This window comes from Schistocerca serialis, chromosome 1 (assembly GCF_023864345.2).
Source record: "Schistocerca serialis cubense isolate TAMUIC-IGC-003099 chromosome 1, iqSchSeri2.2, whole genome shotgun sequence".
In the NCBI taxonomy this organism is placed as follows: domain Eukaryota; kingdom Metazoa; phylum Arthropoda; class Insecta; order Orthoptera; family Acrididae; genus Schistocerca; species Schistocerca serialis.
Window position 1 is genome coordinate 555,523,211 of NC_064638.1, and position 273,807 is coordinate 555,797,017.

The 273,807-nt window shown below is 42.7% G+C and overlaps 1 protein-coding gene across 1 annotated transcript; it reads left to right on the forward strand.

The window, feature by feature from the left end:
- Window positions 1–23,759: 23,759 nt before the first annotated feature.
- On the forward strand, window positions 23,760–182,041 carry LOC126415010 (transient receptor potential cation channel subfamily A member 1-like). Its single transcript, XM_050083401.1, has 5 exons — window positions 23,760–24,034; window positions 42,972–43,253; window positions 75,319–75,684; window positions 86,292–87,427; window positions 181,668–182,041. Exons 1-5 carry the CDS (start codon window positions 23,760–23,762, stop codon window positions 182,039–182,041), a joined length of 2,433 nt encoding a protein of 810 aa, XP_049939358.1.
- The last annotated feature ends 91,766 nt before the right edge of the window (window positions 182,042–273,807 follow it).

The following is a 273,807-nucleotide window of genomic DNA, read 5'->3' on the forward strand; positions in this document are numbered from 1 at the left end:
GTAGCACTATCCTGCAGTAGCCTCTGTGGTTGAAGCCCTCTGTGGCTGCTTCAACCACTCTCATGATCTGTTGTGGGGCAGAGTGGTTCTGCCGGAATCCGAATTGGAAATCCGGCAGAATTTGCTCTCTGGTAATATGTTCTTGTATGGGTCTTAGCAGGAGGCGCTCATAGATCTTGCTGAGAGTTGGAAAGAGGCTAATCGGCCTGTAGTGCTGCGGGAATAGAGGGTCTTTCCCTGGTTTGTGTATTGCGACCACTTCCGCGTGTTTCCAGCAAGCTGGGAACTCGCGGGTACGAGTAATCTCGTTGAAGACGTTCGCGAGGTGTTCGATCGCCGTGGGTGGGAGGTTTTTGACCAACTGGTTCGTGTCATTGTCATGTCCTGGCGCCTTTTTGGAGGGGAGGGACCTAATTACTTTTGCCACGTCTTCAGGGGCAAAAACTGTGGGTTCGTCTTCTGGGTCCTCCTCAGCATTGAGGAAGACAGCCAGTTGACGACGGACCACTCTTTCATGCTCATCATCCTGGGGTTCAGCCGCTTGGAACTGCTTCTCGAAAGTGTTGGCGAGGGCGTTGGCCTTTTCAGCATGGCTGTAGGCCATACCCCGCTCGCCGTGCAGTGGCGGCATCCTAGCGCGTCTTTTTGTGAATTGTTTGGTTGCTTGCCAAAGTGTGTGATCGTCTACTTTGAGGGTTGTGAGGCGGTTTTGCCATTGCTGGTTTCTGTGCTCATTGAGCGCTCCCTTCAATTCTCTCTGTAGACGATTGAGCAGCCTCCTTGTGGCCTGGTTTCTGGTTATCTTCCACTCTTTTGCCACTCTGTTCTTATGTCGAATTTGAGCTAGCAAGTGTTCCGGGAGCTGTATTTGCGGCGGCGGGCCATCCCTTTGTGGAGGGGTGGCCTCTTCTGCTGCCTGCAGGATGGTACCTGTTAGGTCTTGTAGCGCTTGTTCTACTGTTTCGGCAGTAGGTGGCGGAGCGCGAGCGATATCAGAGGCGACAGTTTCTCGGTATCGCTCCCAGTTTGTACGTTTGTAAGACGTCTGGTACCGTGGGAGTGCTACCCATTCTCCCACGTCGACCTCTAGGATCACTGGGTTGTGGTCGGAGGACATTCTGTTGATTGTCCTCGCGGTCACAAACCCCGTAATCCTCCTAGTGAGAGCTATGTCAAACACGTCGGGCCTGCCTCCATTTTTTGGAAAATGTGTGGGCTCGACTGGACCCCATGTTTCGAAATGGTGGTTGCGCGCTAGTTGCTGCAATCTGGCGCCTGCTCTCGAGGTTACTCTAGAATTCCAATCAGGATGTTTGGCATTGAAGTCGCCCCCTATTATGAGTTTGCCTTCAATTTGCCCTAGAGTAGCTATGTCTCCCTCACATATCTGGTCTTGTGGGGGTCGGTAGGTTGCAACGATTCTTAGGGGTCCAGTGGCAGTGGCTACTTCCACCGCCACTGCTTCGATTTTATTGGTAGCTGGTAAGAATACCTGGTGGTGGGGGATCCCTCTCTTTATGTATATGGCCACTCCTCCGCCTTGGGTTGGCCTGTCTTTGCGATAGCTAACATAGTTGGGGACTGTCGCTTTTATTCCCGGTTTTAAGTGGGTTTCCCCCATCATGCATATGTCGATGGAGAACTCCTTCATGAGTTCTCTGAACTCGACCTCTTGGTTAACAATGCCGTCTGCGTTAAAGACGCACATTGTCAGGCCATGGATGTTTGGTCGTCTATCCATGATGGGTTTTTGAAACTACTGAGGAAGTCACAGAGGGCAGCGACTGCTGGACTGTTGCCTGAAGGGCAACGAGGATCTGTGTGTTCTGCTTCTGGGCTTCCCTGAATTCCTTCATCATTTCCATGGTGAGGTTCATGGTCTGGGGGGGGGGGGGGGGAATGTGCGTGGGGTTCCCTAGAGCTTCCTCTGTCATGGTCGACCTGGTCGTTGATGCTGTGTATTTCCCGGTGTTGTTCTCGTGATACTGTCTGGTGTTGTGATGATTGGGCCACGCTATCATGGTTCCTCGGTGTGTCCGCCCTTGGTTTTACCCAGGCCTTGTCTGTGTGTGTTGTTGTATTTTGTTTTCTTGTGTGACTGGTTGGGTTTGTCGTGTTTTGTTTATGTGTGTGGGGGGCGGCCTTTGCGCCCTTTGCCTGCTGTGAGTGTCTTTTGTGGACCTCACAACCTTGGTAACCCGCTGTGTGGTTTTTGCCACACAGCGCGCACCTTATTTGTGGGTCCGTGTGCGCAAGTGTGCATGTCCTGGTGTCGTGGGCCTCGGCGCACTTCCTGCATCTCACTGGCATGGTGCAGTGCGCAGCGATGTGGTTCAGGCTCTGACACCTGAAGCACTGCACCGTCTTGTTTTTACGGCGCAGCGGCTCCGTGGTGACAGGCACAGCCAGGACTATCTTAATCTCCCTCTTGTTTTGCGGTATGTCAGGGAGTGTTACCTGGTACAGCGGCCACTTGCTGTCTATGCTGCCCATTTGCTGTACCACCTTGACGACGTACCCCCGGGCAGTCATGTCTGTTTTGATTGCCTGGGGGGACACTCGTCTTGGAAGGTCTCTAATAACTATGTTTCTGTTTCGTGTCTTTGTTGTTGGGAACGTGTAGTGAGGTATGTTTCTTGTGTTGAATAGTGTTTTGACTGTGTTGTAGTGTTCGAGTGTGTGTACTGTGACTTTTATTTTGTCTCCACCGGCGGGTTTTGCCTGGAAACTGCCTCCCCCGATTTCTGTCTTGAGCAACTCGAAGAGCTCCTCGTAGTTTTGAGGAAACTCTGCGACAATCGGGGGGAGGTGGTGGGCGACTTGGTTCTGTGTTTGTGTTGTGTTTTCTGTTGTCTCTGGCTCTTCAGCAACCGCCTGAAATCTGTTTGGGGTGGGTTCCACTCCCTGGGCTGGCGGAAGCCTCGGCTGGCGAAACGTTTTCTTCGCCAGCACGAAACCATCCGAATCCTGCCCGGTTACACGGTTCCCTTCCAGTGCCGGTGTTTCCTGGTCCCCTCCCAGAGCGACGACAGGTGCTGTCGGGGGCGCAGGCTCCTCAGAGGGTGTGGAAGTGGTTGGGGTGGGGGTGGTGGATTGCTTCTTCCCCTTGGAGTGCTTCTCCTTCCTGTACTTCTTTACACGCCGCTGTTTGGATGTGGTGGACTTGTGTTGGGGGGATTTAAGGTATTTGGAACGGGTGGAGAACTGAGTCGAGGGGGTGGGTTTGGGGAGGATTTTGGTCGGCAGACGGATCGTCTGCTTGCCATTTTTTATGGATTCAATGTATTCCGGTAGTGTGCCGGTGGCGCTGGCAAGCAGGAGCGGAGTTAGGACGAGGTTAGGAGGGGCGGGATTGCAAGTATTGACAATGTATGAGGTTGTTGGTGTTCTGTGTAGGGTGGCATTATTTGCTGTGTTATTTGCCATGTCTGGAGCGGAGAAGGGGGGCGCTGCCAGGGGGGTGCCAGTTACAGCCTTCGTTGGCACCGTTAGGTTTCCCGGCGGCATTGCTGGCCCTACTGTATTCGTGGACGCGGAGGTCTGGACGGCGGCGGCGGAAACCTTTTCTGTGGTTCCGCGGCCGGCTTCCAGGTCCTGGCCCACAATTTCCCTACTCTTGGGGGGAGCAGAGCCTGGCTCTGCGGCAGCTGGGGCGCTCGAGACGGCCGACGACGCGGCCCGCGGCAAATACAAGACGCGCTTTTTGTCAACAGCGGTTGACCGCTTTGACCCCAAAGCACCACTGGAGCTCGACATCCCGTAGAACGAAAAGGAACACGACAATTCTGCTGCCGGGCGTCGCAAAGTAATGAATCCTGCCCGCCGTTGCTTGCTGTAGACCTGTGAGCGAGTTACCGCCAATGCTTTAATAAAAGCAGAGCCGAATAATCTCCTGTTTTGTCACCCGTGCAAGCGGGGGCCTATGGCTGACAGTACGCGAGTGAGAGGAGCGGCGCTCAACCTTCGACTGCTACTCAGCGAGTGGCCAATCATGTTGCTGGAAGGCGTTCGTTTCCGAGCGCCGACCAATCTCATTTTTGCAACCGACCGAAGCTTCTAGAAGTTTCCAGACTGTTCCAGAAGCTTCCGCTCCGGCCGTTGGGAAAACCACCTACACGCCGCCACGCGTTTTGTGAGCGAGCCCCTGTGTCTTCTCCTTGTCCTCGGCCACGTGGCTCCCGCTAAGCCGCGGTCCACCCGCCTGGGGTTTCCAGAGTAGCTTACGGGCGCTGTTGTCTTCAGCTCTCAGGCCTGCCTGCCTCGCTTGTGTCTTTCCCGTTCTCCTGCCAGCCTCCCGTCTCCGTCCGCTTCACCATCGCCCAACGTGCAGATATTCTGCTACAAATTAAGATCTCTAGCCGATGTCAGTATCGTTAATGGTTTCCTGTCTCGATGTTTATACTTCCGGAGTGGTAGTTGTAATTTCGCTCAAAATGATGCCACCTTACACTGTATTCGAACATTATGAATTACCTCGTAGAAAACGAAACGATTTATTGACAAACAGCCAACACGGATTCAGAAAATGTCGTTCTTTGGAAGCACAACAAGCTCTTTATTCTCACGAAGTAAAGAGTGCTGTTGACAGGAGATGTCAAATGGAATCCATATTTTTAGATTCCCAGAAGGCGTTTGACACCGTTTCTCACAAGTGGCTTCTAATCAAATTGTGTGTCTATAGTATCGTCTCAGTTGCGCGACTGGATCTGTGTTCCTGTCAGACAGGTCACAGTTCGTAGTACTTGACCGAAAGTCAGCGTGTAAAACAGAAGTAGCCTAATATGTGGGATTCACCAAGGAGATGTAACAGGCGCTCTACTGTTCCTGATCTACATAAACGATTTAGGAGACAATGTGAACAGCCCTCTTGGATTGCTTGCAGGCGACGCAGTAACTTGTGCTCTTGTAAAGTGAATAAATGTTCAGAAGGAGCAGTAAAATGATTTATACAAGATATCTGTATAAGTGCAAAAGATGGTAATTGATTCCAAACAATGAAACGTGTGAAGTCATCCACAAGAGTACTAAAAGAACTCCGCTAAATTTCGTTTATACGATAAATCACAAAAATCTAAAAACGCTGTAAACTGAACGAAATACTTAGGGATTACAATAACGAATAACTTAAATTGAAGCGCTCACAAAGGTATGTTGCGGCAAAAGTAAACTATAAATTGTATTGGCAGAACACTTAGAAAATGTAACAGGTCTCCTAAGGAGCTACTTACATTACGCTTCTCCTCTCCATTCTGAAGTACTGATGTGCGCCTTGGGATCTACATAAGATAGGGCTGTAGGAGGACATCGAAAAAGTTGAAAGAAGGGCAGTTCATTTTGTATTATGCCGAAATAAGGGGGAAGTGCCACTGATATAATACACAAGGCAGTCTTTAAAACAAAGATGTTTTTCGCTGCGGCGAGACCGTCTTATGGAATTTCAGTCACCAAATTTCTCCTCAGGATGTGAAAATATTTTGTTGGATTCCACCTACATATAGGGAAATAATCATCATAATAAATTAAGAGAAATCAGATATCGCACGGAAAGATTTAAGTATTCGTTTTTACCAAGCGCTGTTCGAGACTGGAAGGGTTATAGAAGTAGCTTGAAGGTGGTTCGATGAACTCGCTGTCAGACACGTAATTGTGAATTGCCGAGTAATGATGTAGATACAGATGGACGTGGTGAAACCTGTCTTGGATGTTGTGGAGGCGCTGCGCTCTCTCGCTGTGGAGAGGTGCGCCGTCAATTCGTATTTAGCTTCATAAGTAGCGGCGCTTACACTCGAGTGTGAACAAGAGCTTATTAATGAAGGTTCACAGTAAGGCAGACACGCTAAGTGAACCCCGGAGGCGACGACACCGCCAGCGCCGTTACGGGACACGCGTCGTCCGTGGACCAAGGCGTGCGGCCGACTGCACGCTGCTCGCCGCCAGCACACAGTTGCTTCTCTCACGGGTGTTTTTTTTTTTGTGTGTGTCTGCTTCATATCTTCCGCTTGTGGACACAACTACTTTGCTACACTGGCTGGAAAACACGTAAGTAGAGGCGTGTGGCTACTGTAGCAGTACCATCTCGTGTCAGATATGACTGAGGCTTTCGTAAAAGATACTAGGGCTATTACTTTTTGTTTATGACTAACATAATTAACATTACAGGTGGTGACAAAATTGCTTATCACCGTATGTACTCCGCAACTACGCTTTGTTCAGGTTACATTTGTAAGAACGTCGGGTAGTACTGGACATGTCAGCTTTATGGAAATTGTAATTTTTCCTGATGGTTGTGTTGTAACATTCTCCATGCTAAACACTACTATGTCACGTTGCTTCACAGAATTGTAAAACTCAATGTCATAACAATATACATTCGCTGGGTTTAAAATATTTTTCCCAGCCTTCGCATTTTTGTCGTTCAAATTTTTGGACGTGAAACCGTAACGAATGAAGTAATTTTTGTTACTAAAAAGTTTTACATTGGCCGTAAATGGTTATAGACATTAAAGAAAAGTTAAATACACGCTATACGTCTCACAAGGGAAATCACAGTAGCTATCGTGGAGAACAGAACAAAACTATTTTTGTTTTGTTACTGACTAGAAAGAGAAAATCTTTGTAAAGTGTTAGCTGCTCTGCTGCAATAGTATTGACAGGAGAGAGAGGACTAGGTCGGGCGATAATAGGTTCCCCCTCTCTACTAAAGCCCTTCATTTACGTATCGCACTGCACACAATACGTCAGATGGGTTTCTGTTTACTGTTAGAGTAGCTCGTATTATCTTTGTGGTGTGGAAGTGTTTTTACAGAGTTAGTGAGTGTATCACCATGGACAGTGAGACAGTCAGAAATTGTGAAACTATTTGGGGAGTACTTTGGTATTGCGGAAGATCTACCTACAGGAGAAGAGAGAACTATTTATGAACAAATAAAGCAACAGTTGACAGAAGAGGATGCGGTAATAGCAGAGATTACTACACTTTTAATAAATGGACAGGCATCAGATGAAGAGAATGATAGGGTCGTGGCAGTGAGGAATGAAGCAGTCACCAGTAACGGAATTCCAGGGAAGCAGCAGTTCATCTTATCAACCATCAGCTCGAAAAGAACGAACGATATGGACAAAACAACCAAGGGCAAAGTATGGAAATATTGACCCTTTCCGTCTGTGTCGTCCAGAATTAGCAGCTGGGTGATACCGTGCCTGAAATCTACAGTGTTGGCACAGAAAAGGAAAATAAAGTGCAACGTTTGGTTAAAAACCTTTGGGAACAGGCTAAAACTACGTCATTTGTCAAACGAAAAATTCTGCAGGATTGATAAATAGTGAATTACGTGATCATTTTATAGCAAAGATACAGAAAACCCAACAATACATGACGGCATATTGAAACTTTGGGCACTGAAAATAAAGAAGAGAACTGACCCCCACAATTCACTGCAGTTCAAAGCTTCCAGCTCGTGGGTAAAGAAGTTAAAACGTAAGAATAAGATCATCTGTCGCAAAATAGCCCACAATGTAAACATGGCGGTTGGTTGAAGGGGATACCGATATCCAACAAAAAGCTTATCAATTCGTGACAGAAATCAGATCTATCATTGAGAGAAAATGTCTGTCGCCAGATCAAGTAATTAATGCCGACCAATCAAGACCTGTTAAGGAGTTACGACCTGGACGGAACCTCGCAGTGAGGGCAATATGGTATGTCTTTGGTGCGGTTGGATTCATAGCTGCAGCTATACACTCTTATATGATAATGCCTGGAATTGTGATGGATAATAGACTGCTAACCCATTTGCATGTCCTTGTATCGGAGCCCTCCAGCAATTTTCCTGCAAATATGAATACAAATTTACCGAACATTAAGATGTTCGCTAGAAAATCTGCTAATATGGTGAAGACGGATTTAAATGTATTCCTAAAATAAGTAATGTGGTCAGACACACAAGAAAAAACTAAAACCTTTCGTTTGGTAGACTCTGGAACAGCCGATAGAGATGACGAACTATGCAACTCTACATTTTCTGGAGGCGTTGGATTCATCAAAAAGCTGACCCCAACAAAGCGCACAGTCATGGTGCGAACTGTTGACATTTTCTTCTACCGTTCATACAAATATTTTGCGAAATTTCTCACAGTAATAATTATGGTATCTTCAAACAATGGTATTAACATACGGCATAGAAACCATTTCTTATTCCTTCAGTCGTTTGTGTACTTCCAGTTCCCGTAGGCACGATTCTCCAACTTAATTTGCATTTTTATCAGAGCGGCTACACCAAAGTCTTTCCTGGTATATTTCAAATAGACTTGGATTGCGGCCTCGAAGAAGCATTAACGGAATACTCTTTCGACGAGATGTGTGGCCAGGCTGCTTTCATCATATATGCGCACTGTGAGAACTGTCTACGCATTGACCATGTTGTTATTGCTGACTTGCTTATTTTTTGCCTCCGATGCTGTAATCGAGTAGGTAACCTCTGTACCAGAGTGTTTCATCTAATGCTATTGACTATTTGTCTCAAAAAAATCCATATGTGTAATAAATCATTCATACTTACAGTATTCTCATCATAATTTGACAACTGATATCTCCTATTCTAATAGTCCATAGCAGCTACAATTTTTATGGTGTAAGCATATTTTCTTGCTCTGTTAACTGCGCAATGTAGGAATGTAATTTGCGTGACAATATTTTGTGACCTTCTCTTGTGAGAGGCGTTAATTTACAGACTACATGGTTCAGTTATAAGCCGGCCTCTGTGGGTGAGCGGCTCTAGGCGCTTCAGTCTGGAACCGCGCTGTTGCTGCGGTCGCAGGTTCGAATCCTGACTCGGGCTTGGATGTGTGTGATGTCCTTAGGTTAGTTAGGTTTAAGTAGTTCTAAGTCTAGTAGACTGATGACCTCAGATGTTCAGTCCCATAGTGATTGGAGCCATTTGGTTCAGTTATAAAGATTTCGCTCAGATGAGTCATTTTCGTGAACATCTATACGTAATTGTCGTTGTCTTCTCCACGGTACGGCATTAACAAACACTGCCATCCGAGGCATGCGCTAGCTTTACGCGTACAACACGAACTAAATAAACAGATATCTCGGCATAGACTGACTACACTGGCCGTCTGGCACAGACTAAATTCGCTGCTCCAGAACGATTCGAAAATCGCTCAGTGACGCGGGCGTCTCAGAGTGCGCTCTACTTTCTCGCATCAAGCCTTGACACTAAGAAAAGCCCCCTGCGTCATACGAGATTTTAGACAGCTCTCCCAGTTGGCAATGTAAGTTAATAGGAAATTTTTCATAGCAGAGGAAAATTTTCTTGTTACGGTGGAGTTAATCAGAATACTCTACTTCCAAAAATTTGGAAGTTATAATGGTTCAAAAGCAACTGCTGTAGATTTTCACAACCGAAAGTGCCGATTCAGAACGCTCTGTACCTTGAATTACGGTAATTACAGATATGAAAATTCGTACAGCATTATTGGCTCAAATGGTTCAAATGTCTCTGAGCACTATGCGACTTAACTTCTGAGGTCATCAGTCGCCTATAACTTAGAACTTATTAAACCTAACTAACCTAAGGACATTACACACATCCATGCCCGAGGCAGGATTCGAACCTGCGACCGTAGCGTACGCTCGGTTCCAGATTGTAGCGCCTAGAACCGCACGGCCACTGGGCCGGCTCGTACAGCATTATTACTGTTCGACAAATACTAAGGAACAGAGACATAGTTGGGCAGTAATAATCATAGGCAATGATGGACGACATGAAAAAAGTACATACATAGTGGTGGTGTGGTATATCTATAACGAAAAGTGGTACAGTTTACACCACGTGGGGAATCTGGATAACAGATATAAATAACATTAATGTTTGACACAGATCAGACTCCGAAAATACAGGTCGATAGCGGACTCTCGATAACGAATATTCCATTCTCGGGTCCTAATGCACATTTTGCAACTGTTATTCATGCTGTCTACCGAACTGCTGAGGAAACGTTCAGGGATATTGTCCTACTCCTCTCACAAAGCGGTTTTCAGTTCTTGCGCGGTTCGGGGATGGGATTTTCGTTGAGAAACACGCCTGTCAAGAGCATCCCATACATGCTATATAGGGATAGATCCGGGGAGTACGTAGGCCATTCCCTACATTCAATAGCTTCACTTTCCAGTGTGTGCCACATCTCACAGAGCTGTCCTGTGTAGGCGAGAATCTGCCACACCCCTGAGCTGACGGACATGATTCAGAACAAAGTTGGTTTCATTCCATGTTTGGAGCCTGGTACAGAAACCTGTTAACAATCTCTTGAAATAAGACAGTCTTGATTGTAATTTGTTTTACCCCTTTATTGGCAGTGACGTGTTTCGTCCTGTGGGGTATCTCCAGGTTAATGTAAGAAGTAATGTGGTGAGCCAACAACCGTCCTTTGTTGCCATCATATAACATTGAGATAAAAATTAAAAGGAAATATCCTTCTATCGTCATTAGGCTAATAAAATCATAAGGAACGTGATATAGAGCCAACTATTGGCTTCGTATTATGCTTTTATTGGCCTAATGACTATAGGACGATGTATCCCTATAACTTTAATCTTAATGGCATATGATGGCATTAAAGGACGGATGTTGGCTCACACATTACTTTTTACGTCAGTCTGAAGATGCCCCATAAGGGCGAAAAGCGTCAGTGCTAGTAAATAGATATAACAGTTTGAAACCAAGACTGCCCTATTTCAAGAAATTGATCCAGAATAATCTCCCCGAAATACCGCCGTGCCGTAGTGGTTCATCGTGCAAAGGTATGTAACGATGTTCGGCCATTGTGCATATTACCTGCCAACACCATAACACCTAGGCCATACCGATGACGTTCATGAACGTTCTGTGGTGTGTAACGTGTTCCCCTCTCTCTCTCTCCTCACTAACTGATGGCCACTCACTTGCCTTAGCCAAGCAGTATCCGTCGGAGAACATCACTCTGGACTACTGTTACTGATCTCAAACAACATGCTCCTTACACCAACGAACTCTTTCTCGACGATGGCGTGATTGAATGGAATACATTTAACAAGCTTTCAAGCATACAAACCAGCCTGATTTAATCGCCGCAAAATGGTTCTGACAGGGTCAATTGTTCCAGTAGCGGTTGCAAGGTCTGCAGCAATCTGACTAGGACTGATAGGCCTGTGACTCTTCTCCACTAGGGCTAAGTATCGATCCTCTAGACGTGTGGTAGTCCGTCTAAAGCCATCGGCTTGTTTCGGGTGGCATTTCCATCTTCAGTTGCCCTATTTTAATTTCGAGATGACGCTTTTGGAAACGCACGTTATTGTGGCCTCTGTAATGACACTGACCGACTTCGAGCCGTCCAACTGCTCGTCCACAATCGCAAGCACTTAGATGATGTCTTGCAGACATACTGCCGTACCACACAGAATGTCGCGCTAATCGGTTCCACAACATTCGCCAAACGCTATATCTATGAACTGTCGAATACATACAGGGCGATTCTTCTTAACGTTTAAAAACCCCAGAAGCCACGTAGATGACGCTGAGACAAGTAATTTAGTATGAGACACGTGGGACCGCAAATGTAGGGAAGTACCACGAAAGTGGGTAACAAATGTGACGCCAGCGGATGACACACACCGCCAGGCACGCTGCAGTGGGTCTTGTCGATCTAACTAACCTCAGCGGTATGGGGCAGTGCTGCAACTCGCTCCTCTAGGCTACCCTCTTTCCCAACACCTTTTGTTAATGTGATCTGTTGTAAATGTAGAAGTTTCAAAATAATTGTCCTTGCTGCGCTGTAATCAGGCAAAAGCTGTTTATTTTGTGTATTTCCACTTCTCCCTTCTCTTTTTGTTTATGTCGGCCGCGGTGGCCGAGCGGTTCTAGGCGCTTCAGTCCGGAACCGCGAGACTGCTACGGTCACAGGTTCGAACCCTGCCTCGGGTATGGATGTGTGTGATGTCCTTAGGTTAGTTAGGTTTAAGTAGTTCTGAGTTCTACGGGACTGATGACCTCCGATGTTAAGTCCCATAGTGCTCAGAACCATTTGAACCATTTGCTTTTGCTTACGGACTTTATTTCGTAAAGGAAATGCAGCTCATTTAGTGCTAGCGACGCAATCCGAAAGCTTATGCGATCACTCAAATGGCTCTGAGCACTATGGGACTTAACATCTGAGGTCATCATTCCCCTAGAACTTAGAACTACTTAAACCTAACTAACCTAAGGACATCACACGCATCCATGCCCGAGGCAGGATTCGAACCTACGACCGCAGCGCCTAGAACCACTCGGCCACAGCGGCCGGCTTATGCGATCAGTCATTTAATACTACAGAAAGAACAGATTTCAGTTGTTTAATGCAGACATACTATGAAAGATAGAAACACACTGCGCGTGCCGCTGGATAGAAGAAGGTTCAAAGTTTTATATTCGCACGAACACTTAACCACACTCTCAACATGAGCACCAGGCGTTGCTCGAGAAACTTCGAAACGGTAGTCCATTTCAATGGACATACGAATCAATAAGTCCCTGTTCATTGAATTGACAGCTTCAATAATTCAATTTTTCAGTTGTTGAATAGTAGCTGAGATAGTTGGGGAAAAGACTCTGTCTTTCGTGTACTCCACAGAAAAAAAATCGGAAAATAGGAGGTCTGGTGACCTGGGAGGCCGAAAGCTATGAACAAGCGCTCTTGTCGTCCACCTCTTCCTGTCCAACGCTGTTGGACGGTGTTAAGATAACGCCGCACCTTAAGGCGAAAGTGAGGCAAGGCGCCGCGACATTCCTGCCATAGTTTCCCCCGCCAAAAAGAGAGGTCCATAAACTTTGTGAACAGAAACGGCACGAAACATATTCAATTTAGATGAGCCTCTTTCATGATCGACGACGACGCAAGGATTTCATAACCCCCAAAATTCTTACATATGGTGGTTTTCTTTGCCCGACAGATGAAACCTCGATTTGCCGAAATGATGGCATTCGGAAAAAATGTCCTCTGCCATATCCTGGACAACTGAAACGCAAAATTCGCACCTGTTGTAACGATAGGCGGGACGCAGTTGCTCCAGTAACTGCAACTTGTAAGGCTTCATGTGCAGGCTTCGTTTCAGAATAGACCACACCTTTGTTAAAGGGAAGCTTAAGTTCTTGGCCTGCCCGTCTTGTGGAGTTCGAGGCACTCGGATAGGCTCGACATTTTCATCAGATGCGCGTGCTCTTTCCTTTGCATAAGCAACCAACTTCTAGGAATTTTGTATGCCAGTCATACCACTGCTTGTGCGGAGCCGGCATCTTGCTGGACCGACGGCGGAGAGCACGCTTCGCTTGAACAATGGATTGACTTCGCGCAAATTCCGACATACAAAACGGTTTCTCTTGTCGTGAAGACGCCATGTTTATACAAAAAACAACAGAGCAGATGTGTCAAAACTTTGAACCTTCGTCTATCAAGTGACAAGCGCAATATGTTTCTATCTTCTTCAGTTTCTAATAAATGACTGACATCTATTCTTTCTTTTTGAATCACCCGGTATGCAGACCCAAAATGATTGACAATTATGCAATGTTTTACGCGTTTTCTATTTCATATTCCACACTAAATTTAACAACATTAAAAATAATACATTTTTTAAAGCAGGTTATCAGTATGTTATTTCTTTGCTAAAATAAATATACTATTACAAATTTTAGGTTTGTAGCTTTTGTAGTTTGGTGGAACTCAAAATTATGGGAAAACTCCATTTTTGTGAACTAAAAATGGTACAGAATTCAAACTTAGGATTATTTTTATATGTATCTGATCATGTTTTACTACTTTTAGGTATATGTTAAGGAACAATAACTTGAATGACGAGCCATTGCGCAATAGCTACGAAGACTAAACCTGCTATATTCACGCATAGCCCACTGACTTCAGGGAGTGCCAGCGGTGAGTTGGCGTGGGGAGGAAGGAGGGGAAAATCCTTCTCTCTCTCTCTCTCTCTCTCTCTCTCTCTCTCTCTGCGCGTTAGATGACTCACAGTACTGCTATCGCGTTACAAGCACACTTGCTTCACCTCACCGTGACTGGAATGAAACGACATTACTGTAAACATGTTGTAGATATCAACTGCAACATACTACATCTGCAGGTTCGCAAAGACAGAGGCACTGACATTGCCTGTTTTTAATCTAATGTCAGTAACACGACCACATTTCACGAACCACATTTCACGGACAAAATGGAATCGCGGCTGATACACATACCAGACCTCAAAAGTTAAGTATGATGAAGATATAATTTTTTTTTTCATCACCATGTCAGAATTATTGCAGAATTAGACTTCCGCCATACATCTGTGTTCAACTTCGGTAATTAGCAAGGTTCTGAAACTGAAAATTTCTGTACTTGATGATTCAGTGAATGCATGATAAAATTAAACAGGTTATGAGGCAAGTTCCGCTGAACATATTGAATCACGGAATTAGGGTTTGGAATGATAAATTGAGAAGATTCTTACTGAAACATGCGTCTCCGCATTACTGTTTCGGAGTAACACGAGGAACCTCACGTCAACCGAATTTTTGTTTACGCCAAGCATTTTATACATCTTATTATCTTTCTCTGTTACACATATAGTCCACATGTCAGGGCCCCCCATCAGTAGGCATCGCCAGAATTAGACCGTGTCCTACGTAAGCGACAGAAACGAGCGACAGCGAACGACTTCTGGATATGCGACACTCCAGCGACAAGCAGCAGCACCGGGCGACAACCTTGGGTGTCCTGTGTGTGAACGACCATGTTGCGCTACAAGATGGCTGCTTACAAGTGATCCTCCCCATCGCACCCCCTTCAGATTTAGTTATAAGTTGACACAGTGGATAGGCCTTGAAAAACTGAACACAGATCAATCGAGAAAACAGGGAGAAGTTGTGTGGAACTATGAAAAAATAAGCAAAATGTACAAACTGAGTAGTCCATGCGCAAGATAGGCAACATCAAGGATATTGTAACCATAGGAGCGCCGTGGTCCCGTGGTTAGAGTGAGCAGCTGCGGAACGAGAGGTCCTTGGTTCAAGTCTTTCCTCGCGTGATAAGTTTACTTTCTTTATTTTCGTAAAGTTCTGTCCGTTCGTTCATTGACGTCTCTGTTCACTGTAGTAAGTTTAGTGTCTGTGTTTTGCGACCGCACCGCAAAACAGTGCGATTAGTAGACGAGAGGACGTGCCTCTTCAATGGGAACCGAAAACATTTGCTCGCAAGGACATAGGTCAACCGATTCCTCCACAGGAAAACACGTCTGATATATTCTATACGACACTGGTGACGGCCTATGCGTCACATGGCAGGAATGTGTTGACGACCCACCTAACTTGTACACTTGGCGAATGGGTAAAAAGATTCTTCTACCTTGCCCGATTTAGGTTTTCTTGTGGATGTGATAATCACTCCCAAAAAAGTGATGAAAACATAAGAGTTTGTGTCAAACTAAAAATAAAAATTTAAACGTTTCAGTCGAGGGAAGACTTGAACCAAGGACCCCTCGTTCCACAACTGCCCACGCTATCCACGGGACCACAGCGCACCTGAACTCACCCTATCCTTGATGTTGCCTACGTTGTACATGGACTACTCAGTTTGTATATTTTGCTTATTTTTTCATAGTTCCACACAACTTCTTCCTGTTTTCTCGATTGATCTGTGTTCTGTTTTTCAAGGCCTATCCACTGTGCCAGCTTATAATTAAATCTGAGGGGGGTGCGATGGGGAGGTTCCCTTGTTAGAACCAAGCAGCTGTTTCTATAAAACGGCGTCTTTAGCTGGAGAGTAAGGCTACAGAATTAGGTTTACTTAAGAAAATAAAGTGAAAAGGAATGCTGTGCATGAAATTTACAAAGGAAGGAATCTCCATGGAGAATTTCATAAGTATTGTTAACTGCGAAGATTACCAGGCAAATTCTTCGAATACACATGAATGAGCAGAGGAGCATTCGACTATCTCATCAGTAAATTAAATACGAATGTTTTTTTACATAATCAAGAACTTTTAACAGCCAATAAATGCGGAAGAATGTTTATTACACTACTAACTATGCTAAATACAAACATATGTACACAGATTGATACCACCGAGCAATAGTTAGTTGTAGTGGAAAAAAGGGGGGGGGGGGGGTAGCGTATTTCGGTCATAATTTTGTGTGAAGAAAAAGTTCTGGGTTCGATTCCCGGCCGTTCATCTATTTTTACTGACTCAGTTACGATTCTGTATACTTTGTTTTATGTATACTGCTTACACTGCATCGCTAAGTATATTTTTAAGGTCTTGCCAAAGAACTTGATCTTCGCACCTATCCCAGTATATCACACACATTTAATTCCTAATAAATTACAATGAGCCATGAAATTTTACAGATATTTGATGCTGGGAACGTAACTCATCAGCAGTCAGTGTTAAGGCCAAGTGTTTCAATTAATATAAATAGTCTGTAAAAGTAAAGCATACAACATTTTTGAAAAGAATGTCAAACGTTTTGTGAAATGATTCATCTAAAAGTATGAAATAAAAAATATTAGGGAAACGTTTGGTGCACCTCATTTTCTGCTCATGATTTCGAGCATCATTCAAAGGCACGTAGAATGTTTCTCTGGTCTACTTATTTCTTTTACACAAATAATTTCATAAAACATTTGACTGATATCTTCCAGTTTTGAATTTCAGGATTTATTCAGAAAGCAGGATCTGACTCCTCGTTTGCCTTCCTAACGTACTTGATTCGAAGGAAGCCTTTTTGACATTTAAATACCGCACGAATGTATCTTTTTATGTGCAAAATAGCTAGGTCTTGAACAGATGACATTTTTGACACTTCATTTACAGCAGCTTTTCGTTAAATATTTCATTTTTCCTCAGGGGCAGCAAAAGAAACAAACAAACCTGAAAAATAAGAGGTTCTCTGAGTGTCATGTTTTGTTTTTGGAAGAAATGCGAAAATCGCAAGTTTTATGTTTTTGTCTTAAAAACTAATCGTCAAGTCAAGCAGATAAAACCCAAAAAATCGGAAAAACGTGCCTTGTTATAAATATGTGTGCAACAGCTGATCAAAACGACGAAGAGATAAGCAGATTTTTTTGTTTGCTATGTGAAAAAATATGTATAATACATACATGTTCATTTTTTATAGGTTATGTAATTATAAAAAAAGTTGAAATGGAGCGTGGAACGAGTGACTAGCAGGAAGGGAACGAGACGGAGGCGGGAACGAGACAGGGCGCAACAGTTGCGGGAATCGATAATCGTGGGAATGAGGACCGGCTGCGATCGTTCTGGAAACGAGGACCGGGCCCTTGCGACCGTTCCTGGAACGGCCGAAATGAACGGTGAACGACCGTTCCTGAGAAATCTTTACTCGGTCCTTCCATTCACTCTAGTAAAATTTTCCTTTGCACCTGTTTGTTCGAGTAAGACCTATCTCTACTACCACAATAGTTAATACAGGGAAATTCTTCCCACTGTTCAAGCCACCCCCATTGGGCCGCTACGTGGGTAGCCTGCTTTGTTTGTGTGTGCACCCTAACATTGCAACACGTTTCTGTACAGCTAATACTTTATTCTCATGTGTGAAATTGCGCCAGAAAATTACATGCACAACATCAATGAATGGAAGCATGCAAAGTAAGCTAATTTTCTAAAGCTTTCCTCATTAAATTCACCAGTCACACTACAGCAAAAGTTGCTGAACACAAGCCTTTGAGAAGATCTATAACATGTGATTTCAATTCAAATTCTGATCAATACACACACTCAGGAATTTTGTGCAATATTTTTATGCATTTCTCTCCCCCTCTGCTACACTGTTCATTATGATGTTTACATCACCTTTGAGAGACTTGCGTGAACTGTGTTTTCTTTCTGTATCTAGTGATAGATCAGTTAATGAGAACCAGCCAATACCATTTTTGAATATTTCATTTATTGCTCCTTCCATTGGTACTGCCTTGTTAGGCTTGATTATGACTCTAGCATCATCTGGAGTGAGCACTATTTTTGATTTGCCGGTTTATGATGAAAGGTCATTAGTAAACTGCAAGAATAAGAGTGGTCCCAAAGTTGAACCATGTGAAATGCCACTACTAAGTTGAGACCACTCATGAGAAAATTTATCATTACAGCTACATGAAATATTTAACGTGTCGGTTTGGTTCCTATTAGTTAAATATGAAGTGACTAAATACTAACTGTTCCTTAAAGCCAAAAACTTAAAATTTCTGTAGAGGAATGTCGTACTTCACACAGTCAGCTTGAAATGTCCCATTCGTCCGTCCTCTGAAGCTACCGAGACTTGGCATGAAATCACACAGGCGGACGCGCCCATAATCCGTGTATTCTTGGCGTTATGCTGCGCACTCGATAAATTGTGCGACGTGCTGCTCCACAGATTTAGTTGGAAACGTTTATTGGTGGGTCTAGATTACTTATCTACAAAGCTGTACATGTAAAGAGAAATAGTCGCCAGCCTCGCTGTCACCCGCGAGACAGGGACAAACAGCCCTGAAACTATGTAAATACACTGCGTCACAAAACAGTGAAGAACTGTAGTTAGTTTTTAATGTAACTTATAACGCGTACACACTATCATCGGGTATGTAAATGATTAAGCCGTTGGCACACGGAGAGTCCTTTTGAATGACAACGTTGAGCGTTCCAAGATCAACGTGCTGCTGAATGCTCAGCAATGATGCGACTTGTGCGTCAGTATGTGTGCCCAACGTGATGTACGCGATCACATCGCTCTCCAGCGGCAGCTGTCGGCTGGTGATTTTAATACAGATGTCCTGAAACACACTGTCAGTGAATAGTTACTGAAATCAGTTACATTGTCATTCAATTTAATTTCTACTGTAAATTTTCCAACTAGGGTATACAAATGTTCTAAGACTGCCATTGATAATATATTTATAGACAATTCTAGGCAACTAAGCCACATTAGAAAACCAGTAGTAAATGGGCTATCTGACCATGACATGCAACACCTAACATTAAAGTTTGAAAATTATCAGGGTAAAACATCTATCAGAACTGAGTACAGAAGGCCAATAAAACAGTCAAAAACTGAGAAATTCAGGAGATTGCTCAAAGAAATTAATTGGATGGATGTTTACAGCATCCAAGACACAAATGGAAAATGCAAAACATTCATTAATAAAATTAGTACGTTATTTTAAAATTGTTTTCCCCTGAAGGTAACACAAATTAAGCTGAAGTCTAATAAGAAACCATGGATCACACAAGGGACAAAGATATCATGTGAGACAAAAAGGAAACTCTATTTGATACGTAGGGACACCTTTGACACTAGCATTATAGCTCATTACAAAAATTACTGCAAAATATTGAAGAAGGTTATCTAGAAATCTAAACACCTGCATTATGAGAAGAAGATAAATACATCCAGCAATAAAATAAAAACAATACGGGATATAGTTAAGTCAGAGACAGGTAGGACCAGAAATGAGGAGGAACAAATAGCTCTAAAAATAAATGAAAACCTGGTAACAAACGCATGTTGTGTTGCAAACCATTTAAACAAGTATTTTGTCTCTGTTACTGATAGCATGGGGATGTCAGGTTCAGTAAACAATGCAATGAAATATCTGAGACCTTTGCACACAAGCAGTCTCAGTAAAATGGAATTGACACTTACTTCACCCAAAGAAATAGAATCCATCATAAAGTCCTCGAAATCAAAGCATTCTAGTGGTTATGATAACATATCAACGAAGTTAATAAAAGAGTGTTCATGTGAGCTTAGTCATATTTCAAGTTATTTGTGTAATCAATCACTTGTCACAGGAACATTCCCAGACTGGCTTAAATATGCTGAAGTTATACCTCTCCACAAGATAGGGGACAAAGAAATGCCGTCTCATTACCGACTGATCTCACTTTTGCCAGCTTTTTCAAAAATCTTTGAAAAGGTTATGTTCAAGCGTCTACTTAGGCACCTTTGTGAAAATAACATACTGCCAAAGTCACAGTTTGGGTTTCTTAATGGTTCTGATATCGAGAAAGCTATTTACACTTACAGTGAAAATGTTCTTAATTCATTGGTCAATAAATTAGAGGCAACTGGCATATTCTGAGACCTGTCAAAGGCGTTTGACTGTGTGAATCACAGCGTTCTTTTAAGTAAATAAAAGTATTATGGCGTCACTGGTAGTGCTGCAAAGTGGTTTCAATCATATCTTGCTAATAGAAAAAAAGGGTGTAATTATGAAACATTTCAGCAGTAGGTAATCAGACATCATCTGACTGGGAAGAAATTACATGTGGTGTTCCCCAAGGTTCCATACTAGGTACACTACTGTTTCTTGCTTATATTAATGACCTGTCATCTGTTACATTACCAGATGCCATGTTTGTCTTATTTGCAGTTGATACAAACATTGCAATAAATAGTAAATCAAATATAAATTTAGAAAGGGCAGCTAATCAAATTTTTACTGACATTAATAAGTGGTTCATAGCCAATTCACTGTCATTAAACTTTGAAAAGACTCACTATATGCAGTTCAGAACTTCAAAGAGATTTCCTTCTGCTGCGTGTATAAAATATGATGACATGGAAATAGGAGAAACTGAGAGTGTTAAATTCTTGGGATTACAACTTGATAATAAATACAGTTGGGGGCAACATACTAACGAACTGCTAAAGCGCCTAAACAAGTCTGTGTTTGGAATGTGAATGATGTCATACATAGGAGACATAAATATAAAAAACTGGCATATTTTGCTTATTTACACTCCATTATGTCACATGGTATCATATTTTGGGGTAACTCCATAAACAGAGAAAAATTTTTAGACTACAGAAACGTTTAATAAGAGTAATGAGTAGTGTAAATCCAAGAACATCATGTCGAAACCTATTCAAAGAATTGGGCATATTAACCACAGCTTCTCAGTATATTTATTCCTTAATGAAGTCTGTTGTAAATAATACATCTCTTTTTCCAAATAACTGCTTAGTACACAGTATCAATACTAGGAATAAGAACAATATACATAAAGATTTAAAATGACTTACTCTTGCCCAGAAAGGAGTCCACTATTCAGCAATGCATATTTTCAGTAAGTTACCAGCAGCCATTAAGAGTTTAGTTTCAGACAAGGCACAATTTTAACATAATTTAAAAGAATGTTTGGTGGCCAACTCTTTCTATTCCATCCATGAGTTTCTCAACAAGTGCAGTAGACCATTTTAATTGATAATATTTGGTTATAACAGCCAAGTAACTACCTACTGTGTGAATGATGAATGTATGGAAAGCAGATGTAAGTCTGAAGTCTGTAAATAGTCGAAGTTTAATTTTAAATCTTGTACATAATCTGACTGTTCTTAACTGAGGATCACTGAAATGAATAATTTACTTTAATTTTTGACAATACTTGGTTGTAATAGCCAAGAAACTAGCAAATGTCTGAATGATGGATTTAATGAAAGCAGATGTAAGTATTAAACCTGTAAATATTAGAATTTTAAATTTAATTCATGTACATAATTTTACTGTTTATTGACTGAGGATCATTAAAATTAATGATACTCAAGTTTTTCTATTTACATTTTGTAATGTGTTTATCTGACATGTTCCGCACCCAGGAGGATTCCCTCTTTTATGAGTCTATGGAATGAATAATAAATCTAATCTAATCCATGCAAATCATAACCCCTTCACATCTGTGACTGGCATACGAGAACAAGTAATGGGCTCCCTGCAATTCTGTCTGTCCCGGTACCATAGGCCAGAGACTAGCAGCAGCCAAACTATGGAATTACCGTCCCCTGTGTAGGCAGCCCTTAACACCACTACACAAACAGCAACGTTCTGATTGGTGCCATAGCCGGGAAGCATGGGCAGCCGATGAATGGCGTCGCATTTGGTTCAGCAATGAGTAGTGGTTCCGCAATACCCTGGATGACTATCGTCGAGTGGGGCAGGGACCTGGGGAGAAATCTCATTTTTTCAATTTTTTTCAGAGGCATAACGATGTTATTCCTGGCACCATGGTGTGGGGAACAATTGGATATGACATCAGGTCACGGCTGGCGCACAACGGTACGTCACAGACATTCTATGTCTTCGTATGTTATCTTTCATGTGACAGTATCATGGAGACATTTTTTCAACAAAACAATGCTCGTCCACACACGATACGTGTCTCTATGAATTGTCTGCATGATGTTGACGTTCTTCCACGGCCAGCAAGATCCCTAGATCTGTCCTCGATAGAACATGTGTGAGACCAGATTGGATGTCAACTCCATCCCCAGTGCTCATATCGAGGATATGAAGGACCAGCTACAACACTTGCAGCCAACTTGCCGCAGGAGACGATACGGCGGCTTCCTGGCACCCTTACCAGTCGAGGCAGTGCATGTATCCAGGCCAGAGGGGGTGCAACGTCTTTCTGAGAACTGGCCTCATACTACCAATTTCTTTGTAAATTTGGTTTTTTGTAGACACTGAAATATCTTCACTTTCCCTTTCAACCCGTGAAGTTTCTTTTGGTGTCGTCCTCCAATTCTGGGTATTTCACTTTTTTGTCATGTAACGTATTTCAAGGAAGATTTCGAGGCCCGACCACTGGGCTGGAGTATGTTCACCATTAACAGTTTAACGCACCGCCTCCAGTTGGTTAAACTGGTTTATAGCAAGCCTCGCCATCAATCACAATGACAACAACACGTGAATATCGTTCCAAGACTACAGGTAAAAATTTACTCAAAAGGTGCACGGAAACAAAGGAAATTTATTGGTTTAAATTAATTGTAGGAGTGACATCACGTAACACCTTGAGCTGCTGCTCAATTTATTCTTTTACAGCAAACCCGGCACCATTTTGCTATTCCTAAATACGTACTGGAATTGGATGTACGTCCTCAACTCTCCGTCCCCCACTCCTCTCTCTGCCCATCTCCTCTTAGTGCCCCATCAGCGAAGCATCTCCTCCTCCCCCTCCTTCTGGCCATCTCTTCCTCCACTCTCTATTATCTTACCCCTCTCTCTGATCTTGAGCCTTGTTCATTGTTACTGCAAACGAAATCTTGATTGGAAATTGAAGTCGCTTAAAATGATTCGTTCAATCGGTTGAGATCATTGGTATCAGGGGCATGAGAGAGATCTCTCCATCTGCTTCCATCTTCGAGAACAGTAGCTTCAGTGACAGCATTCTTCATAGTTTTAATCTGCTAATCGGTAGTATTTCAAAGTTTCGAATGATTCACAGTCCTAATAGTATTCTAATCATACGTCGATAGACCATAAATACAACTTTCCTGTTTTCTGTAAAACTGACGGCGAGGGAGGAAACATAACAGCACATTGTTTTGTATACAATTTTGGTTTGGAATTAAAGACGTATAAGAAGAATGTATATGAGAGAAACAATTTGTCTAATGGTTTACATTCCCTCCTGTCGTAGTTGAAACTCAGCACAGCATTTGCCGTGGCCAAATAGCAGCTGTACTCAGTTGCGTGTGTGTGTGTGTGTGTGTGTGTGTGTGTGTGTGTGTGTGTGTGTGTGGGTGCGTCCCGAACATAGTGGGCATCGCAACTGCATGGACTGTCCTAGCACGCCTCTGATTACGTATTTCACGATTTTAGAACATTTCACCGAAAAAATCAAATCAAAGATTCCTTTTCGCAATGAGCATTGTCCATTCACACTGCCGTATTTGATCTGGCTCGCAGAGCGGATGGCAGAACAGAACATCCAGCACGCTGAGGATGACGCCCAGGCGGCTCTGCTGCAAGCCCTGCTGGACAGCGACTACGAGAGGTTCAGCCGCCTGCTGGACGGCGGCCGGGTCGACCCCTCCCACCGCTACGGGAAGCCGCACCTCGCCAGCTGCCTCGAGATAGCGTGCCGCCGACCGACCCTCCCGACTGCTTTCGTTAATAAACTGCTCGAATGTGGTGTCAAGCCAAATGTCAACATCATCGTCCCGGAGCCGATTCATTACGCTGCCCGGTGAGTAGCTCTGAAATAAAGTCACATAAGACTGTTCAAAATGAACTACCTTCATTTTTAACACTGAGAGTTTATAACACTAACTACTACTAATAAATTAACTGTACGCTGACAATGTTACTCCTGTGAAAAGATACTTCTTTGACCGCGATTGTGATTAATGGTAAGTTATCGAACTGTTTATGTTTCTCTAATCATTTCTATTGAAAGAAAGTAGTAGCAGAACAAATGGGAATCGAACCAAGGTTGTATTACTAATCAAGTAAACTGCAATTACGTTAAAGGAAACGGTCACCAGCCTAATTAGGCAAGGTTGTACCAAATATTAGCATGGTTTATAAAGAAAGTTGACCATTGGTGCTGGCTTTACTTGATGCTGACATAATGTTTTGCTGATGAGATACAAGGCAGTAGCGAAATTTTGCAAGTAATGTCCCAGTGGTTTGACATGAACTACATAGGAGGAGTATTAACAATTGGCTGTCAGTAACACTTACTATCTGTACATTACACTAGAAAGCTGGTGATCATTACAGGTAAATGATTACAAACGGTGGAGCACTAATACCTTGGACAAGATGTTCTTTTGTCAGTTTAATTATTGAAAATTACCACCATTGAAATAGTTTCAAGTAACTGAATCATTAATACTGATTATTATTTGTATTCTCAAGGGGCATTCACTTCTTTATACTGTTTAAGTCGGATGGGACATGTGATATCTGAATCTAGTATAGTCTGCAAAGTTGTTGCTATTTGTTTACTATAGTACTTGCAAGTTATAAGAATGAAAGTTATACTTCTTGAGTACAGTTGTTGTAATGTGAAATGTAAATCTGGGTCAAGTATTAACATGGGGACTCGGAAACTAGTCTATCAGTAGACTCGGATTTAGGCTGAACATTTAAGTCACAACACAATGATACAAACACTGTTAACTACTAACATATTAAATTAAAAACACTGTTATTTCAAAGTCTGTGCAATAATTAATCCTTATATTGGCCCTTAAATTCTGCCATCCAGTAAATATCATGAACCAACACAGTTTTTGCAGGTAACTGCAATACTATACTGAGATTTCAATAAGAAGACTCTTTAAACATAATACTTCAAACCTTCTCTCAGCAACTGTACTTTTATGGAACTTTAACCATCCTTTTATGAAAGTTGCGTGGAGTATTTCAAAATGTATGTACAATAAATAATTATGTACTTTACTACTCCACAAAGTCTATTAACTTTTGTTGTGGAAGGTAATTGCTTTTCAAATCAGTAAAATAGGCAACTCGTAATTGTCGCAGCACTTGGAATAGGACCCTGGCTAGGTAAGCGACTAAGGATAAAATAAGGGACTCAACACAAAATTTACAGAACACAAACTTATTATTGAAAAAGAAACCACATAACTGGTCCGTGCAGTTATACTGTACTCAACTGATAATTTGAGGTGAAGGTGGTGGTAGCGTCGATCTCCTGCACTATTAAAAAAAAGGCCAAAAAAGGCGACAAAAGAGTTCATGGCCCTTCCTGTGTAATAAACTGCGAAAATTCTCTTCTTAGTATCGGAGTTTCGTAGTATAGAACCAATCAAAGCATGCCATGAATAATAAGCCGAATGACTTCACATCCTAGGCCATATTATATAATCTTGCAGTAGTTCTCCTCTCGTTCAGTTCTCGAGGTGCGAACACCTTGCCTGCTGGCCACCGACTGACTTGCCATAAAGGAGCCTTGCAATTCGACCGCCCATTCCAACTCTTCTGTTCCCACCAAGGTAGTTTCGTTGCGGAGGAGGGACTTCCCTCCGTGTTTTACATGATTACAAACCTATTTTCCCTGTGCATGAACCGGTATTACAAGTAAAGTTTTAACATTTTCATGCTTTTACGGTACATTATTTTTTGAAATTACAACCAAAGATCCAGTAAATTGACATAAATATTGAATAAAAGATTTACATAGATTTCAAATCAAAGAGCTTGGCGGTACAGAAATCACATGGAGTAAAAGCATATAAAGAAAATAGATAAGACAGTCGATATTATCGGTAATAATGTTACAAGTTCGACAGTTGTTTCCCTTTTTTAAGGTGAGAATATGTCTCTATAACGATGAAAGACACATTAATGCGTTTTAAAGTCAAAAGTTTGTTATAAGAGGACATGAGAAAAGAAATTAAAAATAGAAAAGAACATATAAAGGCACAGTCAAGTTGTTCAAAACTCATAGCTTGCAAATCCTTCGTTTGTAAAAAAAATAATGGAATTCAATATGGAACAGTACAACACTCCGGCAGATAACGGTTGCTGGAACTTGCTCAACAGATTCCACAGGAATTTCTGTGTGCAGATGATTAATTACGTTGTCTTGTGACAGCCAGAGCGAGAGCACCAGCAGCAGCGAGTACTGTCTGTATAAAGCGTTTATTTTGCATTTTGTTTACGACCTTCCACTAAGGAAGGGATTCTATTTGTGTTTATCTGCTCTGCATAGTAACTAACAGTTCTTGATAAAACTTTACGTAGTTTTCGTGTTAGATTTCTTAGTGTTTTCTTGATCGTTTAGAACAGAAAGCGCCCTAAAACCGTCTTTTGTTTGTTTCGCGGCCGTTAGCCACTAGTCACTTGAATCAGCAGTTGTCTTGTGACAGCCAGAGCGAGAGCACCAGCAGCAGCGAGTACTGTTTGTATAAAGCGTTTTTGTACTTATTTGCTGCGCTTAGCTTTTAAATAGTTTTTCTGGGAAAACCTAGCGTAGTTTTCGCGTCTCGTATTTCAGTGAGTGTTTCTTGATTATCAGAGTAGCTCATCAGAAGATTATCTTGGGAATTTGTCACCGTATAGAGTAGGGTAAACATAGTCATGTGTAGGGACTGTGGTTGTTGTGAGCGGACGCAAGGAGAATTGGCCACTCTTCGGGGGCAGGTGGAGGCTTTGTCTGTTAGGCTCATCGAGCTCGAGGCGCAGGCGTCGGCTCGTAGTGGCGTTGGGGCAACTGTGGTGAGACCTATGCCTACTTCGGTGGCCTTGGAATCACATGGAACCCCTGATGTCGCTGCGTCTTCCGGCAGTGAGCATCTTACCGGTCAGCCATCACTCCAGGGTGAATGGCGGACAGTGGTGGGCTCGCGCGTGCCTGGCCGAAAGGCGAAGGTGGGATCTGGCCGCGTGGCAGCTGCCTTACCCCTTTCCAACAGGTACGGGGTGCTTCCTAGTGGTGATGACATCGTTTCCGAGCCACCACAGGATGCCTCGCCTGTTGGGCCAGTGGCCGATTCTCCGGCAAGGTCCCGACAGTCACAGAGGGCGGGCCTATTAGTTATAGGGAGCTCCAACGTTAGGCGGGTTATGGAGCCCCTTAGGAAAATAGCGGGTAGGTCGGGGAAGAATGCCAGTGTGCACTCGGTGTGCTTGCCGGGGGGTCTCGTCCGTAATGTGGAGGAGGCCCTTCCGGCAGCTATTGAACGCACTGGGTGTGACCGGCTGCAGATAGTAGCACATGTCGGAACGAATGACGCCTGCCGCTTGGGTTCTGAGGCCATCCTTGGTTCCTTCCGGCGGCTGGCTGATTTGGTGAAGACAACCAGCATCGCACGCGGAGTGCAAGCTGAGCTTAATATCTGCAGCATAGTGCCCAGAGTCGATCGCGGTCCTCTGGTTTGGAGCCGTGTGGAGGGTCTAAACCAGAGGCTCAGACGACTCTGCGACTATAATGGTTGCAAATTCATCGACCTCCGTTATTGGGTGGAGAACTGTAGGGCCCCCCTAGACAGGTCAGGCGTGCACTACACACCGGAAGCAGCTACTAGGGTAGCAGAGTACGTGTGGCGTGCACACGGGGGTTTTTTAGGTTAGAGGGACCCCCCCCCCCTTGTGCGAAACGATAAAATACCTGACGGCTTACCAGAGAGGACATTATCATCGTTGATAAAGAACGTCCGTCCTCAGAGACCAAAAACAGGAAAAGTTAACGTAATATTGGTAAACTGCAGGAGTATCCAGGGCAAGGTTCCTGAATTAGTATCTCTTATTGAAGGAAATAGTGCGCATATAGTATTAGGAACGGAAAGTTGGTTAAAACCGGAAGTGAACAGTAACGAAATCCTAGACACAGAATGGAATATATACCGCAAGGATAGGATAAACGCCAATAGTGGAGGAGTATTTATAGCAGTAAAGAATTCAATAATATCCAGTGAAGTTATTAGCGAATGCGAATGTGAAATAATCTGGGTTAAGTTAAGTATCAAAGGTGGGTCAGATATGATAGTCGGATGCTTCTATAGACCACCTGCATCAGCAACCGTAGTAGTTGAGCGCCTCAGAGAGAACCTGCAGAACGTAGTGAAGAAGTTTCGTGATCATACTATTGTAATAGGGGGAGACTTCCATCTACCAGGTATAGAATGGGATAGTCACACAATCAGAACTGGAGCCAGGGACAGAGACTCTTGTGACATTATCCTGACTGCCTTGTCCGAGAATTACTTCGAGCAGATAGTTAGAGAACCAACTCGTGAAGCTAACGTTTTAGACCTCATAGCAACAAATAGACCGGAACTTTTCGACTCCGTGAATGTAGAAGAGGGTATCAGTGATCATAAGTCAGTGGTTGCATCAATGACTACAAGTGTAATAAGAAATGCCAAGAAAGGAAGGAAAATATATTTGCTTAACAAGAGTGATAGGGCACAAATCGCAGAATATCTGAGTGACCACCATCAAACGTTCATTTCTGAGGAAGAGGATGTGGAACAAAAATGGAAAAAATTCAGAAACATCGTCCAGTACGCCTTAGATAAGTTCGTACCGACTAAGGTCCAAAGCGAGGGGAAAGATCCACCGTGGTATAACAATCATGTACGAAAGGTACTACGGAAACAAAGAAAGCTTCATCATAGGTTTAAGAGTAGTCGAATCATAGCTGATAAGGAAAAGCTGAACGAAGCGAAAAAGAGCGTAAAGAGAGCAATGAGAGAAGCATTCAACGAATTCGAACATAAAACATTGGCAAACAATCTAAACAAGAACCCTAAAAAGTTTTGGTCATATGTAAAATCGGTAAGCGGATCTAAATCCCCTATTCAGTCACTCGTTGACCACGATGGCACCGAAACAGAGGACGACCGAAGAAAGGCAGAAATACTGAATTCAGTGTTCCGAAACTGTTTCACTGCGGAAAATCGTAACACGGTCCCTGACTTCAGCCGTCGCACGGACGCCAAAATGGAAAATATTGAAATAAACGATATCGGAATTGAAAAACAACTGCTATCACTTAGTAGCGGAAAAGCATCCGGACCAGACGAGATACCCTTAAGATTCTACAGTGATTATGCTAAAGAACTTGCCCCCTTTCTATCAGCAATTTATCGTAGATCGCTGGAAGAACGTAAAGTACCTAGCGACTGGAAGAAAGCGCAGGTCGTTCCCATTTTCAAGAAGGGTCATAAATCAGATGCGAATAATTATAGGCCTATTTCGCTTACGTCAATCTGTTGTAGAATAATGGAACATGTTTTGTGTTCTCGTATTATGACGTTCTTAGATAATACAAATCTCCTTCATCATAACCAACATGGATTCCGCAAACAGAGATCATGTGAAACTCAGCTCGCCCTATTTGCCCAAGAAATTCACAGTGCCGTAGACACTGGCGAGCAGATTGATGCCGTATTCCTGGACTTCAGGAAGGCATTTGATACGGTTCCGCACTTACGTTTAGTGAAAAAAATACGAGCTTACGGAATATCGGACCAGGTTTGTGATTGGATTCAGGATTTCCTAGAAGAAAGAACACAACATGTCATTCTTAACGGTTCAAAATCTGCAGATGTAGAGGTAATTTCGGGAGTACCGCAGGGAAGCGTGATAGGACCTTTATTGTTTACAATATACATAAATGACTTAGTTGACAACATCGGTAGCTCCGTGAGGCTATTTGCAGATGACACGGTTGTCTACAAGAAAGTAGCAACATCAGAAGACTCGTACGTACTCCAGGAGGACCTGCAGAGGATTAATGCATGGTGCGACAGCTGGCAGCTTTCCCTAAACGTAGATAAATGTAATATAATGCGCATACATAGGGGCAGAAATCCATTCCAGTACGATTATGCCATAGGTGGTAAATCATTGGAAGCGGTAACGACCGTAAAATACTTAGGAGTTACTATCCGGAGCGATCTGAAGTGGAATGATCACATAAAACAAATAGTGGGAAAAGCAGGCGCCAGGTTGAGATTCATAGGAAGAATTCTAAGAAAATGTGACTCATCGACGAAAGAAGTAGCTTACAAAACGCTTGTTCGTCCGATTCTTGAGTATTGCTCATCGGTATGGGACCCTTACCAGGTTGGATTAATAGAAGAGATAGACATGATCCAGCGAAAAGCAGCGCGATTCGTCATGGGGACATTTAGTCAGCGCGAGAGCGTTACGGAGATGCTGAACAAGCTCCAGTGGCGGACACTTCAAGAAAGGCGTCACGCAATACGGAGAGGTTTATTATCGAAATTACGAGAGAGCACATTCCGGGAAGAGATGGGCAACATATTACTACCGCCCACATATATCTCGCGTAATGATCACAACGAAAAGATCCGAGAAATTAGAGCAAATACGGAGACTTACAAGCAGTCGTTCTTCCCACGCACAATTCGTGAATGGAACAGGGAAGGGGGGATCAGATAGTGGTACAATAAGTACCCTCCGCCACACACCGTAAGGTGGCTCGCGGAGTATAGATGTAGATGTAGATGTTGACAAGGACAAAAAGTGGGCGGTATTCGCAAGACTAGGGACTGCAGTACTAATGGCCAAGAGATTTGTGTAAGAGGAAGCAAGGTTCTAAAACTGACTACTTTGACGCAACTAAAGGGTGAGTTTGACAACATGTCATATCTCAAACACACAAAACTTGTTGAATCTCAGACATTTGACATCTGGACACTCATTTTCTTAAAAGAAGTCTGCTTTCATACCTAAAAGTACGTCATTTGATTTTATTAATAGGAATATGGACGGCATCTATTTTATTAAACGAGCTGTAATAACATCCTCATACAATTAACCCTGGAACACTTAAGAGGGAGAAATGTCGCGTTGCTACTAAACCATCATAAATTGTACTACTCCAAATTAATTCGAAGGAAGTCATAATTTATAGGCTATGCGTTAGTTAATTACAATTATTAGATCTCCAGTGGTATGTCAAATGCCATACTAAGTAGAAAATATCCTGCTTTATACGCTACAGTAATCGAAAATTTTACAAGGGTTTAGTAATCTCGTGTTAAATACAGGGTATCCAGCAAGTTGAGATATAAAGGTAGTAAATTTTCACGAACATTACTATTATTGGTACAGCAGGCACTGAAAATTACAAAACTGAGATTAAAAAAACTCTTATCCATTGAAAAAATTATTTTGGCTCTCAGATAAAATAACCAAAGTATATTCCACTGATTAACACGCCGCCGGCCAGAGTGGCCGCGCGATTCTAGGCGCTACAGTCTGAAACTGCGCTACCGCTACGGTCGCAGGTTCGAATCCCGCCTCGGGCATGGATGTGTGTGATGTCTTTAGGTTAGTTAGGTTTAAGTAGTTCTAAGTTCTAGGGGACTGATGACCTCAGAAGTTAAGTCCCATAGTGCTCAGAGCCAGTTTTGATTAACACGCCCCAGAGTTGAGAAACAGGATATAAATGTAAAAAAAACGTTTACTCAATTTTTTGTCATCTATAACACTTTAATATGCTCACAAAACTTGTCATTTTAATACATTTAGTTCATTCTTTTCACGCCTTTAATTTTTAATTTGGTCTGCCGTAATAAAAGCTGAGGAAAACATGCTTCGAAAGATACATTTTTGGGTTGTTTTGGTAAAGTGCAACTCAAACGAGATGAATTAAGATGTAAGAACCCCTCCGAAACAACCTTCAGATTGGCGGGTACAGCCGACTCTTTAACATCGTCAGACTGAACCAAAAGGTCCTCACCCCGCGTCATTGCGCAGCCATGATGACTGGACTGCGGAACATCAGCCTCCTAATTTCACAGTTTCGGCCTCTCTTCTAGTGCAGAAGTCTTCATTTGTTATTTGCGACTGATCCATTTCGGTCCATAAACAAAGCATGGTGCAAGACACCTAAAATTCGCATGGTCGTGTATCTTTCAGGGTGTTCCGCGTTCACTCTGCCGTGTAAGCCTGTATGAGGTGCTGGCTATACTTTTATGTGTTGTAACATCGAGCGACCTGACGGTAGACTAGTGATTGTAACATGTGAGTCTGCCTAAGAATAGGCAAAGATGGGACCTGAATATATTAACTGCTAACCCCTATTGCTTCTTTTATGACATCCACTGCTGCTTGTATCGTGCCCCGTCAGTGCAATTGCCACAGTGTGATTAGTTACAGTAAGAGGAATTTCTGCCCTGAAACCATGTAAAACAATTTCTTCATCCTGTCGCAAAGGAAGAAAGAAGCACAGTATGTCTTATGGGGACGAAGCCAAGTTGAAGAGTACCTCACATAATTCTTAATCTATTGCCTGATACAACTGAAAATGACTGGGAGGCTTGAAGTTAGATCTTGGGATTTGTTACAGTTATTTGTAGATGGGTGAATTTTAATTGCGTAACAAACAATTTTCTTACATACTACCGCCCCTTATGAAATGCACACGTGACCAAGTGATGAGCATGGGCGGTGTCTCTATGGGAACAAGGGAAAGGGTTTTATAAGCTTGTGTGTGATCCAACGTGTTGCAACAAAGATAAGCATTGCTGAGGACAAAGAACAAGAGAGGAATTGTTATTATTCATTCACAAAAATTCACGATGCCTCTTTAACCGATTTGCGCGGAACAAGGTCAGGGCGAAAGGAAAAATGACGCTAATTACAGTCATTGAAACAAGAGAAAGAGCACAGTGCTCAATCTAAAAGAGAGCAGCGACTAATAACAAGCTCTGATCGCGACATAACTAACGAAAGCAAGCAGTTGCACTGAATCCCACCAATACTGCCTCATTGTACAGATGCACAGCTGCTCCATCGATCAACAGCACCTCCAACACACCCAGCCTGTAGCATGTCCCGTCTTCAACTGACCGTTCGCTCCTCTACACCAGTGAGAGGACCTATCTTTTGAAGCACCTTCCGGTCAATCACAGTATTAGCTTCCGGGTGCAACACGACGGCCCTGTCGGCTTGCGTCCAAAGCGCGCCCTATGGATTCATTGTCCGCCAGTTTTAAAGGACGGACTCTATCGAAAAATCTCGAAACTTCTACCGCAAACTTCCATTACTAGTGCAAACACGAGCCCACGAATTTGGCGGGAGACAGGAAGTGTTTATGAAATACAGGCTGCTGATTACAAAGGGAAAGTCACCATTAAAGAAAACACATACCCCACAGATCACTTCCTACAGGCGTGCGTTCTAGCGCAAAATGATAAAGATGGCACTCGAAAATGGTAAAATACCTTATCTAGTCGATAGGGTAAACTCTAATGGAAGATATACTCAAATAAACGGACGTCTTCCACCTGAATATAGTCTCGGAAAGAGTTCATGGGTCTTCTGTGTCTACGAACAAATAGTAAACTACTGTTTTGAATAGGCAGTGTAGCAAGGGGAGTATATGTGTCATTTTGTAAACTGTAGGCGGATGTCGTGCAGTAAACGCATTTTTGCTTTGTCGTCGGTAGTGGAGCTCGATTAGAGCTGTCCTATGAGGCGACAGAGGAAAGATTGCCAATATTCTGCAAAAGATCGCATTAGCGACGCTGGGGAAAATAGGTGAAAGGTTATCATGCCAAGAAAACGGTATGATTTCAAGTGAGTAACCTGACAATCAAACAAATCGAAGTAGTGACTAGTGCTTGCTAAAGTCTCGGTTCTTCCGTTGCACTTGGCAGTGCTAAATTTACTATTAGGCAAATCATGACAATCATTTTTGGAAGACGCGAGACTTCTGTAATGAATAAGAAGTCTGTATCCCAAATTCCAGAGGGGGCTAGTGATTTCTGTTTTCGTCTTCCTATCCGCCCCCACTTTCGGATGACTGTGGACGACAGTAAATAGATGGATGACAAGGGGGCAGATAAAGAAATTAATGCTTTATTTGGCAATGTTGCCCTCAAGCAACATAACATAAAATCGCATACTCTTTACTGCAACATGTTTAAAGTTTCGACTTTGTGTGGTCAAAGGCGCTTACAAGCGAAGTGAGAGCTCTCAATACCTCGATATTCTGTTCTCCCTGGTGAACAGTTTCCGAAGAGTGTGCAACTTTAGTAGACAGTATAAGATTATTGGATGGACAGTAACAGCAGCAACTGAGCCAGTGAATAATGTTCGATACGACAGTTTTGGTCACTGGCCAGGGTACAGAATAAAAGGAAAGGTGTAAGCTTTGTCTTCAGGGGGGAATATTTCTGTGCCTTCTACCAAAAAGGAATTGCTTTAAGAGATTTCACATGAAATGCTGCAAAATACAACCATTTTTTTAGCCACAGGAAAAAAAACGTAGATAAATTTAGACAACATTATCTGCGGAGCGCAGCGATCTGATGCTGTACTTAGGTTAAAATCAACAGTCAAGATCGCAGTAACATTTGTTTATTGACGGGTTTCGGCTTATGTTAAAGCCATCCTTAGAATTTTTGCGTGTACGATGGTGGTACCATGCGAAAAACAGAGGAGCCGTAAGCACCAGCCATAGAGGACCCAAAACTTCTGAGGGTGGCTTTAACGTAAGTCCAAACCGATCAATAAATAAATGTTACTGCGATCTCGTCTGTTGATTTTAAACTAAAAACATTGTAGTAGTAGCGCGTATATAATAACACCCATGCGCCTGTTGTGGTCGATGATGCTTCTACGTAAGAGACAAAACACTGTATTTTGAAAATTAACCACGTGACCGTATACATCTAATTTAAGTAACTTAATACTTTTTCTGCAGAATATTTCTGTGTGTACCAAATAAAGAGTTAAATGAAAGAAAGAGTAAAGACCTGTGTGAGACTCAAGTATAAACTTATGACTTCTGCTGCTGGTGTTTGTGACTACCATTTCTCCAACAACAGTATGTAAGCCTCTTTTGCATTCGAGAGTTACGTATGACCTTCGCTGACGCGATGATTCATTAGGGGCTGCTAGAGTTTCATGACAACAGTTTTAAGCTTCAGAAGTCAATCCAATGTAAAAGTTTTGTTGTTTATTTACCTTCAATTTTTCTCTGTAACAGTTATGTCTTAAGACTGACCAATGAAATAATTCCTAGAACTTCACGTCATTGGAAGCACCTAGACAAGGAGCTAATTACAGATAAGTAGTGCTGCTGAGGACAGAGGTTGCACAAACTTGTGTGCCTATAATTGAAGGTTATGGCATTGAACAGTTTCTGAGAGAATAGGGGAGCGTGCATAAAATATAATACGTAATGGAAACTGATTAAAAATTACTGCTTAAGTAATTAAAAAATAAATTTTGAAAGAATAATTGAAAGAAATTTGGAAGTATTCATATCCTGAGTGAACTTCAGCTGGCATTAATACCAACAGACCTTCAATATTCAATACATTATTAGATTAACATTCGTAAATTTACATACATCCTTTTCCTGTTACCGCTATTGTGCATAGAGATTGGTATGATAATACTGGTCCCGGATCACCCTTCCTCTGCTCCCGCAAATTCTTCTTGTTTGTTTCGACCTCTTGATGCAGAATTCTCAGCGCGGGCGAAATGATGAACAGAATGTGAATGTACGAATAAACTTCGCTTTCCTAATAACGTTTTATACCACTTGTTCAATGTACGGTTGGAATACACATATTTTAACAATATTAACTGGGCGGAACTCGTCATACGTCCGTCCGCTACCACTTGTAGAGACAAACAGGTGAAGATTAATCAACTGAAGAGGTTATCTCTACTTGTTTTGTTTGTATGCCAATATTATCTATGGTACAAAATTATTATTGACTTGACTTAATTCCTTTTATTCGGATGTGGAGCATAGGGCACATATTAGAGCTCACCATCTCACCCTGTTCTTTACCATCTTCTTGATGTTACTCCAGGGGTGGCCAACGGCTACCACCTCAGCTTCAATAGTCCTGCGCCAGGTAGACCTCGGTCTGCCTCTCCTCCTTTCTCCTCGTGGGTTCCATTCTAAAGCCTGCTGTGGAATATGTTGCGGGCCTCTTCTCAGGATGTGTCCAGTCCATCTCCATTTCCTTTCTTTTACGATTATCTCGGCTTTCCGTTGTTGGGTGCATTGCTGTAGTTCTTGGTTTGAGATAACATTTGGCTAGTGGACTTCCAGTATAGTCCTCAGTCTGAGCTTCTTTCACTTTTTACGGGTTGATAACTCTGGCTGGTATGGGCATAGCTTTTATTTTTCGGCCATTGTAGTTATCCTATATGGTTATCAATTTATAAAGGCATGTCAACCCCCTTATCACATAGATACGTAAGTTTTCCTTCATAACAAAGTGCTTGCTATAACCGCATTATTGTCAGTTAGTATCTGCCCAGTGTTTAGCTTGAGAAGCGTGCACGCGCAGCTCGACGCCCGTTACCGTCCCAGCTCTCTTTTACATGTTTAACACAAATTCAGAGTGAACGTGTCGAGCGTTCGTAATAGCCTTCACTGCACAAATTCCTGAAGCTCGTGTTTAGCTGTGCGATCCTTTGTGAAGTCGTCGATGCGGTGACAACTGGTTCCCATATCAACGGCCCGGGAAATGTGTTTCGCCTCGTCGCTCTCACTTACTCAGGGAGAACACCAGCCGTACATCCGACATTCGTCGACAAGGTTTCTTACCGATTTTGCGACGTTGCCGAGCACAGAAAATTCATGTTTTTACGCCGTCATCGAACATAGAAAATTCGTTACACGAAGTATTGTCATTTTTAGTTCATCACACGCACACCCACATATGTCACACGCACAATTGCCACTTTGCAGGCAGGTTTCGTATGCTTTTGCGCTTTGTTTTTAGCGTCTTACATACCGTTGTATTACACAAAATTTCTGTAGTGTCCTTTCCACATACTATACAGACAAAAAAAAAATACAAATGCAACTACAAAAATAAACTTATCCTATTCATTTGCTGACATGCCATTATCGTTGCTTATATACACTGTAGTCTGATTGTCATTCTGTTTAGTACATTTTGTTAAATTATGATTTGTTACATTGTTCAGTTCCAATTGTATGAGTACAGGTTTTACTCTCGTTTGGTTTTACATTCTTTACATAACATTCATACAATAATAGATTCTGTTTTTCTTTATGGCACAAATTGACATACATTTCATTTCAATTTACAGTGACTTGTTGTTGGAGCATAATTATCAATTTCGAAGAATTGAAGGAGTAAAGAATAGTCGCTACAATAGATTCTACACGCTGCTCAAATAACTTCGCGTGGCCTCACCTCCCTAGCAGTCTCCTGGACGGATCTACACACTACAGGATTGAGGAAATTTTACGGAAAGGCATTTATGTACTCAGTTACGTCTCGGTGCTAGACTTAGCTATGATCCCGAGAACAAAACAGTTTGTTGTTCATAAACACAACGCAAATCTGACGATACCAATCGTATCGAATACTCATTCAGTGTTTAAAGTGCAGCTCAGTATTTACTTGTTATGTTCGTTGTATAAAGGATAACCATTCTATATGCTGGGGAATACAGAGTTGTATCATCGATACTACATGTTACGCACAATGAGTGTACAATAGTGTTTATCTAAATAGAAACGTGTATAAAAATTTCAATGTAAATCAGGTGTTTAATGCTTTCATGGGTAGTCGACGCTCACAGTAATTAGGTTTCGACCCCTTGATTATTTGATAGTGCTCCACCTTAGTTCAGCATCGTGATATGCGACATACTGCAACTGCATTCTTCTACACATATTTTCACACTATCACATTCATACATATCATAAACTTACAACTATATTTACTTGCGGTGCAGTCCTTTGTTATGGTTGTATGGTACCCAACACTCGACAAGCATTTATCTTTCTTCACTTTAGGACGTGTCGATGCGTTGTTACCTGGAAGAAAAAAAACTTAATACTAACTTAAAACAAAATCTTCATAGATAAGTGTACAGTGGCTCGATGACCACTAATACCTCTTTCATATATTCAGCCATGTATTCATTTACTTTAGTGTGCAGTCGTGCTATCACTAACTCATTTAGTGTCATGTGTACGTCTCTACTTACCTTATAGATAAAGTGTATTATAAGCGTGGTGCGACCTCTTATTCAGTTTGCCGCTTATATTGTACTCGCTTGTTTACCTGCAGCAACAGTTTTCTGGTCCCTCAATTATAATTAGTGCGTGTACTTTCAATACTTAAATTTATATATAAAATGTACATAGTAGCGTAACTTCAATAAATATTTCGTAGTTTAGGATACCTTTCCGTGTATATAATCCCTTAGCTTATCTTTGTTTGTGTGTATTGTGTAGATAGTCGTAGTTGTAGTATACACTCTCCCATAATTTCTATGTCCCTGTTTATGCAACAGGCTCTATAAATGATAGTGCAGGCTATAGCTCATAGGGTTGGCTTGTTTTGGGTGCTCCAACACTTTCAGCCGTGTCTGTCTAGCGCGCACGCGCTTGCAGTTTGTTGACTAGCTTTCTCCCCAATGCACATGTGCTGCATCACGCATTGCTCGCTACCGTGCGATTCACAAGTTAGTTTACAACTGGGCTACGCGTAAGGCGAAGCGTCGTGTTTAAAGTATCGTCGTCTCTAGAAACATAAAAGTAAAATTCTTCCTTGTTACATCCCCTCACCTTATCATTTACACATTTGGCATATAAAAAAAAAACACGAACAAAAATTTTCCTTATCAACTAACAACACAAATTCTGGAATGTGATCTTTCAGCATCCTAAATCTAATATTATTATACATATATACAACTTAGGGGGTATATCTACCTTCATCGTATCTGATAAAACTAGTGTTGATCAAGCTTGTGCCCCCACTCCCCTCCAAGGTCACAGAACAGGGGCCTACCGTGACCGGATCAAGTTTTCCGGCATCGCGGTGGCACCGGCCTCTGGGTTAGGCTTAACTTCCACTATGTGGATCGTTGGTGTTTGATTAACCCAACTAGTATCCTGAGAGGCTCCCGACTGAAATTATCTTTGCTTCTTCGCGTTGTTCGGCATATGTGTGTTACTTTGCTGACCAATTTCCGCCGTCTGTGGGTTATTCGGTTGTCTCTTATTGTTTTGCGTTTGCCAAGCGATCGGCTGATTACTTCCGGTAGCTTGTGTCTGTACATATTATACAGGCTGGCCATACGCTACTCGCCCGTTGTAGTTGTTTTTGCTCAATCTTTGCCCATTTCTTTTATATCCGCCTGTGAATTTACGACTTTCTCCATTGCCGTTGTGATCACCGTTACCATTGCCATAGGTCTGTGTGGATTAAGGTTGCCATCCGTGTTTTACTACAAATCCGTTTTTTACTTGTTGGCCCGTAAATCTCTGTGTCGCTATCGGCGTATTAACAGGCTTGGGTTGTACTGGTCTCTCTTCGCATATCAAATCTATTGAGGCCAGTACAGATAGAAAGTATTCAGTGTCGTGTTCCGGAATGATAAAGAGTTTTCCCCTAATATGGGCAGGAAGATAGTTCTTTAAAATTTTCAGCACGGCTACTTGAGTTACCGGGTTCGTCCAGTGTCTGGTTTTATTCAAATATTTTTCAAAATAGCCCCTTAAGCTTCCATACTTGCTACTGAACGGAGCTGTATTGAATACTTAACGTCTGAGCCTCTATTGCACGGCCTCAGACCAATATTTATCCAGAAATGCCCTCTCAAACTGTTCAAAATAGTGGCAACGTTCCGCCATGTCCGTAGCCCATAGCAGAACGTCACCCTGTGTATATCCAACAACAGATCTAATTTTCTGGGCTTCGGTCCAGGTGCGAGGTAAAACATTTCGAAATGCTCTGATAATGACCACAGGGTGTGTTCTTTTCCCTTCAGAAGTAAATATCGGAAATTGTCGATGGCTAAGTTATCCTTCATCTGCAAGTAATGTTGACAAACACGCCGCGCTGTCTGTGACAGGCGTTTCTAAGCTCGCTCGTGGCGTAGCGCATGGCAACTGCGCTTGCTCGATAGGTGCAACTGCCGACAAGTGTTGTTGCTTTGTGCAGCCTTCTCTATTTTCCTTCGACTGGCTAACCCCGTATTGTGGGTAACCAGTGAAAGTATCTAACTTCTCTAAAAGCATAGGTTTGTTTTCTGTCATATGTTGTTTTGGAATGTCAGTAGCTTTAGCATCACTGCCTCGTAACCTTTCCTCTGCTTCCACACACCGACGCATCCACTTCGGATTGTGTCTCCTGAATTTGAGAATACGTTTCACTAAGGTTTTGTAATTCCCCTGCAAGTTGTTCCTGTTTATAGTCTACGGATGTTACTTTTTCCGTTAATGTATTTATATAGCCTGCCGCTGTGGCCGAGCGGTTCTAGGTGCTTCAGTGTGATGTCCTTAGGTTAGTTAGGTTTAAGTAGTTCTAAGTCTAGAGTAGTGCTTAGAGGCATTTGAACCATTTTGTATTTATACTGCGGGACATGTCGCTAATTATTCCTTGGTTTAGTTGTTTACCGAGCTCTGTAAACTTACTTGTAATTCGTCAGATGATTCATTGCTTGTAGTTTTGCTCACCTCACTGAACTGTTGACTAATACTATTCTTGAAATCATTTAATGCCCGATTTTGCGGTGCAAACTGTTGTGTTATTAGTTGCATGAGCTGTGTCAAAGTGTGTGTCTCACTAGTATTTGTATTGCTTTTGTGAACTGTTTCCTATTCTTGCGTTCGCGACGTCGTGAGCAACTAATCAAAGGAATTTTCGCCGTCGCGCGCTTCAGTTTCACTATCTGAAAAATGTTCCCCGGTGAGACCTGAGAAATTGTCTCATCGAGCGTCATCAAAATGACAAATGACATCATGATTAGTTATATCACAAGTGTCATCATTTTTTAATAGTGGAACGCCAAACTGGTTGTTTTGGTAGCCATCGGCCAGTTTACGAGTTGGCGCGTTAACTGTAGCCAAGCTCGGATTTCCGACATCTTGGCATATTGCATCTTGTAATGAGTTTTCAACAACGGCCATTTCCTTTGACCCCAATGTGAACAGTGTTTAACAAAATTATGAAAAAAAATACTTTCAAAAACGAAATTTTGTTTTTATCGGTACTTTTGAATTAAAGCAGTTTTATGCACATATTCATTAATGAACCTGATTCTTCTCTGGAACAGTCTTACAGAATTTGAATGAATTGTTTTGCACTTTAATGTTGGCTTTACACAAATTTTCGTCTTTCCTATAGAAATGCATTTTCAGTAAAGGGTATTAATTGGAAGGAAAAGAGATTATTTACAGCGAGGGAGACGGCGCCAAGCACGGCCATACAGTATAAGCATACAGCGTAGCAGCTTCCTACCATAACCGCTGAAATCCGCATTCTCGGCACGTCGCGTTTGTGGGTAGAATTTAATTTTAATTTGCTCCTTCAAGTTTTTATTAGTACAAATCTCACGGACATGTAACAATGAAACAAAGGCCTCACTAGTTTCTTGTAACGATAAAATGGACTATTTATCTAAAAAAAAATTGTCTTAACTATTGAAAGATCTGTTCATATTCCGCTCGGCGCCGTCCTTTGAACGGTCGCTATTGAAGAGTGGCAAGAGGGAATAGGGGGGCGTGCATAAAATATAATATGTAATGGAAACTGATTACAAAGAGCTGCTTAAATAATTAAAAAAGAAATTTTGAAACAATAATTGAAAGAAATTTGAAAGTACTCGTATCTTCAGTAAACTTTAGCTCGCATTAATATCAACAGACCTTCAATATTCAATTCATTATTAGATTAACGTTCGTAAATTTACGTACATCCTTTTCCTGCTACAGCCATTGTGCATAGAGATTGGTATGACAATACTGGTTCCGGATCGCCTCTCCTCTGCTCACGCAAATTCTTCTTGTTTGCTTCGATCCTCTTGATGCAAGATTCACGGCGCGGGTGAAATGATAAACAGAATGTGAATGTACGAATAAACTTTGCTTTCCTAATAACTTTTTATAACACTTCTTTATTGTATGGTTGGAATACACATATTTCAACAATATTAACTCGGCGGAACTCGTCATACGTACGCCCGCTGCCACATAGAGGCAAACAGATAGAGACTAATCAATTGAAGAGCGTATCTCTACTTGTTTTGTTTGTATACCAATATTATCTATGGTACAAAATTATTATTATTTTATATAAATATCTTATATGTATAAAATAAAAAGAACGAGAGACAAAAAATAATATGATTCTTTACAATTGAGTTTGGGAAAGGTATTCATTAAGCAGTGAAGAAAAAATGTATGATAACGTTTCTGATGAGACGGCCGGAGTGGCCGAGCGGTTCTAGGCGCTGCAGTCTGGAACCGCGCGACCGCTACGGTAGCAGGTTGGAATCCTGCCTCGGGCATGGATGTGTGTGATGTCCTTAGGTTAGTTAGGTTTAAGTAGTTCTAAGTTCTAGGGGAATGATGACCTCAGATGTTAAGTGCCATAGTTCTCAGAGCCATTTGAACCATTTGAACCGTTTGAACCGTTTCTGATGAATACGAATAGTGGTTTTCTGTTATTAGTGAATATCAAAATTTGGACACATCATTACTCATTTCTCACACTCTAGTATAACTAGTGCTAAGTATTTTAGATTCAATACGACAATTCTGCTGTAACCCTTAAGGCTCACAGAGAGTAATTACGTTGACAAACTGTGCTCACAAGAATGGTCGATGGGAAAGAAAACAGTTCTGAACGTGCTAATCAATTTTGTTTTCACAGGAGCGGTCACTCTGCAGCGCTCTCCATATTGCTGTCAAATCCGAAGACAAAGGTGAACTCAACAGACAGCTCAGGGCATAACGCCTTGCACTTTCTTGTGATGGCGTTCAGAGACAACGCTCCTAGAAGGCAGACCAAAGGTTTTGAATCTTGCATCGAACTGCTTGTTAATTGTGCAAGATTTGACATAAACAACACTGACAGTAAAGGTTTATGCGCGCTGCACCTTGCAGCTAACCTGAAGAGACGGAAGGCTGCAGCACTTATTATTGATAAGAGCAAGTAAGTAAGGTTTTATTAATAGATTAATAGATTAGTTGGGTAGATCACATAATTAATGAGGAGGTATTGAATAGAATTGGAGAGAAGAGAAATTTGTGGCACAACTTGACTAGAAGAAGGGAGCGGTTGGTATGGCATATTCTGAGGCATCAAGGGATCACCAGTTTAGTATTGGAGGGCAGCGTGGAGGGTAAAAATCGTAGAGCGAGACCAAGAGATGAATACACTAAACAGATTCAGAAGAATGTAGGTTGCAGTTGGTTCTGGGAGATGAAGAAGCTTGCACAGGATAGAGTAGCATGGAGAGCTGCATCAAACTAGTCTCTGGACTGAAGACCACAACAACAACGACACAAATTTACATCGCTATTGGAGCCTGGTTTTCTTTAGTTTTGTTCAAACCTATCGTTGTGTGCTATTTCGGTGTATTTGTACAGCCGTTCGTGACTTCCTAAATCCTAAATGAAGAAGCTGTTTGCATAGACTGTCTACTTACTCGAGTTTTCAAATAATAGTCCATCAACAAAGGAGGTGGCTTACAAAACACTCGTTCGACCTATACTTGAGTATTGCTCATCAGTGTGGGATCCGTACCATGTCGGCTTAACAGAGGAGATAGAGAAGGTCCAAAGAAGAGCGGCGCGTTTCGTCACGGGGTTATTTGGTAAGCGTGATAGCGTTACGGAGACGTTTAGCAAACTCAAGTGGCAGACTCTGCAAGAGAGGCGTTCTGCATCGCGGTGTAGCTTGCTGTCCAGGTTTCGAGAGGGTGCGTTTCTGGATGAGGTATCGAATATATTGCCTCCACCTTCTTTTACCTCCCGGGGAGATCATGAATGTAAAATTTGAGAGATTCGAGCGCGCACGGAGGCTTTCCGGCAGTCGTTCTTCCCGCGAACCATACACGACTGGAACAGGAAAGGGAGGTAATGGCTGTTGATATACTTTCCGGGATGTGAGGTCGTGGTCCAAGAACTTTTCTGCTCCTTACGTTTCGTCCAGAACTGCGCTGGACTTCCTCAGAGGCGCTGCTCCGCTGAGTCTTGCCGACTCAGCGGAGCAGCGCCTCTGAGGAAGTCCAGCGCAGTTCTGGACGAAACGTAAGGAGCAGAAAAGTTCTTGGACCACGACCTCACATCCCGGAAAGTATATCAACAGCCATGTCACCCGGTATTGAAAGCCTTCATTCTACAAAGGAGGTAATGACAGTGGCACGTAAAGTGCTCTCCGCCACACACCGTTGGGTGGCTTGCGGAGTATAAATGTAGATGTAGATATATAACTATTGCTACAGCATTCCAAGGAGGAACATGAAAATTATGTAGAAGAAAACACAGCAAGAGAGATTGTTAGAGGATGCTGGATTGAGGTGTAGAGAATGATGCATTATGGATAACAACACATCACACGAGCACAGACTGACTTCGGTACAGGAGTGAAACCAGTCTTGGAAAGGGTGCAGAATGTCCAAGGGGCGTTCAATAAGTAATGCAACACATTTTTTTTCTCGGTCAATTTCCGATGAAAAAATGAGGAATTTTCTGTGGGATATTATAGTATATTTCCGCTTCAGCCTATACAGTCTAATGCAGTTCCGATAGGCGGCGACGGTATGCATGGCCTTGAAAACGGCGTCTGTAACGGAGGTGCTTTCCAAGCAAAGAGGTGTCATTGGGTTTGTTTTGCTGAAAACCTAGACCTGCATAACGTCTGCGGAGACTTGGTAGTGAACAAAAGCACGGAGAGTCGTGGGGCGAAGCGTCTGTCTTCATCGCCACAATACCGGTCCGATATCCCGCGTGCCGGCAGGCCGCACACAGCTGTGCTCTTGCAGTGCTGGAATGTGCACACTTTCTCATCCGAGGTGATCGTCGGACCACAATCAATACATCGTTGCTCAATTAGACGTCTCTGTTGGTAGTGTAGAGACACTCGTCCATCAATGGGGCACTCAAAATTGTGTGCCTGATAGGTACCTCGCCGCCTACGCACCTTCCACCTTCCCTGTGTTTGGCCCAATGAAGCATTCACTACATGCGAAGCAGTGCCTGGATGAAGGTGTGTGTGTGTGTGTCTGTGGGGCTGGGGGGGGGGGGGTGGCTATTACTAATGCGACAAGACGTTAGCTCCGACGTCGACTAGTATACTGGTGCCAGGGAGGTATACAGACCCTCCCAGTAAGGTGGTATACGATTGTTGCATTGAATGGAGATTATATTGAAAAATATGGTTTTGTAACCAAAAGAGTGGGGAATAATATAGTCTATGGAATTCTGAATAAAACCAACATGCTTTCAGAAAAAATGTATTGCTTTATTTATTGAACTCTTCACCTATTATATGAGTATATTAGAAAAAGCGTTTGGTGAATCATAGAAGTCAAGGAAACAGCCTTGTTAAAGACATAAAAGTGTATCCATAGAAGATGCAAACTTCTAGAAAGGACAACTTACCTAAAAAAGAAAAAGAAACAAATATAACTTGTGTTAAAGCACTATTTCATTCGGATATTCTAGAAGGGGAACTGCTCATGAACGGGTTATCAGAAGGAGAAGGCGTTAGGCTACCGGTTTACAAATTAGAGCATATAATGGAACACATGGTGTGTCAGTTCATGAAAATTGCTGGCTGGGGGCTAGCACGAAAGAATACGCCTTACTGCCGCGTCCCAGACATTCACTATTGGTGACAAATCAGGGCACCTGGCAGGACATTCTAGAATTGGTATGTTCCTCTAGTATGGTCTCGCTCATGAAGGGTATACCAAGAGGGTTCACCATTCTTTCAACATATTGGCGAGAATCCAGTCTTTCCTCAACAGTTACCACATCAGTACTATTATCACATACAATACCTCCACAAGGCACACATCCAGGAGTTCGAAAGGTATAAGCTAATTGCTCCTTCCTGTGACCATCCGCCATGTCATCTACGGATACGTTGGCGTCGATCCAACCATCACAAACAGAAGCGAGGTTTATCGCTGAGCGTCACAGAATTCTGTTCAGTGTTCCTGTTGGTTTTACGCCATGCTAGTGTCTGTTGTGTGTTGCATGGTGACAGCGACAGAAAACGCGCGGTAACTCGACACCTCGACCCGACTTCCAGTAACCTGTCCCTGACGGTTCGTGGCGACACTTCCTGTGATGTCTGCTCGGATTCCAGCTGTTGTCATTTTCTATTGTTGTGAGCCAGTCGAACAATGCTACATTCTCCTCGTGGTTCTTATGGAAGTGTCCGTGCCTACTCTTCTTTCCACGTTGTTGTTCTGTGTACACATCATCAGCAGTCGTTCTGCCATCACTGCACTACAGCCAACTATTTGTGTGATCTGTTTGAATGATGCTCCCGTGCCCCTCGTAACAATGATTCGTTCTTTCTCGAGGTCTGAAAGATGGCAATAAGCTGAACATGTATGTTCTATGGCTGTGTTACGATTTCCACCCGAAAAGTCATAGCAAAAACAAATGCATACAATAGCAAGTTGAATAGGTTAACTCCCATCTTTTGTAACTATAATGAAAGGCGTGCCAGAGATAAGTCCCTGCAGTCGCATTATCCTCCGTGTCCTCGGTGGCTCAGATGGATAGAGTGTCTGCCGTGTAAGCAGCTCTATCCCGGGTTCGAGTCCCGGTCGGGGCACACATTTCAACTGTTCCCGTTGACTTATATCAACGCCTGTAGACAGTTAGGGGTATTCATTTCATTGTAATATAATGAAAATGTTATTAAGACCACATACATTACGCTTTTCTCTTATACACACTTCCTCGCCAGACATGCTAAACAACACTACAGCTGCGCGGGGTAGCTGCGCGGTCTCAGGCTTTTTGCCACGGTTCGCGCGGCTCCCCCGTCCGAGGTTCGAGTCCTCCATCAGGCATGGGTTTGTGTGTTGTCCTTGGTGTAAGTTAGTTTACGTTAAATTAAGTAGTCTTAAGCCTAGGGACCGATGACCTCAGCAGTTTGGTCCCTTAGGAACTAACCACAAAATTTCCAATTTCCATACACTACAGTATAAAACACAAAATGACAAAAAAGTGAAAATCACAGAAGAACTAATAAATCGCATAAAATGTATTGCAGATACAGCTATGCTGGTCTCATTTGACATAGAAAACATGTACTCCGTGATCCAAGTAGAAGAAAGAATCAAGTTAATAGAACAAGACCTAGACACTTACAGTTACCACAGGAACACATAACAGAGATAAGCACACTCCTACACCTCATTACTCATTACTGACAAAAATTACTTTGAATTCAACAAGGAGTTCTACCTAAAAGCAGAAGGATTGTCAATGGGATCCCAAATGTTAGGAAAGTTAGCAAATATCTTCATGAACAAATTAGAAGAGAGCAGAACATAGCACCAGGAAAATGCAACATACTGTATTGGTGGAGATACATGGATGACATCTTCAGCTTATGAAACGTCCCCTTAGAACAATTATACATGACTGTGCTTAAACTGACACACAATATTTTTAGCGCAACACAATCTGACTTTCAAAAATCCCTACAATAGAATGGCCCTGACTAACATTAACCTATACCTTTCACAAATCACTTACCTCACCAAAAATCTTCGTTACTCGAACTACTGCAATACAGCGAGCGCCACTACTGCCAGCTAAATAAAAGATTCAAACTACTGAAGGCACTAACTACTGATAGGCATAGTTAGCAAATGAAAGATTTTGATAGAGAGCAAACAATGTATTTACCTTAATAGTGTTCAAAAGTTATAAATATATAGCAGTTCATGACATCCAGTCTTACAAATTTCAAAACTCCGCCATTTCTCTCCCCACATCCACCACTGCTGGCGGCTCACCTCCAACTGCGCAACGCTATGCGCTGTTAACATCCAGCTGCCCAACACTACAATGGCAAATTCCAACAATGCCACCCAGCCACAGACTGCACACAGCACAGCCAGTGATTTTCATACAGAGCGCTACGTGGCGTTACCATTAAAAAAACCTAAACAGCCTACTTACATAGCCCCCATGCTCCCCACAAAAAAATTTACAAATTGTTTTGGGCACTGGCCAATACATATTTGTTAAAAATTTTTTCACAATTACAATAACAAAGAAATCAAATGCACACACTTATTGATACAATGTTGGTCAAAAGATAAAATTTTCTCACAGTCCATAAAGACAGTCCTGATCGTTCATCACAGTAAAATAGCAGGTTTTTCTCAATGTCTGAGCAGTAAAAGAAAATGCACATAGAAGTAGCGGATTTCCATGCAGTCTTGAAGAAGTAGTGTTGTCCTTCCAACGGAAAGACAGTGCTGACTCTCAACATGCAGACAGGTAATGGGCCACAACAGAGCAAACCCACCGCAGAGTCAGTCGAAGTTTTGAAGAATATTGGTAGGTAGGTCATCAAAGAGCAGACCCACTGTAGTTCTGGTAGAGAGTATGGTATTGGTGAGTCATCAAAGGTGCAGACCCAGTGCAGTCCTTGTAGAAATAATGGTATTGGTGAGTCATCAAAGATGCAGACCCACTGTAGTCCTTGTAAAGGCGGCCAGCAGCCAACTGTTGCGACTGTGCAGGTGCACAGTCACCATCGAAGAGTCTTGCAGAGAATATAGTAAGTCCATAAACCACCACTTGTGCACTCACAAAGTTTTTGGAATTATCTTCTGGTAAACCTACCGGGATGTAAGGTCGTGGTCCATGAAACTCTTCAGCTCCTAACATGCAAACACTATCAGTCCCTACTTCTCACATACTGTCCATATACAAAATACATCATTAAAGAACGTAACAATACAGATAACATTTGTAGTAATATGGGCTTTACAAAAGAATCGAAATAACATACACATCAGTGTTACAGGTCGACGCGCAGTTTGCCGAAGTGGCGTCAAATCGAAAGACCTGCACCAGGTGAATGGTCTACCCAATGGGAGGCCTTAGCCACATGACATTTCATTTCATTTCAGTGTTACAGGAATTATGAGATAAGTACATACATAAAAGATCAGAATAACTTTCAAAACATCAACTTCACATATGAGCAACAAAACAGAACAGATAAATAATGTCTAAACATCTTTACAAAGTAAATAATTTTTGGAATTGTCCTTAGAACCAGCAATGCTGTTAGTCAGTCCCTTGCTGAATTATCAACACACATGCAAACACTACCGGTCCCTACTTCTCACATATTGTCCATATACTATGACCAACAGAAAGGTGTGCAGTGAAATGTAACTTACAAGTTACTTAATTTGATGAACTCGTGTCAATTACAATTTTATAACCTCAGAATACAATAACAAAGGTACAAAATACATAATTAAAGAACATAACAATACAGATAACATTTGTAGTAATACGGGCTTTACAAAAGAATCGAAATAACATATACATCAGTGTTACAGGAATTATGACATAAGTACATACATAAAAGATCAGAGTAACTTTCGAAACGTCAACTTCACATATGAGCAACAAAACAGAACAGATAAATAATGTCTAAACATCTTCACAAAGTAAATAACATAGTATTAGAAAAATTCTACAACATAACTATCATCAGCTAAACACATAAAGACAGGAAAAACACAAATACACAAGCGTACACAAACACATAGCAGAATAACACAAGAGGAAAGTGCAGGGTTTGTTGTCAGTGTAACATTTGGTACTGCAGTCCAACCCAAAATTTCATTCCATAGATCTTTCATCTTATTTCAACGTTTCTTTCCATCAAAAAAATCCTATCCAAGCATGCTTTCTGTATTTATGTGTTCACATATTTCTTACCTCATTATTTATTTTCCATTATCTTACGTCATCATTTATTTCCAAGAAAATCCTAACTATACCTGTTGTTCCTAAACCCTACTTTTTTGTTCATATCCTCTTTCAAAATACTTTTTTGGCCAAACCATTTTCTTATAGCTTCTCAATGCATTTCATCCAATTCATCACAACTCGTTCTCATATATAGCCTACCCCATCCTAAGCTTAAATCTACTGAGCTCAGATGCATAAACTAAGGGACGAGGCAATGCAGCAGCACAAAACAATTAACGCGAACAGCAATGACAAAAAATGCAAATTGGCAAAGCAAGCAGCATAACTTAGCAAAGCAAATGCAATATTACAACTACTATAAGGCAATGCACAGCAAACAAGAAACATAAATCCGTAGTAAAACTGGCTTAACAGAGTAATACAAAGTCAAATCCAGTAACATTATGCTTGGCAAACAGCAGCAGCAAATGCAATAACTTATATCTAAACATGACAAAGCTCAAGCAGAAAAAATATTACAGTAAAAATGGCCATGTTTAATACCTATGTCACAACTTAATACTAGAGTGATGCATCACCTTAACTTACACTACTAAAAAGTTACCAGTCATTGACAAAAATTTTGTATGCAATTCCTATGAAGGGAAATGTCTTTTTGTGCTCCCTCGTTTATTGGAAGTAGATCATGAAATTACTGTTTACTGGATCTGTAGGCATAAAATATCTATATTAGTACATCTCTTAAATTTTATTTTAACCAATGCTGCAGTGCAGCTAGAAACTAGATATTAAAAAAAAGAGCAATCTCTCAACTAGAAAGACAATAGATGTAAAATGTTTCTCATCATTTCATTAGGCATTTTAGTGAATATCATAAATTAAGAGCTCCACAGTGTAATCATATGTTTTCAAGTTTGAGTGTGTCACATTTGCGATGCTTTCTACAAAGGAATGTCAATAGCGAGGATAATACCCTCTTTTTTTTTTCTCCACCTGTGCCTCTGAAAGGCACACACTAATGCTTTTTCTCAGATGACTGTCACACAGCTGGGTGCTCACGACGCATTACATGCAGGTGGTCACTTAACTTTCTTACCGAAATATTTACGACACCAGTTTGCACTACAGTGACAGTCTCATATAAAAATTTCACAGGTCGAGAATTTGCGTTTCAAATCTGTAGAAACAAAATCCTGTAAATATAACAGTGTCCAAAAATTTTTCGTCAGCATAGGGATACATTCACACATATACACACATTTCATAACTCTTAAAGTACGATTCTCGGTTTCCAACATCCTTTTTCACAAACCAGAGTCCCTAACCACTACTCATTATTCCTTGCTTTTCTACACATATACATATTCATGGACACTTCTTCAATATTTCATCATAATAAATACGTAGCATAATCAAATTCCTCATACAGCATCAGCTTATTGATCATAAACATACCGCAACAGCGTAATACACATCATCATCATAACATCATAAAACCTCAGCCAAATCTCAAAATCGTCGTAGCTTCCTCCAATAATTTCAAAACCTATAAAAAAATTCTCTGCTCATGTCAAAAGTTTCATCTACCTTAAACGTACTTTAAAAATCATGATCCCATACCAAATACATCATTCAAAGCTCTCATAGTATCACAATGGTTCCGAAAAAAATGAACATTTCACAAAGTACAGACAAAATACAATTTCATAAGTGTGAAGTTATCCAACTGTGTAATTACGTAAACATCTGTCACTGATGTAGTAAAATAAATATTTGTCTCTCTCAGTTAAATGACCAGATAGCTGTGTAATTCTGTGTTAGAGAAATATGGTACCGATGTGTAAAGTTGTATAAGCAAATACCATATTAGCTAGGGCTCCTTGTGCTTGCCAGACACATAGTACACAATGTAGGTGTGTACCCCCTGAGGATTAATGTAATTGTACCCTCAGGTGTTACAGATTACAGCAATGGAATGAAATGTATCATGGAAAATTTTCTTTGTAATAGAAAAATCTTGAAAAATAAATGGTTTAAGTACAAAATTAATCACTCAAATGCATGTCCTGTAGCGCTAAATGTGCGTCTTGTTATAAGATAATTCTGTGGAAGTGTCGTAGTTATCGTCCTCCGAAAGCTAAGTTATGCAGAAGTCAATGTACTTACCTCATGACAAACAAAAGTGAAATGCTTTGCGTGTAGATATCGTAGTTATTACGCACAGTACCATGATCAAGAAAGTACTATACTGTAATGTATTGTTGTGCTACGAAAAAGGCTGTCTCATTGTAGCTATACCACAAAAGCTACTACTAAAACATGTTTTACTTTCCAGAAGAATTCAGAAAAACTGTGCAGATATAAAACAGATACACCGCAAAATCAACAATGTAAATTGTGTCACATATTAGTAGCGTCGTGATATAATCGTGTAGCTGTCAAAGAAACCAAATACTAAGTCATCTTTAATCTCACAGAAAGTACTTCAAATCCAGAATGTATTTTCAAGTAAACCAAAATGTTGCATTAAAATCTCATTAGCAGTACCGGTATATGTTCTAAGTATGTCAGCCTTATAGTCGTTACATAATCGTGCAACTAACAAGCTAGAATGTACACACACAATAACACTGTGTCGTCTGTTCACTATACAATGCACTCGTAAATACTGTCTAAATATGTTCCCTGGGTTCTAGACTGGGTAGTGAACTTCAAAACATTGTTGCATGTTAACAGTTTCTAAGTCTGACAAGGCATACTAATAACGTGAAGTAAAAAATTTTATGGCAAAGACTAAGTTATAAAGCAGATTATCTCTCAATAAACGGTTTTACATGTGAAATGTGGTGCAAATCTTTACTGTTCCTAGTATGCAGGGCTCCAGCTTCAACGGAATTATCATGTGGGATATGGTGCATCGGTAAAGAATGCTCAAATTTTTCTCAGGGTTAGCATCTATGCTATTTTTCTCTGAGTCAGCCGGCGCACGCGGCTGCCTGCAGTGCGAGTCATTGTCTGTCTCTTTGTTGGTGTGCGTCGTTATTGGGATTAGGAGACCTAACTTCTACAAATTCACCTTGTCGAGAGGGCCCAGCCTGTTGGAATCTCGCCAGTTCTGATGAAATTCAAGTCTGTCGTTATGATTATATCATCTGTCGCCATGTCGGTAATTTCCGTAATTAATTTCTTGTCGGTCACGTGGTGGAGAACTTCTCCCTGAGTTGTAACAGCGCGGAGGACCGTTGTGTCTGAAGTTATTCTGTCTACCTTGACAATAATTGTTTTGGTTCCCATATTGTCTGTTTCTATGGTTGTCTCTGTTACATTCATTACTACGGAAGTGCGATCTTTCTCTGTAACTATTATTCTGCCAACGGTTGTCATATGGGTGGTGTCTGTTTTGGTCACGATTTGCGTTGTGAGAATAGTCTTGCCGTGTCCAGTTATTATTTCTTTCATCGCGGAATTGCGACGGATGTGGCCTGTAATTGTTGTGTTCCTGTTTTCGCGTTCCGCGATTGTCAGTGTCAATTTCTAATTCTTGTAAGAGTCCCTGAAAAGCTTCAATGTCGTCTTTGCAACGTCCTGCCAAAATAATATGTCGTAAATGTTCAGGTAATTTGATTAAGCAAATGCGGATGAGTTCTGAGGTGCTGTATGGGCTTGACAGGTACTGATTCTTGTGCAACATGTCTTCAAAATATTTCACAAGACTGGAAAATTCAGATTGTTCGAAATGTTTCATCATTATGATGCTATGTTTTACTCGGTCTTGTGTGGCTTGAGACCAATATGCTGAGAGGAAGGCATGGTGAAATTCTCCTTCACTGTGACAATCGTGAATGACCGATCACATTCTTACAGCTGGTTCATTCTCTAAGTAGCCACACATAAATTCTAATCTGTGCTCTAATGACCAGTTGGGAGGAAAACAATGAGAGAATTGATGGAGCCACGCTTGTGGATGAATGTCGTTGCCAGAATTCTTAAATGTTTTGAATTTACGTGTAGTAATGAACAGCTTATAGTCAAAATCATCATGTCGGCAAGTCGCATATCGGTCATTGTTACTTCGTTTCGGCGAGTCCATCTCAAAATTCGGTTTACCTTGCCAATTTCTTTCATAATTTCCGAAGTGCCCCATGTTATTATTTTGTGGCTGTTCCATATTTCTATGTCCCTCTTCCCGTATTGGAGCGCGAGTGTCTTCTGAAATATGTAATTCTTGTATTACCTGCGTAAACTGATCTTGTACTTCCCGGATTTCTCTTTTGTACTGTGTATTGATTTGATTTTGATTTTGTTTGAATTTTCTAATTTGTTCATACTCTTCTGTGTCAGTGAAGGCTACGGGTCTTGTGTCATTCAGATCATCATCTACCTTTGTAGATGAGTTAGTGAACTGATCCGAAAGTTCGGCTACTTTCTCCGATAGTGAACACATTTCCTCAGTGTGTTTTTCTGAACCAAGTTTCAGAGTGTCCATTTGTGTTGAAATAGAATCTTCTGTGTCCTTTAAGTTTTCCTGAGTTTTTGCAAGTTGCATAACCGAATCGGTAGATGAAACTGAGTCAATTTTAGCCCACAAGGTCTCATGATTTTCATGAACACTGGTTTGCAGTTCTTTTATGGCTGCTTCGTTATTCTGTAATGCATTTTCATGCCGCGAAAAAATAGGTTGAAAATGCTCACAAATTTGTGTTTTTACGTCATTACAGACTTTTTGACATGTCGATTCAATGTTATGTAACTCATTAGTTAAATCTTCACATGTTTGTTCAAGTGTGATGTCTAACTTCCGTAGATTTTGTTCCATTGTGTCTAATTGTTGCTGTGTTTGTCTCTGGTGTTGTTCCATTGTGTCTAACTTTTGAAGCTTTTGTCCGATTTGTTGCATTAATTGTAATAACAATGCACTGGTGTCTGAAACATGTTCCTCAGTGCTATTCGGCAATGCATTTGAACCGGCAATATTCGCATTTTGAAAAGCAGGAAATGTGTCTTGACTTATTTGAGAAAACGGCGAGGACGCAAAACCTGAATCTACAGTATTTGCAAGATTGTGTCCTGTCATTTCGAATTCCTGAGGCAAGCTGTTGCCAACCGATCGATCGATAATGCTTCCCTGTTCACTAATTGTTTCACTGCCTAGACCATTATTTGCAGCCCGCTCCATTTCCCTATGCACAATTACCAAATTACTACTTTGAACATTAGTTAATTCATTACTCGGCGGCGCTAACACACTGCTTTCGTCTTCACTGTCATTTCTCAGTTTACTTTGGAGCCTAGTATTACGTTTTTCACACGCCATTATTGTCACAATATTTCACACGACAACACAGAAAAACACAATTTGAAGAGCAAAACAAGAAAACACATTAACATAACATTGAAAATAATTGCAAGCGCAGCTGCGAAATACTTGGTGCAAATCTACATGCATGCCACAACTGTTTTACTGTACAAGAATGAAAAACTACAACTACAAAGGAAATTCTCTCTACAATTACGCGCTAGCAATAAACAAAGGCTGCACTAATTGCACGAACTACAAGAAAAAATCAGATGATTCCAGTGAGGTATCCTCAGCTAAGGGTCGACATATGAAACATCCCCTTAGAACAGTTATACATGACTGCGCTTAAACTGACACACAATATTTTTAGCGCAACGCAATCTGACTTTCAAAAATCCCTACAAAAGAATGGCCCTGACTAACATTAACCTATACCTTTCACAAATCACTTACCTCGCCAAAAATCTTCGTTACTCGAACTACTGCAATACAGCGAGCGCCACTACTGCCAGCTAAATAAAAGATTCAAACTACTGAAGGCACTAACTACTGATAGGCATAGTTAGCAAATGAAAGATTTTGATAGAGAACAAACAATATATTTACCTTAATAGTGTTCAAAAGTCATAAATATATAGCAGTTCATGACATCCAGTCTTACAAATTTCAAAACTCCGCCATTTCTCTCCCCACATCCACCACTGCTGGCGGCTCACCTCCAACTGCGCAACGCTATGCGCTGTTAACATCCAGCTGCCCAACACTACAATGGCAAGTTCTAACAATGCCACCCAGCCACAGACTGCACACAGCACAGCCAGTGATTTTCATACAGAGCGCTACGTGGCGTTACCATTAAAAAAACCTAAACAGCCTACTTACAAGCTTCGTAGAAGAACCAGAAAATAGAGGAACTACATATAGATATATACACAGTGCACAAAAACATAAAGTTCACCTTAGAGACGGAACAAGCAGGTCACATAAACTTCTTCGATTTATCCATCACAAAGAAAAACAGTCAAAACTAATTTAGCATTTACAGGAAAGACACCACAACAGACACAGTATTACATCAATCATCTAACCATGCACAGGTCCAAAAAGAATCTGCCCTCAGTTATATGACCCAAAGATTAAACATAGCACCACCTGACAAACGTAACTAAAATAAGGAGTTGGACGTAATTATTCAGATACCAAAAGATAACAGATACCAAGAATCACTATTAAAAAAACTGAACAAGAAAATACAACAAAACATGAAAAAAACGCCACTCAAATCAAGAAACCCACAACACTCCCCACAAACATGTGCACCAACATCACCAACACTACATAGCAAGGGAACAACACAGAAACTCAACAGATAAGCTGGTACACGCCCATGCGGACACAAACTCATACACAGAATTGGGAACAACAACAATAATAATGTACCAAAGCGATAACTCTATGCAGCTGTTCTCAAAAAGGAAGATCGCACTGACATGTACCAAAAATCTGGCATTTACGAACTACAGTGGAACAGTATGCTGATCTGTACTTAGGACAGACAGGCAGAGCTTTTGAAATAGAGTATAAGGAACGCAAAAAGGCATGTAGATATAGCATCAGCCATTCAACATTTGCAGAACACCTCAGGCGATAAAACCACCAACCTACCACAGTAGAAAAGGACAGGAAAATAGTCAGAATCAGCAACACGAAACATCTCCTAAACCTCAGAGCAATAGCAGACGGTTCCACCACTGCCAAAACAAAAGATGAACGCTTCCTGCGATTGCAAACCAAAACAAACGAAATAGCGATATGACAGTAGTTCTTCTCAATACAGAAACGCGTAATTTAGTGTAGCAAAAGTGCTATGTGTTGAATACCCAAAACATACACATGGAAGAACAACAAGAATGAAATGAACAGGCCAGCCGTTGTGGCCGAAAGGCTCTAGGCGCTACAGTCTGGAACCGAGCGACCGCTACGGTCGCAGGTTCGAACCCTGTCTCGGGCACGGATGTGTGTGATGTCCTTAGGTTAGTTAGGTTTAAGTAGTTCTAAGTTCTTGGGGACTGATGACCTCAGAAGTTAAGTCCCATAGTGCTCAGAGCCATTTTTTTGAATGAAATGAACAATTAAAAGTCCGTCAGTAACGATAACAATTATAACTGTTTATAGTAGTAGGTAAAGCATGCAAACTATTCATGATCCTATCAAACAAAATGGTGAGAGGAAAATACCATATCGCTATAGTGACCATTGACAATGTGTTAAAATAAAGTGAAACGCATCTACAGTAGTCTTAATAAGACTTACATTATGGTTGCAAAAACCAATAATTAACCTATACCTTTATTAGCAGTTCTATGTCATTCCCCAGCCATTGCTGAACAGACATCATCAAGTTTACAGTAATGTTTAATATATGAAATGAATGCAATATTGTAGTTTGGACTATCATACTGAAATTTATTTATTTCTTAAACCATCTGTAGACAATTTTCATTGCACAGATGTGGTCACGTTATACAAAATTTCATTTATATGTATGTACATGTCACATGAAACAGACATACATAATTTAGTAAAATTACAATTATTACACTATGATCAGTACTCAGTCACTAAAAAGGTGTTTTAAAGTGGCCTGAAAGAGACAGAAACATGGATATTAACACTTTCATGACAACATGATAATCACATACTCATCTTCACATTTCCTTAATATTACGCTTTCATCATTACATTTCGGTGGTGTACACCATGCACTAAATAACCTCTGTCATCTTACACTCTGGCGCCTCATTTTATAACAGCATGTCTTCCAAGGCGCCTGAAACAAACGAAAAAGGGAGGCAGCAACAGAATCAGTCTTATATAATCAGACAGTACATGTGTTTTATATTTGTGCCTACGTCACTGCTTGAAGAAGATCCTCTCGACTGCTTAGCTTCTACGTATTCGTTTAAACTAAGGAGACGAAATAACCTTTTAATTTGTTTATGAAAACAGATGTCTTTTCAATGTGTTTTATTCCGGGTGGAAATTTATGTGTAAAATGCATCCAGCGTTAATAGCATCTTTTTCAGATAACTTGAGCCACTTCCTGTCTAGATGATAATCATCTCTATTTCTCATATTGTATCTGTGTATTCTCTGTTCAATTGGATAGTACTATTTGCTTTCACATGCACAACTGTTTCAAATATGTGTAGTGAAGGGCCTGCCATGATATGAAGTTTCCTGAATTAATTTCTGCAGGATTGTCTTGACGTCAGTTTGCAACACATCTATTCGAAGCTTCGTCAACCTATAGATATGCGTATGTGCAGTAACTCTCCAGACTATAATGGAGTATGATAAGTAGGTTTAGACTAGACCATATTACATTGTTAAAAGCATGTCTGTGTTTACTGTCCTAAATATCGTCCTTATTAAGAATTTGTTGGTGCTTAATTTTGAGCATACTTTGCTGATACAGTCCTCCCGTCTCAAATTATTATCAACGATAACGCCAAGAATTTGTAATTTCTTATTTCTTTGAGAATTGCCTTACCCAGTTCAAGGGAAACATCGTTAGTCTCTTCAGTTTTATTCCCTTGTAGTTGTATGTACGTTGACTTATTCGCATTTACAAACATTTTGTTTTCACTAAAATATTTGTAAGCCTCTTGCAGATTTGCAGAAGCGCTTGATTCCATTTCTTCCTCTGAGTCACTTTTTAGCATGAATGAAATGTCATCTGCAAACATTAATACATTGTCGTCTACGGCTGATAAATCATTTACGTACAGAACGAAAAGAAGGAGACCGAAAACTGATCTCTGAGGTACACCACACTAAACTACGTAAAAATTAGAGTGTATGTTTCTTAGAGTGTATGTTTACACTAGCGCCGCTCATGTTATATTTCACTTCTACTTTTCACTTTCTCTGTTTTCCACAAATCATTTTATGATGTCAGCTGATACCATGATAGTTTAGCTTGTGAATTACGTTGCAGTGGCATACACTAATCAAATGACTTTGAGAGATTAAGGAAAATACCACAGACTTTTCTTTGTTGATCTAATGCTCCATTATCATCGACTACAAGGTTAGCTGTGGCTGCGGTGGTAGATCTACATTTTCTAAAATCATGTTGTGTCTCATTCAGTATAATATTTTTCTCCATAAAATTTAATATTCTATATTTCAAGACTGTTTCCACAATTTTAGATAAGACAGGAGTGATAGTTATTGGTGTATAGTTTGCAGGAGTTTTCTTCTCACCACCCTTACAAATGAACACAACCTTACTCTTTTCCAAACGTTTAGGATATATCCAATTTTCCATCGTTGAGTTTATTAAATCAGTCAGGGGTCTCACTAGCCACTAAGAACAGTGCCTTACTACACAGATAGTTATCCCATCAAGACCTTCTGCGATTTTGAGCCTTAAGAGCGTATATTATTTATGCTCTCTCTGATTCACTTGTTGGTATCAGAAAAATACATTCTGTAATATTGGATATGTTATACATATTACTTGGTTTTTGGGGCCTATTGTTATCCTTTATAAGTTCTTCCACTACTTCAATGTGATGTAGATTAAATAAATTGCTGACATCATACTGTAAAACAAGAATGATAATACTAAGTCAACATCGATCACTGGTCATGTGTTACATCTTAGCAAGTATAAGCGCGCATTAAAACCGCTACTGGAACTGAGATGCCACGAAGCGTTATAGAACACTGTTACATTCTGACAGTATGTTAATTCTGTAAATATTAACTGTCCCTGTTTACCGCATTGTATTCACTTATTTCGATAATCTCCTGACAAATAATCGTGGTAGAAAGTACTATATTCAAATGTTTTATTTTATACTGTCTGACATGTTCCACACCTGCGAGAATCATCTCATTTTTTGGGTCTATGGATCGAAACTGAATCTAATCTAATTTAATCCAAACAATGGCTGTAAACAACAATTTGCAGCTCTTAAATGTTTCCAGTTTGTTGCTTCACACGTGATGGTATCATGTTGACCAGTCTACAGTTCCACTTGCAGGAAAATTCCTTTACAGAATATAGTGGTTGTTGCTTGAGCAGACGCATCACTCTAGCTCTGAACTTCCTCAGTGGCAAATTGTGATCATCCGACGGTAGGTGGTTGAATATCTTAAGGGCTGCTGTTGGAAAACTGTCCAACGTCTTACTTAGACAACAGCTTGGGATATCAACGTCGGCCTTATTTCGTGTGTCGTAGTTGTGAATCTGTTGTCTCTTGCAGAAGCGTCCTTGATTTTCGCTTATATAGACAAACGAGTTTAAAAAACGCTGGTTAAATATTGTCGTTATTCCCAACTGTTTGGAAATGGGTCATCTACATTGGTCAAATTTCTTGCTGGAAGATGTTATTCTTACAGCCTCCTTTGTAGGAACAATATGTTTTTATTTCCAGTAGATTGTCCCCATATCATCAATCCATATGTGATGTTGTTGTGGAACAGTGCATAATATACTGTTCTAAGATTAAGTACTGACCTATTATCGCACATTTGAGCTTCCTGAGCAGATAAATTACTCTTGACAACAGTGCAGTGTAGTGTGTTCGGTCCACGTCAGCTAACTGTCAGTTGCCATTCCCAGGGGTTTGACACTATCGCCATTTGCTATGGGTCCACAGTCACCAAGGTTGCATAATGTTTTCTGGGTTTTATCGCCATTTAATTTCATTTTCTATGCTTTGCACCACTTTCTGGTTATTTCAAAAAAAATATCAACATCCTTCAGTGCCTCAGCTGAATTTCTACCCTTAGTCATTAATGTTGTATTTTTGCAAAGAGAATGGTATGACCATCACAACTTAAGTCATTGACAAGTATTACAAAAAGCAGACGGCCAAGAATTTCTATATCTGCAACTATGGAGAAAAGAGGCCGAAAAACAAAGAAGACGACATGTACGTCTAACAGCTATTATGTACTCAGGTTATTCCTAATTTGTAGGAATGAACTTTTCTGTATTGAAAATAGTGATTATAAGCTCGGTTTGGTATGAAATCTTAATCAATATTTCCAGGAGGCAATTAACTACTAGAGTATTAGATTGTTAGTCATGTTGTTGACAGCGTGGCTCCACTTCCGGCTGTATATACAATGAAGCGCCAAAGAAACTGGTATAGGCACGAATATTCCAAAACAGAGATATGTAAACAGACAGAATTCAGCGGTGCTGTCGGCATCGTCTATACAGGGTGTTACAAAAAGGTACGGCCAAACTTTCAGGAAACATTCCTCACACACAAATAAAGAAAAGATGTTATGTGGACATGTGTACGGAAACGCTTAATTTCCATGTTAGAGCTCATTTTAGTTTCGTCAGAATGTACTGTACTTCCTCGATTCACCGCCAGTTGCCCCTATTGAAGGAAGGTAATGATGACTTCGGTGCTCACGGCATCAACACAGATTTTCTGTGAACGTTTGGGCAGACATTGTTGGTGATGTCTTGATTGGGCCCCATGTTCTTCCACCCACGCTCAATGGAGCACGTTATCATGATTTCATACGGGATACTCTACCTGTGCTGCTAGAACATGTGCCTTTACAAGTACGACACAACATGTGGTTCATGCACGATGGAGCTCCTGCACGTTTCAGTCGAAGTGTTCGTACGCTTCTCAACAACAGATTCGGTGACCGATGGATTGGTAGAGGCGGACCAATTCCATGGCCTCCACGCTCTCCTGACCTCAACCCTCTTGGCTTTCATTTATGGGGCATTTGAAAGCTGTTGTCTACGCAACCCCGGTACCAAATGTAGAGACTCTTCGTGCTCGTATTGTGGACGGCTGTGATACAATACGCCATTCTCCAGGGCTGCATCAGCGCATCAGGGATTCCATGCCACGGAGGGTGGATGCATGTATCCTCGATAACGGAGGACATTTTGAACATTTCCTGTAACAAAGTGTTTGAAGTCATGCTGGTACGTTCTGTTGCTGTGTGTTTCCATTCCATGACTAATGTGATTTGAAGAGAAGCAATAAAATGAGCACTAACGTGGAAAGTAAGCGTTTCCGGACACATGTCCACATAACATATTTTCTTTCTTTGTGTGTGAGGAATGTTTCCTGAAAGTTTGGCTGTACCTTTTTGTAACACCCTGTATAAGACAACAAGTGTCTGGCGCAGTTGTTAGATCGATTATTGCTACTACAATGGCAGGTTATAAGGATTTAAGTGAGTTGGAGCGTGGTGTTGTAGTCGGGCGCACGAACGGTGGAGCACAGCATCTCCGAGGCAGCACTGAAGTGAGAATTTTCCCGTACGACCATTTCACGAGGGTACCGTGAGCATCAAGAATCCGGTCAAACATCAAATCTCCGACATCGCTGTGACCGGAAAAATATCCTGCAAGAACGGGACCAACAGCAACTGAAGAGAATAGTCAACGTGACAGAAGTGCAACCCAATTGTTGCAGATTTCAGTGCTGGGCCATCAACAAGTGTCAGCGTGTGAACCATTCAACGAAACACCATCGATATGGACTTTCGGAGCCGAAGGCCCACTCTTGTACCCTTGATGACTGCACGGCACAAGGCTGTACGTCTCGCCTGGTATCGTCAACAACGACATTGGACTGTTGATGGCCGGAAACATGTTGCCTGGTCGGACGAGTCTCGTTTCAAATTGTATCGAGTGGATGGACGTGTACGGGTATGGAGACAACCTCATGAATCCATGGACCCTGCATGTGAGCAGAGGACTGTTCAAGCTGATGGAGGCTCTGTAATGGTGTGGGGCTTGCGCAATTAGAGTGATATGGGACCCCTGGTACATCTAGATACTGCTCCGACAGGTGACACATACGTAACCATCCTGTTTGATCAGCTGCATCCATTCATGTCCATTGTGCATTCCGGCGGTCTTGGTAAATTCGAACAGGACAATGCGAGACCCCACGTGTCCAGAATTGCTACAGAGTGACTCCAGGAACACTCTTCTGAGTTGAAACACTTCCTCTGGCCACCAAACTCCCCAGACATGAACATTATTGAGCATATCTGGGATGTCCTGTAACATGCTGTTCCAAAGAGATCTTCACCTCGTAGTACTCTGCAGGATTCATGGTGCCAGTTCCCTCCAGCACTGCTTCAGATAATAGTCGAGCCCATGTCACGTCGTGTTGCGGCACTTCTGCATGCTCGCGTGAACCCTACACGCTATTAGGCAGGTGTACCAGTTTATATGACTCTTCAGTGTATTAGGCCAACTGCCCTGTTGTGCTGCAACATTTGCTTGAAGTGATATAGGAAAACCACAATAAAGGAAAACACAAAGCCAGCTTGTAGAGGAAGCACTTTCAGTGCGCCCTACTCATATTGTCGCAGAAGAAGCTGACAAGGGAACCTCCCCATCGCACCCCCCTCAGATTTAGTTATAAGTTGGCACAGTGGATAGGCCTTGAAAAACTGACCACAGATCAATTGAGAAAACAGGAAGAAGTTGTGTGGAACTGTGAAAAAATAAGCAAAATATACAAACTGAGTAGTTCATGGCAAGATAGGCAACATTAAGGACACTGGGACAGCAGCAACGCCGTGGTCTCGTGGTAACGTGAGCATCTGCAGAACGAAAGGTCCTTGGTTGATCTTCCATCGAGTGAAAACTTTAATTTTTTATTTTCAGTTTATGTGACAAACTCTTATGTTTTCATCACTTTTTTGGGAGTGATTATTACATCCACAAGAAAACCTAAATCGGGCAAGGTAGAAGAATCTTTTTACCCATTCGCCAAGTGTACAAGTTAGGTGGGTCGACAACATATTCCTGTCATATGACGCACATGCCGTCACCAGCGTCGCATAGAATATATCAGATGTGTTTTCCTGTGGAGGAATCGGTTGAGGCACGTCCTTTCGTCTACTCATCGCACGGTTATGCGATGCGGTCACAAAATACAGACACTAAACTTATTACAGTGAACAGAGACGTCAATGAACGAACGGACAGATAATAACTATGCAAAATTAAAGAAAGTAAAATTTTCACGCGTGGGAAGGAACCAAGGACCTCTCCTTCTGCAGCTGCTCACTCTACCACGGGACCACGGCGCTCTTGAGCTCACGTTCTCCTTTATGTTGCCTATGTGGCCAAGACTGATGACCAGTTTGTATATTTTGCTTATTTTTTCACAGTTCCACACAACTTCTTCCTGTTTTCTCAATTCATCTGTGTTCAGTTTATGAAGGCCTATCCACTGTGCCAAGTTATAACTAAAGCTGAGGGGGGTGCGATGGGGAGGTTCCCTTGTGAGTAGCATCGTGGTGTAGTGGTTATCATACTGAACTGTTGCAAGGAGGGTCGTGAGTTCAAAAAATCACCGGGACTGTGTAATTTTAATTTCTGTATTTGGTTCGATTACATTCTGGAAGTATCCAAAAATGTCAAGACTCATTGTACTGGAATATTCTGTAGCTGTGTTTATACCGTATGTGTTCTGGCCGGAGGCAGTTCGTTCCGCGCTCTTGTATGTGCAACTGTTGAATAAACCTTCGTTAATTGAAGTTAGTGTCCGTCATTCATCTAATTACGCGTTCTTCTACGTGACATTATTCTGATTTAGGCGCTGGGTATTGGAACTTGTGATAACGCACATTATCGACGACACAGTGGCTCCCATCAGGTCACGACAGAGCCTCCGTTTACGTGGCGAGAAACCCTAGTTCGAGCCATATTCAACAGATCGCAATCTACCGGAGACGGAAGAAGAAGATGACGTTACGATGGCAGCATCTGTGTGCCACCACATGATACATCCTTCCGGGTTCTCTGATGACGATGGCCAAGATCCAAACAAGTGGCTGAACGTATATGAGCGTATAACCAAATTTAGCAAATGGGATGACACCGTGTGTTTGGCTAACGTATTTTTCTACTTGGAGGACACTGCCCAGTAATGGAATGAGAACAACGAGGAGAAGTTCACAAGCTGGGAAGTATTCCAGGCGGAACTGCGCAAGTATTTCGGCGACACACGATAACAGAAGTGCAAGGCTGAAGATAAATTAAAATGCAGGGCACAGCGTCTACATTCAAGACGTCTTGGAGCTGTGTGAAATAGTGGAACCTAGAATGAAGGAGGAAGATAAGGTTGCACATCTCATGAAGGGTGTTGTTGAGGACATGTATCAAGCCCTACTCCTGAAGGAAGTTTAGACAGCAGACGACCTCATAAAATGGTGCCAGTATATAGAAACAATGCATCAAAAAAAGAATTACACGCACAAAGGTTGAACGGCTTCCAAACGTCGTATCGATGTCTTTGATGGAGGAAGCAACTGATTTCACTTGGATTGCACGGCGAGCAAAAACCCGAGACGCTTCAAGAGGTCATAAGGGAAGAAGAGGAACAGACATTGAACCCAATCTCTCGTCCTTCATTTCCCTTTAAAACGGTGAAAAAGTCGAGACTCAGGTGGAGTTATGTTCCTACAATGCCGCATGAGGAACCTGTTTGCGCACCAAGGAAGACTGACGTCTGGAAGACCCATGATAACAAACCAGTATGTTCCCACTGCGGACGACCGGGACATGTGGTGCGCTATTGTCGAGAAAGGCGGCGGATATTTGATGACGCCCACCCAGAAGACAGCAGACCGATCTTAGCCGAAGCCAACTCCGGAACGACGAAGATGAACAAGAAGACGTGGGTGCAGGACGACGTAGGTCACTATCGCCGCAAGCTAGCCGCTGGAGAGGATGCTCCCCAACGCGCCGATCAAGGTCTCCATCGCCGTTTAGAAGTTCCAGCCGATCACCTAGACGCCGCAGCCTGGAAAACTAAAAGGTGCGACCTTCCTTGGAGGTGAGGCCGCCGAAGAGAAAACTCCTCCGCCGTCGTTCACTACAAAAATGATAGGAAACTACGTCGCCGGCCGGAGTGGCTGTGCGGTTATAGGCGCTACAGTCTGGAACCGCGTGACCGCTACGGTCGCAGGTTCGAATCCTGCCTCGGGCATGGATGTGTGTGATGTCTTTAGGTTAGTTAGGTTTAAGTAGTTCTAAGTTCTAGGGGACTGATGACCACAGTAGTTAAGTCCCATAGTGCTCAGAGCCATTTGAACCATTTTTTTTGAAACTACGTCGATATCGTTATGGATGGCCGACCAGCCCAAGCTCTTGTGGACTCTGGAGCATCATATTCACTCATTTCGCAGAAATACCGTCACCAGTTGCAGAAAACCGTATTCGTCGACAACAAAACATTTCTGCTGATGGAGGCTAATGGGAAATATGTAAAATCCACAGGAAGATGTACCATTCGTGTGGGTATAAGTGGCCATACACAGCCCTTAGGATTCAAGAGTGTAGTCATGACGTCATTCTCGGATGGGACTTTTCAAAAGCTTTTCAGGCAATTATAGATTGTGGTCGCTCGAAGATTATGCTAGATGAGATGAGATACTGTGGATAGGAAGATGCGCATCCGAGCGTGTGGAGACTATGTGTGCTGGATGAAGTGCTCATTCCTGCAGTCAGCGCTAGAAAGGTAACTGTCATGTTGTAAGTGGGCTGCTTCTGTGTTGGCTGCGCTGTGTAGCGCTTTGCATTGGATCTCTGACTTCACTTTCTTTGTAAGACACTCTGTGACTGGTTGGACCTGTTGTTGGATGTTAATCGGCAGTAGTGTTGGGAAGTTGGAAGTTAGTCGCCAGCAGTGATGGAAGTACTGTTGGGAAGTTGGAGGTGAACAGCCGGCAGTGATGGATGTTAAATGTGAGAAGTTAGCCTTGATGGAGGGTAGAGGTCTGAAGTGTTAGCTTAGGCTAACGATCTGGAAGTATCCGACTTGGAGATTGAAAATTATTCATGATTATATATCTTTGTACTGGATGTCACTGACTATTTTTATATATTTTTGATCTGGATGTCACATTATTAAGGAAAAAAATACCTTATTTGGTCTGCAACAAAATCTTTCCTTTTCTAACCACATGCCTATTAGTAGTTAGTGACTTTATTAGCTAGAATCTTTTATAAATATTAACGCTCGCTGTATTGCAGTAGTTCGCGTAATGAAGATTTTTGTGAGGTAAGTGCTTAATCTAATATATAGGTTACTGTCAGGATTGCTTCTTATACAGGGCCATTCTTTTGTATTAATTATTTGAAGTCAGGTTGTAAATTTTTTGAGCAGTTAGATTGCGTTGCGCTAGAATATTGTGGGACAATGTTGGCATGATAAGGAAAAGTAAAGAAAAAGTAGGATCAGTGCGTTCAATTTTACTCAGCTGTTTCAGGATCAAATAACGTAGAAGTTTCAGCTTCTCAGTCGTTCAACAGTTTGAGTCCTGATTCACACATTTAAATAAAGAAGTTCCAGTGTGTCATGCCATGCATCAACCCATGGATTTTGTAGTGGAATGTAACGGATGCACACCACTGAAGAATAACTTAGTCATCCCAACCTTTGTCGTCTCGTTTAAGAACGGATTCGGTGATTTAAGGATAGTTAACTGTCGCCGAGAACCGCAGACCCTTCCAAGACGCATGTGTGTAGCAAACGCTGAGCCTTTAATTGAAGGACAGCTGAGTGTCATAGAAACCTCCCATGCCGAGTCTGTGGCGAAATTAGCGCTACCACTACGAGACAAGATTTTCCAGCTCGACTATCACCAGATCTCACAAAGGAACAACAGAAGAAGCTACTTGCCAATCTTCAAGAGTTTTCGGAATGCTTCAGTCCACAGGTGAAGAGCAAATTAGACAAATCGACGGTGAAGCACTGGATTAGCACTGGAGACCATCAACCAATAGGCCAGAGAGCATACCGTGTGTCAGCAACGGAACGTCGAATAATTTGCGACGAGGTAGAGAAAATAATGAAGAATGACATCATTCAGCCTCCGCAGAGCCTATGGTCGTCACCTGTGGTCCTTGTCAGGAAGAAGGTTGGCAGTTGTCGCCAATGTGTTGATTACAGGAAACTTAATAAGATGACTAAAAAGGACGCTTACCCTCTTCCACGAATTGACGATACACTAGATTGTCTGAAGGGGCTAAGTTTTTCTCAACCATGGACATGTACTCGGGATACTGGCACATCGAAGTAGATGAGGCTGATCGTGAGAAAACTGCGTTCATCACCCCTGAGGGCCTGTATGAGTTTAAGGTAATGCCGTTTCGTTTGTGTAATGCACCCGCAACTTTTGAACGGATGATGGATAATCTTCTACGTCACCTGAAGTGGACGATGTGTATTTGTTATTTAGATGATATTATAGTGTTCTCAGAGACATTTGATGAACATATAAAAAGATTGAGGGCCGTTCAAAAGTGTCTCCAACAAGGCGGACTGAAACTTAATCCAAGAAAGTGTCTCTTTGGAGCAAAAGAAATCAGAATACTTGGACACCTTGAGTCAAAAGAAGGTGTGCGGCCACACCAAGAAAAGGTGAGATCTATACCGGAATTTCCTATTCCTAAAAGTATTAGAGATGTGAGAAGCTTCCTCGGATTATGTTCTTATTACCGTCATTTTATCAAAGACTTTTGTATCAAAGCCAGGCCACTCCAAGAGTTGTTAAAAGCTGATGCTAAATTTATCTGGGGTGGTACTCAACAAGATTATTTCGATGTGCGGCGAAAAGCTCTGACGATCGACCCTGTACTTGGTCTGTATGATGAGGGAGCACCTACAGATCTACACACAGATGCTAGTGGGTATGGGATCGGTGCTGTTCTGGTGCAAATTTTGGATGGAAAAGAGGAGGTCATAGCCCATGCTTCTAGGACACTTACAAAAGCCGAGAGAAACTACTCAACTACAGAAAGAGAATGTCTTGCTGTGATCTGGGCCATGTGCAAATTTCGACAGTATCTCTATGGAAGGCCATTCACAGCTGTTACAGACCATCATTCACTTTTCTGGCTGGGAGGTCTTAAGGATCCAACAGGACGACTCGGAAGGTGGGCACTATTTCTTCAAGAGTATGGCATTAGCATAATGTACAAAAGTGGAAGAAAACACCAACATGCCGACTGTCTCTCAAGAAACCCTGTGCAAGACCATCAAGACTTTGATGAAGATAGTAACTGTCTCTCTGCACTCCAGTATCTCTCTGCTAAGCAGAAGAAGGACGCCAAGATATCTTAAATATGCTTGCCTTAAATCGGTCAGAAAATGTGGACAATTTAAGGTAGTTAATGAATTACTTTGCAAGAGAAACTTTGATCCGTTTGGAAAGAGGTGGCTACCACTGATTCCTAAACACATGTGCTTAGACGTTCTACGGAAATTCCATGACACACCTGAGGCCGGACATTTAGGATTTATTAGGACCTAAAATAGAATCCGCAAGAGATTTTTCTGGCCAGGTTTATTTAGGAGTGTCCGTCACTATGTGTCGCACTGTAGAGAGTGCCAGAGGAGAAAGGCCGTCCCTCAGAAACCACCTGGCCGACTCATACCAATTCCACCAGCCGAAACGCCTTTCCAGCATGTTGGGATTGACTTCCTCGGAAGTCTGCTAGTGGCAATAGATGGATTATTGTTTACACTGATTATCTGACACGCTATGCCATTACAAAAGCCGTGAAAACAGCAGAAGCACCCGAGGTAGCCAAATTCAACGTGGAAGGCATTGTATTAAAACACTGTGCCCCAAGGTCGTTAATTACGGATCGAGGGAAATTTTTTCAATCGACTCTTGTGACAGAGATAAACCGTCGGTGCAACATTGCTCATCACATGACGACTGCCTACCATCCGCAAACTAACGGGCTTACTGAACGCCTTAATAAGACCTTGGCCGACATGCTATCATTTTATCAATGTTTGTCAATGTTGAGCTGAGCAACTGGGATGGGGTGCTACCTTTCGTGACTTCTCTATAACACCACCAAACAAGACACCGCAGGATTTGCGCCATTTTTCCTGATGTATGGGCGTGAGGCGACTACGACGGATGACACTGTGTTTCCGTTACATCCTGATGACGTGGACGACGACTACATCGGTTAGGTGTTAACCAGAGCTGAGGAAGCTGCAGGCTCAAGAAAACGATAGCCGAAGGTATGACGCGAGTCACCGCTCTGTTGTCTACCAGCCTGGTGACCTCGTCTGGATCTTCACTCCTTTTCGGAAGGTTGGTCTCTCTGAGAAGCTCCTCTGGCGCTACTTTGGACGTTATAAGGTTGTAAGACAGTTGTCTGATATTACTTATGAAGTTGAAGATTTCGCCACCGACGCAAGACGACGAAAGATCAGAGATACGGTTCACGTCCTTCGATTGAAGCCCCACAAGGATCCTGCCACCCAGGGTAACAAGCGGAAAGGTGACGAAGAGCGTCGCAGCAAAAGAAGTCCTAAGATCACCGCCAGGGCGAGCATCTGTCATCGGGAGTCGGAATATGCAGGACCGATGACTCGTTCCCGGACTAGGACGATGTAACACTGTTCGCTTAAGGAGGGAGCAATGTGGTAGAAGAAACTGAGTAGCACAGTGGTGTAGTGGTTATGTAGTGGTTATAGCTGTTGTATGGAGGGTCGTCAGTTCGACACTCAGCTGGACTGTACAATTTTAATTTCTATATCCGGTTCGAGTGCATTCTAGAAGTATCCACAAATGTAAAGAATCATTGTACTGGAATGTTCTATAGCTGTATATATCCTGTATGTGTTCTGGTCGGAGGCAGTTCGCTCCGCGCTCTTGTATCTGCAAGTGCTGAATAAACCTGTGTTACCGAGCGAGGTGGCGCAGTGGTTAGCACACTGGACTCGCATTCGGGAGGACGACGGTTCAATCCCGTCTCCGGCCATCCTGATTTAGGTTTTCCGTGATTTTCCTAAATCGTTTCAGGCAAATGCCGGAATGGTTCCTTTGAAAGGGCACGGCCGATTTCCTTCCCAATCCTTCCCTAACCCGAGCTTGCGCTCCGTCTCTAATGACCTCGTTGTCGACGGGACGTTAAACACTAACCACCACCACCACTAAACCTGTGTTAAGTGAAGTTAGTGTTCGTCATTCATCTAATTACACTTTCTTCTATAGCTGCGGCACCTTACACGTAACTTTGTACTTGTTCTTGAAGCCCTGTGATGACCCCTCTGAAAGTAAAAACGTTTAACATCTTACATACTCCTGTGAAAAAGAAAGAATTTTCCACCGCTTGTGAAATTAGCACCTCTATTGTACCAGCCAGTGTGATTAAATTTATAGACGGAGGGGACAGCACAACTCGACTACAGACTGAAATAGATACGCTTATTCGTTGCGTTCCACACTGATAACCTGCTCACAACAGGACAACATCTGAAGATAGAACTTGAACGCCTTAGCTCCATCTTCGGAACTAATGACTATGGGAAGCAGATGATAGACAGTACCATGTCGACAAGGGAGAAGGCAAATAGGGAAGAGGAGAAGGAGGCACAGAGCATTGCTGTGTTACCATATGTACAAGGGGTCACCGAACGTATTGGTAAAATTCTACGAAAAGCCGACATCAAACCAATTTTCCGAAGCAGAAACAAAATATCAGACATGCTCGGTTTTACCAAGGATGCAGTTGACAAACTACACACAGCTGGCGTGTATGAAATTGGTTGTGCGTGTGGATTAGTCTACATAGGTGAGACGGGACGTCCGATTAGCACAAGGCTCTCGGAACATGAAAGATATGTCCGCCTGAAACAACACACTAAGTCAGCAGTGGCGGAACACCGAGACGAGTGCGGGAAACCAATATTTTTTCAGGAAGCCCGCGTCCTGGCGAAACAGCCTCTCACTTTCAAAAGAAAGATTAGAGAGGCGATAGAAATAGCCAAAAGACCCGCCAACATGAATAGAGAGGACGGGTACAAGCTTCCGAGGTCTTGGCTGCCTGCAATAGCAGGGCTACGGAGCGGCGGTAGAGCCGTGGCGGCCCATGCAGACACGCGGAGAGCCGCAGTAGTGATCGCGAGCACACAAAGCAATGGCACGCCGCAGCCGGCTTCTGGACAGCATGGAGTGACGTCACAGCCATCACCTGTTCGCTATTCGTCCGTCTCCTCCAATGGGGTGGATTAATATAAAGACCAATAGAAAACAGCTATTTCAGCCAATGGCAGATAATAAAGGAAACACCAATAAAGCATACCTTTCACCCCTCCTCCTCCTCCTTTTACAGCCAATCAAGTAACGACACGGTTTTCTCGTGCAGCTATTTAAGGAACCAAGTGTGTTCATTTAGCAGTTAACGTAAGGCCCTGATGAAGGCTAGCTGCAACACTGGCCGAAACGTTGGCGCATTTTAAATTATGACGATGCGGTCCGATACCCTGAAGAACTTAATTGAAGAAGACAACGGCCGCGGAAGCCTACGCTTACAATTAGCTTAAGTTACCAACACTTCTACTCGTTACTGACAAGGAACTCAACCGGCAAGTTCAGTCTTTAGTAAGGCTCATTTGAAAGTGTTGTGTCAACAATCATGACAGAAAAAAATTTTAGCTGCTAATGACTCGCCATATGCATCAGGAGGGCGACAGGAAATGAGTGTCCGGTGGGTGGACAGATCAACCTTCTACGGCATGTATGTGTTACACTTCACAAGATGGACATCATCGACATTCAAGAAATGTTCGAAACAAACCATTAACTTGCACCGTGAACACCGAATGAAATATGGCGCGGCGTAGTGACCACAAAGGCTCGCACCTTCATGATCGAATGGTTCAAATGGCTCTGAGCACTACAGGACTTAACAGCTGTGGTCATCAGTCCCCTAGAACTTAGAACTACTTAAACTTAACTAACCTAAGGACATCACACACATCCATGCCCGAGGCAGGATTCGAACCTGCGACCGTAGCAGTCGCGCGGTTCCGGACTGCGCGCCTAGAACCGCGAGACCACCGCGGCCGGCCATGATCGAAGGCGAACTCCTTGGCAGTTACAAACCGTCCGGAACGTTCAGATACGTACCCACTCTTTGCGGAATGCATATAGAATCATATTGGTGTGATGGGGTCATGGGAACTGATGGAATGTGATGGACGCCACCGAATGCGAAACAGTCTGTCGTGGGGCTTATCGCCGGCCTAGGTGGCCGAGCGGTTCTAGGCGCTACAGTCTGGAACCGCGCGACCGCTGCGGTCGCAGGTTCGAATACTGCCTCGGGCATGGATGTGTGTGATGTCCTTAGGTTAGTTAGGTTTAAGTAGTTCTAAGTTATAGGGGACTGATGACCTCAGAAGTTCAGTCCCATAGTGCTCAGAGCCATTTGAACCATTTTGGGGCTTATCGTGAAACTGGCTATCCTTTATGGCGTGGCTGCAGATCGGGCGATAATGTACTATAGGCACAGAAAAAACAAACATCCAGGGACTGAATTCGTACAGTAGTTCCAGTTGATATGAATTGCGGTATCACACAGTTTTCAGGACGGATAGTTAGTTCTAAAGGAGTATGATTTTTATACACAGACCGGGAATCAAGTAAAAACGAGTTATTTTGACCAAGTATTGCCGGAAAGCAGTGCTCATACCATTGCTGTAGTTCTCTTACTTCCATTTTCCTACTCTTGCTTGCAATGACGGAAATATTCCCTTCAGCACTTGCAAGACCACGTACACGAGAAAGAATCGTAGGATCGTAGGGGACGCAGCACCTCCAACTTCTCCCAGCACAATAAATAACTTTCCAGTCAATTTATCATCCATATTAACAGTCGGCATAATGGTATACGAATGCTTTAAGACACTGATGTTAGTTGATCTTGATACAGCTCTCTTGGTACCTATAATTTCCAGGCCTCTTTTCATGAGCAGTTCCTCTTCAAACCCCGATTGGTCGGAGTTGAAAACAAATTCCTTACTGAACGGTGGGATACGTTTTTTTTATCTCATCTACAAATTTTATGGCCGATTGCGCAGTTTGCTGTGCATCGTCAAGTTGACCCTTTGTTGGAAATTTCGTTATCTTAGCCTTCCAATTCTCTAGCAGTGTTTGAAGTTATGTAACCATCCACTGCTCCCGTTGGAATAAATGTAAGCTATGCCATTTGATGTGCATAACGTGATAGGTCACTATCATGCACATCCTATAAATTATATCGAGCACCCTTGAAATGCAGAAACATCAGTTCTTGTAACAAATACGCCTTGTCCTCCCTTGAATGTCCGTAGATTTTCTTATGTACAACATGTTCATATTGACGCGTATTTATTCCATATCTGTTCCTAATTGTTTTGTTACTATGCTGCGAAGGATAGTCCTTGTACTGAACATAATTATGTTTAGTATCTGCTCCTTGGACAGCAGTTGCCCTTTACTAAGTTTCACTGTAGACGGTATTTGTGGCTCCCTGTCGGACAAGGATGATAAACTAAATGCGTCGACAGCTGCTTCAGTAGCACTTTCACTTGTTAGCACGTATCGTCATCCTTGTACTCGTCATATACATTGACCTCACAGACGAGCGTATACGACAGCACACATCCCACTGACTCATCTTGCAGAAACGATATTTCATCTGCCACTTGTTCCCACTCTGCGAAATCTTTGGGTTCCTTGCTCACGAAATGTCAATTTCGGCCATTTTTGCTGTAGGTATAATGCAATGTTTTCTTTGTTTATCGTTGCTATTGCTTTGCTTTGTATCAATACCACTGGCATTATAGCGCTGTTGTGAGTTTACGCGTCGACTGAGCAGTTCAACTGCGGACCGTAGTCTCGTGTTGTGCTCAACATTGCATATCCCCAACCCCGCCCTCTGTCGCCGTTAGGAATCAATATTGTGGTTACGTGGTAGATAATTTGTAGGGCGCCCGAATGCAGTAAACATCACTGGTATTTTGCGACCTCGCATTCGAAGGTTTCCTTGTGGGAAAACCAGTACACTGTAAATAATAAGTGTAACGACATTATCAAGGCAATTTTCCTGTATTTCGGTATGAGGTCATTCCTAATTGGCACTAACATTTTAATTTCTTTCCGGCAGAGCTGCACACCGAGAGCTAGACGTCGACCGCCGGCTGGTGGGTCGACGGACTGCGAGGCAGGCGTTGGAGGCTCAGCTGCCGGAGGTGGCCGCCAAGATGGCGGCAGCGGGCGTCCACGTGCCTGCGGGCAAGAGGCGCCTCCTCCTGGCCATGGACCAGGGAGACTTCCCGCTGTACCAGCGGCTGCTGAGGCGCGCCGCCACAGAAGACGACTTCGACCCGGACTTCTGGTTTGAACAGCCGTACAACACTCGGCTTCTAGAGCGAGCTTGTGGCCTGCGGGACTCAGAACTCGCCGCAAAATTTGTGAAAGTCACACTTGATGCTGGGGCCAGACCTTCTGCTGTCAATCTCTGTAATCAGAGGTAAGCTGTGAAAGGCGAGATTATCTACATCTATTTTTGTAATTATCACAACGTAGTTATTTCGCGACGTACGTGCGACGGGAAATTAAATACTGCCTAGCTCTCGATACTCTTCTTGTACATGCGGCCGGATGAATTACGCAAAAAGATATATCGGATATAGTTCACGCGAAAGTTCTGAATGCAGTCACAGATCTGGTCCTGTACTTGGTAAACTTCAATTTTGTACACTGAAGGACAGTACGGAACTGTATCGAATGCCTTCCGGAAGTCAATGAACACGGCTCCAAACTGATCGCCGCTGTCTACAGGGTGTTACAAAAAGGTACGGCCAAACTTTCAGGAAACATTCCCCACACACAAAGAAAGAAAATATGTTATGTGGACATGTGTCCGGAAACGCTTACTCTCCATGTTAGAGCTCATTTTATTACTTCTCTTCAAATCACATTAATCATGGAATGGAAACACACAGCAACAGAACGTACCAGCATGACTTCAAACACTTTGTTACAGGAAATGTTCAAAATGTCCTCCGTTAGCGAGGATACATGCATCCACCCTCCGTCGCATGGAATCCCTGATGCGCTAATGCAGCCCTGGAGAATGGCGTATTGTATCACAGCCGTCCACAAAACGAGCACGAAGAGTCTCTACATTTGGTACCGGGGTTGCGTAGACAACAGCTTTCAAATGCCCCCTGAAATGAAAATCAAGAGGGTTGAGGTCAGGAGAGCGTGGAGGCCATGGAATTGGTCCGGCTCTACCAATCCATCGGTCACCGAATCTGTTGTTGAGAAGCGTACGAACACTTCGACTGGAATGTGCAGGAGCTCCATCGTGCATGAACCACATGTTGTGTCGTACTTGTAAAGGCACATGTTCTAGCAGCACAGGTAGAGTATCCCGTATGAAATCATGATAACGTGATCCACTGAGCGTAGGTGGAAGAACATGGGACCCAATCAAGATGCCTGCCCAAACGTTCACAGAAAATCTGTGTTGATGACGTGATTGCACATTGCGTGCGGATTCTCGTCAGCCCACACATGTTGATTGTGAAAATTTACAATTTGATCACGTTGGAATGAAGCCTCATCCATAAAGAGAACATTTTCACTGAAATGAGGATTGACACATTGTTGGATGAACCATTCGCAGAAGTGTACCCGTGGAGGCCAATCAGCTGCTGATAGTGCCTGCACACGCTGTACGTGGTACGGAAACAATTGGTTCTCCCGTAGCACTCTCTATACAGTGACGTGGTCAACGTTACCTTGTACAGCAGAAACTTCTCTGACGCTGGCATTAGGGTTATCGTCAACTGCACGAAGAATTGCCTCGTCCATTGCAGGTGTCCTCGTCGTTCTAGGTCTTCCCCAGTCGCGAGTCATAGGCTGGAATGTTCCGTGCTCCCTAAGACGCCGATCAATTGCTTCGAACGTCTTCCTGTCGGGACACCTTCGTTCTGGAAATCTGTCTCGATACAAACGTGCCGCGCCACGGCTATTGCCCCGTGCTAATCCATACATCAAATGGGCATCTGCCAACTCCGCATTTGTAAACATTGCACTGACTGCAAAACCATGGATGTGTGTGCTGTCCTTAGGTTAGTTATGTTTAAGTAGTTCTAAGTTCTAGGGGACTGATGACCACAGCTGTTAAGTCCTATAGTGCTCAGAGCCATTTGAACCATTTTTGAAAAAGTGCATGCTTGGGTACAATCATGGTTCCGCAAACATTTCTTCATGAAGGCACTGACCGGCTTCAGTGGGATAAATGTATTAACATTTACGGCGATTACTTTGGAAATAATAAACTTCTTACTTACTTTCCTTCCATGCGTGTCGTTTTCAATTGACTGCCCCTTATGCTTTTGTTGCCGTGTCACGTACATACTATGCCATTACACGTTATTTAGTTCCGCGGTGGGCAGTAGTTACGTATTGGCTTATCAGCGTGCGGCTGAAATTACATTCATCTGTTCGATGAACCTTGTTGAAAATGGGAATGACCTACTGTCTTTTTTTTTCATTCACTAGGTACCCTTCTTCGATCTACTGACCTTTTATAATCTTCTTCTGGAAGAGGAGAGAGTTCTTAAATTTAAGCTCTGTAGAATCTTCTGTTGAGCGAATGTAGTTGTTTTTCTATATAAAAAAATGGTTCAAATGGCTCTGAGCACTATGGGACTTAACATCTGAGTTCATCAGTCCCCTAGAACTTAGAACTACTTAAATCTAACTAACCTAAGGACACACACAGATCCATGCCCGAGGCAGGATTCGAACCTGAGACCGTAGCAGCCGCGCGGTTCCTGACCGAAGCGCCTAGAACCGCTCGGCCACCACGGCCGGCGATTTTCTATCACGCGATCACTTATGTGAATAACGAAATTCTCAACATTCGTACGATGATTGAAAAGAGGAACCTTTTCACGATCTTTCGCAAAAATAAAAAAAAGTTGGAAGACCGAATCCAGTATTTCCACCTTTTGTCTCATGCTTCTTTTCGGTGCCAGTATGGACACTGGGCGAGTGAATAGGTTATTTTGATCAGTTTACTGATTTCAAGTTCAATCAAAATTTCTTGTGATTTTTGATCAGATTGTTTGACAAAATTTTACTTCTCGCGCACAGTCCTTACATTAATTTTGGCTACGTTCAGCTTTTCTTTGTCAATAAAGTTTTGACTTTTCTTGAAGCTGTGATAAAGCTCTCTTTGTTTTCATAGTTGCTACCTACAACGAGAAATGAGCACGATGAATCTTTCCCGTTCACCATAGTCTTTCTTTATGCTGCATATTGTACAGCGCTAATGAATTTTATCTACACTCCTGGAAATTGAAATAAGAACACCGTGAATTCGTTGTCCCAGGAAGGGGAAACTTCATTGACACATTCCTGGGGTCAGATACATCACATGATCACACTGACAGAACCACAGGCACATAGACACAGGCAACAGAGCATGCACAATGTCGGCACTAGTACAGTGTATATCCACCTTTCGCAGCAATGCAGGCTGCTATTCTCCCATGGAGACGATCGTAGAGATGCTGGATGTAGTCCTGTGGAACGGCTTGCCATGCCATTTCCACCTGGCGCCTCAGTTGGACCAGCGTTCGTGCTGGACGTGCAGACCGCGTGAGACGACGCTTCATCCAGTCCCAAACATGCTCAATGGGGGACAGATCCGGAGATCTTGCTGGCCAGGGTAGTTGACTTACACCTTCTAGAGCACGTTGGGTGGCACGGGATACATGCGGACGTGCATTGTCCTGTTGGAACAGCAAGTTCCCTTGCCGGTCTAGGAATGGTAGAAGCCCGCATCTCGTGGTCGTGCGGTAGCGTTCTCGCTTCCCACGCCCGGGTTCCCGAGTTCGATTCCCGGTGGGGTCAGGGATTTTCTCTACCTCGTGATGGCTGGGTGTTGTGTGCTGTCCTTAGGTTAGTTAGGTTTAAGTAGTTCTAAGTTCTAGGGGACTTATGACCACAGCAGTTGAGTCCCATAGTGCTCAGAGCCATTTTTGAATGGTAGAACGATGGGTTCGATGACGGTTTGGATGTACCGTGCACTATTCAGTGTCCCCTCGACGATCACCAGTGGTGTACGGCCAGTGTAGGAGATCGCTCCCCACACCATGATGCCGGGTGTTGGCCCTGTGTGCCTCGGTCGTATGCAGTCCTGATTGTGGCGCTCACCTGCACGGCGCCAAACACGCATACGACCATCATTGGCACCAAGGCAGAAGCGACTCTCATCGCTGAAGACGACACGTCTCCATTCGTCCCTCCATTCACGCCTGTCGCGACACCACTGGAGGCGGGCTGCACGATATTGGGGCGTGAGCGGAAGACGGCCTAACGGTGTGCGGGACCGTAGCCCAGCTTCATGGAGACGGTTGCGAATGGTCCTCGCCGATACCCCAGGAGCAACAGTGTCCCTAATTTGCTGGGAAGTGGCGGTGCGGTCCCCTACGGCACTGCGTAGGATCCTACGGTCTTGGCGTGCATCCGTGCGTCGCTGCGGTCCGGTCCCAGGTCGACGGGCACGTGCACCTTCCGCCGACCACTGGCGACAACATCGATGCACTGTGGAGACCTCACGCCCCACGTGTTGAGCAATTCGGCGGTACGTCCACCCGGCCTCCCGCATGCCCACTATACGCCCTTGCTCAAAGTCCTTCAACTGCACATACGGTTCACGTCCACGCTGTCGCGGCATGCTACCAGTGTTAAAGACTGCGATGGAGCTCCGTATGCCACGGCAAACTGGCTGACACAGACGGCGGCGGTGCACAAATGCTGCGCAGCTAGTGCCATTCGACGGCCAACACCGCGGTTCCTGGTGTGTCCGCTGTGCCGTGCGTGTGATCATTGCTTGTACAGCCCTCTCGCAGTGTCCGGAGCAAGTATGGTGGGTCTGACACACCGGTGTCAATGTGTTCTTTTTTCCATTTCCAGGAGTGTATTTGTGCTCAGTATCTTTGTCCCTAGAGAGGAATGTTTGAATATGACTGCTTAGAAACTCAGCAGTTTGTTCCTTTCACACTTGCAAAGATAAGATATTTTTGTGCCTTCCGATAAACTCTTTTTGCTGATGCTATAACATCATTATAGTCACAGATTTCTTCTTCCGCGTTTACCAATTCGAAAAGTTTGGGGCTGAAGATTTCAATGTTATTTCGACTAAGATATCTGATTAGCTGCTCAAAGTAATTTTGTGGCGATATTTCAGAATTAAATTTATATTTTATTTTTTGCATGTTTAATGTCCGTCTAGTATAACTTGTTTCCAGCTTTACGTGCTTTCACAATAAAAGTTAATTACTCACAGTCCTTTTTGTCTGCAGATATAGCCTTGATGCGCGGCAGAGAGAAAATGTGTAAATTGCGAGGGTCTGCATTCATGATTTCCTTATTCCGCAAATCAGTACGATGATCAATTGACGTTTGTGATATTTTGACATTTTTATTCATGACAGTATAAAAATTATTTACGGAATTTTTTCAGCCATAGTGTATTTTCCAGCAGCTGCTTTAGTGTTCTGCCAGTTCCGTTCTTTCGAATGGAAAGTTCCAACTAAAATAAGAATGTGAAAAAGTAAGGTTCTGCTCAACGGTGTACCAGCGAGGGCCGGGGAGGGCAGCTGCTTCCACTCCCCCCCCCCCCCCCTACCACCCCACCCCCACTCCCACCTCCAACCACCGATAGAAATAAAAAATATTCGTAAACCAATCTGGCATTCTGCCCCGCGAAACGGATATTGGTTTGAAGAAAGGTGGAATATGTAATGGATATTTACTTGGAGCAAGTATACGCAAAAGCCACTTCTCGTGAAATCTCACAACTACTTCGTCCGAACACCTTCAAAAACATACGTTTTTCATATTAGGTGCATTGTGCTGCCACATACTACCAGGTACTCCATATCAGCGACCACCTCAGTAGTCATTAGACATCGTGAGAGAGCACAGTGGGGCGCTCCACGGAACTCATGGACTTCGAACGTGGTCAGATGATTGGGTGTCACTTGTGTCATACGTCTGTCCGCTAGATTTACACACTCCCTAAACATTTCTAGGTCCACTGTTTATGATATGATGGTGAAGTAGAAACATGAAGGGACACGTACAGCACAAAAGCGTACAGGCCTTCCTCGTCTGCTCAAAAATGGTTCAAATGGCTCTGAGCACTATGGGACTTAACTGCTGAGGTCATCAGTCCCCTAGATCTTAGAACTACTTAAACCTAACTAACCTAAGGACATCACACACATCCATGCCCGAGGCAGGATTCGAACCTGCAACCGTAGCGGTCACGCGTCTCCAGACTGAAGCGCCTAGAACCGCACGGCCACACCGGCCGGCTCTCGTCTGTTGACTGACAGAGACCGCCGACAGTTGAAGAGGGCCATAATGTGTAATATGTGGACATCTATCCACACCATCACACAGGAATTCCAAACTGCATCAGGATCCACTGCAAGTACTGTGACAGTTAAGCGTGTGTAGTGCCAACAGTAAAATTCGGAGTGGGGTTGAGTTGGGTTGTTTGGAGGAAGAGACCCAACTGCGAGGTCATCGGTCTCATCGGATTAGGGAAGAACGGAGAAGGAAGTCGGCTGTGCCCTTTCAGAGGAACCATCCCGGCATTTGCCTGGAGCGATTTAGGGAAATCACGGAAAACCTAAATCAGGATGGCCGGACGCGGGTTTGAACGGTCGTTCTCAAGAATGCGAGTCCAGTGTGCTAACCACTGCGCCACCTCGCTCGGTAAAATTCGGAGGCTGCGGTGTTATGGTGTGGTGTTTTTCACGGAGGGGCTTGCACTCCTTGTTGTTTTGCGTGACACTATCACAGAACAGGTCTACATTGATGTTTTAAGCACCTTCTTGCTTCCCATTGTTGAAAAGCAATTCGGGGATGGCAATTGCATCTTTCAACACGATCGAACACGTGTTCATAATGCACGGCGGGGCTGAGTGGTTACACGCCAATAACATCCCTGTAATGGGCTGGCCTGAATCCTATAGATCATCTTTGGGATGTTTTGGAACACCGACTTCGTGCCAGGCCTCACCGACCGACATCGATACCTCTCGTCAATGCAGAAGTCCGTGAAGAATGGGCTGCCATTCCCCAAGAAATCTTCCAACACCTAATTGAGCGTATGCCTGCGAGAGTGGAAGCAGTTATCAAGGCTATGGGTGGGCCAAGAACATATTGAATTCCAGCATTACCGATCGAGGCCGCCACGAAGTTGTAAGTCATTTTCAGCCAGGTGTCCGGATACTTTTTATCACATAGTGTAACTCAATGAAACTTGGACCTTACATATAAAGAAGTGTTACATTATAGTACAGAAGGAACTGAAAGAAATGCACAATGAGACGCGCAGAAATGACATATTTGTTAATTACATTAAGGTCACTGCGATTCAAGATGGCCCTCTGGACATTGCAAAAAGCGGAACATGGTTTCCAGTTGGGTGTGTGATCACCGAGGATAGCAATTCGTGCTGTGCAACGTACTCTCATGCTGGCCATAAGGTTGGTAAGGAGTTCTTGTCGCAGTGCATTTCATTCCTCCACCAGCACCGTTGGCAACTGCTACATGGTCGTTGGTGCAAGTGGGCTGACGTCCTGCAGTACGTCTCCGAGCCGCATCCCATACGTGCTTGTTAGGATTTAAGTCGGAGGAACGGGCAGGCTTGACCATTTGCCGAATATCCTCTCGTTCAAAGGGCCCCTCCACCTGCGCTGTTCGCAATGTTATCTATAAAAATGGAGTCATGGCCGAATACACGCTTGAAAAGACATACGTGCGGAAGGAGTACACGATAACGCTGACTGGTGACTGTACCGTGTTCAAAGATTTGGAGTTCAGTACGCCGTAACAACATTAAGCCTCGCCAACCATAACACCCGGATCACCAAAACTATCATGTTGGACAATGGTCCTGGGGGCATTACGTGTTCCCATCTCTTGCTCTGTGAGACTACGTCCAGAATCATTACTCATATTTAATCTGCTCTTATCCGAGAAGAGCATGCGACCCCACTGCTTGTTGGTCCAGCCCAATTTTCCTGTCGATGTTTAGATAGCAACAGAACACAACGTGCTGACCGTCAAGAAAAGAGACCACACCTATGCAGTTGCCGCGCCATTTTAGAGCGTGAGATTGCGTGCCTTGCGGTCCTGTTAAATGTGGTTGCATTGGCCCCCCTGTCTGACGTGGGCCACATCTTGTCTGTGGCATAGTGCAGCGGTCATCTTCTGACTTAGTTGACCTTGGTCAGCTGCCTCCTCTCCTTTAGGCAGCAGTGCCCGTGGTTCGGAACGCTCTCCATGCAGGTGAACCAATACTGTGAGCAATACCAAACACTTGGGCTATACTTGTCACACTTCGTCCTTCTTCCAGTTTCCCGGTGATTATTCCCCGTGTGAAGTCATCCAAATGTTGTATCGGTGTCATGCTGTGATGAAGAACATCACCACAGTGCATTGTAACTGCTCCCAGACTGGTACACAAACACACACATCAAAAAGTCAGTATAAATTTGAAAACTGAATAAATCACGGAATAATGTAGATAGAGAGGTACAAATTGACACACATGCTTGGAATGTCATGGGGTTTTATTAGAACCAGAAAAATACAAAATTTCAAAAAATGTCCGACAGATGGCGCTTCATCTGATCAGAATAGCAATAATTAGCATAACAAAGTAAGACAAAGCAAAGATGATGTTCTTTACAGGAAATGCTCAATATGTCCACCATCATTCCTCAACAACAGCTGTAGTCGAGGAATAATGTTGTGAACAGCACTATAAAGCACGTCCGGAGTTATGGTGAGGCATTGGCGTCGGATGTTGTCTCTCAGCATCCATAGAGATGTCGGTCGATCACGATACACTTGCGACTTCAGGTAACCCCAAAGCCAATAATCGCACGGACTGAGGTCTGGGGACCTGGGAGGCAAAGAATGACGAAAGTGGCGGCTGAGCACACCATCATCACCAAACAACGCGCGCAAGAGATCTTTCACGGGTCTAGCAATATGGGGTGGAGCGCCATCCTGCATAAACATAGGACGTTCCAGCAGGTGTTTATCAGACAGGCTGGGGATCATGCGATTCTGTAACATATCAGCGTACCTCTCACCCGTATGGTAGCAGTTACAAAACCATAATCACCTAATTCCTCGAAGAAAAAAGGCCCGATAACGGTAGATGTGGTAAGTCCAACCCATAACGTGACTTTCTCGTCGTGCAATGGAGTTTCCACGACAGTTCTAGGATTTTCGGTAGCCCAAATTCTGCAGTTGTGGGCGTTGACAGACCCTCGGAGCGCGAAATGAGCTTCGCCGGTCCACAACACGTTACTCAACCAACCGTCATCTTCCGCCATTTTTTGGAACGCCCACACCGCAAATGCCCTCCGCTTTACTAAATCGCCAGGTAACAGTTCATGATGCCGACGGATTTTGTACGGATAGCATCGGATTGTACGCCTAAGTGCCAACCAAACAGTAGTGTACGGAATGCCGGTGCGAAGTGCGACTGCACGAGCGCTGACTTTCTGTGCATAGAGGAACCCGCTACAGTCTCCATTTCTTCCTGAACTGTCTCAGCAGCATTACGCCTTGTGCTCGGTCAGCCACTACGGGGTCTATTGTCTAAACAACCCGTGGCTTCGAACTTCAAAATCATTCTCTCCACAGTTGCATTTGTCAACGGACCTTTACCCGCTCGAATCCCCTTCCTATGGCGATAGGATCGTAACGCTGAAATAGCACATTCCCCATTCTGATAATACAGCTTCATTAAAAGCGCCTTTTCAGGTAACGTCAACATGCTGCGAGTGCTGGCGCATCTGATTCTCTCCCTCATTACAGCTCCTTTTATACACGATTGTGCAGTCACTGACGTTTTGCTGTCCAGCGCCATCTGTCGGACATTTTGTGAACTTTGATTTTTTTTGTTCTAATAAAACCCCATGTCATTCCAAGCATGTGTGTCAATTTTTACCTCTCTATCTACGTTATTCCGTGGTTTATTAAGTTTTCAAATTTATACAAAATTTTTGATATATATATATATATATATATATATATATATATATATATATTCCTGTTCCTTCAACTGCCTCGTATTCCGGGGGCGGGGCCAACCCCATTTGGTGTCATAGTCACGCTGACCTTACGTTCAACTTTCTCTGTCATTTATTCCGCCTTTATCTTAGGACTGGGGACACCAGTGAGTGCAACGACTCAGATATGTGGGACGTTAATCATGTGATCTTTGCTTGCCAAAAGTATAATCAGTACAGAGAAAAATTCCTCTCTGCACTGGGACAACTTGGGAATCCATTCCCTTTCAATATTATTAGCCTACTAATAAGAAAAGATCTTACGGTGCTTCAATGCCTCGCAAGATTCATTTTATGGAGTGATATGAAAATCTGACCAACGATTTATAAAAACAGTGTAATGACAGTTTTTCTATAGAATCGATTACAAGTGAAGTGTATTCACTAAAGTGTCCTTTTTCACTAAAGTGCTGTGCAGAAGATGTATCATAGTTATTGCACCTGTCCGTGACTAAATAGTGTTATACTTTCTGTGGACGACTGGGAGACCTTCGTAATACGCTGCAGCACTTTCATTCATTTTCACCGAACAGTTAATATTTTACGTTACTTAACGTATCTCGTCCTTACATTTTGCAGAGCAGCGTGTGTTGTAGATGGGTTTTCTAGTTCACGTATCACCCGAGCTGGATGCCGACGAAATTGGCTTTCTCGCTTAATTATCGTCAAGTCCGATTAATGTATGATTCCTACAGCGTCGATTTTTTTTGATCAGTTCGGTGCACATGAAAAGGATTACGTGCTTCTCCGTTGTTTTAGGACGTATTTGTCGCATTCACAATCATCCTTCTAGACTTTAGTTCTATTTCTTTTTAAGCTGATTAAATTTCATTAATAGTTCAATAAAAATGTTACTTACGGATGACTATAATGCATATACATGATTGCATGTTTTTGCTTTTTTCCGTCAGTTCATCAGAATTTTTTAGCAAACAGTTTCTTGTTCTAGGAGGCCGCTCCATGTGGCTGCTGCATCAAGGAACTCTGCTGCTCTGAAGCTGCTTTTGGAATGTGCGCCTGGGGACGTTAATGCTAAAGACACCAACGACCAAACAGCTCTTCATCTTGCAGCTTCATGCAGTTCGTCCACACACTCGCACGACTGCCTGCAGCTCCTTCTAAATGTGGAAAACGTGGATGTCAACTTGAAAGACAGTTCTGGACACACTCCAGCTGATGTTGCAGGATGTCTTGTTGCTCTGAGCATGATACAGAGGTGTGGCGGGACAAAGAGTGGGCCCAATACGAGTTTCGGTCACGGAGCTAATGGTCGTATGAACCTCTTATCAAACGGTCATCCTGGCGCACCAGTAACACATGGCGATGTCATCATCCCGATCTCCATAGCAAGTGGGTTTGGCCCAGCAACTGATGAAACCACAAATGGTCCCAGTCTTTTTCGTGGCTTCAGAAGCGATGGTGGTAGTGCTGTCGATGGCAGCGACTTTCCCAACGGCAACTTTGCTGGGGGCGGCTTCAGCACTGGTCGTTTCAATGATGGCGCATTCGGTCGTGCACTTTTTATCGGTGAGGGCCTGGACAGGAACGGTAGGGCTGATTCTGGCAATGGTAGTAGTAGCAGCGACTCCTATAAAGACAACAGAAGCTTAGTAAGTGACTGGACTGATGGTGCTGGGGACGATACACACGTACAACCGAGAAATGTCTGTTTGAAGAAAAAGCTTTTTCATTTGATGGTGAGAGGCCAGTACGCAAACTTTGAAGAAGAATTTGATAAGCTAAGTTCCTCTGATGCGTTGATGGACTGTGCAGACTGTGGTTACACTTTCTTACAGTATGCTTGTGAGAGGGGTTTGCACGACTTTGCAAAGAAACTTCTTGAAAAAGTGAACCCAAATGCAACTCATGAGAGAAACAGAAGAACGCCTCTGATGCTTTCCTGTTTGCAGAATGACAAGAAAATGGTTTGCATATTGCTCAATACTGAATCCACTGTAAAAATAGATGTAAATGCTGTTGATCACAAAAGAAACACTGCACTTCACTTTGCTGCCAAAAACGACATCGAAATCATCGTTGAGTTACTTAGTCGAGGTGCTGATCTGCTAGCAAAAAATGCCTTTGGTAAATATCCTTTATCCGTTCAGGAATTTCGTTCTTTGCTAGACCATAGCTTGAGTGTCCGGGATAATATTTTACCATCGAATGACGATTATGCAATAAAATTCAGTTTTAAAATGCTAATATCACAGAAAAACGTAATTAAACGTAAAGCACTCGAAAGCAAATTTTTCCCAGTTCAGGACAACGCTTCATATCTAGACGTCACCAGTGACCATTCACAGTTAATGGAGGCCCCGTTAGAGAACACATATAAAGAAATGGATATTTTACATTCACTTACAAATTTGCCTGATTACAAAGTACTTCTAAAGCATCCACTTATCACTAGCTATTTGCAAGTAAAAAATGATCACATGCGATTTCTCCAGCATCTGAATTTAATACTGTACCTCGTTTTCGTAATTACATTAAACGTATACATCTTAATGCAAGTAAGTAACCTAGACAGAACGTCTGCAGCGGTGCAATCCATCGACATTTTTTGTTGTGTGACTGCCGTAATATGCACAGTATTTATGTTGGTTAGAGAGGTCGCACAGCTTGTTCTAAAAACTAGCCTTTACTTTCAAAATTGTGAAAATGTTTATGACATATCGTTCATCATATCTGCTATCCTTATTCTTTCACAATGTCCCCTCGGTTCATTTTCTCGTTGGGTCTACACTGCCTCGATATTATTGTCATGGAGAGGCCTTTTTGTAATTACCAGTAGGCACTATAAATTTTCAACAAATATAGAAATGCTAAGAACTGTTTCTGTCAATTATTTACATCTACTCAAGTCTTATATATTCATTATTGTTGCCTTCTCTCTCAGTTTCTATGTGATATTTTCGCCACCTACGAATGAGACTGTGAGCGCGAAATCTCTTAACGAAGGGAATATCACACTTAGGGGCACCGATGTGGTCAAAAACACAGGGGAAGAATCAGAATCAGGGGACTTCTTTCAGAATCCACTCAGGACGTTTTTAAAAACTCTTATTATGATGACTGGAGAATTTGATGCTAATGACCTCCCTTTCGAAACAGATATCTGGTTAACTTCAATAGTGTTCATCCTTTTCTTATTTTACTTGCCTGTTGTTTTACTAAACCTTCTAACAGCTCTTGCTGTCTCAGACGAACAGCAAATACGGGGTGACGCCGAAATCCTGAGCATTATGTCTCAGATACACTGCCTTTATGAAATTGAAAACATAACAGTGTGCCTTAATAAGCTGTGTAGACGCTGGAAATATGCTGCAAGAAAATTTGAAAATTTTTTATTATTTTCTGGAAAATCTGAAGAAGCTTGCCTAGTTGTCTGGCCTAATAAGGGGGGACAGACGAGAATTTCAGGAGAACAAGGCAAACATCTAAAGTCACTTGATTCTGAAATAATGAATGAAGCAAAACGAATTCTGTCGGAGCGTGAGAGCTCTCTAGCAGATTCGTCAAGCGAGGTAAGTAATTTGTCTCTTTTACTAGAGCGTATTGAACGTGTTGAAAGTAGCGTGAAGCTTTTGTTAGAGGGACAACAGCAGAAAGACGAAACGTAAACATACATACAGAGGCATTATACGACACGAACATTTTGAAAAATGTTATTCATGCTTGGTGGAAAGTAATGTTCATAAAAAAATAAATTTTTGGATCTTTGAAGCAATAATGCTGTGCAAAACAAACGAGACAAGTTAGTAATTTATTGTGTAATTAACCTTTTATAGGTGTTATTAATAAGAATTATTGATCTGTACTGTTAAAAAAATGTAATAAATCAGTTATTCATTTACTTGGAAATTACTGAATTTACACTTTAAGTGAATTTTATCTCATAACAGACTGTCACTTTTATATGAGAGGTAGTCAGATAACTAAACGATTGAGCTCTTAATTAGTTCAAAATATTTTTAGAATTTATTTTCAATGTGTCAATTCTCCGATGGTAAGAAATACAAGCACATCGTAAGTCCTTATTTCTGCGAAAATATGTCTAACACTGGTCTTCTAGTCAAGAGGTTCTCAATATTTCAGTAATCGCCATACAGTTTTCACAGTCTTCGTCGTGCCTCCCTTCGTCATATCTAATTAACTATTTTTGAATATTTTGACGCTGAACTACGAAATTGTAAACTTTACAGATTACCGAGACTAAGTAAATTTATTGCTATTTCGCAACACCGGTCAGCTACACTGACAAAACGAGAATCCATAGCTCTCTGTTGCCCTCTGTCTTACAGGTGTTGTGCGAAAAGTTGATGGATTACCTGAGGGGTGTGCAGGGTGCAGAGGGAGTGTAGCGCGACCGCTGCGGTGTGCGAATACGTCTGAGGGAGAATGTATACTGTTACCACTACGGTCGCAGGTTCAAATCCTGCCTCGGGCATGGATGTGTGTGATGTCCTTAGGTTAGTTAGGTTTAACTAGTTCTAAGTTCTAGGGGACTGATGACCTCAGATGTTAAGTCACATAGTGCTCGGAACCATTTGAACCATTTTTGTATACTGTTACCACTGTCAACATCCTGCCTTTGCGAAACAGAATTTTCTGCGTTGGCTGTTTTAAAACAAAGTATGGATCTCACCTAAACATAAAAAAAGGAACTCAGTGTGTCTATTGCTAATATTAAACCCGCCTTCGAAAAACTTTGCTCCGCAAGCCGGTTTTTTTTTTTTTTTTTTTTTTTTTTTTTTTTTTTTTTTTTTGGGTCATCAGTCTACTGACTGGTTTGATGCGGCCCGCCACGAATTCCTTTCCTGTGCTAACCTCTTCATCTCAGAGTAGCACTTGCAACCTACGTCCTCAATTATTTGCTTGACGTACTCCAATCTCTGTCTTCCTCTACAGTTTTTCCCCTCTACAGCTCCCTCTAGTACCATGGAAGTCATTCCCTCATGTCTTAGCAGATGTCCTATCATCCTGTTCCTTCTCCTTATCAGTGTTTTCCACATATGCCTTTCCTCTCCGATTCTGCGTAGAACCTCCTCATTCCTTACCTTATCAGTCCACCTAATTTTCAACATTCGTCTATAGCACCACGCCTCAAATGCTTCGAGTCTCTTCTCTTCCGGTTTTCCCACAGTCCATGTTTCACTACCATACTATGCTGTACTCCAGACGTACATCCTCAGAAATTTCTTCCTCAAATTAAGGCCGGTATTTGATATTAGTAGACTTCTCTTGGCCAGAAATGCCTTTTTTGCCATAGCGAGTCTGCTTTTGATGTCCTCCTTGCTCCGTCCGTCATTGGTTATTTTACTGCCTAGGTAGCAGAATTCCTTAACTTCATTGACTTCGTGACCATCAATCCTGATGTTAAGTTTCTCGCTGTTCTCATTTCTACTACTTCTCTTTACCCTCGTCTTTCTCCGATTTACTCTCAAACCATACTGTGTACTCATTAGACTGTTCATTCCGTTCAGCAGATCATTTAATTCTTCTTCACTTTCACTCAGGATAGCAATGTCATCAGCGAATCGTATCATTGATATCCTTTCACCTTGTATTTTAATTCCACTCCTGAACCTTTCTTTTATTTCCATCGTTGCTTCCTCGATGTACAGATTGAAGAGTAGGGGCGAAAGGCTACAGCCTTGTCTTACACCCTCCTTAATAGGAGCACTTCGTTCCTGATCGTCCACTCTTATTATTCCCTCTTTGTTGTTGTACATATTGTATATGACCCGTCTCTCCCTATAGCTTACCCCTACTTTTTTCAGAATCTCGAACAGCTTGCACCATTTTATATTGTCGAACGCTTTTTCCAGGTCGACAAATCCTGTGAAAGTGTCTTGATTTTTCTTTAGCCTTGCTTCCATTATTAGTCGTAACGTCAGAATTGCCTCTCTCGTCCCTTTACTTTTCCTCAAGCCAAACTGATCGTCACCTGGCGCATTCTCAATTTTCTTTCCCATTCTTCTGTATATTATTCTTGTAAGCAGCTTCGATGCATGAGCTGTTAAGCTGATTGTGCGATAATTCTCGCACTTGTCAGCTCTTGCCGTCTTCGGAATTGTGTGGATGATGCTTTTCCGAAAGTCGGATGGTATGTCGCCAGACTCATATATTCTACACACCAACGTGAATAGTCGTTTTGTTGCCACTTCCCCCAATGATTTTAGAAATTCTGATGGAATGTTATCTATCCCTTCTGCCTCATTTGATCGTAAGTCCTCCAAAGGCCTTTTAAATTCCGATTCTAATACTGGGTCCCCTATCTCTTCTAAATCGACTCCTGTTTCTTCTTCTATCACATCCGACAAATCTTCACCCTCATAGAGGCTTTCAATGTATTCTTTCCACCTATCTGCTCTCTCCTCTGCATTTAACAGTGGAATTCCCGTTGCACTCTTAATGCTACCACTGTTGCTTTTAATGTCACCAAAGGTTGTTTTGACTTTCCTGTATGCTGAGTATGTCCTTCCGACAATCATATCTTTTTCGATGTCTTCACATTTTTCCTCCAGCCATTTCTTCTTAGCTTGCCTGCACTTTCTATTTATTTCATTCCTCAGCAACTTGTACTTCTGTATTCCTGATTTTCCCGGAAATGTTTGTACTTCCTCCTTTCATCAATCAACTGAAGTATTTCTTCTGTTACCCATGGTTTCTTCGCAGCTACCTTCTTTGTACCTATGTTTTCCTTCCCAACTTCTGTGATGGCCCTTTTTAGAGATGTCCATTCCTCTTCAACTGTACTGCCTACTGCGCTATTCCTTATTGCTGTATCTATAGCGTTAGAGAACTTCAAACGTATCTCGTCATTCCTTAGTACTTCTGTATCCCACTTCTTTGCGTATTGATTCTTCCTGACTAATGTCTTGAACTTCAGCCTACTCTTCATCACTACTATATTGTGATCTGAGTCTATATCTGCTCCTGGGTGCGCCTTACAATCCAGTATCTGATTTCGGAATCTCTGTCTGACCATGATGTAATCTAATGGAAATCTTCCCGTATCTCCCGGCCTTTTCCAAGTATACCTCCTCCTCTTGTGATTCTTGAACAGGGTATTCGCTATTACTAGCCGAAACTTGTTACAGAACTCAATTAGTCTTTCTCCTCTTTCATTCCTTGTCCCAAGCCCGTATTCTCCTGTAACCTTTTCTTCTACTCCTTCCCCTACAACTGCATTCCAGTCGCCCATGACTATTAGATTTTCGTCCCCCTTTACATACTGCATTACCCTTTCAATATCCTCATACACTTTCTCTATCTGTTCATCTTCAGCTTGCGACGTCGGCATGTATACCTGAACTATTGTTGTCGGTGTTGGTCTGCTGTCGATTCTGATTAGAACAACCCGGTCACTGAACTGTTCACAGTAACACACCCTCTGCCCTACCTTCCTATTCATAACGAATCCTACACCTGTTATACCATTTTCTGCTGCTGTTGATATTACCCGATACTCATCTGACCAGAAATCCTTGTCTTCCTTCCACTTCACTTCACTGACCCCTACTATATCTAGATTGAGCTTTTGCATTTCCCTTTTCAGATTTTCTAGCTTCCCCACCACGTTCAAGCTTCTGACATTCCACGCCCCGACTCGTAGAACGTTATCCTTTCGTTGATTATTCAATCTTTTTCTCATGGTAACCTCCCCCTTGGCAGTCCCCTCCCGGAGATCCGAATGGGGGACTATTCCGGAATCTGTTGCCAATGGAGAGATAATCATGACACTTCTTCAATTACAGGCCACATGTCCTGTGCATACAAGTTACGTGTCTTTAATGCAGTGGTTTCCATTGCTTTCTGCATCTTCATGTCGTTGATCATTGCTGATTCTTCCGCCTTTAGGGGCAATTTCCCACCCCTAGGACAAGAGAGTGCCCTGAACCTCTATCCGCTCCTCCGCCCTCTTTGACAAGGCCGTTGGCAGAATGATGCTGACTTCTTATGCCGGAAGTCTTTGGCCGCCAATGATGATTATTTATCAAAATTTAGGCAGTGGTGGGGATCGAACCCGGGACCTAAGACGTTTTGATTATAAATCAAAGACGCTACCCCTAGACCACGGGTACCACAAAAAAAAAAGGCACTGAAAACTCCTACACTTTTCAATTTAGTATTGAAAAATTAATTAAGCCTTGCGCAATACTTACACGATCCCAATGGTTACCGAATTATATCAGTGTAAACGCCAGTTTTTTATTACTTCAGAATCTACTTTTTTGCTTTCATTTCCATAAAGTTATCAGTAGTTGAATTCATATTTTTTCTTTTTAATGAGCTCGCACTCCCGCTTCACAATTATCACGCCCCCTAGGAGGGCGCGCTGCACAGTTCGAGAAACACTGGTCTAATCTACAAGTACCTACCAAACTCCTTCAGAACCATTCTTGCAATTCTGAGACCTAATCAACGCCAAAAGCTTAAGACACGAGTAATGTTGCAGATGGATTGTAAGGTGACAGCTCCTTCTCTTCTTACTCCTAGCCCCGTATCTTCACAAGGTCGGCTTGTTAATTTGGATTTTATGTCAGTGGCAGAGAGGCCGGATATCTTTCCTGTCACCACCCCTCTCCCCACCACTGCTCGTTCACTCCCCAGCGTTCAGTTTGTGTACACCACCTGTCTGCGTCTAGTGTTATCACGTTTCAAAATGTGAGAAAGTTTTCGAAATGTTTGCGAATCGTGTAACTCAGGTGAGACGTGGATACCAGCCCACTATTCACTTTTACTGATGTGGAAACAACATCCAGGCTGGCCAGCACACCGGTACTTCTCTTTAATTCGCCGGGTGGATTCGTTTCGGCAACGGCGCCTCTCCCGGGATCCCTAAAGCGGCGTGCAACGGCGTGACTATCCAGGCGGGTCAGTGGAAAGCGACGACTTTGTCTTGAAACTCTTAGTTCGATAAGATAATCAGGTGACAGAAATCGTATGCAGATATACAGACGGCGGCAGTACCACGTACACAAGGCATAGAAGGGCAGTGTATTGGCAGAACTGTCATCTGTACTCAGGTGATGCATGTGAAAAGGTTTCCAACGTGATTACGGCCGCACGACGGGAATTAACAGACTCTGAACGCGGAATGGTAGTTGGAGATAGACGCATTGGACATTTCGTTTCGAAAATCGTTCGAGAATCCAGGCATCGCCTCTCACCAAAAAACAGCGCAGTGGCCGACGGCCTTCACTTAACGATCGATAGCAGTGGCTTTTGCCTAGAAAAGTCATTGCTAATAGAAAAGCAACACTGCAAGAAATAACCGCAGAAATCACTGTCGGACGTACGACGAGCGTATTCTTTAGGACAGTGCGGTTAAATATTACGACCGACGCGAGTGCCTTTGCTAACAAAAATGGTTCAAATGGCTCTGAGCACTATGGGACTCAACATCTGAGGTCATGAGTCCCCAAAACTTAGAACTACTTACACCTAACTAACCTAAGGACATCACACACATCCATGCCCGAGGCAGGATTCGAACCTGCGACCGTAGCGGTCGCGCGGCTCCAGACTGAAGTGCCTAGAACCGCTCGGCCACTCCGGCCGGCCATTGCTAACAGCACGACATCGCCTGCAGTGCCTCTCTTGGGCTCGTGACCGTATCGGTTGGTCCGTATACAACTGGAAAACCGTGGTCGGTCAATGAGCCCCGATTTGAGTTCGTAAGAGCTGATGGTAGGGTTCGATGTTGGTGCAGACCTCACGAAGCCATGGACCCAAGTTGTCAACAAGGCACTGGTAGCTCCATAATGGTGTAGGGTGTGGTTACATGGAATAGACTGGGTCCTCTGGTCCAACTGAACTTGGAGACCATTTTCAGCTGCTCATGGACTTCATGATACCAAATAACAATACAATTTTTATGGATGACAATGCGCCATGTCACCGGCCCACAGTTGTTCTCAATTCGTTTGAAGAACATAATGTACAATTCAAGCGAATGATTTAACCACCCAGATCACCCGACATGAATCCCATCGAAAATTTATGGGACATAATCGAGAGCTCATTTTCTGCACAAAATCCTGCACAGGCAACACTTACGAAATTATGGACGGTTATAGAGGCAGTATGGCTCAGTATTTCTGTACAGGACTGCCAACGACTTGTTGAGTCATGACACGTCTAGCTGCTGCACCAGGCCGCGCGAAAGGAGGTTCGACACGATGTTAGGTGGTGTCCCATGACTTTTGTCAACTCAGTGTAGTGTTTTTTTAAACTGTCGTGCTTAGCGAACATTTATCGCCAGTACTGTCAAACTAGCCTCATCAGATCAAAAAATTACGAGCCTGGATTAATGCTTGAGTACAGCCCACAGAAAGTTGATGCAACCATTTGACCTTGTCATAAAAGTTTGCTCGTAACATTGGCTTCACTGTCGATTATGTCGTCAAACTGTTTATCCTTCGTGTGAGTTTCTGGACTATATTCTATATTAGGTTCGTATTGATAACATCAAGTCTCTTTTTCGGAAAAGAAATGTTCACGTGTTGCATTTCAGTCAAGTCTGAAGTCCACTTTGCACACATTCTTCTCTTCCTCAGAATATTCTGGAGAATGGCTTAATACTTGATTCAGAGATGTTGCTCCATTTTGATTTGTGACATTAGCATTGACGCACTACAGCCACACGCCCGTTACTTAACACTGCCTGCTCACAACTGACTGGTTGAATGGACATCTTTTGTTTACAGTTGTTTGTTCAAGCTGCCACCATAGGTACTACGCAGGCGTCACGTGTGCGCCAGGAATAAAATCAATACGGGAACTTCTGAATGGGCGGTGTATGCGCGATATATTTTGAGACGCACACTAATTGATAAATTAATATGTTTCTATCAGGACATGGGCGACATATGTCATTGTCGAATGGAACGGAATAACTTCAAGACATCTTAAAATATCTCAGTTAAGTACGCCTTCATATTGTGTGAAAAAGAAACACTCACTTCACAGTCTAACGCCACCACGATCTCTCAGCGCAACCTAGTAAAACAAATGGTTCAAATGGCTCTGAGCACAATGGGACTTAACATCTGAGGTCATCAGTCCCCTAGACTTAGAACTACTTAAACCTAACTAACCTAAGGACATCACATGCATCCATGCCCGAGACAGTATTCGAACCTGCGACCGTAGCAGCAGCGCGATTCCGGACGGAAGCGCCTAGAACCGCTTGGCCACAACGGCCGGCAGGCCAGTTGATACACCTCCGAACTTAGTTTTGGTGTACGTGGTTGGAAGCGATGTTCTAGCAAAACGAGTAGATGCCGAACTTGTATAAATAACCGTCATTTTTAACCAGAAGGGTATTAGTTTGGCAGCATCATCTACGAAGGGAGGTGTATTGTATTTTTTATTTCTTTAAAGGAACCTGCGTAACACGTAAATAATCAGACATGTAGTATTATATACTAAATTCAATATAACGTTGTAATGACCACAACAAGTCTGTAAAACTGACTCATTTCGTATCCTACGATCTGTTCATCACTTTGATCTATGGAGCAGAATAAATAAATCTTTGGAAGACTCACTGAACTAAATCAAAGTGCACTACCAGGTTTCCTTAATAGGTGCCATTAAAATATGATGTCTAACAAGGCTGTGAGACTAGTCTCTTACCTCCTATCGTTTATCCCCTGGGACAGGGTCAGGCTTTTTCGTGATTCGGCAAATGAATTTTATTTAACTTTGTGGCCCGATGCCCTTTCTGTCGCCACAACCGTCGGTTAACGCAAGGAAGAGAAGTCGTATCCGCCACTTGTCTATGAATCGTGTACAATCTGTCCTGTGCGGTATCTTATTTTAACTGTTTGCCTGTTGTATTTTCTAAGTTGGAGAGTAGGGACGAGCTCAGCATTTCTGTAAGCATGGAACATGTGCCGCAGCCTAGCGCGCTAGACGTTGTGTGTTGGCTACGCAAGGGGGCTATTGCCATTGCACTACACTTATGCTCATAAACTAAGGAGAATGCTGATACATGGTGAAACAACACTGTGGTGGGGGTTTGCGGGTTTAAATCACCTCGGGGTATGACCATGCGGTGCATTTGATCTGCGGTCGTCGCACGGTGGCGCTGGCAGCAGTCCTCATACACAGAGGTGTGTTGGTGCATGTCAGAGTACGGTGCAGCGAGTGAGTGTGCAGACGTTTTCAGACGTGCTAATAGTGACTGTGTTAAAAATGGCTCAAAGAACACATATGGATGATGACGTTATGAGGGGTAGAATACTAGGGCGACTGGAGGCTGGTCAAACACAGTAGGTCATAGCACGGGCCCTCCGTGTGCCACAAAGTGTGATCTCAAGATTATGGCAACGATTTCAGCAGACAGGAAACGTGTCCAGGCGCTACAGTACGGGACGTACACAGTGTACAACACCACAAGAAGACCGATGTCTCACCATTAGTGCCCGAAGACGGCCACGGAGTATCGCAGATATCCTTGCTCTGGACCTTACCGCACCCATTGGAACAGTTGTCTCCAGACACACAGTCTACAGACGACTGAACAGACATGGTTTATTCGCCCGGAGACTTTCAAGGTGCATCCCACCGACCTCTGGCCACAGGAGAGCCCGTAAAGCCTGGAGTCAAGAACACAGTACAAGGTCATTGGAACAGTGGTCCCAGGTTATGTTAATGGACGAGTCTAGGTATAGTCTGAACAGTGATTCTCGCCGGGTTTTCATCTGGCGTGAACCTGGAACCAGATACCAATTCCTTAATGTCCTTGAAAGGGACCTGTCTGCAGGTCGTGGCTGGATGGTCTGGGGTGGGATTATGATTGTTGCACATACACCCCTGCATGTCTTTCACAAAGGAACTGTAACAGGTCAGGTGTACCGAGACGTCGTTTTGCACAAGTATGTCCGCCTTTTCAGGGGTGCAGTGGGTCCCACCTTCCTCCTGATGGATGATAACGCACGGCCCCACCGAGCTGCCTTCGTGGAGGAGTACCTTGAAACAGAAGATATCAGGCGAATGGAGTGGCCTGCATGCTCTCCAGACCTAAACCCCACCGAGCACGCCTGGGATGCTCGAGGTCGATGTATCGCTGCAGGTCTTCAAACCCCTAGGACACTTCAGGAGCTCCGACAGGCACTGGTGCAAGAATGGTAGGCTATATCCCAGCAGCTGCTCTACTACCTGATCCAGAGTATGAGAACCCGTTGTGCGGCCTGTGTACGTGTGCGTGGTGATAATATCCCATACTGATGTCGGGGTACATGAGCAGGAAACGTGGCGTTTTATAGCACATGTGTTTCGGGACGGTTTTCTCAACTTATCACCAATACCGTGGACTTACAGATCTGCGTCGATTGTGTTCCCTATGTGCCTATGCTATTAGCGCCAGTTTTGTGCAGTGCCATGTTGTGTGGCGGCACATTCTGCAATTACCCTTAATTTATGAGCTTGAGTGTAGTAAACCAACACAAAAATGGGATGCAGTTGTCTTTCGATTATTGAGAGTGTCGTAGAAGTTCAGTAATTATTGAGACATGGATAGCGGACAGATCCACAAACTTAACTTATAAAGTCCACAGAACAGATAAAACTAAATCGCATCTGATAACACAGCGCCGCAAGTGGTTTTGTAATGAGTAACGGCTTTATGGAAAAACGGTTGTTCCGACAATGCAATGTTTAACTCGCTCGGTGAACTGCTGTACATACAGTCGACATATTTTCCTGGAAATATAACCAACTTCTCATAGATTAATGCCTAGTGCCTAATTAGGCAATTCTTTTGTGAGCGTATTGTACGTGATGAAACGCAGGTAAATCAGCTACACATATCTTCCTTACCTTCTGTTCACACTCGTTTCTCAGAGTCAGAAATTCTATTTGACATAGGATGGTGCACAACCAAATTACAGCCTGTACTTATGAGCTTATCTGGCAGAAAAACTTCCAGTACACATAGCGGGAACGAGAAGTATATCTACATTTACGTATATACTCCGCAAGCACCCTACGCTTGGAGTCGCAGAATACCCTGTCCACTACCTGTCATTTCCTTTCCTGTTCCATTCGCAAACAAAGCGAAGGAAATATGAGTGCCTGTATACCTCCGTGTGAGCCCCAATTTCTCATATCTTACCTTCGTGGTAGTTGCGCGCAATGTACAGGGTGATTATAATTAAAGGTAAACTTTTAAACCAATGTAGAAATTAATTTGAATTTTAATAATCAACAGCCTCAGTTGCACCGTTTACCTTCTTGAGAAAAAAAGTAACTACCGTTTATCCATAGTGGACATCGTCAAGCTAAAACTACAAACCCATAAATTATCGTCAGACTGTAAAACTTATCTGAAACTGCCTCGGCGCGACTTCGCGACCGCGATGCGGCAGCCACGACTGCTGTACTGGAACAGTCAAATGACGGTATGTTTCAATCATTCTCCTGTGTGAACGATTTCTTGAAAGCTAAATTTTAGACTTCGGCTATCGTTTTGCTTTCTTCAACTGCCACACCAGACAGGTAAACAAGGAACTGGATGGAAGCATTCGACCCGCTTAGCGATTTTACATAGGACCAGAATTTTCTCGGGTTCAATGCCAGATCCTCCTAGAGCATCACGTTGGTAGCCTTCTAAATCTCCCACACTTTTTAACATCTCTTGTTATCGAAGTACGAGAGACACTGTGTAGGGCAGACGTTGTACACTGTGGTAAATCGAGTACACTGACAATAAGTCGAGAAAAATTTAAACGAGACGGGTGGCGATCGAAACAGAAAGAAGCTCGAAAGAATTGGTGGTTTTCATTTGGGTCGACAGGATAAACTACAGCCGTTGTAGTCGACTAGTATTCAGTTCTTTATACCCGTATCAATTTAGAATCACGATCTGAAGATGTACACTAGCTAATCAAAAGTGCGCGGACACCTCTATCTAATGCGGAATTGACCACTAGACGTCCTGGAAATTCGGGAGCACGACCGTTCAGATCCGCGTCTGGACGTCCCGATTTAAGTTTTCGGTGATTTTCCTAAATCTCTTAAGGCAAATGCCGTGATGGTTCCTTCGAATGGGCACGACCGTTTTCCTTCTCCATCCTTCCCTATTCCGAGCTTGTGCTCCGTCGCTATTGACCTCATAGACGATGAGACGTTAAACACTAATCTCCTTCACTTCCTAGATGTCATGAGAGGCGGACCCGCCAGTATAAAATGAGGCGAAGAGTACTGTCAGTAGAGAACCACTAACAGAAGAATGGCTCGGTCGAGAGAACTCACTGACTTGACTTGAGTAATAAATCCATCATGACGTTTGAACGCTTCTAAAGGTTCCCAAGTTACCGTTGATGATGTGACTGTAAAGTGGGAACCTGAAGGGACAACCACGGCTAAGTCAAGAACAGGCAGACCTCATGTACTTACGGACAGGAATCATGGAACGTATCAGAGGGAGACTGTAAGAAATCGTTTTAAATCAGTCTGGCCTGGCAACGGAAGACAGCAAAACGAAAGCTGAAATTTTAAATTTAGCATTTGAGAAATCTTTCACGCAGGAGGATCGTACAAACATACCGCCGTTTGAGTCTCGTACATATTCCCGTATGGAGGACATAGTGATAGACATCCCTGGGGTTGTGAAGCAGCCGAATGGGTTGAAAACAAATAAATCGCCAGGTCCTGATGAGATTCCAATTCGGTTTTACAGAGATTACTGTACTGCACTGGCTCCTTACTTAGCTTGCATTTATCGCGAATCTCTTGCCCAACGTAAAGTCCCGAGCGACTGGAAAAAAGCGGAGGTGACGCTTATATATAAGAAGGGCAGAAGGACGGATCCTCAAAAATATTTTTTTTTTTTGGTCACCAATCTACTGACTGGTTTGATGCGGCCCACCACGAATTCCTTTCCTGTGCTAACCTCAAAATTACAGACCAATATCCTTAACATCGGTTTGTTGCAGGATTCTCGAACATATTCTCAGTTCGAATACAATGAATTTCCTTGAGACAGAGAAATTGCTGTCCATGCATCAGCACGGCTTTACAAAGCATCGCTCCTGCGAAACGCAAGTCGTCCTTTTTTCACATGATATCTTGCGAACCATGGTTGAACGGTATCAAAATGTGTGTGAAATCTTATGGGACTTAACTGCTAAGGTCATCAGTCCCCAAGCTTACATACTACTTAACCTAAATTATCCTAAGGACGAACACACACACCCATGCCCGAGGGAGGACTCGAACCTCCGCCGGGACCAGCCTCGCAGTCCACGGCTGCAGCGCTTTAGACCGCTCGGCTAATCCTGCGCGCCGAACGGTATCAGACGGATGCCATATTCCTTGACTTCCGGAAAGCGTTTGACTCGGTGCCCCACTGCAGACTCCTAACTAAGGTACGAGCATATGGGATTGGTTCCCAAATATGTGAGTGGCTCGAACACTTCTTAAATAATAGAACCCAGTACGTTGTCCTCGATGGTGAGTGTTCATCGGAGGTGAGGGTATCATCTGGAGTGCCCCAGGGAAGTGTGGTAGGTCCGCTGTTGTTTTCTACCTACATAAATGATCTTTTGGATAGGGTGGATAGCAATGTGCGGCTGTTTGCTGATGATGCTGTTGTGTACGGGAAGGTGTCGTCGTTGAGTGACTGTAGGAGGATACAAGATGACTTGGACAGGATTTGTGATTGATGTAAAGAATGGGTGCTAACTCTAAATATAGATAAATGTAAATTAATGCAGATGAATAGGAAAAAGAATACCATAATGTTTGAATACTTCATTAGTAGTGTAGCGCTTGACACAGTCACGTCGATTAAATATTTGGGCGTAACAGTGCAGAGCGATACGAAGTAGGACAAGCATGTAATGGCAGTTGTGGGGAAGGTGGATAGCCGTCTTCGGTTCATTGGTAGAATTTTCGGAAGATGTGGTTCATCTGTAAAGGAGACCGCTTATAAGACACTAATACGACCTATTCTTGAGTACTGCTCGAGCGTTTGGGATCCCTAACAGGTCAGATTGAGGGAGGGCATAGAAGCAATTCAGAGGCGGGTTGTTACTACACTCCCGGAAATTGAAATAAGAACACCGTGAATTCATTGTCCCAGGAAGGGGAAACTTTATTGACACATTCCTGGCGTCAGATACATCACATGATCACACTGACAGAACCACAGGCACATAGACACAGGCAACAGAGCATGCACAATGTCGGCACTAGTACAGTGTATATCCACTTTTCGCAGCAATCCAGGCTGCTATTCTCCCATGGAGACGATCGTAGAGATGCTGGATGTAGTCCTGTGGAACGGCTTGCCATGCCATTTCCACCTGGTGCCTCAGTTGGACCAGCGTTCGTGCTGGACGTGCAGACCGCGTGAGACGACGCTTCATCCAGTCCCAAACATGCTCAATGGGGGACAGATCCGGAGATCTTGCTGGCCAGCGTAGTTGACTTACACCTTCTAGAGCACGTTGGGTGGCACGGGATACATGCGGACGTGCATTGTCCTGTTGGAACAGCAAGTTCCCTTGCCGGTCTAGGAATGGTAGAACGATGGGTTCGATGACGGTTTGGATGTACCGTGCACTATTCAGTGTCCCCTCGACGATCACCAGTGGTGTACGGCCAGTGTAGGAGATCGCTCCCCACACCATGATGCCGGGTGTTGGCCCTGTGTGCCTCGGTCGTATGCAGTCCTGATTGTGGCGCTCACCTGCACGGCGCCAAACACGCATACGACCATCATTGGCACCAAGGCAGAAGCGACTCTCATCGCTGAAGACGACACGTCTCCATTCGTCCCTCCATTCACGCCTGTCGCGACACCACTGGAGGCGGGCTGCACGATGTTGGGGCGTGAGCGGAAGACGGCCTAACGGTGTGCGGGACCGTAGCCCAGCTTCATGGAGACGGTTGCGAATGGTCCTCGCCGATACCCCAGGAGCAACAGTGTCCCTAATTTGCTGGGAAGTGGCGGTGCGGTCCCCTACGGCACTGCGTAGGATCCTACGGTCTTGGCATGCATCCGTGCGTCGCTGCGGTCCGGAGCAAGTATGGTGGGTCTGACACACCGGTGTCAATGTGTTCTTTTTTCCATTTCCAGGAGTGCAGTAGGTTTGATCATCATGCGAGTGACACGGAAATGCTTCAAGAACTCGGGTGGGAGTCTCTGAAGGAATGAAGGCGTTCTTTTCGTGAATCGCTACTGAGGAAATTTAGAGAACCAGCATTAGAGGCTGACTGCAGTACAATTTTACTGCCGCCAACTTATATTTCGCGGAAAAATCACAAAGATAAGATAAAAGAGATTAGGGCTGCCGACCGGAGTGGCCGTGCGGTTCTAGACGCTGCAGTCTGGAGCCGAATGACCGCTACGGTCGCAGGTTCGAATCCTGCCTCCTGCATGGATGTGTGTGCTGTCCATAGGTTAGTTAGGTTTAATTAGTTCTAAGTTCTAGGCGACTGATGACCTCAGAAGTTAAGTCGCATAGTGCTCAGAGCCATTTTTTAGATTAGGGCTCGTACAGAGGCATATAGGCAGTCATTTTTCCCTCGTTCTGTTTGGGAGTGGAACAGGGAGAGAAGATGCTAGTTATGGTACGAGGTACCCTCCGCCACGCACCGTATGGTGGATTGCGGAGTATGTATGTAGATGTAGATGTAGGGAATCAGCCGTGAGTTTCAAACTGTGCGTAGTGAGTTAAAACGCGAGTGTACAATGATCGAACAGTTCCTCATAGTCTACACTTTTCTTGAAGTGGTGTAGAGGTCCCCTACGCACCAGTGACGGGTCGCGGACTCGCAGCTATGCGTCACATGGCATGTCACCCGCAGTCGGTCGCTCGCCTTGAATACGCGCACACGAGCGATTTGCCATGCAACTTTGTAAGTAGGCTGTTTAGGTTTTTATGTTGGTAACGACACGTAGCGCTCTGTATGAAAATCGCTGACTGTGCTGTGTGCAGTCTGTGGCTGATTGGACTCACTGTTGGAATATTCGCTTGTATAGTGTTGGGCAGTCGGATGTGAACAGCGCGTAGCGTTGTGCAGTTGGTGAGCCGCCAGCAGTGGTGGATGTGGAGAGAGAGATGCCAGAGTTTTGAGAGGTTACTATAAGCGAAAGACCTGGTCGTGTGTCCGCCAGAAAAAGGAAATTTGTAAAGATGGATGTAATGAATTGATAGATATATGTATGATGACTTTTGAGCATTATTAAGGTAAATACATTGTTTGTTCCCTATCAAAATCTTTCATTTGCTAACTATGCCTATCAGTAGTTAGTGCCTTCAGTAGTTAGACTCTTTTTATTTAGCTGGCAGTATTGGCGCTCGCTGTATTGCAGCAGTTCGAGTAACGAAGATTTTTGTGAGGTAAGTGATTCATGAAAGGTATAGGTTATTGTTAGTCAGGGCCATTCTTTTGTAGGGATTATTGAAAGCCAGATTGCGTTGCGCTAAAAAATATTGTGTGTCAGTTTAGTGATGATCAGAAGAGAAAGAGAGAACTGTCTGAGTACGTTCAGTTTTACTTAGCTGTCTTTGTATGAAATAAGAAGTTTACTAGCACAGTCATTCATAATTTTTCTAAGGGGACGTTTCAATTTCAATTACAAATATGAAAGCGACTGTGTCGAGAAATTCTGCTCTCGAAAATGAACTGCTGTGTTAGCAGACGCTGCAGTTCAATTCCGTATCCAGACGAATGCTTACAAGAAATGAATTTAAAGTAAACGAGAATTATAATTTATTAAACTTGTTTTGAAACTTTTTTTGTGTACTCTAAGTTACTTTACAGATTATATTACATTTTTTCTGTGACGCCATGTGGAATGTATACATCTTCCCGTGTACTAATAAATTCATTTTTCATTAATTATTCATCAGTTCCCCTCTCTTCATTAGTCTTGCAGTTTAACTCCAAGTATTTACATTTTGTTTGCAGTCTCGATGTGTATGTACATGCGATGTCAACAAAAGCACTATTGATTACGATAAATCTTGTTATAAATTATACGAGGGAGAGTTAGACTAGCCTATATGATACGAAGGGACTTGAGTATAGCTGTACAATAGATTTGCACTGAACATTTAAATAAAAATTGTCCCACTACTATTACAGTGCGCATATCATGCTGTTTAGAGGTTAAAAGCTTTAATAATGCGTGTTATTAAAACCATCGGATGGAATCCACTGAATCCTGACTGCTCCTATGGGGTAAATAAGTTACATAAAACTGCAATCGCTCACTTTCTAAATAATTGTGTTTTATTCCATGAACCGGTTTTCGAACCTTTTCAGCTTCATCTTCAGATGGTTTCTGGAGCTTACATCATTACTTGTAGCACAATGCCGGGTGCTGACTCTGTGACAAGAGGATGGAACACACTTTAACGTATCGCCATGACAATTGTTTATCTGTCGATATGGACGTAAATTTAGTTTTTTTACTTACTGCGGCAGTACGGACGGCTTTTTTACGTTATTGTCCATCTGTCTGCTTCCATTGTCCTCCTACCTTTACAGTACGCATGTCGCACTGTTTTAGAGGTTGGAAATGGACACTAACGGAAAAAAGCAGTAAGTAAAAAACTAACCCCCTAGAAACCATCTAAAGATGAACCTGAAAAGGTTCGAAAACCGGTCCGAATAAAACATAATTACTCAAAAAAAATGACTGGTGCAGTTCTATGTAACTTATTACATTCAGCTAACATCACGTGTTCTAAAATATCCGCAACGGATAAGCTTAATCTGTTCCAATGGATTTCCCATCATTTCTACTTCTATAGCAAAAGCTCCATGCAGTGGGCGTCTCCACATGCGCGTAGTGTAAAAATTTGTACATGTGGATACAGTGCCCTTCTCCCTATTTTTGGCTGTTAACCGTGTTCCTTCGAGTAACAACGAAGAGGCGTTGCCCGATACGCACATCCAACGTGATTCCTCTTCATACCAAGACCGATCGCCGCCAAACTGGTCTCTATCCACATAGTCGTGGGATTCTTGCAGTAACTACATTTCATCAAAATTAATATCCGATGAGCATCATTCTGGAACCTAACATGGAATTCATATGTGAAGATCAAATTGTTCCACTCGTTCTAAGCCCTTTTGATGTTGCTATATCTAAAGGGTGTCCCATAAGGACGCAACTTTTAAGTTCATTATAGCACAAGTTTATTAATGAAATTAAGAGCAGAGTGCACCCCACTCCAGTCTTCTCACCAAGGAAGAATCCTAACAGTACTGGGAATCACATCCCGGCCTTCTGCATAGATGCACTGACCACTGAGCTGTGGAATCACAAGGTTTTACTTAAAAATGACGTGTTAAAGACTTTACTGATAGAGTATTGTGTTCCTTTCTACGTTCCCTGCTCTCATTTCTTAATGCCTCTGCAGCACGCATTCCCGATCACTGCGCATTGTTTCTCTCTACAATTTGCTTGAATACTTTGAAGCTTTATAGTACTTGTAATTTACAGGATTTCTATGTGGAGGTTCGCGTTCTACATTTAATGTTCTGTTGTTTTCTTCTCATTTTTGTTTCTCTATTCTGAGAGTAGCGCCAATGTCAGGATTCTCAAGAAAAATACTTCTTTAAGCCTAGAAGCATCAAAAGATTTGTTACGTACGCATAATTCTTTAACCATAATCTCTAAAGATACTCCAAAAAAGGGAAACCCATCTGGTGAATGAGCTTCCCAGTTTGTGATATACTTAGGAAAGAAAAACAATACTGTTACAGCTGCTGCAGTCGGTGCACCTGAGTATTGTTAGCCTAGATACAGAAACGCAAGTAAAAGTCAATGACTTATACTTTCGATATTTTGCGTCTTTGAGATGCGGGCTGCACCCCTCATTTCCAAGTCTACTTACGAAAACACATTCTTTCTGTGGCTAGTATAACTGGCAGCATCGCAGAATATCTTTGACACCCTGGAGCAGCACAGAATTATCCTACTAAATTTACCTGATATTTTCTTGTCACTTTCATTAAGTAACCCGAGTGATTTTCATGTGAGGCATGAAATCAACTTATGAAAGTCATGGTTTTGAGTCCAAAAGGGTTGTTCACGCAGAAAATGCAACTAATATTGTCTTTTTGTCGTAAATAATCTAGCTTAAATATCACTACGGCAGTGACAGAGCATAGTTTACATTAGTGGCTCGCTACCTCAGTTTCAATTTGGCTGACGTCTCAACCAATGGCTGTATTTGCTGTGGGTTCCAATCTGGCTGAAGGACTAGTATACGGAATCGTATACTCCTATAAACTGCCAGACCGAAAATTGGCAAGGAAGTCATAAAAGGAAATCTCTGCTTCATAGGTCTTCTCATAACATTGCTTCAATACCTTTTAGATCTGAAGCTGCAAAAATTTTAAAATTTCTGAATTACGCACTTGTTAATTCTAGCATTTTGCTGCTTTAATCAACAAAACTGAAGTTTTTTTGTGAATACATGATTTGATTAATTACTGAGTGGCGTTGAACAATTTGTTAACTAGGTACACAAGTTAATTTTGTCAGTAGCAGACTGGAACCTTGGTACGGATGCGATAGACTATAGTTTCTGATGACTACCCTACCGTGAAACTCTCAGCGTATGAATGGGACGTAAATTATGTTTCTGAATGTAATCTAATGTTGTGGTATCTCAATATCGTTCTGTGTTTCACCCGTACCCTCTGATGGAGGGATGTAGTTGAAATACTTCATGGTAGACAAACTTAATCTTTTGATTTCACCCCACAAAGCGATCAGCACTTCCAGCACCAAGATTAGAGGCTACTGTTACAGCGGATTAGTTAAATCGGGTTAGGTTCTGGGAACATCAGCCTATCTGCTGATACTATTGCTCATCAGCTGTTGGTTGACAGAAAAATTGGGGAAGGGGTCCATAAACATAATAAAAGAGAACGACAAATAGATATCGAAACTAATGATTTCCACTTGAAAGTCATTAGGAAGTCGAAAATGCTGAAGGAGCTGTTTCAGATAATGTGGCAGTGAAACAGGCATCAAAGCAAGTAGATTATGTCTCTTAGATTTTCCTATGTTTATTTGTTCCCAAATGATGAACAAACCTCTATACGTCTCATACACGTATTCTTACATTGGCAGCTAGTGGTCGCAGTGGTGACTGTCAATGTAGTCCCGATGTGGTAAGGTATGCAGTCTCACTACATTAGGCAATTATGCCACTGTGGGAAAAATTTATCTGCAGGCCCTGATCACTTCCCAGCACTTGGATATTAAGGAAATAGTTTAGACAACGTTCACCAGGTCCACCTTGCCCGGTGAGACGAGGATAAAAATCGTCACCGCTTACATACTAGTGTCAATTCTGTAGCAATCTGATTACATTTCATTTAGTTCCTATTTCCTATCACTGAACTGGAAAGATACATCGCTACGATGTTTTGCTTGACAACCAAGTAGAACACTGCAACGTTCTCAAAAATCTCAGCAAAAAAAACTTCTCAGGACTGACGTTTAAACCAATAGTCACAAAAAAACACCCCAGTTCTCACGAAAAAGATACAATTCATTTGATTTTTAAGAAGCCTCCAAACTATAGTTATTTGTATGATAAGGCTGCCTTCTACCAATAACATCACTTTCTTCAATGTCTCCACACACTCTCCTTCGAACTACAAAATTGCCGATCAGCTATCACTACCGCAAGCTGCCTACGTAATGGCTCGCGCTTCTGCACTACATAACAACACTCACCTTCGAAAGTCGAAAAACCTTCACGCGGTTTCACAGGAAGACAACGAAGAGTTTTGTGGTCTGACTGTACCCAAACCTCAACTTGTCCTATCGCCAAGTTTCACAAATGTGCCTTGAGAAACTGACGTGTTTCTCAAATTAATCACTGTGTCGTGCGTCTCTCTGGATGGTAAGACCTGTGTTATAACGTCTTGTGTGTGTGTGTGTGTGTGTGTGTGTGTGTGTGTGTGTGTTAAGGATGAGTAAGGGATTAGGTCCGAGAGTGAGAGTGAAAGTGAGAGTGAGAGAGAGAGAGAGAGAGAGAGAGAGGAAGGGACAGGGGAAAGAGATGGGAAGGAAGAAGGGAGGGAGATAGTAAGGAATACGAAGGAGATTGTATGTGGAAAATAAAGGACTAAAAAATAAACGAAGTAGACGTAAAAGTGAAGTACTTCTAACTTCATTTGTGTTAGGGGAGAGAGAGAAAAGAAGACAAGGTAAGGCTATTTTAAGAACAAAGTATGAGTAATGAAACAGAGGATTTAAAATTTAACTATTTCATAGATTTTGAGTTTATTTATAGAGAAAGGACGCGAAAAAGGGGAGAGAGAGAGGGGGGGGGGGAGAGACACAGAGAAAGAGAGAGAGAAAAAAGTATAAAAGGGGAACTGCTTGATATATATTTTTTTATTATTTTTGGGACGATTACGTGAAACAGCAAAGGAGAGGAGAGGTAAGAGAGAGGAGAGCACAAAAGTAATTTATTTTAGTGATTGGATACTTTTTCTAAGACACCATCTCGTCGTTACTTTGTGAAGAAGAAAAGTATTTTATTTACAGTATAGCCTATATGCAGTAAGGCCGGTTACTTGTACAATCAAGGCTTTCACGACCGGATGTTTCAGCTGCCAAGTCGGCAAGACTCAGCACAACCAGGAGCACCTCCGAAGATGTCCAACGTAGCTTTGGACGAAACGTCACGGATCGAAGAGTTCTATGGACTACGGCCATACAACCCCGAAGAATTCTCGGCAGCCAGCTACTTGGTTAGTTTCACGCTTGACTGCATAGATTCGTTAAACATTCTCCTAAACTTCACGATCGTTTCTTTTCCGGTGAATTTATTCATTCATACGATAAAAAACTATGCGTTTTCAATCACTTCACCACTACCCAAACCACTACGCCACAGGAAAACTGAGACGAGAATGTGTTCTCCGTCATCACAAGACTCTGTGCACTCTTAGCAGGTAACATTTTGCATTAATCTGTGAAAGACGAAGGTAGGCGATTGAAGAAACTTGTAGGTATAATAGGACTGTCATATTTAGCTATTTCCAATTAAATAGTTAAGCCTAAACAGTAGATAGTGAGCCCTTACAAACTCATTCGTAAAAGCACTGTAACCTCCGGCCTGATACACGTGGGTATCCAGTTGCTCTCGCTACTTTTCGAACATTCAGTCGAGTGCCATCATCTGTCTGAAACTGAATGACAAGTGTACTAACAAACAATCAGAAATTGAAAATATTTTCAATAATCATTTTATAAATGTTGTGGAGAAAATAGGATCTAGATCTTCAGTAGAAGAGGCAAGGCTACTAATAGAAGAGGCCATAACTGTGCAGTTTGAAACAACTGTAATTCCACCAACCTCTCCCTCTGAAATCACTAAAATAATAAACTCACTGAAAAGTAAAAGCTCTTACGGAATTGATGCCATTTCCAGCAAGGTACTTAAAGCTTGTTCCCAACAGATAAGTAGGATTCTCAGCCACGTAAGTAATAGCTCTTTGGAGCAGAGTGTTTTCCCCGATAGACCGAAATATACCACTGTAAAACCGTTGCATAAAAAGGGGGATACATCGGATGTCAACAACTAGCGCCAAATCTCTCTTCTGACAGCACTATCAAAATTTTTTGAGAAAGTAATGTATTCAAGAGTAGCCTCCCATATTTCTAAAAATAAAGTACTAACAAAATGTCAGTTTGGTTTTCAGAAAGGCTTTTCAACAGAAAATGCTATATACGCTTTCACTGATCAAATATTAAATGCTCTGAATAACCGGACATCACCCATTGGTATTTTTTGTGATCTCTCAAAGGCCTTTGATTGTGTAAACCATGGAATTCTTTTACATAAGCTAAATCATTATGGTTTGAGGGGGCAGTGCACAAATGGTTTAATTCATACTTAACTGGAAGAATGCAGAAAGTTGAAATAAGTGGTTCATGTAATGTTAAAACAATAGCTGATTCCTCAAATTGGGGGGGGGGGGGGGGCTATCAAGTACGGGGTCCCACAGGGTTGGTCTTAGGTCCTTTACTGTTCTTGATATACATTAATGACTTACCATTCCACATTGATGAAGATGCAAAGTTAGTTCTTTTTGCTGATGATACAAGTATAGTAATAACATCTAAAAACCAAGAGCTAAGTGATGTAATTGTAAATGATGTTTTTCACAAAATTATTAAGTGGTTCTCAGCAAACGGCCTCTCTTTAAACTTGGATAAAACACAGTATATACAGTTCCGTACAGTAAATGGCACAACTCCAGTAATAAATATAGACTTCGAACGGAAGTCTGTAGGTAAGGTAGAATTTTCAAAATTTTTAGGTGTGTCCATTGATGAGAGGTTAAACTGGAAGCAACACATTGATGGTCTGCTGAAACGTCTGAGTTCAGCTATGTATGCTAGTAGGGTTATTGCAAATTTTGGTGATAGGAATCCCAGTAAATTAGCTTACTATGCCTACTTTCATTCACTGCTTTCGTATGGCATCATATTCTGGGGCAATTCATCGTTGAATAGGAAAGTATTCATTGCTCAAAAAAGTGTAATCAGAGTAATTGCTGGAGCCCACCCACGGTCATCCTGCAGACATCTATTTAAGGATCTAGGGATCCTCACAGTAACCTCACAGCATATATATTCACTTATGAAATTTGTTGTTAATAATCCAACCCAGCTCAAAAGTAATAGCAGTGTGCATAGCTATAACACCAGGAGAAAAGATGATCTTCACTATGCAGGGTTAAATTTGACTTTGGCACCGAAAGGGGTAAATTATACTGCCACAAAAGTCTTTGGTCACCTAACAAACAGCATCAAAAGCCTGACAGATAGCCAACTAACATTTAAAAATAAATTAAAATAATTTCTAGGTGACCACTCCTTCTACTCATTCGCTGAATTTTTAGATATAAATTAAGGGGTGGGGAGAACAAAAAAAAACAACAACTTAAACATTAGTGTCATGCAATATTTTGTGTAATGTAATATCTTGTACAGACATCTTTTATTATCCTGACACGTTCCACATCATTACCAAGTGTCGTATTTATGATATATGGAACAAGTATTAATCTAATCTAATCTGTCTCGTAGCCAGCAGGCGCTGTGGAGCACCTTAGTCCAGCCAATCGAGTAAAGGCGCGCACACGCTAGGCCAACGAACGAGAGACACTGGATGCGGCTGAACGTTGGTCCCCAATGCATTGGCGTTCGGCTTCTCATTCTCATCAAACGAGGTAAGAAGAGGATGTAGCATCAGTCACATGCGCACCGGTTATTTTACTGCAAGGAGCTGAGCACTGGAAAAAAGAAGAGGAAACGGCGCTGGTGGAAGACATGTTAGCCGGCCGGTGTGGCCGTGCGGTTCTAGGCGCGTCAGTCTGGAACCGCGTGACCGCTACGGTCGTAGGTTCGAATCCTGCCTCGGGCATGGATGTGTGTGATGTCTTTAGGTTAGTTAGGTTTAAGTAGTTCTAAGTTCTAGGGGACTGATGACCTCAGAAGTTAAGTCCCATAGTGCTCAGAGTCATTTTTTTGAAGACATGTTATTTACAAGTTAGGGAGCATCGTCGTGGGACGGAATATCTACCTTAAAGCTGAATTCCAAGACGGGGTATTTCACAACATTTTTTTCGGAATGAAAGCTACAGATTAAGAACTGTTATTGAATTGCATAGGCCCTAAAATTTCTTTCAGGTGAGGTATACCCACAGCTGAAAGATCAATGGTCACTCTCAGTTACGTTTCTCTTCATCGTTCACGGCGAAAATATATCGATAAAGGCTCCATTTTCTTTTTCACATCGTACACATTTCTTTCTAATGGCTCACTTATTTTCCTCCAAGCGTCTAATCTTTCCAATTTATTTTTACGATAAAACTTTATCAGCTTTAATACTCTTTCCTTATTCCACTCTGCACTCCAGTACTTTTGAACACAATAAACACACACCATTTGCGAGAGAAGGCATTGCCTGCAAGGGAAACAGCGACTGTTGAAATTAAATTTTGAAATTAAATTTTTCAGGACAGCCACAAGTCGCAATCAGTATGTTTTATTGACCAGTTTCGCTCTTTAATTTAACTGCCAACTACCGTACTTCAAACTGTAAATTACAGAGTTTTTTAAAGGTGCTCTTTCTAAATTAAGGAGAGAAACCGGTCAATAAAAGATACTACTGTAAGTGCGACTTGTGGTCCTGCAAAACTTAAATACACACCTGTTCTAGACACAGGAAATCGCTACTCAACTAACAAACATTGGACACGGTGGACACGGTGTCCGTTCTAGGAGACTGGTTCCAAGGCCAACCAACCGCCAATGCTTTGATGTTACTGCCAGCAGACCGAACTGCAACCAACACCAACCACAACGTTGCGTCCAATCTGCCGCCCCTATACACTAAGCAAATATCGGCCAACGAAGCGATTGGCTGTCATTCGTTAGTCTTCATTGGCCTAGTGTGTACCCGCCGTAAGAAATCCTTCCGCACGAAGCATAGGCAATTCTCTCTCTGACGTCACGCTCTGGACCGGTTATTCTGCTGTTGTTCCCAAATGATGTGAATTTTCTGCCATTTACAGTAGTTGATTTTTCATTCTTGTTGCCAAGTGTCCATGTCTGCAGTCCTAGTACATACGGAAATCCCCGCGCCACAGTACTTTAGCATGCAGCTAAATGAGCCAAAACAAAATGCTGCAGCCCAATGAAACAGTCGAGTACTGTGCAGAAATTCGTTTTCTTCTTTTGAAGGTGAACAGTGTTGTGACTGTCCATGCTGAATTCTTGTAAGCGTATGGTAACAACATGGCATAACATCATACATGTGTTACACAGCACAGACGCTTCCAGAATGTTTGAACCAAGTGGGAAATCAGTTTTGTCTGAAGAACTAGAAATCACAAGAGAAGTGGAAACCCTGGTGCTCGGACACCATCATATCACAGTCGTGGTGACACTGGAAAAAGCAGAAATCAGTCGTGGTCGAGTTTTCAACATTTTTCATATTTTGAACATGATGCTGTGGCGCGCCTACTGCGGAGAGCTGGCAGCCGAAAGTCTGCTGGCCACACAAAGGATACGCCCGCAGTTCCACTCGAACCGTGGTAAGGCCAGGATCTCAGTGAATAGACCATCAGAGGGCTGTGCTGGAGGCTGCGCCAAAACCTCAATCGTCGCGCGCAGCTAGCATCGGCGTGCGCCCATCAATGCTGTATTCTGCTTCCGCGACCCAGCCTAGCAGCCAATCAGAAAGGTGTAGTACCCCGCACATCGAGGATTTGAGCTCGCGCTGGAGCAGCAGAAAGCAGTGACATCGCCAGCATGGAACCGATGAACCTCACCAGACCCGCCGCCTTCAACCGTCAATCTTCAGTCAGGACACTGCGTCCCCGGGGACTGGACCCTTCCATCTCGGTACATCTGGTTTTGTCATCGTTTCGATGATTGTAGCTAGATTTTCATTACTTGCACTCAGAACAGGCATAGAATTCACGACGAGGGTGCTCCATAGTGGCTTGTCGAGACTTTAACTGTTGTTCTACGAGTTATCTGGTCCAGCGAACAACCTGTTTATTTATTTTCCAGTTACTGACGTTTTGCCAGACTGTGTTGTTTACTACAGCTTTCAAGAATAGCTCTTCTTGCCACAGTAAATTTTCTGAAGAAGTGTTTAATTTCTGCCGCGTAACTGATTTCTTTTGGAAGACACTTCAAGAAACATTTTTTTGCGTTGTTCTTAACTTTCAGCTAAATGCTCAAATCTGTGTGTAATTAACATTACTGTGTCAATAAATATTTTTGTATTTCAGTTTCCGCGTATCAATAATGTCGGACATAATACATGATACAGATTGCCACCTTCTGAGTTCCATGACTTCTTAAATCCATTCAAAAAGCCCACCGAGGTAACAGCGGAAATGTTAACAACTGTGTCAAGCCAATTCAGATGTCTTTAGCCACCTAATCACCAAATGCATGTGATGGGTGTGTCATTATGACCCTTATATAGGGTCACAATTATTGAACTATATTAAATAAAATAGTCGTAACTTGTGAACGGTTTGTTTTAGGACGTTCGAATTACACGGTTGGCCGCGGGGTACGATGAGAAACAGTACAGTTTGGTTTATTGACGAATCCACTTTCATTTGGATGGGTTCGTCAACAAGAAAAACCGGCGCTTTTAGGGGACTGAGAACTCGCATTTCGCGATCAAGAAGTCTCTTCATCCTCAACGGGTGACTGTGTGGTGTGCCGTGTCCAGTCACGGAATAATCGGTGCGATATTTCTTGACGGCGCGGTGACTGCCGAACGGTACGTGAAGGATTTGGAAGATGATTTCATCCGCATTATTTAAAGTGACCATGATTTCGATAAGATGTGGTTCATGCAAGACGAAGCTCGACCTCATCGAAGCAGAAGAGTATTTTATGTCCTGGAGGAGCATTCTGGGGACCGTATCATGGATCTGGGGTACACAGAGGCCACTGGCATGGGCCTCGATTGGCCGCCATATTCTTTTTTGTGAGGCTGTATTAAAGACAAGATATACGGCAATAACCCCAAAACCATTGCTGAGCTGAAAACAGCCATTGAAGAGGACATCGAAAACATCGATGATCCGGGTCATGCAGAATTTTGCTATTCGTCTGTGCCACATCATTGCCAATGACGGCAGGTATAAGACGTGTCATAAACGTTTACAGGTTGAATAAGTGTGTGCACGCCGTAGTTTGTAACTAATTTCCGTTTTTTCATGTTGTTGTTGTTGTGGTCTTCATTCCTGAGACTGGTTTGATGCAGCCCTCCATGCTACTCTATCCTGTGCAAGCTTCTTCATCTCCCAGTACCTACTGCAGCCTACATCCTTCTGAATCTGCTTAATGTATTCATCTCTTGGTCTCCCTCTACGATTTTTACCCTCCACGCTGCCCTCCAGTACCAAATTGGTGATCCCTTGATGCCTCAGAACATGTCCTACCAACCGATCCCTTCATCTAGTCAAGTTGTGCCACAAACTTCTCTTCTCCCCAATTCTATTCAATACCTCCTCATTAGTTATGTGATCTACCCATCTAATCATCAGCATTCTTCTGTAGCACCACATTTCGAAAGCTTCTATTCTCCTCTTGTCTAAACTATTTATCGTCCATGTTTCACTTCCATACATGGCTACACTCCATACAAATACTTTCCTGACTCTTAAATCAATACTCGATGTTAACAAATTTCTCTTCTTCAGAAACGCTTTCCATGCCATTGCCAGTCTACATTTTAAATCCTCTCTACTTCGACCATCTTAAGTTATGTTGCTCCCCAAATAGCAAAACTCCTTTACTACTTTAAGTGTCTCATTTCCTAATCTAATTCCCTCAGTATCACCCGATTTAATTCGACTACATTCCATTATCCTCGGTGTGCTTTTGTTGATGTTCATCTTATACCCTCCTTTCAAGATACTGTCCATTGCGTTCAACTGCTCTTCCAAGTCCTTTGCAGTCTCTGACAGAATTACAATGTCATCGGCAAACCTCAAAGTTTTTATATCTTCTCCATGGATTTTAATACCTACTCCGAACTTTTCTTTTGTTTCCTTTACTGCTTGCTCAATATACAGATTGAATAACATCGGGGAGAGGCTACAACCCTGTCTCACTCCCTTCCCAACCACTGCTTCCCTTTCATGCCCCTCGACTCTTATAACTGCCACCTGGTTTCTGTACAAATTGTAAATAGCCTTTCACTCCCTGTATTTTACCCCTGCCACCTTCAGAATTTGAAAGAGAGTATTCCAGTCAACATTGTCAAAAGCTTTCTCTAAGTCTACAAATGCTAGAAACATAGGTTTGCCTTTCTTAATCTTTCTTCTAAGATAAGTCGTAGGGTCAGTATTGTCTCACGTGTTCCAACATTTCTACGGAATCCAAACTGATCTTCACCGAGGCCAGCCTTCTACCAGTTTTCCATTCGTCTGTAAAGAATTCGTGTTAGTATTTTGCAGCTATGACTTATTAAACTGACTGTTCGGTAATTTTCACATCTGTCAACACCTGCTTTCTTTGGGATTGGAATTACTACATTCTTCTTGAAGTCTGAGGGAATTGCGCCTGTCTCATACATCTTACTCACCAGATGGTAGAGTTTTGTTAGGCCTGGCTCTCCCAAGGCTGTCAGTAGTTCTAATGGAATGTTGTCTACTCCCGGGGCCTTGTTTCGACTTAGGTCTTTCAGTGCTCTGTCAAACTCTTCACGCAGTATCATATCTCCCATTTCATCTTCATCTACATCCTCTACCATTTCCATAATACTGTCCTCAAGTACATCGCCCTTGTATAGACCCTCTATATACTCCTTCCACCTTTCTGCTTTCCCTTCTTTGCTTAGAACTGGGTTTCTGTCTGAGCTCTTGATATTCATGCAAGTGGTTCTATTTTCTCCAAAGGTCTCCTTAATTTTCCTGTAGGCAGTATCTATCTTACCCATAGTGAGATAAGCCTCTTCATCCTTACATTTGTCCTCTAGCCATCCCTGCTTAGCCATTTTGCACTTCCTGCCGATCTCATTTTTTTAGACGATTGTATTCCTTTTTGTCTGCTTCATTTCCTGCGTTTTTATATTTTCTCCTTTCATCAATTAAATTCAATATCTCTTCTGTTACGCAAGGATTTCTATTAGCCTTCGTCTTTTTCCATACTTGATCCTCTGCTGCCTTCACTATTTCATTCCTCAAAGCTTCCCATTCTTCTTCTACTGTATTTCTTTCCCCCATTCCTGTCAATTGTTCCCTTATGCTCTCCCTGAAACTCTGTACAACCTCTGGTTCTTTCAGTTTATCCAGGTCCCATCTCCTTAAATTCCCACGATTTTGCAGTTTCTTCAGTTTTAATCTACAGTTCATAACCAACAGATTGTGGTCAGAGTCCACATCTGCCCCTGGAAATGTCTTACAATTTAAAATCTGGTTCCTAAATCTCTGTCTTACCATTATATAATCTATTTGAAACCTTTTAGAATCTCCAGGGTTTTTCCATGTATACAACCTTCTTTCATGATTCATGAACCAAGTGTTAGCTATGATTAAGTTATGCTCTGTGCAAAATTCTACCAGGCGGCTTCCTCTTTCATTTCTTAGCCCCAATCGATATTCACCTACTACGTTTCCTTCTCTTCCTTTTCCTACTGTCGAATTCCAGTCACCCATGACTATTAAATTTTCGTCTCCCTTCACTACCTGAATAATTTCTTTTATCTCATCATACATTTCCTCAATTTCTTCATCATCTGCAGAGCTAGTTGGCGTATAAACTTGTACTACCGTAGTAGGCGTGGGCTTCGTGTCTATCTTGGCCACAATAATGCGTTCACTATGCTGTTTGTAGTAGCTTACCCGCACTCCTATTTTCCTATTCATTATTAAACCTACTCCTGCATTACCCCTATTCGATTTTGTATTTATAACCCTGTATTCACCTGACGAAAAGTCTTGTTCCTCCTGCCACCGAACTTCACTAATTCCCACTATATCTAACTTTAACCTATCCATTTCCCTTTTTAAATTTTCCAACCTACCTGCCCGATTAAGGGATCTGACATTCCACGCTCCGATCCGTAGAACGCCAGTTTTCTTTCTCTCGGTAACGACGCCCTCGCAAGTAGTCCCCGCCCGGAGATCCGAATGGGGGACTATTTTACCTTCGGAATATTTTACCCAAGAGGACGCCATCATCATTTAATCATACAGTAAAGCTGCATACCCTCGGGAAAAATTACGGCTGTAGTTTCCCCTTGCTTTCAGCCGTTCGCAGTACCAAAACAGCAAGGCCGTTTTGGTTAGCGTTACAGGGCCAGATCAGTCAATCATCCAGACTGTTGCCCCTGCAACTACTGAAAAGGCTGCTGCCCCTCTTCAGGAACCACAGGTTTGTCTGGCCTCTCAACAGATACCCCTCCGTTGTGGTTGCACCTACGGTACGGCTGTCTGTATCGTTGAGGCACGCAAGCCTCCCCACCAATGGCAAGGTCCATGGTTCATGGGGGGGCGTTTTTTCATATAATTCAATAATTGTCTCCCTGTACAAAGGAATAAGGCTGAAGACCCAACCATCATTGAGCATGGTAATACTAAGTGTTTGTTGGGACTGCCAAGGTGTGGTACTGACAGATTATGCTCGTAAAGAGCAAATCGTTACAGAGACTTACTATCGAATCTGACGAGATTACAGGAGGCTTCAATACGAAGTGTAGCGCGGAGTTCTCCAAGGATGTGTTTTTGCTCCACAACTATGTCTCTACTCATTCTACACACGACGCAGTCGCACATGATGTTTCTTTGGGATATCAAGTTTTACCAGTGTTCTCCTCTTCTCCACTAGGATGAAGAAACCATTACGTGACATGCATTTTCAGCATTACGAGGAGACTATTTTCGAACTGAATGTTTGCTGATCAGCCACAATCTAGACTTCTACAATGCAGGACTCCGCAAAGCCTTCATCTGTGGGGAAAAACGTGTCACATCGAATGGCAAATGTGTTGAAGACAAATAAACTGTTAGCAAGTTTGTAACACACACTCTCGTCTACTGCTATGGATATAAGTGCTCATGCGTTAATGGTGTTTAAGCCACTTACATAAGGTATGAACTATTATCAAATACAGGGTCACCACCAGCCGAAGCCCTTCTTTTCACATAAAATATTAGACCGAACTTGAAAATTTTCTTTGACTGCATAATCAAAATTGAAATCGTATAAATTAATTCACTCAAGTTATGCAAAATCAAATAATGTAGTCATACGACAAAATATGTGGTAAATTAATGAAACAAGGGCTATGGACCCAATCGTGAGGGGTCCCTTTCAGAAAATATTTCATTACTATCACTGCCCCTTTTGTGCAACTTGTAAAAGCAAAACTGAAATATTCTGAGAAAACATATGCATTTGGCTCAGTATATTTTACAGTGAAGGTGAAGAAAGAACACGACAGGACATACGGTATTAGTATTCAAAGGTAACATTTATTCTTAAATTCACATGTGAGAAATAGGGTGGAACATTCTGACTGGTGCCTGAGCATGAAACAAATTACCAGGTAACGTCAAAATAATACAACTGTGTACATCTTAAGTTATGGTATGGAATGTGGAAGAGAGGGAAAGTAACTTACAGCTTAATCCTTTCATCGTTAAAATTTATTTTGCATATATTTGAAAAATAAAAGGTAGAAAACTTCCTTGCTTTGTGAAAAATAATACACTTTCGCTACCAAAAACGTTTTAAGTTGACCGATTTTGAAAATCAGTGACGTGTGACACATGTATCCCACGAACCTAACTAGATCCATATTTTCATGTGGACCTACGAGAAAAGTAATGAGTCTGATATTTTGTATCTAGAAAAGTTTTTATTTCCTTCAATCAACGATATTGTCCCCTTCAAAGTAGTTCCCTTCTGCACCTACACATCGGCGGAGTTGTTTCTCCCAATTTGGTAGCAGCGCTGAATGCCTTCAAGTGGTAGGGCCCATAACACGTCGGTCACATTCTTCAGAATGTTCTCCAGAGTCCCAAAGTGACCTCCACGTAAGAAATTTCTCTGCTTCTGGAAAAGAAATAAGCCACAACGAATCAGGTAAGCCGAATAGATGGGGGGCTGTTTGGAACAGTAGAAACAGTTTGAGGTCAAAAATTCCGTGTTACTTGGGGAGTGTCATGATGTGGCATCTACGTGTCTGCAATGACCGGTCTCACTCGATTCACTCTTTTTCTGAGCCTTTCAAGGATATCTTTGTAAAACACCTGGTTGACAGTTTGTCCTGGAGAAACAAATTCTTTATGCACGACACTCCTATTGTGAAAAAAACAAATCAGCGTTGTTTTGAACTCTGATTTGCACATTCGAGCATTTTTCGGTCGAGGAGACGTCACAGTGTGCCACTCCTCACTTTGCCACTTTGTATCAGGATTGTACTCAAAAATGCAGGATCACACGATTGGACCATTTGTGGTCATTGGCAATCCTCTTAAGAAGATCAACGCACACATGTCTTAGATTGTCCTGCTCAGTTGTAAGGTTTTGCGGCATCATTTTGACACAAACTTTTTGCATGTGCACATCTTCAGTCAAAATGTGATTTATGGCTATTGTTAAACGTCGGTCTGATATCTTAAGAGCATGCATACGTTCATCTTCAGAGTATTGTCAGCCTCCCAAAAACGATTTGTGCTAGAGAAAAACTTACACTGTTGGTAAGGAATGTTCCCCATAGGCCTGTTTCAACTTTTCAAAGGTCACACTCGCGCATTACCCAAGTTTAACACACAACTTCATCGCATAACGTTATCCTACATTTCCCTGTTCCATTTTCGCAACACACAACAAAAACACAACTTCACAGGTGGCGCTCTCAAAAATCACGTGATGGCTGTACGGAGCTAAATCTCGGACTGAGCATCTAGAAGGGATGAACACATCGATCCACACAAGTAGAACAACACAGCGTTGCCACTTCGCTCGCATTGATGTCAATCTCATTATGTTTCTCACACACCTCGCAGGTCTTCCTGAGTTACATTTTTAATTTTACAATGATTTTACCAGGATGGCAATTATGGCAAAAGTATAGCAGATTAGTACCAAAAAACGTTTATTCTCCTATCAATGAAGAAAATGGAATTTTGCGCACAAGTTTTCAACATAACATTTCAAGATGACTTTGACATAAGGCACAGCAACGTTTTCTACATTCTATGAAATTTTCTCGGGGATATACGTATCACTACACAGAAATTACATACAAACCAGGAGAGCAACTGAGGTGTGTAAAAAAGATTTTAAAAAAATGTCTATGATGTGTAAGTAAACACAATTAATTACTTCAGACATTCTTGGAATGGAGAAGACGGTGATTCAATCTGATTTTCGTGAAACAATCACACTGTGCTAATTATAAATGCATGCTGCCACATTTGATCGCTCAAGACATATATCCATGGTAAGTGGCACATGCTACACTACGCAGATTTGAGGTATAGACGTACCAACGCTCAAAACTGCATGTTGCTTTAATGGGACGTGTGTATACCATCAATTACGAAAGTGATGCATTCAAACTGGATTCATACGAGAAGATAAAGTTCAGAGAGAAATCAACCATCACCATAAGCATGCAATTACGCAACGAGATTTATGCCGACTGAAATAACCTATCTGACACAAGATAAAGGAATTCGCGCCCACAATATACAGGGTAGCCCAACGCTTCAGCGCATATGTATCTGGAACAACTATAGATATTGAAAAACGACTTTTACAGGCATGACTGTAAGACAGGGGCTCATGAAATTAAACACTATTAGACGTTATAAAATGTAAGCGAATAATATTTTCAACACAAATTTATATATATATATATTAAATGGGCAGCCTGTATTATTTCTTAGGAATTCAGTAACATGAAAAATCACGAAAAGAATTACGTTAGTTGCACCGCAATACGTTAATTACTTACCGAGAAATTGCTAAGCGAATTTGACCATTGAAATTAATGAAACGTACCGCTATTGCACATTCTGCGTTGCATGCGTGAAATCCATGTTGCTCTTAATCGCGATGCGATTGACGTAATACGATATACACTCCTGGAAATGGAAAAAAGAACACATTGACACCGGTGTGTCAGACCCACCATACTTGCTCCGGACACTGCGAGAGGGCTGTACAAGCAATGATCACACGCACGGCACAGCGGACACACCAGGAACCGCGGTGTTGGCCGTCGAATGGCGCTAGCTGCGCAGCATTTGTGCACCGCCGCCGTCAGTGTCAGCCAGTTTGCCGTGGCATACGGAGCTCCATCGCAGTCTTTAACACTGGTAGCATGCCGCGACAGCGTGGACGTGAACCGTATGTGCAGTTGACGGACTTTGAGCGAGGGCGTATAGTGGGCATGCGGGAGGCCGGGTGGACGTACCGCCGAATTGCTCAACACGTGGGGCGTGAGGTCTCCACAGTACATCGATGTTGTCGCCAGTGGTCGGCGGAAGGTGCACGTGCCCGTCGACCTAGGACTGGACCGCAGCGACGCACGGATGCACGCCAAGACCGTAGGATCCTACGCAGTGCCGTAGGGGACCGCACCGCCACTTCCCAGCAAATTAGGGACACTGTTGCTCCTGGGGTATCGGCGAGGACCATTCGCAACCGTCTCCATGAAGCTGGGCTACGGTCCCGCACACCGTTAGGCCGTCTTCCGCTCACGCCCCAACATCGTGCAGCCCTCCTCCAGTGGTGTCGCGACAGGCGTGAATGGAGGGACGAATGGAGACGTGTCGTCTTCAGCGATGAGAGTCGCTTCTGCCTTGGTGCCAATGATGGTCGTATGCGTGTTTGGCGCCGTGCAGGTGAGCGCCACAATCAGGACTGCATACGACCGAGGCACACAGGGCCAACACCCGGCATCATGGTGTGGGGAGCGATCTCCTACACTGGCCGTACACCACTGGTGATCGTCGAGGGGACACTGAATAGTGCACGGTACATCCAAACCGTCATCGAACCCATCGTTCTACCATTCCTAGACCGGCAAGGGAACTTGCGGTTCCAACAGGACAATGCACGTCCGCATGTATCCCGTGCCACCCAACGTGCTCTAGAAGGTGTAAGTCAACTACCCTGGCCAGCAAGATCTCCGGATCTGTCCCCCATTGAGCATGTTTGGGACTGGATGAAGCGTCGTCTCACGCGGTCTGCACGTCCAGCACGAACGCTGGTCCAACTGAGGCGCCCGGTGGAAATGGCATGGCAAGCCGTTCCACAGGACTACATCCAGCATCTCTACGATCGTCTCCATGGGAGAATAGCAGCCTGCATTGCTGCGAAAGGTGGATATACACTGTACTAGTGCCGACATTGTGCATGCTCTGTTGCCTGTGTCTATGTGTCTGTGGTTCTGTCAGTGTGATCATGTGATGTATCTGACCCCAGGAATGTGTCAATAAAGTTTCCCCTTCCTGGGACAATGAATTCACGGTGTTCTTATTTCAATTTCCAGGAGTGTACAAGCGCTGTACTTACTGCTATTTACACTTTTATTAAGAGGCCTGGAAAAGGTTTACTCGTTCATGCTTTACTGAACTTGACTACAGTACTAGAATGGAAATAACGCTAACGAAAAATTTAATATCATTGGCCAGGATAAACATAACTAGTGACTGACCAAGGGTCTAACAGAGGGTTAAATGGTAGTCGTACGGATATTTGTATTGTTTCCAGTCCGCTTAATAACAGTGTAAATTGCAATAAGTATAGCGTTTGTTCCATCGTGATATATCAATCACATCACGATTACGAGCAACGTGCGCTTCATGCTTGGATCTCGGGATGTGCAAACGGCGCGTTTCATTTATTTCAAGCGTTAACTTCACTTTGCGATTTCTCGGAATGTTACTGATGCATTACAACGCAATGTTATTTTTCATGTTATTGGTTGCGTAAGAAATAATGCTAGGTGTCCATTAAAAAAACAAAAAAACATTGTATTGAAAATAATATTTGATTACGTTTTAGAATGTTTCATATAATCTACCTTATGAGCCCCTGCCTTACGTTCATACCCGTGGAAGTCGTTTACCAATATCTATTGCTGTTCCAGAGATATTTACGCTGAAACGCTTAAGTGAACCACCCTGTATATGAGGAACGAGAAAGAGCACATGGGTGAATAAGTCACCCATCGAACCATACCTAGGTGAAACAGATAAAAATCACGAAATCACAGAATAAAAACTACACGGCTACAAAGGTCAGATTAAATCATGATGAACGGCGAACAAATCAACCGGACCAGGAAGGCTGAAAGTCCCTTTGGTTCACGCAACGGGTGGTCCCCATAAACCAAAGAGCTTACTAAAAGTCCTTAAAACTTCGATAATACAGGTGCTCAAATAACACGTTAGACGCTGATCGTGCAATCTAACTAGGATCAAGAGTTGAAATACACTAGAGCTGAGGGCTAATTGAACGAGGAACACGTGGAAATAGATGTAACTAAGTAGACGTGTAAATCGGCGTATCTAAGCACACATTATTCTGCGGCAGGAAAAGACCCATAACTTACAATAGATTGAAATAGATGTACAAGAAGACACAGTTATTCTGACATTCACACAAGCTCAAGATTGCTGTAACTTGGCCTAATCGTTATGCAGTGGAGAACATTCTACACCACAATGTTCCAAAGTAACAGAGCAAACCCAGAATACTGAATAAAGCGAAACCCCAAACATTTCCTAACCTTAATGAAACATCACGCTTTTAGCTGAACACATCCTGGGAAGCAATATAAAACGCTTCGATGAGGCTGAAGAACTTACACATTCACAACGAGTTTAAAGGTGCAAGACGACGCTAAAGAGCTACGAACCGAGCTCACCAACGGCCAGCAGCAGAGTGCCTGTCGAGCGGCAGCACCCAGAGAACCAACCAGGTAAAGCGGAAAAGACCAGAGAGTTCGCTTTCGCCACCAACATAACAAACAGATAAAACACACGAAGGGGACGGGGGTAGACTTCTTTTCCCAGGTAAGGGAACACTGTAAGTTAGTTACTTTATACGTCCAGCAGATGAAAAGCAATTAGTCTTCCACATTACATGTTAATCCGAAAATACACGTATACTCTCTCATTCTTTCACAGAAAAAGCAAGTTAAAGAAGGAAACATGATAATGTACACTACTGGCCATTAAAATTGCTACACTAAGAAGAAATGCAGATGACGAAGAAATTGAAGAAATGTATGACGAAATAAAAGAAATTATTCAGATAGTGAAGGGAGACGAAAATTTAATAGTCATGGCTGACTGTTACTTTGGAACATTGTGGTGTAGAATGTTCTCCACTGCATAACGATTAGGCCAAGTTACAGCAATCTTGAGCTTGTGTGAATGTCAGAATAACTGTGTCTTCTTGTACATCTATTTCAATCAAGGGAGAGAGGGAAGCGTAGTAGGTGAATATCGATTGGGGCTAAGAAATGAAAGAGGAAGCCGTCTGGTAGAATTTTGCACAGAGAACAAAATAATCATAGCTAATACTTGGTTCAAGAATCATAAAAGAAGGTTGTATACATGGAAGAAGCCTGGAGATACTGACAGATTTCAGATAGATTATATAATGGTAAGACGGAGATTTAAAAACCAGGTTTGAAATTGTAAGACATTCCCAGGGGCAGATGTGGACTCTGACCACAATCTATTGGTTGTGAACTGTAGATTAAAACTGAAGAAACTGCAAAGACGTGGGAATTTAAGGAGATGGGACCTGGATAAACTGAAAGAACCAGAGGTTGTACAGAGTTTCAGGGAGAGCGTAAGGAAACAAATGGCAGGAATGGGGGAAAGAAATACAGTAGAAGAAGAATGGGTAGCTTTGAGGGATGAAGTAGTGAAGGTAGGAGAGGATCAAGTAGGTAAAAAGACGAGGGCTAGTACAATCCCTTGGGTAACAGAAGAAATATTGAATTTAATTGATGAAAGGAGAAAATATAAAAATGCAGTAAATGAAGCAGGCAAAAAGGAATACAAACGTCTCAAAAATGAGATCGACAGGAAGTGCAAAATGGCTAAGCAGGGATGGCTAGAGGATAAGTGTAAGGATGTAGAGGCTTATCTCACTAGGGGTAAGATAGATACTGCCTACAGGAAAATTAAGGAGGCCTTTGGAGAAAAGAGAACCACTTGTACGAATAACAAGAGCTCAGACAGAAACCCAGTTCTAAGCAAAGAATGGAAAGCAGAAAGGTGGAACGAGTATATAGAGGGTCTATACAAGGGCGATGTACTTGAGGACAATATTATGGAAATTGAAGAGGATGTAGATGAAGATGAAATGGGAGATATGATACTGCGTGAAGAGTTTGACAGAGCACTGAAAGACCTGAGTCGAAACAAGGCCCCGGGAGTAGACAATATTCCATTAGAACTACTGACGCCCTCGGGAAAGCCAGTCCTGACAAATCTCTACCATCTGGTGAGCAAGATGTATGAGACAGGCGAAATACCCTCAGACTTCAAGAAGAATATAATAATTCCAATCCCAAAGAAAGCAGGTGTTGACAGATGTGAAAATTATCGAACTATCAGCTTAATAAGCCACGGCTGCAAAATACTAACGCGAATTCTTTACAGACGAATGGAAAAACTGCGAGAAGCCGACCTCGGGGGAGATCAGTATGGAGTCCGTAGAAATGTAGGAACACGTGAGACAATACTGACCCTACGACTTATCTTAGAAAATAGATTAAGGAAAGGAAAACCTACGTTTCTAGCATTTGTAGACTTAGAGAAAGCTTTTGACAATGTTGACTGGAATACTCTCTTTCAAATTCTGAAGGTGGCAGGGGTAAAATACAGGGAGCGAAAGGCTATTTACAACTTGTATAGAAACCAAATGGCAGTTATAAGAGTCGAGGGGTATGAAAGAGAAGCAGTGGTTGGGAAGGGAGTGAGACAGGTTTGTAGCCTCTCCGCGACGTTATTCAATCTGTATATTGAGCAAGCAGTAAAGGAAACAAAAGAAAAGTTCGGAGTAGGTATTAAAATCCATGGAGAAGAAATAAAAACTTTGAGGTTCGCCGATGACATTGTAATTCTGTCAGAGACAGCAAAGGACTTGGAAGAGCAGTTGAACGGAATGGATAGTGTCTTGAAAGGAGGATATAAGATGAACATCAACAAAAGCAAAACGAGGGTAATGGAATGTAGTCGAATTAAATCGGGTGATGCTGAGGGTATTAGATTAGGAAATGAGACACTTAAAGTAGTAAAGCAGTTTTACTATTTTGGGAGCAGAATAACTGATGTTGGTCGAAGTAGAGTGGATACAAAATGTAGACTGGCAATGGGAAGGAAAGCGTTTCTGAAGAAGAGAAATTTGTTAACAACGAGTATAAATGTAAGTGTCGGGAAGTCTTTCCTGAAAGTATTTGTATGGAGTGTAGCCATGTATGGAAGTGAAACATGGACGATAAATAGTTTAGACAAGATGAGAATAGAAGCTTTCCAAATGTGGTGCTACAGAAGAATGCTGAAGATTAGATGGGTAGATCACATAACTAATGAGGAGTTGTTGAATAGGATTGGGGAGAAGAGAGGTTTGTGGCACAACGTGACTAGAAGAAGGGATCGGTTGGTAGGACGTGTTCTGAGGCATCAAGGGATCACCAGTTTAGTATTGGAGGGCAGCGGTGAGGGTAAAAATCGTAGAGGGAGACCAAGAGATGAATACACCAAGCAGATTCAGAAGGATGTAGGTTGCAGTAGGTACTGGGAGATGAAGAAGCTTGCACAGGGTAGAGTAGCATGGAGAGCTGCATCAAACCAGTCTCAGGACTGAAGACCACAACAACAACAACAACAAACGGGTATTCATTGGACAAATATATTATACTAGAACAGACATGTGATTACATTTTCACGCAATTTGGGTGCATAGATCCGGAGAAATCAGTACCCAGAACAACCACCTCTGGCCGTAATAACGGCCTTGATACGCCTTGGCATTGAGTCAAACAGAGCTTCGATGGCGTGTACAGGTACACCTGCCCATGCAACTTCAACACCATACCACATTTCATCAAGAGTAGTGACTGGCGTATTGTGACGAGCCAGTTGCTCGGCCACCATTGGTCAGACATTTTCAAGTGGTGAGAAATCTGGAGAATGTGCTGGCCAGGGCAGCAGTCAAAAATTTTCCGTATCCAGAGAGTCCCGTACATGACCTGCAACATGCGGTCGTGCATTATCCTGCTTAAACGTAGGGTTCCGCAGTGATCGAATGAAGGGTAGAGCCACATCTGAAATGTAACGCCCTCTGTTCAAAGTGCCGTCAACGCGAACAAGAGGTGACCGAGACGTGTAACCAATGGCACCCCATACCATCACGCCGGGTGATACGCCAGTACGGCGATGACGAATACACGTTTCCAATGTTCGTTCACCGCGATGTCGCCAAACACGGATGAGACCATTATGAAGCTGTGAACAGAACCAGGATTTATAAGAAAAAATGACATTTTGGCATTCGTGCACCCAGGCTCGTCCCTGAGTACACCATCGCAGGCGCTCATGGCTGTGATGCAGCGTCAAGGGTAACCGCAGCCATGGTCTCCGAGCTGATAGTCCGTCCTACTGCAAACGTTGTCGAACTGTTCGTGCAGATGGTTGTTGTCTTGCAAACGTCCACATCTGTTGACTCGGGGATCGAGACGTGGCTGCACGATCCGTTACAGCCATCCGGATAAGATGCCTTTCATCGCGACTGCTAGTAATACCTGGCCATTGGGATCCAGCGTGGCGTTCCGTATTACCCTCCTGAACCCACCTATTCCATATTCTGCTAACAGTCATTGGATCTCGACGAACGAGCAGCAATGTCGCGATACGATAAACCGCAATCACGATAGGCTACAATCCGACCTTTATCAAAGTCGGAAACGTGATGGTACGCATTTCCCCTCCTTACAAGAGGCATCACAACAACGTTTCACCAGGCAACGCCGGTCAACTGCTGTTTGTGTATGAGAAATCGGTCGGAAACTTTCTTCATGTCGCCACCGGCGCCAACCTTGTGTGAATGCTCTGAAAAGCTAATCATTTGCATATCACAGCATCTTCTTTCTGCCGGTTAAAATTCGCGTCTGTAGCACGTCATCTTCGTGGTGCAGCAATTTTAATAACCAGTAGTGTATGATGCCATTACATAAATAGGGATGTGGATTACACAGGACAAGCAACTGAATTATTCAAATGAAACAATGTGGTTACAGAGCTTTTCAGGTCTCAAACACCATTTATGTACGTCTGCAGACTGAAGTGATAAATAAAAATTTGTACCAAGGCCGAGATTCGAGCTTGGGTTTCATGCTCACTATGCAGATGCGTTAACCACTACATCACCCTGGCACAGCGGCTTTGCAAAACTGCCATGTAATTTCATTTGGCTAAAGCATCTACGCATGGGTTTCAGGCGCGATTCCCCGTTTCCATCGATGTTGAGGTACTATTCCGATACAGTTGGAGAGCCTCTGCAACGCTGTTCGAGTTTAGGGGTGAGGAATACCATGTGGGTTGAGGCGTGAATGGGAATTTGAATTTAGGAGGGAAGCGTGCTAGGGTAGTCCGTGCATTTGTGCAAAGTCACTGTTCCAGGGTTGCGTAGTGTTTAGCGCACCTGCCTAGCGAGCAGGAGATCTGGGTTCGAATCCCAACCTTGGTACAAATTTTCATTTGTCACTTCTGTCTGCTTATATTCGCAATAGAATTACATAGTATATAAAAATTCTGAAGTAGAACACAAATTTCTTGCATCTAAACGCCAGATAATTATTGAATTTATGTCAGTACCAGTGCTCAGTTCTTCTGGGCGTGTTTGGAGAAGCTCACTGCGGACAAGTAACGCAGAGAATGAGACTGGAACAGAAGAAGATTGGTAACACGTATTATGAAACTATTCTAAAGAGACGTTCCAAGTTTCATAGTGGCACTTTTAGTTTACCGAGATGAAATTAGTACTTTTTTGACCACTGGTTACCTTTCGCATATGTAACTACGAAAAGTCAATGAGCTGGGAGAGGAATCTGCATGGATTTACCATGTTAAACATCTGAACTAAAAGTATGGTGCTGGATAAAACGCTACGTACGCCTACGTTCCTTATTGCAACAAAGAAGCATTGCGTGATTCGCCAGCCCTTACGGCGGATGGACCGCTTCGCCTTGTTGCAACTCTACCTTCGAGAGAACTAGTGTACGACAGGATTGCAACTTTAGTAGAGGCAACTATTTATTTACAATTTATACGAAATAGATAGATGTTTCAAAGATTTGCTGTCCTTCAAAATACTCGCCAGCATTGTGTATAACCGTTGCCAGCTATGTGCAAGTCGCAGGAAACCCTTAACAGCGACAGTTGTGAAGTGAGAGTGAAGTGGTCATTTGTTCGACGAATTTGTGCAATATTTCTGAAGCGAATGCCATTAAGTGATTTCTTAAATTTAGGAATCAACTTGAAGATGCAAGCGCCACTGCGACCAGCTGAGAGGAGGACATAGTGACACTTTCTGCAGGACTCGTCCATCATTTCGCAGGACAATGTTCGGACGCAAATGGCGCAAGTGGTTCTTGATTTGTTTGATCGAAGGTGTTGGGAAATGCTGTACCACCCACCACACTCCCCGGACTTAAGCCTTTGTGATTTCAACTTGATCCCTAAGATGAAGGAAGCACTTAATGACGTTCGCTTCTAAACTGTCATAGATATTCGACGGGCAGTAGTCCACTCCACTCGGACTATCAACAGAACTGACGCTACAGAGGGTATCCTATGACTTGCTCACGGCCGGCAGCGATTATACATGATGCTAGTGACACCTCTGAACGACAGTAAAACTTTGAAACGCGCACTGATTTTGTATAAGTTGTAAATAAATAGGTACCACGATTAGAGTTCCAACCTTCATATATTCACTCAGGCGCAAAGAATTTTCTATAAATATTCTTCACGCTCACGTCTAAAGCTTCGCTAGCCGTCTGGTTGGTGATACTGAATCTGAGAGAACGGATGAAGAAATCACTGTAATACCCAACGTTTTCGAGTTTCAAAAAAAATGGGACGTTTATTAACAAATGTTAACCACTACTTCTGTGAGCTTAATATGAAACGAAAAATATATCGGAAGCAAGACGGGGATATATGACTAGGGCAAGGGTAGATATTAAATGTTCTTTCTGTAGAAGGGAATAAAATTAGGATTTAATGTCCAAACGAGGACGACGATATTAGAGACGGAGTACGAGCTCGGTTAGAGGAAAGTATGTGTATGGAAACCGACTATGTCCTTTCCAAAAGAAACCATTACAGAATTTACCGTAGGCCTTTCTGGGAAACCAGGAATAATCTAAATCTGAATGGCCACATGAGAAACTGAAGCGCGGTCCGCTAGAAAAAAATGGTTCAAGTGGCTCTGGGCACTATGGGACTTAACTTCTGAGGTCATCAGTCCCCTAGAACTTAGAACTACTTAAACCTAACTAACCTAAGGACATAACACACATCAATGCCCGAGGCAGGATTCGAACCTGCGACCGTAGTAACAGCGCGCTTCTGGACTGAAGCGCCTAGAACCGCTCAATCACAGCGGCCGTCCGTCCGTTAGAACACGAGTGTACTGCGACAGCCACTGCGACCTCTTGCTCAGTAGTTTCCATACTGGTGGAAGGTTGATCTGTCATAAATATCGAAGTAGTTACTATTCGAGTTTCGGAATGGATAAAATTATGGAAATTAATTATATGTAATTTGGAAATTTGCTGGTAGTTTGGGTCTCTTTACAATTCCCAGCTTTATACAGTGAAACTTTGTTTTTAGCAAAGCCATTCTGGTGCTCGTAGCTGCCCCAAAATGAAGTTCTGAAAAGTGTCTACCTTGAAACGGTAGAGTAATACAATTTTTTTTATCCTCTCAAAAATATTAATGTTCATAAACAAAGCTAATGAATCTTAAACGACTGGTGAGTGGTGGGGAAAAGAGAGGCAAGGGTTATAAGAATTTTTAATTAAACGTTCTGAAAAAAATCTGTTGCATGTGTATTGCAAAGAACGCTAAAGTTGCCAACCAGCTTCGTGTTCAGTGAAGACTGTTGTGAATGCTGCGGAGGTGTGAACAATTGCCTGAGAACAATAAGCACAATATCCACAACCAGGCACTGTTTTCTCAAGGATCGAGTCAAATACCAAATTGTAGTACAGTCAGTCGTTGCGTTGTGTTCACACTGTGCTTACGTGTTTATGTGAGGGCTTTTGTTTCACTCTCCGATCGGTCACGAAATTAACATCACAGCGAGAATGCGGCAAAGTTTTGCGCAGATGTGTTAGGTTGTGTGAAGTGACAAGAGCCATAGGATAGCGATATGCACATATAAAGACGGCGGTAGTATTGCCTACATAAGGAATAAAAGGGCAGTGCATCGGTGGAGCTGTCATTTCTATTCACGTGATTCATGAAAAAGGTTTTCGACGTCATTATGGCTGCACGACGGAAATTAAGAGACTTTGAACGCGGAATGGTAGTTGGAGTTAGACGTATGGGACATTCCATGTCGGAAATCGTTAGGGAATTCAATATTCCGAGATTCACAGCGTCAAGAGTGTGCCGAGAATACCAAATTTCGGGCATTACCTTTCACAATGGATAACGCAGTGGTCGAAGGCCTTCGCTTAACGACCGAGAGCAGCAGTGTTTGCGCAGAGTTATCAGTGCTAAGAGACGCCCAACACTGATTGGAACAACAGCAGAAATCAATGTGGGACTTACGACGAACATATCCGTTATGAAATTTGGCGTTAACGGGCCAACCACATCGGTTGGGACCTAGACTACTGGAAAACCGTGGCCTGGTCAGATGAGTTTCGTTTTGGTAAGAGCTGACGGTAGGGTTAGAGTGTGGCACAGACTCCACGACGCCATGGACCCAGAGTGTCAACAAGCAAGCTGGTGGTGGCTCCAGAATACATAATGGTGTGGGCTGTGTTTGCATGGAATGGAGTGGGTAGCTCGGGTCCAAATGAACCGATCATTTACTGGAAAAGGTAATTTGCTACTTGGAGACTATTTGCAGCCATTCATGGACTTCATGTTCCCTAACAACGAAGGGATTTTTATGGATGACAGTGCGCCATGTCATCGGGCCACAATTATTCGTAATTGGTTTGAAGAAAATTCTGGACTAATTGAGCGAATGATTTGGCCACCCAGATCGCCCGGCATGAATCTCATCGAACATTTATGGCACGTAATTGAGAGGTCAGTTCAAGCACAAAATCCTGTACCAGCAACACTTTCGCAATTATGGACTGCTGTAGAGGCAGCATGGCTCAATATTTCTGCAGGGGACTTCCACAATTTCTTGAGTCCACGCCACGTCAACAAGCTGCACTACGCAGTGCAAAGGGAAGTCCGACTGGATATTGGGAGGTATCCCACGAATTTTTTCACCTCAGTGTATACCCGTCTATCGCGTCAACTCACATTTTTCAGTTTTGAGTGCACAGTGAGCATGTAAAGATGCCTATAATAACAGTGTCTACCATTAAGTGTGAAGTGCGTGCTGTCATTTGATTTCTTCATGTTGAGAGGTTCGACCTGATTTCATGCAGCTCACGTAACAAAACAGACACGCGTTTCATTCTTCATGGCAATTCTCAGTCGCGCACTGCTGGTGCTACGAAGACGCTCCTTCAGCGTTTCCGATTAGAAGTGTTTGATCACCTGCCATACAGTCCAGACTTTGCTCCGTACGATTTTCCTCTCTTCGCTCACATGAACTACCGGCTATGAGGACAATATTGTGGCGCAGACAACGAGCTGCTGGCGAGCGTAGGAAACCTGTGGAAATCACAGGCGGCTGCCTTCTGCGACGAAGAGATTCGAAAATTGGTAGCACCCTAAGACAAATGTCCAAGTCGAAGCAGCGACTGTCTAGAGAAGTAGCCAGAAGGTCTAGCTAAATGCTGCAAATGCCGGCCGAAGTGGCCGTGCGGTTCTAGGCGCTGCAGTCTGGAACCGCGAAACCGCTACGGTCGCAGGTTCGAATCCTGCCTCGGGCATGGATGTGTGTGATGTCCTTAGGTTAGTTAGGTTTAACTAGTTCGAAGTTCTAGGGGACTGACAACCTCAGAAGTTGAGTCCCATAGTGCTCAGAGTTATTTGAACCATTTTGCTGCAAATGAACTTTCATGATCGATCGGAGACTGAAAAAATAATAGCCATCGTAATTGCGCCGGATCAGGGCTATTGCAGTTATCACTGAGTTTTCCAAAGCTATTGCCGGCCAGAGTGGCCGTGCGGTTCTAGGCGCTACAGTCTGGAACCGAGCGACCGCTACGGTCGCAGGTTCGAATCCTGCCTCGGGCATGGATGTGTGTGATGTTCTTAGGTTAGTTAGGTTTAATTAGTTCTAAGTTCTAGGCGACTAATGACCTCAGAAGTTAAGTCGCATAGTGCTCAAAGCCATTTGAACCAAAGCTATTAGGAAGTTTAGTACTTTGAGACACAGTCTCAATAATTGTATTAATTGTAAAGAGAGAACACTTCACGCGTTTAAATTAGTTATCTGCAGTGTATTTTACAGTATTAACTGACAGGAAGGTGTGCTCGATTTATATACCAATAGTTTTTGCGTAGTTCGTAGTTTTTAAAACGTGAGTTGGGCTATAATTGTTTATTGCATGACTTGAAGTTTTGAATTTAGTTGTTTTGTTAGCGGTGGAAAATTTTATTGCAGTCTAGGATCCCAATTATGACTTTTAGAATGGTAACTTAATTTTCGTATGGGACTTTTATTTGCACACATTATTGGGATGATTCGCTCTAGTCAAATCACAGAACGAACATCTTTTTAGGCTTAACTGCTGGTTATGGCTTGGATGCTATCAAGTAACTTTTAATGAAACCCTTCTCTTTTTAAGATTGCACACATCAAGCGAAAAAACGGAACCATTGTACTAAGTGTTTGTTGTCCATCTATCTGACCGTCTATTAAAACAACTTCTCATCAGGAACTGGGAGAGTTACCAAGTTGAAATTTACGTTATATACCACGGTCCTCGGTCCCTTGGCGGTGTAAAAAATTTAAGCTGCTAAGCCAACGCAATCAAAAGATAAGATACGGCCATTTTTTTTTTTTTTTTTTTTTTTTTTAAGAAAGGGAAACACCACAGTCTTAACTTTTCGAGGGAATGTACAGCGACTCTGTAAGCGTGGAGTGCTATGAATGACATGGTAGGCCAGTGTGAGGGCTGGTGATCGCTGAATGATTCAGAAGTTAAATACAGGGCTCCGAAGGCTGATGCGGCATCTGAAGAGGTGGTTAATCATCAAACGGTCGTTTCTTCGGCATTGTCGTACCTGCTACTAATATATAATTTACAGCAAAATGTCATCTCCCTGTTGCATTCAGCTCCTTTGGAAACGAAAGATCTACCATTAAGAACGTAAAACTATATTCGGGTCAGCTACTAACAAAATCTATTAAGGGCAGTAAAAGCACATCTCTACTATTAAAATATTTGGATTCGTAAGAAGGACGAAATCTTGAAATTTTGGTATCTAAGTCAAATGCATCGGATATTGTCATTTGCGCTTTGTATAAAGGCAGAAGAAAACTGTAATTTAGTCAGAGCGCCCCACTACAACCCGAGAGTTGTGTTAAAAATCATCTACAACTGAGACCAGCACCATCTACATTTACCTGATTACTTTGCAATTAACAATTAAGTGTCTGGCAGAGGGCTCATCGAACCACATTCAAGCTATTTCTCTACTGTTCCATTCTCAAACGACGCGCGGGAAATGCGAGTATTAAAATCTTTCTTTGTGAACTCTGAATTCTCTTATTTTATGATGATTGTTGAATCCTGCCTAGTCATCGATTTATGGGGTGTCTAGGAAACCTGTTTCTCAGACCGCTAGACAACAATTCAAGCAAATCGTATTAATGAGCTCTATTACAAAAAGTTAATGACAATACTTAACTTTGAGAAACACATATGTGTCGCAAGCAAAGTACGATAGACAAATAAGAAATCTCTTCAGCATATACAATTCCAAGTTTTTGCCACGTAGAATGTACGAGCAAAGTAATGAGCTTTGACGTTTCTGTCCTAGTTGCCAGTCCTTACGCTGCTGCAGAACTGGGCCGTGGCAGTCGGACGTGGCGATTACGTCCTCTTCGCATAAAGGCCACCGATGTCGCGTTGTCGTCCTGGAGAGGGGTCTGCCAGCGTGCAATTGGCTGGCGTCTTCTTCACAGCCCTTTCTGCTCTATCGTTCACGATTGGCGTACCGACGCTTGGCTTTACGCCGTAACAATGATAATTATTTCTCCCTATTTGACTGTGCGCCAACAAAATGTTTTCGCAACTGAGGGAGAAAGTTGGTGATTCAAATTTTACGACAGGACACTACCGCGAAGAAAAACGCCTTCGTTTTAAAGATTGCCGTCCAAATTCGCGTGTAATGTCCGTGGCACTCGTTCCCCTATTTCGCGATAGTACAAAACGACCTGCCCTTCTTTGAAGTTTTTCGATGTCCTTCGTCAGTCCCGTCTGATACGGATCCCACACTGATCTGCAGTACTCCAGAAGAGAGCGGCCAAGCGTGGTGTAAGCATTCACTTTAGTAGATGTGTTGCAGTTTCTAAGTGTTCTGCTAATAAATCGCGGTCTGTGGTTTTCTTTACCCGCAACATTATCTATATGATCGTTCCAGTTTTGGTTAATCGTAATTGTAATCCCTAAGTATTTAGTTGAATTTACAGCCATAGATTTCTGTGATTTACCGTGTAACCTAACATTTATGGGACTTCTCTTAGTACTCATGTGGATGACCTACCTTTTTGATTGGTTAGAGTCAACTACCACTATTCGTATCATACAGATGTTGTTGTTGTAGTCTTCAGTCCAGAGACTGGTTTGATTCAGCTCTCCATGCTACTCTATCCTGTGCAAGCTTCTTCATCTCCCAGTACCTACTGCAACCTACATCCTTCTGAATCTGCTTGGTGTATTCATCTCTTGGTCTCCCTCTACGATTTTTACCCTCCACGCTGCCCTCCAACACTAAATTGGTGATCCCTTGATGCCTCAGAACATGTCCTACCAACCGATCCCTTCTTCTAGTCAATACTTCTCTTCTCCCCAATTATATTCAATACCTCCTCATTAGTTATGTGATCTACCCATCTAATCTTCAGCATTCTTCTGTAGCACCACATTTCGAAAGCTTCTATTCTCTTCTTGTCTAAACTATTTATCGTCCATGTTTCACTTCCATACGTGGCTACAATCAATACAAATACTTTCAGAAACGTCTTCCCGACACTTATATCTACACTCGTTGTTAACAAATTTCTCTTCTTCAGAAACGCTTTCCTTGCCATTGCCAGTCTACATTTTATATCCTCTCTAATTCGACCATCATCAGTTATTTTGCTCCCCAAATAGAAAAACTCCTTTACTACTTTAAGTGTCTCATTTCCTAATCTAATTCTCTCAGCGTCACCTGATTTAATTCGACTACATTCCATTATCCTCGTTTTGCTTTTGTCGATGTTCACCTTATATCCCCCTTTCAAGACACTGTCCATTCCGTTCAACTGCTCTTCCAGGTTCTTTGCTGTCTCTGACAATTACAATGTCATCGGCAAACCTCAAACTTTTTATTTCTTCTCCATGGATTTTAATTCCTACTCCGAATTTTTCTTTTGATTCCCTTTCACACTCCTCGACTCTTTATAACTGCCATCTGGTTTCCGTAAAAATTGTAAATAGTCTTTCGGTCCCTGTATTTGACCCCTGCCACCTGTAGAATTTGAAAGAGACTAATCCAGTCCACATTGTCAAAAGCTTTCTCTAAGTCTACAAATGCTAGAGATGTAGGTTTTCCTTTCCTTAATCTATTTTCTAAGATACGTCGTAGGGTCAGTATTGCCTCACGTGTTCAAACACTTCTACGGAATCCAAGCTGATCTTCCCCGAGGTCGGCTTCTACCAGTTTTTCCATTCGTCTGTAAATAATTCGTGTAAGTATTTTGCAGCCGTGATTTATTAAAGTGATAGTTCGGTAATTTTCACGCCTGCCCACACCGGTCTTTTTTTTATTGGAATTATTATATTCTTCTTGACGTCTGTGGGTATTTCACCTGTCTCATACATCTTGCTCACCTGATGGTAGGGTTGGGTCAGGGCTGACTCTCCCAAGGCAGTCAGTAGTTCTAATGGAATGTTGTCTACTCCCGGGGCGTTGTTTCGACTCAGGTCTTTCAGTGCTCTGTCAAACTTTTCATGCAGTATCTTATCTCCCATTTCATCTTCATCTATGTCCTCTTCCCTTTCCATAATATTGCTCTCAAGTACATGGCCCTTGTACAGACACTCTATATACTCCTTCCACCTTTCTGCTTTCCTTTCTTTGCTTAGAACAGGATTTCCATCCTAACTCTTGATATTCATACTAGTGGTTCTCTTTTCTGCAAAGGTCTCTTTAATTTTCCTGTAAGCACTATCTATCTTACCCCTAGTGATGTGGGCCTCCACATCCTTACATTTGTCCTCCAGCCATCCTTACTTAGCCATTTTGGTCTTCCTGTCGATCTCAGAAATGAGACGTCTGTATTCCTTTTTGCCTGCTTCAGGTACTGCATTTTTGTATTAACTCCTTTCATCAATTAAATTCAATATCTCTTCTGTTACCCAGGGATTTCTACTAGCCCTCGTCTTTTTACCTACTCGATCGTCCGCTGCCTTCACTATTTCATCCCTCAAAGCCACCCATTCTTCTACTGTATTTCTTTCCCCCATTCTTGTCAATTGTTCCATAATGCTCTCTCTGATACTCTCTGGGACCTCTGGTTCTTTCAATTTATCCAGGTCCAATCTCCTTAAATTCCCACTTTTTTGCAGTTTCTTCTGTTTTAATCTACAGTTCATAACCAGAGTCCTCATCTACCCCTTTAAATCTAAAACCTGGTTCCTAAATCTATATATAGTCTATCTGAAACCTTTCAGTGCCTCCAGGCCTCTTCCACGTATACAATGTTCTTTCATGATTCTTGATCCAAGTGTTATCTATGATTAAGTTATGCTCTGTGCAAAATTCCACCAGGCGGCTTCCTCTTTCATTCCTTACCCCCATTGCATATTTGCCTTCTCTTCCTTTTCCTACTATCAAATTACAGTCCCAGATGACTATTTAATTTTCGTCTCCCTTCACTAGCTGAATAATTTCTTTTATCTCATCATACATTTCTTCAATCTCTTCGTCATCTGTGGAGCTAATTGGCATTTAAACTTGCATTACTGTGGTAGGCGTGGGTTTCGTATCTATCTTGGCTACAACAACGCGTTCACTATGCTGTTCGTAGTAGCTTACCAGCGCTCCTATTTTTTATTCATTATTAAACCTACTCCTGCATTCTCCCTATTTGATTTTGTATTTATAACCCTGTATTGACCTGTCCAGGTGTCTTGTTCCCCTGCCACCGAACTTCACTAATTCCCACTATATCTAACTCTAACCTATCCATTTCCCTTCTTAAATTTTCTAACCTACCTGCCCTATTAAGGGATCTACATCTACATATATACTCCGCTAGCCACCAAGCCGTGTCTGGCGGAGGGCACAAATCGCGCCAAAGTCATATTTCCCAGCCTCTGTTCCACTCGCGGATCGCACGAGGGAAAACGACTGACTGAACGCCTCAGTAAGAGCTCTAATTTTTCTTATCTTTGAATGGTGATCATTGCGCGATTTGAAAGATGGTGGTAGTAATATATGATCTACATCCTCTGCGAAGATCGGATTTCGGAATTTAGTGAGCAGCCCCTTCCGTTTAGCGCGTCGTCTATCTGACATTCCACGCTCCGAGAACGCCAGTTTTGTTTCTCCTGATAACGACGTCTTCCTGAGTAGTCCCCGCCCGGAGATCCGAATGTGGGACTATTTTAGCTCCGGAATATTTTACCCAAGAAGACAAAATTATCATTTAACCATACAGTAAAACTGCATGCCCTCGAGAAAAATTATGGCTGTAGTTTCCCCTTGCTTTCAGCTGTTCGCAGTACCAGCACAATTAGGCTGTTTTGGTTAATGTTACAAGGCCAGATCAGTCAATCATCCAAACTGTTGCCCCTGCAACTACTGAAAAACCTGCTGCCCCTCTTCGGGAACCACACGTTTGTCTGGCTTCTCAGTAGATACCCCTACGTTGTGGTTGCACCGAGGGTGCGGCTATCTCTATCGCTGAGGCACGCAAGCCTCCCCACAAACGACAAGGTCCATGGTTCATATCATACAGATATCTTGGCTAAAACATTTGGCAATGAATTTCGATCATCTGATGACTTTACGAGATAGTAAATCACAGCATCATCTGCATACCGTCTAAGAGCGCCGTTCAGATTGTCTCCTACGTCGTTTATGTAGATCGTGAACAACAGAGGACATATACCGCTTTCTTGGGAAGGCCAGATACTACTTCTGTTTTACTCGATGACTTTCCGCCAAATACTATGAACTGTGACCTTTCTGACAGGAACTCGCGATTCCATTCGCGCAGCTGGGACGATACTCCATAGGCAAGCAAGCACCTTCTCGCTTTTGAGAAGCGGTGTCAGAAGCCTTTTGGAAATCTAAAAATATAGAATCAATTTGACAACCCATGCCGATGACACTCATTTACGGTGAGAATAGATAGCTAGATGTGTTTCACAAAGAACGACATTTTCTGAATACCTGCTGGCTATTTGTAGACTAATCGTTTTCTTCGAGGTAATTCACATGACAGAAAATAAGTTTTGGTAACAGGCGCACTGGACAAAATATTTTTCACTCCCAGGAGAAATGACGCTAATACAACCCCTAGCTTTGATAAGTGTCTTAATTCTTCGAGGAAGAGAGTATACAAATTTCTTCTAATATGCCATATCCAGGTGAGGCCACTCATTTATGATTAGATCGCATAGAGAAACTGAATTGCGGGTGGTAGTATAATCCAGTAAAGGGGTGTTTTTTGCTTGCAAAAAACGAAGTAAAAGATTTTATTTTATTATCTTGTGCATATAGTTGTATATCGACCTTCAAAACCCTCGGGACAACTTTTTGTTGCCAAATAACAAAGACATTTTAGCACTTTTTTCGGGTTTTCGCCTAATATTCGGAAATTATGTACCCTACTGAAAATTTCATTATTGCGAAAATACAAGAGCTGACATACTGTGGATTACACAGCACCAAGGTAAGTCCTACTTTGAATCAGGTAATGGTCTTTTTAAGGATTTTAAGCACATGGGATAAAGGTAGTCGCCTTGTAACCAGACCATCATTGCTCCAGTCACTAACATGTGGTGTAATGGCAGTCACCTGTAAACTGGCCATCACTGTCCCCCCCCCCCCCCTTCCCCAAGGTTAATAGGTAGTCACCCTGTAAACTAACAATCATTGCCCCAACCAATAATATCCATTTTTCTATTATACGAAAAAAGCAAAACAAGCTTTTGCTGAAAGTTTATCTATTACAGTGGCTGCTCAAAATTTTAAAATACCTTTTAAGTAATATATATTTGGGGAATATGGTGCACTTTGAACTTAAATGGCCAAGTAAAGTTCAGGGGCTAGTGTAGGTGCCTGCATGCCAGGGGCAAATAAATGATGTAATCATCACCTAGTGAAAAGTCACGCCCCCTTTCAATGACATTATCATGACCGCTCCCTTACGATACCTGTCCTTTCCCCTTCACTTCTATCAAAGCCTAGTATAAACATGCCATTAAAAAGGCATTAATTGTGTGGGTGATGAAGTGGTCATTGGCGACACTAATTGCAAGTGTGTGTGACTGATTCTCTGGTGGAGGTGGAGAGAAAATACTGAAGATATAGGCAGCCAGTAGCGACAAATAATTTAAGGACTTCCGAATTCAACAGTGTCTACAGGAGACGGGCAGTGGTGGTCGGTCAGTGCATCCAGGCCAGGACGGCATGTCACGATGCGCTGATGTCGGCACTTTCTTCAGTATGGCTCGGCGTCAATCTTGTTAGCTATGCATCTTCCAGTCCTGTAATGTACCAAGAGGTGGCACCCCTGCCCTGGTAACTGCAGTCGGAATGATCCAGTACTCAGCCCAGCAGTAGGCAGTAGCGTTGCCCTGGGTCAGATTGATGGCTGGAGATAACCCAAAACAAATTGGAGGGAAACCAAAGCACACATGCACTGGGTCTCTTTCTCTTTCTCTCAAACAAACTAATCCAAAAATTTTATACGAACTTTCATTCTTTTCTTTATATGGTTTTTCAACTAGATTTATGTCTGGATTATCATAGTTCTGTGCTGCAGAAACCTCTTGCTACAGGTCGTGACATCTAACTTTCCAGCAATTACACTCTCGTGTTGATCTTCTGAACTGTTCGAGTATTGAATGTATCAGTAGAACAGCTGGGGGTGAAGCCTTTCTTAAAAATTGCCTTTTGTTTACTAATCTTAACAAATCGCTGACTCTGAATTTAGGTTTTCGTACATGTATCATCTTGATCTTATTACATATAGTAGCCAAAAGGTTGTTTACTTTCACATCAGCTGTTGACATATTTATTGTTCTACATTTTATATCATTATATTGGCTCACTAGATTTTGCACCTTATCAATCTATTTGAAACAACGCTGCTCAGTGAAACGTTTAAGAATATTTCCTTTATGAGTTCTATTGAATCGCTTCACGACTGAAGATGTCTAGGCTGAAAATGATGAGTAGTGATTAATATTATGTTTCTCCATTAGTTTTTTGCCAGTCGTCCACATATACTGAATCTTCTGCTCGACCGATCGTTTGACGAAAGTCTGTACTTGGCTTCCTACTGAGAATGGTCGGTACGCTGAGCCCTAATATTGCGGTGAGCGCAGGGAAGTAGAGAATTAGTCGAGTGGGTCTCGGCACTGGCACGCATGAAAAGAGTGGTGGTGGATCCTGAAGGGGCAGCTGGTTTGGAAGCCACTGGTCGATACCGTTGGACGGTGGGGCTTGAAGCTCTCTGTCACTGTGACGAATTATGTGCAGGAGAGCACAAGAGTGGACAGCACGGACTGCGACGTTTGTTTGAGAAATGTGGGGAACGTTGTGTATTCAGGATCAGAGAATTAAAGGTGTGTACTGTGAAAGACTCTGTTTTCTTTTGGCGTTAACTGCACCCATATTGGTCTGCCGTGCCACCTGTAATGCGGAGGTTACTTTATCGCTCTTTTGGAATATAGAGGCAGTGGGCTACGAGAGTGATTTAGGGACTGTCGTGACACCGTGTGGTATCTTCCTACTGAACTAGTACTACGTTATTTGAATTTAGCTAATGCATGGCTCCCATGAACATGTTATTCGGTTGAACGGCTGTGAGTGAGCCGGTTATTTGGAAAATAAAGGAGAGCTCCTGGGGCAGTTGTAATACGAGTATACTTGCTGTTTGTTCGATTCAGTAGGTTAAATTAATGAATCATTAAAGTGTAGGTATTATCAGCTGCGTGCATCCCAATTTGCTTCCCGTAATAGTTAACATAATTATTGTATGACATACAGGGACAATAAAAAAGTTTTCGTTTGACGCCGTTCGTGTAAAGTATATGCAACGCAACACGTCTCCGATGCGTGTATATAAGCACCGATATGTACGCAAGCAATTACTGTGGCATTCGGGTCTTCCCGACTTGTGTGCGATAAATGTGGAAACGTGAACTATTACCAAATATGTCCAAACAGGTCCAGTGTGCTGAAATTCTCTTCTAGGCCGCCGAAGAAAAATCTCTGGCGGACATCCATCGGAGAGTAAAGAATGTCTCTCGAAACCCACCATTGTGGAATGGTGCACCAAAGGATGCTGCTGCTTCATCATAACGCACGCCGCTATAACTCAGAAGTTACTCCATCTCAAGTGGGAGACATTCGACAACCCGCTCTATTGTCCTGACCTCTCCCCATGATGTTATCACGCCTTCAGTTCCTTAAAAAAGGCCTCGAAGAGTCGATGATTCCTGTCGGACGAGGACATGCAGGAGGACGTTCCGGACTTCCTCACGCGGCAGAACACGGCGTTTTACCAAACATTTGTCTTCAAAGCCGATGGGACGATTGCTTCAGTGCTCATGGCGATTTTGCCTGATTTGCACGCCGATTCTGGACTGTATGTTCTTCGAACGGAAGCTTTTTGATCGTCGCTTATGTTAACATAACAACTATGTTCAATCCACTCATTGACATCACATGGGGAATCTTGCAAGTGACAGTTATGCTACCGTTCCACCAACTTCGCTCTTAACTAAGCAGTCTCTGCTTCCTATTTGTCAATATACATTTTCGGTCGGAGTCCTCAATATTAATCACATCATATTCTGGCAACAAGCCTTTTATCCGCTTCACATTTTCCAAACCCTTCACGTCGACACACAGGTGGAAAAACTGAGCGTCTACCATTCAGCCCAGTCTTAAATGCCTCACCACCCAATACTATGATGGTGCTGACTTTCCATTAACTATTTTTCGGCTGTTATATCAAGCTCACGGCGGGCGATGTCCGCTCTAGAATGAAACCACCATTAGCAACATGCTACTTCGAGCCCCACCCATCATTCGAAATGCAAGTTTCTTCTTGTCTGTGGTGTGGAATCTTTGGTAAGCAAAGAAGACATCATATATGGTTCTGGAAAAAAAAAAACGTCAACATCACGCTAATCGCCCCGCTTCCTATCACATGACCACGTCATCACGTTCAGTCGATAAATTGCGAGACTCCTTTCATATATACAGCATTAAATCTCCTACATATAGGTAGGACTTGTTACTCAGCTGACTGAAGGCATAATTTATTTAACTAAGCAGTGAATAATAGGCAGTGTATCGGGAACGACGCTTTTGTTTGCACTTCAATCACCATATCAGTGACAGACGATTTCAGTGTTCTTTATTTTGACGTGAACAAACGATGAAATGTATGGGCCACTTCTGGAACTCTGTGCAGCTCATGAGCCGATTTCTCCTAATCCTCTGTCATCATAATAAAGCGACAGAAAACTGCAGTACATTTGATACGCTTGCACAATATTCTTTGTGCTATAATCGACTGAACCATTCTCTTTAGGATATTTAGATGAACTGAAATATAAATTCAACTCCATTATGTCTGTTGCATAGAATATGCTCCAGTCATGAGAAATCGAGCTCTTGTTCGTCTGAAAAATAAAATTATGTATCTTGTTGTTTCACATACTGTGTGAATTTCACTTGCCACGTCCATGTACAAAATACTGGTGCATCACATTCAGTTAGATTCCAAAAATAAATTGCTAGAGTCAGGCTTAAATCATTTCTTAAGCTATTCCATAATGATATTTGCTCTTCCTCGTATACTCATATTTGTGTCATGTTTCAGAACATTAAGGTTTATGCGAGAGCTTAAAATCATATTTCTGTAATCCTCTCCGAACCGCTATATCAAACTGAGTGGGATACAGAAAATGAAATCAACATCATCAGCAACGAATTCCTCTAGTTCATTTCCCCTTTCCCAGGCAGCATTCTGCAATATGACTGCGTCATCTGGCATAAAAATGCATTTCCTTTCATCAGAGTTGCAAGAGATGTGCAACAAAGTTGCGTCCTTGTAGTGTGCCCCCTATTTCATGTACATCGGACGTCACCTCAGAATTCCGATGTACAAACACGCACTGTAAAAATGACATTGTAGAACACCTTAACCTGCTGTTCAGTTCATTTTTTATTGTGCGATGGGTTTCGGCTAGAGACCATTTTCCAGCACAAACTTTTGTTAACAACAATAGTTATATACATGTATCAAAAAACAGAATTCCAAGAAGTATAACATGTATAAATAACATTTAACAATGCTTAACGGAGTATTTTTTATAAATACAATGTCAAAAAACACACAGTGCAAAAAATCATTTTAACAACAAATGTTTAGTAATGCTTAACTAAGCAACATTTACAAATATTGTTTTTTTGAAATTGTGGTTTTTTATGCATTATTGGAACTCTTGTCGTTACCAAAATTTTATGCTGGAAAACTGTCTCTAGCTGAAACCTGTTGTACAACAAAGAATAAATGCAATGGCAGCTTAAGGTATTACATGATGTCATTTCTACAATATAAAAGCTGTGGAACAAAATCAACAAAAAGAATTTACAAACAGCATGTTCCAACAGGGGTTTCATAGAACGTTGCAGAGTGTGACGCAGAGCGAGTTTTATTACTCGCCCGTCAGCCTCTCTACCGTTTTTTGGAGGATCATATTAGCTTTTGTTTCTTAAAGTATACATTCGTTCATCAAACAGAATAAGGATCTCTGGCAAACAGTCAGCTTTAACTGTTAAGAAAATCTCGGAGTCTCCTAAGAGGACAGCGACACCTGCGATGTTTCCACAGTGCGATAAAGGACTCAGGACGCATTTGTTTCGGCTCTCACAGAATTTTTTATTTGACGGAATAAATCAAAACTACGTTTCCTTGGTGAACACTGGCTTTTAGTTCGGTCGAGTACGTCCTTAACTAAAGATATATCCTTCAGGTGGCAAAGTCATCTGTTTACCTCAACGCACAGTCTAAAGACAGTAAATGCTGGAAGGTTAGTACGGAATTTGTAAAGATGGCAAAATGCTTGTAATTGTACTATCCTAGTTTTTGTTCTTTTATTGGTTTACACCAGAGCTGGTAGCTCTAAAACCAGCAACATTTCGCTTTTGCCTACTTCGTGCTTCTTGCAGTCATGGGAGTAGTATACAGGGTGAGTCACCTAACATTACCGCTGGATATATTTCGTAAACCACATAAAATACTGACGAATCCATTCCACACACCGAACGTAAGGAGAGGGGCTAGTGAAATTGGTTAATACAAACCACAAAAAAATGCACGGAAGTATGTTTTTTAACACAAACCTACGTTTTTTTAAATGGAACCACGTTAGTTTTGTTAGCACATATGAACATATAAACAAATACGTAATCAGTGCCGTTTGTTGCATTGTAAAATGTTAACTACATCCGGAGATATTGAACCTAAAGTTGACGCTTGAGTACCACTCCCCCGCTGTTCGATCGTGTGTATCGGAGAGCACCGAATTACGTAGGGATCCAAAGGGAACGGTGATGGGCCTTAGGTACAGAAGAGACTGGAACAGCACATTACGTCCACATGCTAACACCTTCTTATTATTGGTCTTTTTCACTGACGCACATGTACATTACCATGAGGGGTGAGATACACGTACACACGTGGTTTCCGTTTTCAATTACGGAGTGGAATAGAGTGTGTCCCGACATGTCAGGCCAATAGATGTTCAATGTGGTGGCCATCATTTGCTGCACACTATTGCAATCTCTGGCGTAATGAATGTCGAACACGCCGCAGTACATCTGGTGTAATGTCGCCGCAGGCTGCCACAATACGTTGTTTCATATCCTCTGGGGTTGTAGGCACATCACGGTACACATTCTCCTTTAACGTACCCCACAGAAAGAAGTCCAGAGGTGTAAGATCAGGAGAACGGGCTGGCCAATTTATGCGTCCTCCACGTCCTATGAAACGCCCGTCGAACATCCTGTCAAGGGTCAGCCTAGTGTTAATTGCGGAATGTGCAGGTGCACCATCATGCTGATACCACATACGTCGACGCGTTTCCAGTGGGACATTTTCGAGCAACGTTGGCAGATCATTCTGTAGAAACGCGATGTATGTTGCAGCTGTTTGGGCCCCTGCAATGAAGTGAGGACCAATGAGGTGGTCGCCAATGATTCCGCACCATACATTTACAGTCCACGGTCGCTGTCGCTCTACCTGTCTGAGCCAGCGAGGATTGTCCACGGACCAGTAATGCATGTTCCGTAGATTCACTGCTCCGTGGTTTGTGAAACCCGCTTCATCGGTAAACAGGTAGAACTGCAACGCATTCTCTGTTAATGCCCATTGACAGAATTGCAGTCGATGATTAAAGTCATCACCATGTAATTGCTGATGTAGCGACACATGAAACGGGTGAAAGCGGTGACGATGCAGTATGCGCATGACACTACTTTGACTCAGTCCACCGGCTCTCTCAATGTCCCGTGTACTCATGTGTGGGTTCATGGCAACAGCAGCTAACACACCAACTGCACCCGCTTCTCCTGTGACGGGCCTGTTACGGACTCGTTTGCGTGCTACGACCATACCTGTTGCATACAGTTGGCGGTAGATGTTTTGCAATGTGTGGCACGTTGGATGCTCTCTGTCCGGGTACCGTTCTGCATACACCCTGCAGGCTTCAGCTGCATTTCGTCGACACTCACCATAGATGAGTATCATCTCCGCCTTTTCAGAGTTCGAATACACCATGGTCACAGTTCCTACAACACTACACTATCACAGACGTCTGGCAACACGGTGTACTACAGTTGGTCTGCGTGCGGAGACGAATGCAGAATAACAATAGCAGCAATCGCTACATGCGGACACTGCGATAGCTAGACCAAACCACAACAGTGCACTACAGCCACACTCGTAAACACGGTCGTCATCGTAAACATGTCCCTGCAGATGCTGCTCGCCGACCGTGACCCGTGTTTGTTACAACACGCAACTGAACGTCGGAGGTTTCAAGCGTCAACTTTAGGTTACAATATCTCCGGATGTAATTAACATTTTACAATGCAACAAACGGCACTGATCACGTATTTGTTTATATGTTCATATGTGCTAACAAAACTAACGTGGTTCCATCTTAAAAAAACGTAGGTTTGTGTTAAAAAACATACTTCCGTGCATTTTTGTATGGTTTGTATTAAACAATTACACCAGCCCCTCTCCTCACGATCGGTCTGTGGAGTCGGTTCGTCAGTATTTGATGTGGTTTACGAAATATATCCAGCGGTAACGTTAGGTCACTCACCCTGTATATATGGTATGTTGTGTTGTGTTCTCGTGGTCAAGAATGACACAATGCAAATGTATTTTTTTAAGCCATCATTATTTTGCCTCATTTAATGCCTTACCCCATCTATCTGTATATTGTGTCAATCTCGTCATATCAACATATAGTTTACTTGCAACATTTTCGATAAATTACATTACATATTCTAGCCCTTAACTGTTTCTACGACTTTCCCTGGAGCTTTATATCCGGTTAGTTCTGCAGTATTGATGAAGGTATTCAAGATAATTAAATTTTAATTTTTGAGATTTTAGAGCATTCACTACTCGTCTTAGCAAAAGGATTATGGTCCACCTTGGCATGTATCATATCGCTATGTTAGTCTTTTTCAAAAATGGCTCTGAGCACTATGGGACTTTATTTTTTAACATCTGAGGTCATCAGTCCCTTAGAACTTAGAACTATTTAAACCTAACTAACCTAAGGACATCACACACATCCATGCCCGAGGCAGGATTCGAACTTGCAACCGTGGCAATTGCTCTGTTCCGGACTGACGCGCCTAGAACCGCTCGGCCACCGCGGCCGGCTGTGTTAGTCTTTTTTCTTCTTCTAGGTCTATAAACAAACTTTGTCCTAATAATGATTACGTTTCTTTCTATCACACTAATATATGTAGTGACGAGAAAATAACGGCATATCTCTCTACACATGCTAATCTCTTTTACAACATTTCGATTATCCCTGTGGGAAATATACACTACTGGCCATTACAATTGCTACACCAAGAAGAAATGCAGATGATACACGGGTATTCATTGGACAAATATATTATACTAGAACTGACATGTAATTACATTTTCACGCAATTCGGGTGCATAGATCCTGAGAAATCAGTACCCAGAACAACCACCTCTGGCCGTAATAACGGCCTTGATACGCCTGGGCATTGAGTCAAACAGAGCTTGGATAGCATGTACAGGTACAGCTCCCATGCAGCTTCAACACGATACCACAGTTCATCAAGAGCAGTGACTGACGTATTGTGACGAGCCAGTTGCTCGGCCACCATTGACCAGACGTTTTCAGTTGGTGAGAGATCTGGAGAATGTGCTGGCCAGTCGAACATTTTCTGTATCCAGAAAGGCCGGTACAGGACCTGCAACATGCGGTCGTGCATTATGCTGCTGAAATGTAGGGTTTCGCAGGGATCGAATGAAGGGTAGAGCCACGGGTCGTAACACATCTGAAATGTAACGTCCACTGTTCAAAGTGTCGTCAATGCGAACAAGAGCTGACCGAGACGTGTAACCAATGGCACCCCATACCATCACGCCGGGTAATACGCCAGTACGGCGATGAGGAATACACGCTTCCAATGTGCGTTCACCGCCATGTCGCCAAACACGGATGCGACCATCATGATGCTGTAAACAGAACCTGGATTCATCCGAAAAAATGACGTTTTGCCATTCGTGCACCCAGGTTAGTCGGTGAGTACACCATGCAGCGTCAAGGTTACCGCAGCCATGGTCTCCGAGCTGATAGTCCATTCTGCTGCAAACGTCGTCGACTGTTCGTGCAGATGGTTGTTGTCTTGCAAACGTCCCCATCTGTTGACTCAGGGACCGAGACGTGGCTGCACGATCCGTTACAGCCATGCGGATAAGATGCCTGTCATCTCGACTGCTAGTGATACGAGGCCGTTGGGATCCAGCACGGCGTTCCGTATTACCCTCCTGAACCCATCGATTCCATATTTTGCTAACAGTCATTGGCTCTCGAGCAACGCGAGCAGCAATGTCGCGATACGATAGACCGCAATCGCGATAGGCTACAATCCGACCTTTATCAAAATCGGAAACGTGATGCATTTCTCCTCCTTACAAGAGGCATCACAACAACGTATCACCAGGCAACGCCGGTCAACTGCCTATTGTGTACGAGAAATCTGTTGGAAACTTTCTTCACGTCAGCACGTTGTAGGTGTCGCCACCGCCGCCAACCTTGTGTGAATGCTCTGAAAAGCTAATCATTTGCATATCACAGCATCTTCTTCCTGTCGGTTAAATTTCGCTTCTGCAGCACCTCATCTTCGTGGTGTAGAAATTTTAATGACCAGTAGTGTGCAATACAGGCAGTATAACTGCTGTGCAGTCTACACTGAACAGGTGTTGTCTAAATTGACGTAATAGTCTTTCAAGAGACATCTGTAATCATTCCAGTAACGATTCATACTGGTGTTCTCTGTGCATCTCTGCTGCAATTCAACGCGGGCTGTGCAGATTTATTACGCTCCTAGCAGCGCGACTGTGAAATCCTTCGAAAAGTGGAAGGAAGATCACTGTTTAACGTCCCATAAGCGACGTTGTAATTGGGGATGGAGCACAAACTCGTTCCGAGAAAGGGTAGGGAAGGAAATCTGCAGCGTCCTTTTCCAAAGAAGCCTTACTGGCACTGCCGTAAGTGGTTTAGGGAAAATACGGAAAACCCAAATGTGGACGACTGAAATGAGATTTGGATGCAATTCATATCTTTGAACCACAGTGCCATTCCCTCGGTGAGTGACCGACTGGACAATCACAGTAAATAGCGGAGCAGTATCCTGCAATACCTTTTTCTAGAGTCTCATCAGATGCACTGCATTTTCTCAGGGTTGTCACAAAAATCTATGTCGTCCATTGATATTCTTTAGTGGTGATTTCACATGTTGCTGCATTTAAATAACGTCTAGGTGTCGGAATTCGACAGCTGCAGGATCATGGCCGAACCACGCTGCGCTGTATTTTTCCACAAAGGGCTGTTCTCATTGGCTGGTTTTCTACTACTGTCAAGTGAACACGCAATAGATTCGTTGAGGTAGAACATTGTGTGTGTATTGAACCGGGGACCTAGAAACGATGGAGAGACTTCGTCCCGCTGTAGCCCTCAGTGGTTCACAACCCCACAACAGGCCACAGCAGTCCACCCACCACCAACCCCACCACTGCCCCACACCGAACCTAGGTTTATTGTGTGGTTCTCCCCCCCCACTCTGGGAACGTCTCATACCAAGCGAGTGTAACTCAAATGTTTGCCTGGTAGAATAATTACGGTGTACGCGTACGTGGAGACAGTGTTTGCGAAGCAGTCACCGACATAGTGTAATGAGGCGGAATAAGGGGAACCAGCCCGTATTCGCCAAAGGCAGATAGAAAACCGCCTTAAAAACCATCCACAGGCTGGCTGGCATACCGGATCTCGTCACTAATCCGCCTTGTGGATTAGTGCCAGGGACCGGCACGCCTTCCTGCTTGAGAAGCAGTGCGTTATACCGTATGACTAGCTGGGTGGACTTGAGGTAGACCATACTCAACGCTGAGGAGGACCTCAGCAGGCGATGCTACTAGTGCATGAGTGGATAGACGTATTATACGAGTACAAGATCGTAGACTTCCACGGTCGGTGTCATTTTGGATAAAATAATTTTTGGTATTGTTTCGCGTCATTGTAACTACTAAAACAGCTAAATTTACGACATTCCAAACGACTTGCTGCGGTCATCTTCAGGGCAGTTCATTGCTGTATACTGGTGAATGTCTTCCTTTATATACTGTCATTTCCGGTTAACTGATGAATACCGATTTCATTGGACAGTTTGAAGAAGTTGTTAGAGAGGGACAGCTGTACAGCTATTGCCTGTGCTACCGTGGCTGCTGATTGGAAGGCAACTATAGTAGATGATTGGTAGAAGGTAGCGTATCGGCCGTTTGTTGCCTGTGTCACTCTGGTAAGTCACTGGTGGACAAACTTTCGCTGGTGATTGGAAGGCAGTGGCAAATCAGCAGCTTGTATCCAGGGGATGGTGTTTCTCTGCAGCAAGGTGATAACGCCGCACGGCACTTCTCTCTCGGCCGTCATCTAAACTGCCAAACCCGCGTCAAGTTACGCCGCTGGCCGGCGAAGACAAGATGTCTGCCGGGCTGCAATCGCCAGCAGCGAGGGAGCAGGTAACGTGTAGTCATCCTCCTTGTTCATGTTGATAGGGCATTTAATTATTTCAACAGCCTCTCTTATTTTCCATTGCTACAGCCACGGTTGCCGAGCAAGCACGCGAGGCTCTTGAAAACTGACAGGACGACCACATTCGTGGTGACGTTCCCCGCTACAGCTGACTTGGTGTTCCGTCCGAGTAGTACATAGCGTTCATGGTCCGAAACGCGAGAGCTAATGGGTCTCCCAGTTTCGTCTACATAGATTTTGCCACACTCACACCGAAGTATGTAGACACCAGCCGTGTGCAGAGCTTTCGCTGGATCATTAGTAAGCCCCAACAAACTTCGGATCTTGCAGCCGCTCTGAAACATAGGTATTCAAACTGTTTAGTGACATCTCAGGTATGTGACGGCAGCCACTAGATAAGCGAAAATGACAGTGTGTAATGGAAGACATTCACCAGTATACAGCAGTGAACTCTCCTGAAGAGGACCGCAGCAAGTCGTTCGAAACGTCGGCAGTTTAGCTGTTTCAGTAGTTACAATGACGGGGCCCAATACCCAAAATTATTTTATCCAAGATATATTGTTGATTCAGCTGTGGGAGATGTTACAGCCACGTCATGTGCCTTAAATCCGGAAATGGGCTTCTTTGTAGAAAGACAAGTGTCAACACTGACATTGCGATGATGTCTGGGGCAACATAGAATGTCATCCCGGCGACCATTGTGTGTGGTTTCCCGTGGAGAGAGATAGACCGAGGATGGTGCCCCCAACAACACTGGGCACATTAGTGGCATAACATCACCTTCCAAGTTCTGGGTCCAGCATCATGGTGGACATACCCTTGTGTGCATGGTCCGAGGCGAACGATTGTTGCCAGACTGCATTCGACACCGTTATGAGAGTCCAGCATCTGCCCTGATGGTACGGGGTGCCACTGGGTACACAGCACGACCACCAGACCGCGCTGACCTCGCCGCGACACGGCAGGTGCTCCACAGTTACTGTGGTAGCACATTCTCTAGATTTCTCAACCTCTGAAAACCTCTGGTCATGCGTTGCTGAGAGACTGGCACGCACCAATCACCAGCACTACAATAGATCAATTCTGGCTTAGAGCTGAATTATCGTGATAGGACGTACCCATAGCTGTAATCCACGCATAGATCGACTCGCTGATCAGAGGGATAAAAGCCGTTCTTGCTACCAGCTCTGTATACTGCTAAATTTCACACCTTATGTTTCATCAAACCGTCTAAAAATTTAATCATGTGTTCCGTCTCCTATACTGCGAACACACACTAATTAAAATTGCTGTCGTTCCTAATGTTGAATTTTAATGGACAGCAGTACGCAGCGTACGTAATTCCTCACAGATGCGGTTCGCCGATGCTGCTGAGGTCATTTCTTTGGCAAACTAGTTTTGTAAAATGAAGAAACCGTGCAACAGTTACTCGATCTACAATCTGTTATTTTGTACACGACCGGTTTCGGAACAACTAAAGTCCCATTATCTAATGCAAAAAAATAAAATCACTTAATCGTCTGAGGTCATCCTCACCCCAATGCTGGCATGGAATAAAGGTTCCGTGTCAAAAGGGTGAGAGGGTCCTTGAGTTCCATGACAACATTAGGCTGAGGATGCCCTCAGATGGTCAAGTGATTTTATTTTTACACTAGATAATGGGGGACCGATGGCCTTTGTAATCTGGTCCCTTCAACCTCCACAAACCAACCAACCTAATGGAACTTTAAGTGTTCCGAAACCGGTCGTGTACACAATAACAGATTGTGCATTAAGTAACTATTGTGCGGTTTCTTTTTTCAAAAATGGACTTATACAGGTGCGGCTGTCTCATAAGAAGATCTCTTTGGCAAACTGTTACAAAATCGTGAATGTGCTCAGTGCTTAAATCCAACACCCCTCCTAACATAAACGCAAATCAATGTTAGTAAATAGACGAACATACTAGATATCTTTTGAAACTTCCTGGCAGATTAAAAGTGTGTGCCGGACCGAGACTCGAACCCGGGACCTTTGCTTTTCGCGGGCAAGCGCTTTACCGACTGAGCTACGCAAGCACGACTCACGGCCCGTCCTCACAGCTTTAATTCCGCCAGTACCTCGTCTCCTACCTTCCAAACTTTACAGAAGCTCTCCTGCGAACCATGCAGAACTAGCACTCCTGAAAGAAAGGATATTGCGGAGACATGGCTTAGCCACAGCCTGGGGGATGTTTCTAGAATTTTTATTTATTTATTTATTTTTTTTGTGAGAACGGGGCATGAGTCGTGCTTGGGTAGCTCAATCGATAGAGCGCCTGCCCGCGAAAGGCAAAGGTCCCGACGAGTTAGAGTCTCGGTCCGGCACACTGTTTTAATCTGCCAGGAAGTTTAATATCAGCGCACACTCCGCTGTAGAATGAAAAAAAAAATTAATTCTAGATATCTTTTGACTATATGACCACCGATCAGTCACTGAAATCAGTCAGAATCAAGTTTGTAGGTGTATCTCTCCAGAGCGATTTGACCCTTTCCACTCGATTTTCTCACACTCTGTACTGCCACTGCACTCGTAATGTTTGCAAATGCATAACCACACAACTAATACATGGGGTTCCTGGCCTTGCCAGTGCCTGTGCAGTAGTCGCTCCAAAGTATGATTCAAATCCGACATATGCTGTTAAACCATCATCCAAAACATAAACGTTAATGCCCCATGTTGTTGGCTTCTACGGATTGTAACACTTGAAAACGACACGCCTCTTGAGCCCAATAGTGCTCTCATCAATGCTTGCCTTCCTGGAATGTAAAATTCTCTGCACTTGGCTTGCTTTTCATTCTAGACCCCCTTGTGACAGTTCCAGGTCATCTTGTAATTGATCCAGCATGGAAACCCAAAAAATTTGAAAAACATATCTCGACTGAATATAGCTTTTTAAAATGAGCACTTTTGTGTCCATTTTTCAGTGAAGTAATTCTGAATATAGGGCTTAGGATTCATGCCCTTAGTGAGAATAACGCTTAAGAACGCTTTTACTTCATCGGAAGTAACGTCTCTCCAATCTTTCCGGATCGATCCCTGCTTCATTGGTTCAGTTACTTTTATTTGAAGCTTAGCATGCTAATTTCTTTTTTTTTTGTTATTTCATTTGTGAGTTCACCCGTAAAAAATAACATAAAAAATCCAGTACCTCATCAGGCCGCTGAAGTCTGGGTTGGAATACATTTACAGCAGTGAAATTGGTTTTTTTTTTTTTTCAAATCCGACTGATTTCCGTATTTTCGCCATCCGCCAGAAGCAGGCTGGTCATTAATGTCACTTGCACTTGTCGACTCTGCGTGTTCACCCCTATCTGTTTTGTATCTTCACCTTCACTATCATTGATTTGTGGTGTATAATTATTGTTTTTATCGCTCAAATCACTCATGTAACTCACACTGTCTCCAGTATTGCTTTAGGATTATCGCGTAAATTGGCCATTTTTGCTTTTATGGTTCTGAACGTCGACTTCGGAGTGAACTAGAAACATGAAAACAAAACAATAGCAGTCTGCGTTAGACAAATGCTTTTCCTCGTGGTTATATCGCTTGCTGACTTACGTTACAGCATTTCAGTACAAGATACCCGACGGTGAGAGGCCCGACATACAAGTTATAGGGAACTGAAGTTTAGGTCGGGCGACGCATGACGTGCGAGTCTCTCGCGATATTAACGCGGTCGGGGCTGCCCTGCCGGTCGAGCGCTAAGGGTTAAGGTGGAACGTCCATGTAAATACAGCATCGATGCCATATTTAGATTCATTAGAAAGATGCGGAAGTCGTTCACAAATTCCTTTTTCGTACAATCGTCGCTCACTTATCAAGTTAGATTAACTGAGGAGATTTGATAGAAATAATAACTGCGCGCTTTGTCACAGGTTTGTTTAATCAGCATATAAGATCATTATCAGTGTTCCCTGCGTACTCTAGTGGCGACCGCTGGAAGAAATGAGCTTTGTATTGCAGAGTGTTTAGATCTCAAAAATCGAGTGACACATTTTAGTACATAAAAGAAATACGCAAGTTCATCTTTTGTCTCGCGTTATGACTACAACGCCATAATTAGAACGCTGGCCGTTGTGGCCGAGCAGTTCTAGGTGCTTCAGTCCGGAACCGCGCTGAAGCTACGGTTGCAGGTTCGAATCCTGCCTCGGGTATGGATGTGTGTGCTGTCCTTAGGTTAGTTATGTTTAAGTAGTTCTAAGTCTAGGGGACTGATGACCTCAGATGTTAAGTCCCATAGTGCTCAGAGCCATTTAAGAGCCTTAATTAGAGAAATTAAAGCGCGTACAACGAGCTACTGATAATCTCCCTTCTCCCGCACCATCCACCTATGAAAACGAAGGAGGGGTTGAGAGAATGATTCATCATGTCCCCGTATGTAGAAGCAGAATAAATATTTGAAAGAGAGAGAGAGTGTCGGGGCGGTGGAAGGGGGAGAAGGAGACTAAAAAGCATCTTCAATAGCACTTGTCCTTGTGAAAATAAGAAAAGCGCTACCGGTAATGAGAAGGTCTTCTGAAACAGTAGGCAAGAACGGTATCGTCATAACAATGACCAAGAGTGTTGCATACAGGTTATTACCAACCTTAACATGTTTATTTTCACTCTTGTTCATGGAACATATCCCACAACATGGAAAGGAAGCATAGTCAGACCTAACTGCTGCTGTTGTTGTCGTCTTCAGTCCTAAGACTGATATGATGTATCTCTCCATGCTACTCTATCCTGTTCAAGCCTCTTCATCTCCAAATAACTACTGCAACCTACATCTTTCTGAATCTACTTACTGTATTCATCTATTGGTCTCCCTCTACGACTTTTACCCTACACATTTCCCTCCAATATTAAATTGGTGATCCCTTGACGTCTCAGAATGTGTCCTTTTAACCGATCCCTTTTTTTGGTCAACTTGTGCCACAAATTTCTTGTCTCTCCAATTCTATTCAGCACTTCCTCATTAGTTAGGTGATCGACCAATCTGATCTTCAGCATTCTTCTGTAGCACCGCCTTTCGAAAGCTTCTATTCTCTTTTTATCTAAATTGTTCACAGTCCATGTTTCACTTCCATTCCTTGCTACACTCCAGAGAAATACCTTCAGAAAAGACATCCTGACACATAAATCTATATAAGTATTAACTGACTTCTCTTTTTTAAAAATGCTTTTCTTGCCATTGCCAGTCTACATTTTATATCATCTCTACTTCGGTCACCATCGGTTATTTTGCTTCCCGTATAGCAAAACTCATTTACTACTTTAAGTATCTCGTTTCCTAACCTGATTTCTTTAGCGTCACCTCATTTAAATCGACTACATTCCATTATCCTCGTTTTGCTTTTGTTGGTGTTCATCTTATATCCTGCTCTCAAGACACTGTCCATTCCGTTCAACTGCTCTTCCGAGTTCTTTGGTGTCTCCGACAGAATCACGATGTCATCGGCAAACCTCAAAGATTTTATTTCTTCTCCGTGAACTTTAATTCCTACTCAAAATTTTTCTTTGGTTTCCTTTACTGCTTGTTCAATGTACGTATTGAACAACATCAGGGATAGACTACAATCCTGTCTTACTCCCTTTTCAACCACTACCTCCCTTTCATGCCCCTCGACTCTTATAACTGCAGTTCATTTTCTGTACAGGTTGTAAATAGCCTTTGACTCGTTGTATTTTATCATTGCTACCTTCAGAATTTCAAGGAGTATTCCAGTCAACTTGTCAAAAGTAAGTATAAAATGCATGTTTGACCATCAAATACAAATATCAATAAATACAAATATCAACCGGTTTCAGTCTTGGAGCAACTTCACGGATAAGGGTTAAAATGTTTTAAGCCACCAAATTACACTTGTCATTATTTAAATAATGTGCAGAGCATGTCAGGAATATCAATATACGACACATGACTTTTAGGAGTAAACATACCAAGTGTACATAGAGTAAGTCAGTATTGCCTTGCGCGTTCCTAAATTGCTCTGGAATCCAAACTCATATTCCCCGAGGTCTGCTTGTTCCAGTTTTTCCAGCCTCCTGTAAAGAATTAGTATTAGTATTTTGCAACAACAACTTATTAATCTGATAGTTCGGTAATTTTCACACTATCAGCAACGCTTGCTTTGGAATTGGAATTACTATATTCTTCTTAAAGTCTGTAGGTATTTCGTCTGTCTCATACACCTTGCTTACAATATGGAAGAATTTTGTCGGGGCTGGCTCGCCCAAGGCTTCTGTAGTTCTGACGAAATATCGTCTACGCCTGAGGCCTTTTTTCGACTTAGATTTTTGAGAGCTTTGTTAAATTCTTCTTGCAGTATCTTATCTCCCATTTCGTCTTCATCTACGTCCACTTCCCTTTCTATAATATTACTTTCAAGTTCATCTCCCATGTATAGACGCTCCGTATACTCCTTTCACCTTTTCGATTTCCCTTCTTTGCTTTGGCCTGGTTTGTCATCTGTGCTCTTGATATTCATACAACTGCATCTCTTTTCCGCAAAGGCCTCTTTAATTTTCCTGTCGACGATATCTGACAAATGTCCGCATTTCGTACACATCATAGCACAAATACTACGTTAACTAACGTAACTGATGAGCTGAAGTATGCCATGGACAGAAATGAGACCACAATATTGACACTACAAGACTGCAGCAAAGTATTCGATACCATGAACTTTGTCTTTTGCTCAGAAGACTGCAACAGCTAAATTTTTCAGGTGGTATGCTGATAAGGATTGAATCTACTTGAAAAACGGGCAACGATGTATTGTCAGTGGGAGTGACGAGACGTCCTGGAAGTACGGTCCCTCACGAGTGCTACATGGGGCACACCTAGGTCTATTAGTGCTTTCCTAGTATGTCAATGATATCTCTTTATGTCCTTCTGTAAATATCATTTATATGGCGACGATCTCCATCTTTAACTAAATCTCAGACCTCAAGATATCAATTTGTGATCGTTCAGGTGACTGACGATCTGTCTTCCGTGGTGAGATGGGTGCAAAACCTGGGAGTTATACCAAATGCAAAGAACTCCAAAGTAAGCATAGTATCCCACCATAAATTAATAAAATCAGAATCACGTTAACAACTGCCTCATATTCTTCTCGACAATATTCCAGTATCATATCGGAAAACAATGAAGAATTTGGGTGTGACTTTGAATGAGTACATAACATGGCGGAAAATACTGTCAGCTCATGCAACAAAACTTCCGCTTGCCGTTATGCCTTCAAAAAGATTGCGGACATGTTTCCACAGGACGTGGAACGTAAACTCATGCATCACTCGTTCTACCGAACCTCCGTTGGCGCGATGTAATGCAACATGGCACGAGAAGCGTAAACAGTATACGATTATAACTAACAATGAATGCTGGTTTTCGTTAAATGTGCAACATGGGTGTATGTGTCGACGTTAGTGCTTCATACGCCTAGTTATGTTGGTTCATGGCTGCTCAGGGTGCACGCTTCCCAATAATTCGCATACCAGATTAAATGCGCATAATCGAAATGCAGAGTCTGTTCTAGCATCTTCGCTGTACCCATCCACAAAACAAAATCATTCGCAAACTTTTTCTCTGTTGCTGCCGTTCGTCTATGGAATGAGGTACCGCTCACTCGGCGCACAATCCAGTGCCGTGTTGCTTTTAAGAAAAAATCGAAGTGCTTTTTTCTGTCTTCCTCGTAACGTTTCCCTAAAAACTAATGCTTGCCCAGTTTGCCCCTGTGTCAAACTCTAAACCAAATGGTCTCATCTTTTCTCAGTTACGCTTCTCTCTCCTTTCATTTCTCAGTCAGTCATGTAACTCTTCTTTCCCCTATCTTAATTGTTTGTGTTGCATCGTGTTCCACTCTCTCTCCCTCTTCAACACAACATTCTCTTATGTCTACTGCCGATAGCGCTTATAATTTAAATATACCACTCTGTAATTTCATTTATTCTTGTATTTCCTATTAAAGAATCTAAAATTAGTGTGTTTCTGCAGTACAGTAATTTCTAAATGTTGTCTTCTGTATTAGACGTAACTGATTAAATGCTTATCGTAATATATACAACGTAAAATATCTGGTTAGCTGTAAGAGATCTGCTTATCCTAATACTGCAACGTTGGGTAAATAAATAAATAAGTAGAACTATGTGCTGTAAATAGGGATGTTGATTTCTGTGTGTCCATATAAAGTATTTTGATGTGAGCTATTTACTTTTAAAAGAAAATTATTATATACTTTGACTATTGCTGGGTGACGTGTGTAATAAAATAACGCCCTTTAATGTGCTCTGTGCTTCAAGAATGTCAGCCATCAATTCAGGATTATATTTTTACTGTTGTATTTTTAATGCATATATGTAACCCTCGCTGTCAACAAAAATCTGTGCTGTAAAATATCTCTGACCGGTTGCACAATCGATTATAAATTGAACGACAGCTTACGGCGTAACATGTTTTCATTTCCACTATTTGTAAAATCTGTGGAACACAATCAACAAAAAATGTTTGGAAAACACTTATGTTTCATCATGAATTTAGTATGAGCCAGCGGAGAAATGATTGTCGGATGGACTGAGTCAGAAGATAGGAAAGTCAACAGTTGTAACATTAAGAGTGCAACGGGAATTACACTGTTAAACGCAGAGAAGAGAGTCTGTAGGTGGTAAGAGTGCATTCAAGGCCTCTATAAGGGAGAAGACTTTTCTGATGTGATAGAAGAACAAACAGGAGTTGATTTATAAGAGATAGTGGATCTAGTAATGGAATCAGAATTTAAGAGCTTTGGAGGACTTAAGAATAAATAAGGCAGAAGGGATAGGTAAAATTCCATCAGAATTTCTAAAATCATTGGAGGAAGTGGCAACAAGACGACTACTCACGTTGGTGTGTAGATTTTGTGACACTGGCGACATACCATCAGACTTTCGGAAAAAAGTCATCTACACAGTTCCCACGCCGGCAAGAGCTGACAAGTGCGAGAATCATCGTATAGTCAGCTTGGTAGCTGATGCATCCAAGCTGCTGACAAGAGTAATACACAGAAGAATGGAAAATAAAACTGCGGATGTGTTGGATGACGATCAGTTTGGCTTAACGAAAGGTAAAGGCACCAGACATGCAATTCCGAAATTGCGGCTTATAATGGAAGCAAGACTAAAGAAAAATCAAGACACGTTGATAGGATTTGTCGACCTGGAAAAAGCGTTCGGCAATGTAAAATGGCCCAAGATGTTCGAAATTCTGAGAAAAATAGCGGTAACCTCTAGGGGGAGAAGGGTTACATACAAGTATAAGAGCCAACAGGGAATAATAAGAGTGTCCGACCAAGAACGAAGTGCCGGATTAAAAAGGGAGTAAGACAGGGGTGTAGTCTCTCGCCCCTACTGTTCAATGGAAAGAAAAGGAAGGTTCAGGACCGGAATTAAAATTCAAGGTGTAAGGATATCACTTATACGATTCGCTGATGACATTTGATGACATTTGAAGAAGAATTACAAGATTTTCTGAGTGGAGTGAACAGTCTACTGATTACAGAATACGCATTGATACTAAATCGAAGAAAGACGAAAGTACTGTGAAGTAGCAGAAATGAGAACAGCGAGAAACTTAACATCAAGACTGATGAACGAGAAGTAGATGAAGCCAAAAGCAGAATAGCACAAGCAAAAAGGACATTCCTGACCAAGAGCGTCTACTAGTATCAAACATAGGCCTTAATTTGAGGAATAAATTTCTTAGAATGTACGTTTGGAGCACTGCATTGTATGAAAGCGAAACATGGACTGTGGGAAAACCAGAACAGAAGAGGATCGAAGCATTTGAGATTTGGTGCTACGGGCGACTGTTGAAAATTAGGTGGACTGATAAGGTAAGGAATAAAGAGGTTATGCGCAGAATCGGAGAGGAAAGCAATATATGGAAAACACTAACATGGGGAAGGGACAGGATGAGAGCACATCTGTTAAGATATCAGGGAATGACTTCCATGGTACTAGAGGAAGCTGCAGAGGCCAAAAATTGTACAGGAAGACAGAGATTGGAATACATCCAGCAAATAATTAATATTCCTGATATTCAGTACTCTCGTGAAATGGTTGTAGGGGAAAACCTCCACTTCATCGCTACCTCGGTGATGATATGTCCCATCGCTCGTTTGCCGACTATAACAGCACGTTGAGACTCACTTAAATCTTGATCATCTGCCATTGTAGCAGCAATAACTGATCTAACAACTGCGCAGATACTTATTTTATACAGGCGTTGCTGACCGCAGCATCGTATTCTGCCTGTTTACATATCTCTGCATTTGAATACGCATGCCTACACCAGTTTCTTTGGCGTTTCAGTGTATTTGCCCTTTGGTCAACTTCTTTACCTATTTTGGAGAACCATAGTAGCTTCTGTTTCTGAAAATATCTTTCGCACCTCAAATGGAACAAAGATTTTCGGCAAAAAGTTAGCTTTAAATTTTGGGTAAATCTCACAGTCTCCTAAAAGAACGGCAACACCCTCACCTCTCCCACGTTGAGAAAAAGTAATCAGAACGCACTCGATTCGGGTCTCACAGAATTTTTCATTCGCTAGAAGACACTGAAACGAAGGGTGTAAGAAAACAGACTACGCATATAATTGCAGGCGGCGACGACAGATGAAAATGGGAGTGTTTCAGGTGTAGTGCAGCAACTCGACGTTACATGAACCCAACAAATCATTAGAAGTACCTCGCAGAAATACTAAACCCTGCTGCCTTTACAGACGTCCATAATTGCGAAAGTGTTGCCGGTGCAGCAGTTTGTGCATGATCTGACCTCTCGATTATGTCCCATAATTGTTCTATGGGATCCATGTCGTGCGATCTGGGTGGCGAAACCATTCGCTCGAATTGTCGAGAACAATTGTGGCCTTGTGACATCCATAAAAATTCCATCCGTATTTGGGAACATGAAGTCAATTAATGGCTGCAAATAGTGTCCAGGTAGCCGAACATAACCATTTCCCTCAATAATCGGTTCAGCTGGACCAGAAGCCCCAGTCCATGCCATGTAAACACAGCCCACACCATTATAGACTCACCACGAGCTTGCACAGTGCTTTGTTGACAACTCGGGTCCATGACTTCGTGGGGTCTGCGCTTCATTCGTAACCTACCATCAGCTCTTACCAACTGAAGTCGGGACTCATCTGACCAGGTCCAACCGATATCGTTACGAGTCCAGGAGTGGCGCTGCAGGCGATGTCGTGCTGTTATCAAAGGCACTCGTGTCGGTCGTCTGCTGCCGCAGCCCATTAACGCTAGATTTCGCCGCACTTCCCTAATGGCTATGTTCGTCGTACGTCCCATACTGGTATCTGCGCTTATATCACTCTTGTCTGTTAGCAGTGACAAATGTACGCAAACGCCGTTCCTCTTGGTCGTTAACTTCAGGCCGTCGGCCACAGCGTTGTTCGTGGCGAGAGGTAATGCCTGAAATCTGGTATTCTTGGCGCAGTCTTGACACTGTGGATCTCGGAATACTGAATTCCCTAACGAGTTCCGAAATGGAATGTCCGATGCGTCTAGCCCCAACTATCATTCCGCGTTCCCCAAAAATTAAAGTTTGTGGCCAGTTTGCCCCTGTGTCAAACTGTAAAACAAATGGTCTCATCTTTTCTCAGATAAACTTCTCTCTCTTTTCATTTCTCAGTCAGTCATGTAACTCTTTTTCCCCCTATTTTATTGTGTTTTAACCTGTTTTAACAAGTTCCTCTTCCTCTCCCTCTACAACACTTTCTCGTATGTCTGTTGCTGCTAGCTCATATATTTTAAATTTATATTTATTCTTGTATTTCTCATTAAAGAATGTAAGCTGTATGTTTTTCTGCAGTACAGTAATTTCTAAATGTTGTATTATATATTAAGTGTAACTGATTACCTGCTTATTGTAAAATATGCAAAGAAAAATATGTGAGACATCTTGTTAGATTTAAGAGAGGATCTGATTACCCTAATTTTACCACATTAAATTATTGAACAAAACTAACTTCTTTCAATAAAGAATCTTGATTTCTATATCTTCATAGCAAAATTTTAATGAAAGTTATTTACATTTACATGAAAACTGTTGTAGAATATTAGAGCTGATGAATGAAATGTGTAACAAGTAGTACACTTATGATACGTTTCGTACTTGATGTATATCACCCGCCAGTTCGGAATTAAGATGTATAAACACACATTATAGAAATGGCGCCACGTAACACCCCCAAGCTGTAGTTAAATTTATTTTTTATCTTACGACTGGTTTCTGTTAGAGACCATTTTCTAGCATAGAAGTTCGTTAACAGCAGAGGTTACGTACATGTATCAGAAAACAGAACACCAAAAAAATATAACATTCATAAGTGATGTTTAATCATGTAGGACTTTATTTATTTATAAATGTTGTATTAGTTAGATAGATATATCAAAAAAGACAATGTGGAAAACATTATTTTTATAAGTAGTGTTTAGTCATGCATGATTAAACCTTATTTATAAAAATTATGTTTCTAACATTGTGTTTTCTGATACGTGTATGTAACTCTTGCTGTTAACAGAAATTTGTCGTGGAAAATGCTTTCCAACCGAAACTGGCTGCACAACAAAGCATAAATTGAAAGACAGCTTAAGGTGTTACATGATGTCTTTTCTACAATTTACAAGAGCTGTGGATCAATATATTTCAAAAATAGCGTGTTCATATAAGATAGCAAAGTCTGTCTGTAAGTGTGACGCAGAGTGATGTTTCTTCTCGTCCGTCAACCTCTTTACCATTTTTTGGAGAATCGTATTCGCTTTTGTTTCTGAAAGTATATTTTCGCTTCTCAAACGGAATAAAGATCTTTGATAAGCAGACAGCTTTAAATGCTGAGTTAATCTCGGTGTCTCCTAAAAGAAATGCGACACCTGCAATGTTTCCACAGTACGATAAAGTAATCAGAACGCACTTGTTTCGAATCCCACAGAATTTTTCATTTGGTGGAATCCATCAACACTACGTTGCCTTGGTGACGACTTACGTTAGTTCGGTCGAGGACGTCCATAACTAAAGATATCTCCTTCAGACGGCAAAGTTTTCTCTTCACAGTAACGCAGACCCGTAAGACAGTAAATGCTGGGAGGTTAGTATGGGAATTTTAAAGATATCAAAATCGCTTATAACAGTACTACAATGTTTTCATTATTTTACTGAGTTGGTAACTCTTACAGCTAGCAACTTTTACTTCAATAACGGACAGTTACAGTACTTACACACACATACACACACACACACACACACACACACACACACACACACACACACAGGACATTTCTCTTTCGCGTTTATCGTGCTTCCTGACGTCTTGGAAATAGAATTTATCGTACGTTGAACACTCGTGACAACTATGATACAGTGTATCCGTTTGTTTTTTAAGCCGTCATACATTGGCCTGATTTAAGGTCTTACTCCATCTGTCTCTATATTTTGGTGATCTCTTCATATCCACATACTTTCTACTTGCAACATTATCGATAACTTTTATTACATATTGTAATCTTTATCTCTCTTTACCACCTTATCTAAAATGTTATACCTGATTACTTCTGCAATATCGATGACGGCATATAAGAAAATTAAATTTAAATTTTTAAGATTTTACAGTGTCCACCACTAACGCTTAGGAAAAGGATCAATTCGACTACAGCAAGTGTTACATCGCTATGTTTCTCTGTTCATGACCTCTAATATGTCTATAAACAAACTTCGTGCTAATAGTAGTTCCTTTTCTTTCTATCACACCCGAGTATGTTGGCAGGAAAAGTGATAGTATGTCTCTCAAAACGTCCTAATCTTTGATATATCATCTGCTTGGTCCCCTGCGGGAGATACACAGTACAGGCAGTAGAATTTCTGTACAGACTAAATCGAGTATGTGTTCTGTAAATCGACAAACAGGCTTTTGCGAGACATCCAAAGCACTACGTAACATTATTTTTGTGCTTGATTTGTGGATGTTATTTTCTAACTTTTTATATCTCAGAAGTGTGAAAAGTACCAATTAATAATCTCAGCCTTTGCTTTTCCCAATATCCCAGTAATATTTTAAAAGTTGTCTATTTCAAATAGGAAAAGATGGTAAGTTACATTTTCTTTTGCATAATATGAGTTAAAAGCCAGCACAAATATTAAATGTGATCTATATGAACTAAGAAACGAGGACGTACGTAAATTAAAAATGAGTAACTTTTCGAGATTTACGATTGTCCTATAAATAATTTTCACGAGTCAAGCGACAGATTTAGACTCTCATTATGTTTTCGTTATGCTGTCTTTGGTAGCGATTTTCAAAATCCAGTATATTTTGGAGGAACAATTCACCTCACCCTCACGTTCGTTCCAGACTTATCTAGAAAAGTGCCGAGAATGTAGGCTCTGGAGGACAGTGTCGCCTCTTATGTCAACCTCGCTGTCTCTGCTGCCCAAAAGACAAAGCAGCCAAATATAGTAAAACCACTTTGGAGATCAATCATAAATCCCACCATTTTAAAGTCTATTGCAGCCTATCCATACCCACAATACTTGATGGCTTCTATCAGGAATGTGGCGCTTGCGCAGTCGTGTTTGAGATGAACTGAATGAGCCAGAGGAAGAGATGGGTATTTATTCTCCTTACGAAGTAAAACAACTTTGAGGCTTTTTGATGAACTTTCAACGAATAGGCGCCACTCGTTTGGAGTGAAATCTGTTCTGATAGCGTCTAACGGACCAGTCACGTTATTGCAAAAGCATAGGTGATTTTAACGAGGAAAAAATCTAGAAAAAAACCTTGTGATTGTTTCTCTATTCAGACACTTGCACAATTTCGTTCTATTACTTGCGTCTAGATGTCAGAAGCTCAGAATCTAGCTTGGTGTGACCACGGTCTCTGATCAAATCATTAAGATCTTTCTGTTTGAGACTGTATAGTTCTCTCTCCTCAGCTAGAAAATCTGAAACTTTTCATTCACTGTGTGAACAATCTTTTGAGTACATCTTATCTCCTACAGTCTGAAAGCATGTCACAGTATGCTTTTCATGCCTCACACATCTTACGAGGTGGTCGAATGGAGTACTATTTTGCTCTTGTCTTAATAAAATGAGCACATACGAACCAAAATTAAACTGTTGGATACTTACAGCCTCTTACACCATCTTTTAAGGACGTAATTAATGCTGTCTGAAAACTGGCGCTAATTTCAAGAAGTTAGTTAGTCAGTTAGTTGGTTAAATACTCCATAGCTCATTTGAACAATTATTTTGTCGAAATGATGTGGATAGATTCAGTTTACAGGAACTGTATACACGATTAATTTTAGCACTAATGAAAGAGCTATTATTTTTGGTCCTACTCATGCGTCTACAGGTAAATTTTGTTACTGTCTACCAGTTTTTAAGTATAAATTCGTTAGAAGAATAGAGTGAGCTGTCCAGGAGAAATTATTTTAAACTAAATTTAAAAATTCTTCGCTTCACGTCAGACGTTTTATGTTATTGGGTACATAATAAAAAAATTTTGTTGCTGCATGTTGAACTCCTTTCCGAGCCACTGCCACTGACAGTTTTAACAACGTATCATGAAGGTCATTTGTGCCTGTAGCGTTGTAGCTATGGACACCTCCGTTCTTCTCAAATTGTGATGGATTATTTATGACGAATTCCATTACCGAATATATGTATTGTGCTGGTGCAGTTAAAATGTCTAGCTCCTTGAAGAGGCATTTACATGATGTCCGTGAGTGAACACCACATATTAATCTTACTACTTGCTTTTGTGCAATCAAGTGATTTACCCCAGAAAATTAATCCGTAAGGCATTATTGAGTGGAAATTCGAAAAACAAGACAAAAGGTTCGTACGTTTGTTTTGGTTCAAATGGCTCTGAGCACTATGGGACTGAACATCTATGGTCATCAGTCCCCTAGAACTTAGAACTACTTAAACCTAACTAACCTAAGGACAGCACACAACACCCAGCCATCACGAGGCAGAGAAAATCCCTGACCCCGCCGGGAATCGAACCCGGGCGTTTGTTTTGTTGATTAGCAATTATGCGAAGAGCAAAAGTAGTTGAACTTAACTGTTTGAGCAGCTCAGTAACATACTTCTTCCTGTCCAAGTTTTCATCAATATGTACACCCAACAATTTGGAGCAATCTACCTTAGTTACGGACTCTTGGTCATATGCTACATCAGTTGTTGGTATGATTCTATTTGCTGTCCAGAACTGAAAGTAGTGATGTTTTTTCTTCTAAATTTAGGGAGAGTAGACTTTCAGAGAACCACTTAATAATTCTTTGGAGAATACTATTTACCAACTGTTTTGTTGCTTTCTCTCTAACGGGATTTATTATAACACTAGTATCGTTTGTAACTACCGCGTGTCTACAATTAGTGCGTGTAACGTCACATTACACCACAGAAGTATCAGAATTATATTTATTTCAGTCATCAGTATTCTCACTGTTTTGATGCGGCCCACCAATAATTCCTCTCCAGTGCAAACCTTTTAGTCTCACAGCAGCACTTGCAACCAACGTCCTCAACTATTTTCTGGATGTATTCCAGTCTCTGTCTTCCTCTACAATTTTTCTGCTCTACGGCTTCCTCTAGTGCCGTGGAAGTTATTATCTGATGTTTTAAAAAATGTCCAATCATCCTGTCCCTTCTTCTTATCAGTGTTTTCCATATATTCCTTTCCTCGCCGATTCCTTAACTTCCCAGTCCACCTAATTTTCAGTGTACTTCTCTAGCATCTCATCTCAAATGCTCCGATTCACTTCTGTTCCCGTTTTCCCACAGTCCATACATCACTACCATACAGCGCTGTGCTCCAAACGTACATTCTCAAAAATTTCTTCCTCAAATTAAGGCCTATGTTTGGTACTAGTAGACTTTTCTTGACCAGGAACGTCCCCTTTGCCAGTGCTATTGTTTTTTTATGTCCTCCTTACTCCACCCGTCAGGGGTTATTTTACAGCCCAGGTAGCAGAATTGCTTAACTTCGTCAACGTTTGACCCACAATTCTTGTGTCAAGTTTCTCGCTGATCTCATTTGTGCTACTTCTCATTACTTTGGTCTTTTTTTTTAAAATGAAGACACTGCCATTTGACTGTACCGTTGGGGTCGTAATTAAATAAACAACAATACAGTTGAATACAGTGTGTTCATTTAAAATTATTGTTGCTCAACAACATCAAAAACTGTTTACTTTCGTCTTTCTTCGACTTACTCTCAGTCCATATTCTGTACGCATTAGCTTGTTCATTTCATTCAACACACCCTGTATTTGATCGTCATTTTCACGAGGTAGCAATGTCATCAGCAAATCTTTTCACTCATATCCTTTCACTCTGAATTTTAATCTCATTCTTGAACTGTTCATTTATTTCCGTCATTGCTTTTAGATGTACAGATTTAGCAGTAGGCGCGAGAGACTACATCTCTGTCTTACACCCTTTTGAACCCGAGCAGTTGGGTATTGATCTTCCAATTCTTATTCTTCGCTGTTGGTTCTTGTACACATTGTATACCGCATCTCTCTCCCTATAGCCTACTGCCATTTTCCTCAGAATTCTGCACATCTTGCACCATTCTACATTGCCGAATGCTTCTTTCAGCTCGACAAATCCTATGAAACTGTTTTGATTGTTCTTCACTCTAGCATCCATTATCAACCGCAACGTTAGAATTGTCTCTGTGGCAGCTTAACCGTTACTAAAGCCAAACCGATCGTCATCTAACAGATACTTAACTTTCTTTCTCATTCTTCTGCATATCATTCATGTTAGCAGTTTGCATGCATAACCTGTTAAGCTGTTAGTACGGTAATTCTCGCACTTGTAGGCTCTTGGGGTCTTCGGAATTATGTAGATGGAGTTTTTCCGAAAGTGTGATGGTATATCGCCAGTTTCCTACATTCTGTACAGTAACATGAATAGTCGTTTTGTTGTCATTTCCCCCAATGAATTTAGAAATTTTGATGGTATCTTATCTGTCCCTTCCACCTTATTTGATCTTAAGCCTTCCTAATCTCTTTTAAATTCTGATTCTAATATTGGATCCCTTACATGTTCCCTCTCAACTCCTGTTTCTTCTTCTGTCACATCCGACAAGTCCTCCCCCACCCCTCAATGTACTCTCTCCACCTATCGGCATTCTCTTCTGCACTTAGCAGTAAATTCCCATTTCACTGTTAATGATACCCCCCTTGCTTTTAATTTCACCGAATGTTGTTTTGACTTTTCTATATTCTGAGTCAGTCCATCCGACAATCATTTCTTTTTCGATTTTTTCACATTTTTCATTCAGCGATTTCGCCTTCGCGTCTCTGTATTCCTTATTTATTTCGATTCTAAGTGACTTATGCACTGATCTGCCAAAAAAATATGATCACTGTCCACCTCAACGTTTGATGCCACCTGGTAACGTTGCGGGCACGTGACGCGGCTGCAAGTAGTATGTAAGCGGAAAAGCGGAACAGACACGGACGGGGGACCACCGTAGCGGAGATATGGGATACAAACGTGAAAATCCATTGAGATAAGCGACGTTGACAAGGGGCAGATTATTATTATGCAGAGCGAGTATCTTGAAAACGGAGAAGCTGGTCAAATGTTCAAGTCCTGCCTGTCGTGGACATCTACGGAAAGAGGTAGGACAGTGAAACTACTACTTGGCGCAAAATAGTTGGACGTCCACGACTCTCCACAGAGCATGGTGTTTGGAGACTTGTCTGCTCTGTAAAGTCGGAATGACGGAGATCTGTGGCATATCTGCCGAAAGAGCACAATGCTTGTGCACGCACAAGTGTTTCAGAATACACCGTTCGTCGTACACTGTTGAACGTGGAGTTCTACAGCAGATCACCACTATGTGTTCACATGTTGACTCAACGTCATCGTCAATTACGATTGCAGCTTGCACATGTGAAATTATTATTAAAAATTCTTATAATTATGTAGGGTGTACTCATCCAACTGCTTTTTATCTGGTGTTGCCACAAGCACTGTGTTCCTTCATGTCCACTATAACTTGGTTTTTACACCAAAAATGACCGGGCGAGGTGGCGCAGTGGTTAGACACTGGACTCGCATTCCGGAGGACTACGGTTCAATCCCGCGTCCGGCCATCCTGATTTAGGTTTTCCGTGATTTCCCTAAATCGCTCCAGGCAAACGCCGGGATGGTTCCTTTCAAAGGGCACGGCCGACTTCCTTCCCCGTCCTTCCCTAATCCGATGAGACCGATGACCTCGCTGTCTGGTCTCCTTCCCCAAAACAACCAACCAACCAAAAATGACCAATACAGACATTACGTTTCAGAACCTTTGTTCTCTATCACGTCATAATTATTATGTTACTTTGACAAAACTCAAAAATACCGACATGCTTACAACACTGACGTACATCTTACTTAAGGAATTACATGCCTCTTGCACAACATCTCATAGGACACTGCCGTCCAATGCCAAAATGGCTGCCCTTTTATATATAAATCCGAACAATCCTCGATATTGTTATAAAAGGTTTTTTAATAAAATTACAATTAAAACTGTTGCCTCAAAATTAATGACATATTTCAACGGTTGCACTGGCTCTTATAGAGTAAATACATATATAAATGTTCAAGCATTTAACATTTTGGGAGTGAATAAATACTCAAAATATGAAATATTTACAATACTTTTACTATTTTTATAAAATGCAAAAGATACATGGTTCGGAAAATGTTCCTTCCAATGTATATGTTTCCAAGTCTCCCATTGAATGTGGCAAAATAAGTCTTTTATTTATTATTGACAAAACACCTAAAGAACTACCTATGTTTACACGCCACTTATAACAGTTTCGCTAATTACATTTTAATTTTCTACTCAGTTTTGATTCTCTCAGTTGGTTTTTCGTTTAAATAACACAGATTTTAATTTAGATACTGTTTTAACACAAATCCATCTCAGTTTCAAAGAAATGACTTTGACCATTGTACTCGATCATTTGTTCCAGATTTCACCTAATTACGTTAATCCTAAATATTGCTACCAATTACAGGACTTATATACTTCAATACAATTATAATTCAGTAACTAGTTTCATTGTAACAATTTTATAAGTATACGTTTATTTATATCATTATCTTTTGTTTACATCAGTGATTCCTGTTTATTTCAAATTGGATAGAAAAATACGTGTTTTCAATGGATTTCAATGAACTGTTACGTCTCACACTGGACCATCGAGATCCGACCGTTAATCAATGGAAACGGGTTAGCTCTTCGAGCGAATCTCATTTTTGCTACACTAGATTAGATTAGATTAGATTTACTTTCATTCCAATTGATCCGTAGTGAGGAGGTCCTCCAGGATGTGGAACATGTCAGAAAAACAACAATACATGACAAATATTTAAACTAAAACAAATAAGCTAATGTACCATTCCACAGGTCCCAAGTGGAATGATCGTCATTTTTTAATGAACACTAAGAGTCATTTTACAAATACTATTGCACTGAATTTAAAATAAAAAAGTTTTTTATTTATTTATAAGGTAAGAAACATGTAATACAACTACTGTAATACTTATTTACAATGAACACATTACTGCACTGAAATGGTGCAGAAGTTAGATTATACTTACACACACACACACACACACACACACACACACACACACACACACACACACACACACACACAAATTTTCAGTGAACACATTACTGCACTGAAATTGTGCAGAAGATATGTTGTACTTATATACAAATCAGTTGGTTTTCCTCAGAAATTCATCAATGGAGTAGAAGGAGTTGGCCACCAATAAATCCTTTAGGCTTCTCTTAAACTGAATTTCATTGGTTGTTAAGCTTTTTATGGCTGCTGGCAAGTTATTGAAAATGTGTGTTCCTGAATAATGCACACCTTTTTGTACAAGACTAAGTGACTTTAAATCCTTGTGAAGATTATTCTTATTTCTAGTATTGATTCCATGAATTGAGCTATTGGTTTGAAAAAGTGATATATTTTTAATGACAAATTTCATTAAGGAATAAATATATTGGGAAGCTGTAGTTAGTATCCCTAGTTCCCTAAACAGGCTTCTGCAGGATGTTCTTGAGTTCACACCACATATAATTCTTACTGCACGTTTTTGTGCCCGGAAAACTTTAGCTTGGCTTGATGAATTACCCCAGAAAATAATCCCATATGACATTATGGAATGAAAGTAAGCATAGTATGCCACCTTTTTCATTTTTATATCCCCTATGTCTGACAAAATTCGCATTGCAAACAGAGATTTGTTAAGACGCTTCAGCAGTTCTGTGGTTTGCTCCTCCCAGTTGAATTTATTATCAAGCTGTAATCCCAAGAATTTAACACCGTCCACTTCTTCTATCTTCTTGTCATCATATGTTAGACATATACTCTTGGGACACCCCTTACAAGTTCTGAACTGCATGTAGTGTGTTTTTTCAAAGTTTAGTGACAAAGAATTGGCTAGGAACCAGTGATTAATGTCTACAAATATTTTATTGGCTGATCTTTCTAAGACTACACTTGATTTGCTATTTATTGCAATGTTTGTATCATCAGCAAACAAAACAAACTTGGCATCTGGTAATGTTACTGATGAAAGGTCATTGATATACACAAGAAAAAGTAAGGGCCCCAAAATGGAACCTTGTGGGACCCCACATGTAATTAGTTCCCAGTTGGATGATGCCTGATAGCTTGATACATGTCTCTTTCCTAATAACACCCTTTGTTTCCTGCCAGAGATATAAGATTTGAACCATTTTGCAGCATTTCCTGTTACACTATAATATTCTAGTTTACTTAAAAGGATATTGTGATTTACACAGTCAAATGCCTTTGACAGATCACAAAATATACCAGTTGCCTGCAATTTTTTGTCTAATGAATTAAGTACATTTTCACTGTAAGTGTAGATAGCCTTCTCAATATCAGAACCTTTTAGAAATCCAAACTGTGACTTTGACAGTATGTTATTTGAGATAAGATGGTTATAAAGACGACTGTACATTACTTTTTCGAAAATTTTTGAGAATGCTGGCAACAGTGAAATTGGACGGAAATTTGATGCTATTTCTTTATCTCCCTTCTTAAACAGTGGCTTAACTTCAGCATATTTCAGCCATTCGGGAAATATTCCACTGATAAACGACTGGTTACACAGATAGCTTAATATGTTACTTAGCTCAGAATCACATTCTTTAATTAACTTTGTTGATATTTCATCATACCCACTAGATGTTTTTGATTTTAAAGATTTTATGATGGACATTATTTCTGTTGGGGTAGTGAGGGTCAAATTCATATTATGGAAGTTACTTGAAATGTCTGGTCTAAGGTAATCCATAGCAGCATCTACCGAACCTGACAACCCCATCTTTTCAGTAACAGTTATAAAATGTTTGTTAAAAAGTTCTGCAACACTATACACATCTGTCACCAATGCATCATTTACTCTTAATGCTATTTGTTCCTCTTCATGTCTGGTTCTACCGGTCTCCTCCTTCACTATATCCCATATTGTCTTTATTTTGTTATCTGATATGACTATCTTTTCCTTGTAATATATTTGCTTTGACATCCGTATTACAGTCTTTAATATTTTGCAGTATTTCTTATAATGTGCTATAGCATCAACATTGGAAATGTTTCGGATTGACAGATACAGTTTTCTTTTTGTTTTACAAGATACCCCTATTCCTCGAGTAATCCATGGCTTCTTTGTAGACTTTGCTCTAACCTTGGTAAGTTTTGGGGGAAAGCAGTGTTCAAATAAGGTAAGCACTTTATTAGCAAAAATGTTATATTTTTCATTCATGCCATGAGCACTGTAAACATCAGTCCAGTGAATGTCTCTGAGGAGTGTCCTAAAATAATCAATTTTTGGCTTACTGATTACCCTCTTGAGCTCAGATTTAACAGATTTTATATCTTGTTCAGTATTAACATTTAACAGAAGGAACTGCATGTCATGGTCTGAGAGGCCATTGACTATTGGTTTTGTAATATAATTTTGTTCATTTGACTTTTCTATAAAGATATTATCAATGGCTGTTTGTGAGCAAGTGGTTATCCTAGTGGGGAACTTTACTGTGGGAATTAAGTTGAATGATAGTGTTACTAACTCAAATAGGTTCTTATTGGGAGAGTCTTTAAGGAAATCTACATTGAAATCACCAGCAACCACTATTTCTTTGTTTTTGGTTGTTAAATGGGCCAGTACAGCTTCAAGGTGGTTTACAAACAGATTAAAGTTACCTGCAGGTGCTCGATATACACTTAATATTATGAAAGATTTTTTGTGAAATTCTAATTCTGTTGCACATGCTTCCATATGCTAGGTCCCTCGTTGTCTCCAGAAACGCCATCATCGAGGTGAACGGACGCACGATGATGAGAGCAGTGTTATGCCATGGGAGACATTATCCTGCGCTTGCATGGGACCTGTGTTGATAATCGACGATAAGCTGGCAGCTGCGAACCACCTGCATTCCTTCACGCTTGGTGTCTTCCCCGACGGCAGTGTCATCTTTCAGCAGTATAATTGTCCGTGTCTCGAAGCCGGAACCGTGCTACAGTGGTTTGAGGAGCATTATAGTGAACTCTCGTTGATGTGTCGGGGACCAAATTCGCCTGATGTAATTGCTATGGAATCCATCTGGACCGATATCGGGCGCCATTACAGCGTACGCAAATCAGCGGTCCGTTATTTACACGAATTACATGATCTTTGCGTAGACATCTAATGCAAAATACCTCCAAAAGCCTACCACCAAACACTCGGATCCCTGATGCTCAGAATCAGTTATGTATTTCGTTTCAAATACGGACAACCAAGTTATGAAGCAGGTCGTGTGACTAGGGCCTTCCGTCTTTCGATTTGACGCCACTTCGGCGACTTGCGCGTCGAATGAAGCAGGTTGTCATAATTTTTTGGCTCATCAGTGTTTATCTGTATTCCTGAATTTCCCTACACATTTTGTACATTATTTTTTTGTCGATCGCCTGAAGCATTTCTTCTGTTATTCATGGTTTAATCGCAGTTACCTCCATTGTACCAACGTTTTTCTTTCCAGCAATTGTGATTGAACTTTTTAGAGATGTCCATTCCTCTTCAACTGAATTGTGTAGTGAGCTGTTCATTATCGCGGTATCTACAACCTCAGAGAACTTCAAGGGTATCTCTCTATTCCTTGGTACTTTCGTATCCCACTTCTTTGCGCATTGTTTCTTGCTGATTAGTGTCTTGAACGTCAGCCTACTCTTCATCGTTACTAAATTGTGATCTGAGTCTATGCCCATTGGTGTGTCTTACAATCCAATATCTTATTTCGAAATCTCTGACTGACGATGACGCAACCTAACCGAAATCTTCCCGTACCTCTCGACCTTTTCCAAGTATACCACCTCTTCTTGTGATTCTTGAACAGAGAATTCGCTATTACTAGCTGAAATTTGTTGCAGGAATCAATGGGTCTACCTCCTCTCTCGTCCCTGCTACCAAACCCATACTCTCCCGTAACCATTTCTTCGATTCCTTCCCCTACAACCGCATTGCAATTCCATATGACTACTAGATTTTCATCTCCTTTTACGTATTGAATTACCCATTCAGTATCCTCAAACACTCTCTACGTCTTCATCCTCTGCTTGCGATGTCGACATGTATAACTGAATTATTGTTTTCTGTATTGGTTTGCTGTAAATTCTGATGAGAACAACCCTAACTCACTCTCTGTCCTACCTTCCGGTTCATAACGTATCCGACTCACATTATATAATTTTCTGCTGCTGTTGATTTTATCCTATACTCGTCTGACCAGAAATCTTTGTCTTCTTTCAATTCATTTCTTTGACCCCCACTATATCTAGATTGAACCATAGCATTTCCCTTTCCAGATTTTATAGCCTCTCTACGGCGTTCAAGCTCCTTACATCCCACACCCCACTCGTAGAACGATATGTTTTCGTTGGTTAGTCAATCTTTTTCTCATAGTCACCTCCCCCCTGACAGTTCACTGCGGAAGATCCGAACGGGGGCTAGTCTGGGATCTTGTGCCATTTTTCAGTGACAGGAGACATGTCCTGTGGATACACATTGTGTGACTTTAATGCAGCGGTTTGCATTGCCTTTTGCATCGTCATGCCGTTGATCATTGCTGATTCTTCCACCTTTCACAGGCAGTTTCCCACCTCCACGGACAAGAGAGTGCACTGAACCTCGGTCTGCTCCTCCGCCCTCTTTGGCAAGGCCGTTGGCAGAATGAGGGTGACTTCTTATGTCGAAAGTTTTCGGCCGCCATTTCTGATGATTTTTTATTCAAAAAATAAACAGTGACGGGTTTCGAACTCATTGGCGAGGTCGTTTTGATTACTAGTCAAAGACACTACCCCTAGCCTAGGGGTCACAAACATAATGAAAAGTAGAAAAAAAAAACAGAAAACCGCTAAATGAAAGCAAAGTTTATAAGGAATAATGGATATTTTCCTAGTCTTTAGAGGTAGGTAGTTAGGAAATAACCATTAAAACATAAACACAGGCAAACAGTTAAAATTTGTTGCATTGCGTATAGTCATTTCACCAATGATTCACAACGAAATTCTCTGTGAGTATCTATTTCAGTTCAGTGCGATCTATACCTTTCTGTTCTAATCCTGGAAACATTACTGTGATAACTTCCCAAGGACAAAAGGAAGATTATTGAGTAACATCCCGTCGTGGATGGTGTCATTGGAGATGGAAAACAACATCGTTCTGAGAAGGGACACGGAAGGAAACTCGAGTCCTTTTCTAAAGCAACCACACAATTTTCCACGAGCGATTAAGGGAAAACACGGAAAACCCTGATCTGGATGACTGGTATGCGTCTTAACCCCTCCAACACCTCACTCGGGGAATTGCTTTGATATCTTCCTTCAGACGGGCGTGAAAATCACGTCAAACAACGGAAAAATACTCCACAATACATTGTACTTGAGTATTTTCCCAGGATTATCCCAAGAAATCTATATCCGCTTCGGTAGCTCACTGGTCAGTATGTCTGGCTGCTATATGGAGGACCCAGGTTCGATTCATTCCCTGTACTCCCAGAGATTTTTCCTGGTGGAAAGACTGGAACGGGGTTCGGTCTGTCTCGTGAGACCAGCTGAGGAGCAAATTGACTGAGAACTAGCGGTGGCAACGACTGAGAGAACGGTTTTATGATCCCATGCCTCTAAAACCAAATGACGCCATTGGCAGAGGAGGACACGGCGGTCGGTCGGTTTTGATTGGCTCGTCTGGGCCAGAATGCGTAGCTTTGTAGGGACTGGAGGAGAATATGAGAACACATAGGTTGAAGTTTGCAGTAGGAGTTTGATGTACAGTGAGATCTGAACTGAAATAGCACTCCCCTCGAATGGAAATGACTTGCCACTATAAATATTTTAGTCACAACATATATATTCTTCCAAACAAAGGAAGTAGGTTACAGAAAACAAAGGAAGTAGGTTACAGTACGCTTGTTCGCCCACTGCTTGAATACTGCTCAGCAGTGTGGGATCCGTACTAGATAGGGTTGATAGAAGATATAGAGAAGATCCAACGGAGAGCAGCGCGCTTCGTTACAGGATCATTTAGTAATCGCGAAAGCGTTACGGAGATGATAGATAAACTCCATTGGAAGACTGCAGGAGAGACGCTCAGTAGCTCGGTACCGGCTTTTGTCAAAGTTTCGAGAACATACCTTCACCGAAGAGTCAAGCAGTATATTGCTCCCTCCTACGTATATCTCGCGAAGAGACCATGAGGATAAAATCAGAGAGATTAGAACCCACACAGAGGCATACCGACAATCCTTCTTTCCACCAACAATACGAGACTGGAATAGAAGGGAGAACCGATAGAGGTACTCAAGGTACCCTCCGCCACACACCGTCAGGTGGCTTGCGGAGTATGGATGTAGATGTAGATGGTAGATGTAGATGTAGATGCTAGATTGCAATGGTTGAAGGATTTGCTTGTGGAGAGTAGCAAGTTGAAAGGTTGGGATGGCTGGTGACGTTGTTCTAATGACTCAAATGGAAGACCACTAAAAGGGGTTAATTTTTTGTTCTATGAGAGCATGCTGAAAAGCGATGTCTCCCAATTTCTTAACTCTTAAAGGTTATTAAATAAAACAAATGTTAACATTCTAGATCTTTATTCTTCCTGTCGACATATTCGTTTCTCAACATAGTCACCCTGCCGACGAACACATTTCCCGCAGCGCGAGACCAGTTTCTTGATACCGTCACTGTAGAAAGTTACCCTTTGTTGACTGAGCCACAACCTCGCCTCCTCTTGCACCGCTTCATCGCTATCGAAATTAAATCCTCGAAGGCGTTTCCTAAGTATTGGAAACAGATGAAAATCCGATGGGGCCAAGGCGGGGCTGTATGGAGGGTGATCGATCACGGTGAACCCAAGGCGTCGGATTTTTGCAGATGTCCCGAAGCTTATGTGCGGTCCGGCATTGTCATGCTTAAAGAGAGGGTGTTAATGCGCAGACAAACTCTTCGAATTCGATCGACATAGTTACGTTACACACCGCCATGTTACGTGCTGAAATTCGGAGCCCTCGAGCGGTGGAGGCTGTAGATATGTAGACATGAAGGACAAAGATAAAGAATATTGATGAAGCATGTTGTATTTTAAAAACTCTAAGTTTTTTTGCATTAAAAATTAGGAGGCTCTTCTTTTCAGGATACCCTTGTACTAACCATTGTTGTCTAGGACGCAGACAGACAGCGGCCACCCTGGAAAACGTCCAGGATCTGGTGAGTCCCAACGCAGCAATGCTGCGTTTGTTGGGACTGTGGCGCGCACCGGGGTCTGATGGTGATGGTGTCGGCGGTGCCCTGGCTCTGATGCGCGGCTGGCTCTGCTGCGCCATGGTGGGCTTCGCCTCGGTCGCCACCGGGGCCAAGCTGTGCATGGACACTCCGGAGGAGCTGACCGCGCTCACCGACTGCGGCTACAGTCTGTTACGGCTGTCTGCCATTACAGTGAAGGTAAAAATCTTTCTAACAGGCTGGTGGAAAATGAAAAACGAGTACCCTCCACATGATCTCACGTGAGTAAATTGTCATTCACGGATTACATGAGTTGAACACTTATTATGTTCATAGGATCATATATATGCATATATGTAAACAAATTGTTTTGAGCAATAATTTCAGAAAATTGTACGCTACCCTCCATAAGTTTGGAACCACGACGCTGCGCACGGAGCAAGACGGGAGTCATCTACGTGAGTTATTGGTTACAATACAGAACAGTGTGCTCAAAAAACGATTAATAATGACACTTACAGCATTGCACAGATATTTGTTGTACGTATTGTTCAGTTTTCTACAAACTGATTTTATCTGTCCAAGCAGTTCCAATAAACACGCAAGATGGCGCCGGTAGACAGCATGACTGTGTAGTGGTTACGTTGTTTACAATTTGTTCGGTTGTACTTCCGTTTGCATGAAGGTAGAACATGAGGCGAAAGAAGGTAGTAAATTCAGCGAAAGTAACTGAAAATGGCCTCAAAGTGTTCTCCTTATGATTCACTGGTAAAGATAATCCCTTTGCACCAAAAATGCAACAGTGTCCGACAAATATCAAAGAAACTAAAGAGTTCCACCACCGGAGTTGTCAAGACCATACACCAGTATCGAGATACAGGTTAATATGACGATCAGCCTCGCTCAGGAGCAACTAGGAAAATATCAGAACGCCAGGAAAAGTATTTGTTAGTGGCCTGTAAAGGTAATAGGTTCAAAACTACCTGTGAATTGACTGCTGTACTAAACACAACTAGGGGTACACCAGCGAGTGAGTCAACAGTGAGACAGTACCTAACAGAAAATAACCTCCAGGATTATGCAACTGCAAGGAAACTATTTTTGTACTCTGTTAACAAGAATAAAAGGCTTCATTGGGCTACCACACACCAACATTGGACAGCATGGGATTGGAAAAGAATCTTATTCACCGAAGAACCAAAGAACGAAGCACTTAGACGTAAATGCCGTCAATTCGTACGCCGTTTACGCCATGAACACTTGAATAATCAGTGAGCAAATCCAGCTGTGAAGCGTGGAAGGTGTAGTGAAATGCAGTCGGTAGGAAAGAACTAATAGTCAATTTGAACACACTTTATTATAATTAAAGAAAACGCCTTCTTGGCGTACACTAAGTGTTAAACGCAAGAACAAACAGGTAAAAAACCCTCACAACTCTTGTGGTGGCAAATCAGATAAGGAAACAAGACAATGGAAGAAAATACTGACCAAAATTTACACTACAAAATGCAAAATACAACGTGCTACTACAATGCTATGGCAAGTAAACACAATGCTAGGGCTGGTTTAAGTACTGGCCGGAGCTGTTCTTAGTGGTTGGTAAACACTGCTGGTCTGACGGTCTAGGTGTGATAATAAAGCCAGGTCGGCGGAGTACTACGCGAGTCATATGAGTTCCAGTTGGCGGAACACTGTCACGTGTTGTCTGGCGAAATAGTTCCATATTTATTTGGAAAGTCTGTTATTGTTTCTGTCCACTGGTGATGTTCCTCTCATTGCTTCTGAAAGGGGTTCGGCAACCCATCTTGTGTATCGGTTGTGTGGGCCCTCTAACAATAAGGGGCCACTACGACATTTCCCACCCCGTGCACAGCACCACAACCGTCCATAGGAGTAGGGGCGTCCTGGTCGACGCCCATGAGTTTGTGGCCGGCAGGGGCGGGAGGCGGCGACGCAACAGGGGCAAATGGCGGCAGAGACAGCGCCCGATACAGTGGCAGAAGCGGAGGTTCCGCCACAGGGCTGTTGGCGACAGGCACTGGCAGCTCCCCAGGGGCGTCGTAGTCCACCAGATAGGGGCGGAGCTGGTTGAGGTGCCGGCGGGTGGTGGAACCATCGGGTCACTGGAGAGACGTAATCGCCTAGCCACAGAGCTTGGTGACGACCACAGGTGCCCAGCGCACTCATGGATGAGAGAAGGTCCATGCCCAGACCTCCTGCTCGATGCCAATGGAGTGCACCAGTGTGCAGGCGGGAGGGCGAGAAGCCTTGGCAACCAGAACAGATAATGGAGAGCAGAAAGGTCGACTGTGAAGTATCTCTGTTGGACTTTGACCGGCATGGGGGGCAGCATGGTATCTAGCAAAAAATGAAGCACAGCCACCTCCAGTGGGGGATGCCTCAGTAGCTTATCGAGCTATGTCTTGAACATCCGCATAAAACATTGTGCCTGGCCATTTGATGCAGGGCGTAATGGGCTGGCATGGATGAGAGAAATTCCATTGGCAGTACAGAATTCCTTAAACTTGGGCGAAGTAAACTGTGAACCATTATCCACAACAATCGTTTTGTGGAGACCCTAAATAGACAGCAAAGAGGCGCCGGAGAATTTTGATAGTCTCTGCAGAAGTGGTACTCATCTTGCGGGACACATAAGGGTATCTTTACCCAGGGTCGATCAGTATGAGCCACTGGCAACCATGAAATGGCCCTGCAAAAACAAAATGGAGGTGTTCCAACAGAGCAGCTGCATCCAGCCACGAAAAATACTGGTAGGTGGGTGCTGCCTAATGTATTTGGCATGTGGTGCATGCTGACACTAGGGAGGCAATGTCTTTATCCAAATAGCGCCAATAATGGTGTTAGCGAGCCAACTGTTTGTTGAGGACGATGCCCCAATGGCCTGTGTGGAGGAGGTCGAGGACATGGCGGGGCAACGCATACGCTATGACCACCTAGGGAATATCGGAATCACTATGCAAACTGATGATGCCACTGTGGAAAAAGAGACTGTGTCGATGATCCCAAAAATGCTGGACCTCTACATCGCAGACGTTACGACAGCTGGTCGGCCAACTCGTAGCGATTTGGCGGCCGAGAGCTTGCAGCGTCTGATCCTGAGCAGTGGCCCGCCGGACCGCAGCGGCACCCAATGGAAGAGCGTCCAGAGCTGCGTCCACGTCCTGTTCCACATGGAAACAAACCAGTGGGGTGGCGTCAAACTCATGATCCCCCCTGGCAGGCTGCCAGGACTGAAAATCGGCGTTTGCATACTGTTCAGAGGTGCGGTAGACAATATCAAAGTCGAACGTTGCCAGGAAGAGCGCCCAACACTGGAGGCGGCACGTCATCTGGGTGAAACAAAGAAAGCAAAGGTTTGTGGTTGGTCTGCAGCATGAAATGACGAACATACACGAAATCGTAGATTTTCGTCAGGGTGAAAACCAGCGCCAAAGCTCTTTTTCAATTTGACTATACTTGGTTTGAGCGTCAGCCAATTTTTCGGACGCGAAAGCCACCAGCCTCTCAGTGCTGTCGACCACTTGCGAGAGGATCGCCCCCAGGCCATTGCCCGAGGCATCGGCGGTGACGATGAGGGGGCAAGGAAGGAACATAAGCGGTCAGACATGGAGGGCGGGAGAGAGCTGTCTTGAGACGTGTGAAAGCCTGCTCACGCGTCGCGTCCCAAACCCAATGCGCATCCTTGCGCAGTAACCCGGTCAGGGGAGCCGAAATCTCGGCGGCGTGGGGTATGAAACGCCGATAATAATTCATTTGACCGAGGACAGATTGCAGTTGCTTCAAGTTGACGGGAGGAGGCGGGTTTTGAATCACCTCAGCATACTCCTTTGAGGTGTGTAGGCCGCAGGCATCAATCGTGAAACCGAAATAGCTGACCTCTCGCGCAAAAGTCACACTTTTATTTCCGTCAACGCAGGTTAGTCTCGGATAAAACCTGTAACAGCCGATCCAGCTTGTCTGCGAGGTCCACCGCGGACGAGCCACTGACGATGACATCGTCCAGATAATTGGCCTCCCTGGGTAGCTGGCTTGTGAGGCATTCCAAATAATGTTGGAAAATGGGTTGGGGGGCGCTGGCAATGCCAAGCGGTTGTACCGGTAAAGGTCACACAAGGTATTGATGATTAGGATCTGCTGCGATTTCTCGTCCAACACCAGCTGCAAGTATGCATCGCGCAAATCAATTTTGGCGAAAACGGTCGAGTCCGCAAGATGTGTGAGTATGTCATCCTCCGATGGGACAGGATAGGCATCTATGACTGACTGAAAATTGACCGTCACCTTAAAATCGCCACAGATGCGTAAAACACCGTTTAGCTTCTCAACTATCACGATAGTCGTCGCCCAGAGACTGTACGTGAAGGGTGAAAGGATGCCTTCGTCTTGCAAGCGGCGGAGTTCCACATGGACCCTGTCTCGGAGAGCAAAGGGGACTGGATGGGCCTTAAAAAAACGAGGAACAGCAAATGGAAGAAGCTGAACATGCGTGGTAAAACCCTTCACGCCTGGTGTGGTGGAGGAGAACAACATTTCGTGTCTGCTGAGCGACGGGGTGAGGAGGGTATCCGATGAGGGAATCGACACCACCTGTACTGCATCCTGTACTGATAAACCCAGACAACCAAAAATGTCCACACCCAGAAAATTAGTAGCTCTGGGGGGCCCGACCACCAAAAACTGAGCGGTGAAGGAATGACCATTGTAACAGACTGGTGTGGAAAAAACGCTGTCGATTGATATGGACTGATTACTGACACTGCATAAGGCACGAGTGTACGGGGATAAAGCCGGCGAGCCCAAACGTTGGTATGTGACACCATCCACAGGAGAAATGGATGACGCCGTGTCAATTTGGAAGACCAACGGAATATGTGCGATCTCCATGGTGAGGAGGAAATGGACCTCCAACTGGGGAATGATGGAGAGTAATTACCCGTCAATGGAATGCGAGGCTTCCAGGTGCTGAGGGGATGATTTGTGATGAGCCTGTATGTCTGCAGGAAGCGTGGCATCTACGGTATGTTTCTGCAAAGCCTGACTCACCACAGCGATATGGCCAGCTTGGCTGCAAGCCGTACATCTTGCTCGGTGGGGGCACTCCAATCGTTGGTGAGTCCGGAAACAGTCTGGACAGGATGGAAGCGGGTGAAAAACTTGCTGTCACGAAATGGTCTAATGGATCGAAGAGGCTTCTGCTCGACGTTAGGCAACTGGCGAGCTGCGAAAACAGCTGGATCAAGACACGATGGTTGTAGCTGGTGAGACTGTTTAAACGCACGAATGATCGGCCTAAGGTGTCGAGGGACGGGTCCTGTAACTTCAAAGAAACACCACCATATCGTAAATCAACGAAGAGGCATAAGTTTGCTTGCAGGAAACGTTGGCGCGGCGGAATTTACAATCGCGGGAGAGATCCTGGAGCGCCGTATCCATTCCCGATATGTCTGACCTGGGGACGTTCAACAAGAAACGAAAGTCTGACGGGCGGAGATGACATGTACGAGGGCTGTCCAGAGTAAGTTGCGATCGGTCGCGAAATGGAAACCACTGGGAAAAACCGGTAAAGCTTCGCACAGATGTTTTGGTCAGTGTCTTTAGTATGCCCGTCAATCGTGTCGCGACGCTCTTTTCGGTTTTGAGTGAACAGTGAGCACGTAAAGATGCGTAGGGAGTAGTGTCTCCCGCCAAGCATGAGGGCCGGGTTAGAGATTTCGCCTGTGTCATGCAGCCCACGTAACACAACTGTCGAGCAGTTCCATCTTCAAGCCAGTTCTCGGCCGCACACTGCAGGGGCAATGAAGACGCTCCTGCAGCGTTTCCGATGAGAAGTGTTTGATCACCCACAATACAGTTCGTAATTGGCTCCCCCTGAGTCTCATTTCTGCTCACAAAAAACGCTGGCCATGAAGACAAAATTTTTCGACTGACAACGAGCTGCAGACCTGGCCGAAAGCACAGGCGGCTGCTTTCTATGACGAGGATATTGGAAAGTTTATACAACACTACGACAAAACTCGAAGTTGGAACGACGACTATGTAGAGAAGTAGGTAGAAGGTGTACCTAACTGTTGTAAATAAAATGTATCTGGTTTTCACTGTGGTTTCCGTTTCGCGACCGATCGTAACTTACTTTCTGGACAGCCCTCGTATTAGTGCGTCAAAGTACTCAAAAAGGCTACCCTTAATATGAGTAAACAATAGATCTCGAGGGGATTGCTCAGGGTTCAGTTGCTGAATTAATCGAGGAGGACATTCTGTTCGAAAATGAAAGTTTTAACCTCGTCGCCAATAACTGTAGTGTCCTGTGGTCGCCAGAGAGAACTAACAGTCAATTTGAACACACTTTATTATAATTAAAGAAAACAGTTCTTGCCATACACTAAGTGTTAAACGCAAGAACAAACAGAAAAAAACCTCACAACTCTTGTGGTGGCAAACCAGATAAGGAAACAAGACAATGAAAGAAAATACTGACCAAAATTTTACACTATAAAATATAAAATACGATGTTCTACTACACTGCTACGGCAAGTGAATACAATCCTACGGCTGGCGTAAGGACACGTCGGAGCTGTTCCTAGTGGTTGGTAAGCACTGCTGGTCTCCAGTCTAGGCGTGCTTATAAAGCCAGGTCAGCGGAGTGCTATATGAGTCATATGAGTTCCGATTGGTGGATAACTGTCACATGTTGTCCATGTTAGTTTGCAAAGTCTGTTTTTGTTTCTGTCCGCTGGCGGTGTTTCTCTCCGCGCTCCTGAGTGGGGGTCGGCAACCCATCTTGCGTGTCGGTTGTGCGGGCCCTCTAACAACAAGTTGCCGACAGAAGGGTTTTTGTGATGGTTTGGGGATCTTTTGGATGGCATAAAGTTGGAGATTTGATGAAAGTAGATGGAAAAATGAACCAAAAGAAGTATCATGGTATTCTCCAGTGACGTCCTATCTGGTTCGCTTCTGATTGGGAAAGGGTTTGCCTTGCAGATACACAACGACCCAAAACATACATCCCGCTTGTGTCAGAACTATGTGAAATTTCTAGAGGTTAAAAAATTTTTGAAGAACTTGAAATGGCCTCTCCAGTCCACTGATTGTAGCTCAATCGAGCTACCATGTGATGAGTTGAACAGGAGGATCCGAAAATGGGGTATCATTAGTTGAACATATTTGCGGGAAGACCTGTAGGAAGACTAGAGACTAATTCTAACTGAAACCCAGGCAGAGCTGACACATCGCATGCCGAAAGTATGCAAGGCAATTATTAAAGCCAAGGGAGGCAATTTTGAGGAATTTAAAATATAATAATTAGGTTTACCTATGTATTGTCTGAGCTTGATAGACATTTAGAAAACAATATAATACAGTTTTATGACGAACTTCCCTTCCATTGTCCATAAACACTTGGTGTTTCCAAACTTATGAACAACAGTGTATAGCTTCTTCCGACTTCAAAACAGCGCTGCAGTCGGGCATAGAAATGATGTTATATGGCTACTTTGAATCGCATTTCGATCGTCTCGTTAGATTAGAATCATGTGTACAATCTCGGTCGATTAGAATCTGTAAAAAGGATGTGTAAAATTCAAGGAAAGAAGGTTAGGGTTAACGTCTCATCGTCGATATTAGAGGAGGATGGTAGAGGGATGGTATAAAAAATCGGATGAGTCCATTAATGGAACCACAGCAGAACACAGAACAGGCCTTAAGCGATTCGCAGAAAAGCAAAATCTGGATGGCTGGAAATCCCCCCTCCCAGGCCTAAATAAGATTCCAGTACCTCAACTACTGTGTCACCTCCAAGTGAGCCACGTGTAGGGTACAATTGCTGTATGGTCTCATCTGACAGCTGACTGCTATGCAGCGTTATACACTACTGGCCATTAAAATTGCTACACCAAGAAGAAATGCTGATGATAAACGGGTATTCATTGGACAAATATATTATACTAGAACTGACATGTGATTACATTTTCACGCAATTTGGGTGCGTAGATCCTGAGAAATCAGTACCCACAACAACAAAAAAATGGCTCTGAGCACTATGGGACTTAACTTATGTGATCATCAGTCCCCTGGAACTTAGAACTACTTAAACCTAACTAACCTAAGGACATCACACACATCCATGTCCAAGGCAGGATTCGAACCTGCGATCGTAGCAGTCGCGCGGTTCCGGACTGAGGCCTAGAACCGCTCGGCCACCGCGGCCGGCCTACCCAGAACTACCACCTCTGACCGTAATAACGGCCTTGATACGCCTGAGCATTGAGTCAAACAGAGCGTGGATGGCGTGCACAGGTACAGCTGCCCATGCAGCTTCAACACGATACCACAGTTAATCAAGTGTAGTAGCTGGCGTATTGTGACGAGCCAGTTGCTCGGCCACCATTGACCAGACGTTTTGAATTGGTGAGAGATCTGGAGAATGTGCTGGCCAGGGCATCAGTCGAACATTTTCTGTATCCAGAAAGGCCCGTACAGGACCTGCAACATGCGGTCGTGCATTATCCTGCTGAAATGTAGGGTTTCGCAGGGATCGAATGAAGGGTAGAGCCACGGGTCGTAACACATCTGAAATGTAACGTCCACCGTTCAAAGTGCCGTCAATGCGAACAAGAGGTGACCGAGACATGTAACCAATGGCATCCCATACCATCACGCCAGGTGATACGCCAGTGTGGCGATGACGAATACACGCTTCCAGTGTGCGTTCACCGTGATGTCGCCAAACACGGATGCGACCGTCATGAAGCTGTAAACAGAACCTGGATTTATCCGAAAAAAATACGTTTTGCCATTCGTACACCCAGGTTCGTTGTTAAGTACACCATCGCAGGCGTTCCTGTCTGCGATGCAGCGTCAAGGGTAACCGCATAAGATGCCTGTCATCTCGACTGCTAGTGATACGAGGCCGTTGGGATCCAGCACGGCGTTTCGTATTACCCTCCTGAACCCACTGATTCCATATTCTGTTAACAGTCATTGGATCTCGACCAACGCGAGCAGTAATGTCGTGATACGATAAACCGCAATCGCGATAGGCTGCAATCCGACCTTTATCAAAGTCGGAAACGTGATGGTACGTATTTCTTCTCCTTACACGAGGCATCACAACAATGTTTCACCAGGCAACGCCTGTCAACTGCTGTTTGTGTATGAGAAATCGGTTGGAAACGTTCCATATGTCGGCACGTTGTAGGTGTCGCCACCGGCGCCAACCTTGTGTGAATGCTCTGAAAAGCTAACCATTTGCATATCACAGCATCTTCTTCCTGTCTATTAAATTTCGCGTCTGTAGCACGTCATCTTCGTGGTGTAGCAATTTTAATGGCCAGTAGTGTAGATTCGGCTGGAATTACGACAGTAGCTTTACTTTTACACATATTAAAGAAAGGGTGACTTGGAATGTTCACCCCCAACAAAATGTTAGATGAATTAAATGTGCAGTTTATTAATTCAACTACTGTAAACATATCGAATCGTCAGTGTGTCAGTGGACACATATTCACATAACTTTTGCTACGTTACTGATGCTGACACCTACGCTCACATACAAACTGGTGCTATAGACTTCGTTTAAGGGATAACACGCCTTATAACTAACACTAAAGAGAAAATTTACAAGGGGCGTTCAATAAGTAATGCAATACTTGCTTCTGAGAACAGGTTGGTTTTTTCTTTATGATGGCAATACCATCATACGAAGGGAATGAGATGTTCCTGCGATTAATTCTCTTAAAAATAAAACTGGATAAATCCTTTGCAAGCCTAAAATTTAATAATAGCTGTCTAAAACTCAACATCGTCCCAGCTCATATGCATATTAAGTTAAGAGCAAAATCTATCATAGCAACACAATTACAAGAATTTAGAACAAGAAATCACGATAAGAAATCAAAAATATACTGAGACAAAAAGAAGATATGAAGCGAGAAGTACATTTTGCGCATCTGCATATGAGCAACAGTGTTACTTCTCTAACGTTTGACTACGATAACTATGCCTCTCATGTTAGCACATAGATATGAAAATCGCTCAAAAAGAAAATAAGTAACCTATGATTTGCACAACATCAATCACTCCAACCCACCGAAGAACACATATCATCATACCACGTCCTACAAAAATGTCTTGCAAAAGATGAAAAAATCATACTAAACAAAGGACTTAAGTACAATCTTATCCCAAAAATAGACAACAAATCGAAAAACTCCTTAATACCACATAAAATTGCCATAGATATGGAAAAATTATCAACTAAACAGCAAAACGAACGCACAGTTAACACCGCTAGAGCTATAAAAAATAAAACAAAATTAGACGTACAACCAACTTACAAAAATGGAATATAATAACCTTAAAAAAGCAAGCACAGAACTGACAGAAAACTACGCCATAGCAGCTAAATCCGATGAGGGTAGTAGTATAATTACCGTTAACCATAATGATTCCTCGAACAAAGTAACAGAATTCTTTGAAACATTACTGAACTATGCACCAATCCAACAAATAAATTTGAAGGGCAAATCAAAAAATTAAAGATTACAATATATTATCAATTACAAAAAGAAAACAAATATTGTAATGAACCCAAGAATCCCATAACTTTATGGGCAATTAAAGATAGATTAAATTTTGACTCCTTCACATCCAATTGTCACCAGTGTCAATAGCCCAACTTACTGAATCAATGAAAACACTCAACAAATTGTTGATGAAATGTTTCATATATGGGAAAAACTTACACCATAAAAAATGCCAAAATACTTACAAATACAATGAACAACATACAAATCCCACACAACACCAAACTCATTTGACTCGACATAAAAAAACCTCTACTCTAACATACGCATACAAGAAACAATAGACATCACAGACCGTAATCTCATGACTCACAAAAAGAACTACCAAATAAATGTAGATGTGAAATTCTACAACTTCTCAAATAACCCTCTCGCAAAAATATTTCCAGTTTAGCGAAAAAATGTACACATAACCAATTAGTGTGGGTATGGCGAGTAATAGTGATGGAACCATAGCGTACATATTCCTTAATAAACTCGAAGCACAATTTTTCAGCTCACAACAGCCCTTTAGTACATTACTACTGCTATGTCGATGACACAACGCTACTCATACAAAGAAATGATTCCGACATGCAAAAAATACACCATACATTCAGTAACTTATATACTGAAACGAAAATGACGATATAAATTGAAAGCAAATTGATAAACTTACTGGATTTCACAATAACCAACAACAACTACAAACACACGTTTGAGGTCTACAGAAAACCAATCACTACAGATGGATTAATTAACCATATATCCAAATCTCCATCCAAAGTCTCACAACATCGGTTCTTTCATTCCATGATTAACTGAATCCTAAATCTGTCACTGCAAAAAGGGGCGATACATAAAGAAATAATTGCACTACAATAACATTGCAGGCAACAATTATAACCCTAATATTGTTCTACAATTATACAACAAAAACACTCACCCTACGCAAAACCACATAAATCATAAAATAACACTAATGAGAGAAACCACATTAGAAAAGAAAACCATCTATATTCCAACAGAAAATGTGGGAAAACTATCCGATAAAATAAAAACCCTACTAAAAAATACATTCGTGACATTAGCCTTAATATTAACAAACAATGTTAACACAAAAGTACGTTCAGGAAAAGTCACACTCTCAGAACAGTTAAACCCTAGAATTTACTAAATTACAACTGCACAAAATTCTTATGTAGTACGGATGGGAAGAAATTTCGTCGTCAGATTCAGAAAACACACGAGGGAAACAAATAAAAACCATTGCACCTTCTTTACACACCTCAAAAATGAAAAATACAAAGTTGGCGAAATTCAAAGCGCACAATAAATCGTGCACAAAATCACAGAAGGTGCAATCATGAATATTTTGGAGGAGTTTGAAATATGCATACACACTAAGGATATACGAAACGAACGAACCGATTTCCAACACACACACAGTTGTTAAAAAATTTTATTGAAATTTTACATAGGAATAATAACCAAAACACCAGAGATAACAAACACATGAACAACAGTTCCATGGCTATTCGACCCACAACAACATAAATATCTTTGAGTAAACAACTAACTGTCAAACTTGAATTTCTGCGACTGTGGAAATAATAAAAATGTGTTATAATATACGTCCAACATCAAATCATCAAACACCTTTAAAACGTTGCTGAAAAATTTTTACATCCAACAACTACAAAGAGCAGTAATCATTTACTCAAAGTTGACACATGGCCTTCTATAACGTCAGGACATGAGTACAACATCCAACGTAAAAAACATTTATAAGTTATTCATTATATAAAATACAAATAAATACGATACTGAAAGAAAGGATACTGCAGAGACATGGCTTAGCCACAGCCTGGGGGATGTTTCCAGAACGAGATTTTCACTCTGCAGCGGAGTGTGCGCTGATATGAAACTTCCGGGCAGATTAAAACTGTGTGCCGGACCGAGACTGGAACTCGGGACCTTTACCTTTCGCGGGTAAGTGCTCTGCCAACTGAGCTACCCAAGCGCGACTCACACACCGTCCTCACAGCTTTACTTCTGCCAGTAACTCGTCTCCTACTTTCCAAACTTTACAGAAGCTCTCCTGCGAACTCATTCTGGAAACATCCCCCAGGCTGTGGCTAAACCATGTCTCCGCAATATCCTTTCTTTCAGGAGTGCTAGTTCTGCAAATTTCGCAGAAGAGCTTCTGTAAGTAAATACGATAGTTTGCAGATGTACTGCTGGAGGTAATAAAGCCGAACTAAACTCAAACCCAAAAATAAATATCTAACAGCATACTGTCTACTAATTCTCTGCATAAGATCAGGTTGGTTTTATTCAGGTTTCCAATACACCGAATTGTTCCCCGCTCTTTTGGCTACAAAACCTTATTTTTCAAAAAAATTTCCTTTCATTGCGACGCCCTAACATCACCACACTGGAATGGCCTATAGGCCCGTTTGGTACCACAGGTCGACGTCGGAACCTTTGACAATGTTCGACAAAAAATTGCCAGTATTAGCCGCGTAACGGGCGAGCAATTCGGCACAGATGGTCCTTCAGCTTGGTACATGGCGAGGAACCCAGCGGTCACGCACCTTTGAGTATGCCAAATGGTTGGCGAGCGTGTCAGTATTACAACAGAGACGTCCAGTTGAGCAGCGAGGTATTTGACTGTGATCCGTGGATCACCTCGGATGAGTGTGCCCGCACGTTCCAACTTGGGAGGAGCCACGGCTGTGTGCGGCCGGCCAGCGCGCATCAGACGGGTGTGAACGACCTTGTTGCGACGATGACAGACGCCTCGACCAATGTGCTTTTCTTCACTGCCAGGTCTCCGCAGAAATTCTGCAAACGCTTGTGATTATCTGAGATGTTCTTGGAATGCACCTCCGCTACAGACGCCATTTTGAAGGCTACATATAGCGCCGCCACCTACCGGTGCTTCATGAAACTGTAGAGACTGAAGCGGGAATGTTCCACGATATCCCACAACATACTCCATATTTTTTAAACCATAATTCACCGAGAAAAAATAAATAAATAAATTATTGAACGCCCCTCTTAGTTACTACGGTTAGAACTATATTATATCCTCCATACTCAATTAGTAAGATAGCCTACCACTTAGACTCAGTCATGTAACTGTGATCAGAGAAGAAGCACAAGTGAATTAATCTAGAACAAGCCGTAAGTAGAAAATATATCCCTACCTATTACACCCTACAAATAGCAATGGGGCTGTCACCTCACGTGTGTGCATTTGAAATCGTTTTTTGTGTGGTTTCCTAAATTAACAAGTCAACCAACATAATGATTATTATTAATTGTAATTCGATCAAGTTACATTAAGTCGCATCTGTTCGCTGTTCTTCTAGTGTAGTTTTGATGTGCAAACCTTGTCTCCCATTCTTCTAGAGAACCGGTGAAGAGCGTCTTTCACGTTGTGCCAGGCTGAAGCAGATGTTGGCGCCGGAAGTTTGACCTCTGAGGTGAATTCCCGGCATTCAGCTGCTGGTGACTGCCATGTACCGGGATGTGTATTCATCGCGAACTTTTGTAATCCTGATGCAACCATCTGGAAATCAACCTCAACAGAATTCACGTTCATCTCCGATATTAAATCTCTTATTCTTTTAAATGCACGGAGATGTGCACCATTCTAAGGCGTACGTCACCTTACAAGACATTTTTCTGGCATAGTTCCACTTACTGTAGCAAATGGTGAAAGAATACTGTTAATAATACAGATCTGACTCAACGGCCCTCTGTCATGTCCAAATAAAATCGAATAGCGCCAGCTACGCTGATAATGGGGAACAGAGGATTTAAAAAATGTCGTGGAGAGTGCTCTGGGTAACGTGCGAAGCGTGAGTGCACTCACATTATACTATCAGAATTAGTGCTGGTATATCGAACATCGATATATCGAAATATCTGTATAGCAGAATCACTACGCGACTTTTTAAATCGATATTTCTCCAGATGGTATAACGGCAAAAAAGATATTTTGTGGCCATATAATCCGAAATCATTATTTCATTATATGTCTCATCACAGAGAAGCCTTAACTCTGCTTTCTCTTCAATACTGAAATACTGTAATTACAACATAAGAACGGTACCTGAAGCTTTTTCCTTTGAAGTTCTCAGAGATATTTTGACTGTTCTCAGTTGTGTGTTTTGCTGATCTCCTCTCACCTAAAAGTAACGTTGGTAGAAAAGTTTGAAAAATAATTCTCGAAACGTGGAAGGTTAAAAAAAGAGAATAGCTCCAGACATTGAAGACACTTCTCTAGAGTAATAACAATTTTTATGTCCCCCTGGACAGTTAGGAGATAAGCCATTCACAATCTGGAGGGAAATACCTCAACCTCATTCCAATCTGTATCAGCTAGCTAGGAAATGTTATCAGTTGAAGGGACTTCAGTTTCGGGAGGAAGACTGTTATCAAAAGCTGGTCGAGTGATTTCTGCTTAGAGAAGTAGATTAACAGCAGAACATGCCAACAAATTTGTTTTTTCAAGTTCTTAAGAAAATAAGTTTCATATACATTATCCTTATTTTGATTGCTTTTTTGTCTATTATTTCAAGTGCCGTAGTTTAATTTTTTTATTTGTTCCTAAGACTTCTCTGTTTATGTGTAAAATAATGTGTTATTAAATTTGTTTTCCTTAACTTTTTTGTTAATCCGTAAAACCCACTCTTCGCAGTTTTAAACAACACGTGAAATCATAACTTATCATCTGAAATCTAAAATTAAATTTTTGGCTTGATATATCTCAATATCGATATACTTTATTCAGTTAATCGTCGTATCGATATTTAGTGTGGAAATATTGGAGTATATCGAATACCTATTTTTATCTTTCGATGTCCGATCGATAATCAGAATGAGATGGATGATACTGTTCAAGTATTCTGCGCCGTTTGCTATTATGTCGATGAACTACAGAGATGCACGGCCGCTGGAGCTGGCTTGTAGCCACGTTACGCCTGGTGTGTGTCGTTTCACGTCTTTGCCCCACATACTGTGATGTGAGAACTCTCCTGCACGATGGCACGCAGCAAACGGCGAACCGTGACACCATGACAAAATTTGATCTCGACAACAAATCTTCGCATTTCCCATTCTTCCAGCTGCATCTTTCAGTATGCCACCGCACGCTGCACATTGTTGAGGTGTGGAAGAAACCAGGTTGAGCAGAATTTGAGCGGAATTCTTTTTCCTGGCATAGCTTCCGAAAAACTGTTCGTGATAGTCCTAGATGACATTAAACGCGCGGAACTAGTACTAATTTGCATCTCATTTGTCGTGAGGTCTGCAATAGCTAATCTGACATCGAAGCTCATGTGTGAATCAGTATGTCTCTGCCGTATGGAACTAGGTCGACGAGCCTGTGCACCTCCCCTGGATCACGGGTGGCAACAGTCAAAAGCAGCCAGCTCCTCAAGCAAAAGGTGTCGCACAATTCTTCAGAAGGACCGTCCAGACTACAGCACTACCTCATTGAAATTTAGTTACCTACACAGACAGTTCTTGGCAACTCCCTCTACATCTACACCAACTTTTATACTCCGCAAGCCGCCTCGCACTGTCTGGCGAAGGGTACATCTGGTATCAGTATCCTAGCACGTTTACAATCTTTCTTAACCGAGTTCGATGCTCAAAACATGATATCAGTTTCAGCAAGTTCTTATTGGCTCAGGCTTTTCATAAACAGTACATGGTTCCTCCTCAATCATATTATGGCGCTTTAGTCATTGGCTTTACTGTCAGACGCCAGTACCCCCAGAGACACGACGATTCTACATCATATATTTAGATATGCTTAATTTTATTTTCCAACAGCTGTATGCCATTTATTCTGAAATACGTTGACATCCACGCTTGTTTATGAATGCTACTGAGTGTTCACACAACTGTCATTGTTGTGCCTGACGACAACAGCCGCCAGCGTTAACATCGGAAACAGCGAGGAGAAACTAAAAGCGCTAGCTGATGCAGACAGGCAAACAGCAAAATCAAAATAAACAAAATAAACTCTCGCTGCAAGTCTCACTGAGTTAGTTTGCAGCCGGGCAACAGCATGGTCTGGCCATCGGACTGTTGCTGCTGAAGGCAGCTGCCGCCTTAAGCGAGCACCTCTGTTTGTCATATCGACGTTTCCAGTGACTTGAGTCCATTAGGCAATCCGTGAACGTAAGGTGTCTGGTTTCTACTTGTGTGAAGTCATAGTACAGGAGTCTCTTAAAGTTCTGGAAGGCTGAACAAAGACATTAAATACAGGTGTCTCCACACCATCTAAGGCGGTATAACAACAGTCATCTCTCCCCCAGCAAAGAGCCATACAGTTGATAAATGTTAATATTATCACTTCGTAAGCACAACCAACTCCAAATCTGAAAGAAAGTCGTGAATGAAGTACAACATTTAGCTCTGAAAGTACGTTTATCATAAACACCAGATAGAACTGAACTTCTGGGCGGAAAGTGCTACTTGTTATACAGAAATGAATATTCCATAATATACAAACATTACAACGTAATAAATTTCGAAAACTTCTCAAACATGATAAACACTGGTGGTTGCATTTGAACTGGTGACCCACAGCATTCCAGCCAGCGATATTAACCGATATGCCACATTATATGCAGCACAGTTCGCAGAATTGCTCCCGCTCCTGCAGAAACAGTGACATGCTGTTTCAGAAGTTCTTAATGGAGCCGACTACAGCATCCTGCGTGGCGGCGCTGGCAGATTCTCCTACTTCCCATCCTCCTCAGTGTGCCGAGAATCAAAGGTAGCCCCTCTCATCGGAGTTTCACGATCACTGAGTCGGTCTTCAGTTTCCTTGAATGAGTATCTCCCATCAACGATCTCGATGAAGAGCTATGATCCTCAACTACGTATGTGAAGTCCGACAAGTGACAAAGAATACAATATGATCCAAAGCATCGCCTTAGTTACTTTACCGAAAGTCCCACTTTCTGCATAGCCTTAAAACTCCATACGAAGTCTCCTGGGGTGCATCTAGCTGGCCAGTGCCTGACATTATAGCACTCTCGGTCTTTCTCCTGGGAGTCCAGAGTCCGTATATGAGCCAGATATTTTGCTTCTTTGGTTTTGACGAGGAAGTTTTTTATGTCGTCATCCTGAGTGTTACACAGCTGAAACAGAAATAGTCCATCCATTGTTGTTTTGACTTCACAACCATGTAACAGAGGAATGGTGTGAGACATATAGTGTCTTGCTTTGCTGCTTTGTAGATAAACGTCGTGAGACAGTGATGTCCCCTAATCTCGCTGTTCGAGATCAACGTACATAAATAGAATATCTGCCAAGTCTTATTAAAGCTTTCTGTGAGGCCATCCATAGATAACTATCGTCGTGTTGGTGATGCCGCAACATGAAATTATTTCCAATACTAGCCTCCACTGCAAAACATTTTCATCTTCAGAGATCATCACAGAGGGAGTTCTGTGCTTCGAAATGATTTCTACAAGGAACCTTGTAATTTATGGAGCTTTGGCAGTCGGGAGTCGGCACAGGTAGTCAGTGCAGACTATTATTCATCGATTCCCATTTGTCTCCACGAAGTCCATTCCATTTGGATGGAATGGTGCTGCGGCATGTGTATTTGGTGTCAGATATCTGGAAGTAAATGCACACACACTTCTGTCGGTGTAATCCTTACAGTGGCTAACGGATCAGACGAAACATGGCCAGTCATTCCTACATCTGATACTGTCATGAGGCTTCATTAAACCCAGGTTACCAATTGCTAGGGTGTCATGGAATAACTTCAGGATAGCTGCTGTGAAAAGCCACCATTCCTCACTATCAGATCACAGTTCCTCTTCCACAACATTATATTAATTAACTGAAATACTTTATGCGCCAGTTCATCCTTCTACAAGGCTTATGTTTTTTTCAGCAGTGCTGTATCTTCCCTTTGTTCAGCAGAAATGTCATGTAATGCAGCTTTAACTGAGAGTTCATCCACTCTGTTGTGTTTCACGAAAGCATTCCTTGATAGGCAGTCAGTGTCCTTGTGTTTTTGAATATCACTGTGATGTTGTATACCTGAATCCTCAGAAACCATCTCACCATTCAACCCGTCGGATGCTTCAGCCTAGTCTGCCAGCATAGAGAGTGGTGGTCTATTGCAGTGATGAATTGTTTGTCAAATAAATATGGCCGGGACTTGTTAATGACCCAAACAACTGCAAGACACTCTTCTTTGGTTTTACCGGTAGAGCTCCCTTTCGACTTGGAAAATTCTTTGGAAGCATATCACTTTTCCAGCACCTTCTTGAATATGTGCTAGAGCTGCACCTACCCCATAACTGCCAGCACCAGTGTGAAGTTCTGTCTCGCCATTCTCAACATACAATGCTACGACTGGCGAAGATGATAGTGCCTCCTTAGGGACAAAGATGATCTTGCACTTTGTTCCAGGAAAATTTGGTGTCTCCTTGCAGTAGTTCTTGCATGTGTATTGATACAGAAGACCTTTATGAATTTTCAGTAGAAAGATCACTTTGAGAAACCCTCTCACATCACACAAGTGCAGGGCAGTCCGAAAACCTGTGATTGCTCTTATTGTCTCCAGACTTGGCTGTACTCCATCACCATTCACTTGATGCACTAAGACTTTTAATTTTTAGGTGGTGAAGAGGATTATTTTCGGATTCGGGCAGGGCCTGCAGTCTGAACATACTTCATCACAGATTTCAGGCAGTGTAGATGTTCTTCAAATGTCTTTCCAAAAACGACAGAGTCATCCAGATAGGAAAGACACATCCACCATTTAAGGTATCAAAGCGGGTTGTGCATCATACACTCAAAGGTGTCTGGAGGATTATCTATTCCAAACTGCATAGTTCTGAACTCTTATAAGGGAAACTCCCCATCGCATCCTATCAGATTTAGTGGTAAAATGGCTTAGTGGATAGTCCTTCAAAAACTTAACACAGATCAAGTAGGAAAACACGAAGAAGACGTACTGAATTGTGAAAAAAGAAGCAAAATAGAAACGGTGAATGGTCCAAAATCAAGATGTGCAACAACAAGTGAACCATTTCGTCGTAGTTGTGTGGTCACGGTGTTGGACTACAAAGCGGGAGATCCATGTTCAAACCCCTATCATGCGCCAATTGTTTTTTCACAAAATGACGATCCGGTCACTGACGTATCTGTTCTTCTTCTCTGGTCTTGGCAATTGTTATACTATACTTTGGTTGTAGAACAGGAGTCATGTGGTAAGAATGTATTACTGCTGCAAGTAACTGTGACGACTAGTGGGAGGCTGCATAGACCTCTCTCAGAAATGAAAACAAATAAAATGGTGTGAGATAAGTTACACCAAAGGAATTCAAGAGTCGAAATTCCAAAATTGAATGCAAAAATCATAACATGTGATATCTGTGTTGATCAAATAGGATCTATGTATGTCTGTAGGCCCTTACCTTACACCTCGCTGTTGCAAAAGGATGTTATACTACGACGCAGACTCAAATTTGAATACAGCGAACATACACGTCAGTGACTGGATGGAGAGTTCAAAGCTTTGTGGAAGAAATATGTGGGATGCTAGGGAGATTTTGACACGTATATCCCCCTTCGCAGTCCAGCACCGTGGCCACATAACCAAGATGCTCGATGTTGCAGATTTTGATCCTGGACCTTTTTTAGAGAGGTGTGATGGGAAGTTTCCCTTGTTAGAGACTGCCAGGAGCTATGAAGGCAGTCTTTCCCCAGTCAGCCTTTTCAGGTTCGATTTGTTAGTAGCCTGTTTGCATGACCATAGTTAAGAAATACAGGGGTTGGACAAAAATAGGGAAATACCACGAGAAATGTTTGCTTGAACATAAATGGCGATGCCAGTCAAACCTGCAGGTTGTGGTTCTGTATTTGACCGCAAACAGCACCTGTTCAATGTTCTCAATATGTTGCAAGTGTCAGTCATGGCCAGAGCGGTGTTCTGTATAGTTATGAGTGCACTATGTCGAAACAATATCAATTCGGAGATGGGGAAATTGTCGGTGGTGCTTCCGTAATCACTGTAGAGGTACCGCACTGAGGATCTACACTGCATATAGGGAAAGCAGAAAAACATCATCCGCTAAGTCACAACATGGACGAAAGTGTGTGTTGTGTGGCGGCGACAGACGTTCATTGGAGAGCATTGTGACAAAAAATAAAGAGTACGACAGTTGCAAAAGTCATTCCAAAATTGCATGTCGCACTCGTGAAAGCAACAGGAAGGGAGTTCCACAAGTTCGGAATTGCAGGGCGAGCTGGCTATAAGCACTCACCAATGATGAAAGTCCCCGAAACAGGATAACGTGGTGCCGAAACCATAAAACCTCGACTATGCAGCAGTGGATGAAAGGTATTTGGTCAGATGAGTCCTGTTTCATACGTTTCCAACTTCTGGCCGAGTTTACGTCACAAGAGTGAATCGTGGTGGAGGTTTGGTGGTCATCCGGGCACCCAATATCGTGGTCTTCCATGGGCCCCATGGTTACCCTGCTAAATCGCATTATAGCCAAGCATTATGTGACCATTTTGGCTGATCAGGACTATCCCGTGCTACAATGTTCGTTCGCCAATGATGATGCTATTCCGAGACAACAGGCTCCCTGTTAACACAGTTCGCATCTTCCAGGACTGGTTTTGTGAGCATGAGGATGAATTATTGTGTCATATCTCCACTGGCCTCCATCTCAGTAGTAATGAGCTTTTGTGGCCTACTGTAGACAGAGGGCGCGTGACAACTCTGCACCTCCTTCATCGTTACCTGAACTTGCCAATATTTTGCAGGGAGAATAGTGTAAGAGTTCCTTGAAAACTAAAAAGGCGTGTATTCATAGATTCCTAGGTGAACGGAAGCTGTTTTTAATGCCAATAGTTTTCCTACAGTGAATTAGGCATGCTAATGTGTTGTATTTTTGGTATTTCCATATTCTTGTCCATCCCTTGTTCTTTGCTCTTGTCAAGCAGTCTAATGTGCCATCAATGGAAGGAAGTGGGCAGATATCTTTTTTCGTGAATTTGTTCAGTCAGCTGTAGTCGACGTACGTACGGAATGTGTCGTGTTCTTTCTTCACGAGTAACACAGGGAAGGACCATGGGCTCTCCGACGGTACACTCACGTCATCTTGCAGCATCTTCTCCACTTCCTCCTAGAATATTCGCCGTTCAGCCGGTGACATCCTATATAAGGGCAGGTTAGTTGATGGATGATGCCCATTGTCTGTAATTCTGCTTCACCCTTTGGTATTCATGCAGTCGTTTTGATTAAACTCAACTAATTATCAGAAAAGACATCTACACTGGAGAAGACAAGCCGAAAATATGATGGAAAGTGTACAACTAATCTTTAATATGACACTTAGATTTCTTGTCCTAAAATATGATTAGATACAAAAATGTGTAATTATAAACATCAGTTTTGATCGGTTACTTGAATTACGAAACTCGATTATATAGTGAAATAATACGGTGGCCAGTCTTAAAGTGGAACATAGTTTTGATACTGACTGGATTTGATTAAACTTCAACTTACATAACAATTAATTATATGTGCGTGGGCGACAAATAGTCTTTACTCAAGGGAAATTCAGCTACATATGCAAGCTACTATGAAATTTATTTGGAGAGTTAACGTTGTACTCAACGTTTTAGAATTATTTAGAATCATAACTGATTGACATTCCCTAATACAATACAATAACGATTACATAGCATGACCTCCTCACAATAATGTTTACTGTCACTAAGTTTAACTAACTACTTCCTCACAGCAAAAAAATGCAATGTCAAAAAATATAGTAATTAACTACACTACTGGCCATTAAAATTGCTACACCACCATGATGACGTGCTACAGACAAGAAATTAACCGACAGGAAGTGATGCTCTGATATGCAAATGATCAGCTTTTCAGAGCATTCACATAAGGCTGGTGCCGGTGGCGACACCTGCAACGTGTTGACATAAGGAAAGTTTCCAACCGATTTCTCATACACAAACAGCAGTTGACCGGCGTTGCCTGGTGAAACGTTGTTGTGATGCCTCGTGTAAGGAGGAGAAATGCGTACCATCACGTTTCCGACTTTGATAAAGGTCGGATTGTAGCCTATCGCTATTGCGGTTCATCGTATCGCGACATTGCTGCTCGCGTTGGTCGAGATTAAGTGACTGTTAGCAGAATATGGAATCGGTGGGTTCAGGAGGGTAATACGGAACGCCGTGCTGGATCCCAATGGCCTCGTATCACTAGCAGTTGAAATGACAGGCATCTTATCCACATGGCTGTAACGGATCGTGCAGCCACGTCTCGATCCCTGAGTCAACAGATGGGGACGTTTACAAGACAACAACCATCTGCGCAAACAGTTCGACGACGTTTGCAGCACCACGGACTATCAGCTCGGAGACCATGGCTGCGGTTACCTTGACGCTGCATCACAGACAGGAGCGCCTGCGATGGTGCACTCAACGACGAACCTGGATGCACGAATGGCAAAACGTCATTTTTTTCGGATGAATCCAGGTTCTGTTTACAGCATCATGATGGTCGCATCCGTGTTTGGCGACATTGCGGTGAACGCACATTGGAAGCATGTATTCGTCATCGCCATACTCGCGTATCACCCGGCGTGATGGTATGGGGTGCCATAATGTTACACATCTCCGTCACATCTTGTTCGCATTGACTGCACTTTGAACAGTGGACGTTATATTTCAGATGTGTTACGACCTGTGGCTCTACCCTTCATTCGATCACTGCGAAACCCTACATTTCAGCAGGATAATCGACGATCGCATGTTGCCGGTCCTGTACGGGCCTTTCTAGATACAGAAAATGTTCGACTGCTACCCTGGCCGGTACATTCCCCTGATCTCTCACCAACTGAAAAGGTCTGGTCAATGGTGGCCGAGCAACTGGCTCGTCACAATACCCAAGTCACTACTCTTGATGAACTGTGGTATCGTGTTGAAGGTGCATCGGCAGCTGCACCTGTACACGCCATTCAAGCTCTGTTTGACTCAATGCCCAGGCGTATCAAGGCCGTCATAACGGCCAGAGGTGGTTGTTCTGGGTACTGATTGCTCAGGATCTATGCACCCAAATTGCGTGAAGATGTAATCACATGTCTGTTCTAGTATAATACACTCCTGGAAATGGAAAAAAGAACACATTGACACCGGTGTGTCAGACCCACCATACTTGCTCCGGACACTGCGAGAGGGCTGTACAAGCAATGATCACACGCACGGCACAGCGGACACACCAGGAACCGCGGTGTTGGCCGTCGAATGGCGCTAGCTGCGCAGCATTTGTGCACCGCCGCCGTCAGTGTCAGCCAGTTTGCCGTGGCATACGGAGCTCCATCGCAGTCTTTAACACTGGTAGCATGCCGCGACAGCGTGGACGTGAACCGTATGTGCAGTTGACGGACTTTGAGCGAGGGCGTATAGTGGGCATGCGGGAGGCCGAGTGGACGTACCGCCGAATTGCTCAACACGTGGGGCGTGAGGTCTCCACAGTACATCGATGTTGTCGCCAGTGGTCGGCGGAAGGTGCACGTGCCCGTCGACCTGGGACCGGACCGCAGCGACGCACGGATGCATGCCAAGACCGTAGGATCCTACGCAGTGCCGTAGGGGACCGCACCGCCACTTCCCAGCAAATTAGGGACACTGTTGCTCCTGGGGTATCGGCGAGGACCATTCGCAACCGTCTCCATGAAGCTGGGCTACGGTCCCGCACACCGTTAGGCCGTCTTCCGCTCACGCCCCAACATCGTGCAGCCCGCCTCCAGTGGTGTCGCGACAGGCGTGAATGGATGGACGAATGGAGACGTGTCGTCTTCAGCGATGAGAGTCGCTTCTGCCTTGGTGCCAATGATGGTCGTATGCGTGTTTGGCGCCGTGCAGGTGAGCGCCACAATCAGGACTGCATATGACCGAGGCACACAGGGCCAACACCCGGCATCATGGTGTGGGGAGCGATCTCCTACACTGGCCGTACACCACTGGTGATCGTCGAGGGGACACTGAATAGTGCACGGTACATCCAAACCGTCATCGAACCCATCGTTCTACCATTCCTAGACCGGCAAGGGAACTTGCTGTTCCAACAGGACAATGCACGTCCGCATGTATCCCGTGCCACCCAACGTGCTCTAGAAGGTGTAAGTCAACTACCCTGGCCAGCAAGATCTCCAGATCTGTCCCCCATTGAGCATGTTTGGGACTGGATGAAGCGTCGTCTCACGCGGTCTGCACGTCCAGCACGAACGCTGGTCCAACTGAGGCGCCAGGTGGAAATGGCATGGCAAGCCGTTCCACAGGACTACATCCAGCATCTCTACGATCGTCTCCATGGGAGAATAGCAGCCTGCATTGCTGCGAAAGGTGGATATACACTGTACTAGTACCGACATTGTGCATGCTCTGTTGCCTGTGTCTATGTGCCTGTGGTTCTGTCAGTGTGATCATGTGATGTATCTGACCCCAGGAATGTGTCAATAAAGTTTCCCCTTCCTGGGACAATGAATTCACGGTGTTCTTATTTCAATTTCCAGGAGTGTATCTTTGTCCGATGAATAGCCCTTTATCATCTGCGTTTCTTCTCGGTGTAGCAATTTTAATGACCAGTAGTGTATAAATAAGGTTACAGCAGAAATTTATGAAGACAACGATGAGCCGAGATTGATGCATGAAATTGCTGTCTAAACACAACTGAATAACATATTTGAATGAAAGTATAAAATTTACTACAGCTTTCCAGAATAACTGATTTCACTATTTGAATAAATAGAGAATTTGTATAAACAAGCGAGAATAATTCTTTTAAGGATAACAAAAATTTAGCTTAACTTTCTGCCACTTCCACCATTTTTATATTCAACTATTTCTCTTTTTCATAACGAGGTACTCGCTCGGAGAAAATGGTTCAAATGGCTCTGAGCACTGTGGGAATTAACATCTGAGGTCATCAGTCCCCTAGAACTTAGAACTACTTAAACCTAACTAACCTACGGACATCACACACATCCATGCCCGAGACAGGATTCGAACCTGCGACCGTAGCGGTCGCGCGGTTCCAGACTGAAGCGCCTAGAACCGCTCGGCCACATCGGTCGGAGAAATGAGACCATGCAGACTTTGCTTATAGTAGTAATGGCTTGGGTAAATAATTACCACAGGATTGTGATTTAATTTTTACGTCCATAATATAATATTTAAAAGAATTCCACGCAATGGCAAGTCCTTTACGGTACTGGTTGTATGGAATGGAACAGTCTTACTCGAAGCGAAGCTGCTGGCTCCGGGTAATACTTTGACGGCATCAATTACATGGGCTAAGCTTCATCTTCGATTTGTGGATACCTTTGAATCATACTTTAGCTACACATTACCCTTCCTTTAAATAATGTGCTTGAAACTACTTCATTAATTAATATTGTGCTGTGGCCCAAAAAATTATATGTCCATCACATCCAAAAAGCCTTGCTACTTGCATTAGCACCACGTCGTTGGCATACACACACACTCTCGCGCTCTTTTGTCTCGTAGCTACATACCTCCTGACTTACGGGCCCGACATTCATGGCTGCTATCTCTTGCTTATCGGTCCCACAGTTCTGGCACCAGTAAAGAGTTGCATTTGTTCTGTTATTACCTGACGTATGGGAGAGGCAAGGTCGTGGTAGTCTTCCACAACTGTCATAGGGACCACATTGAGGAGACGTTCATACTTCATTCGACCAACTCTATGTGGTTGCATTTCCTCAGTTCGCTGCACCACCTGATGCATTCCTCGATTGTTGTGACATCGGTTTCTATCACATGCGGATTAACAATGTGGCATATGGCCAAAATATTACCCATGTAAGGCTGTATCATTTTCCCTGGACGTCAAGGCGTGTTCTTCGCTAGTGCTTCTGATGTGCGAACGTGCTGCTGATTGTCACAAAATGTTTCCATGAGTTCGGATTGGGATTTATCCCAGCTAACGAGATTTTCTTTGTTGTTATCGAACCACTGCTGGGCTGTTGCCATCCAAGTAAAAGGACACATTTGCCAAGCGCATCATGTCATCCTACCTGTTGCATTTAGCGACTCTATCGAACCCTTTCAGCCATTTATTCGGATCCTGAGTGGCTTCTCCGGAAAACGTTGATGGACGCCTGATGTACAGCTGACTTGCTGCTGTTTAGGAATCCATTTGTTTCCTGAATACATGGACTGTGGGAACGATGTACTGCTTTTATTCCGGTTCCTGTCCGTGTAGGCAACGGCTTTTACAGTGCCTAACTGGAGCCACTGTGATGTCACATCGTAACCACAGTCAAGTCCAAATCCGAAAGCAGGTCCATTATTTCAACACTTAGCACTGAAAGCATGTTTATTACGAAATCTGCATGCAGACAGAACAGAACTGAACTTCTGGTCGGAGAGTGCTGTTATTTATACAAAACATCGAATATTCCGGAATACTCTCCTGGAAATGGAAAAAAGAACACATTGACACCGGTGTGTCAGACCCACCATGCTTGCTCCGGACACTGCGAGAGGGCTGTACAAGCAATGATCACACGCACGGCACAGCGGACACACCAGGAACCGCGGTGTTGGCCGTCGAATGGCGCTAGCTGGCAGCATTTGTGCACCGCCGCCGTCAGTGTCAGCCAGTTTGCCGTGGCATACGGAACTCCATCGCAGTCTTTAACACTGGTAGCATGCCGCGACAGCGTGGACGTGAACCGTATGTGCAGTTGACGGACTTTGAGCGAGGGCGTATAGTGGGCATGCGGGAGGCCGGATGGACGTACCGCCGAATTGCTCAACACGTGGGGCGTGAGGTCTCCACAGTACATCGATGTTGTCGCCAGTGGTCGGCGGAAGGTGCACGTGCCCGTCGACCTGGGACCGGACCGCAGCGACGCACGGATGCACGCCAAGACCGTAGGATCCTACGCAGTGCCGTAGGGGACCGCACCGCCACTTCCCAGCAAATTAGGGACACTGTTGCTCCTGGGGTATCGGCGAGGACCATTCGCAATCGTCTCCATGAAGCTGGGCTACGGTCCCGCACACCGTTAGGCCGTCTTCCGCTCACGCCCCAACATCGTGCAGCCCGCCTCCAGTGGTGTCGCGACAGGCGTGAATGGAGGGACGAATGGAGACGTGTCGTCTTCAGCGATGAGAGTCGCTTCTGCCTTGGTGCCAATGATGGTCGTATGCGTGTTTGGCGCCGTGCAGGTGAGCGCCACAATCAGGACTGCATACGACCGAGGCACACAGGGCCAACACCCGGCATCATGGTGTGGGGAGCGATCTCCTACACTGGCCGTACACCACTGGTGATCGTCGAGGGGACACTGAATAGTGCACGGTACATCCAAACCGTCATCGAACCCATCGTTCTACCATTCCTAGACCGGCAAGGGAACTTGCTGTTCCAACAGGACAATGCACGTCCGCATGTATCCCGTGCCACCCAACGTGCTCTAGAAGGTGTAAGTCAACTACCCTGGCCAGCAAGATCTCCGGATCTGTCCCCCATTGAGCATGTTTGGGACTGGATGAAGCGTCGTCTCACGCGGTCTGCACGTCCAGCACGAACGCTGGTCCAACTGAGGCGCCAGGTGGAAATGGCATGGCAAGCCGTTCCACAGGACTACATCCAGCATCTCTACGATCGTCTCCATGGGAGAATAGCAGCCTGCATTGCTGCGAAAGGTGGATATACACTGTACTAGTGCCGACATTGTGCATGCTCTGTTGCCTGTGTCTATGTGCCTGTGGTTCTGTCAGTGTGATCATGTGATGTATCTGACCCCAGGAATGTGTCAATAAAGTTTCCCCTTCCTGGGACAATGAATTCACGGTGTTCTTATTTCAATTTCCAGGAGTGTATAAAACATTACAAAAATAATAAATTTCGAGAACTGATACATTCTTAATAACAAATAATTGTGGTGATGGGGCTTGAGCTGTCGAGCCGCAGTACAACAGCCAAGAACGAAAACCTCTACGCCTCGCTACTTGCACCATAGATTGCGGCACCTTTCATTAAAGACAAGGGACCCACCTCGTTGAAACAACTGCAAGAGACATGCGCACATCTTACAGTTCTGTGGTGTACTCGGAAATGCGAGAAACAGAACTGGCCACCTGTCTCACCTCGGGGTACAGTGGAGATCATAGCCCATAAAAACCAATGTTTTTCATTTATTTTTATATAACAAATTCCGTTCAGCGTCAGGATAGTTTCGAATCTGTGATGGTCGACTCCCAATCATTGACATGTATGAATTTGATCTCATGTCTCGCCTCTCCTCCGATAACATTGGTTGCACTATATCTCCATAGTACTTTATTCCTCTAGACCGCCTACACATTTCTTGTATATCTAATTACTTTTCTTCAGTGTTAGTTCCTTAGGACCCCCTTGCTAAAATTTCAACTACCCGAATCCACTGCTTAGGACACATTACGACCCCAGCTTTCAACTACCCGAATCCACTGCATAGGACACATTACGACCCCAGCTGAGGTCTAGAGTAGACCACTCGCAACACCCAAAGATGACTCACAGACTTTTCGATCACAGCATCAGATCAAAATCATGAAGAATTGCCATTAAAATGATTTTTCATTACTTTTTCCACCTGCCCGTATATGCCATTTAGGGCGCACACAGCAACAGCACATTTAGAAGCATCACCAATATCCGAGAGCAATGATAACAGAACATCACAGTGGCTGGCCATTCTCTTCCGTCCATTGTGTATGTTCTTGTACTCATTTTAGTCTAAGACATTTATAGTTTATATTTTCCGATACGCATCACACTAAACGTAAGGTGTGCCTAATAGCGAGGAACTCAATCGATACCAAGGGCTACGGGTTAGCCAAGGATATTCTGAACCATGTTAATCGTCAGGAATTATAGATCTTTATAGGACATTTGCCGAGCAATTATACTGGTGATTCACGAAGATATGCAGATATTTTAATGTGTCATTCTAAAACTAACTCGTTTCAACGTTAGGAAACGACTGAAACAAATCACTAACGATTGCCAACAATGACATAGACGTTTCTACATTCTTAATGGAAAGTAAACAAATTTGCTTGTATAATAATCTTTGCTCTCTGGATGGTCTGGAAAACTACTGCAGATACACGTCTAGGACATGTTTTGTTAGATTCACCAGATCAATAACAATAAAATAAATAGAAATCGTGCTTTACTTTAACCTCGTACAATTTTGCGATGGCTTCACATTAGCGAAGTTGCTAAATTTCAGGCAAAATCTTTTATTAGCCGCAACTGCGCAACTAAATATTTGCGGACGTATATGTCTATGAACTTTTTTCTTTAGTTTTACTTATAGAAGAACATAACAAAATATTTGCATATCTTCGTGAATCACCTTGTACCGCGTATGAGCAAGAGTTGAGGGGAAATAACGTATGTTCTTCAGGCGACGACCTTCTAGCAGTACATTCTTATAGAGTAACCCCAGACTATTTATTATCCGAAATAACGCCCACATGATCATTTACCCCCTGAATTGTCTGCAATCGATAGGAGTATTTCACTGTCGACTTCGATTGGTTTGGCAGCAACAGCTAGGAAGCAGTCAGGGTATCACTGCTTTCGCAGCTAAAATGTTGGGAAGGCACGATGAGTTCACGGAGGCTAGACGAAATTCTGCTTCCGCACTAGAAAGAATATTTTAGAATATTTTACTGACAAATGTTCATGTTTCATTAGTCATATTGATCGAAAGGTATGTTCGTTTTGGATGATTATTCTGCTGTGATGCAATTTTGTTGTCAGTTTATTACTGCAGAATTATAAACTGGCCCATACATCACCTTTATACTAGCAGAATGCAACACAATGTGGTCTGGATAGTGTGGTACCACGTTTTGGGCAGTCAAAAAAGTCCAGAAGCTGTATACAGTTGCAAATTACAGCTATAATAAGATATCAAAAGGATAGAAACATAATTCATATATTTTTATTTAACTTGTGTAAAGACGATGCTGTTCTGGCATTACATTCGGGCATTAAACGTCAAGTTGCTTGTGATGTATTCTATATACAACCGTAATAAATACCACTAATGATAGATTCTACCACAATATCATTCGGTAAAAGTGTATATATCCCCGTTGCCACAGGTAGCCTGCTTCATTCTGCAGAGGACCACTCTCCAAGAACTTGTCAAGCAACTGGCGGACATTAGGAACATACACGGAAGAAGACGGGCCAACTGTCGTGTGCGAAGCTTCTACCAGCGTCGCGCCACTATTGTCTACCGCACCCTACAGGTCTGAGTACAAACAATACGCTGATCAATGACACTTTTATTGGCCTTCCACTTGGTTCCACGTTACCTATCGGACTCCCTTATGATGTCACTGCATGCGCACATTTTTCAACTGTCTGTTAAATAATCAGCAACAAAGTTTGAGAGAAAGTAAAAAATTATTTCATAACCGGAGATTTCAGTTGTATAAAATGCTCTTCTCGTTAAATTTGCAACACATCTAACTACAAATTAGAGCTTTCGAAGTATTACAGCAGGAGTGACCAAGAGTTCAACTCACGAACCATGGCCTGGCACGTGTGTCATAGCGCCTAGAGTGGCTGCCACATTTTCGCCACAACCATGATACGCTGTCCGAGAGCGAGGAGGGGAATGAATGGAAGCTTCGAACGCGCCGCATTTAAATGGCAGCGGAGTCACACTGCACACACTTGGTTTTATATTTTCACATTTCTCAACAACATCGATAAACAAAACAAATTTTCAGTATGTTTTAATTATTTTTAGCGAGATGAAGACATAATATAATTTCCATACGATATAAACTGTCAGCATGTGGACAGATGCAGACAATTTCACAGATTTTCGCACTCGACTTGTCACGTAATCGTGACTTATTTGGTTTCATAATCGAAAAAAACGTCTTTCACACACATATATTGGTCAAAATATTGTAGCTCTTTTCCAACCTCTTGGAAGATGTACTTGAGGAAAGCAGTGTAGACGTTCTGGACAATTTTAACATAAATAGATTCGTCACTAAAACGGGAATCACCTTGCAAGTCAAACAGTTACGTCTGCACATGCACTGTTGCACTTTCAACTGAAATGGCAAATGGTCTCGAAAGTACACGTAAGATTGGTAGTATCCTCGAAGTTTTTAGAAAAACTATCCTTGTAACTCTTTCAAGGCCACAATGAGTTCTTCAGATCTCTAGTTCTTTAACGCAAGTGAGCTTAAGGAACTGGACTATCTTTGTCAAAATGTGCTCCTTTTACAACGCGATTTTCTTTTTAAATGCATCCCCATCAAATCAGAAAGAAGTTGTTTCTCTCATTGCAGTCTGTTACTGTGGACAGTGTGCCGTCAAGTCCACTTAAAATGCAAAGACTGCAATCCATTCTAGATGTTCTAATTTTCGTTCGTTCACTTGTTCTTCTTTCATAAATCCAACAACAGCATGTTTTAAACCGAGAAATCTTTCCAGGCATTTCCCTTGACATAACCAACGTAGTTTGCTGTAATAAATGACGTCCTCATACTCTTCGTTCAGTTCTATTAAAAACTGATGCAACTGACAATGGAATAATGTGTGAGCCTTCAGAAACTTTATTATTTGTACCTTAGATTTACTCACATTCTGCATGTCCACAAAATGAGCACAGAGTTCTTCTTGTTGTATAGAACAATGAATCCCGTTTGGCGAGCGTTGTAATTTTTTGCTCTTTCACTGTAAGCTAAATACACTCCTGGAAATTGAAATAAGAACACCGTGAATTCATTGTCCCAGGAAGGGGAAACTTTATTGACACATTCCTGGGGTCAGATACATCACATGATCACACTGACAGAACCACAGGCACATAGACACAGGCAACAGAGCATGCACAATGTCGGCACTAGTACAGTGTATATCCACCTTTCGCAGCAATGCAGGCTGCTATTCTCCCATGGAGACGATCGTAGAGATGCTGGATGTAGTTCTGTGGAACGGCTTGCCATGCCATTTCCACCTGGCGCCTCAGTTGGACCAGCGTTCGTGCTGGACGTGCAGACCGCGTGAGACGACGCTTCATCCAGTCCCAAACATGCTCAATGGGGGACAGATCCGGAGATCTTGCTGGCCAGGGTAGTTGACTAACACCTTCTAGAGCACGTTGGGTGGCACGGGATACATGCGGACGTGCATTGTCCTGTTAGAACAGCAAGTTCCCTTGCCGGTCTAGGAATGGTAGAACGATGGGTTCGATGACGGTTTGGATGTACCGTGCACTATTCAGTGTCCCCTCGACGATCACCAGTGGTGTACGGCCAGTGTAGGAGATCGCTCCCCACACCATGATGCCGGGTGTTGGCCCTGTGTGCCTCGGTCGTATGCAGTCCTGATTGTGGCGCTCACCTGCACGGCACCAAACACGCATACGACCATCATTGGCACCAAGGCAGAAGCGACTCTCATCGCTGAAGACGACACGTCTCCATTCGTCCCTCCATTCACGCCTGTCGCGACACCACTGGAGGCGGGCTGCACGATGTTGGGGCGTGAGCGGAAGACGGCCTAACGGTGTGCGGGACCGTAGCCCAGCTTCATGGAGACGGTTGCGAATGGTCCTCGCCGATACCCCAGTAGCAACAGTGTCCCTAATTTGCTGGGAAGTGGCGGTGCGGTCCCCTACGGCACTGCGTAGGATCCTACGGTCTTGGCGTGCATCCGTGCGTCGCTGCGGTCCGGTCCCAGGTCGACGGGCACGTGCACCTTCCGCCGACCACTGGCGACAACATCGATGTACTGTGGAGACCTCACGCCCCACGTGTTGAGCAATTCGGCGGTACGTCCACCCGGCCTCCCGCATGCCCACTATACGCCCTCGCTCAAAGTCCGTCAACTGCACATACGGTTCACGTCCACGCTGTCGCGGCATGCTACCAGTGTTAAAGACTGCGATGGAGCTCCGTATGCCACGGCAAACTGGCTGACACTGACGGCGGCGGTGCACAAATGCTGCCCAGCTAGCGCCATTCGACGGCCAACACCGCGGTTCCTGATGTGTCCGCTGTGCCGTGCGTGTGATCATTGCTTGTACAGCCCTCTCGCAGTGTCCGGAGCAAGTATGGTGGGTCTGACACACCGGTGTCAATGTGTTCTTTTTTCCATTTCCAGGAGTGTATTTTCCTTTCAGCGTGGTATTGTAGTTTCGTTTCATAGCAAATCTGCAGTACCCATCACTTACGTGACTGCATAATACATAACATAAATTCTCATCCCTCTCTTCCGTCATTTACATTCATTTTTAAAAGCTTGTGTCGATAGATCAATAGACTGCCTCTTTTTGTGCAAACAGCCAATGGACCCTATGACTGACCGTTATACCATGAACAAACAGCGACCGAGGGAGGTGGCGCTGTGATTAGCACACTGGACTCGTATTCGGGAGGATGGTGGTTCAAAAAGCGCGTCCGACCATCCAGACTTAGGTTTTCCGTGATTTTCCTAAATCGCTCCAGACAAATGCCAAGATGGTTTCTCTGAGAGGACACGGCCGATATCCTTCCCCTTTCTTGACACCCACCGAGCTTGTGCTCCGCTGCTAATGATATCGATGTTGACGAAATGTTAAACGCAATATTCCTTCCAGCAAATAACAAAAGATAAACAGCACTGACACCACGGTTCTGCCGAACTGAGGAGAGTTGTGCCGACTGAAAAATTCCACACTACAATACTGAATGAAATGTCACGCTATTTCGGATACCTCCGAGAAGGATCGGGAAAAGCCGAGTGACAGGTCAGGTGTTGACCTCCACACGGCCCGCACATGCTGCACACGTGAAGTTTAACACGCCGTGGTCCGCCCTGTATTACAGCACCTTCAGCATCAGGAGAACACTGAGTGGCAGGACTGGTTATGTTCACTGGAGACAAGGAGGTCTGTAGGCGTTCTGGATCATGGGAGGAGAGCATTCTGGATCTCTTCACCTTTGACTGCCGGTATGCCTAAACGCAGGGGCAAACATATAATGTTATCATGCCCCTTACCTACAAAGCAACGCCTCCTTACCTAAGCCACACCCCTCCATTTTCCTCGTCCTCTTCCTCCTCTCCCGTACCCACCTCATGCCCTTTTCTATTTCATTTCTTAAAAAAACGGGACAGTCAGAGATCTTCTACGTCAATTGTGTTACAATTGCCGACACGTCACCTCGCTCACTGACATCTTTAAATTCCTTAAGGAGCCCTTCCCTCCTTCTCCATTTTCTTTCTTGAAAATAGGTCGATCAGAGATTCCTACGGAAAGGATGGGGGAGACAATTGAGAAAATAATTCAGTGGAATAAGACGTCATTCTCGTTTAGTGATAAGGCAACTGCGTAATGTCTGTGAATGAATTTTCCACCAAGCTTTTGCGTTGCTCGTCTGTACAAAGCCATGTCCTCACACGTGCACTCTGTCACTAAACAAGCCATTTCACGAAAGCTGTCTTGGCAATATTCTGCCTGCCATGTGGATTCAAACATTGAAGTATATAGCTCAATATATTATGTAAGTTTTTCGTAACGCTGTCTTAACAACTCTACAACTAATTTGTTACAATTACATTTCCATAATACATCTACAACCAGCTTGTTACATTTTCATTATGACATTTACGACACAGGTCAAAATGTGAATACATTACATTAATCTACTAATAGGTGACAGTTTTGGTTTAATACTTTCAACATCTAGAACATGTAGGCTAAATTTCAGTGCATGACATCTAGTCGGTTACCATCTCATTTTCATCTGTTTTACTGCTAAATCAATTTCAAACCACATCCTGTTGCTCACACAGTTGGTGACTAACACTCTCTTTTCGAAAATGAGCAATGATTGCACGCTAAATTGCTCATTTTATCATCGAGAGAAACGTTTGCATTTTGCTGGCAGTACCAGTTGATACTGCTTTATAGTGGGACCTGTACATAGCTTAGATGGAATTTCACAGGATAGTTAGAAACAGTCTGGAAAGTTTTTGTGTTGTAGGGCAGGTCGTGCTGAGAAATAATTGTTAAGAAAAAATTCGATTTATCTAGAGAACACGGCAGAAAGTTGAAGGAAACTACAATCAGAAAATTTATGTCACAGCGATGTTCAGCTGTGTTATATTTTCCCTTGTTTGTCACAATCACAGAAACATGGCCTGGATTTATTTGCTCCATTTTATTGTGCCCTGTTTCTTCCTTTTGCTCGTGTAGGTACATAATTATAAAATGAGTGTCACAATTCTTCTAATAACGAAACACCACTGTAACTATAAAATTAGGTCTGTAGTTTAAATTACAGCTAGCATACTGTGGCGTCTACTTTACATTGGTTAACGTACGTATACTTAACCCGTTTGAAAGTGATAAGATACAACTGAAACATATTTTTGTCTATTAAACTCATGAAAAGATTTTCGTAATACCTAGCAAGAATCTTACATATTTTCAAAGACACTGTAAAAAATAATTAAATAACTGACGGACCATGAGTATTAATATTTGCAGGTTTGGTAATATTTACAACAAAATAGTCCACCATGATGTAGCGGCGCAGTCTACTAAGATTGAGCGTAATTTATCCCCTGCAGCTTCTTAGATCACACCACAGTTCGGGAAATATTTGACGCCACAACTTTTGTACTGTCAAATGTAGATTTTTAAAAAAAGAAATTTTGCAGAATATTATTAATGGCATGAGGTCACTCAAACTACCAAAGAGTAAGGCTAAAGGGTAATTTTTTTATTTTTTTGCCTTTCTTAATACTTTCTCGACTGTAGCTGAAAACTACAGTCAGTAATTTAGAATTGCTTCCTAGCGCCTCCCGAACGTACGTAAAATATTATTACCGACAAACTAATTATAATTTTTTTTAAAAAAAAAGAAAACTTAGAGCAATTCAATGCACATCAATCTATAAAGACGGACAGTGCAAGAAGAAGAACGAGTATGCTACAAGATGGGCTCAAATGGCTCTGAGCACTATGGGACTTAACTTCTGAGGTCATCAGTCCCCTAGAACTTAGAACTATTTAAACCTAACTAACCTAAGGCCATGACACACATCCACGCCCGAGGCAGGATTCGAACCTGCGACCGTAGCGGTCGAGTGGTTCCAGACCGAAACGCCTAGAACCGCTCGGCAACATCGTGCTACAAGAGTTCTAATGTTCTCACACTAGACGAGAAATTAATTAAACTATGTCGATTAGTTTAGTTCGCTATTTACATTTCATATAATTCGGGAATGTCAAAGCTAATCACATAACACATTATTTGATTGAGAATGGATGGTACAATATGTAGCTTCTCGAGATGTATCAGTCTGTGTTTTATAACAGTTTGTTAGAAGCATTTCTTGAAACTGTGGCAGATTTCGGATGCTCCAAGCCTTATTTCCTTTTACAGCCTAATATTGATCTGCTTGTTTTACAACAAGCTATTTTTTACATGTTCCGAAATCAGATACAGATATTTGTTAAACCATTCCATTCACTCAGCAGCTCGGTACAGCTGAAATTCCAAGAATTCCTTACCGTAACTACATGGTATATGGAAACCAATACTATATGATTTATGCACATGATTTTCGTCAGCAACACTCAGATGCATCAAGACTTTGATACCCTCGTGTATGACAAACGGTAGCCTTAATTGCTTGCTATACATGTCAGACTTTATATACTGTTTTCCTGCAATGGGTATGACACTGTTGATAGGTCTATACTGTGTAAAATCAATTAAATGTGCAGACAAGTTCTCTATAGAACTAAAATAGCACAAACAGTGCTAGCATACGAGACAAATGATAAACTTCGGTGATTTCAACTGGTCCCATTAATAGATTCACATGTTGCTCACTTACATGATGCTTCGAGGGATGCAGCGGACTCACATAAATTTCTTTACCTTCGTATTCTCTTTGCCCTTCTATAACCAACCACTTGTCACGCGAGTGTTACGGAAATGCTTCAGGAACTCTGGTGGGTGCCGCTGGAGGAAAGGAGGCGTTCTTTTCGTGAATAGCTACTGAGAAAATTTAGAGAACCAGCATATGAGGCTGACTGCAATACAATTTTATTGCCACCACTTATATTTCGCGGAAAGACCACCAAGATAAGATAAGAGAGATTAGGACTCGTATAGAGGCATATAGGGAGTCATTTTTCCCTCGTTCTGTTTGGGAGTGGAACAGGGAGAGAAGGTGCTAGTTGTGGTACGAGGTACCCTCCGCCACGCACCGTATGGTGGATTGCGGAGTATGTATGTAGACGTAGATGTAGATGTAGTCTTCAGAATACTGAATATTGTAGGCTACACAGCCTTGCTTTTCTCAAATACCTCCACGTGCTTCAGAAAGCTGAGAAGTGAAACGATCGCAATGTTTAATGTACCCGAAATAGACGATAATTAGAGATGTAGATCACATTGCCAATTAATGGGTATAAACCGGGTGTAATTAACCGTTTGAACCAATAATAGTTGTTTTTGAATGAAACGTTATCACGGCATGTTTGCTTACATCCATGTTTAGTAATTTTCTGTGATTTCCTGCATAAAAGCCCAAGTTTATATTCACCTTAATGCAAAATTTCGAAATTTCTTTTAGCACTTAATCATAATCCTGAACTTACAAGGCTTCCAGCCTTTTTTTTTTCGTTGAAATCATCAGACATCGACAGAGACGCATTTTTGCTGTTCATATTTATTTTCCTAACCTCACCTGACTTGGTAAGAATAAAATTTAGTCGTGTCTATGAACGACTTAATATTGTGATCAGAGAAAATGATACAATAAACTGGCGTCAACAAGTCAGAGGTTCCAACGAATCTGTTTTCCAAATTAAATAATAAAACGCTTTTTGATTTATTACACTTGTGTCGTTCAGCTGGTCGTAGGATGTGTTCCAAAAATGAACAGCATAGAGATAGAAGTGATGACACTTTCTGCAGGACCTGACCATCATTCTGCAGGACAATGCTCAAGCACGTACAGTGCAAGCTGTTGCTGATTTGTTTGGCTGGTGGGGCTGCTAAGTGCTATACGACCTACTGCACTCCCCTGACTTAAATCCTCGTAAGTTCAACTCGATTTCTAAACTGAAGGAAACACTTCACGGCATTCGCCTCAGACCTGCTACAAATTCGTCGGGCAATAGACCACGCCGCTCGAACTGTCAACACAACTGGCACTGCTAAGATTATCATACGACTTCCACATCGTTGGCAATGGGTGACTACTTTGAAGGTCAGTAAAACTTTGAAAAACGTATCTATTTTGAACGAGCTGTAAATAAATAGTTGCCACTATTTAAGTTCCAACCCTCGTATTACGGCTTAAGCCAGAGATAAATTCTGCCGAAATTTTTACAAAGGTACAGACGGTGTTTAGAAAGGATAGATTGCATGCAACCGGTGGTGGAGTGTTCGTCGCTGTTAGTAGTAGTTTATCCTGTAGTGAAGTAGAAGTGGATAGTTCCTGTGAATTATTATGGGTGGAGGCTACACTCAACAACCGAGCTAGGTTAATAATTGGCTCCTTTTACCGACCTCCCGACTCAGCAGCATTAGTGGCAGAACAACTGAGAGAAAATTTGGAATACATTTCACATAAATTTTCTCAGAATGTTATAGTCTTCGGTGGAGATTTCAGTTTACCAGATATAGACTGGGACACTCAGATGTTTAGGACGGGTGGTAGGGACAGAGCATCGAGTGACATTATACTGAGTGCACTATCCGAAAATTACCTCGAGCAATTAAACAGAGAACCGACTCGTGGAGATAACGTCTTGGACCTACTGATAACAAACAGACCCGAACTTTTCGACTCTTTAAGTACAGAACAGGGAATCAGTGATCATAAGGCCGTTGCAGCATCCCTGAATATGGAAGTTAATAGGAATATAAAAAAAGGGAGGAAGGTTTAACTGTTTAGCAAGAGTAATAGAAGGCAGATTTCAGACTACCTAACAGATCAAAACGAAAATTTCTGTTCCGACACTGACAATGTTGAGTGTTTATGGAAAAAGTTCAAGGCAATCGTAAAATGCGTTTTAGACAGGTACGTGCCGAGTAAAACTGTGAGGGACGGGAAAAACCCACCGTGGTACAACAACAAAGTTAGGAAACTACTGCGAAAGCAAAGAGAGCTTCACTCCAAGTTTAAACGCAGCCAAAACCTCTCAGACAAACAGAAGCTAAACGATGTCAAAGTTAGCGTAAGGAGGGCTATGCGTGAAGCGTTCAGTGAATTCGAAAGTAAAATTCTATGTACCGACTTGACAGAAAATCCTAGAAAGTTCTGGTCTTACGTTAAATCAGTAAGTGGCTCGAAACAGCATATCCAGACACTCCGGGATGATGATGGCATTGAAACAGAGGATGACATGCGTAAAGCTGAAATACTAAACACCTTTTTCCAAAGCTGTTTCACAGAGGAAGACCGCACTGCAATTCCTTCTCTAAATCCTCGCACAAACGAAAAAATGGCTGACATCGAAATAAGTGTCCAAGGAATAGAAAAGCAACTGGAATCACTCAGTAGAGGAAAGTCCACTGGACCTGACGGGATACCAATTCGATTCTACACAGAGTACGCAAAAGAACTTGCCCCCCTTCTAACAGCCGTGTACCGCAAGTCTCTAGAGGAACGGAGGGTTCCAAATGATTGGAAAAGAGCACAGGTAGTCCCAGTCTTCAAGAAGGGTCGTCGAGCAGTTGAGCAAAACTATAGACCTATATCTCTGACGTCGATCTGTTGTAGAATTTTAGAACATGTTTTTTGCTCGAGTATCATGTCGTTTCTGGAAACCCAGAATCTACTATGTAGGAATCAACATGGATTCCGGAAACAGCGATCGTGTGAGACCCAACTCGCTTTATTTGTTCATGAGACCCAGAAAATATTAGATACAGGCTCCCAGGTAGATGCTATTTTTCTTGACTTCCGGAAGGCGTTCGATACAGTTCCGCACTGTCGCCTGATAAACAAAGTAAGAGGCTACGGAATATCAGACCAGCTGTGTGGCTGGATTGAAGAGTTTTTAGCAAACAGAACACAGCATGTTGTTATCAATGGAGAGACGTCTACAGACGTTAAAGTAACCTCTGGCGTGCCACAGGGGAGTGTTATGGGACCATTGCTTTTCACAATATATATAAATGACCTAGTAGATAGTGTCGGAAGTTCCATGCGGCTTTTCGCGGATGATGCTGTAGTATACAGAGAAGTTGCAGCATTAGAAAATTGTAGCGAAATGCAGGAAGATTGCAGCGGATAGGCACTTGGTGCAGGGAGTGGCAACTGTCCCTTAACATAGACAAATGTAATGTATTGCGAATACATAGAAAGAAGGATCCTTTATTGTATGATTATATGATAGCGGAACAAACACTGGTAGCAGTTACTTCTGTAAAATATCTGGGAGTATGAGTGCGGAACAATTTGAAGTGGAATGATCATATAAAATTAATTGTTGGTAAGGCGGGTACCAGGTTGAGATTCATTGGGAGAGTGCTTAGAAAATGTAGTCCATCAACAAAGGAGGTGGCTTACAAAACACTCGTTCGACCTATTCTTGAGTATTGCTCATCAGTGTGGGACCCGTACCAGATCGGTTTGACGGAGGAGATAGAGAAGATCCAAAGAAGAGCGGCGCGTTTCGTCACAGGGTTATTTGGTAACCGTGATAGCGTTACGGAGATGTTTAATAAACTCAAGTGGCAGACTCTGCAAGAGAGGCGCTCTGCATCGCGGTGTAGATTGCTCGCCAGGTTTCGAGAGGGTGCGTTTCTGGATGAGGTATCGATTATATTGCTTCCCCCTACTTCTACCTCCCGAGGAGATCACGAATGTAAAATTAGAGAGATTAGAGCGCGCACGGAGGCTTTCAGACAGTCGTTCTTCCCGCGAACCATACGCGACTGGAACAGGAAAGGGAGGTAATGACAGTGGCACGTAAAATGCCCTCCGCCACACACCTTTGGGTGGCTTGCGGAGTATAAATGTAGATGTAGGAGAGAATGCCACGTATATGATACTTGAATTGGAGTGGCAGTCGTTAAAACAAAGATATTTTCCATTGCGTCAGGATCTTCTCATGAAATTTCAGTTACCAATTTTCTCCTCAGGGGGTGAAAATATTTGGTTAGCGGATGCCTACATGAGGAGAAATGATCATCGTAACAAAAGAAGAGAAATCAGAGCCCGCGCGGAAAGACTAAGTATTCGTCTCTCCAGCTAGCTGTTCGAGAGTGCAACGGCGGAGAAATAACATGAAGGTGGTTCGATAAACTGCTTGCCTGGCGCTTCATGCTGTATTGTAGTATAATCTGGCACATGTAGATGTAAATGTAACACGCTGAAAAGACAGCTACAGAGTTGCTGCTCTGACTGCATGATCGAATTTCAAGTGCATTGTTGCATTTAAATGAAACTAATTGCTATTGAATTAAGTAGAGTTATATGAGATTTTGCCAACTCATAGCTGTAGGCTTTTTTAAAGATATTCTTAATACGCTTCTTGCAGATTTCCACTATGGATATATGCTGAAGAAATTTGAGGAAGAAAGTGTAAAAATATGTTCCACAGACACGAACAGCTTAATATACCATATAACTACATCAAATACAGTGATTTTGCATGTTGTCGAAACTTTAATAATGAAAACGCTATTTTGTCGAAAGTCGACATGTTGAGAAACGTGGCTGTTGTACTTAAGGTTTATAATTTATATAAAGAACAGCTACCAGCCACATGTATGGTTTAAAAAGGTTTATTATCTTCAGACCATGACCGGTTTCGGATTTTTCTTTACAAATCCATCTTCAGATGGCAGATTACAAGCATTCTTAGTCGGACCTAGTTTTGTTTGTGTTATTCGTTTGTTGCAGAGCTGTGTAGTTCTGTTAGACAGATAAGGCGATATTGTAACAGGATTCAAAGGTCTGAGCGTAAAAATGTACTCTCTTGAAACTGAAACATAATACGTAGTACGTAGAGCAAAGGGCTTGAAACATTCAGCGGTTAAGGAATTTAGCATTGATTATTGCCAAGAATGTATATTAAATGGTGACAGTATATCAACTGTTCAGTATATAATTCGATGCAAAATACATACAGTTTCTACAAAAAAGCAGAGTAAATAGATATTATCGGTAAAAAAAGATACGCGCTTCATACTCAGTGATAAAGTGAGCACCGTTACGTGGGATCATTTCGGAGAAGTCAGAGGTAGTCAGCGGCAGTGCGCGCAACATTAGGCGATTTAAAACTGATTTAGCGGTAAAATACAGGTCGTGAATTTATTCTCATCTATGTGTTGTATACATTTAAAACATGTAAAATGAAATTGTAACTTACATGTGACGACAATATAATATACTAAAATAGTAATTTGTATATATTGTAGAGATGGTGGCAGTAACTTAAATTATGATCTGTATGTTGTAGATGTACTATGATAACGAAAATCTAACATGTTGGTTTTACATGTATTATGAAATTGTAGCACACTGACCGTAGATGTGGGAGCAATTGTAGCAGTCCAGTCATATACGTCCTTTTATTTTCTGCTGAAATATTAAGCTAGGATAACAAATAGCTAGATATTCCTCAATGATCAAAGGAGAGCGCCAAGAGGTAAAAAATCCTTTTATTAATAATTCTGAAAAAATATTGTTTCATGTTCACTTGTAACAACATCTGAACTACTACCTAGCTTCTCATTTTCGGGTATGCAGTACCTAGGAACTGAAGCCGCGAAACAATGGTCTGCCGCGCGGTGTAAGGCCCCTTGTCATGGCCCGTGCGGCTGCCCCCGTAGGAGGTTCGATTCCTCCCTCTGGCATAGGTGTGTGTGTGTTGTCCTTGGCGTAAGTTCGTGTAAGCTAGATTATGTAGTGTGTACGCTTAGGAACCGATGATCTCAGCAGCTTGGTCCCGTTAGACCTTACTAGAAATTTCCAAACAATGGTCTCAGAGGCATATAATCAACGACAGGCGGATGTTTGGAAAAAAATAATGAAAATTTTTCATTGCGTTGATCAGTCATTTTACTGTATTCATTGTGGGTTGACTGATATATAACTGCACCAAGGCCACCGCAGTTATCATTGATATTATTGAAAGACTGTTAGGATATAATTTCTATGAGCCACAGTGCCTGTATCATTATCTGAGGAACATATTGTGTTTTTCGCTCAATGATAAATGTTTAATTTTTGAGTGAACTGGTATGAAAGATTTTTCATTCATTTTCTATTAGCTTAGCGTAGTTAGCAGTTTTTAAATCGCTGTGTGACGCCGAGACAAACTTTTACTTTTTGACTTATCATTTTATGTTTAATTGTTTTATGAGAACTTCCCATGTGGTGAAACATATACTATTGCAATCAAATGCTAAATCAAGCGCCCCAATTATGATTTTAGAGCTGGTAACTTAAATTTTTCAGGGGTTTTGATTTTAGGCCTCTCATTGTAGTGGTACACCTGAGAAAAATTATAACAATGAAATTATTACTAACATTAGTGCTTGGAACTGAATAACATTTACTTCAACACAAAGCCTCCCTTCTACAAATTGGACATTCAGAAGATGTAGTTGATGAGTTACAAAAATTTAACTGAAACTTTTCGTAATGTATTGACTTGTATATCTCACAGTTTTTTCTGATCTATACCTGTATGGTAGACAACAAGAGGTACACATGTGGTAAAAAGTATCCGGACACCCTGAAAAACATACGTTTTTCATATTAGGTGCACTGTGCTGCCACCTACCGCCATATACTCCATATCAGCGACCTAAGTAGTCATTAGACATCGTGAGAGAGCAGAATGGAGCACTCCGCGAAACTCTCGGACTGCGAACGTGGTCAGGTGACGTGTCACTTGTGTCATACGTCTGTACGCGAGATTTCCACACTCGTAAACATCCCTAGGTTCACTGCATCCTATGTGATAGTGAAGTGGAAACGTGAAGGGACACGCACAGCACAAAAGCGTATAGGCGGACCTCGTCTGTTGACTGACAGAGACCGCCGACAGTGGAAGAGGGTCGTAATGTGTAATAGGCACACATCTATCCAGACCATCACACTGGAATTCCAAACTGCATCAGGATACACTGCCAGTACTATGACAGTTAGGCGGGAGGTGAGAAAACTTGGATTTCATGGTCGAGCGACTGCTCATAAGCCACACATCACACCGGTAAATGCCAAACGACGCCTCGATTGGTGTAAGGAGCGCAAACATTAGACGATTGAACAGTGGGAAAACGTTGTGTGGATGACGAATCGCGGTACACAATGTGGCGATCCGACTGCAGGGTGTGGGTATGGCGAACGCCCGATGAACGTCATCTGCCAGCGTGTGTAGTGCCAACAGTAAAATTCGGAGGCGGCTGTGTTACGGTGCGGTCGTGTTTCTCATGGAGGGGGTTTGCACCCCTTGTTGTTTTGCGTGGCACTATAACAGCACAGATCTAAATTGATGTATTAAGCACCTTCTTGCTTCCCAGTGTTGAAAAGCAATTCGGGATTGGCGATTGCAACTTTCAATACGATCGAACACCTGTTCATAATGCACGGCTTGTGGCGGAGTGGTTGGACGTCAATAACATCCCTGTAATGGACTGGCCTACACAGAGTCCTGACCTGAATCCTATAGAACACCTTTGGGATGTTTTGGAACGCCGACTTCGTGCCAGGCCTCACTGACCGATATCGATACCTCTCCTCAGTGCAGCACTCCGTGAAGAATGGGCTGCCTTTCCCCAAGAAACCTTCCAGCACCTGACTGAACGCATGCCTGCGAGACTGGAAGCTGTCTTCAGTGCTAAGGGTGGGAAAACACCATATTGAATTCCAGTATTACCGATGAAGAGCGCCAAAAAATTGTAAGTCATTTTCAGCCAGGTGTCCGGATACTTTTCATCACATAGTGTATATACACCTGTTCCAACCTGAAAGGTGAACAATTACACAATTTCTATCGTCACTGGACGAAAACGAGGTCACGTACGTCGCCTATCCTTGTCAAAGAAAGCTTTATGATTAGTTGCTTCATTTTTATGTCAGTAAAACACTGACCTTTGATTGTGGGTGCTGAATATGTATAACACAATTGGCCTCTTTCCAAAAAGGGATTTGTCTTACGTAGGAGTTGAAAAATGTGATTGGACGAGCTGACATGCAGTAATCTACTGAGATATGGTTGGGAGGGCTAAATATGTGTTTTGTCGTAGATGATCTCTGACTGGCCTGTTTCCAAAAAAGGGAGTATGGTGTAGGAAAAGGAAGGGATGTGATGTGGCTTAGGAATTTGGGGAGAGGAGAGGAGAGGAAGGGGAGGGGAGGGGAAGGGAGGGGAGGGGAGCGGATGGGAAAGGATGGGGTGGTGAGGGGGAGGATGGTATTTAAGATCAAACAATATCCAGAATGTCCATTGAATTTCTGCTATAGAATGCCGTCACCTAGGGACATATTAAGACCTTTGTTCTCCATTGCAGTAGATCACATGCAACATTTCGTGTTACTGGAGGCTCGATAGTAGAAATGTTGGTAGAAATTCGTAGATCATATGACGCTGACAATGTCTACACTCTTAGTGGCACCTGGAGCGGGCGTCAAAAACGGAATTCTCATAAAGAACAAAAATTGAAATTGTAATCCCAAAGATGGATGATGGTTCTGTGGGTGATCTTCTTCCCTTCCGTTCCTTTGTACGGAGCCAAAGATGGCTCTACTGCCTTTCTATATTTGTGTACGCTAAATTCCGCCGTTCCTTTTCCCTTCTTTTCAGTTGAGGTAGACACAGTATGGCTGACTTGGACTATTTAAGAGGCACATATCTGTCCTGAAAGTCACTCGTTTTCTGCCGATGGAACAAGTTTTCTAAAACTCGAGTTTCTACTCGAATGCAATTCGAATTTCACACCTAGAAAATTTTGTGTAAGGATGCTATCACCAAAATCTACAAGGTCGTAAAATATATCAAATGCTTCCTGTATAGAATATGTTAGCTCTATTGCAACCATTTGGGTAATTACATCTTCTTGAAGGTAATAAATTTGTTTCACTAGATTTGAGAACAAAAGACGGTTATCTACAAGCATCCTATTAGACGAATAGCGAATATCAATCAGGATTCTGCAAACAACACAACAATGGCTTTAACAAAAGTAGTCGTTCACACGAAACTTGCCACAGAGAGAAACGAGGGATTGTCACGCCGTTTTTAGCATTTAGCAAAGACTTTGAAGCTGTTCACTTTGATATTTAAGATGGCAATCTTAGCAGCCTAAATTGCTCTCCTAGTGCCGTGCAATGGTTCTTTTGAACCTGACGTACCGAAAATACTGCGTCGTATTTGGGAACACGAAGTCACAATGAAGACAACCCAAAGGGTTTCGATAATCTTCTCATCGTACATCAATGTCGTGACATCAGTTCTGCGACATTATAAGACTACATGTACGCTGATGACTTTCAGTTACTTTTAAGCGCATAACAAATCAATGTGAGGACGCCTACTGCGAATGTCAGTGGTGACCTCTGTGTATTATCTAAGTGTGTACAGAGTGTAGGGTTAAAGCTCAGTCCATGCAAAACGCAAGCGGTCCTGGTCGATCATGCCACCTTCATTAGCCTGAAATTTCGGGAACCCTACCATCTTTGATCATAAATCTACCAAATACAACTTTCTGTCGCTCAGCAAAGAGTCGAATAGTGATAATAGTAATAACAGATGAAGACCTAAAGTGGGCTGAGCACATAGCTACTATTTCCAAGAATGGATTGGCATCACCGTTTGCCCTACATAAATATAAAAATATGAAAATGAAACTTTACGAACACTAGTATTTCCATTTGCAGGTTACAACGAAGTTGCGCTGCAAGGTTTTTCTCAGGAAATCTTAAAGCACCTACTGATAATGAAAGATTGCATGCGATACATTTGTAACATTCACTTTTTTCATCATTTTCACAGTTACATGCACAACTGCCCTGGCTACGAGCAGGTAAGTGGAGAGATTACCTTTAGTCTTACAAACATATACAGTGCCTCACCTCTCCCCTCGACTTTAACATTCCTCACTGAGCAGTATACAAAAAACAGTCGTTCCCTTTCCAACACATAGCTGTCAGCTGTCCTCAGCAACAGAAACCCGACTTTGGAATGATGTCTCCCCGCTATATCTGAGAACTGAATGACATACCCTACTTCAAAAGACAGCTAATGTATACGTACTCAAAGAGCAATAATGTCTAGCTTTGTACTGCGCACACCACTTAATTCATTACAACTAAATACTCTTCTGTCTCACTAGACCTTCCTCCTTTCCCTAAATTTCTCGGTCTCAGAATTCGCTACATCAAATACCAATTTTATAAACGCACAAGTACTGTACATTTTGTATGGTTTACTGTCACTATTATTATTATTATTATTACTAGCAGACGTAGTAGACTTTCTACTACTATTTCTATTACTTTTTAACAACAATGTTATTCCGAATGACACTAGGTACGTTGATACCTTGCTTCAAATATTTTTTTCGTTTTTATCACTACTACTTTATTAGTGTTTGTCACATTAAAATCGTTATCTTTCTTTAAGTAACTCGATGCATGAAGTGTTCTTTGTGTGAAACTCTAATCCGACGGAATAGAGGCCTTAACACACTAAGCTGATTGTTTTGATAAGTTAAATAGCAATAACTCCGGAGAATATACAGGTGGGTATAAAGTTATCACGCTAGTGGAGCATAAAGATACCACAACCAAATCAGCGTCGCTACAATGTATTTTCGTAATCTGTATACAGATCTTTTTATGTTTGGGAGCAGGACGATAGTACGTTGGAAGGGAGAAAGACAAATGGGAAACCGAACATTTTAGAATACCGTCCAAACACTGTGCAATCGACGAAGTGCGATGTGGCGCCACTGGCATACTAGAGAAGAATGAAAGTTACGAAGAGAATGGTTCAATTTGGAACATTTAAATTCACCCTAAAATTTTTTATGCACGGAGAATACAACAACAAAAAATCACTCTCAAAATGTTGGGTTCTAAGAAGGGCAGCAAGTATTTTTTAATAGTTGTTGAAGTTGATTGTTTATATTGCACGAAGAACCGCTCATGACAGAGGTTTGTACAGGCCTTCCTGCCTAACGCAGGATCGGTCGTGAAAGAACGTAGCACCACGTAGTGCTAATATCCAGAGTGACACAAGCGAATTTGAAACATCTAAATCATATAAAAATGTCACCTATCACTAATGTTTTGAATAAGAGGCAGTTCGTGTCGACAGCTATAGAATTGCATGTGTAATTCTTACAACCTAGACTAACAGAAGAAAATAAATAACGGCAGTGTTTAAGAGTCAGCCACTCGTCGGCTTTGAGCAATGACATCATATCTCAGGCAGAGACGCTATATAGAGGCAGTCTTTGAAAGCAACTGACCAAATTCGTAAACAAACGAATGTAGAATACGATAAAATTACATTCACAGTTCTCGTGATTAATTACTTAGCCACAAATATGTCGAAAAGAACTGAAGGTAACGAAAATAAATGTTGTTGTTGTTGTGGTCTTCAGTCCAGAGACTGGTTTGACGCAGTTCTCCATGTTACTCTATCCTGTGCAAGCTTCTTCATCTCCCAGTACCTACTGCAACCTACATCCTTCTGAATCTGTTTAGTGTATTCATCTCTTGGTCTCCCTCTGCGATTTTTACCCTCCACGCTGTCCTCCAATACTAAATTGGTAATTCCTTGATGCCTCAGAATATGCCCTCCAACCGATCCCTTCTTCTACTCAAGTTGTACCACAAATTTCTCTTCTCTCCAATTCTATTCAGTACCTCCTCATTATTTATGTGATCTACCCATCTAATCTTCAGCATTCTTCTGTAGCACTACATTTCGAAAGCTTCTATTCTCTTCTTGTCCAAACTATTTATCGTCCATGTTTCACTTCCGTACATGGCTACACTCCATACAAATAGTTTCAGAAACGACTTCCTGACACTTAAATCTATACTCGATGTTAACAAATTTCTCTTCTTCAGAAACGCTTTCATTGCCATTGCCAGTCTACATTTTACATCCTCTTTACTTCGACCATCATCAGTTATTTTACTCCCCAAATAGCAAAACTCATTTACTACTTCGAGCGTCTAATTTCCTAATCTAATTCCCGCAGCATCACCCGATTTAATTCGACTACATTCCATTATCCTCGTTTCGCTTTTATTGATGTTCATCTTATATCCTCCTTTCAAGACACTGTCCATTCCGTTCAGCTGCTCTTCCAGGTCCTTTGCTGTCTCTGACAGAATTACAATGTCATCGGCGAGCCTCAAAGTTTTTATTTCTTATCGATGGTTTTAATTCCTACTCCGAATTTTTCTTTTGTTTCTTTTACTGCTTGCTCAATATACAGATTGAATAACATCGGGGAGAGGCTACAACCCTGTCTCACTCCCTTCCCAACCACTGCTTCCCTTTCATGCCCCTCGACTCTTATAACTGCCATCTGGTTTCTGTACAAATTGTAAATAGCCTTTCACTCCCTGTATTTTACCCCTGCCACGTTCAGAATTTGAAAGGGAGTATTCCAATCAACATTGTCAAAAGTTTTCTCTAAGTCTACAAATGCTAGAAACGTAGGTTTGCCTTTCCTTAATCATTAGATTTCATACAAAGCTGTTACGCGCACAGAAAGTGGCTATCATAATAAGAATAAAAACAACATAAATCTATGCTCCTCATGCAGGAAATATGTGTCGATATTCTCTTGATTTCAGCGGTATAAACTGGAGTAAGAAACATATTGGAAAATATTTCTTCATGAATAAGTTGTAGCTGATCGCACTGAATTAATGAGATTCAACTGTTTTTACCTTTAGTTCACGATTGTCAACGTCTCTCGATAATTTACTAATGCTTGGAATGCAAAAATATAATATTTCTTTAATTAAGTAGTAAAGCAATTAAAAACAACCTTAATATTATGGCCACTACGGGTGCTAGTGTCGCTCCAACTGTCAGACGGTAACAATAGTCACGACTGTATGTGTTAGAATGTGTTAGTAGATATGTAATTGTAAATATATGCAGTGGTCAACAAATTTTTTACTGTCATGTTCATATACCTTAGATTGTGTGAACATTTATATAATGAAGGAACATGTTGCCAATGTCAAGTGTAATAATTATATTGCCAACAGTGACAAATAACAATTTTCTCATAATGGTAAATTGTGTGTGTGTGTGTGTGTGTGTGTGTGTGTGTGTGTGTGTGTGTGTGTGTGTGTGTTTGTGTGTGTATGTGTATGTATGTATGTATAGGAATTTGAAGATAGGGAATGAAAGGAGTGACAGAAGCAGAACAAAGTTTTGGTTATGCAAGAGCTGTAGGTTGTTAAGATTACATCCGTTACGTGTTATAACAGAGTAAGTATAGAAGAATCATATCGATTTTGGTGTCGTTACTCTGACGACTAAATGATAAACTGACGCTATAGCTATTGAATAGCTGAAAGATAAACTTCGAAGTTTAACCTCTCTATTTGTTTAGAATATTAAATTTCTGTATCTCTCTGAAATAAAAAATTATAATGAAATGGTTCAAATGGCTCTGAGCACTATGGGACTCAACTGCTGAGGTCATTAGTCCCCTAGAACTTAGAACTAGTTAAACCTAACTAACCTAAGGACATCACAAACATCCATGCCCGAGGCAGGATTCGAACCTGCGACCGTAGCGGTCTTGCGGTTCCAGACTGCAGCGCCTTTAACCGCACGGCCACTTCGGCCGGCAAAAATTATAATGAAGAAGCAGTAATGTCAGAATAGTAAATTTTATTTTCCAGGTATTAGTGATGACAGTGATTTGTGGCTGGATCACCGCACCGCTGTTGCAACACAAGAAAGCTGATGAAATTCGTGACTCACGGAAGGTGGAACGACAGACACCGCTGCCAATCTGGCTGCCGCTTGATCTGCAGCGGTCGCCGACCTACGAGATAATATACGTGGTGCAAGCGCTGTGTGGCACCGCGGCGGTGCAGCTCTCCATGTTGCTGGACACCTCCTTCTACAAGTTGACGCTGCTGGTGACGGCCGAGCTGCAGGTCCTCAACGACAACCTGGCGGTGCTCGGGAGAGCGGACGTGTCTGCCGAGCGAAGGGGTAGTTTCCCCACAGCTGTGCCCGGACAGGAAAGGGACGGTCTTGATGTTGCACCGATTAAACAGACTGCCGTTCCGGTCACAGAGAATAACGATCGCTCAAGAAAGCTCCTGTACTTTCAGTTGTTGGAAAACGTACGTCATCATCAGGCCATTATCAAGTAAGTATATTTCGCTGCTAGGAGCTTAAAACGTTTTTACTAAAGAACTGTCACTAACAATCGCGGCAGATATATTCGCCATTATTTACTAGTCCAATTGAATGTTAGAAATCTGTGCATCGACGTGGAATATATAGGGTGTTTCACAAGTTCTGACGATTTCAGACTTGAATAACGCACACTATAAAAAAGATACAGCGACGGTGGTACCGTCTGTTAGTAGTAAAGAGTGTCGAGTTTCATCCCATATACAGGTCAGTAATCAAGTCGTACAGCTCGAAGCAGCATCGTGCGTTCGCAGTGGAGAGCTATTTTCGCTACGGCGAGTCTGTCGTGAAAGTGCGGCTTCCCTTTCGTAAGCATTTCAAACATTCAGCCGCGATATCCATTTCCTCCTTGTGCAGCAGTACTGATTTTTGTTAGAAACTCTCGTGAAACTGCCAGTGCATCGGATCGAAAGTCAACCGGCCCTGGGAAAATTATCAGAACTCCCGAGAACATCGAAAATGTGCGTAGCAGTGTACAGGCAAGACGTCGTCGATCGTTACGGAAACGTGCCCAGAAAATTGCAGCAGTTAAAAGGTTGAATTCAAGATGAAATTTCCAGAATTCCTAAAGCAGTTCAAAAACTGGGTGAAATGCCTGGAGTGTTGTGTATCCGCCAATGTGCACTATGTGATAAAAAGCATCCGGAAACCCCCAGAAACATACGTTATTAATATTAGGTGCATTGTGCTGCCACCTGCTGCCAGCTGCTCCATTTCAGGGGCCTCACTAGTCATTAGACATCGTGAGAGAGCAGAATGGGGCGCTCCGAGGAACTCACGGACTTCGAACGTGGTCACGTGATTGGGTGTCACTTGTGTCATATGTCTGTACGCGAGATTTCCTCATTCCTGAACATCCCTAGGTCCACTGTTTCCGATGTGATAAAGAAGTGGAAACGTGAAGGGACACGTACAGCACACAAGCGTATAGGCCGACCTCGCCTGTTGACTGACAGAGACCGCTGACAGTGGAAGAGTGTCTTAATGTGAAATAGGCAGACATCTATCCAGACCGTCACACAAGAATTCCAAACTGCACCAGGATATACTGCAAGTACTATGACAGTTAGGCAGGAGGTGAGAACACTTGGATTTCATGGTCCACCGGGTGCTCATAAGCCACACATCACACCGGTAAATGCCAAACGATGCCTCGCTTGGTGTAAGAAGCGCAAACATTGGGCGATTGAGCTGTGGAAAAACGTTGCGTGGAGTGATGAATCACGGAACACAATGTGGCGATCCGAAGGCAGGGTGTGGGTATGGCGAACTCCTGATGAATGTCATCTGCCGGCGTGTGTAGTGCCAACAGTAAAATTCGGAGGCGGTGGTGTTGTGGTGTGGTCGTGTTTCTCATGGAGGGGGTTTGCACCCCTTGTTGTTTTGCGTGGTACTATCACAGCACAGGTCTACATTGATGTATTAAGCACCTTCTTGCTCCCCACTGTTGAACCTGCTCAGAGTCCTGTCCTGAATCCTATAGAACATCTTTATGATGTTTTGGAGCGTCGACTTTGTGTGAGGCCTGATCGACCGATATCGATACCTCTCCTCAGTGCAGCACTCCGTGAAGAATGGGCTGCTATTCCTCAAGAAACCTTCCAATACCTAACTGAACGTATGCCTGCGAGAGTGGAAGATGTCATCAAGACTAAGGGTGAGCCGACACCATATTGAATTCCAGCATTACCGATGGAGGGCGTCACAAACTTGTAAGTCATTTTCAGCCAGGTGTCCGGATACTTTTGATCACATAGTGTATTTCATAAGTAAACGTGAATAAATGCTGTACGTTGTGCAAAATGTTCAACTACTTTTCGCTATTTGTTGGTGTGTTATTCAAAATTGAAATCGTCAAAACATTGCAAAACACACTGTACACTACTGTTGGTAAAAGTTGCTACACCCAGAAGGAATGCTCTGAATCACTACAAAATCGTAGGATGTGCCGGACGGTACAACTATAATAAGTAATTACCATTGAAGAGAGATACTTTGTGTTGAAAATACTGCAGGACGGCGTTGGTTATCTTCAATCAGAAATATTCTCAACAATTAGTAATAAAATGATATTTATTAAATATGAAGAAGTGCCCAACTTAAAAGACACTTTTTCTTGTGAAATGTCCAGCATATTAGACGTTTGAAATTATTAAAGGGCTCTACAATATTAAATTCCTATCACTGTGCCACTGTATCCGGAGCTGGCCTACGATGCCTGCCCAGCCTATGTTCATAGACGCCGGACGAACACTGCAGCTTGTAGAGTCGGCGGTAATTGGAGACTGTACACGATTCAGAGCAATGAAGTGAACCGTCCGCCGTAGCTCAGTGCTCCGGTATTTAACGAGGCATCGACCAGTCGCTGTCCACACACGTAATGCCCATGGGTTGGCAGCTGCGGCCCGGGCACAGCTCGACATAGTTTGCAGTACCCATACAGCTGCTACACTACGAGTGTTTCGGGCGCGGCTTATCGACTGTGTTGCGGTACTCTCTGGAGACGTGAGTACCGTCACCACAGTTTGTACATTTGTCTAGCGCTGCCCTCTTTTGTGTGACCGACAGGTCTGTGTTACGACGTACTCAATCATCAGTGTCAGAGCCGTCAAACGAAGCGGAAACGTGCTAGTCAGACCGGTATAACTCGACGATGTCGAAGGACTCAGTATCAGCACGTGGTTTACAACGGAGCAGGACTGCTCTCCGGGAAAAAGATTTTACGTAGCGTGACGCTGGTGCTCGACTCGGCCTCTGCTGCGACAGTGATGTGTGTGTGGCACCAGTGGGTAGAAGAGGGTCATATTGAACCTCGAGCTTGTAGTGGGCCCCACAATCTGACCGCAGCGCCATCTTATCCGCATGGACGTAGCAGACGGATATTCGTTCATAGGAGTGCTCATAAAATTGATGCAACCCGAATCAAGTATTCGTGCGCCCCGTGGTTCCTAGCAGTGTTTTATAATAATGTGCGTCTAGCAGCTAACAGCCGAACCCAAGAACGTCGGTTAACGTTAAGAGTCTCGTAAGAGTGTAGTTTTACTTCTCAGTCATGAACAAAAGTACTTGCAGAAACAGTAGTAGCTTATGACACGCTTATTTTAATTGACGTTGGTGAATGCGGCCGTGAGCTACGTGAAACTGGTCGCTTACCTCAGGGACAGAGTGATAAGTAGCACAGCCATTCCAGGGATGAAGGAATTTGAGAGGGGTATAACCTGACCGTGTGTAGAACCAGCCCTGCTGACTCTTCCTGATAACAAAGAAACGAGATGTATATACTGTTTGTCTTCCAATGCTGTCAACTCACGACCGTGCGCAATTATTCCCCATCAGCTGCTATGGTATAAATTTTGACTAGGAAGTAACATGGATTCGTGAATACACACTTTTAGAGACGGTCATCTTCCAATGCGATACTTATTTGAGACCAGGATCTTTAAATTAATTAAGGCTGTTGTGACATTATGGAGTGACCAAATAAATGACATTTAAAACATTTAATAAGCATTTTTGATCGTGCCTTATATTGCATACAGTCAATCAAGGGAAAATTTTTACCAATCAGGATATGTTTGCGCCACCTGCTACTTTTGTTTCAAATTGGAGGTATTCAACCCACTTACATTTTGTTCTACTGCAAGTAACTGTTTTACTTCCTCTGTAGTTTTAAGTTCGTATTTTAATATTGTTTCAATCATCCTACGAGCTCTTAGGCTTGTAATAATGCATTAATTGCGTTGGCTGTGAAGTAGCATCTGAAGAGAATGATTAAAATTGACCAATGTCAGGTTGATAGAAATATACTGTTGTTGAAAGTAAACCTGCGGTACTAAATTACCATTTCGGTTTTACCCTTATTAACACGTAATTCCCTATTGGCTGGTCTAAAGTTACCCAGAGAAGTAGATATAGGGAAAATACTATGTTTTTTAAGCCTGGTGTAAAGTTAACCTGAATGGTAGTGTAACTTTGTACTAGTATTAAAACTGAAATTTTGCTGTAATAGAGTATAGTCACAAATGTTTTACTTCCCTAAGCATTCAGTAACTATAGATGTAAAATGTTACAATGTCAGTTTTGTATTTTACTTTGCGTCCATTATTTTCGAAAAATGGAAAGGAGTGGTACAAAGTTACCCTAGTCAACTGTGATTCAGTTATATGTTAGTACAAACACTCTTACTATTCAGTTACTCATTCGCTCACACGGGCAACAGAACATTCCTTCGTCAGGCGATTACAGTGGCAGCAAATTGAAACAGGACAGTAGACATGAGGTGTTCCGAATGGTGCTTACTTTTAACAAACAGTAATGGGAGGGGGGGGGGGGGGACAGCGGCCAAATTATCGCGATGTTACTATGACTACTCTATTAGGGCTCATTACATACTAATTTATGTAGATTAACAGTTAATAATAAGGTCGATACAGACGTATCCCGAGCCGCCGTCCCATAATGTCAGCATTGGCTCATGAGCAAATAGCTAGACGACCATTGATCCATAGTGATGGCTCGACGTCGGAGCACTGTAACAGATGTGGACATGTCTGCGTGACGGTTCTACGCCATCTGGTGAGGGTTGTGTAGTGGCAAGCATGCCTTTGCGCCAGCGCCTACTGACCAGAAACCACAGACGCCTCAGGCTACAATGGGCACGTAAACGCTATCTCTGGCGTGCTGAATATAGTCCTATTTTCGGACGAGTCCCGCTGCAGCTAGTCCTACAGTGATGGGCGCATAGTGTCAGACGCTACCGTGTTGAACGCAAACGGGTAGACTTCATTGTTGAGCAGCGTAGTGCACAAACGGCAGGTGTGATGGTTTGGAGCGCCATTGTAAACATGCGATTTCACCTCTTACCTATTGAGGGCTGTTTTAACAGCATTCGCTATATGAGGGACGTTTCAGAGCCCAAGAAACTGCCACTTCTGCAGGCAGTTCCACATGTCATATTTCAGCAGAACAATGCGTGGCCTCTTCGATGAACTACGCTACCACCGCTCCCTTGGTGTGCCCGTTCCTTTGACATGTCGCCCATCGCACATGTCTGGGTACGGTAGGTCGTCCACTTTTTGGTTCTGGTCCTCCTGCAACCGCTGTCAATGCTTTGTCGACGCGCCTACAAATAGCGCGGCCCGTATATCCATTCCTTCTTGATTCCACGCCACGGCGCCTAGAGCCTCTGGTTGCAGCCCATAGCGGCTTTACACCGTACTGAACTGTCACGATCAAAGTGCATGTACAGTTAGGTAATTTTTATCATTTGCGTATTTTTACACGTAAGCCTTACGGTCGCAAAAGTCACATATGTTCCGGACTATTTTGGCGTGGTCGAGTGGATTTTCCATTAAAACCCAACATTTGGTTCCCATTTGGGGGGGACATTTTCAAATGGGATCGTACCTTCTTTGAATATTCTATTCAATCCCCCACACGCTACTGACTGCAGCAAAATTCCGTTTATGTGTGCTCCCGCGCAATGGCGTGACCTCACATGCTTTGAATAACATAGCACAATTCGCTGTTGTTTCGGTCGTACACTGTCGCTATCACCCCGTGGTGGCAGACTCGTACACATCTTCTTTGGCTCGGGGATACAGATGACATTCAATTTCACGCCGTCCTCCTTCGTACTGAAATTCCTGGCGTGTTTAACAGTTTCTATGGCCTCTCTGTATAGCCTTTCATGTTATCCGCTTGTGGCTGCCAGTACTTGAGTCCTATCAAAATGAATGTGGCGGTCTCCTGCATACTAAGCATGTCACGCCACTGCACAGGAGCACGCATAAACAGCATTTTGCTGCTGACAGTAGCGATCCAGGATATGAATCGGACATTTGAAGCAGGTACGATCCATATTGAAAATGTCCTCCGCAGATGGAAACGAAACGTCGGTTGTAAGGAAAAATCCCTCCTACTACATCATAACAGCCCGGAATATTTTATTAGTTGTGACATTTGTGAGCTCTCTTGTACGTAGTTTGTGGAATAAGTTTCACGGTAATCACACGTCTGTTTCTTGATGCTGAAATTTCCACAAACAGTAGTGCTTGTATGCGATATTTAATCACTTAGACTCCACTTGAACATTTGATGAAGTACTGTTTTACTATTGCTGAGTCAGAAAAATGCCTGCTTTTGTACACACGTCAAAATAAGTTTTGCATCACCTCGGTTCCGAGAGTTCCGGATCCTGTACAGAAAATTGGAATAGAGATCAACATAAACATCATTTCCGCCCTTTTTATTGCTCATGAAAACACACATTGCATGTTGAACCACCATACAGCGAGGCCTTCAGAGGTGGTGGTCCAGATTGCTGTACACACAGGTACCTCTAATACTCAGTAGCACTTCCTCTTGCATTGATGTATGCCTGTGTTCGTCGTGGCATACCATCTACAAGTTCATCAAGGCACTGTTGGTCCAGATTTTCCCACTCCTCAACGGTGATTCGGCATAGATCCCTCTGAGTGGTTGGTGGGTCACGTCGTCAATAAACGGCCCTTTTCAGTCTATCCCAGGCTTGTTCGATAGGGTTCACGCCAGGAGAACATGCTGGTCACTCTAGTCGAGTGATGTCGTTATCCTGAAGGAAGTCATTCACAAGATGTGCATGATGGGAGGGGAGGGGGAGGGGCAATTGTCGTCGATGAAGACGAATGCCTCGCCAATATGCTGCCGATATGGTTGCATTATCGGTCGGAGGATGGCATTCGCGTATCGTACAGCCGTTACGGCGCCTTCCATGACGACCAGCGGCGTACTACGGCCCCACATTATGCCACCACAAAACAGCAGGGAACCTCCACCATGCTGCATTCGCTGGACAGTGTGTCTAAGGCGTTCAGCCTGACCCGGTTGTCTCCAGAAAAATCCCTTAGATATTCTTTATAGTTACATACGTTCACTTTCCTACTTAATTATCAATAAGAATACACACTTCTCCCAAAGGCAAAGTACACCATGCCGACAAAAATTTCGGAACACCTATTATAATTCGCTACAAATCCGCCGTATACATAACTGACTATTTGTAGGACCTCCTTTTCATATTGTCGTCACAGGAGACATGACAACAATTCTAATACACTAAGAGAGATTTTTCATATATCTTTTCTGAAGCATTCTAATTTCGAAGAAAATGATCTGGCAGGAAACCTCCCCTATATTCAATTCGTTCAGGTTATGACTTAACTATACGCGATTTTTGTCGCATGAGTGGTCCTTCATTTGCGAGTAGCCTGCTACGTAATAGCGGAAAGGTTTCCAAAGTGCGAAAAGTTGTAATAGCCACTTGGACTCGTTCTGCTGTTGACCAAAAGTAATGGCCTAAGCCTGCAATGAGGAAAAGCAACTGCATAATACCGGCAACGCATATCGCTTTGAGGTACGTCACGATTTATTATTGTAACGTTTACTGTGAACACTCTACAGACGCTTGCTCCACTGCTCTAAACTGCACTAATATCTGCAGCATTCTAAACGAGAGCACGCTTTTTCCTTATACTCATGTTCTCTGGGTGAAGCACGACCATGAAAACTGGGTACTGGCACCTCTCGATGAAACATTTGTTGTTCGATCTCTGTACATGAGTTGTTCAACTCTCGCAGTACCAAAGAAGGGGGAGGGTACTTAAGCCCATTCTTGAAAGTATTATAATTTTGTCTGTTTTTTACATTTTACATTTCTTAAAAAAGTATTTATTGTTTTAAATGAATTCTTCTACCAGTTTCCAGAAATGTTTTAAAATTTTCAATTAAATTTAACCCAAAAATTTAAGCCGCAGTAATAGATGTCAGTGAATGTCATATTCAATTTTTTCAGGTTCAGGACCTTACTTACACATCAGCCTCTCTTTTAAAAAGTATGTTGAGAGTAAAAGTGAACAAGAATTAACGAAATTTACATTTAAAACTATTTTTGCAGTGGTCATAGTACATTGGTAGTAATCGTGATTGAAAGCATCTTTAAGACTATGCGAAACGATGTTTTGCGTTATGGACACTGCTTACACGTCAGTACCTCTTTAAAAATGGGTTGTTAATATAATTCAACAATAAGTACTGAATTTCAGCTTTTCTTCGATTTTTTTAGTGTGGCGTGGAGTACACCCCCCGCCCCTGGTAATGCGCATTAAGGAAAATACGTTAATACGTTGGTACTGCTAGGATTAGTATATGCTCTTGTGTGTGTGCGTTTGTGTGTGTAAGTGTGTGTGTGTGAATCCTTAAGGGACCAAACTACTGAAGTCATCGGTCCCAAGACTTACACACTCCATAAACTAACTTAAACAAACTTATGGTAAGGACAACCCATACCCGAAGGAGGACACGAACCTCCGGCGGGAAGGGTCGCGCAATCCGTGACATGGTGCCTCAAACCGGGCGGCCACTACGCGCGGTTATTCTCTCAGTAACGCAAGATCGAATCTGCGAATCTGAGTCTTACCGCCTCTCAATGACATTGTCTGTCGATAGCCACACATGAGGCAACGGAAATGCAGTAGTAGGCCATCGGTTAGCTTTAGAGCGAAACAAAGAGAAGTCTGCTGCTGTGGAATCTCTCTGAGACAGTGGACGTCTTTACGGACCCTTACAATGTGGATAAGGCGTTGACATGTTCAGACAGAAAACTGATTTGAGTTCTTTACGCCTTTAGCACTTATACAATTCAGCTTACGAAACATTACGGTTAGTGTGAAGGGTGGTGAAGAGCGGTGAAAGAAGGACGTGAAAGCAGGTGTGCCGAAGCTGCAATACTGGCCATTAAGACTGCAACACCAGAAAGGACAGAAAATGATGAAATTATATTTACACAGTGGTTACAAAAGTCGTGAGGTACCTCCTAATATCGCGTCGAGCCGCCTTTTATCTGCGTTGTGCAGCAACTTCACTTGGCACGGACTAAACATTTCGTTGGAAGGCCCCTGCAGAAATATTGAGCCGTACTGCCTCTATAGTCGTCCATAACTTCGTAAGTGTTGCTGGTACAGCATTTGTGCAAGAACTGACCTCTCGATTATGTCCCATAAATGTTCTAGGTGTCCAATCGGGCTATCTGGGTGGCCAAATCATTCACTCGACTTGTCCAGAATGTTCTTCAAGCCAGTCGCAAATTTTGGCCCAGTGACTTGACGCATTGTAACCCCTAAAAAATCCATCGTTGTTTTTGGAACAAAAGTACATGAATGGCTGCAAATGGTCTCCAAGTAGCCAATAATAACCATTTTCAGTCAACGATTGGTTCAGTTGGACCAGAGGACCCAGTCCACCATTTGCTTGTACAGTGCCTCGTTCACAACTTGGGTCCGCCACAGTCGAACCCTACGATCAGCTCTTACCAACTGAATGAGTATGAGGTAATATCAACTGCAGCAGAAAATGGTACAATGAGAGTAGAATTCGTTAGGTGGGGCAGTGAGTGAGTTGTTGTAAGCAGTTGAGTGACAGATTTGATCTCATAAGAATCTACAGCAAATCAACACCGGTAGCAGCAGTATACGTGCAGACGTTGCAAACAAAAGATGAAGAGATACAGAAAGTATATGAGGATATTGAACGGCACATCATGGTCAGGCACAAATTCCAGAAGCAGATATTAGACTGTAAGAACCCGGAACCAGGTACAGATTCAGATCATAATTTAGTCACGATCAAGATTAATCTGAAGTTCAAGAGACTAATGAGGAAGAATCATTGCGCAAAGACGATAGGTATTGCAGTGCCCGTGTTGTTAAGAAGAACGATGCTATGTTCCTTCGGGCATGCATCCCTGCGTAAGATAATCACAATAAAATTTTTTGCTGGACTTGGACTCGAACCTAGACTTATCGCTTTTCTCAAGTAGTTGCTTTAACCGCTTTGGCTATCAAGTTCTTGTACGTCCATCCTTGTGAGTAATGACCAGCAAGTCTTCGGCCATTTAGTTACGTAAAAAAAGAAAAAACTGCAGCCGTCGTTTCGACGTTATTTTATTATATTATATTACAACCACTTCCGGTGACTCAGTACACCATCTTCAGGCCTGTATGTATAAGCAGTAATGAAAGCATCAACAACTTACCAATCACGCACATACAAACATAGATTGAACGCAGAATAAAAATTAAGGACAGTACTATGTATGTGAATTTACAGAAATCATTTAATAAAAACCAACAGGTACATCCATTGTCATATACCTAAAATAGAATTATATACAATGTATCACGACGAATTACCACTTTGAACGTTGTACAAATGTACTATTTGTTAATAAAATCTTTAATTAAATATTTCGTGATTAAAAACTGGTCAGTTAGGTGGTACACTTGTAGTAACCTACCAAACTACAAAAATAACTGTGGAAAATGACAGATGTTTGATGGAAATTTTAACAACATCAGAAGCAAGTAAAACAAAGAAATATCCATCTATGTGCAAGTAGTCCTTGCGAGGACAGCATCAACCCCTGTATATAAGTGTCAATATAGGTATATAAGTGTCAATATAGGTAAAACTATCAAAGTGACAGTATAAATTTATCTATATGTTACATCAAAGTTGTAAAATGCTAAGGTGAAAACCGAGTACGTGGAATGCATACAGATATTCCATGTTTTTGTTTTTGTTTTTGTTTTACGATGTAAATATTTTCTTCACGTATTCAGACTGGTACAGGATAAATGGATAGTCATGTTTATTTAGTTTCTACAGTCTGGTTTGTCTAGATATAGTTAGTGAGTTACGTACGTGTTCTTGAGAAGAATGCAGTATTTTATTGTATCCAGTACATATGATTAACTTTTCATGTGGTTTACTGTTCAGATATTGTTCTGTTACTTCATGGGTTGATACTGATGAGATATCATTTATGTTGTACTACATCCTTGCAGACTAGTACCACTCTTTTTGTGTGGTATGATGTAGGTGGTCTGGGTGTGCCTTTTAGTTGGCATATTTAGTATAGTGTAGGCATCTTAACATTCGTCTGTCCATCCCACATTTAGTCTTGCAATCTTAATGCCTGTGACTTACGCTGACATAATGTTATATTATTGATAGTGTTTTACCCAGTTGCGCAGGTTGGTGTAAGTGGCAGTCTTACACCGTTACTTTTTGCATTTTGTGGTTGTTGATCGCTTTGTCTGGATAGGACCAGTTAGTGGATTACATACACATTATTAGGTACAATATGATTCTTCATCTGTATCTAATTCTTCGGTACAACGGTAGAAACGTATGACATTTTATTCACCTTTGATATTACTGATAACTTATCGTATGATCTGCGGATACTATATGTTGTGTGGATGTATATTATTAATTTCAGACATTTACACGTGTTAGATAGTAGTTATCGTTTGATATTTGTTCCATGCAGTACATGATGCATGATGCATGATGATGTTGATGATGATGATGGATGCATTCAGACATAAATGTCGTCCACCCTGAGTTGTATCTTGTGGAGTTTTTCATATATTCTGTAGTTGTTATGACATTGGTGGTTTCCTACATTCGCTCTTTCGACACGTTTTGGACACTCATTTTATGCATATGACATAAGTATGCCCCTTTACGGTTTGCACCTCAGTATCTTATAACTTAGACATGACATATATATATATTTATATTGTCATTTTGATAGCTTTACTTGTATTTACTCTCAGATTTTGTTGCTGCTATCCTCTTGCAAGAGCTGGTTGCACATAGATGCGTATTGTTACAACCCCTTGGGCTCAGGGGTTGTAATATGTCAGAACGACCAAGAGGTACGATTTGACAGAGAGGGGTGACTGACTCACCCTGAATAATGCAGAGAAACATATGTAAGTGTGTCATTGACTTTATTATATCGAAAGTACACAGTGGGCCTTCTGCTGAACTCGACGATGGCGTTGCGTACTGTGCGTACGTGGGTCAGCGCCAATGCAAGTGCCGGAATCTGAAGCGTCGGCGGACATAGAGCTCCTATTCACGCCACAGCTAAGTGCCCGCTGGGTGTCTTAACTGCGTCCGATAGCCCGCAACATGGCTGACTGCTCCCTGAAGCACGACTCGTGGACCACATGTAGATCGCCGAAGGGAAACAGCCGACTGCCGTCTTTGTAGCGAGCCTTAGCAGCTCTGACCATCCGCCCAGGGCAGCTCGTTCAGTGACTGCAGACAGCTCCGCACCCGGGAGGCCGCGAGTTCGCGCCCTGGCCCCGCCCCTGTAGACGGCAGCTTGCAGTCCGCTGGACGATGTGACCCAGGGAGCGAAGTCAGCAGCCCTCTCGCTCCTTGCCCCGGCGCAGTTCCAAGGTATGGCGCTCCCCGCCACAGCTATTATGTATTCTTGAAGCGGAGGTTGGAGGTAGCTTTAGCATCCCGGTTAGCCGCCGAAATCTATCTCCAGAAGGTCGTCGCGGTTGGCCTGCAACTTAAACAATCATCATTCTCCCCGATTCTAGACGTGGACAGAGTGGTGACACGACTGCCTGATTTAAGCTTCCGGGCTCGCTTATATACATGTTTTTTTTTTTTTTTTTACCTGCGCCTCTGACATAGATTCCTCCGAAGGGGGCAAGTGAAGTGCTCTTTAATAATTACGACGGCAGCTTACCTCAGCCCGCTTCGGCTCCTGCACACAAGTCACCGGGCGCTGTTGTAACTGCAACGTATGGGTTCTTCAGAGCACGTCGGTGCTCAGTGCTGCCCTGATTACTTCACACTTGTACGTAGTACCCACCGGGCCGTGCCTTCGAGCCTGCGAGCGGTGTCGTAAACCTGCTTCACAGAATCGTTTGCAAAATATCAACATTACCCACGCCTGCCATCCGATGGGCCAATCGGTCCCTTAACTACTACCTTCCAGCCATAGCTGCGCGATATTGACAAGAATTCCAAATCCACATCTGTACTTATTCGTGGCAGGGCAGTATACGTTGTTCATCCTGAACATTATCTTGAGTTTTGTATATTCTGTGTGTGGTATGACATAGGTGGTTTTCTGCATTTCGTCTTTTAACACGTTCTTGGAGATTCATTTTATGCATGTGGCATAAATATAGGGAAGGAATTCATGGCTAGCTGCATACAGACAAGGACTGATGACTTAAAAAAAAAAAAGACATAAACATGTCCACATACAGTTTACACCACAGCATTTTATAACTTTGAGTGTCATATTGATAAATTTACAAATTCGTTTTGACAGCTTTACCTATATTGACACTTAGCTATGGTTGATTCTCTCCTTGCAAGGACTACTTGCTCATAGATGCATATTTCTTTGGTTTACTTATTTCTGATGTTGTTGTAGTTTCTATCATACATCTGTTATTATCTATAGCTATTTTTGTAGTGTGGTAGGTTACTTCAGGGTTCTGCAGTTTAGTGCATCATCTGCTGAGCAGTCTTTAATCATGGAATATTTAATAATGATTTTATTATTAAACAGCATATTTGTACATTGTATAGAGCGGAAATTCGTAATGGTGTACTATCTATAATTCTATTTTAGGTATATGACAGTGGATGTACCTGTTAGATTTTATTAAATGATTTCTGTAAATTCATATACATAGTATTGTCCTGAATTTTTGTTCTGTGTTCAGTCTGTGTTTGTATGTGCATGAGTGGTAAGTCGTTGATGCTTTCATTACTGTTTGTGCATAAAGGTCTGAAAATGGTGTACTGAGTCATTGGGACTGGTTCTAGTTTAATAAGATAACATCAAAACGAAGGCTGCAGGTGTTCGTTTTTTTTTTACGTTTGGCTACCCATGTACGACTAACGGTCAGACCCAAACATCCATATGTCGCCACAATTGAATTCATACATACATTATGTAATTTCCGTACAGGTGGAGGACATTTTAATTGCAAGTCACTGCTTAGTACTGGTGGATAAATTCGATGTTGCCGTGTCTGTGTTGTCAAGAAGAACGATGCAATGTTTCTTTGGACGAGCATGCGCTGACTACTGTCAAACGATTGACAGTTACGGTGAATGAGTGTGCTGGGAGAGCTGCCAAGATTCGTGTGCCAGAGGTGTCAAAGGCACTATACTGTAGATCCTATCTCCTCTAGGGGACGTATGGAATCTGTCACTGCCTGTCCACTTGACTGTGAATGACAAGTCAATGGTAGGGTTGGGCGCCCTGGACAGGGGAGATGGGAACTGGGGAATAATAATAATAATGTCGTGTGACGAGGGCCTCCCGTCGGGTGGACCTCTCACCTGGTGCAAGTCTTTCATTTGACGCCACTTCGGCGACTTGCGCGTCGATGGGGAGGAAATGATGATGAGTAGGACGACACAACACCCAGTCCCTGAGCGGAGAAAATCTCCGACCCACCCGGGATTCGAACCCGGGCCCTTAGGATTGACAGTCTGTCGCGCTGACCACTTTTTTTCTATTGCTCTCCGACCTTTTTTGTAACATTTATTTATTGGTATTCTGTCTGGATACAAAATTAGGCAGTTCACAAACACTAAATAAAATGCATCCTCTGCAAAAAAAAAAAAAAAAAAAAAAAAAAAAAAAAAAAAAAAAATCATTTTAAAACAAATCACAAATTTAAAGGAACAGGGATGTTGTTTTTTATTTATTTACTTATTTATTTTCAATAAAGATCACTCTGTTAAAAGGACGTGTAGATCATTTCATCGTATAGTATGTGCATTACATATTGAGTGGTGAGAGAAGCGTGAGGTTCATTATCAGCTGTCAAATGCGCACACCGACTGCACCTGGCACATCCCAACTGCGTGGGGGGGGGGGGGGGAGGGGAGGGGGGCGTTAAGGAAGACTGCCTGAAGATAGTTGGCAAAGGTTTTCCGATAATGTGACCATCTATGAACCTCATTGTGGGCTTGCTGCAAGAAATACCAAAAGTCAAGTCGCGACTTGGCAGCATCCCCATAGAGGTACGCGATCGTCCAACCTTTGATCCAGACGATCGACTGTGATTTAGTCGCCGGAAAGTAGTCACTCTCCGGATGTAAGAAGGAAGAAGGGGTAAAATGTTGCGGGGTCACACGGAGGTAGCAAGCCACCATCTGTCTTCCTAGGAGCCAGACGTCCTCCACCGCGATACAAGTTAAACGGTGATGGTCGTCATCCACTTGGTGACATTTCGGGCATAGTGGAGTGTCCACTAGTCCAATTGCATGGAGCCGTTGGTTGGTGTTGAGCTTGCCACAGGCGACAGAGAACCACAGTGCCCGAACGAAGGTAGGAAGGAATTTTTGGTGCACATGTCTCCAAATCTTCGGTCAATGCAACCTGGGTTGTTTGAGTTCAATGCCATTACGACTTATCCGTCGTAGCAGCCAAACATAAAAATCCTTCACGCATGGCGGTCTCGTGCGCGGAAGCTCGTCTCTGATATAACTAAGTTCCACGATAAATTTTGAGACATGCGCAAAATGTGGCGTAATGTTGCCCACCGCCACCGGAGGAGTGAGGGACGCTGGAACCAGGAGATCCAGTAGGCGGGATGTAAGGGAATCACGTCCGCTACGCCAATGCTTGTACATCGTGGCTAGAAGGAGCGCCGTCGCTCGGCAGTGAACATTCGTAAGTCCGAGTCCCCCCTTGTCCGTAGGGAGCGTGAGCGTTGCGTATCGCACCTTGAGGGGCGATCCAATCATCACAAAATAGCCTAGTGCTGATTGAAGTCGACGTCCGAGCGTGAGTGGTAGGGGCAGGATCTGTGAAATATGCACCATTCGAGAAACCACATAAGTGTTCAGATACTCGACTCGCTGCAAAGGATCAAGGCGCCGTAGGAGATGTTGTCGGACCATGGCACGTGTTGTCTGTAAAATACGTCGCTAGTTAATTGCCGCAGTATGTTTTACAGATGAGGTAAAGTCTATGCCGAGATAGCGGAATCGTTGCACATAAGGAAACGGACTGATTTCTACCGGCGTAAGGCCCCTTCCAACCGGCATTGCCACCGATTTGTTCATGTTCACTGCACTACCCGCCGTCACACTGTTGTCCCACAACAGTTCAAGGACCGTCTTCACCTCTTCCTCAGAACGAACGAGCAGCAGGAGGTCGTCCGCATAGGCACAACATTTGAAGGTGTAGCCCCGTAGTTCCATCCCAGAAAGACAATTGGTTAGCCTCCCAATTAATGGTTCCAACGCTATCGTGAACAGCAGCATCGAAAGAGGGCAGCCCTGGCGAATGGATCGTCGAATTTGATTGGGCCCTGCTATACGCCCATTAACCTGTAGCAAGAATTGTGCGCCCCCATAAATCCTTCTAATGAGACCAGTAAAACGGTCTGGAAATCCCATTTGTTCCAGTACAGCGTACAGATAGTTGTGGCGCACCTTATCAAATGCACTGTCAAATTCAACCTCCACCATCGCCGCTTTAAGCCGGCACTCCTCCGCCAGCGCTATCACATCACGGCATTCGCCAGTAGCTGTTTGCACATTCACCGATCCACCCGGTGTCGTCTGTTCTGGAGAGAGAACGCTACGAATTAACATACGACATCGGGACGCTAGCAACCGTGCAAAGATCTTATAGTCGGCATTAACCAGGGTGATGGGGCGATAATGTGTGACCGTAATTCCTGGCTTCGGTTTATGTACTGGCAACAAGAGGCCTTCCATAAAAGCCGGTGGAATAGGCACATCGGAATTTAACATCTCGTTGTACATTTCCGTCCATCGCGGTGCCATTTCGTTGCGAAATTCTCGATAGAATTCAGCAGGAAGCCCATCAATGCCTGGGGACCGATTCAACGCACCTTGTGCGATCGCATCATGTACTTCCTCACAGCTAATGGCTTCCAGTAAGGTTCCCGCGGCTTCCACCGTCAGTGTACGGGAGACGGACGTCGCTATACGGTCGAGGTCATCGACAGAGGCTGCTTCTTCCCGATAGATGTGTTGGTAATGGTCGACGAATGCAGAGACAATGTCCGCTTGACGCGTCACTCTTCGGTCTTCGCGGGTAATTAATTCCCGTACCAAAACGCGTCGTCGGTGCTTTCGTTCATTCACGACGTGGTGCATGGAAGGAATCTCGTTCCTTATCGTATCGTGACATTTGGCGCGCACCATGGTTCCGTGAAGATGTTTCCGAGCTAAAGCCACTAGTTTAGCTTTTATCCTTTTGCTTTCGATCCAGATGTCCTGTCCCGGCGGACCATCATCCAGGTCGCGCAGTACTGCAAAATAAAAGTCGGTCGTACGGCGGCGCCATTCTGCCATCTCCCTGCTATATGAGATGAACGTACGGCGAAGCGCCGGAAAAGTCAGCCACCAATCAAGCGTCGTCGTATACATTCCAACCCTTCGCTCGCACATCGTCCATGTCTCAAGGATCCGTTGACGGCATTCAGGATCATGTAGATGTTGAATGTTTAGTTTACACGGGGCCTTACTGTTCCACACCTCTCTATGGGGAAGAAGCACCGTACAGATGTAAGTGCTGTGATCGGAAAATGCCAATGGCCAGCGTTCCGCGTCCTGGACATCATTTGCATAAGCCCGTGAGATATAAATGCGATCTAATCTGCTCGCCGAATGACTTGTCACACAGGTGTATCCCGGTGCAGCTTCATGTCGTAATTCCACGTGTCACTAAGTACAAGGTCGTTGACAACGATTCGCAACTCCTGGCTGATGTTTGCTTGCGGCCATTGGTCTTTCTGGCTGAGAACACAGTTGAAATCTCCACCATCCACCAATTATTACACATTCATAACGTCCATGGAATAGTGGAGCAATGTCTTCTGCATAAAATGGTGCCCTTTCCCGCCGCCCGCCGATTGTTTCCCGACGGTGCATAAAGATTGATTATGCGTGTCCCAAACATCGTGAAAGCCATTCCCCTGGCCGACGGAAGATAACACACGTTTTCCACTGGGAAGCCATCTCGCACGTAAACTGCCACCTCACTCCCATTGTGATCTCCAAGTGACGAATAGGATTGGTAGCCTGCGATGTATGGGAGTGCAGCTATGTGGACTTCCTGCAGCAAAGCAATATCCACATCAGATGTCCAAATCGTTTCCTTCAGTAGGTGTATTTTGGCCGGTGAACGCACGTCATTTATATTTAATGTCGCAATACGGTTCGCATGGCGTTGAATCCCACTCTGTCGAGGCGCAACAACATCTCCCTGCATCGGCGCTGGGGGCTGAGTTAGAAGACGTTCTCTCGCCCCTCTCCCTTCACCTTCAGCAATTATTAGGCCATCTTCGTGAGTGCCGGCTGCCTTTGTATGACGTCCGGCGCCTCCTCAATATCGTCATACCACATCTTTTCAGGCTGTGATATATTCGTGTCCATAGCCACAGCATCTGCGTCTGGAGAGACAACTGGCTGTGATTCCTCTTCAGCATCACCACGTCCCGGTACCGTCAATGTGACAGACCGCTGTGGGTCTGATCGAACAGTTCCCATTGCCTCATCCTGTTTCGTAGAGGCTGTTGTGTCGTCTTGGTCCACAGGCACATCGTCGTCGGAGCAAGCGTAGTCATCCCGAGGAGATGTCATGCGACGCCGCCGTTTCCTCCTTTTCGGGGAACGTTGTTTGCGTGATCTTCCTTCCTTGTCCTCAGATTGTAGGGAATCACGGCTGCCCGACAGAAAAGCATCCGTAGGAACTGGAAGTGTTTCGAGTCCCATCGTTGAACTTGGCGGGAGTTCGGTCGAAACTAATGTTGCCGTCTCAGAGTGCGTTCCAGACGGAACATCATCCGTAGTGGCTGGAACTGCTTCTTGTACTATCGGTGTGCTTGGTGGGAGTTCGGTCTCATCTGATGTTGTCGCCGTAGATTGTATGCTCGATGGAGCAGTATCCTCTGTCATCCCGACGTCTGCGACAAGGTTTCGGAGAGTGCCATCTTGGTCTTCCACCGGGGCTGTGTCCTTTCGGTCATCAGCGGACGCAGTGAGGGCTTTGGCATAGGTGATCGGTAGTACTGTCATCGCCGGCGACGGCTCCCGCACATCTGAAGGCAGTTGCGTAATCCGCCGTTGCATACACTTCGACCTGAGGTGTCCCTCCTGGCCACAGCCAGAACATGTACGTGGTTGACCATCGTAAATCACCACCGCCCGACAACCACCAATTGTCAGATAGGACGGTACATGCTTCTGAAGATCAATAGTGATCTGTCGCACTCCGTTAAGAACGCGGTACGTGGCAAGTTATGTCCAGCATTCTGCCGTGTGACCACGTACCGTGCCGTATGACTTAAAAGCCTCGATAACTTCTTCAGCCGGGAGCTCAAATGGCAGTTCAAAAACACGTATTGTCCGTACACTCAGACCAGCATGTTCTACAGTTACCGTGCCGACATTCCCGTCACTATGGCAAAATCGGAGACCTGCTTTTGTCGCCTGTAGAATTCTCTCACACGCCTCGTCATTTACCATCTTAACATACACCGTGGAAATAATGATGGACAGGTGAATTCCGACAATATCGTTTGGCGGTATCTTGACTTCCTCTCGAATGAATCGTTTCACTGCTAAAGCCTTTGGTCGTTCGTAGTCTTTGCAGAAATTGAATCGTAGTGTAGTTTTCCTGTACTTGTTCGCCATGATCGTTGTAACTAGCCCGCGCGCAGACTTAGTCCACAAGTAAACAAACACTCGCACACGCCGCACAGGCGGAAGTATCGGACCTCCGCTTCGCACGGCCGCTAGTACCGAACTGTCCACTCAGCTACCGGGGGCGGACTGAGGAGAACTCAGTGTTATACTGAGCGCCCTAACCATGTTCTAGGTGCAGTCTTTCACTGATGCTACTTCACCTGTTGGGAAACCTGCTGTTTTGTGTCAAGTGAGGCAAACACAAAAGGGCAGGGGTCTATTAATAGCCAGCAGCTCAAACGTACGGCGAATAATGGTACCCCTTAGGGAAATGGCAGCGAGGGACAGAAATACCAGGTGCACTCAGTGCAAACACCTTGTGGCCTCAGTCATCATGTCGAAGAGGCTATTCCGGCAGCCATTGAGGAAAAACTGCAGATTTTGGCATACACTGGAGCAAACGGTGCCTGTCGTCTGTGCTCCGAAGTTATACCTGGATCACTCCGGTGAATGGCAGAGAAGGTTGACAAGACCAGCGTTGTGCATGGAGTCCCGATGAACCCCACAATTTGCAGATTTCTATAGGATTCAGAACTGTAGATGCCCCCTAAATTGGTCAGGAGTCCGCTACACATCAGAGGCAGCTACCCAGGTGACTAACGGTGTGGTGTGCTTACAAGGATCTTTTTTTTTTAGATTAGGTGACCCTTCATCCATCCATATAACGACAGCTGTAAGACATCTGGAAGTATTAGTGTAAGATCCAAAGGGTATCCTCACAGACGAAAGTATTAAAATCGCAGTAGTTAACCGCTGAATCATTCGCAACGAAGTGCCAAAGCTTCAAGTGGTCCTGAAAAACAATCAAACTCAGATAATACTAGATACAGGAAGCTCGTTATAATCTGAAGAAAATAGCAGTTAGATTCTTAGGGAGAGCTTAATCATACATCGAAAGGATGGTCTAACGGGAAATGGAGGTGGTGTATTTGTTGAAGTAGGCAAGACAATCAAATCCACCTATATAGAAATTGGAGTTCCATGCAAGCTTGTGTGGACCAGACTCGGCATCAGTGGTGGGCATAAAATGATACTTGGATCCTTCTATCGTTTACCAGACTCGTCTCCTGAGGTAACCAGAAACCTTGGAGAAAACCTCATTCACTTGTAGGTAAGTTCCCCAATCATACTGTAATCGTCAGTGGAGACTTTAATCTTCCAACAACCAAGTGGAAAAATTGGTTAGTGGTGGGCGTGACAAGACAACCTGTGTAACATTGTAAACATGTTCTCAGAGAACTGGTTGAAACAGGTAGCTTAGAGCGCCACTCATGATAGAAATATAATAGATCTAATGGCAACAAATAGATCTGAACACTTTGAGGATGTCCACATCAAAACTGCTATCAGTGATCATGAGGTGGCTGTGGCAACAACGATTACGAAAGTACAAAGGGCAACTAAAACAAGTAGAAAGATTTATATGTTTGGCAAGCTAGATAAAATAACAGTAGTGTCATATCTCAGTGATGAAATAGAAACTTTTTGCACAAAACAGTAGCATGTAGATGAACAATGGCTCAAGTTTAAGCGAGTAGTTGACCATGCACTGGATAGATATGTACCCAGTAGAAAAGTTCATGTTTGGAGGGGCCTTGCGTGCCATTCAGTCACTGTAACCTAACTTTTAAAGAAACAAAGACTACTGTATAACAGGTGTAAGACAAAACATAGGGCTATAGATAGACAGACACTGAATAAACCCGTTTCGGTCTCAAGAGAGCAATACGCCAAGCCTTCAATGATTACCTTAGCAGAATACTGTCAAATGTTCTCTCACAAAACCGAAAGAAATTTCGCTTGCATGTGAAGGCTACGAGTGGCACCAAAGTTAGCGTCCAGCCGCTTGTGGATGAGACAGTAACTGAAATTGAGGGTAGCAGGCCAAAAGCAGAAATGCGTAACTCTGTTTTCAAATGTTTCTTTAGAAAGGAAAACTCAGAACTATTGCCCCAGTTCGGATCTCATATAATTGAAAATATGACAGAAATAGATATTAGAGTCAGTGGTGTTGAGAAAGAGATGAAACTGTTAAAACTGAACTAATCTCGAGAGCCTGACGCAATCTTTGTCAGATTCTATAGTGAATCAATAAAAAGTGATCCAGACGGCGTTTGTCAATTTGGAACCGTAGATGACCTCTGACAAGAGTCGAAACCAATAATACAAATGAACACAAAACATGACCCAGACAATGTTTATCTTTATTATATTAATTAAATTTGGAACTGAAGATGACCTCTTGGAAGAGACTTAACCAGTAATCCAAATAAATATAAAAAGTGGCCCAGATAGTGTTTGTCTTTAGTGTATTAATTAAATTTGGAACTGAAGATGAACATTGGCCAGAGTCGAAACTAGTAACCCAGATAAACATATAAAGGGACTTAGATAGCTGTTGTCTCTATCATGCTACAAGAGGCCACCATGCCCTCGGAACTTATGTCTTTAATTATATCATTCATGTTATGTCAACAGTGGAGTTTCAAAAGCGCCGGCCGGAGTGGCCGTGCGGTTCTAGCCGCTACAGTCTGGAACCGAGCGACCGCTACGGCCGCAGGTTCGAATCCTTCCTCGGGCATGGATGTGTGTGATGTCCTTAGGTTAGTTAGGTTTAATTAGTTCTAAGTTCTAGGCGACTGATGACCTCAGAAGTTAAGTCGCATAGTGCTCAGAACCATTTGAACCATTTTTTTTTGAGTTTCAAAAGACCCTCCAGTACAAGTTTTACACTTTCTACAAGGCGCCAAAATGACCAATGTACTCTTTTACGAGGCTGACTAATATTTTATCTGTTGAGCTTACTTATTCATAGTCATCCTGAATAGATGTTATCGCTGATAACAGATAAAGCTAAGTTAGAACAATTTCCACCAGCAACCTGCGTAAGCTAACACCCTTTCTCATTTTATCTGAATACACGCAAAAATATCTTCAGAAAATGCCTTGATTAACGCACTTTTCTACGTGATATTAAGATCTATAGCCCGATCTGACTCTATTTGAAAAAAGGAAAAGAACATTTAAGCGTAGTTACTGCTTACATTGTGTGACGGAAAAAATAGCAGTCATAAATCATCATTTGGTGAATTTTATCATCACACACACTCCTAATAGGTACATAACCTGATTTCAAGAACGTATATACAACCAACCATATAGGAGAGTTACGTGCAATGAACTTACGAAGCTCAATCTAGTAACAGCTTTTTACCTAGAAAGCTGAAACATAAAGATGCATAGCAGCTGCATAGGACGTGATACGATGAGCAGCCGCCTGTCTCGAAATCTGCTGTCCCTCACTTACCTTCTGACCTGTAATATATGGAAAGAATGACAGAAACATTCCTCGGATTTCAGTTTTTAAAATGTGTACACTGAGTGCAATACTGTCTTCTTTGACCAATATTCCTGCTGAAGGCAGAGAGGATCCAGTGGTTCAGGGTGCTGCTAAATGCAGATTTCAATGTGCATACAACACCACGAAAGTAACTGAATGTTCAATAAGGAATTTATTAGTGGCTTGGGGAAGTGAATAATCTTCTCAGAAGATTCAATTCAACTGATAACTTAAATTGTTGATGGTGTTCACCAACCAGACACAAATTGGTTTCTGATTACTTTATGCAAAAAGTACCATTATCGATTTCGAATTTTTTGCAATTTATCATCAGGCGGTTTTTCAAGCTTTCATCGATACATATTATACATTCGTTTCCAGTGAGTTGCCGTGAAGTAACTGACTGATGACGAATTGTAAAAATTTCGAAACCAGTAACGGTACTTTTTGAATAAAGTAATCTATAACTAATTTGTAGCTGGTTGCTGTACACCATCAACAGTTAATTTATACAACAGCCAAGGTCTCCAGCCATGTCTATGTACGACAAAACTGCAACTGAAAGCTATTTCGTCTAAAAACATAATCACTGATATAAGAATGAATACAACTGTCCGAGCGTGAATACGTGCCGTACTGGATCACCACAAAAAAGAACTAAATAACAAAATTTTCTGTACGCTTTGGAAAATGCTGGAAACATTTAACTAGACGAGAGTGTGATGTTTGTTTTGTAAATAGTAGTTTTGTAAAGAATAGTGTGAGGAATCCAACAAGTATGTTATTCGGATGGACTAATGAAAACATGATACTGTACCATGTGCTTCGAAACTAAAAACCTCACTGAACAACGAGCATAAGTAAATGCACATTAAAGATATGAAAATGGTGCAAACAATATTACGCCAAGACGCGTGACGTGAGCCGAAACCCAACTATACATTCGTAACTCTTGGCCTGAGAATGACCAACAGGAAACACCCTTGAATCATCGAAGCAAATTAATACATTAGCGCGGCATTGGTTACCGTTACAGCTCGGCTAACTATCACTCTTCAGATATCCCGTCTCAGCTGGTCAGAATCTGCGACACCTTCAGTAATCGACCACTTGGTACAGAGGGTCATCGTAGTGTACTTGCAATCCAGAATATGCAGAAGAAGGAATAGTTGTAAAATTGTCATCGCACTCTGCTTACAGTTTAGAACAGACTTGGAATGTTTTCTGCAGGTTGACCTTCAGAAGACATTCCAAACTCACCGTTTAAACTGCTACATATAAAATTAAACATAATATTGGTTTGTAATCTACTATAAAAATAGACAGATTGTTCTTCAGAATATACGTAGGTACGAGACACCAGTATTTAAAATCAATAAAGCAACAAGTTGGCAAAAATAAAATGCAAAAGTGGACATACTGTCCTTACAAAAGCGTACTGTCATGCCACACAATGGTTAAAAATAATATTGCCATAAATCGACATGTTAGAGAACGGTACGTGCCATCAATTATAGAGCCAACAATGAAGTGTTGAGAAGGTTATATTCGGTGTAGGGGTGTTTTTTAAAGTTAGGAGAGGACTCCTTATTGTGCTTTAGAAGAAACAAATTATACAACAGTATCAACACATTTGACAGCATTGCGTATTGTGTATGTAGAGGGAAAGTTCCTGTATGCAACAGGTATGGTAGTAGCACGCAAACGGGTCCGTAACAGGCCCGTCACGGGAGAAGCGGGTGCAGTTGGTGTGTTAGCTGCTGTTGCCATGAACCCACACATGAGTACACGGGACATTGTGAGAGCCGGTGAACTGAGTCAAAGTAGTGTCATGCGCATACTGCATCGTCACCGCTTTCACCCGTTTCACGTGTCGCTACATCAGCAATTACATGGTGATGACTTTAATCATCGAGTGCAATTCTGTCAATGGACATTAAAAGAGAATGCGTTGCAGTTCTACCTGTTTACCGATGAAGCGGGTTTCACAAACCACGGAGCAGTGAATCTACGGAACATGCATTACTGGTCCGTGGACAATCCTCGTTGTCTCAGACAGGTAGAGCGACAGCGACCGTGGACTGTAAATGTATGGTGCGGAATCATTGGCGACCACCTCATTGGTCCTCACTTCATTGCAGGAGCAATATAGAATGATCTGCCAACGTTGCTCGAAAATGTCCCACTGGAAACGCGTCGACGTATGTGGTATCAGCATGATGGTGCACCTGCACATTCCGCAATTAACACTAGGCTGACCCTTGACAGGATGTTCGACGGGCGTTTCATAGGACGTGGAGGACGCATAAATTGGCCAGCCCGTTCTCCTGATCTTACACCTCTGGACTTCTTTCTGTGGGGTACGTTAAAGGAGAATGTGTACCGTGATGTGCCTACAACCCCAGAGGATGTGAAACAACGTATTGTGGCAGCCTGCGGCGACATTACATCAGATGTACTGCGGCGTGTACGACATTCATTACGCCAGAGATTGCAATTGTGTGCAGCAAATGATGGCCACCACGTTGAACATCTATTGGCCTGACATGTCGGGACACACTCTATTCCACTCCGTAATTGAAAACGGAAACCACGTGTGTACGTGTACCTCACCCCTCATGGTAATGTACATGTGCGTCAGTGAAAAAGACCAATAAAAAGATGTTAGCATGTGGACGTAATGTGCTGTTCCAGTCTCTTCTGTACCTAAGGTCCATCACCGTTCCCTTAGGATCCCTACGTAATTCGGTGCTCTCCGATACACACGATCGAACAGCGGAGGAGTGGTACTCAAGCGTCAACTTTAGGTTACAATATCTCCGGATGTAGTAAACATTTTACAATGCAACAAACGGCACTGATTACGTATTTGTTTATATGTTCAGTTGTGCTAACAAAACTAACGGGGTTCCATTTAAAAAAACGTAGGTTTTTGTTAAAAAACATACTTCCGGGCATATTTTTATGGTTTGTATTAACCAATTACACTAGCCGCTCTCCTCACGTTCGGTCTGTGGAATCGATTCGTCAGTATTTGATGTGGTTTACGAAATATATCCAGCGGTAATGTTAGGTGACTCACCCTGTATATTATAGAAAAATTAGAACGCAAGGACAGGAGCCTCTTGAAAGGTGGAGCTTGGAGTGGGATCCTGATGCTGGTCCGGACTGCATGGTTTATAAGCGCAGTAACCACGTTCACAGTTTTAACTGTTCCCTTATATTCAGTGTCATACGTCGTTTCAGTTTTATTCAAAATGTTTCTTATTACGGTTATTTATTAGGTAGCCACTAGATGGCATTATATGAAGGGAAACATGTAAACAAATTCACAGATAACCGTTACTACCTGTCCACATGTTTGTTACCACAGCTAAAATCACACATCATGTAAGTGGTTGATACGATTTCTACTAGAGTGTGCATTTTGTTATACGTAGTACATACTGTCAATTCAGTTATTTTTGAATTCATGCTGGTTGTTCTTATCAAGTGAATATGAGGAAAAGTGTGTGATCGAAGGATTCAGTGCCTTTCGATCTTACCTGTTGTATAACGGAAATTCATAATTGCAGGTGTTTCCAACTGCTCCAGTCGGCCTTAAACTACTCTATTTCTATTCTTCTTCTCACCAACATACTTACGGTGTGCTTCGCTATCTTCGTCGCTTCTGTGGTAAGTAACAAACATACATTATGGTTTGTAAACGTACGAACGAAAAGGTTCATCTCTTGTCACTATTGATGTTTATTATTCGCACCAGAACTTTACTGCAGCTATTTTGATCTGCCGTACGTTCTTACTGACATATACCGACGAGCCAAAACATTTTGCCCACCTTCTTAACTGATCCACCTTTGACACTCAGAAGGGAACCTGTCGTAGTTCGCACTCTGATGCAGTCGAAACTTTAATCTACCCTCGATATGCTGGAAAAATTATACGTTTAAAGCCGGCGGCAGGCATAAAACGTCATCCAAAATTATTTTGAACAATTAGTTCATGAGCCCACTCGAAGTGTAAATGGTTGCGAAACCATACTTGATCTCTTAGCAACAATCTTGGACAAATAGTGAGTATTGTGACAAATATAAGGATTAGCAACCACAAGGCAGTTGCTGCTAGGCTGAATACAGTAATACCTACAACCATCAAAAAGAAACGCAAAGTATATCTATTTAAAAAAGCTGATAAAAATGCTCTTAACGCCTTTTTAAGAGACAGTCTTCACTCCTTCCGATCTGATCATGTAAGTGTAGAAAAGCTGTGGAATGTTTTCAAAGAGATAGTATCGACAGCAACTGAGAGATGTATACCACATAAATTAATAAGTGATGGTGCTGATCCCCTATGGTACACAAAACGGGTCAGATCGCTGTTGCAGAAGCAGCGAAAAAAGCGTACCAAATTTAAAAGAACACAAAATCCCCAAGATTGGCAAAATTTTACAGACATTCGAAATATAGCGCTTACTTCAATGCTTTTAATAATTTCCACAACGAAGTTCTGTCTCGAAATCTGGCAGAAAACCCAAAGAGATTCTGGTCATACATAAAGCACACCAGTGGCAAGACGCAGTCAATACCTTCACTGCGCGATAACAACGGTGAAGTCACTGATAACAGTGCCACTAAAGCAGAGTTATGAAACACAGTTTTCCGAAACTCCTTCACCACAGAAGATGAAGTAAATATTCCTGAATTTCAATCAAGAACAACTGCCAAGATGAGAAACATCGAAGTAGATATCCTCGGAGTAACGAAGCAGCTTAAATCACTTAATAAAGGTAAGACCTGTGGTCCAGATTGTATACCAGTCAGGTTCCTCTCAGAGTATCCTGATAAAATAGCTCCATATTTAGCAATTATATACAACCATTCACTCACAGAAAGATCCGTACCAATACCCAAAAAGGGAAGTGGGAGTAATCCGTTGAATTACAGACCTATATCACTAACGTCGATTTGCAGTAGGGTTTTGGAACGTATACTGTATTCGAACATTATGAAGTACCTCGAAGAAAACCATTTATTGCACATAGTCAGCACGGATTCAGAAAATATCGTTCTTGTGCAACACAACTAGCTCTTTACACTCGTGAAGTAATAAGTGCTATCGACGGGGGATGTCAAATTGATTCAATATTTTTGGATTTCCAGAAGGCTTTCGACACCGTTCCTCACTAGCGTCTTCTAACGAAACTGCGTGCCTACGGAGTATCGCCTCAGTTGTGCGACTGGATTCGTGATTTCCTGTCAGAAAGGTCACAGTTCGTAGTAATAGACGGAAAGTCATCGAGTAAAACAGAAGTAATATCCGGCGTTCCCCAAGGTAGTGTTATAGGCCCTCTAATGTTCCTGATCTATATTAACGACATAGGAGACAATCTGAGTAGCCGTCTTAGATTGTTTGCAGATGATGCTGTCATTTACGTCTTGTAAAGTCATCAATGATCAAAACGACTTGCCAAATGATTTAGATAAGATATCTGTATGGTGTGAAAAGTGGCAGATGACCCTGAATAAAGAAAAATGTGAAGTTATTCACATGAGTACTAAAAGAAATCCGCTAAATTTCGATTACGCGATAAGGTACACAAATCTGAAGGCTGTAAATTCAACTGAATACTTAGGGATTACAACTACAAATAACCTAAATTGGAACGATCACATAGATAATATTGTGGGCAGAGCAAACCAAAGGCTGCGGATCATTGGCAGAACACTTAGTAGGTGCAACAGGTGTACTAAAGAGACTGCTTACACCACGCTTGTCCGCCCTATTCTGGAGTATTGCTGTGCGGTGTGGGATCCACATCAGGTCGGACTGACGGATGAAATCGAAAAAGCACAAAGAAGGGCAGCTAGTTTTGTATTATCGCGAAATAGGGGAGATAGTGTCACAGACATGATACGTGAACTGGAGTGGCAATCATTAAAACAAAGGCGTTTTTGGTTGCGACGGGATCTTCTCATGAAATTTCAATCACCAGTTTTCTCCTCCGATTGCGAAAACATTCTTTTGGTACCCACCCACATTGGGAGAAGTGATCATCACAATAAAATAAGAGAAATAAGGGCTCGCACAGAAAAATTTAAGCGCTCGTTTTTCCCGCGTGCCGTTCGAGAGTGGAAAGGTAGAGAGACAGCTTGAAGGTGGTTCATTGAACCCTCTGCCAGGCACTATATTGTGAATAGCAAAGTAATTACGTAGATGTAGATGTAGATGTGAATGGACAAAAATAAAGAGACTACTATTTTCGCTTAGGTGACAACAGGCAATAGCTTCCGAGAAAATGACGGTCCAAATTTCGGAGCGACTTCATCAGGCTGCTCGAGCGCCGAAATACCGAATGCGTTGGTAGTCAGTGCCTTAGGGCCTAATTCCGAAAGTTTGCGTTCGTATTCAAATCCAGTCTTAAGTTTTTTTATATCGCAGACGTTTGTGACACCAATGTTATTTATTAGATCTTCAAATACAATGGAATTAATGGCAAAAGGAAAAAAAGATACACGGATTAACCCTTTCCAGAAACAGTTTTCATTTGTCTCCAAGAAGTTAGCGACAAGTTTGATCCTCGAGTGTACCAAGATGTAAACGAATTGATAAAACGACATCAGAAGGTGGAGCCAACAGCCACAATACCGGGAAAGCTCACAAACAAAAGCTATCATCAGTTTCTGGACATAGTTTTGCACCCTTATGTAAAAACTGAGCTGTTTCTGCTCGTAGGGTGTGAGAAACAATCCGTCCTTATACGACGGGCTGTTTATCGATGAAATCGGAATACCGATACGTTCAGTAAAGGTAATTTCGCCAATGCTTATGCTGTTATATAAGCCCTGTGATGTATACTCTTACCGACATGTAAACAATACATTCACGATTACAAAAGTGCTCTAATTTCAACGCGCAGAAAAGAGAAATCACAAGTAGAAGCGATGTAATTAAGATACACACCTTGATTATAATCAGTTGTAGGCTCCAGTTTCCGAGAAAACGCTTCGCTCTGCGTCGTGTAGTGCGAAATTATCGACAGATTGCGAGATTGTCTTCCTAATAACATTCACCCAAAAAAATGTGACTGTGGTATCGTGCCTTCCCACATTGCTTACGGTGCTCCTAACTTCCAAGTTTTTATGAATACACATCTCTTGAAGCATAAAAGTGAAAATCAAAGCAAAAATTGAAAGACGAGACATTTTATGTTTTTAATATTCAATTACTTCTAATGATATAGGATAATATTAGATCTGTAACGATACAGTCTATTTTAATAAGATTTTAAATGCTTATTTCTGTAGTCAATAATTCAATTGCATTTTATGATGTCACAAAAAGTATTGATGTGACATACTTCTACAACAACAAAAGAAAAAAGAAAACGTAATATTTGAACATGAGGCGCAAAATATCGAATCTGTGACCTTAGCCACCGTGCAAAAACTCACTTCCCTTTACAATGCGCGAGCCCAATGATGAAGTCATGTCGAAAGTTTGACTTCGGTTTGGTTGGAGAATTTTAGAAAACTGTGGTACATCTGTAAAGGAAACCGCGTATAGGACACTAGTGGGAGCCATTCTTTAGTACTACTTGAGTTTTTGTGATTCCCACCAGATCGGATTGAATGGAGAAATCGAAGCAATTCAGAGGCGGACTGCTCTGGTAGGTTTGAACAACACACAGGTGTTACGTTGCTGAGTCAAAAGACAAATGGGAATCCCTGGAGGGATGGCGGCGCTCTTTTCCACAAACACTATTGAGAAAATTTAGAGAAACAGCATTTGAAGATGACTGCAGAACGATTCTGCTGCCACCAACGTACATTTCATGAAGAGACCACGAAAATAAGAGAAATTGGGGCTCATGCGGACACATATAGACAGTAGTAGTTCCCTCGCTCTATTTACAGTGGAACAGGAAAAGAAGTGACTAGTAGTGAGTGGTTCAAAATGTTCAAATGAGTGTGAATTCCTAAGGGACCAAATTACTGAGGTCATCGGTCCCTAAACTTACACACTACTTAAACTAACTTACGCTAACGATAACATACACACACACACCCATGCCAGAGGGAGGACTCGAACCTTCGGCAGGAGGGGCCACGCAATTCGTGACATGGCGCCCCTAACCGCGCGGCCACTCCGCGCGGCAGTAGTGAGTGGTATAGGGTACCCTCCGCCTCGCACTGCACTGTGGCTTGCGGAATAAGTATGCAGATGTAGATGTAGATCTATGGTGGATTCACCTTGTCAGTAAAGCAGCGATCCTGCGAGGCAAAGATCCTTCAGGTCCTCCGCAGGTTTCTGGAGGTATGTGCCTGTAGACATCTACTCACAGGCCAGGTAATTTCCACAAAGTATGGGCTGGTGGTTTCTGGGCGCGGGTTTGGTACCTGATAGCGTCTGAGATGTTCTCCATAGGTTTCAAACAAGGCACATTCGATGACCAAATCATAAACTTGAGTTCACTGTCATGCTCCTCAAATCACTTTATGTATTCTGGCCTTGTTGTACAGTTCCATATCACGCTGGAACAGGTCGTCGCTATAGGGGTGACATCAAGCATGAAGGAATGCAGTCGGTGCACAATAACGTCCACAGGTGTCAAGACACGTGTGTTATAGGTCATTCGTCTGTGCTCCGATTACATACTTTCCTTATCGCGTCGTGCGGCCAATCGGCATTCAGTCTCGCAGTGGGCAGTCGTCATGCGAAATCGCACCCCAGACAAAAACTCTAGGTATAGGTCGAGTGAGTCTACCATATAGACAGGTTTCTGGTAGGCCCTCAACTGGTCTCCTTTTTACGAATACACGGCCATCACTAGCACCGATACAGAACCGGCTTTCATCAGGAAACACAACACACCTCCAACCTGCTATCCATGAGCTCTCACGGGAGCTGTCCTTAAAGTAATCGATTTGTAACAGTTCGTTGTGTCATAGTGGTGCCAAGTATTGGTCAAATTGTGCTGCAGATGCATTACGATGTGCCGGACCCATGCACCGAACACGATGGTCTTCCGTCTCAGTAGTGCCACGTGGCCGTCCGAAACCCGGTCTTCTTGCGACAGTACATTCTCGTGGCCACCGCTGCCAGTAAACATGTACAGTGACTAACTATATTCTTGTCAAGTCATTCTCTAATATCGCAAGAGAAACATCCAGCTTCTCGTTACCCTATTACTCGACCTCGTTCAAACTCAGTGAGGTGTTATTAGTGGCGTCTTTTTCACCTTAAAGGCATTTTCGACTAACATCAACCCACCATGTCCAGTCTCCAATGTAACTAAGACCATTACAACGTGTATTTAAAGCAAACGTCATTTGCATCCTTATAATGGCGCTACTAGCTTATGCGAGTGGCACGAAATTTGAATAGACATCATCTTTGTCACAATCAAATGTGTGTGAAATCTTATGGGACTTAACTGCTAATGTCATCAGTCCCTAAGCTTACACACTACTTAACCTAAATTATCCTAAGGACAAACACACACATCCATGCCCGAGGGAGGAGTCGAACCTCTGCCGCGACCAGCCGCACAGACCATGACTGCAGCGCCCCAAGACAGCTCGGCTAATCCCGCGCGGCAGACATCATCTTTCAGATGTAGAAACACGCCTACCTACTTTGATCTGTGTCGCACAACTCCTTGTTGGCGCTGCGATTTTTCTTCTGTCAGTGTATGTTGAGTCATCAGTGTAGTCAGGAAATCGTTGTCTTTCTTCTCAACAAAGAGAACTGATTTCACAGTTATGAATGCCATAAATTTTTATTGTTGCTTGAGGGTCTTCGCGCACTCCAATTTCGTAAGTGACAGCGTAATTTCACAACTGGCTGAAGTTATTGCTTAGCTTTTTGTAGTACGTTTTTCCAGCAACAGAAAAGTAAAGGAAGAGATAAAACGGATAGAAAATAGTGTGAAAGTGCTACTTGAAGTGATAGACGTTTTATTATTATTATTTACTTTTTGTGCTTACTTTGTGTAGTCTAAGTAATCCTTCACTGAGCTGAGTGTACACCGAGGTGAAAAAAGTCATGGGATACCAATATACACAAAAACAAATGGCTATAATATCGCTCTCTTTAGGTATAAAAGGGCAGTGCATTGGTGGTGCTGTCGTTTGTACTGGGTGATTCATGTGGAAAGGTGTCCAACGTGATCACGGCCGCGTGACAGCAATTAGTACACTTTGAACGCGGAATGGTAGTTGCAGCTAGATGCATGGGACATTCCATTTCAAAAATCTTTAGGGAATTCAATATTGCGAGATCCACAGAGTCAAGAGCGTGCCGAGAATACCAAACTTCGGTAATTACCTCTCTCTTTGGGTAACGCAGTGCTCGACAGCCTTCACTTAACGACCGAAAACAGCGGCGTTTGCACAGAGTTGTAAGTGCTAAAAGACAAGCAACAATACCTGAAATAACTGCAGAAATCAATGTGGGACGTACGACGAACATATCCGTTAGAGCAGTGCGGCGAAATTTGTCGTTAATGGGCTGTGACAGCAGACGACCGACGGGAGTGCCTCTGCTAACAATACGACATCGCCTGCAGCTCCTCTGACCATATTGTTTGGACCCTAGACTACCGGAAATCTGTGGCCTGGTCAGATGAGTCCCGATTTCAGTTGTTAAAGGCTGATGGTAGAGTTCGAGTGTGACGCAGACCCCACGAAGTCATGGACCTAAGTTGTCGACAAGGCACCGTGCAAGCTGATACAGACTCTGTAATAGTACGGGATGTGTTTAAATGGAATGGACTGGGTCCTTTGGTTCAACTGAACAGCTCATTGTGTTCGGCTACTTGGAGACTATTTGTAACCGTTCATGGACTTTATGTTCCCAATCACAAGCAACGATGGAATTTTTATGGATAACACGATGACTCTGGGTCACAGTAGTCAGCGATTCGTTTGGAGAACTTTCTGGACAATTCGAGCGAACGATTTGGTCACTCAGATCGCCCGAAAAGATTACGAGCGAACGTTTATGGGACATAATCGAGAGAACAGTTCGTTCCAAAATTCTCCACTGTCAACACTTTCACAATTATGGACGGCTATAGAGGCAGCATGGCTCAATATTTCTGCAGGAGCTTGCACCGACGTGTCAAGTTGCTGCACTCCGCTGGGCAAAAGGAGGTCCGTCACGAAATTAGGAGGTATCCCATGACTTGTCACCTCAGTGTATCAGTTAGCAGGTACTTTTTGACTGTCGTTTTAAATAAGTAGGTTTTAGTAATCTATTTAATTTCCTTGGGCATTTGTTGTAGGTTTTTATTTCTTTATAAAATCTGCCGTTGTGAGTTTTATGTTTATTCCTTTTTTGTACATGTAAGTTCAGTTTAGATCTTGTTCCATGGTCATGGACAGAGCTATTTGTGCACTAATTATCAATGTTATTTCTGATGTGCACAACTGAATGCTAAATGCATTCACAAGGTATAGTCAAAAATGCATAGCATTTTGAACAGATGTTTACCCAGAGATCGAGTACTAGTTTTCATTATTATTCTTATGTCCCATTTCTATAGTTTGGAAACGGTGTCAATATTTTGTACATTTGTTCCCCAGAAAAGAATTCTATAGGTAAAACATGAATGTACGTATGAAAAGCACGAAGCTAAAACACACAGGCTGTTCATTTGTTTGAGAGTGTCCTATGATTTTTAGCTCTTTCATCTATTTAATATGTATTATTCAAGCTGCTTTTTTTGGATTTGTCTAGGAGAAAAGTGTTCAAGGCTTCAAAAAACTGCTTCTTATTCACACATTACCAGACTACTTCAGTTTTTCAGCAGATTGTGCATGTAAAGCTTTTAACTAGCTCCTCGCTCTGCTGGCTTCAGTTATCTTACAACCAACAAACAATATGCCAAATTGGGCATTTATGAACAATGCGGCTATTTGTGTGGCAATAGAAAATGAGCAAGTGGCTGTTAGAAACAATGAAGGTTGCTTAACTTTGGTCTCTTTGACGTAGATTTCTTCTACGGCAGGTAGTCTAGTTGATGGTCTCGATTCTTACCACAGAAATGCGTTGTTCCTTTCATTTATGTACAGAGAAATGAAATAATGAAGCAGGAACTCTTTTTTTCCAGTACACCTTTTTTAATGTATGGCGATTTTTTCATTTCGTAACATCAGTCAAAACACTTTGCATAATTCGAAAAAAAATTTTAAAAAATAGTCACTACAGTTCATCATGACTATTTGCATTTCATTCCATCATAAATATGCAATACCAGATCCAGATTCCAACCCACTACGCCATCACACAAATACTACTAACCCACGGCTCGACTACATTCAGACCGAATCTTTACAGTGTTACACAACAGAATTTTTTTAAAATATACCATGCTCTTATTAGACGCAAAGAATACACAAAGTAGTTTATTTGTACAAAGTAATCCACAGTTTTAAAATATCTGAATGAAACAAACAAAATCTAAAAAACAATCACTCATTATAAAACTGTCAACATATAACATACAGAATGAACAACATACTCAAACATCATCTGAACTTGAATTGTATATAGCCTTAAAAAGCTACACTGAAGGAAAAGTTTTTAAACATCCCCTATTCTTGTATAAGATGCAAGCTGAACAAACACTAGATGTACCGATAAAAAACTTGCTATGCAATATGTCGTACTTAAATAAGAGGCGAGTTAAGTGAAAAATTTTTTAAATTGTAACAGTATTATAATAGTGACACTGGTGCAAGACCTATAAAAATACATGAACCAGACAAATATATAATAAATATAATATATATATAATATATATAAAATGTATAATATAAAATCTATAATAAATAATAATATATAATAAATAACAAATTTATAATAAATAGTACAACGTGAAATATAAAGTTAACAGCTGTGACAAACTTAAAAGGAAGAACTACCATGGCTAATAAAAATCGTAGTCAAACGAAAATGTAAAAAGGCTATCGTTACACCATATGAGTTGTTGAAACCAAAATAAAATGCTCGTGCGTCCAGTCGTGCTAACCTCAGTAACGCTAATTCAAAACCGTAACATAAATGATCTCTGAAGCAAGAGCCGGCACGTGGCACTCAAGTACATGCGGTTATATAGATCTACAAATTAAATGTAATAAAAGATAACATAGTCACACTTGTGAGTGTAAATTAACTTGACAGAAAAAAAAGCAATAGGCATCTGTAAGTTTTTTGTGTATTCCAACAGGTAGAGAACCCGTCTCATTTTTGTTGCCACTGTTACCACTAAATTTCTTGTTTAACTAGTCTCTGATACAAGTTAAAGTTATTCTCTGATAAAGTTGTTACTAGTTTTCCTAGTTTTTGTTCAAACTGCATCTAACATGCGCACGGTATCTTTAATTTTTTGATGTGGTGTATCACTGTAAAGTTGTCTATGATCCACACTGATATAGTAATTGTATTTGATGTTTATTCTTTACCTTAGATTGTGACTTTTTTTAGTCGGATTAGTAGGTCATTACCTTTGTAACTGTTTTTTCTTCAAACATTTTAATTTTCTTTGCTAAAAACGTTTTTCTTAGTCGATTTTCTCTTTTTGTGCTTGTTCACAAATAGTATACGTCAGTATTATTGGACACAGCTAGAATCCTTACAGTCATTTTACCTGGGCATTCTGGTGCGTTTTGAGCGTGAACGTGATCATTGAACTTCGGATAATCACGTCATCCTGACGGTCAAGCACGACATCATCGATGACTTTGTATTCATGCTCATCCTCTTTGTCAGTGACGTCAACATCCTTATGAGAGAGCCCCCTTTCCTCTTCTCCCTCCTTACCTCCAGGCAATAATAGTGCGGTATTAAAAATGAAGGAGCCAATGAAAAATCCAAGGTGCAGAAATAGCCCAATTGTGTTAATGGGAAATTAAAAGTCCTCTCCCCCTTTCCGCCTCTTTCCCACCAATCACAGTGCAGTATTGAAAATTAAGAATGTTGGAAATAGACCAATTGTGTGCTTCATATCCCCTCCTCTTTCCAACCAGTCTGAGCCTAGTGTTAAAATGATGCTTAAAAACTGTGGCAGATTACATTGTTTTTGATGTACAGATCAACTCTCACCTCTTACCCCGCTCTCCCTCGTTATCTCGAATCGATCACAGAGCAATATTAAAAAATGCAAGATGATGAAAACAGGCCAATTGTGCTTTATACATCACCAACGCCCTCTTTACAATAAGTCACAAGGTAGCGTTAGAAAATGGTGCCATACATGCGCTAAAAAAATATGTAATCTCAACTAGAAAGTCAACGGCATGCATTGCGACATTTGATAAGCATCATAGATGAGATAAAATAATTCGTATGAGCCTTACAACGTTTTGTACTTTACTTCAGCTAGGTTCCAGTCATTTGCAATAACTGTTGTTGATCGCCTGTCACTTACCTTAGATTTCACAATCATGTTTTGTAGACGTATAAGTGTGGAAAATAACTTAATGTAAACATCAAAATGCTTATCAGCTTTTCTACATCCCCTAACATTCCACAGTCCACACATATTTTGCATCCTTTTTCAACAGCTGTGTGAGTTACTACACTATATCAAGAAACCCCTAAAAATTCCCCATAGTAGTTTGAGATTTCCAAGAATGACTGTAGTTCTTTACTCATCTTCGGCACCGGAAAATCTCGCACTGCCTGTACGTCTTGGATCCATTGTCACTCCATCTTAGCTAGTCACATGTTCTAAATAACTTACTTTCTTCAACACAAAATGACAATTCTTCACACGCAGCATCAGATATGCAGCCCACAACCTTTTAAATAGTTCTCTCAAACCTTTTCTATGTTCTTCCAACTCATTTGAGAAAACAATTATATCATTCAGGTAAACTAGACATTGGCAACTCTTCAGCCACTTCAACACTCCGTCCATGTTTCAGGAGCATTATTCAGTCCGAATGGCATCCTCCAATACTGATAATGGCCCATGGTAAGAAAAAACTGTCTATGGTTAGTCCTCTGGAATCATCTCCAACCGAGGGTATTCACTTCTTAAATCCATGTCAGGTAAAAACTGTCATTTCTCCAAGTTATCAATGGTCTCTGTCATGTTGGGTATGGGATATGCCTCTATATCAGTCTTGCTATTAAGATGGAAGCAATAACAGCAAAAATCTGTATTGCATGGAACCATCTGTATACTTTTTCGGCACACTCAGAATTCCTGCTCCCCATGGATTATCACTTCCTTCTATTACCCCATAATCCAACTTATGGTTAATAAAATCCTCCAGAATCGGTTGCAAATACTAAGGTAACGTATGTGGTTTATGGTACACCAGTGCTTCATTACCTATCGGTATTCTTTGTTGTGTAATGAGCGTCACAGGCAACAGCCCCTAAGGAAAACAAAAATCCTCAAATACCACCAATAGTCCCTCCATTTGTGTTCTCTCCACGCCCTTTAGATGCTCCACCTTCTTGCATAGTGCAGTCTTAGCGGCGTCCTATGGTTGTTTATGGCTTACACCTTCTGTGCAGCAATTCTCCTCTGGAATATCGCTATTAACATCACCTTTGTCAACTTTACTTCTTCAGCGCCAAAACTGTCAACAATATTAATGGGCGCTACCTTCCCGCTATCCTTCCCCTTTATACACACAATACTCCTTTTAGCCAAATAACTTGCTGACTCTAATTCATCGTTCCCTTCCAGACGTTATGTTTGCGTAAAATATATCGTCGCGTAAGTATGGCTCTACACTTATGCAAAGCACATCAAACATTAATGCATTTGTACACAATTTTACACGAATTTCCCACTATGATGAACACATCTCGCAGCAGATCTATAATAGCAATGGCTTCGACTAACTGGCATGTGTTACTTCTAATTTACACCGCACATCGCTAAAAGTCAATTAGGGTATAATGTTGATGGAAAGACTCTAATCCCAGGGCCACGCTATAACCCTCGCTTTCATGAGGCACTATTCCCACCCACTGTTTAAACCCCACTGCCTCCACCCAAAATGTATTTCTCCTGACCCCAATGGGTTTATATTATTATTACGAACATCATGCAATCTATAGCGTGGTGGGTTCGATTGGCTCTGACCTACTAGGTCCCTACTGGCTACCAACACATGTAGCCCTGTGTCTAATAAAAATTTATGCTCCCTTCCCTTCACCAACCAACTATTACACATTATGCCTATGAATACACACTTTTTGCATCTAATTTTAACAGAAACGCCTTTAAGCGGACATTTGGTTCCCTCTTGCGTTTAAGGGCTGCTTGCTTCCTCCATGTCCACCCCTACTATGATTACCATAATGCTGTCGATGACACATACCACCCCTACTCCACCTAGGCTGGCGGCACTGCTTCTGCACACGCCCTGTGCACTCACAGTTGTAACACCCCACATTTGCAGAGAACAAGAGAAATCACCACACCTATCCCTCACACCTGTCGACATATCGAAATTTTCAAGGCCCATCGCTAACATCACCACCGAATGGATAGCGCTAGGCACCTCCATGTGCATCCTCCTCGACGCATCCGGTGGCAAACTCCTCTGCTCAGCCTCCTGCAGCAAAACTTGATTCGCTTCATCACTCTGTTTTATTTAGTTCATACGTTCGAACATTCACCTTTCTTTTTCTGTTCGCAAAATCTTCCACATCTTCCTCTTGCCTCTTTGTAATAGTGCTCAACTGCTCCCAAACGTCTCCCGCTATTCTGCTTCTTATACCACTGCAGGAGTGCATCTCCTGTCTCAACTGCTCGAACGTCTCCGCCACAATCAACTCTTTCGTGCATCTCACAAAAGTCTTTGCCTCTTTCACTGACCGTAACTTTCTGACCGTAACTCTCTACCTGCAGTAACTGGTTACCTGACCAACTTTCAACAATCGTAGATATAGTCAGGTCCTCCACAAACATGACATACTCAGATGCCCTTCCAGAAAAGAGATTGACTAAGTTAGCAGCAGCTGGATTTA

Coding starts and splice junctions, on each gene's coding strand:
- LOC126415010 (XM_050083401.1), top strand. CDS start 23,760: ATGGCAGAACAGAACATCCAGCACGCTGAGGATGACGCCCAGGCGGCT. Junction 24,035..42,971: donor CCGATTCATTACGCTGCCCG/GTGAGTAGCTCT, acceptor TTGTTTTCACAG/GAGCGGTCACTCTGCAGCGC. Junction 43,254..75,318: donor CTTATTATTGATAAGAGCAA/GTAAGTAAGGTT, acceptor TCTTTCCGGCAG/AGCTGCACACCGAGAGCTAG.